General features: G+C 40.9%; 1 protein-coding gene across 3 annotated transcripts; it reads left to right on the top strand.

Moving 5' to 3' along the window:
- The first annotated feature begins 67,623 nt into the window (after positions 1-67,623).
- Adcy8 (adenylate cyclase 8) lies at positions 67,624-273,832 on the top strand. 3 transcript variants are annotated; one of them, XM_038342918.1, is made up of 18 exons: positions 67,624-68,574; positions 116,736-116,885; positions 154,397-154,527; positions 158,854-158,965; positions 164,957-165,084; positions 183,139-183,297; positions 186,588-186,858; positions 204,333-204,530; positions 217,211-217,311; positions 224,176-224,377; positions 226,404-226,493; positions 234,170-234,342; positions 244,493-244,571; positions 254,463-254,621; positions 265,484-265,630; positions 268,861-268,953; positions 270,357-270,471; positions 273,345-273,832. In XM_038342918.1, the coding sequence occupies exons 1-18, from the start codon at positions 67,624-67,626 to the stop codon at positions 273,830-273,832; spliced, it is 3,747 nt and encodes a 1,248-aa protein (XP_038198846.1). The 3 variants fall into 3 exon arrangements, with proteins under 3 accessions (XP_038198846.1, XP_038198848.1, XP_038198847.1); XM_038342920.1 differs by lacking the exon at positions 204,333-204,530; XM_038342919.1 differs by lacking the exon at positions 226,404-226,493.
- The last annotated feature ends 14,526 nt before the right edge of the window (positions 273,833-288,358 follow it).

The raw sequence follows: 288,358 nt of genomic DNA, 5'->3' as shown, positions 1-288,358 counted from the left end.
GTATCCCTCACTTCTTCTTTCACTTCATGTGTGGTATATTACCCTCTCCTATCCTCCATCCCTTCTCCTTGGAGCTTTCTCCCTCCCCTCTCATGACCCTCATTCTACATCCATGAACTACATACATATAGAAATACGTGTGTCTGTCTTTTATGTGGGTGTGTAAGCTGAAATATATATACATGTATGTGTGTGTGTACATTTTAGTTTAGAGTTCTTGTTTAAAAAAACAACAGCAACAAAATGCCTTTGTTTGAGTATGCCTAATTTCACTTAACATAGAATCTCTAGTTCTCTCCATTTTATTGAAACTTTCATAACTTAATTTTTCACATATAAATAAAATTTCAATTTACTCAGATCTTTAGACTTTGCTATTAATCATGTATTCTAGATATTTGTACCCTGTCTGAAATATCATTGGCAAAGAAACATTTCTCTCATTTTGTATTTTGCCTCTTCACTTTAGTGATAGATTTCTATCTGTTAAGGAGAAATTTAATTTCATCTATTCCCATTTGTCCATTATTGGGGTTGCTTTTTGTGCAGTCAGAGCTCTTTCAGAAAGCATTTTATGTATATATTTTCTTGTGACAGTTTCAAAGTCTTGAGTCCTATACTCAAGTTTCTTAAGATATGCAGAACTACTTATAATCTACATGTAGATAGCCAATTATAAACCTCCTTGATTATTTTGATAAATAACATTAGTTACAAGTTCATATTTTAAAAGGATCAACATTGCTGCACATGAACTGAACAGAAGGAAGGCAAGCACTACAGGAGGCAAGCTCCTACGAGGTAGATGGCTGAATTTGTACCCATGAGAAATGGAGGCATGTGGCAAGTGTAAGAGAATCCAAACTACTCCATAGAGAATGCTTTCAGATATCAGTAGATGAATGAATGAAAGAATATGTAAAGATGTTTTCAACTAGGGGCTTTTGTCTGGTAAGGGGAGGGTTAGAGTATCATTAAATGAAACAGAAAACACAGATGAGAAAGTAATAGCATCGTCATTTTCCAGCAACTCCTCTGGTGTTCTTTCTCTCTACTGAAAGAACCCCAAACAGGTATCACACTCAACAGAAATTCATTATGTCTTAAACTAAACCTCTATAATATGATCTAGGGAGTAGACTCCTTAACTGTGTTTATAAGTAATATACCATTATAAGCACTTTTCCCTAAAATATCACAGAGAATATAACTGTGCCTAGAAAGACATGGGCTTTTTTTCTTTGTTCATTTTCATTTTAACATAATTTTCAATTGATGTAAAAGTGGTAAAGCACAATGTGGTTTATATAACATGTATAGAACTCTCTGAATGCTATTTGATTTCTACTTTCCCCTCTTACTATTGTAAGAACTATGAATGTAGTTCCTAAAGTGCAGGCTTATCTCCTACAGCGTCACTATAGTGAGACACACAGACACATTTACCTTTTTGTGACATAGCCATCTCCATGTGATTATAAGGGGAAATATCCAACTGAAAGTATATATGCAAAGAAAAATTCTCGAAATCTTAGAGCTAATTTAAAAAAAATGTATTATTCCAAACATCTCAAACATATATGCAGAAGCTCATGATTCATTTAGCACTGACACTTCCTTTGCCTCGCTCAATCCACTTCCTGTAAAAATATAAAAGCTGATTGCCAAGGTACCCAGGTGCTATGGAGATTGGAAATATAAATGGGATTACAGTGATGGACAAGTAGGGATATAAAGCCAGAGAGAAAGAAAACACAAAATGACAATGGCTAGAGGCAGGAATGTCAGTTGAAAATAATTATTAATTGATAGAGTTCAAGATGATGAACATGCTCCTGAAATACAGTCAAGTTTGCAAAAAAAAAAAACTCTAAGATTTTAGCAGTATTTTCATTCTTGTTCTAAAAAAAATTAAAGATAATCAGAATCTTGATTATCAGAAGTATCTACGTAGCAGAGGACACGGAAACTTTATAAGTCTTGCTCTATTTCAACGTCACCAGCTCAGCTGGGTTGATACTAAAACTGGTAATGAGTTAGTCCCATATAAGAACCATTATTTGGGGATCAATTTCCACAAACAAGGCCATAATGAAAGGAAAATGACTATGATGTGCAGGGGCCATTCTGTCTAGGAACAGAAGCTCTACCTCACCACAGCAGGTCAAAACTGGAAGACACCTTAGAGATGATCTTAGTCTACATTTATTGTACATCTGATATATCTCAAGCCAAAGGAATCGATCTCACCATCCCAGCATCCCACAGCATCAGTCCCCTCCTCGTTGTTTAAGCTCATTGAGTTTTAGTTAATGTATTGAAACCAACTGAGGAGTCAGGGTGTGGCATGAAGATTGTCACATTGGCTGCATTGTAAATCCACATGGTTTTGACAGTGAGCAGAAAATAAGCTCAGGACATGCTTCTGAAATGTACTTGACTCTTACACCTACAGACTTTCCTTGTGGAAGGCAGAACTTTATCTTAGGGTAGTTACTTAGTTGGAAAATAGCAGGTTAGAACACTTCTCTCAAGCAAGCAGGCATCCTATGAAGATCCAGGATTATATAAACCACACTTGGCAAGGCTTTGTTGTTTTTGTTTTGTTTTTTTTTTTCAAACTTTTCATTCTAGCTACTTTTCTCATTGCTGTGACCAAATACCCAACAAAAGTCAACTTAAGAAGGGATTTATAAGCCGGGCGGTGGTGGCGCACGCCTTTAATCCCAGCACTCGGGAGGCAGAGGCAGGCGGATCTCTGTGAGTTCGAGGCCAGCCTGGTCTACAAGAGCTAGTTCCAGGACAGGCTCTAAAAAAGCTGCAGAGAAACCCTGTCTCGAAAAACCAAAAAAAAAAAAAGAAGGGATTTATAATCCATTATGAAAGGGATGGAGTGGAAACAGGAACAGGACACAGCTGGTTACAATATATCCACAAAGAGGAAGCAGAGAGCAATGTAATACAAAACCTCGAGAGAACCTCTGATGACCCATCTCTTCCTGCAAGACTTCACCTCCTAAAGGTTTTACAACATTCCAGAACACCACCTGTGGACTACGTATCCCAACAAATGAGCCTAAGATAGACATATTACTTTCAAAATACAGCCCTTACCAATTAAAAGGGCCAGTACTGATGTACAAAAGTAGAAATGAGTACAGACAAAAAGAATAGAGGAAAATCCATAGATTTTATTCTAGTGAAATTCCTAGCTAGAATATCCTAGAGGATACCATTAGAAAGAAGTTCTTTCCTTAACATATTTTAAAAATTATTAATCTTAAAATAATTCTGTAAATGAATACTGTATTTACATAATTTTCCTTACCCCCGCCTATTCCAACCCTATCCATATCTCCACTTCCCCTCAAATTCATGACTTCTTTAATTATTATTGTTTTACACACACAAAAAAAAACTACTGAGTTCATATAGTGTTGCTACTATGTGCATGTATTTAGGACAGACTACTTTGGATTAGATAACCTATCAGCGGTCTCATTCTCAAAGAAAACTAATTCTGACATTCTCGGTGTTCTATACTTCTCTATATTTCTAACCATCCACTTTTGTTTGTCATCTGGTACTGTCATTGTTCAGGTCATTTTTAGACAACCGTTGATATTCCATGGGTACAGTGTTCCTGCCATATGTATAAGATACTGTCTTAAAGCAGAAACCGTTGTCCTCTGGCTCTTATAATCTTTCCACCCCATCTTCTGTCATGTTTCCCAAGCTTTGGAAGTAGCTGTTACATTCTAGATATATCTACTGTGACTGGGCACACTACCGTAGCTTACTTTGTATTTTGACCGGTTTTGGATCTCAGCAATAGTCATTGTTTGCTGAAAAAAATCATTTTTAATGAAGGATGAGCGTACCAGGTTTTTTCTTTTCTTATTCTGCCTGCCTGCCCACCCCGCCAATCTCTCCTCTGCCTAGCTGTTGACTGCTCAGCTTTTCATTAGACCAATCAAGTGCCTTAGGCAGGCAAGGTGAAAGAAATGCAACACGTCTTTACATAATGAAACAAATGGAGCGTAAACAAATGTAACACATCATTACATAGTTAAAACAATATTCCACAATATTTCCCACTTCCTGTCTAAGTAAAGAGAAAGGGTTTTAAATTTGACATGATAAAACTATAATAAGAACAATTATTAGAATTGCATTCACAATGTCCAGTCCATTTGTATTTGACAAATTCAAAGAAAATACTCCACTATTTATCCTATCATGATGAGTTCAAAGCTCTGTACATAATTTACCTAAGAAAAACAGTAATTATAACTATCTAGTCTTTAACTTCATCAAAGTCCCCCAAAGGATAAAATAGTACCTGAGTAAACAGAAAGTGCAGTGCAAGTCACTTCCAAAATGACAGAGACATCTTGCTTCCTAGACAGTCACCCCGGGTTTCTCTGCAACGCTGGAGCATCCATCTTCAGCCTACATGTCTAGAGTATCTGGCAGATTTTTTTAATTAGGCAGGAATCTATGAGGAAGGAATGTCCTGTCTTATCTTGGTAAGGTTCAACAGTCTTTTTCCTTTGTATCCTGCTTGTCCAACTCATACAGCATACTATCAGCAGTCAAGGCAAGAGTAGTTTCTTTATCCCATAGCTAACATGGCCACAATGAGAGCAAAGTTCATATAAAGTATCTTTGACCCCCATCATCTTCTCTAAAGTAAATTGGTGCTGCCAGGATCAGGTGTGTCTCACTGTCATGAAAAGCCTTAGGTTATTAACATTTTAAATACATTAACCTGTAGTTCATTGACACATTTAAAGAGCATCTATCTATTAAAATATGTCCGTTTAACTTTGAAAACTTAACTAACTGCAAGTTTGATTGTTATAGATGACCAACTTCTAACCTGCATCTACATTTTAAATGATCTACATAAGCACAATGCCTCAAAAAGAACAGAAACATACATTCAATATAACAAAAATAAGTTTAAATTTGTCTCAAGATACCAAAATTCACACAAATATAAGATATTTGAGGTTAATATTTGATTTTTAGCCTATATTTCTAAATTCCATCTAAGCAGTAGCAAACATTCATAACTCACTGAATGACCGAAAACAACCCACCCCTTCCTCTTGAGAATGTGGGTGTTGTGTTCTCTACACAGCCCCCTGCTGTCGGTAGGTAATAGTATTTTTAAGGAATTCTGAGAACATTGAGATCATGGTCAAGTCATGGGAAAACTGGCCTTAACATTTGTTGTCCAGTCTCTGTACAATGGGAAAACGCAAGGCTTGTCTGCAGTCCTGGCTAGAATAGTCTGTGAGGTTGACCATCTCAGTCAGAAGCCTTGAATTTATTCTGGATGCAGAACACCGAGGAAGCAGCAACAGAGCCTCTGCAAGGCTGGATGACCTGGGCCACCTGTTTTCATTGATGTCTGGTCCCCTTGCTCTGAAACACACAAACTTTCAAAGGTAACATACATACCTGCATTAATACAAGTATGAACTGTGCATTGCCCAGAGATGAGAATATATGTCACCTCTCTTGTAGTCTTTCTAGGTTTATTTCTTTATATCTATGGCCAGGATTTTCAGGGGTTGCCCCTGGTCAAACCTGATCTCTATCAACCTTGAATGAATCTACACCCTCTCATTTCCTGGGGAAACAAAAGCATTGCCTCTTTCCCAACACTACATTTTTTGAATTCCATTTTGAAGTTAAGGCATTCCAAAAGTATCTAGGCTGGTTTAATTCGGCATTCCCTGTTACAGTCCCATGTCTCTCGGCAGCTGTCATTCGCTATCAGCATCTAAAAATTTCAAAATCAATAAGACACTATATGGAATCCAGACTCCCGGTGTATTTCCCATATTTCTGTGACTTATCCTTTTTATATCACCTTACTCTTTCTTTATAGATGCTACTTTATTATTTTTAAACTATTTTTCTATTTCTCTTTATACCCGTTTTCTTTTCTTTCTTAAGCCTACTCACATTTTAAAATGTACTGTAACCTGTTTAGAGTTTTTTTTTTCCACCTGAACATGCTTCACCAATTGCCTATAGCTACACACCTGTACCATTCTCTGACACATAAGCCAAACTTTAAATTGCTAAGGGGAGGAGCTAGGCCCTCTGCCCATAGGTCTAGCAAATGACCCTGCCCCCTTCTCAGTCCTCCAAAGATAAGCTCTACTGCATTCTTTAACTGGGAACTGCATTCAATAGCCCCAGTTCTGGGAGTCAGTGCTGCTGCAGATGTCCCAACCCAAGACACTGTTTCTATTTTATGTGCAAGCTTTGTTTTTTCCACTATCTTAGGTCCTATGTGGAAATTCAGGTCTCATGTTGGGCACCAAACCTACCAGGTTTTTTCTTTAGGGCCACCAACCAGCTCACAAATCATGACAGGGATACTTTTTAATAGTTATCAATGCTTGACCTTATCTTATGCTTGTCCCATTAGCTCTTATAACTTAACCGGTTTCTCTTTATCTACATTTTGTCTCGGGACCTTTTTAGCTTGCTTGCTTTCTGTATGTCCCACTTTCCCTGCTTCTCGTGTCTGGCTAGCTGACAGTTGCCTGGCTTCTGGCCCTGCGTGCCTCTCTTTCTCTCTTCCTTCTTTTCTTCCTTCTCTTGAGGCTATATTTCTCCCTTTACCCTATTCTCTCTGCCTGCCAGCCGCACCTATCCTCTACTGCCTAGCTATTGGCGGTTCAACTCTTTATTAGATCAATTAGGTATCTTAAGCAGGCAAGGCAAAAACAAATGCAACACATTTTTACATAATTAAATAAACTCAGCACAAACAAAATGCAACAACCCCTGTATCATTAAACAAATGCAGCATAAACAAATGTAACACATCTTTACATAGTCAAAATAATATTCCACAACAGATAAGAGTGAAATGCTTTCTGTGGGTATAAAGAAAGTGTGTAGAATGCAGTTACAAGCTAAACTGGTTTAGGAAATGTCTAGTAGTAAGTTCTTCTTCAAAATCTATGATCTCTCCCACCACTCATAAACTCACTGAAGCTGTAAAAACCACACAAATCTTTTATGAGATTGGCCTGACAGTATTTAAGCATGAATGTGGAAAATGGCTATCAGGGCCCACCCATCCATGATGGACTAATAACTACTGATGGATTCTGGGAAAACAGTTTTTATTTTTCTCAGTGGTGTAGCTACCAATAAGTTGCAACCCTAATTTAATGCAGTGGTTCTCGGACATTCCTATTAAATAATTAGTGGGTTATGCCATTTCACAGGAGAATAGAGACATGTTTATCATAATAAGATAAGGCATTTCAGACCCTTCATTTCCCCTTTCATGTAGCAGAGCGAATTCAGGACAATACTTTGAGTTCTCTCTACCTTCGGTCAGTCTTAGCAGTTTAAAGCATGAGGTCCCATATTAGAACTCTGCAGTGAAGTGAATCATCTCTGTCTTCAAGAGTGAGAGTACTTGCAGACGAGACTCTGTGTGGGGTGAAGTGAGAACCAACAAAAGCCTAATAACCAATTTATTAAAGGGTGTAATGAAAAGACAAACTCACGGATACAGAACAAATCAGACACTGCCGCTCATCCAGCTGCCTTTTCCAACCTTTCTGCCCAGAGGTGGAACACACCAACAGCGCAGCCTCTCTGCCATTTGGTCTCCAGAGAGCAAGAGAGCTCTCCTATCAACTCTTAAGCTGTCGCGTACTCAGACAAGACCACACCCTAGGGCTCGTAAACCCCAAAAACCATTGGCTAAAGGTATGAAAATTATACAACAGTAAGGAACTTGGGAAATGCTGGAATTCTGTGTCCCCCATAAAGACCTTATTCTCTGAAATATTAAAGTTGTCTTATTATCTGAAATATTAAAGGAGACACCTGTGTGGCTCAAGTGCAGTTTACTACAGCCCAAAGAGAAAGACTAACCTTCTTTAGGTCTCTACTAAAATCCCACAGAACTTATCAAACAGTACCCAATCATAGGTAGACAAAGCCTTTGTAGGGACCAACCACATGACTGTAAAACAGAATCCATCCCCACGGTATAGCACTAAGCAGTGCAAACTAGTCAAGATGCATCATAGACACCATAAATTAGAACTGTGCAGGTTCAATGGCATGCTCCTATCCAATATGTCCTCAATCTCAGCACAGTTTATTTTGTATGAGAAAATAATTTCTTGCTCCAAATAATAGTACTTTTTTTACAATCAATAATATCTAATGCTTTTCTAATTAAGGACCAATCAAGAAATGGACCTAGGACTAGACAAATGAAGATCATATGTCAGATTCATTACTGATAGAAGGCTGTATTTATTGACACAGTTTCCATGCACAGCCAATAGACTTGCTAACATGCTCTAAGATGAACTTAACCCTGTCACCATTTCCCTCCTCGAGCTTTTGAAATTCCCAACTTGTGCATAGTGGAGACTAGACTGGATGCTGCCTCTTGATAAGCAGCAGTATCTCCTGAAGAAAAATCAGAATATACAGAGTAGTTCAGCAATCAAGTAAATAGCTTTTTCCGCCCTAAGGATGGAGATGGTTGGTCAGAGATCAAGCTGTTGCTATAATGAACACATTCTGCATGTAAAACTGAAGCCAAAGCAGGGAAGAGTTTTACCCCTAAACAGCCAATAGGTTCCTGAATCAATGTAGACTCTTCCCAAAGAATCTGTCAATCATTAAGGCAAAGCTGTGCTAATGGTTCAATGCTTTCTTTTAAGAGAGAATGGAGAGACATAAGGAATTAGGAAAGCTTTATTCACTAGTGTCTTCACATATGAATTCAAGTATGTAAACAAGATGTAGTGAATGTCAACAATGCAGAAAACATTGTGAAATGTCTCTGTTGAGAATGAGGGCACAAACAACTGAAGAGAGAGAGGACTTTAACCAAGGTCATATGGCACAGCTTGTTCCCTCCTTCGTTGTTGGCAACAGTCATGACCTAAAAGAAGCTGGAGTTACAAAAGAAAGTGTGGCAAATAGAACACAAGAAATGGAAGAAACCTACCTTTGGAAGAATTCTTTGATGAATTAACTTGCCCGAATTACTACTGTACATCAGTCACATCTGTTTTCCTCTGGGCCACCATTCCCTCTTCTACCAAAGGGAGTGGCAGTAATATCACAGAAGTTCTCACAAAACTGCCCTGAGTTGTACGACAGGGACAACAATGGTTTATTAAGAGTTGACATAAATGGGGGCTTGTGATAATGAATGGGCTTGAGTATCCTAAAGCAAGAGAGGATGAGATGTAGTCAAGCTATGGAATCTCTGAGTGCCTGTTTCTTGTGATGAGGGGATAAAGGGAAGAATTAAATGTGCCAGTTACTGCAGAACTGCGCAAGTAAATTACACTGTAAGACTTTGGCTCCCTTCTGTGCGGACGATGAAAAAACAAAGACGCAGACCAACCAAACAATAGCAACAACAACAAAAAGCAAGGCTCCCGACAAATCAAGTTTTTTCCTAAGGAGCATGGTGGGAAAGTGAACGTGTCTAGCCAGGTAAGAAGTGGTCCCCCATCCTCTATCCCTATTCACAGGTTCAGTAGGTACACCCCAGAAGATGGTGAAGTGTAGAAAGCAGATCAGGGAGAGAGAATACGAGCTGGAGTTGAACATGACTCTTTCATGCTATATCAAAGAACATCTGTTCTTCCCAATCCACACAAAGAGCAAATGCTACAAGAGGTGAGCTCTGGATTGCAGCTCTTGGAGTCTGCACTGGGCTCTGCCATTTGGTTGCTCTATCACCTTAGACCTTGCGTCTTGCTTTCTCTAAATACAAAATGACAACAATACTAGATCTACCAATGTGTGAAAAAAAAAAACATGAGAAAATGCACGTTGAGTGTTTAGCATTCTGCCGTCATTGTAGAATCCTTTATCAGGGGGAATAGAAGTTAAAACTTTTTGTCACGTGCAGGATTGAGAGAGATTTGACCAACAGACATCCCAGTTCCCTTCTAACCACAGAACCTAAGCACTCCGTTCTCTCCTGCTACCCCATGTGCTACCAGCAGGGGCCTCATGGTAGCACTCAGTAGCTCAGAAAGCAGCTCAGGCAACATCGATTTTGATCATTATGAAAGGGAGTCAGAAAATAACATTAAAGTGCAAGGTGCAAAGAAACTATTTTTGAAAATAAGTGCACTAAAGTCACTTCTGAGAAGTCACTGGCATAGTTCAGATATTTAGGGATTTGTCTGCTCTTCTTTTTGAATTGATCAAACATTTATCACACTATCCAAAGAGGTCCAGATTCCAGGAGACCCATACTGAGGTAAAAGAAAAAAAAAAAGTTTGAGCCAGACAGTATGCTGTCACATCATACTGGTGAAGATCAAACCTCACTCAGGGTAAGGGAAGGTGGCAGGTCCTAACAAGCAGCTTTAGCTGTCAGAAATGAGTAAGTGAGGTGACATTTCCCCCAAGTTTCACAAAGTAACAACAAAAATGTCAGTGATTTTTCCCTGGGCTCCACACACTGCAGTGTTAACAACTTCTGGAGAATGGAAACTAGTTCTGGTTTGTGTTTAGAGACAATAGTCACAGCAATATAGTGTAGCATGCTCACTCTTACGAAATACCAAAGAATAGATAAGAATACATACCTCACTTGCAGGGGCAATACGAAAATAGACATGAAGCCCCAAATGTATTTTGATGCCTCAAGTAAAAAAAATTAAAAATTTTTTTTTCTAAAAAAATTATCTTATTTATAAAGGAATAATTAAGTGTCTGAAGACTTAGCTGTGCAGCATTGATGATGACATCTTTAAAAATGTGTGAGAAGTCCTCCCAACTATGAGATCAATAAAGAATATGGATTGAATTGAATTCTCTGGGGAAACAATGACATGAGAAACTGTCTGGATAAGTGTTACATGAAGTGAGCAAGTTATTATAGAAAGTGGGTTAAGTTAGGCTGTGGTGGTGCACGCCTTTAATCCCAGCACTTGGGAGGCAGAGGCAGGCAGATCTCTGTGAGTTTGAGGCCAGCCTGGTCTACAAGAGCTAGTTCTAGGACAGGCTCCAAAGCTATAGAGAAGACTTGTCTCAAAAAAAAAAAGAGTTGGTGTAGTAATCACAAATATATATGTTGCCTAGGAAAATCAGAAGCTCAAAAAAAAAAGAAGTTAGCAGAGTTTATTGGAAGTTTGAGGTTTAGATCATTTCATGTTCTTTTCATTTTGCACATTACCTAAATTATTTCAAATAAGTTTCACAGTAAACACCACTTGGAAGTAAGAAAAAACATCAGTAAAAATTTTACAACTGATGATCTACAACTACTTTTTATGGGCAAAGACAATAGCGTAAAATTGAAGAAAAAAATATATGGATTGCCCCAGTAGTCTGCAATGAGTAAAGTTATCCACATTATTTACTGGCATCTCCATCCCACATGTGACAGGAGATGGGGTTTTGAAGTTGCAGGGTGTTATAACAGGCGATCCCAAATCACTTCTGCTACTTATTGACTATGTGATGCTAATCTTACTTAGCTTTAATTTCCTCACTTGTAGAATCAGGATCAATAGTTTCATCGCCTTGCTGTGAGGACCCGTTGAGAAGATAGATTTGAAAAGCCTCAAATGGGACTTGCTCAGAAGCTCCACGGTAGAGTTTATTGACATTTCTTCACGTGTACTCGTATTCTTAACATGAAAGGCAGCCAAGTTCAAAGCCAGGGAAACTTGTGCAGAGAGACACCTCTGACTTTGGGAGGAAACGTGATTTTGTGTAAAGGTTCTGAAAGGTTAAAATGCTCAAGGAAGGGAAGAGATGACAACAATCTAGTTGTTACTTTTTTCTCTAATAAATGCAGTCATCTTTGGCCTAATAAACCACCAGATTAGCATGAATTTCAATATTCAGTTTCCTTGATTTCTTTGCAACTAGGATTTCAGAATTATCTCAGTATCTGTGATCAATGTACACATCAGCTCATAAACAGCCATGTTAAAGCATGCATTTTACTGCTTAAAAATGTGCAACTGTAAGCTTAAATGTAAAACATGTGAAATGTTATTCTAATTATTCACTTGGCAGATGTTAGTGGAACAAATGTGAAGTTTTTATGGATGTTTTATATTTTAAGAAAATTAGTTGTTGTTGATTGTAATAGCAGATGAGTGATAGAGTCTTTATTCAACATGAAGGAGAGTCTGTTTAAATTCCAGTACCACACACACACATACCACACACACACACACACACACACACACACCACCCCCCCACACACCACACACACATCATTTAATTGTTTAAAAATAAATAAACCTTCTAGAATACTTCCACTAAGTTTTATTATTAATTCATTTTAATTATATTTTACATTCCAATTTTAATAAACAATGCTGAATATTTCATAAGGGAAGCAATGTTTTTAAGTAGATGCAAAATAATTTTTAGCTTACAATTTACAGAAATATAATTTACAAGTTATTTTGCATTTAGTTCTTATGAAAATATATTCAAATTATATATGCTTCACATAAACAACATTTTATATTTTAATCTTTTAGAAATAATGACAGTAGAACCCAGCTAACAAGAATTCATCTATCATGAAGTCATAATCATTTGCTTAAATGAAGTAAAGAAGAATATGTTTATGGAAATAACCAATATGCATGTATATATGTAGGAATGATTTTGAACTTCAGTAGACCAGCACTAGAATTCCACACATAAGCAATGATAATTAAGTTTATTTACTAGACGATATTTTGTTTATTTGATTTTTGTGTTTGACTTCTATTTTTGGGGATCGTGGAAAGATACCAAATCTATATATTACCTGACAATTTTTCAAATATTATGTAAAAAATTATTTTCTTCCCCACATCTAACACAGATTAAATATATATACTCATCCATTATCTATTTAGACACTTTTCTGATGTTTAAGCTGAAATGTCTTTAAACTACTTGCTGTGTCTGGCATTGTGTTGAGCACAAAGAAATGAAAATATGATATCGGACGAGATCGAGTACTTTCAGGATGATATCACAATAGACTTTCCCTGAGTGAGCAATCCCCTTTGATATTTGACAGATACTCCCTTTAAATACATTGCCATAAGAGCAGGACTAGTTAGCATGCCTTCTTCGTTGACTCAGTAAACAGCCTTTAACAACAACACTGTCTTCCTGTGATGTGTCAGGGGATTTGGGCTTCTCTGTTGAACACAATGCATCTCCTGTTAAGGAGTGCAAGGTCACATGCCAAGTAAAGAGTCACAAGTATTGTGTGGTAAATTGACAACAGCAGTCAGGATAGGGAGTTATTGGCATTTTCCCCCGATTCAAAAATTGTTTCATTTCTTCCACTTTTCCCTCAAGCTACCACCTTGGTAGCCAGCTCTTTTCTATTTATTTTCACCATTTCCCCACACCCCTGGAATCCCTCAGTGCACTAAAATCTGACCTCTATCTTCCCTCCATTTATACATCCCTGAGCAAACCCACCAATAGCTTCCTGGTTCTTTTGCCTGTGGATCTTATCATCCTTTCTGGATCTACATAATCATTTGCCATTTTTAGAAAGTAATTTTTCCCTTGGCTTCCAGGACACCACATCTTTCTAGAGGTTTCTCCAAGTTTCTTTGCTTTCGACCTCTTTCATGAATTTCTGTTATTCTGTACATTATTTAAAACCTGAGTCCCACATATTTCCCATAATGATCTCCTTGTTCTTTTGTGATCATTACCATCAATACGCTAATCCTTGGCATTTGTATATCAGAAAAAACTCCACCACTGAATTATGTCATGTACTGCACTGAATTGCCAACGCATTACGCCCTAGATGTTACTCAGGTCGGTGTAACTTGGGCTGAACAAATGAATTATCATTTACACAAGATGTGTGTCTTCTGGTCCTACCTCATTGAATAAAGAGCCCATCTATCAACAAATTGCCCTTGGCACTTTGTCTCTTACATGTGTCCATTTGCAAACAGTTCTGCTCTCGTTTTTTAAAAGTACCCCTCCCCCATCCTGTTGCAACTGCCTCCTCCTGGTAGCTGTGTCCAGCTACTCTAAGGTTTCTCTCAAACAGTCCTCTACAAGAGGTAAAAGCAGATCTATTACTTCATGGACAGACTATTGTAATGCCTCTCATTTCCCAGATACAGATGAAAAAAATATGTTGGGAAATGATAACAGATTCGAGAATTTAGGAAGATAGACACACAAGTTCAAAGAATAAGTGAAGGTAAAAGCAGGTTGTTGGATTGCCCATCTCCTAGGGTGCATGAACAGAACTGAGGTAAATCAGAATACGTAAATTCAAGCCTTCATGCAGAACTTACAGGACTGGAGAAAATTGCAGATTTCACATCCACTCGTGGAGTTCTGGTACGAGTGGAGGAAGAAAGAACACTTGTTACCAGTGCCATCTTTATCTCTGATCAGGAAATGTGTGGCTTAGCATTGAAAATTAAATGACAGTTCCCGAAAGCTAGCTGGCAGAACAGAACTGTTAAGAGCAGTTAATGCAAAGAAGATTGCTGCTGTAATCGACTTCCTTCGCATGCCATGCCTGTCATAATGGTATGGGTGACCTGAATCTTCCTTCTGTGATGTGAAAATTATGAGATATTACTTGTTATAGGGCTTTATAGATGCGAAAGTGCAGAATGAAGAAATCTATGGGGACAGAGAGCTCCTTATGGCTTAAGTGAACTGAGAGCACGCAAGTGACAGTAAAAGACACTCTTTCTGTGGTGATGGAATGTTATAAATGAATGGTGGTGGCGCCTGCACATGCCTGTGACGATACTACAAACAATGGGACACATACTTGGAGCAGAAAATGTATGTGGTATGTGAAAAACTTGTACAAGGATAAAATAATTTTATATACTTAAAAGTTTAAAGACAGGGTGTGATGGCACAAGCCTTTTATCCCAGCACTCAGGAAGCAAAGGCAGAAGGATCTCTGTGAGTTTGAGGCCAGTCTATTCTATAGAACTAGCTCCAGGACAGCCAGGGTACACAAAGAAACCCTTTCGTGGGGAAAAAATGAAACGAAGGAAGGAAGGAAGGAAGGAAGGAAGGAAGGAAGGAAGGAAGGAAGGAAGGGAGAAAAAAGAAAGAAGAAAGAGAGAGAGAGAGAGAGAGAGAGAGAGAGAGAGAGAGAGAGAGAGAGAATTATAAGACCTTTCATTGTGGTTTTGATTTTTTGATATTTTGAGTAATGTGTGTGGTAAATCCCTGGCCCTGTTTAATACATTCAGAATGATGTATGTTGTACTTCATGCTATTTGTAATTCTAAATTAAAGTCTACTGGGTATCTTTAGAATCTATGACATTAAATATTTCAAATAAGACACAGCTTTCTTTCACAATCTTGTATATAATCTTGAGTCCCTATTTGGATTAAAAACAAGTAGTAAATAACAACATGATTTTGCATCAGTTTTTACTTTAGTGACTCAATACTAAACAAATATTTTTAAATGTATATTGGAAGGAACCCCATTATTACAGAAAAAATGTACTAAACATCCCTGAACTATAGGAAGATGCTGTGTTCTAGGGATAGTGTTACCTCATCTTATAAAAAGATATTGTTAACAATGTTGAGGGCAGTGGTAGAGACAGACTGTGGGCAATAACATATGAGAACAGAGTCAGGAGAGGCCCCACATGGGCCAGTGGTGAGAATTAAGAATGAGGCAAGCACATGAGGAAGCAGGATAAATGCAGAGGAGAAAGAGAGTCCAAATCAGGATATCAAATCCCCAACTCCTGCTTTCACAGGTCTCATGACTGCAAATGAATTTTCTTCTTCTGAGTCACTCTGTCTGAAATACAAGACATGCTACATTCATTTAAAATGTTGTAGCAACTGAATTGTAAAAGTATAAAGAACCAAAGAGGGCATGATATAAACCTATAATCCCAGCACCGAGTGCAAAATTGAGACAGGAGGATTGCGAGGTTAAACCAAATTCTTGGTGACACAAGAATTTTTTTTTTTTTTTTTGGTTTTTCGAGACAGGGTGAGGGGTCACATGATATCCTGATTCAAAACAAGATAAAAAATATGAAGACAAGGTGAAATTACTTTTAATTATTTTAATTCAACATTTATTCATCAAAAACAATTGACATTTAATAATGAATTGATTACTATTAATGAGATATTCTGTATTCATTTCTTGTTAAGTTTTTAAAATTTGTGATGTTTTATTCTTTTGGAACAGATCTCACTTTACAGCAACCACAGGTAGTTACATTATTATGCTAAGTAGAAATGGGCCTGCTCTTCCTTTCTCTATGAAAATCAAAATGAAAAGCAGGAGTAGTGCTTACTTTGTGAATGCCAACATTTCCCCAAGTCAGGCACTCTCTCCAATCCTCACTATGACAGTTTTTTATATGTCTAAAAGGTCTACTCTGTGACCTTTGAACTCTTCTTGGCCAAAATAATTCCAGAAAACTCTGAGGGTGGTGTCGTAAAGACTGCTATAAATAGCATTCTTTCTTGTTGTCATCTTTAGTCTTCTGGCATCTTTTGTAACATGAAGGAAGCAAGGCCTGCTTGTTGGGGTTTCTGTCCCGCCCGGTACCCCACAGCTGGCAAGCCCCAAAGAAATAACACAGATATCTCTATAAATTATAAAGCTGATTGGCCCATTAGCTCTAGCCTCTCACTGGCTAACTCTCACATCTTGACTAACCCATTTTTCTGATCTATGTTAGCCATGTGGCTCAGTACCTTTTTTCAGTGGGGCAGATCACATCCTGCTGCTTCGGTGATCTGGGCAGGAGTGGGAGGAATCAACTTCCTCCTTCCCAGAATTCTCCTGTTCTCATTACAGCATTTCTACTTCCTGTCTCGTTTTCCCACCTATACTTTCTGGCTGGCCAATCAGTGTTTTATTTAAAACATGACTGACAGATGACAGACAATTCTCCTGCACCAATCTTTGAATTGGAAGCATACACATCCAGGAACCAGCCCACAAACTCCCACAGCAAGCCTCTCATGGCATCATAGGCTAATACCTTTCTTCTACTTCTGATTTCTCAGTCAGCAAAAGCAGCAGACAAGCTTCTGAAAGCAGACCCCACAGTTTAGTTGTCCTGGTATCTCAATTTAGATGTCTCCCCCCATCCAGACTCTGCTGTAACGCAATCCTCCACATAAGCTATTACCCAGAAATCATCAGGGGCCTCAGTACCACTGCCATCTGAGCCACCCCTCGCCACACAATGGGAAGATAAAGAGATTTGGCATGAATCCCTTCCAGTTATGAAGTTCTCGTGAATTACTAGCAGGAGTGAAATGGTCGGTCTCTCTTATACTCGGTTTTCACTCGCTGTTATGATTTCTCATATACTCGCAAGGCTGCATGCAATTTTATTCTTCACTAAGAGAGATTTTGGAGCCTCTTTTGTTCTTGCCCAGAATCATATGCCTCTCATCATGCTGTTAAATGACAAATGAAACATATTTTGCTCTTAATTACTCCAAAAGAAGGCATCAGGCCCTCAAAGGCAATACAACAACAGTTGAAATTTTCCCTGCAATGTATTACCTCACTCTTAAATTTAGAATAACTTCCTGGCATGATTCTAAAAGTTTAAAGTATTTTTAAATGATTGTAGAGGCCATTTCAGAAATGTTGAAATGATGCCTATAATATAACAACTGTGGGGTTGAGTGTCCTCATTCCAGGAAGGGTTGTTGACCAATTATTCTGTGCCTCCTCCTGCATTAGGTCTGGAGATACAGAGACTAACTCTTGCACAGTAGAGTATGCTTTATGCATTCAGTGTGGACAGAGGTATTAATAGGAAGGATTTCCAACCAGAAACATTCATTTCCTCCAGTGCTCAGTCCTTATTTCATGTCTTGGCATTCAAATATTATGCAGGGTACGACAGACATATCTATTCCAAATAAGTTAGCTCTAAGAGATACAATACACAGAAGGCAAGCAAAAGCTACATAACCATAAAATAAACGTAAGATAATTTAAGTAAGTACAATGGAGTCTATCACTGTAGAGTAGGCAACACATTATTGGGGAACAATGTTTGGGTCTAGGTTTGGGTTTGAGTCTTATCTCAACATGAGGCAAAGTTCACAAGCTTGGTGAACCTGAAATCTTCCTTTACAATAAAGCAATGATATATATATATATATATATATATATATATATATATATATATATATATATATAACATAGTACATATATATATATATATACTATGTTATTTCCTGGAGTTCTGTAAGATATTGATATCATAAAAATATAATTTTACATCCTAATAAGTGCTTTAAAAGAGAAAGTTCCCCTGATGGTACTACTAAAAGTGGCTACTCGTGTTAACATGCTCAGGAGGTGTTAGAGAGCCCTCACGGAAAAGGAGATGGCACAGCCTCCATTATGCGCCCTTCCTTAACTGTTCCTTTAAAAGCTGTGTTTCTTGTGATGTGAAAGACAGCATTCCATATACATATGGAATGCAGAATTCCAAACCTTTTGCCACAGGTTCCCAAGGAAGTCAAAGAATTGAACCTAGTGGTTTCTAAGTACACGTCCTATGAAGTCTAAAGATAAAGCTTAAATTATTTCAAGTAAGAAAAATGAAATGTGGAAGGAGAACAAAAACTCACACATCGGAGGCTGTGCAGTTCATTCAATCATTAAAAACTAAAGGTGAGGCCTCCACATTTGTTCTTCCTCCCAAAAATCTCACTGTTTCTCTATCTGAAATTAATGTGTAATTAGGAAATGGTAAGCGAGGTCATTTCAAATTCAGTGATAACTACAACGCTACTGGGCACACTGTAACTCCTTGGTCAGAGTCGTGTAAATGTGTGGTGACAATATCCAATATTGAGACTGAGAGAATAGTGTTTCCATATCTCATTATAAGTATTTCAGTAACCAATAATTTAGAAACCACCTAATAACTCTGCAAGGAACATCACCTGGTAGCTGATTGGCTCTGTTGTGAAAACCTTCTTGAAGAAAAGAGGCAATGACCTGCGGCTAATGTAACTCCCATGAGTTACGCTAATGTAGTTTCTTTCCTATCATTTCTCTACAGGTACATGAAGGGAAAGAGACATGAAAAAGCCCAAGAATTAAAGTGCACAATTATCACTGATGGATAAGAAAGAAGATGGTGAGAGAATGCAATCTCATTACTAAGAAGGGCCTGGGACTCAACCAATTGCAGCTAAATCAAGGGCGAGACTACATAAAAGATAATTTGTGCCTGTGTAATTTTGAGCCCGATAAAAGAAATGCTTAAAAATGGAGCCTTTCATTTAAAAATTCCAAGGGATGTGAGATCCGGTGCAGATTAAAGTGATTTGTTATGTGGGAAATGACCAAGAAGCTGTTTGCTTATAGCTAATCCCATGTAGTGCCAACAGAGATGGGAATATCCTGAAAGAGACAGGTTCCCTTGGTGCTTGTGAGCCAATTAGCTCCTGTGCTTTCTTTAAAGGCCAGTCCTCTAAGTTCATACGCATCACAAACAGATGGTCCACTGTGGATTCCTAGAGCTTTCCTGACCTAGAATTGGCTTCCCTCTTAATAATCCTGACCCCTTTACTTGGTCACTACCTGTCCCTTTCTGTGTAAGAAAGAGAACAGCACAGACCTATGTGGAGCATGGTGCTAGAGGGTTAGCAATCAAGGAAGACACTAGTAGCTAACCAACATTGATTACATGCATGGCAAACAGAGCCACCTACATGGCCTTTTCTCCTCTCTGTATCTGGAACCTGTCCTGGAAACTAACTCTCGTAGATCAGAGGCTGGCCTCAAACTCACAGAGATCTGCCTGCCTCTGCCTCTGCCTCCCAAGTGATGGGATTAAATGCATGTGCCACCACCACCCAGCATGCTTTCTATCTTCTAACAGCTAGAATCAGGTTGCTAAGATATAGATCACAGCCTATAAGGCCTTTACCCAAAAGTCCAAATGGTCTGTGGCTAAACACAAAGAGGGAAAACATTTTGTTCTCAGCCTACTGCATAAATTCTAATCACACTGGATACCCCTGTCTTAGTTGAACCTGCCAGACTATTCCCCAGTCTGTGGCAGTTGCCACAGTGGAAGATGCTGTCCCTGGATCATCCAGAAGAGCTCTCTCTTTCACTTGGGCTTCAAATCAGGAGGCTTCACTGGTCAGCTACTGTTACCCTCACCTGAACACATTCTCCTCTCTTTCCGTTTGCTTTTGCTAGAACACTTCGAGTCCTTTTAAATGGTTCTGTTCATCTGTGTATCATCTGCTCCTCATCCTCCTTCTCCCTCTTCCAGAAGTAATAATGTTCTGGAGAGCAAAAGTTTACCTGAATCCCAGTGCCTGAGTGCTACCCAAAGCCCAAATGGAAAGGTGGCAGCTTCGACTGCGGAGCCCAGTTTGCCCTGCATCTTCAATATAACCAGCTTTTTCCCATCATCCTTATCTTCCCACAAAGTAGCTCTGCGTGCTATCCCACGGAGCCGCCATGACTGTGCTTCTGCAGAAGAGACTACAAAAGTCTGGCTAGGGCTGTGCTGCTGACATTCTTTATGAATTAAAATGAGAGAAGAAAAAGAGGGAGTGCTCACCTCCTCTGCACTCTGTTACCACTGAAACCCCACAACCTGAGCCTGGAAAAGCTTTGAGGCTGTTGTTATTGTTATTTAAAGCCTCATTCCTAAAAAGTTCAGTTCTTACCATATGGGAACCCAAGAGATTTGTGGGCAAGATCACAAGCCCAACAGTCTCTAGCTTCAGCCAGCTACTAAAATGTAACAAATGGTTCTCCATTCTCAGTCCTTGCTGAACTCTCAGGAGCAGAGAGCCCATGCTTCTTCAGTTCCCTTCTCGGATACAATTTACTTTCACATTCATTTCTTCTGATGATGGGCCAAAGGCTCACCAATGACGTGCCCCCAACACACACACACACACACACACACACACACACACACACACACCCCTTACCACAGTGTCCTGGAGAATACTGCCCTCACAAGACCTACTTCATGAGGATGGCTCATGCTTTCTAGCTTATTTCTCCTAACACTGTAAGTTCAACTGCAATAATAATAATAATAATAATAATAATAATAATAAATATGTAAAATGTGAGTCAGGAACCAATGATATTCACTTGGGGATATGTATTTTAGGTATGATACAGCCTACTTTCTGGAAATAAATCAGTAGAATTTAAAATTGTAAATATTAAAAAAATTCCCCACGCCCAGTATTTTCCAATGTGTATTGAACTACAAGATGCTACTAAGTTGCAAAGCATAAAGAGACAATGACATGATAAGTGAAAAGGAGATTGTATTGCACAAAGTTGATCAGTTTTCCTTGGAGGATTTCTCAGAGTCCTGGAACTATTTGAATGATACCTGAAAGGGAACCTAATTTATCACACCTGCTCAGCCAACTATCCAAGAAACCTTTTTCTCTTGGAGTTCCTCACTAGATTAGTGTCCCATGGGACAATGACCTTGGACATGTGTCCAGTGTTACTTGACACAAATAACTGATAAGGAAGAGGATTAAGCTGAAGAATTTAAGCTTTATAGATAACGCTTTAGCTGAAATTCTTTGGAATGTTAGATTTTAAGAGAGAAAGTGCTAAAGGTCAGAGACTTTGGGTGTGGGTTCATGTGGATTGTCGACTTGAGGGGTCTAGAGTCACCTAGGAGATAAGCCTTTGAATATTCTTATGAGGGAGTTTCTTGATTGGAAGATCTAGATGGTGGGGAGATACACTCCAAATGTGGAAGACCTCATTCCCTGAATTAGAGTCCTGGGCTGCATAAAAAGAAATTATCTGACTGACAGCCAGCATATCTCTCTCTCTCTCTCTCTCTCTCTCTCTCTCTCTCTCTCTCTCTCTCTCTCTCTCTCCCTCTCCCTCTCCCTCTCCCTCTCCCTCTCCCTCTCCCTCTCCCTCTCCCTCTCTTTCCCTCTCTCTCCCTCTCTCTCTCTTTCTATCTCTCTTCTCTCTCCCTCTTTCTCTCTCTCTCTTCCCTCTCCCTCTCTCCCTCCCCACCTCTCTCTCCTTTCTCACAGTGAATAGAATGTGACCAGCAGCCTTACATTCATGTTGGCCTCCCTCCCATGTCCTGATGGACTTCCTCTCAACTGTGAGCTGGAGTAAGTAGCTTTATGTTGCTTCTGCTGGGTATTTTGTCAGAGCAAGAGTCAAAGTAACTAACACGAAGAAGTGAGCGTGGACAAAAATAGCATATGAAGCTTTGGGAAGGGTTGTCAAATATCACTGAAGAAACTCAGTAACTGCTTAATGTACTAGCTGCCTAAAACCATCAGGGGAATGTTAGTAAGGCATAATATACCCATCAAATTGTGGCAGGAAAGGGAGTACGTCCAAAGCTGGTGCTTATACTTTCTATCTGTATCTATACTTTGTGCTTTCTATCTGCTTCCATGTGCTGTGTTTTGCCAGGTCTCATGGGAGAAAATGTTTTAGCTTCACTGTCTTGCATAAAGATTTTCAAAAATAGACTATTTGTGGAAAAAATCATAATTTATTTATCTTATTCTCACACCAGAAACCATAGGCTCTAATTGATTTACTCATTTGTTCTACATTTATTGGGCATCTCTTAGGTACAAGTGTTCTAAAACTTGGCAACCCAAGTATAAACAAACTGAATAGATCTTCCTTAAGGCTCTCATTATATGGGGTTCTGACAACTGTCCCAGACTGAATCAGACACCGTGATTATGCCTGCATTTCCTTTTTTAAAATTACAATTCTGCTTTTACTTCTGGGTACACTAGAAGTCTGAGTAAAGGATTGGTGCATGTGACATTGGAGTACAATGACACTGGAGCCCAGAAGATGGTGTCAGATTCCCTGGAGCTAGAATTACAGGTGGTGGTGGGCAGTTGAATGTGGATACTGAGAACTGAACTCAGGTCCTCTGGCAGAGTACAAGCACTCACTCTCAATCTCTGAGCCATTTCTCCTGTCCTCTGAGTTTGCTCCTCTGGCTGTCTTGTTGGGAAAATACAGCAATTGTTTGATCAATAGCTTAGAACTTTATTCTCTGATATGCTCACGCAGTTAGGGAAACATGTATGGCATTTGTGTGCACAGTAGATGTCTCAGAAAGTCCACATGCCCTCCGTCTGCATGGCATATCTGTCTCCCACCAACGGTATGGTCCTTGCCCACCATGGAACCTGCCTCAAGGGTCCCTCTCATGTCACAACACAGGACCTGTCACCAGAGAATTCCTCTGAACAAAGAGGAATGACTAACTTCCAGCTATATAGAGGCACTTGCCTTAGATAATACAGAAAAAGAGAAAAAAGAAGCAAGCCTTTCAAACAGTAAAAACTCTCTTGCAATGTCCCAGTTGGTGACCCTGGAGCCAAGTGTCTCTGAACCTCGAGGTTACTGATATACCTGATATTTCTCTCCAGGTTTTAATTAAACAACTGACATTTACAGAAAATTTAACATTATGTGTTCAGCCATCATAATTACTTAGTGATAGACACGTTTATCACTGCTATTATTATCATTAGTGGCTGTTTTCCTGGTATTAGTATTAACATTAGCTTTATAAATGATAGAAAATCACCATGAAGTACAGTGATCTGGTAGTTCCAGAACAGAGTTCTGTATGCTTAACCCTGGACATGCCTCAAGTTCAAACTCATATTTTATATCTATATTTGGATGACACATTTTTATGGTCACTATGTTACTTTTTAAGATCATTCTGTTATTAGACATGATTCAAATGATGAACAAAGAAACTATGAAGGACATCTAAGATCACATACCTGATAAATGTACAAGCTCAGAGAAGGATGCAGGGCTGTCCATTGCTAAATGTCATTGACTTTCAATCATCACAGCAAGACCAATGCCTCTGGGAGAATGAATAAGTCAACAAATAGCAAGGTGTTTTATTAACTATAACACAGCATGCATTGTTTGGGCAATGTACTGTTATTAATAGTTCACCTTTACCTTTGTGAGATCTGGGTCAACCATTAAGTCATATAGGATGAGAAGCCACAATGAATCTAACTAAAAAGGCAGACATTTCTCTTGATGATAGACAACAAGAAAAAGAAAACCTTTCAAGAAAGAAGATCCATGAAACTCGAGGGCCTGATGACGTGGTGTCTGCCTCCGAAGGAGGAAATAGAAGACAGTGTGTGTGCTTTCCAGTAGAGAGAACAATGTTTCTTTCTGTTCATGAGGTGTGATGGGAAGTGGCATGTGGCACTGGGGAGGAGAGGGATGTAGCCTTTGTCTTAATGAGAGATAGTCCCCTGCCAAGATCAACAAATCTCCCCAGGTAGAGAGTTTCATCACAAGAGCATTGATGATCTCCCAGACTGAATGATGTTTGCTAGAACAAGGGTCGGGGGGCGTTTGAGCTGGTTAACATCTTTCCCAAATATTCTGCAGTATTTTCAATTAAAGTTGAAATAGAAAAGAGGAAATGATGAGGGTGAAGCCCTGATGGTGGGCCAGGTGCTCTCACCTGACACGTATTTGTGAAGCTTCTTTGTTCTAGATGGATAGAGGATTGGGCAAGAATATAAGCAAGATTGCTGCATTCAGTACGTGGGGAAGTAGTCAGTTAGGGAAAGTGGAAGTTTCTAACTAAAGTTAAGGCAACTAAATCAACATGTTTCCTATCTCATTAGGAAAAGATTAGGTATGATGGGAAGGAGAAAAAAATAAAACAAGTGAGGAGAACATAGTCCTGGGGATCGAATGAAATGTCATATAAGATTATTAAGAAGACAACATCTGAGCAGAGACTGGGAAATGGGGGAAGATGAATGGTATATGCAAAAGAGGATGTCAGGAAGAAGGAACAGTCAGCAGAAAGAGCCTACAGGGGGCAAACAAGAAAGAATGAAGGCAAGGGAAAGAGCAGATGGGTGAGTCAGAGAGGATATGGGTGTCATTGCACACAGGGACACTGGTCACTCTGAAGCTTTGGCTTTTATTCTGAGTGAAGAGGAGTGTGGCGGGATTGAGCAATGTTGTATCTAATTCAATGCTTTGAAGGTTCATAAATGAATTCACAATATCGGAAGATTACTGCAACCAGTAGATGTAACAAGGATAACTGTATATGTAAGCCTAGTATCTGATAAAAGTGAGATATATTGCACTTATACCATTTTATCCTATTGTTAGCAGAGTCTGCAGAGACTATTCATTCATTTTTGGCCACTTAGATCCAAAATAATCACTCAGAAACTATATTATTTAGATCACTGCTTGGTCAAACACTTAAGGGTATTGCTAGCTAGCTCCTGTATCTTTGGTTAACCCATTTTTATTAATCTGATATTTCCATGTGCCTGTGGCCTGCCAGCAAGATTCCAGTGTGTCTGACTCTGGGAGCAGCTTCATGGCTTTTCATTGGCAATTCCTTCTTTCTCCCAGCATTCAGTTTAGTTTTCTCCACCTAGTTCTATTCCGTCATTTCACAAGCCAAAGCAGCTTCTTTATTCAGTAACCAATAAAAGCAACACGTATACAGAAGGACTTCCCACACCATTCCATTCTCCTCACAATCCATGAAGGTAGGCATTATTTCCTCTGACTTATTCCAAAGTGGTTGAGACTTACTTATGATCACATAATTCATAAACAGATCAGATAGAACTGTACATTTGTGTCTGAAAGTGAATTCTTCAAGTGAAATTGGTGCCCATCTTCTCTCTCTTTGTTTCTGTTAGAGTTGTCTTTCTGATTTGCTTTGTGCTAGCTACAGTTAGATAGCTAGAGCTGCAAAGGCTGCAGACAGCTTGGTCAGGCATAAAGATGGAAGTTGCACTTGAAGTTTGTGGGATCCTAGAAAATGGAATTAGAAAAGGAAGGGAGTTGATATAAGAAAATTCTGACAGTTAGTCATCGATGACACAAGATGTACCTATGAGATAGTTTTCAACCTTATCTGGCCCACACTGCATTTTTATTTCAGGGGGATTTAGGCATATATGTTCCCTCAACGAGTGTACATTGAGCAAAGTATCCCAGGCACATGAGGCTCTCAATGTCATGTCAGAAACAATAAACATGCAGGTCATTCATATGCTCTTAAGGACTCCTATCTTCTGAATTTAACCTTTACAACTCCAGCATCCTATAGCACACCCAGCACAGAGGACATGTACGGTGGACATGTGGGTGAACAGGTGGTTATAATGCAAGAATTTGGCTCTAAGGACCCCTGAGAGGGACATTCTAGAAAGCCAAAAATTAGTCTAAGTGAAATTAAGTACACTGCCTTCTAACTTCAATTCAAATTGTAGCAGATTTCTATGGGCATCTATTTGCATAACTTCTTCTTAACGAGGCAGGCCAATTTGCATACACTTATATGCAAAGAAACTTAACTATCAGTGTTCAAACTACTTTGCAAATTAGGTTTTTCTTTTCTTTTTTCCATTTTTCTCCTCATGTTTTACTGTTTCTTTTTCATAATTAAGTATGCATATTTTATGCAAGTTTCCCATACTTTGGTTGTTTCCTTCAGTGGACTGTATTATTGTGAATGACATTTTATGGGTTTATATACATATAATAAAAGTTCTGATTTGTTGTTAATAAAGGTAACTGTGTCACTACATTTTAGTATAAAAATATTTCTTAGGATAGCCTACTTTTTAAAAATTTTGTACCTAATCAAGAACCCTGATCCAGGCGTAATGAATCAACTAAATAATGTGTCTCAAGGCATCATGCCTTCATGAATTCCCGTTTATCCTTTAATAAAATTTAAAGTTCTGTGTTTCAACATTATGCCCAGAGGTTGAAGATAGACATTCATTGCACATATATCATCTCTAGCAAAACACATATGAGCTTAGGATAGAATGGGGTATGTTCAACTTTAGCAGCTTTCGTTCTCCTTTTTCAGTATCTTTTCATCAATGAAAACATGAATTTCCCTTCACTTATGCATGCTGTAAATTAAGTAGCAACAAGGCCTGTGATGTGTATCCTGGATGACAAAATTCCTTAATATATTGGCCATTTCTACTTACTGGGCCCTCTCAAATCCCAATGTGAGCCTGTTGCTCCTCAGCAGAAATTGTACTCTCCTTTTCCTCAGCAAACTAAAACATTACAAACTAAAATAGAGCATGGTTTTACACTGGAGAATCTCTAGAAATTACAGAGTAAAAAGAATGGAAAACCACCATTAGGGAACACAATCTCCAACAAAATCTATTGAATTAAAAGTATGGAGGCCTAGTAAAAGTAAGTTCACAAATGTGATGGTGATGATATTGACACTTAGAATCCTGGGGTACTGACTACAGTTTAGGTTCTATTTATTTTAACTATAGCATTACTATACAATATGTGAAAAACAGGTTATAATGATATGCTCAATATTTAAGGAAATTGAAGCACAGAAAATCAGTATAAGTAGTTAAGATCACTTTATAAATGACAAATTCAAGATTCAAACCCATGAATTCTGGACTCAAATTGTTCATAACCCTTTTTAAAATTCCTCATCTGTATAACAAGCAAGCAGATTGTGGAAAATGTAAGAATAAAAATCAAATTTTCTTAGAACTTCAACGATTCCAAATAATGGGTACATGAAATTAAGACCATATAATAAATGTTTTGAATGATTATAGACATAGAAGAATAATTTGAGTACATAAAAATGATATAAATGAAAGAACAGACACAAAAAATTTTCATAAATTGAAAAAATAAAAAGAGAAAATCCCATCAGGGGAGTAAAGCAATAAAATAGCTACAACTAATACTTTAGAAAAGAAATGATGTAATAAATTTGAGAAAAATACCCATGAAAACAGAGAGAACAAGAGGAACAGGAATAAAAGGAATGTGATGTTCCAATAGGGGTCAAAATGTGTCTAGTCATAAATTCATAAGGAAAGAACACAGAAAATAGAGATACACAAGGTGGGGTGATGTCTAAGAACACACAGTAAAGCTTCTTAGTGTAATCACCATTTTAATTTACTGCTATTCATATTAAAATTATTGAAATCCTAATATTAACCTGCTTACCACATGTTTCCAGGGTCACTTTACAATAACCATAGTTCGACACAAATCTTAAAGAAGAATGCATATCATATTACACAGGAAAATACGCTGAGATTGCTCAGAGAGAAATGAAAAATACCTGTAGAAGAGCACCTCAACATATCATCCCAGAAAATATCCTATTAAAAGCAAGGATGTCTATATGAATACCAATGAGCTTCAAGCAGGATAAATAAGAGCAAATCTGAATTGAGGAAGCTTGGTGAAAAATTCAGGGAAGTAAAGAACAGGAAGCTGTCAGAGACAGAACAAAATGAATGTGTTTCAGACCAGGAATAACTTATTGACAGAGATATTAAAATTAATGTACCATAAAGCAAAATCATCAGAACATAGATAAGAAAAGGGATGTCAGTCTAAAATTTTATACCCACTTAAACTGTCAATGGAGTAATGATATAATAGATACAATAAGATATAATTTGAGAGATGTAGCCATCAATAGATCTTCATCAACAAATTGGCAAAGAATGTACTTCATGAATAAGTTTAGGACATTCAAAAGGAAGATTTATGCTATAAAGCTTAACTGTTTTTAAATGGATAAGCTTGACATAAACCTAAACAATAAAGTTAATCGTAGGGCAATAATTTCTATCAATTCACAATCAGAGCAGTGGAAAGACTGTGTTTTAAATTATCAACAGTGGACTAATTAGTAAGTGATCCTGAGAAATAAATAATTATAAATTTATTATCTCATTCCAAAGAGAAAGGGAGAGATGTTAATTATCAACAGTCATACTGAGGTATACTAAAAAATGGAAAAAATGAAAACAGTCAGGAAAAAAATGTCACAAGGATTATATACTTTAACTTTTCCAAGAGAATCAAAACATTTTCGGACCAGGAAAAGAATCTAAGCAAAAAAAGCTATGTCTTAGCAAAGACCAGCAGGGGTCAAGATGTACTTTTGTGAACCACAGAGGCTCTAACTGAGGTCATATAAAAAGAGAGAAGAGAGCGCTGTAGAGATTCAGGGGCCAGCCTCCTGAATTCCTGAAAATTCCTTAGAATCCTTAGAATTATCACCTTGTGAAGCCTTGGGCAAAACTCTTGAAATCTGAAACACCCTGAGAGGTTACTTTCCTATTCATTCCATTTTGGCTTGCATTTGGACAGTTCTTCAGATTTCCCCCAACTCAATATGAGATCTTCTCCATGAATGTGCCTGAGAGAAATGACTATTGACAACCTGAGAGGTTCTGTGGAAGGTTCTGACCACCTCAACTGAGAAGCAAACAAGCACTGTGTCCTCTTGTTCCACTGACTAGAGTAGGTCACATGATAGCATCTAAATAAGATAATATGGGAAAGTCTAGTCAGCTAGTTATGGAAAAAGAAACGTAATCAGGAAAATGATAGGCACCAATAATAATGTGAACTTGGCTTCATTCATTGTGAATAGTTTAAGGCATCATTCTTAATATCAGGCTAAATTGATAAAAAAAACTGTTTCACATTAAAAGTAAACAATATCAGGAGCCTTCTTCCCATCCTCTCTATCCTTACATGGGTTCTGAAGGATTATTCCAACCTATAAAAATCCTTTACAATGCTCAAGACTTTGTTCACAAAGCATTATAATACATTTGGTTACTTGACATCATGTATTTATTTATTGAGAATCTATTACATGACAGATATAATAAACAAGGGAATAATTTCAAATAGAAGATGCTGGTGATTCAGAGATGTTTAATGACTTCTTTGGGATTCCCCAAAATAGAAAGTAAATACAGTAACTCTGCCAATTGTAACAACGTTCATCAAGAGACAATACTTTCACTCTTATGGAGCCACAAATAAACACGATCCATGCAGATTAATAATTGCTGACAAAAGATGTTGCATAACCAAAGTCAACTTCAGAAGAAAGTCATTGGAAAAGAGACAGGAGAAGAATCACATTAGACAGTCCATAATAGACTATTTTAAGGGCTTTACTGCTGCTAGAGAAAGAAGCAATCATAGTTGTACTTTGAGTGTGAGAGAGACATGTTCCTAACTTTTTCAAGTTGGACTATCCCTAGTGTTGGCAGGGATGAAAACTGTGAAACTTGGGAGAGTTCTTGCAATTAGTATCTTGACACAAGATACCATAAGAGTAGATGGTGAGTACCATTCAGCTACATATGTTTGAAGGAAATTATGAGGGATTTTTAAGGGTAAATTGTGTAATGTGAGAGGGGGCAAGGCTGTTGGAAAATTACAAGGATATAGATAGTAAAAACTCTGAACAGAACAGCTTAGAGTTAAAAAAAGAACACTCAACTAGAGATGTGAGTGAATGTCACAAAGACTAGTTGGTGGCTGTCATTGTCTCAAGATCTATGTCAACTGCTTTAGCTATACCAGCCTTTTCCAGTAAATCCTCCCCCACCCAAAAAAACCTGGTTGTAACATGAGGGCCTGCTTGTTGGGGTTTCTGTCCTGCCCAGTTCCCAGAGTTGTTAGGTCCCAAAGAAAATTACACAGAGGTCTCCATAAGTTATAAACTGATTGGCCCATTAGCTCAGGCTTCTTGTTAACACATAACTTATATTAACCCATTATTCTTATCTATGTTAGCCAAATGGCTCAGTACCTTTTTCAGAAGGGCAGGTCACATCCTGCTTCTTCAGTGTCTGGACAGGACTGGGGAGGAATGGGCTTCCTCCTTACCAGAATTCTCCTGTTCTCATTGACCTGTTTCTACTTCCTGTCCGGTTGTCCTGCCTATACTTCCTGCCTGGCTACTGGCCAATCAGCATTTATTTAAAACATAATTGACAGAATATGGACAATTCTCCCACACCACCTGGTAGAGAATTCTGTACTGACTTTAGTGAGACTGAAATATAAAAAGCTGAAGCTTATGTAGGTCTATCCTGAATTTCTTGCTTCCCTAGTAGAGATTGTTATCCTGCATCTGACTTCTCCATGTGTCGGAAGGAAACAATGTTCATTGGGAAAGTTTCTAGTTCTGGTAAGAGAGAGTAAGGAGGCAAAACTTGTAAGATTCTTTGTTCATCATCCATATCTCTCTCTCTAACAAACCCTCACACATTGTGCTATAAGTCCTTTTGCAAATGAAGATTAATTTTCTTTGTTCTTACTATTGATGGTGAGTTAAGTGAGGACAATGATTCATATGTACTGACTTGGAAAAGGATCCAATAATGTACTGAATTTTAAAATCAGTCTTGAAACAATATGATTAATATGATTTATTTATATATAACAATGGATAGTTATAGTTTTCCTTATGATAAAAATAATGTAGATATAAGTATTGTAATGAATTCTTGCTTGATACATCTTTTGTTACTATGTTAAAGTTAAAACCTTCCTTTTTATTTACAGAAAAGGGAAGGTGATGTGGGATTTCCCCCTCTGAATGCTTTCAAAGTGCTTGCCTCAAAGGTTGTCTGATAAGCCAAGTGAAGTAGACAATACATTTTATGCCAAAGAAACCCAAATATTAGGATGTACATTCTACACACAGATCTATAAATGACATCATTCAGTATACAAACACAGTGGCATATAGTAGTGTGAGAGAACCAAAACTTTGTGTGCTAGAAGGGCCACACTGCATAGTTTGACCTGCTTGGCTTTATTTTCACTGTGCATTCTATACCACACACAAGTTCTCAGGTTACAGTATCCCTCTGAATTAAACATCCTGTCTCTAGTGCTCCAACCCTTTGGGCTGAGTTCTCTGAATTATTTGTCTCTGTTATCCATTGTCTATTGACAAGATTTATTTAAATTTTAAATTATTTTTAGTTTTTTAAAATTAAAATATAGTAACATCATTTTCCCTCTTCCATTTCCAGACAGAGACAGAAAAATACAGCCAACTAAAATGCAGAGTTATGGAACCCAGTTGCAACAGATGCATCTGCAAAGCACTTCTGCATCAGTGGACCAGGGAACATCACGGAAGAGAAGGCAATAAGATTTCAAGAGCCAGAGGATGAGAGAATCTGCTATGCAATTTTGTCTCCCAGGAATATCAGATGCTATACCCACAAAGTCTCATGAACTTTGTTGGCCAAAGGTGGGCTGAACAAGGACAATGCCAATGGATACGCCAAAGTAGATGGTAAAGCCCATAAAGCCTCAACCCTACAAAAATAACTACAAGCAACTGAGGAAAGCTGGGAATGGAAGTAGTAGTTTTCCCCAGGGAAAGTGTTCCACTGCCAAATAGAAAGTCCTGAAAATACACATATAAGTAACATTATATGGACTGAGCAGGTTATATTAGGAATATATATGTATATACATACACACATATATAAACATATATCCATGTAAAAATGATTAGTGAAAAAAGAAGCCATGAATTTGAACGAGAATAGTAAGGTGGAAAATGGGAGGGTTTGAGAAGAGAAAAGAATCGAGAGAAATGGTATGATTAAATTATAATCTCAATATATATGTATAAATACCTATATGTATAAATACCTATAGTTACAAATATAATATATATAACATACTTATTTATTATTAGTTACTAATATATTCCTAGCTGTAAAAGCACAACCTACTCAACAGTTTCTTCATTAAATTTTGTATGGTGCTAGGGTAATAAAGGTCTTGGCTTCTTTGACTGAAATTCAGAGGCATTTATTTGTCTCTGCTTTTGGTCTTGCTACTCATTCTCAATGATTTAGAATTGACTTTTATACCCTTCGGTTGTTAGTCATGTTCTTGATATGAATCCATAGAAACAAATGTCATGACCTTCCCTCCAAACTTGTTTTTGATGTTTTGGGTATGGTACCAGTGTGGCTGAGAACTGTCCACACATGTGGAGCTAACCCTGCACATAGTCACCTTATATTTTCCATGCTGTTAACACCACCAAATGCTCAGAGAGTAGACAAAGTAAACACCCTCTAGAATTTCTGGCTATACTTACCAAATGGTTACTTCAGACCCATTTTGCTAGAATGCCAACATACAATGGACTCATGCTATTAGAAATGACTGATGAATCATCTGCATGAGTCGGGTAATTGACCCTGATGTTCAGAAAAGATCCTCTTCCATTTCATCTGAGTACAAATAAAAATTAATCTGATATACAAGTAAGTACCATTCTTTGACAAAAAAAAAATGGCCCAATACTAAAGTTGTGATCCAAGGTCATAGGGGCCAAGAGCTCTGGCCTTATGAGCTCTGACATTTATGCTCTAAACTCAGCTACAAAGAAAAGAGGTAGCATTCATTGTTCTAGTCTTTCCTTGTAATTCTCCCAATAAGATGCCATCCAGGATCCTGAGATCCCAGTGGGGAAAATTTTAAAATGGAAAACTAGTAGATCTGAGCATAGATATTGATAAACTATAGAGCATGTTGTATTGAACAGTACCCTGTCCTAAGTCTCCTTTAATACTGATGCATTCTTCTTCCCAGCTCCTGGGGGCACTTCACAATGGAATCCATCTTGCCTTACTCTCTAGAAACTGCCTTCAGGCAGACAGATGTACCATGACCAAGACTACATAATTTCATGGGCAGCCTGCATCCCATAACTAGTCTATGAAGAGGTATAAAACCTGGGCTTCTTGCTTCAGGTTGGGACAACACTAAAGAACCATCCTGTCTCTAGCGCTCCAACCCTTTGTGCTGAGTTCTCTGTATTTACCGGGAGAACTTCCCCATCTGTTGAATCCTGCCTTTCCGCACATCCTTATAATTTATTTTCAAATGAACTCCAGCACACATACCAGATGTGTTTCTAGGAAACCAGGTAAGATTCTTTTATCAATATTATGTTTGCTCATTTCTTTAGCAATTTCAGTAATGGCATTGATTGACATTATATTTTTCCTTATTATTCCATTCTCCCTTTCAATTATTTTCCCAGTATATTAAGTTAATATGTTGTATCTATCCATTCACTACCATCAGTATATTTTCTTTACTTATTAGTTATATGACACTGTTAATTCCCTCATAACACTCCAGCAATTCAAATAACCCTTTTAGAGAGAATAGAACTGGTTTTACATTATTATATAACCTAAGATATTCTTGCAATCTCTCTAGATCATTCTTTGGGAGTTGAATGATCCTATCACTGGAAAAATAGATATTTACATCGTGATTCATAGCATCAAAATTGCAGTTATGGAGTAGAAATGAAAATAATTGTATGGTTAGGGGCCACCACAACATGAAGAATAGTATTAGGAAGGTTGAGAAGCATTGCTGTAGATGAAGGAAGGTCCTGGCTTAGGTGACTGGTGTACGGAGTCTGCTATAATCTCTGGTAAATGCTGTGTTCTGCTGGATAAAGATTGTGGCTGAGCAGAATCCTTCCACATACAGTCCTTTTCATTCTTCTGATATTTCTTAAGGCTTATAATTCTGATGCTCACAGCAATTAGCACATAGAAATATTAAGCACCTCACTAAATTACAATCTTAGATAAACAAATGAGATTGAAAGATGGAAGGATACTCATATTGTACTGTGCAGATTTCCTGGCAATCTGAAAACATGAAGTGAAAATGACTCTTCATTTATATGAAATTCAAATTTAATTGAGTATTCTATATTTTTAACTGAATTCTTTTTTTTTACTACTTTTGAGATTGTAATATAATTAGATAATTTCTCCCTTAACAGGAAATATGTGTAAAATACTGTAGAACATTCACCATAATGTACACTTTCTAGATTTGAAGACAGATCATCAAAAAAAATCCTCAGCTTATTGATTGTACAGATACAATCTAGTTGCTAGAATTTGTTCAGCTCTCAGCACCTTAATCTATAAAATGGGTATCATTTGGAAGTACCTTATATTCCTGGTCCTCAGAAGGATCAGACATGGTGGCAAGGGCTGGGAGAGGTTGGGCCAATGATAAAGTACTCACATAGTTTACAGGAGATTTGCTTTTATATGGATGTTTACTTCCCAGCATGATAGAAAGCACTCCATGAAATGCAAATACACAGAAATCCCAAGCTGACTAGGAAGAATCAACTAGAGATTATAGTTTTCGCCCAGGAGCTACACACATTATGAAAGCTTTTGATTTATATCATCAAAATGCTTTTTAAAAGGCTACAGACAATTTCCCTCTAGTGAATGTGAACGTCTGTATTTTCTCCAAAGCCAATGTCAGATTATATTAACTCATTTCAGCAATTAGCGTGGTTGTGATTTTATCAAGCATGCTTGATGAAATCCAATGTTCATAGTCTAAACTTCCAAGGGAGTGCTATCTCAAAAAAATAATGACTCTATTATCAAGAACTGAAAATCTTCTTTTTTTTTTTGTTTATCTCATTTTTTTTATTCAAGATTTCCATCTCCTCCCCTCCTCCTCCCCCTTCCCTCCCCTCCCTTCCACCGATACCCCCACTCCACCCCTCTCCAAAGACCAAGAGCCATCAGGGTTCCCTTCACTATGTTAAGTCCAAGGACCTCCCAGCTCCCCCTAAGTCCAGGAAGGTGAGCAACCAAACTGACAAGGCTCACAGTGAGCCCGTTCATGCTGTAGAGTTCATGTTCGACTGCTTCATAGAATAAATCATTCTGATCCAGTAAAGTTTACTCATCAAATTTGCTACCTCCTCCTCATACTCCAGCAAAGGTCAAGGTTAAATTATCCTATTTTTTGGCACCCTTTAAGGTGAGCTGACTCCTTGAAGATTAGCTCATGAAAATTGTACCGAAATGGAGTTAGAGGCAGTTCATATGCTGAGAGGGAGGCTATTCTGTAGACTCCCTTCAATCAAGCATCTCAAAGCCCTCAAGAAAGTCAATAAACGTCTCTGAGGCTCCACCAAACATGAAGATCAGCCTGGTCATCCCTTAGCTTGGCCAGTCTCTGATGATCTTTGAATCTGGCATTTGAGGTTTAATTACTCTTATAAGAGCTCAACCAAGTCATGTGTCATATCTGCTTGTGTTTCAGGCGGTCCAATGCTTTACCAGAAGTGAGTAGCAGGAAATGCCTTTTAGAATGTTTTGTTCCCTTATTCCTTCATGTATTATTTATCCTCGTCAAAATTTTAACAGACAGTAAAAAATAATTGACAGAAGTCATTATGAAAAAATAATTGGAACAATAAGATAAGTGCCAAGACTCATAAAGAAACCAACAATGTTACTAAACAAAATTATTACAGTGTAATGGATGATGGGACAGAAAAAGCAATATGATGAACTGGGATAGCTGTTCATCTTAAGGTATAACCCCTAAATCATACCTATTTGCCAGGGGAGAAATGGCATATTCCCATTTTTTTTCTCAGCACAAAACTCTAAAGTGTACATTTAAAATAGTACCGTGACATCATTGGGATGGCATACATCTAGACTATAGCAGATATTTCAAGGTTCATGATATCTCTGACATCCTGGCTGTCTTGGGATGTTCACTTAACTGAACATGATAAAATGCAGCATGTAACACCACCAAAGAATGTTGAGGTTGCTTTACATTTTAGTATATGCCACCTTTGGGGATATTGATCTCTACCTGCACTATCTAGAAAAGTGACCATTAGCTATCTATGTCTGGTGAGCAATTGTGATACGGTTATTTGAGACTGACCCCAGGGTACAATATGCAATAAATGCCAGAGAAAGTCATATCTAATTATGAAAGACTCTCTCTCTCTCCGTGTGTGTGTGTGTGTGTGTGTGTGTGTGTGTGTGTGTGTGTGTGTGTGTGTTACTGAGGGTTGAACCTAGAGCCTTGAGCATAGTAGGCAAGCCCTCTATTATTGAACTCTATGTCTTGTCTCCTCTACTCACTTTTTTCTTTTTTTATTGATTTCTATTGAACTCCACACTTTTCTCTGCTCCCCTCCCTGCCTCTCCCTTCCCCCTTTCAACTCTCCCCCAAGGTCCCATGCTTTTTTAAAAGAGCATTATTAATAAATTTCCTTGGCCAGTTTTGAATTTGCACACCTCCTGTTTCACCCTCCAGAGTAGCTAATATTTCAGACCTGCCCCACTAGGCATGACTTAAATTATAAATTTTATATTAGTTATAGTATTAATACTTTTTGACTGCTCTGTGTAAATATATTAATAAAACTTATTTCATATAAATCATTTGCAGTTTAAAATGTGGCTACTATATATTAAAATTACATAGGTGACTTACATTCATAGCTCACAGTCAAGAAGAAGAATAGAGTATGTTATTGGTCATGTTTTAATAACATAACCATTGCATAAAACAATTTCACTAAGACATTGTCTTTAGACTTTAAAGTTCTGTGTCATTGGGTGCTGTTAAAAAGTCATTCATCTTCTCTATATAATGATAATAATACATTATCAAGAGACCAGAAAAAGACTGCCCTAATATTGGGTAAGCCTGTATTCTAGCCCCTTTCTCTGTTATGCCTCATTCTCTCTTTGTGTCCCATTTCATCATCTAACACATGATTATTGAAAAGTTGATTAATTGTTCTACAATAACTCAGTTGAACACCTTTCATACCAACTTACTCAGCCTCCACTGCAATCTTATGACAACGTTACTATTGTAACTCTATTTATTGAGCATAAATTGGAGAAGAAAAGAACACACCAAACTTTGCACAGCTATGAAAGCGAAAAGATAAACTTGAACTGACCTGTTTAGCTCTTGGATCCATGCACAAAGATTCTGTAGCAAATGCCCTTCTAAGTATTTTCGTTTCTGCCTATCGACCTGGGCTGCTCTTGGCCTTGACTCGGGAAGTATCTTTTGTGCAGGGGGACAGAAGTTATTGCACAGATGCATAACTGACCTGAATACTGAGAATGAGAAACTGGGTTCTCAGACCTAAACAGCATATCTAAACAGAGCCACCACCAAGGCTCATGGGGATTCCTGGGGAAAAGAGACAGAAAGAATGAGAGAGCTGAGAGATAGGGAGGAGTGTTGTGAGGTGCCGTCTTCTGGACATTACAGGCTGTCACACTCAGGAATTTGCAGCAGTTATAGTTGCATGCACAATCAAACCAGTTAAAAGCCTGGAATAGAAAAGGTAGAGATGATCTCCAGGCCCCACCCCTTACTAGGGAACTATTGGCAGTGGATAATTACCAAAGGAGAGAGAATCACTTTACTCTTAGGGTATCATCACGGGTAGCTTTCCCATGCGACAGTGAATGCTCCCTATCTGTGCACCAGGCACCACTAAATAAACTTAGTGAATTTTATTTTCTAAAGATTTGAATTCCTGAGGAGAAGCGTTGGGAAGTATAAGGAGAAAGGTACAAGAGGAAATGAAGGGTATATATGATCATATTGGATTGTATATGTCAACAATGTTTTCACTGAAAAAGAATTTAATCTTGAGACACCTGGGGCAGGACTGGTGAGCGGTGCTGGAGCATTACTGGTGACCCTTGGTGTGTGCTGCACGGAAGCGAATTCTCATTGAGAATTTCAAAACAGAAACACATCTGGCCAAATGTCAGCCTGTGTTTATTGTCAATACACTCTGACATTGTAGATTATGTCAACCAACTGATACATCGTTCCCTAAATTTAGTGCTTCAAGTTCTCAACAATTGATTTGACTGCTGCTGGATCTTATGAATGTGGACATGAGCTTCAAATCTGTGCATTCCTTTTTCCTATTAATAAAATAAAAATTAATTTAGAGACCTCTCAGTTCTAAAAGAAGTTCTTAACATGGGTAGATACAGCTATATACAGTGATTCTGACAGTAAGTTTGTAATCATTAGGTACCATTAAAAGTCACCTTAAATACAAATGTAGTTTCTTTTTTCCCCCACCCTCTGTGGTAGTGCACAGTCCCACATTCAACCAATGGATAAAAAATTCAAAAAAAAAAAAAAAAAAACATGATTGTGTACTGCTGGCAAAAGTAGCATTGGAGTTGTTTCAACACATCATCCTAGGTAACTAGGAAGTATGAGTATTTATTATACAGATAATTTTGCATACTAATCCCAGTTCCTCATCCCTTTCTTCTTCCCATTCCCCCTACCTTCCCCTCACCCCACCCCAAGCCCCATATGCTCCTTAGAGTGGCTTTTAGGAGGCCTAGACTGGTCTTATACAGGTTTCCTTGTTGTGAGTCCTGACTCAGTGCATGCCCACTAATTTGGGTCAGCTGTTTCTGTGGGTTTCCTCATCATGGTCTTGACCCCTTTGCTGATATTGTTGTTCCTCCCTCTCTTCGACAGGACTCCAGGAGCTCTGTCCCGTGGTTAGTTTTACAACTAACCACTTTGCATCTGCTTCCATCAGTTACTGGATGAAGGTTTTAGGAGATCATGTCTATTTCTGCTTCCTAGATAGAACCATGAATGTCTCCTAGAGTGCTCTTTGTTAACTAACTTCTCTGGTGTTGTAGAATGTAGGCTGGTCATACTTTGTTTTATGTCTAATATTCACTTCTGAGTGAGTACATACCATATCTGTCTTTCTGGGTCTGGGTTACCTCACTCAGCATGGTTTTTTCTACTTCTGTCCATTTATCTTCAAATTTCAAGATGTTGTTGTTTATTACTGATGAGTAGTACTCCATTCTGCAAATGTACCGTGATTTTCTTTTTATCCATCTTCAGGAGAATCTAGGTTGTTTCCAGGTTCTGGCTATTACGAATACTGTTGCTATGAGAAGCTTCTGTAAGGCAAAGTTCATGATCAACAAGACAAAATGGCGCCCTCAGAATGGGAAAAGATCTTCACCAACTACACATCTGACAGGGAGCTAATCTCCAAAATATACAAACAACTCAAAGAACTAGACACCAAAATACCAAACAATCGAATCAAAAAAATGGGGTACCAATCTAAACAGAGAATTCTCAAAGATGAAATTCAAATGGCTGAAAGACATTTAAGGAATTGCTCAACATTCTTAGTCATCAGGAAAATGCAAATAAAAACAACTTTGAGATCCCATCTTACACCTATCAGAATGGCTAGGATCAAAAACACTGATGGCAGCTTATGCTAGAAAGGATGTGGATTAAGGGGAACACTCCTCCATTGCTGGTGGGAGTGCAAACTTGTACAGCTGCTTTGGAAATCTGTATGAAGAGTTCTCAGAAAATTGGGAGTCAATCTACCTCAAGACCCAACACTTTTAGGCATATACCCAAAGGGGGCACACTCATACTTAGAGTATTTATTTTTATTTAGTTTCATTATTTATTTTTATTAAAATTGTCCTTAACTCTCCATACACATATTTAGTGAAATTTAATCATACCCAACCTCCATTTCCTTCCTTTAACTTCCTCAACATGGATCCCTCCCAACATCATGCCCTCCTTTTTAGCACTCAATAAGTTCCATGTGCACAGATGTCCTAAACAGGACATCATGATCAACACCAACCTACCACCAAGGCTCAAGGAACTTCAAGAAAAAGGATGCAAAAAGAATAGAAGAGCCAGAGGATGGGGAGGAAGGCTGAGAGATACTGTCTTCAGGATAACCTAGCACTGCGCTCTGGAACTCACAGCAGCAGTGGTTACTGTACAAGAGTTGCACAAGCCCAAACCAGAGGAGGTGCTGCCCAGGTCCCATCCTTTACAGAGGATCTATTGACAGCTGATAACTGAGGTGGGGAGGGGAAATCATTCCTTTTTGAGGGTGTTCTCTCTGGTAGGTTTCCAAAGCTGCAGTGGAATGGATAGGACTATTTTTGTTCAGAATTTCAAACAATAAAACAATGTGAACTATAAAGTGGAATATTTTTATTTTGAGAGTTCACATTTCAGTTCACCCATGGAACATGCTATTCCATTCCATGATTATTGCTTCAGATACTTCTCAAGAGAGAGCAAAGGGGCACTGAAACCAGATCTATTTTGGCTGAACCAAGTACCAACTGTGCTAGATTTGCCACTTGACTGATTTTCTAGGGACAAGCGGACTCTGTCCCTGATCTACAAACACTGCATTCTATGACCAGACCAAGTCTCGCGTTCATTGTATTTCTGAATCAGCTTGGAGAACTTGTAATCCTTCTGCAAAATGAAACGAGAAAGTAGACAACTTCAGCTCTGCCAGGGTCCCACAACTATGGTCTTTATTTTATTCTGATGCTTCCCTGGGCCTTCCTGAGCACCTTTCTCAGAAATGAGGTCATTAGGTCACTGTGACAGGTGAGCACTTCTTCCTGTCTGGAAGGAAGCCTAGCACCCTCGCAGCTTCATTTCATCTAAACAAACTCTGGTGTGTTATTCAAATGTACCATGGTCTTCAGTTCTGTGATGTGTGCGTGCTCTTCCTTCTGACCAAAGAAACATCCCACTTTCTCAGTCTTTGACATACTTCGTCTTCTAGAAAAGTCCCACCTCGTTCCTTACACACTCCCTCACATATAAATGAGAGCTCTCTTTACTAGTGTTACTGCAATCTCCATATGACCTGTCTGGATTTCTGTTTCCCTTTACCCTGCCGTCATAGTGTCTTTAAGGTAAAAATGGTGATGGAAAAGGGATTGAAGAGGAGAGTTTGATGAATACATATTATTTTAATGTGTAAAATTTCGAACAAAAAATCCTTCAGTACATGAACTAAAGATAAATTTATTAAAAATAATTTGGAATTTTGAATATTTTCTCTTCCTGAAATATTTGATTATTAAAGCATTTTCAATCCCCTTCTTCTAAAACATACTGAGCCAAAACTATTCAGGATATGTAGTCTCTGGAAAACTATGGAAAATAGTTCTAGTTTTTAAATATAAATTTTATATATTTATAATTGTATATTTGTACATTATGTATTTGTACATATAAAATAAATATATTCAAAAATTAAAAAAAAGCTAAAGAGTTACTTTGTCTGCAGTTTATCTAACTCAGAGTCCTGGCACAAGGTCTATATTTTGTTTTATTATGCCCCCAACAAACATTCAACTAACAAATGTATTAATGAAATCTGTTCTCTGATGGCTTAAATTGAAACTTTCAAGAAAGCCATCTTTCAATAATAAAAGTAAACCAGGACTGTAGTTGACTTTTACAGTATCTCCTTTATCCCAAGCCATATATGACCTGAATATTGTCAATGATTTATATGCTTTCTTTATGTTTCTCAATAATATATCAGTTCATGCTTTCTTGGGTCATGTCCTCTTTGTAACCTTCCTTAAGACTTAGTGAAGTGTTATTCCTACCACTCAAATGCACCCACTCATGTAAGAATAATTCTCCCATTCCCTTTCCTACAATCTTAGTAATAAATTACTTATTTGGGTATCCAGGGTTATATAATTCAACAACTAACAAGTGTGGTCTTTGTAGCAGTGAATCTTTACTGTCAACTTGGAGACACACTTTAGGAAATGTCTGTGAGGATGCTTCCAACGATGTTTAACTAAGGGGGAAAGACACATCCTGAATGTACAGGAACTGGGATCCTGGAATGAGTAAAATAGGCAAAAGGAGAAAGCAACTGGGTACCCACATTAACCTTTCTCTGCTTCCTGACTGTGGACATAGTGTGACCAGCTGCTTCCCACTCTCGATGCCACACCTTGTGCACTCAAACCATGAGCCAAAATAAACTTTTCCTTTCTCAAATTATCTTTTAGATATTTTGTTTCAATAACAAGAAAACTGATACAAGTGATATATTTATAGTAGCCAATATTGTCGGGGTTTTCTCATTTGTATAAGAAGAGAATCGTTGCTCTTTCTGAGGAATTGTGGGTACTGGGTAAAGTACAAGTACAGGAAGCAAAGAAACGGGCCATTTATATTTTCCATGAAGACTGGAAAAACACCACCTTGTGGTTCTCTGTGTCCCTCTCTACAGAGGCAGAAAGCAACCCTCTTTACTTTCCAGAGTGTTCTATAAACTGATAAAACTTTTCTGTTAAAATAACCTGTAAATCACTTATTACGAGGGTCCTTTTTATTCCCACAATAGAAAAATGATAAAGGAATTGTTTGGCCTTTCAAAGAATTGTGTAGAAACATTTTTATAGTGGTAGGAAACAAGATATATTATTTGCCTTAGTAACATTATTAGTAAAGAAAAGCTCACAAAATGTTCTTTGTAAAACTTAATTATGTAAAAAGATAAATTTTAAAATATTCTGGAAGGCATTAAATGTTAAACCCACGGGAGCCGTCTAAATAAAATCCCATTAAAATTCTAATGGGCACCCCGAGCTTGCTTCTGATAAAAACTTTTCCTTGATGGTAAATTTTATGCTTGAATTGGCCACATATAATTTCTGATTGATAATTTTTAATTAAGTTTTCTTTTAAGTTCTTGGAGTGACAACTAAAATTGTCTTTCTATGGGTGGGTGATCCTAAAATGTTTTTTAAAAAGGGGGGGGGGAGAGCAACATCTGAAATAAAATTTAGAGAAGATCTAGCTTGCTCTCCTTAACTTGAGAATGTAATAAAGAAATGAACACTTTCCCTGTGATGATGTGAATGGGCTTCAAAACATTTCAGAACCACCAGGAAGCTCTCATCTGGACGCACAAGGATTCTTAAGATGATTAACCTCTGCAGTTAGTTCAGAGCTCATAAATTGCAAATATAACAGAAACAGTAAACACTTCTTGCCACAGACCTGACCTCTAGGCTGTCCCTGGGGTGTACCTTCCAGATCATGTAGGCGCAGCCACCCTGCTCTCCATCACTCAGAGGCTTCCTGGAACTTAAATTTTGTATCTACTTGAGTCTGGTCCACAAAATCAGGACAGAACTCTTTGGCTGCTCTTAGATCACATTTCACAGTAGAACATGAAGAGCTAAATGTGCCTGATCCTGGCTATAGCTTGAGTTGCCTCATTTGACCTCGACCACCAGGTCCCATCCTTTGTCAAGACACCCAGGAGTTACAAAGTCAGTGGCCTGGGGAACCTGTTCTCCCCATAAACCCTGATGGATAACAGAGATGTCTCAGTATCCCTCTAATTCATATTATAGGCTGGAGGATTTGAGCTCTGTTCCACTGATGGGAATTTGTGCCTGGTTCTATAAATTCATTCCTGTACGAGTCAAAAGCTTATGTCTGTGGAGGTCACGGGCCCTAGTGTAGAATCCCTCCTGTCATTTTGCTAAATGATCTTGGTGTCTTCCTAAGTCTTAATGTTTGTTTCTATAGCTCTAGACTGCTCTCAACTGCAGTCAGAGAGGCTGCTCTGTACAGTAAACAGAGGTCAATGCAGAGGTTCACAACTGGCCAAGGTGCTGAGAATAAATGACTCTGAGTGCTCAGCAGGAAGTGACACATCCTTCTGCACCCCTCGCCAAGGTTCAAGGAACTTCATAGAAGAGGAAGTAGAAAGAAAGTAAAAGCCAAGATAGGTAGCCGTGTTGCGAAATTCTGTCTTTTGGACATGGAATGGATATTGCACTCAGTGACTCACAATGGCTGTGATTATCTGCAAAAAAAAAAAAAGTTAGCCAAAATTCCAGCATAGATGAGGAGGAGGAATCCAAGACCACTGCCCAAATTGAGGAGCCATTGGCAGATGATAGCTGCTGGGAGGAGAACCATTCTTTTCATGGGATATGGCCTCTTGTAGGTCTTCCTGATTCCATTCTCTGGTGGAAGGCCCTGCAGTAGAGGTGGCACTAGTTGGACTTAAAGAGTTCTTTAATTTTAAAATTTTAAATTAATTCTAAAATTTTAAAAATGAGGAGTTGTGAGTAGAGATGGAGAAAGAAATAGGGACAGATGTGATCATAATTTCATTACACACATGCATTATGAAACCCTCAGTGAAAAACTTCTTGGGGCTGGAGAGATGGCTCAGTGGTTAAGAGTACTTCCTGCTCTTCCAAAGGTCCTGAATTCAATTCCCAGCAACCACATGGTGGCTCATAACCATCTGTAATGAGATCTGGTGCCCTCTTCTGGCCTGCAGGCAGAGTATGAGAATAAGGTATACATAATAAATAAATAAATCTTTAAAAAAAGAAAAAAGAAAAAGAAAAACTTCTTTAACTAAGGACTGTGAACATCTGACTTAGAAGACTTTCCCATGTACAGAACAGAGAAAAGCACAGAGTGTGTGTACGTAAGAAATACACAACCCAGGATAAGCACATGGGAAAAGGGGTAACATAATCACACTGCCCTTGAACCTGAGTTCCCCCTGCCTCAGTATCTTTAGTGCTGAGATAACACGTGACACCCCCCGCCATGCCCATCTGGTAATCAGTTCAATCCACTGTGGCCTTGTCTGCTGGAAAATAGAATGTGCCTCTATCCTCTGAGAACTTCTCTAAGCAAGGTGGGGATTTTAACTAATAAAGCCAAATCTGAGCTTTAACTTTAAAAGTGAGCATGAGTCAAAAGAGCATTCTATATGTAGGTTGAAAATAACAATTAGAGGTGCAGTTTTATCCAAGTAACAGCTCATAGACAGACTAGCAGGAATCAAACTGCTTCTCATTCTACAACTCTCGCTGGCTAATAAAGCGTTCTGCAGGATGCAGCCATTAGTTTTTGTTTGGTTGCATAATTATCAAGTAAAAATCATGACTCATTATCAGTCCCATCAATATGTGGTTAAATACTTATTTGAATGAAAGAACCATCTTCTTTCTACTATTTCCAGAAAGAAAAATATTTGTTGACACATACAATAAATATAATACCTTCCCTAGCCCTCTGTTAATTCCCAGTGTCCCTCAGGCTCAATTAAAGTTCATTTATATTACCTATTCAATAGAGAAAATGTATTCCAACCATAGATATTTCAATGAGTACACTCATCTTAATTTTTTTTGTGAGTTCAGGGTATTTCAAAGAAGACCTAGGGTCATCTGCTAAGGACCCCAATTATTTTTTTATTACTCCTCCCAAACTATTCCATGAATCTCCAAATGCATCATTCCTTTAATGCACAGCTCCTTTAAAAATCTTAAAAATACCCAAGTAGTCAACACACCCAGTAAACTAATAATCCTCAACATTGTTCCTCACACTCCTTTCTCAGAAAGTGCCTTTAGGTATTGTGATAATTCAGTTGGCTGGATGCCTCATTTGAACAATAAGATGAATAAGTAAATGAACAACTAAATAACTCAAAGAGCCTTACTTTCCCCCCGTGTCTCTAACCAAGCACTAACAAGAAACTTCCTTTCTTTCATATACCTGGCTATTTTACAAATGAACCTACAGACACATTTCAAGGGCCCCCTAGATAGTTCCACAGCTGTCACACTCAATGACCCTACTCAACTCAAAGAAGCCAAATAAATTTATGCCCAAGTTTCATAAATGACAGTTAGGATTACCTCTTGCAAAGAGAGAATGATAAAATGAAGAGGTAGGCAGACTTAGGGAAGGGACTCAGAGGGCAAACAATGCAATATTTTCATAGCTCTGCAACCAGAAGGGAGCTCCAGTTTCTTAGCCTCTCCTAAAAGAGCACCCTGTCTGAAGGCTATCTAAGAGGATGGGGACTTAAACTCCAGAAATGCATCCCCTCTATAATGCAACCAAATCTCTAGATTTTTCTCAATGAAAATGGACTATATCTACTCCCTGATTCTATCCCATCACCTAAATGATCTAAATCATTGAAGACCTAGAAAGGAAAAGCCATTTCCTTCTGATAAAGAGAGTGTAAGTTCTAGTCTGAATGGAGAGGGACCTAACATTCCATTGGGTTCCTCAGTGGCCTGGCTAAGGTACTACCCCTCAGGAGATAAGGACCACTTTAAGCCATGCTAACAAAATAGAAGGAATATTTTTTATTCCTTTAATGAAATAATTTGCTCTTCCTTTACAGAATTTCTGACCCCTGGTTCAGTAGGTTAGAGAGCTAAATACATGCAGCTGTATGTATCTGTATGCCTTTCTCAATTGCTCAAACAAACATAACTTTCCTTTTCTTCTCTTCAGTTCTTGTCTAAGCATGTTTTTCTTAACACTTGGGGCTTCACATTTCTCTGAAGTTCTCCTCCCCTCCATATGCTGCTTGTCTGCCATGAGGCTGACCTCAATGCTAACTTAACTCAAACAGAATGTTTTCTTTTCCTTCTTTTCTTTCTGCCCTTCTCATTTGGACAACAGGTATGATTTACAGTTTGCCTCTTCTGAGATTTTTCTTTTCAACTCTAATAAAAATGGAGCTGAGAGAAAGAGAGGTGTGGGGGGTGGAGGGAGGCAGCACAAAGGCAGGAAGGAAAGAAAGAAAAAAGGAAGGAAGAAAGCAATAAAGGAAGGGAGGGAGAGAGGGAGGGACGGAAGGAGGAAGGGAGGGAGGGAGAAAGGGAGGAAGGGAGGAAGGAGGGAAGGAGGAAGGGAGGGAGGGAGGAAGGGAGAAACAAAGGAAGGAAGAAAAGAAGAAAGGAAAGAAGGGAAGAAGAAAGGAGAGAAAAGAAAGAATAATGAACACAGTAGAACATTCCTGTAATCCCAGTACTTGGAAAGAAAATATTGAGTTTGAGGCCAGTTTGGGTTACATTATAAAACCCTGACTCAAAAATCAGAAAATAAACAAATATTATTAAAGAAGCCTATATGCTTTGCCACACCCAGAAAGTCCCTCCTCATCTATACAGTGAGTTTGCCTGCTTTCTCACAAGGCACTTACTATTTGCACTGTGAACAGACTTGTGCATCCTTCTGGTGACATAATAAACTCAAGGCCCTGAGAAACTACTTTGTATAGTACCGGATGCTGTGCCATGAGATTTAGGGAGGCCCAGCTTCAATTTGCAGTGTGTCCAAAATCTGTCAATATTTTCTCCTCATGTGTCTGTGAGGATTTGGTTAAAGGATTTTCAGAGGTCTGTTTTCTAACTTGACATAAAATGTTCAGCTTCTAAAATCTGACGAGTTTCCATAAGAGGAGCTCCTCCAAAAAAGGAAGTTGACTAGGGTTAAGAGCACAAAGGGCTGCATGTGCAAACTCTCTTTCTTACACACACACACACACACACACAGAGAGAGAGAGAGAGAGAGAGAGAGAGAGAGAGAGAGAGAGAGAGAGAGAGAGACTCATGCACATATTTTTCTATGATAATTTCAGAAAATCTACCAGAACTAAAAGCCCTGTTAGACCTCATCTTACCTCACTGGCAGCAGGGGATGGTGGTAACCATCCCAGTGCTCTGGCATCCAGTTATGCTGTCATATAATTGAGAAACAAGGCCAACTATATACTAAAGTTCTTGATGCCCACCTATGGTAAAATATGGACTCTACCCAAAACAATGGCAGCAAAATTTACAAATACTGAACACCTATGTGCATACAGTATTCTCTCTCTGACAAAATTAACTCTTACTACACATGTAGATATGGATGTAGAAAAAAAAGGACTTTAGTGTCAGGCCAAGTAAGTCCCAGATGGACATTCTGTACATCAGTAAAAGAAGAAAGCCCTACGAAGAAGAGTCAAAACTCATATGCAGTGGTTCTCAACCTTCCTAATGCTGTGACCCTTTAATAAGTTCCTCACATTTTGGTGATGCCAGCCATAAAATTATTTTCATTGCTACTTTATAACTGTAGTTTTGCTGCTGCTATGATTCATAATGTAAATATCTGATATGCAGGCTATCTGGTCAGCGACTCCCAAAGGACTGCAACCCCTAATTTGAGAACTGTTGCTCATAAGTAAAGTAAATGAGAAGATTTCTGACAAATTGTCAAAACAGTAGAAAGTTTCCCAGAACTACTATAAACTCTCAGAGACAAGAACCATGTTGCAATCTGCTGAGTGCTCTCTGATAATAAGTATTTTGTATATCAGTGAATACCAAGTCCGATGATCCTTTGCCGTGCCTCATCATCTACATTGGGGTACCCTGGAACCAGGCTACCAGAGCAAAGATGCATTCTCACGGTAAATAGTCCTCACCCAGCATGGCAGTCAGTCCATTTCTCTCTTGTGGAAATGGGAAACCAGAATGGAAAGCCCAGTAGGTTACATAAGCCTGAAGTTGAGTTCTCCTAATGAGTGTGTTCTGGAGAGAAATTGGTAGCTCTAGTTGTTAGAACTCCCAACCTGTTTTCAATGTTTCACTCTTAGCTCTTCCTTTTGTTTTATGCATTACATGTTTTTCCACCATGAAATTTCACTATTTCCTGTTGCCTTGAATTTTAAACTCTTTTTCTATGCTTTGCAGTCATATAACATTGCCTTCTTTAAAAAGTAAGTCAGAAGGTATAAAGGATTGAATGGTTGTACAATGCTAAAACTCACAAGCTGAAGGTCTAAATAATACCACAGCCAAGATGGTGGTGTTTGAAGATGGTGCCTTTTGCAGACAAATAAGCCATGATAGTGAAACCCTCATGTGCAGGATAAATGTCTTCATAAGAAGTATCTAAGGGGGTGATATCTCTCCTGCCAAAGCCACAGCAAAGCAAGCCATCCACAATCAAGAAGGTTCCAACCAAAAGCCAAGCCATGTTGGTACTGTGACATCCACAAATAGGAGAAATCCAAGTCTGTTGTTTGACAAGTATCTTAGAGAGTCCAAAGTTATTTGTTGGAATAGGTAGGGCAAAAGATGAGAAGACAATAGTTGCATGTAACTGATGCCTGGGTCCTCAAACTGAAAGTGTATGAACATCCTCTGAAGCTGGCCTCACCAGCTACAGCCAGCAAATTGTTGTATATAAATATAAAACCAGGTACCCACTATTTATAGAGCATCTAACACCTATCTCTCTGTCATAACGTAGTGGCAGAGATGTGAGAGGTGGCAGAGACCAGACAGACATCATTATCCCTTCCTACAGAGGACTTTTTGGCAAGCCCTGTTTAAAGATTTGCTTTAAAAAAAAAAAAAGTACCCATGAGCCCCACAGAGATTGAAAATTCTGCAGATCTCCCAGAGACTCTGAAGTTCACATGTAACAAGTACCCCACATGGTCTAAAGTGTCCTCTTCAAGGTAATTGGGTCTGCAGTGCTCCTGGAAGACAATGTAGTGCGAATGTTCAAATACAAATGTTAACAAGGCATCATAAGCTCTGAGTGGCCTCGATGCCAGGTCTCTCCTGGCTGCTGGCCTCCCACCTGCGGAACTCAGCCCCACAGGTTGTGCCTCTATGCAGGTGATCTCTGGAGCCTTTGATCACGTTGTTGCTTCTGCTTGGAGTCTACCCCAACCTTCTCTACCTGGCTGGTGTTTCTCTAAGCCTCAGTCTCCACTCAGACATCACCTGTTCTGGATCACTTGCCTGACAACCCTGCCCTGGACTCAGAAGTTCTTGTCACTTTCTTTGTTCCCAGTCATGTGACCACTTCTTGCGACTAGTTTCTCATCTAGTGTTCTTTTTCTACATGTGCACACATGCACACACACACACACTCATATACATGGGCATATAGACATACACACATGCACACACATACACTCACACACATGCACATACATACACACACGTGCACACATATACACACATACATGCATGTACACACATACATACAATTTATCCCTTGATTTCTGCAAGGCCAATTATGACAAGACCATGGCGGTTTAAAAAAAAAAAAAAAGACCTATGCTGAGGATGTAGTAGACAAGCAGAGAATTCAAATAAGAAAAAGAAATAAATGAATGAAAGAAAGGAGAGAGAGTGAGAGCGAGAGAGAGACAGAGAGAGAGAGAGAGAGAGAGAGAGAGAGAGAGAGAGAGAGAGAGAGCTTGTTAGTTTTGAAACTAAGTTCAGCACATAGCCTAGCCTAGAACAGGACTCAAGTCCATAGAATTATAAAGTCCTTTCTCCTCAACTTGCAGAGTGTGTCTTGATCTAAGTGTTCCCTAGTACTAGTACGTAAGCCACAGTTTTAGACTGCCTATTTCCAAAGTGGAAGATCTTTCTGCTCCCCTGATGGATGGATCTGAGACACAAGTTGGTATTGTTATGCAAACTGCCCCCCAGACCTCTCCACCCCAGGACAGGTAGGGATTGAATACACCTGGGCAGAAACAAAGGATCTGTTTTCAAAGTCTTATCTTCCTTCATAATGAAAGAGAAAGACAGGTTTGTGGAAGGCAGAAAGGGTGAAGGGGAGAGGAGAGGAGGGAGGGCAGGGGAAAGGAGAAGAAGGAAAGGAAGGGAAGGAAAAGGAAGGGAAGCAAAGGAAAGTCACAAGTGATTACCTTTGTCCCCCCCCCCAAAAAAAAATTGGGTGGAGGTGGGAAAATCCAGCACAGTAGCCACATTGTGCCTCACTATTAATAAAAAATGAGTACCTACCTGTGCCAAAGACTTCACAGTGTCTCGTTTGTACTTAAGGTGCATTTTTGGAGGTATGGAATTGTCTCAACCTGCTAAAGATAACCGTGACGTGGAAAGAAGTCCAGCTACAAGGCCAAGGCCACAATGCTGCCAACCAGCATGGTCAGGGTTCAAGGCACCTTCAGACTTCAGGACTGTGTTTAGATTTACAGTCATGCTGTGAGATGGGGATTCAGGACTGGCTACCAGCTCGTGACGTGACAAAACACTCTTGAACCACTCTGAGCCTCAGTTTACCACACCTGTGGGATGAAAGGGCATCAGTCCCTGAGATGCCTTCCTTCGATAGGTCAGTGGCTGCATTAGGACTACAACACATTATATTTTTTAGAACAGGACCCTGTTAACTATAAGACAATCCATCATAGAATTTGGCACTAGAGGATAAATAATGGTGCAAGGTTACAAAGTGTTTTCTATCACCTTGAAATTTAATTTTATGCTATTCAAAAAGCATTCTTCTCAAAAATAAATAGCTTATTGCATGTTACACTTGGAGAGAGAAAAAGAAAAAACTCCAGGGTCTGTACACTGAGAAAAAGATTCACAAAACATTCAAAGAGCAACTCTTCTGAAGGGCTTTTCCACAAGTGATTAGTGACTGTATCTTCTAGAAACCATTATCTCTTATACAGCCAAAATGGTTTCATTATTTCATTTCTTAAAACACTGCCTATAATTGTCTCCCGGAAGTTCTTCCCGGCAGCTAACCTCGTTCTAATTTGATTCACTAATTAATTTTAATTTGAAAGCTTCCTTCAGATTTTATCAGTTGGTATCAGCACAAGGTTCTTTATCTACTCTCTTAGAGATAAAACGTCACTCATCAGGTTGGTGATCCTTTCTGCATTTGAGCAGCTATGACAATAAGGAGCTGCTTATGTTGGGAACTTGCAGTGACAGTGCACCATGGGAATGCTAGACTGTTTGCGTGATTCTACAGCTCTAAATGCACAGACAACCTGTCACCAAAATCTGCCCGCAAGCCCTCAGTTTCACCGGGAACTGAAGCCAAGTGTGTCTGCTTTGTTTATGCTGACCTCTTTCCGGGTGTCATAGCCATCATGTCTGGACACTATTTATCGCAATCCTCTCTGGGTTTGTTAGGAGTACACTCAAACCTAATTAATCAGCCTGACTAATAGTGTGCACAGTCGTTAAAGAGTAACCATGGGTTTAATGAAGACAAAGGGCACCAGATGTCCCCTTTGATCCTCCACTCAGGCTAGTTCTCCTTGTCTCTACCCGGAGACTGACTGGCCTGGCTCCTCCCCATTTTGTTCATTGCCAACTAGCTTCCTGGTGTCCCTTTTCTTGGCAAACGCACACATAAGCTTGAAATTCTTTGGTGATTTCGGGTCCCATTTCTGATTCAGTTCAGTGAGCCACTGTGATATGATAAGACTTGGTCTCCTTGTCTGTATTGCGGAGATGGAGACATCCACCTCGCAGTGTTTTCAAGTGCCAGACTTACATTGAGAAACTGCAGATAATATCCCTGACTTCCACCTTTACAGTGTGTATGTGTGGAAGGGGGGGGGGGGGTACGCACACACATGCACGTGCACATGCACGCTCTGTGTATGTGTGTTTGTACATGAGTGCATTCTCCCAGTTTTCCTGCTCTTTACCCTTCCCTTTGAAAACCCAAGTTTTACCAGACCCAGTAGATAGGAGTTTGCTGGGTGTCTAGTCAGGTAGACAATTAAAAATATGCATAACACAAGAATAGCTTTCGAAGTTGCAAAGTGGTACAGGTTTTTCTTGTTCATGTATGCAACAAGATGATGTTTTTCTACTAGGGAGGAATACACAATAAAGTTGGAAGTAGAGGAGGCTAAGAGAAAAGTAAGCCCCCAATCTTTCTACTTTGATGTCTCCTATTTTACAAGTTGCATTTACCATCAGCACTGGAAACTAGAAACTATAGTAATTGAGAAATATTGTCTATTGAACAAGCATAATCTAAACTGAACTATAAATAGGCCTAAAAGATGTTTGACATTTTATGCTGCTTGAGGAATTTTATTCATTTTGTTTAATTATTTGAATGCATGTTAGCTGCTACCTGAAAATCAATTTCCTGTTTCTGCCCCAAAATGCAGCCCCAAGTGGATTTCTCAACATTGTGATGATTGGGTATGAAGGTATAGAGCAGTTACACCAATCCAGTGTCTCACTCTCTTAAACATCTTCGAAGTTTTCCAGGTCAACTGATCTGACTACAGGCAACGACATGGAAATGAAGTCCACCAAGACGGTGATGCAGAGCAGAACCTTTGCCTTCCTAGCAAGCAAGAACAACCAACAAAGACTGAGAGAAACCACGTTAGAAAATGTTCTACCCAAGTACCTTTGAGATCCTAACTTATACAGATTGACACTAACTACCTTGAGAAAAATAACCCATGATCTACTTAAGCTAGTTATTTAGATATACTCTTAACTTGTAATCTAAAATAGTATTGCCCTCCTGATATTCAGAGAAAAGTTGGGAGCAAATCTCCTACAAGTCAGGTTGGAGTGGACGGATTACTTTGGGTGCATGCAAATATATTCCAAGTAGCTTCCTGAGGTTACTACAAAGAGGACATGAGTGTACAAGAAAATGCTAACACTAAGTCCAGTATAGTAAATGTTCTGATGCCCCATTTTCCTTATTTGGGAAAGATCACTTAACAACAAAGGTAGTGAGGACCCAACAGAACATCTCTAAGAGCAGCTCCTGTGTTCCTTCTTCTGAAGTTTACTCTGCTAAAGTTTTTTGGTATGTAAGCCTTTTTCTCCTAAACTGACAAACTTCCTCTGCCCTTTACCTACATGAGAGTCAGCAGTCAGTTAGCATGTGTTAGCTATTCATGATCCATACATTCATTCACACTGGACCAAGCTTCTATTACCAGCAAGCAAGATAGGGAGAGCATAATAGAGAACATCCCTTGTCTTCCAAGATCTCATTCCCTAACAAGAGAAGATGGAAATAAAGGAACCAACAAGACAATAGGTGGTTGCAGATGATGCAATGTGCAAATCAAGAAACAAAGATTGTTTGAGGGGAAGTCTTGAGAGCAAGTGTCTGAAGGGATCTGATGACAGCTCAGTCCTCTGTTGGAGGTCTGCCTTTTTAGTGAGACCCAGTTGGGCAGCTAAGGAACCTGCAGGAAAACACTCCAGTCAGAAGAGGCAATGCAGAGGAAAGAAGCATTAAGACCCCTTGTGCTTTACTTAATAGCTATGAATAGACGTCATTATCTATTCATCGTCCAAAGCCTAGGGTAAATTAAATATCTTTTTCATAATTTCATGGTATGTCTCTGTCATTCAGCTAATTAATGTGCAACCATTTACTAATTAATTCATTGATTAGTTGCAAAAAGCACAAAATAAGAATGACTTAAGAATTTAGAAGTGATTGCATTAGCTTACTATCCTTCTAGCCACTCATTACAATATTCAAATAGAAGAAAAAGTTGTTGGGAGTACACAAGATTTTTCCTTCCTCTATGAAATTAATAAAACCTAAAAAAGTTTTCTTGACATTCTTATTACCAATGACTGAGAACTGTTTTAGTTGCTGTCTATGGTTTTATTTTCACTTGAAGATTATTAAAGAATCAGGATATTTGTTACCTGTTCACTGCACAACTTCCCGAGGAAGTTGGCTATATCAACAAAAACACAGACAATTGATGATCACACAGCAGCAAATTGCAAAGAAGGGGAAAACACACACAATAACATCACCAACAACGAAAACTAAGTTAACAGGAGATAGCAATGACTGGTCATTAATATAATATAATATAAATGGACTCAAATCACCTATAAAAAGACACAGGCTAACGTACTGGATATGAAAACAGAGTCTACGTTTCTGTTGTATACAAGAAACACACCTCAACCTCAAAAACAGACATTGGTTTAGAGTAAAGGATTAGAATTTTTTTTCAATAAAATGGACCTAAGAAACAAACTGGTGTAGATATCCTAAAAGCTAACAAACTAGACTTCAAACTAAAATCTAAAAACTTAAAAACTAAAAAGAGAAAAATAAGGACATTTCATATTACTGAGAGGAAAAATCCATCAAGAGGAAATCTCAGAACTAAACATCTATTCCCCAAATACAAGGGCACCTTCATATGTAAAAGAAACACTTCTAATGCTTAAATCATACATTAAACCCCCACACTAATAGTGGGAGACTTCAACACTCCCCTCTCACCACTGGACAGGTCAGTCAGACAAAAAATGAACAGAGAAATAAGGGAACTAACAGATATTATGACTCAAATGGACTTAACAGACATCTATAGAATTTTCCATCCAAACATAAAAGAATATATCTTCTTCTCAGCACCTCATGGAACCTTCTCAAAAATTGACCACATACTGGAAAACAAAACAAACTTCAAAAAATACAAAAAAAAAAATGGAAGTACTCCATGTAGCTTATTGGATTGCCATGACTTAAAACTAGAATTCAACTGTAGAAGGAACAGCGGGGCTGCTTCCCGCCACCTGGCTAGCTTTACTCAAAATAATTACATGGAAACTGTATTCATTTAAACACTGTCTGGCCCATTCATTTTAGCCTCTTATTGGCTAATCCTTACATCTTGCTTAACCCATTTCTATTAATGTGTGTAGCACCACGAGGCAGTAGCTTACCAGGAAGGAACTTAGCCTGCGTCCATCTCGGAGAGGAGAGCTATGGCATCTGTGTGAGGCGTCTGCCTGACTTTGATTTCTTTCTCCCACAATTCTGTTCTGTCTACTCTACCTACCTAATTTCCTGTCCTATCAAAGAGCCAAGGCAGTTTCTATATTAACCAATGAAAGTAGCACATAGACAGATGAACCTCCTCCATCATCCCACAACAACACTGATACCAGAATGCCAACAAACACTTAGAAATTGAACAATGCTCAACTGAATCATCAATGGGTCAAGGAAAAAATAAAGGAAGAAAATAAAGACTTCCTAAAATTCACTGAAAATGACCACACAACATACACAAATTTATGGGACACAATAAAAGCAGTGTTAAGAAGAAAGCTCATAGCTCTGATTGCCAACATAAAAAAAGCTGAAGAAATCTCACACTATTGAATTAACAGGACATTTGAAAACTTTATAACAAAAAGAAGCAAACTCACCCAAGAGAACTAGATGATAGGAAATAATCAAATTGAGAGCTGAAATCAACAAAATACAAACAAAGAAAACTATACAAAGAATCACTGAGACAAAGAGTTGGTTCTTAAAGAAAATCAACAAAATAGAAAAACTTTTATCCAAACTAACCAAAAGGCAGAGTGAGAATATCTAAATTAACAAAATCAGAAATGAAAAGGAGGACATAAAAACAGACATGGAGGAAATCCATGAAAAGCTGTACTTCACAAAATTGGAAAATTAAAGGAAAAGAACAACTTTATGGATAAATATCACTTACCAAAATTAAACCAAGACCAGATAAGCAAATTAAACAGATCTATAACTGATGAAGAAATAGAAACAGTCATCAAAAAGTCTCACAAATAAACAGCCCAGGACGAGATAGATGGTTTCAGCTCAGAATTCTACAAGATTTTCAAAGAAGAACTAATACCAATACCAATAACTCCTCAAGTTATTCCACATGATAGAAACAGAAGGAAGATTGCCAAACTCTTGTTATGAAGCTACAATTATCTGATACTCAAACCACATAAAGACATTACTAAGAAAGAGGATTACAGATGAATCTCACTCATGAACATTGATGCAAAAATACTAAATAAAATACTGGCAAAACAAATCCAAGAACACATTAGAACCATCATCCACCGTGATCTAGTTGGCTTCATTCCAGAGATGCAGGGATGGTTCAATATATGAAAATCTGTCAATGCAATCCACCATATAAACAAACTGAAAAATAAGAACCACATGATCATCTCATTAGATGCTGAAAAAGCTTTTAACAAAATACAACATCCCTTCATAATAAAGGTCATAAAGAGAGCAGAGCAGAGCTACAATGAACATACCTAAATATAATAAAGGCATTATACAGCAAGCCAACAGCCAACATCAAACTAAATGGAGATAAACTCCCAGAGATCCCACTGAAATCAGGAACAAGACAAGGTTGTCCACTCTCTCCATATCTATTCAATATAGTTCTTGAGGTCCTAGTTAAAGCAATAAGACAACAAAAGGAGATCAAGGGGATACAGATCAGAAAAGAAGAAGTTAAATTCTTACTATTTGCTGATGATACAATGGTTTACACAAGTGACCCCAAAATATCTACAGAAGAATTTCTACAACTCATAAACACTTTCAGTAATGTAGCAGGATACAAGATTAACTCAAAAAAATCAAGTAGCCCTCCTATACACAGAACATCACCCTTCACAATAGCCACAAGTAGCATAAAATATCTCGGAGTAACTCTAGCAAAACAGGTGGAAGATTTGTATGACAAGAACTTTAAACATTTGAAGAAAGAAATTGAAGAAGACACCAGAAAGTGGAATGATCGCCCATGCTCCTGGGTAAGTAGAGTTAACACAGTAAAAATTGGCAAGCTTACCAAAAGCAATCGACAGATTCAATGCAATGCCCATCAAAATACCAGAAAAAAATCTTCACAGACCTTGAAAGAATGGTATCAACTTCATATGGAAAAGCAGAAAAACCAGGATAGCCAAAACAATCCTGTACAATAAAAGAACTTCTGGAGGCATCACAATCCCTGACTTCAAACTCTGCTACAGAGCTACAGTACTAAAACAGCCTGGTATTGGCATAAAAACAGACAGGAGGACCAATGGAACTGACTAGAAGACCCAGATATTAATCCACATTTTTTGAACAGCTGATTTTTGACAAAGAAGCAAAAAAATATCAAATGGAAAAAAGAAAGCATATTTAACAAATGGTGCTGGCATAACTGGATATCAACATATAGAAGAATGAAAATAGATCCATATCTATCACCATGCACAAAACTCAATAGATCAAAGACATCAGCATAAAGCCAGTCACACTGAACCTTATAGAAAAGAAAGTGGGAAGTACACTTTGAATGCACTGGCACAGGAGACCACTTCCTAAATATAATGCCAGTAGCACAGACACTGAAAGAAACAATTAATAAATGTGACATCCTGAAACCAAAAAGATTCCATAAAGCAAAGGACACAGTCAACAAGACAAAACAGCAGTCTACAGAATGGGAAAAGTTCTTCACCAACCCCACATCAAAATATTTCCAAAACATACAAAGAACTCAAGAAATTAGTCATCAAAAGAACAAATAATCCAATAAAAAATGGAGTACAGACCTAAACAGAGAACTCTCAACACAGGAACCTAAAAAGTGTGAAAGGCACTTAAGGAAATGACCAACATCTGATGGGGAAACTTTGTTAGCTGATTATCTTTAAGAGGTGGATCCAAGTTCTTTCTGGGACTGGGATAGAAAAATGGGCACAGAACCCAGGTGCACTCTCTCTGTGTGTTTCCCATGGGCACAGCTGAGCTTCGACTTCTCTTTTCTGTTTCATGAGTTTTCACTTTATAATAAATAAATAAAAATATAATTGTTTTATCCTCTAGCTAGCCTGGTTATTTCCCAAATAGAGCTAATTTCTACAAACATCCTTAGTCATGAGAGAAATGCAAATCAAAACAATTCTGAGATTCCATCTTACACCTGTAAGAATGGCCAAGACCAAAAACACTGATGACAACTTATGCTGGAGAGCTTGTGAGGTTTTGCTGCATTGTTGGTGGGAGTGCAAGCTGGTACAGCCCTTTGAATGTCAATGTGGCAACTTCTCAATCTTCCTCAAGACCCAGCAATACCACTTTGGGTATATATCCAAAAGATGCTCAACCATACCACAAGGACATGTGCTCAACTATGTTCATAGCAGCATTGTTTGTCGTAGCCAGAACCTGAAAACAACCTAAATGCCCCTCAACCAAAGAATGGATAAGAAAATGTGGTAATTTACACAATGGAGTACTATACAGCAGAAAAAAATGTCATCTTGAAATTTACAGGCAAATGGATAGAGTTAGAAAACATCATTTTGAGTGAGGTAACCCAGACCTAGAAAGACAATTATCATATGTGCTCACTCATAGGTGGTTATTAAACATAAAGCAAAGAAAACCAGCCTATAAATCACAATCCCAGAAAACCTAGTCAACAATGAGGACTCTAAAAGAGACATGTATGGATCTAAACTACATGGGTAGTAGAAAAAGACAAGATCTCCTGAGTAAATTGGGAGCATGGGGACTTTAGGATAGGGTTGAAGGGGAGGGGAGAAACAGGAAGGGGACTAGAGAATAATATAGAACTTAATAAAAGTCAATTTTAAAAAAAGAAAGAAAGAAAAAGAATTTCTTATGAGGCTAAAGTAAAGCTAATAGCTACAGCCAGACTAATCCTATTGCCTGAATGGGGCTGGAAAATTCATTTGAAGGATGATTTCATCAGATGGTTGCCCAAGGGAATGCTTTTTTTTTCTGGATGTGCGTATGAGGCCTCAGTTTATCCCAACATGAATTTCCCTAGAAGGCTGTGTGAGTATCTGGCTGGCTCATCCATGTTTGGACACTTCAAGAAATCAAGTTTTTGTAACATCCTTGGAATTAACACACTACCAATTACAATTCCCAGTTTTAAGATCTATCTTCCCCTTTGACAACTAAATTAGGTCTTTGCCATGTCTTAAGCAAGGGAGTGACGTGATGGACTCTAGGGAGGAGGAGCCTTGATCTTCACTATGTACAACATTTCAGTTTCTCAGGAATGTGGGGGGGGGGGTGAGAACTAGGAATTGCTCAACAATGTTCTTGTGGCTGGCAGCATCATACCGCATACTTATTAAAAACTGTTGGGAAGGTGAATTTTATGTTATGTGCTATTGTCTCACTGTTCATAAAAAAAAAGGTGGTGTGATCATATTTTTAATTTAGAATAATCACAAGCACTGGGGAGAGGAGGTAGACAACAGCTAGAAACATGTTAAAAGTCCCTGTTGAAATTATCTAAGTGAGAGAGGACGGTAGTCAAAAATAAGAAACAGCAGCGTAGCTAAAAGGAACAGAAGGCAGCTGGAAAACCACACTGCCAGCAGACAACAGGTCCCATCTGGTGGATGCCTGGGAGAGGTTAGCCAGTCAGCTGAGCGTTTTCTGGGTGGACTCCCCATGCCAGGGGTCTCTTTAGATGTCCTTCAGTCTTCAAAAAAAATCTGAAAAGCTATCATCTTTGCACCAGAGAGTTTGAAAAGTCCAACGACTTTCCCTGGATCATAAAGATAGCATAGTCAAAGTCCCTAAAGGACTTCGGCCTTTCAGAGGACAAAGCTGACTCACTTCACCAAATAGTATTTTGGTTAAATTCAAATTCCAGTTAGGATCTCAAGGCTTAAGGCCTCCTAAACATTTCTTTCATAGCAACTCACATAACAAACTCTACAGTATGCCCAAAGGTCATAGTTATGTGTGTTGGTGTACCTGTGCAAATCCGTTTTGTTCATAATTGGGTAATGAACATCCAAATAATAAATGTACTTTGTGTTAAACAAAACCTCATGCTGTATGGACTTGGGAAAAATCTAACATTAAGAGTTTAAGGAAACACATTTTTCTAGAATTTTGCCACATTATCTCAAAGTTATTCACTTTAGAAGTTGAATATGTACATTAACGGCTACCCACACACAAGTATAGATACAGGTACATTATTTTTCTATTTTACTTATAAATTCTATATAAATTTGACCCAGGAAGTTGACTGCATAATCAATCACTTGAGCAACTTGGACCCTGTGAAAAACAATTCTGACCTAGGAAGATTGCAAACACTCCATAAACATGGAAACCATGCTGAGAACTCTCCTGTGCAGGGCCTCCTCCCTTCTTTTATTGAAGCAAACTGTCAATCACTTCCAGAAAAGAGGAGGTAAAATCAAAAGGAGCGTTTCCATCACTCCAACTTCTGTTTCCTAAATCTTAATCTGAAAAGAAAACAGAAAGGTTTTACAGTGGCAGGAAGTGATGAAATTCACAGAAGCATAGGAGTATCCAGGGGAAAAAAATAAAAAGATTTTGAAAAATAGGACTTTTGCTAGTCTAAAAGCAGGGATTCTCAGACTTATGAGAGAAGACAGTATGTGGATCCTAAGTAACGGCCTCTTGAAAGGGCAATGTGCTATGTCAGCAGATGAGACCAAAGGTAAGCCTGTAAGAATGTCATGGTATGGCATCTTTTACCTAATGGTCATGCTGTCAAATTGCCTTCTGAACATTTATGTTTCTGTCTGTGGACCAGAGCTGCTCTCAACCTTGGTCAGAAAAGATTCTTTTTGCAGTGGGCTGAAGAAAATGGAGAGTTACATAACACAATTGTGAGAGTAATGAAGATATGAGACTAAGTCCTAATGGCACACACACACACACACACATACACACACACACACACACACACACACACCCCTGAGAACTACCTGAAAAGCATATCCCTGGGATGAGGAAGCTACAGATGAGAGATCCATGAAAATCATGGCGTAAATAACTGACCCACCAAGAAGAAATATATCATTTTTGAAAAGTAAAGTTGGATGTGTCCTACACACAAAATGAATCTGCACATACGCAGAAAATACCAGCTCATAGCAACAGTTGCATTGTTTGTATAACGTGTCAGATTAAATATTTTACATGAACCCAAAAAGGTTTCAAAGAGAAATTTTCAAGAAATCTGCTCAAGATCTGTCTAATGACACCAGTTCATGTGACAATGTTGATGGCAGAAAATTCTTAAGGCCTTACCCCCAGGTGAAGAGCTACAGGCAACCAATGTATATATTCTAGGACGGTTTCTACTGTATTATGTTTCTATGAAAGCCCTCAAATGGCCCTTAGTTTTAGCTGTCCCTTCCATAATCCCTCCCTCAGCTCCCTCTTCCCTCCCCTTCTCTGTTTCTTAACCAAGTGCGTATGTGCAGGTGTGTGTTCTTGTAATTTTAGAATCTCAGCAACAATGTCACAGTGAAATCACACTTACCTCACCCTCTGTTTAAACCACAGATCATCGTTTAGGAAGCAGAAAGTGTTTAAGTCTGTCTCCCTTGGAAGCCCCTGTCTGGTACTTGCCTGACTGTGCCATAAGCTCCGCCTTTCCTGTCTAAAAACAGTTTTCTTACTGAGACACTTGTCTCTTTGCAGGCACTAAAAGCTAATTTAAACTAGTTCCTGTTAAGACCAAAAGTGTTTACAGATACTTTGTTTCCTCTTGCATCTTTCAAGACAGAGAAGACACAGGAGTAAAGCTGATGCTTCAGTCTCCTGCCCTACACTGTGCTACCTTCCAGATGGAATAGGAGTGTGAATTTTTTAATGAAGACCTGTCCATAGTGAGCTCTAGACACTGGCTTCCGCGGGGGTTCTGTCAAAGCAGAGATATTGCTGGTGTCTTCTTAGAGCAGCTTTCCAGGGGAGGCAGACATGTCATTTTCCTTCAGGAACTTCTGAGTAGGGAAGCTGTCCTGTTACAAACATGCGCCTTTAGAAACAGGATCTCTCTAGTTGAACTCAGTCCAACTTTTCCTTTACATGTAAATATTTAATGACTTCAGAAAGGGCCGGCTTTCTGTGGGCATTTGAAAAAGGGCATAGGTCTTCTAGAATCTAAACCTATATGTGAATATTGAAAAAAAAAGTAAGAATTCAAAGGTACTTCTGGAAGGGAGAGCCAATTTTTTTTCTTAAATATAGCTACTGTAAAATGTAGTCAGTGGCAGGCATCACAAAACAAATGCTATCTTCCAAAGATGAAAAAGAATATTTTCTCACCATGAAACCACCCAAATGAAATAAAATAAATTAAGTCAATTGTTTGGTTTAAATCCAATATGTGAAAATCTGGTTTTTTAACAATTATAAAAATAGCGTGGGTATATGCCTTGAAGTAAGACAAAATTAATAAGCCTTCCATCCATCTAAACCAAACTGTGTTCTAAAAACTTGATAAATTGCTTAATTTGCCTGTGGAAAAGCAACCTACATTTAATATGTTCACTTCTATTGTTATTCTTAAATTAATCATTATTGATTACCTATGATATCACTATGATTGTGATAATGATAGAAGTTTGATTAAGTATGTGCATGTTAGACCATTACCTAACCCTGACACCCTGGGAAAGGTACTTAACTGCAAGAAGCCTCAGTGTCTACTCAGTAAAATGGGACCTCTAAAACAGACTGATTCACAGAATTGTTGGAAAGGTTAAATGAGATATTTATGAGAGACTTATTGACAGCTGATGGGGACTGCAAAACTTGTCACTGACCTTATTACTCTCTGTAAGCCATGGGATATGGAAACAAGGAAGATCTAGCCACTCTTCAAAGGGGATCACTGGGACACCAGGAGAAGCAACAGAAATGTAGACACAGGAACGAATGGAGCATCTCCAGCACCTCTAGTAGGAGCTGGGCCAGTGTTCACAAAGCAGACTACCAGATGATGCTGGAGGGCATCATTCATGGCCACTAGGGATAAAAGGCCTTATGCAGAGATGTCACTGCCCAAGCTTTGAAGAATGGGCTACATCATTATTTTTGGGGAGAAAGGTGGGGAGGTAGTCCAAAAAAGGACAGAAAGAGAAATAGTCATCATATACAAAAATAAATTTAAAATCTCAAAATAGTGTATCTAGATCACAGAAGAGAGTGCCCTAGTAAATATGTAGGGAATAAATGGCAGCACTCTCAGAGATGTATGCTGGTCCTAACACGGTGACTTGGGATGTCGTGAGTAACAAATCATTTGGTGGTGGGCATATAACGAAACAAGTATAGTGTTTGTGCGCAACCAAAGTTCTCATTCAAGAAAAGCACACTTTGGGGACTGAACAGCACCATGTCGTCCCAGCAAGGAAAATCCCATTTGGATCATCTTGTGGCACGCTGTCTTGCCTTACAGTAGCCTGTGACAGCACCCTTCTAAGAAAGAAAAAGTCAGCTGGGCAGCTGTGATGCTTCTTCCCAGTCGCCTTTGCTTCAACCTCTGACTTCATGAAATTCTTGGAGTTTCACCCAGCAGCAAGCTATGCTCATTCGCCAACCCGAGTCATCTTATCTGACTGGGCCCAGTCTCCCCCTCTTTGGCCTGCCTCCTTTTGCTGATGAATAAATCATGCTGGGAAACATCCAGGTTGGAGGATGATTTTTTACAGGAAAGTTCCATCTGCCTTCAACCCCTCATTGATCCAGGTTCGGGCTTCGAGGAGAAACCAGTGACAAGCTGAAGAGGGGGCCTTTTCGGTCACTTCTGCTAAGATGGCCATAGGCACATGCAACTTGGGTCAATGCCCTCCAGAACAGAAAAGCCACAATCCCACCTCTGTGGCCAGACTAGAAGACTTCAGAAAAACTCTTCATTTTATAATTCTCTCTCCCTCCGCCTCCTTCATATCAAAAGAGTGCCCACCCCAGAATTCCTGAAGCCCAAGGAAAGCCTGAGTCCGATAATCTGAAAAGGAGAAGCAAGCTGTTCCGACTGATTTCTATCTACATTGGTTTCCTTAAGGTCTAGGTAACAAGAAGACTGTTTTTCTGAGATGCTTTACTCTTATCTTCCAGTTCCCGAGGGTCGAGGAGCCACTCTCCGAGATCCTTTCAGTTGATAGATTAAAATACACACAAGCTGAACTTAAAAGAGAATCAGCTTCCTTTCTGCTTAAAATTCAACGTTTAATTGAATTCTCCCTTGAGCAATCTTTTCCAGTTAGTATAGTGCACCAAATTCCAGAAATGTGGGAATTAGGAACGGGGGTGCCTTAGAGGACTTTTACCCTGTTCTTTCTGGATACTCTATTCGAGGCAGGTGATTTGTAAAGCTCGGAAAGGAGAGGCAAAACACACGTTTCTGGGGCACAGCCGCTACAAATAACCTGAGAAAGCTGGGGGGGGGGGGTGGTGGGAGGAGGGCGCTCTGACACCGCAGGGAAAGCTGGTTTTTTTACTTAGGACAGAAAGGAGCTGGGAGTTTGTCTCCGCTAGAGAAAGGCAAAAACTCCATCTCCTGTGGGGGAATGGTGCCTAAGTGATGGCTTGGCCAGGTCAGGTAGGCTTTCATGGGACGCCACGGGGATAGGTAGGATTGCAAAAGCGCCCAGAGCCTTACGTCATTAGCCATCAGCTGACTGTGTTCAGGACCCGGGCTTTACTGGCTGCAGCGGCAGTCGCAGTGGCAGAGGTGATGGCCACCGAGACTGACACCACCTGCAGCCGGGTTCCAGACTGGCACAGCTACCCGGTTCCTGCACTGGCGGTACCCAAGGATCCTGCTAGATTGGACGCTTGTGCAGGCGGGGACCTCTCCGCCACAACTTGGTTTTTGTCTGCGACTCTCAGGATGCCTGGGCAGGCGGGAATCCAGCACTCAAGGCGGCCACTGGAAATGCCTTTTCCAAGAGGTCCTCCTTCGCACCTCTCCTGTGAGCCCTGACAAATTTAGTGTCCGAAACGTGCAGGCCACGCCCCCATCTTAATGTCCTATGCCTCTTTACTCCAGACCAGTAGAGTAGACACTAGTAGGAGGTAGCCCACTGCTATGACTGGAGCTTTTGGGGGAGCATTTTTGTTTTAGACTGAAAGTTGACGTTAAACACACACACAGAGACGCGCGCTCACGCAGTCACACACATACTACATCACTTTCGAGTGGGGAGAGCGGAAATGAACCCCTCTACTGCGTGTCTCTGGTCTCTAGGAGTTCGTGGGCAAAGCGGCCTACGATCCTGGCTCTGCACCTGCCAAGGACAGAAGCCAGTGCTTAAAAAAGAACCGCGGAGGAACCAGTGAGCGCGGCCAGCTGGAGCGCTCCACCGCAGCGCACAGTCAGGCCCCGGGCTGCCGCCCGCGCCCGCCAGACCCACTGGTGCGGGCCTTCAAGACCTGGAGCATCCTGTGCGGATCTGGGTGCCGCCGTGTCCCAGCCCCCACACTTTTTCTCCTCCCCGCCCCATTCCGAGTTCCGGAGGCGTGGTTTGGCGCGGGGGCGGGTTTAAGTCGCCGCGGGTGTCTGACCGCTCTGACAGGTCTCCAAATTCCTGCCAGGCTTTGGTCCCGCTACATGGTTCAGAGCGCCTGAGTGGCACCGTGCTTCCCTGGATCCGGAGGCTATTCATCGACTTCCACTCGGCCTGGAACCTCTGTTGTCGCCCAAATCTTTCGCCTGTCGCCTCATCCGCCAAGACTTGGTTCTCGGGTTCAGGAATCGGCGCCAGTGGGTTCTCTTCGTACTCAGTTGGTTTTGCAGACCTTCCCCACTTGTTCTTTCCTCACTCACCCCGAGGTCCAAGAAGGCCCAATGGACTCCAAAGAGCGAAGTAAAGGGGATGGGAATTGTGTGCTACGACCCTTCAGAAACGCTGATAGCAGAGGTGACCTTGTTCTGTAGCGGAGGCTGGGACCCTGGGGCTAGCGCCCCGCCACCATCCTCCTTGAGGAATGCATCGGTCCAGAACCCGTGCTGTCTGGAAGTGGAGACAACCAGGAAGGAACCGAAGAGAGAGCTTCAGCACACCTCCAAATTAACTGTTTGGTGACTTGTTAGCGCTGAGGCTACCACCTCTCTCCTGCCCTCCCGCGGGGCTCCCTGCCACCTCACCATCACCCACACCTCTGCTTCATTGCGCCCGCCTTCAGCTCCGCCCCGGCTCCCCATGCCGGCGCAATGGAGTTAACCGAAGGGCGATGATTGCAGCCACAGCTGCTAACTTAGCACCCACCCTAGCTATCGGTCACCCTTGACCAGTCCTGCTGCAGGAGCCGAGACGTGGGCGTCCGGATCCCAGTGCCGCAGCCAGAATCCGCCCGACGCGCAGCAGAAGCGCGCCGCCAGGGCGCCTCTTGGACAGCGAAGACTGCGCCAAGACGCTGAGCCTAAAACCAGCCAAGGATCTTGAGAGCAGAAAGGGGACTGCGTGGCTCAGAGCGCCGAGAATTTCGCAGACAAATAGCCACCACTATCACTGCTTATCCAAACTGCCCTGATTGGCGGGAAGGTGGCTCGCCAGAACTCAAGGGTCCGCTGCAATCTACCAAGAGTCCCTCGCTCCCCGGAGCACTATGACCTGACCTGTGGGAGCCCTGCTCAGGGCTTCTGCAATTGAGCAACATAGGGAAGAAGGGATCGCTGCCAAGTGGACCTTCGGGTCTTTAGAAACCCCCGCCCCCCAACTGCCACCACCAGTTTCTGCGCCTCCCTCCCTGCGAACCCGAACCATGGAGCTCTCGGATGTGCACTGCCTTAGCGGCAGCGAGGAACTCTACACCATCCACCCGACGCCCCCGGCCGGCGACGGAGGGAGCGGCTCCCGGCCGCAGCGGCTGCTATGGCAGACGGCGGTGCGGCACATCACCGAGCAGCGCTTCATCCACGGGCACCGGGGCGGCGGCGGCGGGGGCTCACGCAAAGCCTCGAACCCTGCAGGCAGCGGACCCAACCACCACGCGCCGCCGTTGTCTGGCGATTCGACGCTGCCCCTCTATTCTCTGGGCCCCGGAGAGCGAGCGCACAATACCGGCGGCACCAAAGTCTTCCCGGAACGCAGCGGGAGCGGCAGTGCCAGTGGCAGCGGGGGCGGGGGCGACCTGGGCTTCCTGCACCTTGACTGTGCCCCGAGTAACTCGGATTTCTTCCTCAATGGGGGCTACAGCTACCGTGGGGTCATATTCCCTACCCTACGCAACTCCTTCAAGTCTCGGGATCTGGAGCGCCTCTACCAACGCTATTTCCTGGGCCAGAGGCGCAAATCCGAGGTAGTTATGAACGTGCTGGATGTACTAACCAAACTCACCCTCTTGGTCCTCCACTTGAGCCTGGCCTCGGCCCCCATGGACCCACTCAAGGGCATCCTGCTGGGATTCTTCACCGGCATCGAGGTGGTGATCTGCGCCCTGGTGGTGGTCAGGAAGGACACCACGTCGCACACCTACCTGCAATACAGCGGAGTGGTCACTTGGGTAGCTATGACCACCCAGATTCTGGCAGCGGGCCTGGGCTATGGGCTTCTGGGAGACGGCATAGGCTACGTGCTCTTTACACTCTTCGCCACCTACAGCATGCTTCCCCTGCCGCTCACCTGGGCCATCCTGGCGGGCCTGAGCACATCGCTGCTGCAAGTCACCCTTCAAGTGCTCATACCCAGGCTTGCGGTCTTTTCAATCAATCAGGTAACTCCTGCTTGCCTTTGCTTTCCCGCTCCACCTCCCTGGGTTGTTCAGAAATAACTTCTAGAGAACTAGGGTCGCCTCACTCTGGTGTGAACCTGGTCCCCTACTGGCTTAGGTTTTGGGCGTCCTTCCGTTGCTGTGTGTGTTGGGCGAAGAAGGGGGGCTTCAAGCCTCAGAACATAAGAAACTAAACGGCGGCTAACTTTACTTTTCTACTAATTACTAACTTTTCCACTCTGGTTTGTAATTCTCCTTTAACAGCAACTGGGAAAATCTTTTTGCCTCACACACTGACACCCAAAGTCCACAGGCGCTGGAGCAGGAGAGAGAAGGGGGGTGAACCATTTAGATTTAAAAGGTGGCACTTTGCTTGACTCACAGCAGACTGCTTCAGAGACTCTTCAGGTTTAGGTTTCCTCATGGCTTGTTTCTGAATGGGTTCAAGTTTTTGCTAAATATAGATTTGCATTGCTGAATGCCCTCTGAAAGGTCCCCCCCCCATCCTTCACGGTCCCATGACAGGGTTTTTATTTGGGAAATTTTAGTGGCTTTGGGGGATCTACTGTGGTTTCGTCTCTTATTACATTGTTCAGACCTAGACCTCTGAATAAATAAATAAACAGGTCTCAGAAATTGAAGAATGGCAGGCTGTTGGTAAAAAAAATAGAAGTTTTTATTCATTGAAGGGGATGTTTTAATGTAGATGACTTTAATGAATTACTTAGACAGAGTCTCCAAACCTGTCACTCTCTTTTCTCCCTCTGTCTCTTCCTCATTAAATATGGATGTGCTTCCGTGAACAAAGTTCATGTTGTCCATGCCTGGGAAGGTAGACAAAGAATCCAGTCTTTAAATTCACTAAAACCAATTGATAATTAATGACCTGACACTTTGTTCAACAAATATCTGGGAAAGTGAGGGGTGGGCAGTCTTCTTCTTTACCAAGGGAAACATCAACAGACTCGATTTAGTACGAAAACAACTGTGAGGTGCTCGCCTAGGGATCGTTTGGTATGAATTCGTCCTGTTCTCAACATCTCTGCTTACTCTTGCTGGATTAGACCTCCGGGAAAGTATGAACAGATAGTTCTTACAATGGACATTCCTGCTAGAAATGACTCATGATTTGGAGATCATTGGCACCATTAGACAGCTTTGCCCACTATTGCCTTCTGGGGTTTGATTGGAGTTTGGGGTCCTTTCCCTTTCATGAAGGATCTGTGTCTGTTTGCTCAGGTTGCTTATCTGATTAGCTGTTTGGACGGTGCTTTTTGAAGTGTGTCCCGCAGAAAAAGCAAAGGGTTTATAAAGCATGTGACTGTGGCCGTCAGGCATCAAACAGGGAGATAAGAGTCTTGCTAAGAGCCACATAGCTAAACTTTTCTGTAATATAGGCAATGTTGAGTATACCCTCAAAACACCTCAAGCTTTTACTATTTGATGCATAGTACAGCTTCCATTGAAGAAGGCCTTGCATTCTTTGCCTGAGGTTGAGTTGTATTATTATACAGTGTATCAGCTGTGCATCTCAAACCCAGGGAACACGGACATTGGAATCCTTTGCATGTAAACCCACTTTCTCCCAAGCACTCCCATTCGTCTCTTCACTCTCTTAATATGTTTAAATCTCAGCAAATCCTTTCTTTTTTTTCTTCTGCCCCTCCCTATGGCAGCCTCCTCTTTCTCCTGCTTCTCTCCTCTTTTTTGAAAATCTGTCTCAGTCTGAGTTGTTTTCACCACCAACCATAGATAGCCGATATATACAGAAAAATCTCATTTACAACCCACCGCCTTTCAACAGTAGCCTTCCTTGGTACACATTACTGAAAGACCTCATCAAATATGCCAGGGTAGTATTTAGAAAAACACATCCTAAGTGTCAAATTATGAATATCTTCAAAGTTCTAAGTATAGACATGTTTTTCTCACCAAGTGGATCCAGCGAGTGAGTTCTGGCTCCATATTTGTTTGATACTCTACTCAAATACTACCAGATGGGGGAAGATTAAAAATAACATCAATGCCTGCCCACTCCCATCCTATGATAAACAGTTCTCCACTGTGAAAACCAAGGCCAACTGCATGTAAACTAAGCCCATTCACCTTTCTGCTTGGGACAGGTTATTGGTTTAATAGGGTTAAAAGCCAGGTAACCTTTGACCAGACTGAAGAAACCTGGACCACAGTGTTCTTCAGTATGGGAGACAAAAGTTCCTTTAAACGTTTTCCTTTGGCGCCCCCTAGGGGCACGAGCTTCCTAGATCCTACAGATAAAGTGGAGGGTTTATCTCTTTCCCCAAACCCTGGTTTTATTTATTTATTTATTTATTTATTTATTTATTTATTTATTTATTTATTTATGAAATACTGGTTGGCTTTACATGTTTAGTACATAAAGCACACTTAAAATTTTCTGGGCAACAACAGTGAGATCCTAAGTCCGCACCAGAGCCTATTCCATCCCCCTAGTGACTGTGTCTCTTTCCATTCATATTTCCTCCTCTGCTCTTCTTCAAATCCTAAATTCTCTACCCATCTTTCTGTCTTCCTAATATGCCAAGAGACTTTATACTTCTGGACCTTTATATCTGCATTATAGGTCAATTTCCCCCAATCTTCATATGACTGCCACATTCTCTTTCCAAACTCTCCCAAGCCACTCTCCCGGACACACGAGTTTATCACTGCTTTATCATAAATAACATTGCATTAACACCTGCACAGCAATTACAGGGTCTGAAATGGTCATATCACTCTGTTGTGTTTACTGTGTTTCTTACAGAAGCCCCAATGCTCACAAGAACACACACACACACACACACACTAAAGAGGGCAAGAGAGTGCCCTTTCTAGTAACTAGTTTATTCCTAGCACTCAAACAATCACCAGGAATAAGGTAGGCCCTTAACAAATTCACCATGAAAACAGGTGTGTGACTATTCATCACACAATGATAAGATACTCAGCTTCACAAATTCTGTTGATGAAAGAATCCTCTCCTGAAGCAATCTATGCACACACACACACACACACACACACACACACACACACAGATAGATAGATAGATAGATAGATAGATAGATAGATAGATAGATATAATTAAGTTGTTTGTGTCTAAGACAGGCTTTTCCCCATAAGCCCTGGAGAAATCAAACCACAAAGCATGACATTTGTACAATATTATACCCAGAAATAAGAACCTTTATTGGTGTTATTATACCTGATAATGAAATATAGACGATGCTATCCTTTGTTTTCCTTTCAAAGAAGAAACATCAGAGTTTTTGGAAACAAAGGGGACTTCCCGAGGCTGGAGAGCTAACTGGTGACAAGGACAGAATTAAAATTTGGGTTCCAATGCTAACCATTCATCAGCAACTTCTAGGGGTATCCTTCTAAACACCCTCCTGCAGACTAAGAGTAGTAGAACATATATTAGTCACCAGAGTAATAGAACATACATGACATCGATGAGCATTTAGGGAAAAGCCAGAAGGGAATTAGGGAGAAAATGCCAGAATGGCATAGATTCTTTGAAATGAGTTCATCATTCTGCTCAGCTGGATACAAATCTCTCAATTGAAGGCCATAAACCCTTTGAATATCATCTCTACATTAGTCTTAACTTAATTCCCTTTAAGAAGATGGCTCAGGTTCAACTTAATGTTTTCAAGACTCATGGGATTAAAACAAGACTATAGTGTCAACAACAGCTTGTCCGCTGCTTCACGTCACTGAAAATGTCATTTTCAAATGTAATAAACAAGCCAGCGATTGCCTTCTTAATCCAAGCTGTGAGTATCTGCTGCTACTTTTTTCCACTCCTAAGGAATCAAATCCGTGTTTTGAAATGGCAACCACCTTGCCTCAAATCCCTGCAGACCCCCTATATGAGGTGCCAATGCTCCTTGTAAATCTGTATTGCAACTTGCTTCCCACTGTGGATATGAGATTTAATTTTAAAAGGCCCACTCAAGAGAGGATTCTTCTTAGCACAGAAATAGTTTGCATTCTTTTGATTCAGTTAAGTAAATTTACTACCTGCCCCAACACACACACACACACACACACGCACACGCACACGCGCACACACACACACATGCACGTACACATCAAGAGAGAAATTATTGTCTACAGAAGATATAAATAATCACCTAAATTACCTACATAGTTTCTGGGTCCAGTAACATTGGAAATAATGAGGAACCTTCCTAAGGTGCAAAGTCCAGCTGGAGGAGGGTTTTTTTTTTTCACCCTCACAAAAGTTTAGTTCCAGGGAGCCCAAGATCTGCCATTAAGCCATCAATTTGTCTTATATCAGCTTTACAATATGGAATTCAAATCAGTGATACTAAGGGTTCCTGTCCCAGACTGTCTAGGAAGTTGTTGTTTTTCCTCTTCTTAAACCAACTGCTTATCCTGCCAGTTCAATTCATTCATCAGAAAATGCATTACAAGATGGCATTATAAGCATAAATAAAATATTAACAGTAAGGCTCCATTTGGTAGATTTTTTTATAGGCCAGATACATTCTAAGCTTTATAGCTATGACTACCATTTTATTCTGTTTTAATTTCTACTGACAATAAGAAGAGTTACCTCACATTGGAAATTCATCTTGTTCCCATTCTTCAGCTCATTAGAGATGGGACGCTACAAATCATTTAGTTATTGGAAGACTTTATTTAATCAAAAGATGACTGCCTTGTTCTTCTTTCTTGGGGGCTCTAAAATGTTGCAGCTGGTGATTAATTAGTCACCTGTGCCTCGTGGTGCAGCAGATAAGCAGAAATATAGAGTGGAGGTGGTGGTATCTGCAAGATAACTCTGAGTAAAAGCAGGTAGGTTTGCACAGCCGGGTTAATCTGTGTTCAAGGTCATGCTGTCAGAGAGGAATGTCGTTCCCCTCTTAGACACAGCTCATCAAACAGCAGAGACTACAGCCAGACAAGTACTTACTAATCAAGTCATGATCCTTGCGCTTGACAAATAATGAGAAGCAGTTAGACTGCTGCCTGTTCTGTCGGAAATCCTGGAGGACAGCACGCAATTGTAGCGGGTAAGACAGGGGAGCATGACGTGAGCAGCTGAGGTTTAGGACCGTGGCTAAAGTATGCATTTCTGGTCATTTAAGTGAGATGTTGACCTCAGAGTAAAAAGGAAGCAGGGATAATGGAGTCACAGCCTCTCCCCATTTATACAATCTTGACACAGGTGCATTTATACATCTCTGTCCAAGACTAGGGCTTTTTGTATCTAACTCAAATCTAATAAAGGGATTCTATGACTGCTTAATGTACAATGAATGATGTGGAATCTAAATCACTCCTAACTCCATAAACAGTCTCTTTAGAACACAGAACTCTGCCTTCAAACAGTAAGACAAGGCTCGGACTTAACCTACCTCTCCAGCTACCATGTGCCGTTTCTAAACCTTATGTACCTCTATTTCTGTACATTGTTTTGGAATATTCACACAGGCTTAAAATAGTAACTGCAATCTGAAGAGGAAAAAATACTTTTCAAAAGCATATCTGAGTGTCAGCCTTCCCAAGGTGCCTCTGAAAGCTAGGGAATGGAGCATTTACTCCTCCTGCTTGTGAAAATGTTTGCCCTTCATGTCCTTTCTTTTCTCTTTCTTTATTCCCACTTTACGTTGTAGTTTTGCCTTCTGTTTATTTGTTTGATTTGTATTTTTGTTTGTTAGTGATACCCAAGTGATCGATTAAGTCTCATTGGCGCTGGTCTGTGGATATTTTTGCCTAAGAGTAGCAAATAGATTTTGGGGGTCTGCATATTTAGAGAGAATTACAAACTGATTGTGTGGTATGTGCTGTGCAAGATTAAGTTATGAATGTGTTTCCCCCTCATATTCAGTTCTATCACCTGACTGGCATCGGTGGGCCAGAACATGATTAGATTAAATCTGAGGGATGGGGGTGATTTGGATTCTGAAGCAGAAGCCGCAATGTCATGCTAAGTAGGATAGATACTTTAGTCATCTTTACACTTTGATGATTGATGACATTTAAAAGCTTACTAAAAAGAAGTGAAACCAAGCATAAGAGGAAAAGATGAACACACACACACACACACACACACACACACACACACACACGTAATCAGAGGACACTACTACAATCATCTGTGACATTTCACTGTTGCCAAAATATTTCTTAGGATGCTAATTTATTCACATCACAAATTGGTCCATTGGAGTTCACCCTGCATGTGTTTGTGTTCAGAACACAGATGACAGTTACAATATTCATCTCAAACCTTTTCTCTCACCAACAAATGGGAACAATACTGTTTCTTTGAGAGACCAGTAGGCCTAAAATATACAGTTGGGCAATACATCGATTCACTTGACATTTTGTTTCTGAAGCGCGTTCCTTTTTCAGAACCGAAGAAAAAACCTAAATTCTAGAGGCAGTATTGGAAATTGGGGAACATTTGTGACACAGAGGTTTTCACCTCAGTCAGTCAGATAATGGTTTATATAAATAATATCTTCCTCAGGATGAGTACAGGAATGCTGCTTTTGTCAGCCACCCACAGCAGGGGAAGCCAGTGTAATTGGCCCTGAGCTTCCCCAGGAAATGTAATTGGATTTACACACTCAAATTATATCATGTGAGTTTTGTTTATGAAGGGTATTTTAGGAAGCCAGGTCACTTGAGCAGACTTGAGAGGCCAGCTTTTCTCACTTCAAGATTTTTTAGTCAGCGCTGTGGGGTAGAAGAAGAATGTAGAGTGGATTAATTAACCCTGGGGATGCTGGGCATTCTGTGGAAGGCTCTAGCCACATCCTAGCCAGAACGAAAGCCATTTTCCTAACAAATGCTTCCATGGGATCATCTTTCCAACCAATGAACTGAGTTTATGATCTGCTGTCAAATAAACCTACAATGGCTCGTTTCATCAATATCTCTGTACTGGGCTTTGAATGAATGTTTGTAGTGTGAATTTCTCTATCTGAATTATATATAATTTTAATACACACAAGACCTGAATTATCTACTAGTTGCTGGGTTATTGCATCTGCTCTATTTCCTTAAATATACGCCTAACCTCTGGTGTTACAAACTGTAAAATGCCTTTGAAGAAGAAGGCTCCCCCAAATCAGGAAACAATGCATGAAGACAGAAACTGAATGTGAAAAGAAATTGAAATTACATTAATGGGGGTTCTTTCTAAATGACTCAATTTTTAAACTGCTGTTTAGATGTAAAGTACACAACTATGTAAATATTTTATCTGAAAACAAAACCTATAGCACTTCATTTTGTGAAAACCCCATCCTTGTCTTGTGCCAGCTGATTTTAGTTGACTGGAATAGACAATTTCAGAACCCTCTCTCTCTCTCTCTCTCTCTCTCTCTCTCTCTCTGTCTCTCTGTCTCTCTCTGTCTCTGTGTGTGTGTGTGTGTGTGTGTGTGTGTTTGCCTATATGAGTGCATACCAACTGCATTGAGGATGATTATAAAATAGATTATTAGGGAATAGTCAGTACATAATCACAAGTTAAAACATAAGAACCATAGTTCCCAAATTTTAACAAAACAGAACCAAACAATAAAAAAATAGGAAAAATACTGCTGGATACTTGAGGATAGAAAAAATTTTGGAGGAATATGGTGATTGTCCTCAAATATCTGGGATTCTGTCAAAACGATGAGGTTGGTTGTCCTATGTGTGTCTCCTATCCGTTACAAAAGAAGTGAGGCTCTTTAGTATAAGAAGCTGCTCTTTCAAATGTTGGTCTCTCCGACAAGAAGACTCATCAAGGGAAAGCTATACCCACTGGATGGGAGCTCTCCTTAGGAAAATTTTATTATAGGTAGTCCTTTCCTCAAGGTCAGTTGAAAGCCACATTAGTTACATCTCCAAGTTACCTAGGTTACTTTGCATTCAGATAAAAAGGGCAAAGGGGGAAGGGCAGGAGCCCTGACTGATCCGCTCTCCTTTCCAGTGTTCCTCTGGGACCTGTGCCTAACAAAGCATCAACTTGTTTATATTTGAGGGACCAAATTTGTGACACATGACTACTACATCAGCAAGAAATGATGAAAAATAATTAGATTTTGCTGTCTCACAAAAACAGCATCGGTTTGGAATCAGGAAGAATGGGAGAATGGGTATTTAGTAGACAAACTATTTATTAAACATCTGTTCGCTTCCTAGTGGATTCTAGATGCTGGAGTACTGCTGGGTACCAAACTGATCAGGTTAGGCTTAAATGGATCTGATATTTGAATGGATTTGGACAGGGAGTTTGTGACTCCAGTATAGAGGGCAAGTTTGTACCTGGTGCTCAAAATACATCCAAAGCAGAAGTTTCAACAAATATTTTATCATACACAGGTTTGGCTTTTGTTGACTGCTACTCTCACAATCATGAAACCTTTCTGATAGGAACTAGCAAAGGAAAGTTCAAACTCTAGAAAACAGAGGTGACTGCAGCTCTTCCTTCTTGAAATTCATGCTAAAGGTCTTGAGGAGGACTGAGGTCAGTTATTCCTGCATCACCTTGTCTATCACAAGATGAATTCATCCCAAGTCTGGTGACCTGGGAGCAGGTGGAAGAGCCTAGACCATGTCAGGTAGTGTAGCGTACCACGCCCATCCAGGCTCTATGTGCTACCATATAGTTGGTGAGCTGGGAAAGGAGCTGGAGATTGAAACACACAAAGACACACAGATTGAGACACGGGCCATCCTTGAAACAGGAATGCCTCCCTTACTGTGTACCAGAGCCGCTTATATACAGATCCTTAACTGATAGCCACGCTCCAGCCAAACCCACCAGAAACCACTCTCCTGCCATTAGGAACTTCTGAGAGTCTCGTGCTCAGAGCAGCTGCAGGCATTACAAGTTGTTTACCAGAAATTCAGGATCTGGGGGGGGTGGTTCACAGCTCCCAACAAGGTTAAGGTCAGGAAGACCTGCAGTTTTGTTCTTTTAGCCTCTCAATGAAAACTGAGGTACCCCTCTGGGAGCCCAGATAATCTTCCCCACACAAGGGAGGCAGACGGGAACTTCAACAAGGGTCACGTTTCTCTCTTGAAACATTGGGTACACCCTGAATCTTCACCTATCACAACAAAATTATCACCTTGCCATGTGACCACCAGACTATCAGATTCTTGAGCACAAGCACTGGGTCATATTATCTTTGTGTCACTAAACCCTGGCATAGCATTTGGCACAAGGTCAGCTCTGAATGCCATTCTTTTAAATTAGTGGAACGAATGGTTGTGGCCTGACATCTCCTTCCTTCTATCCCTCCCCCTCGCAATTCTCACACAGACACCAACAAGGCCTGAGGAGCCAATGACAGAAGCCAGTTCCTCTATTCAGTACATCAGAAATTACCCTGTGATGTGCTTTGTCCAACAAGCCAAAGCTATTTTTACTAACCTAAATAAATTATTAAATAATATAAGAAAAAAACAAAGCATTGATGAGATTATTTCATTAAAATAAAAGTTATAAAACAAAATTATTTGTGGGTATTTGTCCATCCCTGAAAGCTTTTTTTACACCCTTATCACTTCTTTTACTTTTTGAGATTATAATTACTTCATTTTCCCTCCCCTTTCCTCCTTCCAGACTCTCTCATATACCGTAACTTCTTGTTCTTTACAATCACCTCATTACTAAACCGGCATAATCCTTATCTGCATTCTAAATATTTTCCCTTCTACCCACTGGTAAGTGTAGTCCTCTCGCTTCATCGAGGAAACTTCTTATTGCAACAGAGGGAGAGCGTACAGAGAACCACAAGCAGTCAAGTGCAGGTGTGGAGCCCAGTTCCAATGGACCGTACAAAACATTTCCATCCATAAGGCTCAGGGAACAGTGTGACAGAGGGGCCAGAAAGAGTGTAAAAGATGGAGGAACAATGAGTTTGCTGTTAGACTGCATCCCATGGGAATGTCAAAAGTGACACCCATGAAATCTCACCAACATGACTCCCTGGAAGTTCTGAATGTGCCACGTCCATCCATTCAAAGTAGAATTCAAATACTCAGAGATAGGCTGTACTCTCCTTTGTCTTCTGTTCTTTAGTATCCTGGCTCTGAATTCTTAGATCCACATCAGTCTATTGGTTCATGTACATTCACAAACCCTTCCTTGGCTTGGTACCCCAACAGTAGGAGCCTTTCTGGTGCATGCTCACTGTGTGTGTGTGTGCTGAGAAGCATTATTCCCCTCTTTCACCCTGAGTTCCAGTATTCAACAAGCAAGGGGATGCTCTGCCTTACTCTTAAGGGGAAGTCACTGAACAAAAAAGTCTTTCCCTGAGCATGGAAATTTACTCTTCTATTTTTTTTCTTTTTTAAACTTAAATTCTATTGTGTAAAAATCAGGTTACACATCAACTAGACCAGTTTTTAGAAAAAAAACACAAAAATGATTATAAAAAAACTACTTTGTTTTTAGATCTATGAAATATCCATGTAGCTCCCTTTTCTACTGCCCATTAGAAACTAAGAGAATGAGAATAAGCTCAGAGTTAAAATTCCCCCGTGCTCTTTGGTGAGCCTTCCTGGCCCGTTGGTAGATAGTTCATCCTGGAGGATGGGCTCATGTCTCCAAGTGGTGAGCAATCAGTGAGTACAAAGCCTTCTTGCCTCTTCTATTTATGAGCTATAGGCTTTGTCCTTGTCTCCTTCAAGGTGCCTACTGAGGTTGCATAAGCTTTTGAGGTCTACCCAAGCCATCTCAGCCAGAGAGGAACTGCAACAATGGATAGATAAATAGATATTTGAAACCATGTAGGTATATTTCTTAAAAACAAAGAAACCACAAACTCTCAACCTATTTTTGGTCTGGGTTTTTCTCAGTGACTTTGGCCAAAGAAATGGCTTTGACTCCTCACAGCCAAAATTTCCATCATGCCTAAAAGGTTTGTTATAGAGTGGATATAAAAGGAATCCTCAGAGCTATGATCAGAACTATATCATACTTTCCCTGCTTATGTGGTCTGCCTCATTTGCCCCATTCCTGATGCCCACATATGTCTTCACGGCTGGGCTGTAAATGTCATGGAGTCAAAGTGGCACCTGAATGACTATCAAGTCTCTATGACCTTATCTAATGCTTTCTCTTGTGTCTTCAGAACTCACTCTTCATTTGACTTCTTTGTGAATGAATGCTTGAACAGTCATATCAGCCATGTTCTTGCTTCTTCCCATTTTACAGATGAGGATATTGAGCTCCAAAGAGTGACATCATCTCCCTCAAGTGCAGGGAGATGAGAGGCTCCAATCCAGTTTTCCATTTCCAGTGCCACCCACTGGACCTGATAGTCTATTAGAACCACTTCATCCCAGTTAACTCTGCTAGTTTCAGAGGCAACGAGTTAAAAGTGGTGAAGAAAAGGGAGACTGGAGCTGGTCTTCCAAATAGTGGCAATGTCTTTGTTATTAATCTGTGGAACCCAGAAAATAGGGTATTGTGTTGAAAACAGCATCAAAATATAATAAACAGAATTGCCTTAGATTCCTGTATACCTAACAGCACAACTCTGAATATAACATCCACCAGCCTTGGCTTTGTGTGAAGCTATGAAAGTCTAACATGGTGGGGAGGAAGGAGAACCTAGGTAGTTAAAGAATTTGCTACCAAAGAAAGAAGACACGATAGCCAGGATCCACATACATGTAAGGCGAATGTGGTGCCTCACCTGTAATTCAGTCTCAGAAGACAGAGACAGGGGATTCCTACAACAAGCTGGCTAGTGAGACTAACCATATCAGTGAGCTGAGTTGAGTGAGAGGGCCTTACCTTAAAGGAAAAAAATATTCTTGACATATATCTAGAGTCTCCACATACACATACATACATATCACAATACCTGCACACAAAAAGAAGAAAATGTCTAAACACTGTGAAATGACTACCAAATTTTTACATAGTACAAAAAAATTTGTTTTTCTGGGTTATAATGAACATGGATATGGGGATTTTTATTCTGCTTTGGTTTATTTGAGTCCTTAAACCAGACAATGACAATTCTTACAAAGCATACAACATCTCAACATCTTTGACCTTGAGATTCTAAGAAGGTCACTCATAAGAAATGATTGAATAAATACTGAGAGAGATAAAAATCTTAAGAATATGGTTTGTAATACTTAATTCTACTGGTGGCTGAGTGGCATTAACAGTGTGGTAAGACCGTGTGTAATTTTAGCCACTGGATTTTCTCTGAAGACATTAATGCCTGGGATATTTAATGGACAGGAAATAGTTTCTTTTGAATATCTAATTAGTGACTCTGTGGCACTTGTCACGATCGCTTAGCTGGCTTTTTCAAAATGTCTGTTAGCTGTGATCAACAAGTCTTTTAATGTCAACCTTACTCAACAATGATTGATCTGCCCTTTACTCATTCTGACTGTCCATAGCTTAGGAGTGTGGTTTCCATTGAGTTTTATTTGTCTGTAGCCCCCAGGAAACAGACAAAGTGGTTTTGAGGAACTCACTTCATCTTGCAGTAGCCTAGTCATTTCACCCTATATCCAGATGAAAATTAGATTCCTCTTGCCAACATCTCTTTTCATAAATGAATAAGAAAGGTTTTGAACCTAATAAACAACAGGGACCAAGAGCCGAGTGATGAAATTACTCCATTAACAAAGCAAGTTTGGTGTGGCATATAGCAGCAGGCTGCTTTGCTGGGTGGTTGCCATAAAACGCTGCCAAACGCAGAACAATGGTTCATAGGCTGAATCCATCTGTTAATCACTTCAGTGGTAGATGAAAGAAGCAGAATGGCTGTGCCATCCCTAGCCACCCATGGCAAGACGGATGCACACTGGAAGCATGGGATATACCTCAGGGTGAGAAGATAACCTACATGTGCCTTACTTCCTCTCATGTCCAAAAAAATACCAGTCATGAGGACTCCTCCTTTGTCGTGTATATAGAAAGTTCTTATGAGAGAGAAGAGAGAGAGAGAGAGAGAGAGAGAGAGAGAGAGAGAGAGAGAGAGAGAGAGAGAGAGAGAGAGAGGTTACTTTGTTCCCAGTTAGGGCTGATATGTCTTCCTTGGTATCTACACATAGAATTCCTTCCTTATGCAAAGCACTTCTGGTACAAGTTTCTATTTAATATGCTTCACAAAAGATCTGGCTGGTCATCAGTTTAGAGTCACTGTGTTTAAAGCACGATGAAAAAAAAAATCAGATAATAAAGCTTGCTTCATCAGGCCTTTCTTGTGTGCATGGATTTATGTCAAACTGCAGATCCATCCCCAAATCAAACAAACCTATGTGTGGAAAAGTAATATATTCTCAATAAAATCAGAGAAAAACCCATAGGAAAGAAATACCTCCAATAAATGGTACGAATAAAGGAAGATTTAGAAAAGCAGAAGGTTTACTGGCAAACTAAGTCAAGCACTACACTGATTAAAGGATACTACAATGCTGTATGAAGAGAGGAAGGCCCTGCTGCCTCGTTCCTTTCTGTCTGCCATCTTCCCGTCCATGACCCACCAAGGATCACTAAATTCCTATTTTGTGACATTTGAGAACCATTTCTTAAGAAAATTCCTTCTAGATAGTTTCCATTAAAGATTTATCTTCGTTGTCCTTAAAAATAGAAGAAGGCAGATAATACTCACATCTAACAATGACTCTTCAATGCTGTTGTTGCTATTGGTTGGTAGGTATCAAAATGGAAAATGGTTCTTCTCGATTCTGAGCACCCATGGTATATTAGTTGCCTCCTCTTGCTGTAATAAACACCATGAGCAGAAGTGGCTTATAAAAGAAAGATTACATTTTGATTTCCGGTTCTAGAGAGAGAATCCATAGCAAAAGGGAAGGCATGGCAGCAGGCAGCTGAAGCAAGAAGTGAGAGATCACATCTCCATCTAAACCCAGAAAGCAAAGGCTATAAGCTATGACCTAAAAGTTCCATAAGTACCCCCAAACATCCATTGACTGTCATAGATCATGAAGAGAGCTGGAAGCCATACAGACAGATGAAAATAGATGAAGAAGAAACATGAGTATTAGGAAACTGTTGGTACCTTTAGACCATTCTATGAACCATGTACTAGAGATTCCTGCTTTTTGTTTTGTTCAGGTGTGCGTGCGTGAATGTGTGAGACGAAGTTAAGACTGGCAACAGACTCACTATGTAGCACAGGCTGCCCTGTAACTTGTTATCCTCTGGCCTTATTTTTCTAAATCCTGGGTTTTCCCATGTGTACAGTCACAGTGAACTAGGAATTTTTAACTGGTACAAATTATACTTGTGCTTTATTTTGTCCATTTTATTTTAATTCTCTATTACTAACATGTAAATAGAATTTCTAATCAATAATTGCCTCAATGTATAATCACAGTGTATTTCCTGAATGATCATCAGTCAGTCCCTGAGACAAATCATGTCTTCTGTCATATTTTTGAGTATCTGGTGTCTAAGGCAAATACAGTAAACAGCCACTTTCATGTTCTGGGTGTTTAGGGAATTTTTTTCTATGTATGTGAGAATTGGGGACCAGAAAGAACAAGATCAGATGTTGCGTCATCTGATGTATAATTTATTTCACTAGAATAAGTGCAAGGCAGCAGCCATGACTGGAGACAGGTGGGACTATTTCCCAGGGGAAGTAATGAAGGCCTTCCTATTTATAAATCTTTGAAAGCTCACCAGGCTTTGTGAGATTAAAAACTCATCCCTGGAGGTGCTCAGCAGAAGCCAGATGCTTGTAGCCAAGGATTTGGTGCATAGGAGGATAGTTTGAATAAAATAAATTTTAAATCATCTTTCCCAATTTGAAGCTCATGGTTCTAGGAGTTACCAATAATTGGTTAGGTGTACCACAATCCGAATGTAAGGAGAAGTCCAAAGAATAGCCTGCATCACAGAGAGATGGTGTCTGTTACATCAGGCTGTTTCCTCAAGCTTGTTTCTTCTGGGCCTGACTTTGTGATCCCAATATTCTCTGTTACTCATGCAATGGTCCCAAGTCAAAAACCTTAAAGAGTATACCCCATTACATCTCCTTTGCTGTCTCTATGGTTAGTCTGTTGTGTCTGCAGACTTCTCCTGCTTAACTTGATCTCTGATCCTTCTGCTCTGGTTCAAAAAAAAAAAAAAAGATTTGAATCACAGCAGCTTCCCTGTACCTAACTCTTTCTCCCTTCCAATTTACCATGTACAGCACTGGGTCTTTCCCCGTTGCAGTGTGTTAGGGTATTCAGTTAAACGCCATTGGCTTCTCATTGTTCCTACACACACGAGCTTCTTTTCTGGGCTGCACAGCTTACATCTGTCTCTGTCTCCTTCAGATGGCACCATCCGTCATCATGTTCTTCTTCCTCAGTCACAATGTTTCATTCAGATCATCAGAAACACTCCTCCCCTCTTCTGCTGCTCAGCTGGCTGAGTTCCCAAGAACAGCTTCTCGGGGATGTCTTCTCTTATGTCACAGTTTGATAGCAATTCTGAAACTTCCTTCTCCCCCTTAGAAATCCCTTCCTCCACAGCATCCTCCATCTCCTTCCCTCTCCTCTTATTATTTCTTTTTCTCCTAACCCCTTTTCTTTCTCCTCTTCTTTCTTCTGTTGCTACTACTATTTATTGACCCTGCTTCGGTGTTCCTCCTCCTACTTCTTTCTTCTTCCTTCTCCTCTCCTTACCTCTCTTCTCCTCTGCTCTCCTCTATTCTCTCTTTCCCTCCTCTCCCTTCCTGTTTGTCTGACTTCACTTTCATAGAGTAAGTACAATGAATACAGAATATTTGGTTTATTTATTCACCAAAATATTACCAGTATTCCATGTTTGATAATTATTTAAGGAAGAATGAATGAGAATACCAAAGGCCATTGTTCAGTACCGATTGTATGTGTGTGTGTGTGGGGGGGGTGTTAACTCTCATATGTTTCTCAAGCAAGCCTTAAACCCAAATTTTTCTGGTAGGGATAGAAGTGTGGTCCACAACACTGAGCTGACTGAAGAATTTCAATGTCCAGAACATTAAAATAAATCTAGGTTGGATCAGGATTTAGGTAGTGTTCCTACCAAGTTTCTGGTGTTTTGCCCTGGTTCAAATGCAAGGGAAAGCTGAAATTTGCAGATGAAACATTTTCAATAGCAGCAGCTCAGTAATAATTGCACCAAAGTAAGATGATCTCGTGAATCTGCCAAACAGCAACTTCAAGAATCCCACACAAGATTACTGTGCCAGGGTTATACCTTCTTTTAATAGCTCATGTCCTGTAACAGTACTTGTGGTTTCCATCTTTAAATAGATGAAATCGTTTAAGAAGTAAACAAGCATCTATCCTATTAAACATAATTATTCTCATCTTACTGCTTTTAAGTCTGATGCCGGCTCTCAGTAGGATTTGTATAGCAAATAAGAGTACAACATTTTGTGTCTTCATGAAGAAGAATTTGATGCTAATACAAGATTAGGCATTGCCAACATTTCTGTCTTCAGTGTCACCAACATTTCTGTAGTATTTGAGATGTAAAGCATGTCAATTCAGGCTGAGATCCCCACAAAATACTTCACCTCCGAGGAGCCAGAGAAGACAACATTTAGAACTATTGAAAAACTGGGTAGCTTTGAAGATAGATCTCCACTGCCAGAGAAATAATACTCTCATATTCATAACTTCTCTACATTTTAATATTCAGGAAATTGGCCTCCTACACTTTGCCCCAAATAGAAAAGGGACGTTGGCAAAGTGAATGATATCACATAGTCCAGTATCAATTTGGTTGACTTTGGATTTTGACACCAAGACACATGAATCCAGCAAGAGATTCATCTTCCATAAGCCTCAGTTAAATGGGGGAAATTATAATGTGTGTGGTTTTTTAAGTGAGAATAAACAGAGTTGATGCAGGAAATTCCCCCCCAAACAGTTGCTATTTGACTTTATTTAGCTTGCAATGGAAGTTTGCGATGATTTGGACTTTGACTCTAATTTATTGACTGATCTCCAGTTCTAAGAACAATTCCCAGCACACAGATGCTCAGTGGGTTTTTATTGAAAGAATAAATAGAGCCACTAGGGAGGTTAAAATGACCAGCCACTGAGAAGTTGACATTAGACGCTGGGCAAAGTACTAGAAAAGAGCCCAATTAATGAAAATGTATGTATTTGATATCTTTAAATGATATGGCCAAGTCGCTCAACCAAAAGCTGGAAGACACATCAATCTCGCCCTCTAAGATGCTTGGTACATTTTACTAAAAGGGTTTTTCCCCCTCTCTTTCCTTTTTTTTTTATTAGAACTACTTTTCTTTCTTTGCACGTTCTTTTTGACCTTTCAAAATATTAATAGCTAAAGGAGACAGTGTTGGAATTACATTGAGTCACTATTGTGATTAAATATTGAAGTAGAACATGTATTTCAGAGCCCACTTCTCCCCTAGAACCAACATTTACTCCGTGTGAGCCACTCATTCAGAACGCTCAGACCCACAAACCACATCTTCCACATTTATAATGCAATGTATACTTTCACATACAAGGTGGTATATATAAGGAAAATTACTAGCCTTAATTTTTTTTGCCAAACAAGGAAACAATGGTCTGGAGAGTGGTGTGTGTTTGTGTACATGTGTGTGCATCCCTGCTTGTCTATGTGCATGTATGCATGTGTGTGTAAGAGAGACAAAGGACAAACTTGGGTAACATTCCTTAAGTATTGACCAACTTTGTTGTTGACACAGGTCTCTTGCTAGCCTGAAACTCACTCCCCAAGGAGGCTAGACTAATTAGCCATCAAGCCTCAGGGATCTCTACCTCCCCAGCACCTTGATTAAGGGAGCATACCACCACAGTTGATCTTTTCTAGATGGAGATTTAGGGATTAAACCTGGGTCTTTAAACTCGTAAGACAAGCACTTTTCTAAATAAATTATCTCCCCCGGTTCACTGGGAGGTTTCTAATGAACCCTGAAACAGTTTACAATTATACCTTGTTCATCTCCTAGTAGGGTTTTTATCTTCTTACATGGCAAACTTCATGCTCAACCATTTTAGTAACTCTGAAGAACAAATAATTGGCTACTGAATTAAAACAGGAAAATCACCAATGCTCCAATGGCTGGCTCTCCTGGGTACTCTCTGGTGTTGCCCCTGCATATTGCAGTGTGTGTGTGTGTGTGTGTGTGTGTGTGTGTGTGTGTGTGTATTAATGTAAATATGTGTGTCTGTGTGTGTATGTGTGTGTGCGTGCACATGTGTGAGTGTGATCGCCACTGACTTTCCAGCTTTTCTTCTGCCCACTAATAAAAAGCAGCTATGAAAACATTATCCCCTGTGCATAAATTCAAAAGCTGTGACCTGGTGAGTTGGCTCAGCAGGTGAAGGTACTTGCTGCTCAGCCCGATAGTCTGAGTTTGATTCCTGGATCCACCTGGTGAAAGGAGAGAACTAACTTCCCCAAATTACACACACCACATTAATAAATAAATGAATGAGTAAACAGATGTAAAAATCTTAATTCAAAGCCAAGGCATTTGTCTGGAGAAAAGGGACTCAGACTGGGAGTCAGCAATCTCACTTGGAGTGGTTCTAATCACCTGGTTCAGATTCCTATCTTCTCTGACTTTGATGTTCTAAGCTGGAGAGAATTCTTAGGGTCACCCAAGCCTGTTTTAATCAAAGCAGGAGCCTTGGTGCCAAAATCTCTGGTATTTGTCTTTTGGTCTAAGGAGCTTCAGAAGGAGGTCTAAAGGAAGCCACCTGGTACTCTCTATTTTGCAAACTCTAGCACGTGGACCAATGGCTTTCTGAGACATACCTCATGGACTGAATGAAGCCAGGACTCTCCTTTTCTCTAATAGTACTGCTGTTCTCTGTTTTGTTCTGATTGATTGAAATGAGTGTTGCCAAAATGGTCCATAGAATCCTCCTTTATCCTGTATCCTCTTTTGTCCACTTCACGCTATTATCTTCGTCATTGATATGCCCCAGTCTTCTTTCCATGAAATCCTTAAACAGGCCAGTCTGCTCTTACACAGGCTTACTATCCACACTGCTCAAATCTCTTCCCTACATAGATCCAAGAGATTCCCTCAAGATCTTTCTTGAGAGTCATCCACCCCGTGGGGACACCTACCTTAACATACTTACTCTGTGACCTCTCCCCCATGTGCATCCCTACCCAGCCTCCTCTTATGCTCCTTATAAACTTAGTCTACTGTCAAAATTACTTACCTTCTTTTCTTGCAGAGAAGATACGTGCAGCAATGGGAAACGATGAGCAAATTACTGCACCTACAGCCATACCTGATGCATAGCAGGGGCAAGGGAAAGTACTGTTCTGTTGATTGAGGTACAAATAAGGAAATACATTTCCATGAATACTTGTCCTGACATTTTCCCTCGTTCGTAAATAGGCAAGCTTCACAGCACATTTTCCCCAGTGCAGAGAAAGTAAGACAGACCACTTTATTCTTTATTTTCTGTGTCCTCATAAGAAAGGGTGTGGTCTATTTCATTTGACTAACTTATCCTTAGCCTAGAGTTCTGCCTACCTTGCTGAGTGTAACAGAGTACCCTTCGCAAATCTATTTCCCAGGTTTGAAGATTTATATGATTGTCCCATTCCTTGATTAGTAATATGTGCCCACACCTGAGAGTGTGCCTAGGACGCTGCAGATTTATGTCTGTCTCCTTTTTCTCTGATATAGTGTTCTAATCTGTACAATGAATGCCACTGTCACAATAGTTATGAAATCAAGAAGAATTATGCCACATAATCCCACACTGAAGGATCAGAGAGAAAGAAATGAACATAGATAGCAGCAGCTAGCATGTCCTGGATGCTCATTATCTGTCAGGGTGCTAAGTAATTACCTCACTTAATCACAAAAACCTGTGAAGTAGGACCAGTAGCATCACTCAGAGTAGCCCGAGGCTCAGAGAAATTAACAAGATTAAATCTTTCCACACTAGAAAAAGCCAGAGCTGGGATCCAAATGTCAGAAACAGACCTGTAAGCCAGCAGGTTAAGGTGGCAGGCACAGTGGGGAGACTTTTCTAGGTGTGTCTTTGTTTCACCCTGTGGCAATCCTGGAAGGTAGTCATTAATTAATCTACTTTCTAAAAATTGGGAAAACAAGCATAGTTGTGTTAAGTGGCAAAATTTAGATTCAAATATAAAATAAACATATTTCTTTTAAATATTGTGAACAGGAGGGTGTTTGGTATGAGTCATCATCGGCTGAAGACATTTTATGTTCCCAGCTTTCATTATATTTTTACTACGGAATGTGTCACAAGGTACATGGCTCAGCGTTATAGGCCAAGTCGTTTTGCACTTACTCATAAGTGCTGTGCACTTAAATTTTGGAAGAACATTTTATTTGATTGGAACATTGAATGAGAATGAGTAAACTTGAAAAGGCGTAGATATGCTAAACCCTTGTTGGCAGATTGGCTAATGTTTAGTTTCTGCCATATATAGGAGCCAAAGTTTATCCTTAGCTAGTATGTCCTTCTAAAACCACTCTACTTTCTATATCCATCAGAAAAAGCTGGAACATTACTCGATCCTTCTCACCCTGGAAAACAATACAGTTGAGAAAATGTATAGTTATTTCATCTGATGTTAGCTTGTTTATGAGCCCAGGTATTCAATATGGACCTAGGAAACTACCTTTTGACCTCTATTAGGTCAATACAATATCCCTTTGCAACAATAAGAATATTTCTTCTGTAAAGAAAAAGGGAAGCTACTGTAGATGTCTACATGAAAGTCAAAATTTCCCTGACTTGGGGAAAGCTCCAATCCTAGGTGCCTGCTTGGCTTACTCTGTCCTAGATAACAGATACATTTTAAGTAAAAAAAGTGAAAACAAACATGGGCCTGGGATGGTTAAGTCAGCATCTAACTTGTTTGTCTATTGAGTGTGAGGTCTTGGGTTTGGTTCCTAGCACTCATGTGAAACTGATGGAAGCAGCAGTGTATCCTTATAAACCTAGTACTGAAGATGTAGAGACAGGAGGGTATTTGGGCATCATTGCCTACCAGGACAGTCTAATTGATGAGCTCCAGACCAGTAGGAGAACCTGTTTCAAGAGAGGTGAACTGAATTCCTGGGGATGATATCCAAGGTTGTCCTCTGACACACACGTACATACTTGTAGACACAGACACACACACTTGAAAAAGCCACATTCATACACATACTTTTTTTTTAAGAGAAAGAAAAAAAACAAGTGCTTGGTAAGTTGCTATTTTAACTTAGTAACTAATGATGAATCAAACATTTCTTCAAAATCAATTACCCAATAAAAATTGCATAGTAACCATCATATTACACCACAAACCCTTCATGCTAGCCCCCCAAACTTCCTCAGGAGCTGCTATGACCACCTTCAATGACAGGGCCATCTACCCCCCAGAGAGGAGGGAGCGACAAGGAAAATGTACTTCTGTTGTGCAAATCATTGTAAGTGAGGCCTTGGGAAACAGACATCTCAAGAGGAAATTTCACTTTCTTTGGAACTCTGTTAGGATTTTCTCCATGGTCTTGAGGCTCAGGACAAAACAATAAATCACTCCCAAGGCCACCCTTCTTTTTTCTCCTTCTTTTGCTTTTTGTTCATTCCCCTACATGTAATGACCGCTAAGTGGATAATTTTCTCCTTCCCCCTCTTCATGTCTTAGATTTTTGAAAATACCTGATATAAAGTGGTACAAGACATCTTATGGAGAAGGGATCTTGGCTTTATTCTTTACCTTTGGGTTTTAGTGACTCAGTCCTACCTAGAAACCAAAAAAAATATTTCTGAAACCAAGGAGGAAATGGAGAAAACTAGCCGTGAGATAGTTGTCATCATCATCCATAAAATGTTCTAAATGCAAAAAATAAGTCTGTTGGTTAGATCATTTACTCGACAAGTCTTGGAGACTGACTAGATTAGAAAAAAGTAAGAAACTCATGTAGACCATATCAAGTTGGGTCTTCTGAGAATGAGATTCTGAAAGGAAAATGCACATGTTTGAAATCTGTTAGTGATGAAGTTGGGATCGATACCTATGAAAAAGAAGAGAAGGAAGCAGAAAGAGAGACGTGGACACATCCAGTTATAATACATTTCAACAGGGACTCAGATTCTGTAGGCAGTTTTGAGGCTAAGACCATCTCTTGGGATATTCTGAATTAAAGTTATGAATTTTTATATGTCAATGTTTTTCAGTCTTGGAGTATGACTTTGGATGAGATCTTCTTTTCCTTCTGAAGTGATCTTCAAAAAAGTTGATGTCTGTGAACTATCTGACAGAAATAAGCCTGATCATACATCCTTCATTGTTAGCCAAAGGGAGATCTATGACTTACATAGGATTTACCATGGTCCACCTCTTTGCCCCCAGGATCTACTTACCTCACATATAGTCTATGAGCTACCCCACTCCCAGGATTGATAGGCTACTCTTCTACAGTGAGGTTTACAGGAAGAAGATTAATGGTACCAATTGCATTCATTATCACAACTACTTTAAGAGTCAAACAAGTCATACATTGTGTCTCTCTCCTCTACTCTTTGACCTATCAGCACTCTCCACCCCTATGAGATCTTCTGATGATCTCAGTAGCTTACTTGGCAGTGTGATGATGGCTTAATTACTATGGGGCCAACCTTCTGATCACTGTGGCTTCTCATGCAAGCATCTTACACCTTCCAGGGGAGTGACTTATTTCCATCACTTTGCTTAAAAGCATCCAATTAGTTTCTTGCCCAAATGGCTAGCAAACTCCATAAGGAGCCTCTTTGATGCCCATTATCTTCCAGAAGTAATTACTGCTGTCAGTCTGTGTCTCATTATCATGAACAGTTTACATTCTTAAAACATTTTAAATGCCATGTTCTGTAGGTCTTTGAAGTCTTTGAAGGTTATCTAAATAGCTGGAATATATCTCTGTATATCTAGCTCTCATGTAGAACAGTTAATGCTCTGGACTCTGTATCCAGCCATACAAGTTTGTATCTCAGTGGAACCTGTTCCTTGAGGAAGAGACCTGGTCAATCATCTTCATCAACTCAGACCATGAAATCCAATATAAATGGGCTGTCCATGCATGCCTCCACCTTGCCAGGGCATGTTTCACTTGTTTCATGTCTAGAAGGCCTAACTAATATGATTAAAAGTTTGATTTTTACAGATGACTATCTATCAACCTATATTTCTTAATTATACATTCATTTTAAGTGAGCTGTATAAACATAATACCTTAAACAAGAGCAGAAGTATACATATAACAAAATTGACCTTAAGTTTGCATCAATAAATCAAAGCCCATACCAATATAAAGTATCCACTTCTATATCATATTGCCCCCCCCTTTTCAAAAAAAGATTTTGACTGTGACCATTAACCATTTATAATCAAGCCCCTTTAAATGAAAAGAAACATTCATAAACAATCATCTTTTGGAATTTTGACATAGTTTTCTCCAAACTGCTTCTTGATGTTTGTTGGGCAAAGTAATTTAGGGTTCATGGAGACCTTGGGGGGTGGGTTGTTCCATCAAACCACATTAGCCTGGAAGGAATCCACAGGTTCCCATTCTCTGTGGAAACAAAAGCAGGACCTCTTTTCAGAAGTAGCATATCTTTAGACTCAAATGTTGAAGTCAAGATACCTTTTAAGGCCGGGCGGTGGTGGCGCACGCCTTTAATCCCAGCACTCGGGAGGCAGAGGCAGGCGGATCTCTGAGTTCGAGGCCAGCCTGGTCTATAAGAGCTAGTTCCAGGACAGGCTCTAGAAACTACAGGGAAACCCTGTCTCGAAAAAACAAAAAAAAAAGATACCTTTTAAGACAAATGTATTGGTTTAGCTTAGCAGCTCCCAGTATCACATATTTCTCTATGTGCAGTTAAAAAAATTCAGAAAACACAATAATATACATAATCTAGACTCTCTGTGCATTTTCCATCTTTATGTGGCTTAATATGCATATATTTACAACTTTAAAAAAGTTGTAAATATATATATAAATATATATATAAAAAGACATACACACACACAACATATACAAAAAGACGTCCCACATCACTCTCCAAACTCAACCATTCCATGCACTGGGAAGACACAGAACCTTGTTGAGGTTTTTGATTTAAAGTCTTTACTGTATATGGAGGAGAGCCCCACTTTCAGAGAGCGATGGCTTTCCTCAAGCACCTTTACCAGAGTGCTCCTGTATCAGCATCTAGGCTGGAATAAATGATGGAGTTGAGAAACCCTGCATCTATATGTTGTTTCTTCTTTCTGCTTTGTTTTATAAAGGACTCTTTGTCTATCCTCACAATATTAAAATTGCCCATGGTATCCTTTCAAACCACTCTCTTCCCCAAAACAACACCAAAATACCCCCTACCTATACCATCACTTCCATGCTTAGATTAATTACAATTAACTTTAGACAAAAAGCTACGTCAGAGGTAGCTAAAACAGATCCCCAGAAATCCCTTGTACTTCAGGGGATTATATGTCAGCAAATACAGAGGTTTCTTCAGTGCCCTGCCCATGACCTGTTCATGATCCATGTGACAGAAGAGTAATACACACAAGCTCAGTCTCAGGGAGCCCTTTGCTCTCTCCTGCCCCATCCATAAAGCACTTTAGATGCAATGTCTGACAGCTCCTGGATAAAAAGGAAAGAGAATTGAATCAATGTCCACTTTGGACTTCAAAACATATCCGATTTGCCTGACTACGAATATTTATAGACTTCATTTTCAAAGCAAGGCTGAAAATGTCCCTGTGTCCACAAGACAAGGCTTCTCAGAAGAGGCAATAGATGGTTTTCTGACAGAAGTTACCCAGGGGTCACTCATTCATTGTTTTTTAGCCAATAAACATTTAATATGCAGTGCCTATTGCTAAGTACACTGCTAGAAACTGTGTGCACCTATCAAAAATTAGAGACAACTAAGGATTGTGGATTTTCCAGTGGCTTCCTCTCTCCTTTCATTTCTACATTTTCCCATAGCTGCATATGTCATAATAGAACTTTGACACACACACTTTCCCCCTCTCTTCGAGTGAAACCTACTCTACCTTGGAAATCACTGCTTCAATGGGGTTAGTTTTTAAAGTTAAGAACTGAATCCAGTCTTTTAAAAAAAATGCCTGCAAAAAAATCAATAAATGGTTGTATCCTGTTTCAACAAGTCCAATACGCTCCCAATAAAGCAGTTATCTTACGTTTCGTGTCCATAACCTGTGGGAAAGAAGCACCTTTATTCTGGGTGGTACACTGAGACAATGAAAGTGAGTCCTCCGTCTTTGGAGGTCACAGGCTGTGAAAGATTATTGGATCATCATTTTCTCACTGTGCCAAAAGCTCTGAGCAGTCAGCATTGTTTGGGATGCTTCATCTATGCAAGTCTTTTCTTTATATCTCTCTCTGCCTCTCAATCTAAAATTTGTTTTATGTAAGAATATGTATATATATATATATATATGTGTGTGTTTATGTGTGTATGTGTATGCATATATATGTATGTATATATACACATGACAAATATATATACAAGTATATACATACTTTATATAAAATTTATCTATTTCTTTAATATATAGGTCAATTATACACTTTGTTTATATAAATAAAAATTATAAATTTTGTTTATATAAAATTTAAAATTTATGTATATATTTCTTTTATATAGGTCAATTTTATATATAGATATGTTAATGTTAAATTAATTCAAAATGTATATGTATGAAAATTCCCCTGTGTTATAATTTTCCACTTCATAGAACAAGTTCAAAGAAACAATCTTCCTTTGCATGCCTTATGCAAGTATAAAACAACTTGTCTGGACCTGAATCTTGGTTCTCCTTGAAAAATAACCGCTGTTTTGTGTAAAGCTTGTAGAAAGAAAACAGAACTCCTAAAGCTAACTGTGTCAATATGCATGCTCATAGGTAGACTTTGGGAATAATATCTGTGTTTGGGGATGTGTTTGTGAGTCCTAATATAATGAAGTACAAATTTTCTGAATGTGAAAAGTGGACGTAATCACATTGAAGAAAGGATTTTTTAAATCAGGCGAACCTCCTATTCCATTGTGAAATACAATTATGGTCTCTCAGTCCTCCTCCACCGTCAGCCACATTCAGAGAGCCTGGTTTGGTCCCCTGTTCCATCAGTTCCATTCCAACTGGACTTGGTGGTCTCCCGTTAGATCTGTCCCACCGTCTCAATGGGTGAACACACCCCTCACGGTCCTGACTTCCTTGCTCATGATCTCCCTCCTTTTGCTCCTCATCGGGACCTTGGGAGCTCAGTCCGGTGCTCCTATGTGGGGCTCTGTCATTTTCTCCATCCTATGCCAGGTGAAGGTTCTATGGTGATATGCAAGATATTCATGAGTATGGCAATAGGATCTGGACATTTGACTCAACATAGTGTAGAGAACCCTGATGGCTGTTTGGCCTCTAGAGGGAGGGAGTGGGGGTGTGGGTGGAGGGGAGGGGAGGGAAGGGGGAGGAGGAGGGGAGGAGATGGCAATTTTTAATAAAAAATAAATAAACTGGAAAAAAATGAAAAAAAATACAATTATGGAACAAATTAGAACTTTCAGCTTTTTTTTTTTTAAATCCATTTAAGACAAGAAGGCCATACACTGAGAGACGTAATAGGATAAGCACAGTGTGTGATAGAGAAATGGGTGGAGTTGGTGACCTCCTCAGTCTCTCCCAGCAGTCATATCCATGGCCAGCCTCTCCAAAGTCAAGTCTTTCATGCTACAGCACTAGTCTTTTATACCCTGCCAAACGTTCTTGCTATTCTTTCTATTCCATACACTGCTCTTTCAAAACACTGGACCTCTATCTCTAAATTTCCTAACTCATACTTATTAGTCATGTTTGAGCTTCAACTCTATCTTTTCCAGGAAACTTCCTTGGATTCCCTAAGCTCTGTGGATTCTATTGCTTTCCACTATTTTTATAGAACATTGTAGTTAGTACTTCCAGAAGTGGAGTCTGGAACCTGAATGAATGACTTTCAATCTTTGCACTTCCACCTATATAGAGAGATGCCCTGAGCTGGGGACTTAGTATGTTTTACCTTATTTTCCTTACCCATAAAATGCAGATTATCATATCCAGATACTATATGCTTTGGATCTTAAAAGAAGTATCACTGTCAAAATCATTCTGGTTGAACAATATCTATGGTGACTCGAATAACAACAATAGCACTCTTGTCATTGGCTTCATGTGATAAGTACATAACGGTTTGGAAGATGTTAAGTGATATTAACTGTTCTCACTGCATATGGGTATCCTTCATGCGGCTTCACAATCATATTCAACCTCTGGATCCTGATTTCATGTCCCACCGTCTGTCTTCCTTATCAGACTTGCATTGCTAGAGGAGAGATAAAAAATTTGTTCTGATGATGTTCATATAACTAGGATACAAGCCAAGGAATGGCTTTAAAGTCCCATTTACACAAAGGAAATAACCCCATATGGCAAGATCAGAATTGTGGGGATGAGGGCTGAGCTTGTAGATAGCTCAGTTGTAACGTGCTTTGCAGCAGACACTAGAATCTGAGTTCGATTCTCAGAGCCTATCTAAAAGGTCAGGCATTCCAGCAACCCTGGTGCTGACTCAGTGAAAAGAGGCAGATCCCTGGAGCTTAGAGGTCAGTCGTTCCAGCTAACCTCAGGTGCAACTAAGGAACGGTCTCTCAAATAACCAAGTGGATGGCTCTTGAGGAAAAAATAGCTAAGATTGACTTCTGTCCCCCACATACAAACACGTATGTACATACACTCAACATACCACACACACATAACATACTGTACACACATAACACACCATACACATGCATGCACCACACATCACAAACCATACATACATATACAACATATACATCCCACCACACACACACATACACCACGCACACTACACATCATCACACTACAAACACACACATCACACCACACACACCATACACATACCACACACACACAGACATATGCACACACACATACATACACAACATCATAATGAATGCTGAAATGTTGAAAATAGAGTCACTATATTCTGGATGTAAAGGGACTTTGAAAACTAAGGTTTTCAAAATGTGTTGCCCACTGATATATACCTTGAGTATTTGTTATACTCTGCCATTTGTTATACAGCTGCTAAGCTGACAGAGGGGGTTTCTTAGTCTCCAGAAACTGGTGTTTGGAGTCAAGTGAATCTCTGTTGGAGGAAGTGAGGCTATCTCGCACTACATAACATGGGTAGTAGTATTGCTGTCCTCCTCCACTACCAAATGCCAGCAGCACAGCTCCCCATCCAAATGGCAATAACCAGAGACATCTCCAGATGCTACTAGAGTTCCGTGGTAGAAAAACAGTCCCTGTTCTTTACCTTACAAATAGGTCTGAGAAGCTGAAAGACCTGGCACTTGTGAGTTTGCATAACAAAATCCATGCACGCCATCCTGACATTGTGTATAAAGGGCTCTGATTTCCTGTCTGAGCCATTAATATTCCTAATAGCTATTCAGTAACATGTGTTCTTTCTTAGCTGATGCAGCTAATAAGTGCAGTAAAGGCATTCCTGCAAGGGAAGTGTCTTGTTTTCTGATGCCCATTTGTTGTTATGTCGCTGCTGTTTCCTGGGCATGGTTTCTCATTTTCAATTTAATCTCTTTTAGACTCACTAAGTTTCTCTTCCTATTTTTGGTTTCATATAACGAATCTCTTGTGTTTATTCATTGTAAACAGGAATCACGATATGTTCTAAATTATCAGTATGACAAGAGACTAAGATGCTATATTGGAGCAAAATGCCTCTGGGAAGATCTGTCACTTGGCCTTGGCACTCACCTTTCTGGGGACATGATTACAGTGTTTTGGATGTGATTCATTTTGAAGTTTCATTATTTGACATCATGGGTACCTAAGCAGGGTTGATAAGAGACCTATTGTTGTTACTTGTTTGGTCTTGAATTTTCTTCCTTATTTTCCAACACTGACCCCAATACTTAGTGACACAGAGAAATGATTTATCTGTTACCAAGGGCTTTGGTAATATAAAAATGCAAGCTCCCCAAAGAGTTCATGTCCCATAAGCAAATGTTTAAGCCTAAGGAACACATTTATGAAACCCTTTGGATTAATGGGCTCTTCATTAGTAGGAGCAAGTTATAGAGGAAACTCTCATGGTTGCCAGAGTGAATGAACCTGGAAAATCCTCACTGCCCAGAAATGCAGTCTCTTGATAAGACATATGACTTTCCCTTAGGAAACAACCTTCCTTACAGTGACAGGCATGCGGAGGTCACTTGTGCCTCTTCAGTAACTCTCATCAGATATCCCAGCTGCTCCTCCAGACAACTGTCAACACAAATTTACCAACTGACCACTGCATGTCAAGTACAGAGACCCAGCAGTGGCAGACAGCAGCCACTGCCTCCAAAATCCACAGATGAGACCCCCAAACTGATGGAAGCCCTGAGGCAATGTGGTAAGAGCATGCTCCGAAGCCAGACAGCACATGAATGGGAACTACCAGCGAAGCGTTTCAAAGAGAATTTTTTAACTCCATATCAAGTCCTAGGGAATGTAGGTGTGTGTGTGTGTGTGTGTGTGTGTGTGTGTGTGTGTGTGTACATGCATGCTTGTTGAAAGTGGACAATTCAAGGAAAAGGAACTAAATGTCCAAAGGTCTGGAGATGTTAGAGGGCTTGTAGTGTGTCTTCCAGGGTTCCATCAGGAAATAGACTTTTGAAGGAGTAAATGATGTGAGCTCAGGCAAAGACTGAGATAAGATTCCAAGCACACATCTTGATTAGTGACCCACCCCTGCGCCATAAGGAAACTGTTTCTGCTCTAGGAACTTGAAGAGGCAAGGGCGTGGGTAGTATTAGCAGATCTCGATAAGAATTTCAGCACTTTAGAAGAACATAGTCATTACTTAAAACTCTAGAATAAATGAATCTCCTTCCTCCCCCCTTCTCCCTCCCCTCTCCCTTCTTCCTTTCATTCCTGTCTCTTCTCCAGATTACCTATTTTCCTCCTGCACTAGTCAGAAATCACATGGAAGTTGAGGGTGAAGACAACTGACAAATCCAACCCAGAGGAATCAGTTTGGGGACTACAGAATGGGGCACAGAAAGGCAAATCCTAAAGGAAGTGAATAGCCAGAAAACTGATCCAGCTAACTTCAAGTTACCCTATGTAACTGGAAGCCAGAAAGTGCATGGGGAGGAGAGAAAAGAATCAAAAGAGGGCCTGGAGTCTGAAGATGCAGCTCAATGGGTAAAGTGGTGGCTAAGCAAAGATTCTAACTTGGATCCCTGACAACCATGTAAAAAAAAAAAAAAAAAAAAAGCCAAGCTTGACAGTGAACACCTGGCTGAGGGGCAAGACAGGGGGATTTAGGGACCTCACTTCCAAGCCAGGGTCAAGGAAATGGTGATCTCTTCTAGGTATAGTAAGAAACCTTGTGTCAAAAAATGAGAGAGAGAGAGAGAGAGAGAGAGAGAGAGAGAGAGAGAGAGAGAGAGAGAGAGAGAGAGAGAGAGAGAACACAAAGGATTGAGCTGGAGAGACACTGTGCTAAATGCCCCAGGATCCTTTCTAGTCTCCTTTCTCTCTCTCTCTCTCTCTCTCTCTCTCTCTCTCTCTCTCTCTCTCTCTCTCTCTCTCTCTCTCTCTCACACACACACACACACACACACACACACCCTAATTCATAGGAATATAAACTCCAGAAGGACAGAAACCTGTTCTGTGTCCTCACATCAAGGGATTCCCGCCTAGCACATCGGTTACAGACAACCAGCCAGTACTTGCATTAAGGCTGTAATAGACTATGATAATCAAAGTCAAGATTGCATTCTGACTCCCACCCTCTAAAAATTCTAAGTCATTGAAGCACCCCAGGCAATGAAAGAATAGCAAAGAGAATATATGTCTTCCTTCTTCCCCATTCGGTGTCCACCCGAAACCACAGACTCCCTTTAATTCCCTCAACCAAACTAGTTCACTCCGTCAACACACATATTTCAAAGTCTGCAGCATGGTTAGCCTTCAAGCTGCAAGAGGGAGTGGTCCGGGTTTATTTTGGTCACCCACAGCTAACCCTAGCACACTGTCCACCCTACAGAAAGCACTCAGTTCATACATGAGTATAGATGAAAAGGAAGCCAGAGAAAGGCAAGCATCATGCAAAGCTCTAGAGGCAGACAGGCCATCATACACAGCCCAGGGCTAGTTAGTAGCATGTCTGACAGTGACAGGGCTCTGCACAGAGAGTGTCTATGAGATGAGGAGGAACAAAAGGTTGACCCGGTTGAATCTTGACCTCTGTTAGGTGAGTAGGTTCTTACAGGACACATAGTGGAAGGAGCTCAGAACTCATGCCGAGATAATAGTATGGTTTCAACAAGAATATGGGAAGTGAGTCTGGAGAAAGCAAAAAGATAAAGGACGAGGCTTAAGATGTCATTAAAGGAAGGTTCCAGATAATTTTTTCTTCTCTATTTCTATTCTTGCTCTAAATACATCGTCTTTTGTCTGACTACTTTGTTTCGCTGAACCTTATCTCTCTGAAATGTGCCAAATAAGATCCACTCTACCTCATACCAGCAAGCCTTCCCTTAATTCACCCATATTCAAGTTTTCTTCTTAACCAGCGTATAGCCGTCACCATAAAACTCACTGTTGCCAGGCTAAGAAATAAAGATAGAAAATAATTAACTCAATATCTTAAATCGCTTATTGTATCCCAACTGTCGGCTAGTTTCTTAGGAACTCCTATAACAATACTCCTGAAACTTCTGCTTCCTTTTATCACATTCAAACTCATTCCAAATAAACTCTGGGGGATGTGAATCCAGCTAGCACCAGTGTTATGGTATCCAGTGACCTGGGCATGGCTGAAGTCAGTTGATTTTTGGTTCTTATCACAGCTGGCTTCTCAGCAGCATTAAGCATGGCCGTCAGCAGCCTTCCCCTCACTCATTCTCTCCATGGCACCTTTGGATCCCTGTCCACTGAGTTGGAATCCAGAAAACTGATGGTCCAGTCTACTCACAATTCATCACAAGCAGACATCATATATCCTGTTTCCTTTGCTTGGCCCATGAAACACACACACACACACACACACACACACACACACACACACACACACACCACTTGGCCCAGCCCCACCTTCTACCTCTGCTGCTATTCCAGAGTGTCAGAGGTGCTGAGGGCCAGGGGTCCATAAGTGTTTGGTTTTTGATTTTTGTTTTTTGTTTCAAATATTTCATGAATAAATCAGTCATTATTTTAGGCTTTTCCAAACACATAGTTACTTTCCCTCTATTCTGCTGTTCATCTTCTGCTTCTCCTCCTTCCCTGCTTTTTCTTCTCCTTCCTCTTCAATTCTTTAAAAATATACATGTCATTCTTAGGTTGCCAGCTTCCCAGAGCCTGATTTACTGTCCTGTGGCTGGTGGGCCCATGCAGGAGATCAGGAATGAGAGTTCCCTTTCCAGGATTGGAAGCAAAGCTACAGCAAGCATAGGTAATTTGGTCATCCTAGTGCCACTTGCTAGGTCTATGACATTGAGCAATTATTTAGCTTTTATGAGGTAATAGCTTACTATTATTTAACACAGATCATCCGTTAAAGTAGTATTTGAAAAATTCAAAGTACAATGTCTAGAACGTGTCTGGGTGTGTAAACAGCTTCAAGATGGCCTGTCAGGAGGCTGGAAGGGCTCTCTGAGCTCTCAGTCTGGAGACACTCTTGGAATACTCAGCCAGTGCTATGTTTACCTCTCTGAACATAATGGCACATATCCTTATAACACGTTAATGGTTTCCACTGCCCTAGTTTATCTTTCAATTTGTACTATGGCCTATTAAATATCTCATGTAAAAATTATTAACTTCATTTTTCACTTGGTCTATTTTCTAAAGGTTTGTTTATACCCTTTATTTCTTCTCTACCACTGGCCTTCCTATTTTTTTCAGTCTTTAACAATTTTATTTCCCCTGACTATTATAGCTTTTAAAAACTCCATATTTAAGAAAATGTACTATTCCTACTCTTTTAATCTATTTGTGTGTGTGTGTGTGTGTGTGTGTGTGTGTGTGAGTGAATGTGTGTGTTTATATCTATGTCTGTGTTTGTGTGATATCTTTGGAAAAGAATACATCGTTCTGCCTTTGTCACCCACCAGGATGTTATTCTTTGAACTCAAGATATTCCCATGGTTCGTTATTATTAGTCCAGCATGCCTTATCTTTTCTTCTGTTTTCTATGATTTTTTACTTCAGTTTGCTTCTTTATTGTTTGGGTACTTTTCGGACTTCATTATGTGCTATTTATAACTCCTTATCCAAATAACAAAGTGCAGGCAGGAAGGTTGGCCACATAACTGACAGCTGGAGGGAGAGTCCACAGCCCCGGGAGAGGATGCTGACAGGGACATTATCCTCCTCCCCGGACTCTGCAGACTCCTGCAGATCACCTTACACATTCACTCGCTCCTCTCTTTCTTCCTTGACTCCTTGAAGCATTTGGTCATGGTCAGGACTGTTCCTCATGCTATACCTCAACTGATTTCCTAAAACACAAATGTGGTCATGCCACTTGCCTGCTCAAGTTCAACAGTGGCAGAAGACACATAGGAAACAATCATAACAACTAGTGGTATCTCCCTGGGAAAAGGCAATTCAAAGCCATCAACAGATTCTGCTTCTCTCCAGTAAGAGCGACTGTTTACAAGAAGACACAAGGTAATAAACACTGTTTGTGGGAACATAAACTGGTCTAGGCATGATGGGAAACAGTGTGGAAGCTTTCAACAAATGAGTGCAAGCAGAACTCGCAGGCAATAGAGAAATCCCAATAGTGCTTCTGCACCAGGGGAAAGCAACCAATCACGATGAAGAGACATTTGAGCCTGCATGCTTATCGCGGTGTTATTCGCAGTAGTCAAGACATAGAAAGAACCTAAGAGTCCATTAATGAAACAGTGGATACAGAAAATGTAAACTCTTTTCACAACATAAAGGACGGCTGAAGTCTTGTCATTCACAGGGATATAGACAAACATGGAGGGAAGATAACTGCCGCACAACATCACTCAGGTAGAATTTTGAAAGACTTTGTCTCAACAGTTCAGAGTAGAAGACTGGTGTCACCAGAGGTTAAGAACAAAGAAAAGAGAAATTTGGGGAGACACCAGCCACTGGATGCAATGTTAGATAGGAGAAGTAACTTCTGGTGTTTGATTGCCCTGTAAGGTAACTATAATTAATGACCATATGTTGTATGATTAAAAATATCTAGAAAATATCTAAAATGTTGACTATTCTTACCACAAAGATATGATAAAAGTTCAGCATAATGAATATTCTAATCATGCTAACTTGCTAATTATGTATTTCAAAGTACCACATTGTATATGTAAATATGCAATTATTTTGTAGCTATAAAACATGACAGTTTTAGGGCTAGACAATGGCTTGGGACAAGATGTTTCCTGAGGACATATACCACACAAGCGTATTTACACCAGCTAGGGAGTTTATGACATACAACTGGTGAATCAAAGAGTTTTCTGGTGTTAGTCGGGAATGTGGAGAAGGGGTTACTTACAGGAGCAGAAATGCCTCAAAGACAGCTGTGTCAGAAAAATCTGTCCCCACTGGGTGACAGATCCCAAAAGCTGGGAACCTGGAGCATGCTGCATGGCCTGCAGGTGACTCAAAAGGTTGGACAGTGTCCTCTCTAAGTGACTCACTTGATCTAAACCTCTTACAGTTAGTTTGGCCTCCGCTTCTTCCAAGCACTTGTCTTGCTCAGTGTCTTCTTTGTAGCTTAGTTCTTGAGAGAGACTCTAAGCAGTCTTTATTGTTTACTGTAGATGGGTACTTCTGTGTCTCAGCAGCTGAGGCTTAATATTAATTATACATGCTCGCCTAATACCTCAGGCTTGTTGCTAGCTATCTCTTACATTTTAAATTAACCCATATTTCTTGATCTGCCTCATGGCTTGATATCTTTTCCCAGTATGACAAGTTCATCTCTTTCTCTCTGCATCGCCCCCCAATTCTGAAAGACTTCTCTTCTTCCTCATTCTCTCTTTTTTTCCTGCAAGTTTTACCTAACCTCTACCTATCCAGCTATTGGCCAGTCAGCTTCTTTATTAACCCAATCACATATTCACACAGTATAGAGGAATACTCCATGGTTTACTCTTGGGAGGGAGGGGCCAAGTGAATCTGGTCAGTTTTGGGGACTTCCTGAAGCTATTTTGAGTTGTTTACTGTTGATGTGAGTCAGGTGAAAGGGAAACAGAAGATTCATTTATTTAGCAACAAGGAGAATCTTATATACCCTTCGGAGCATCATCTAGGCATTCCAATCTGGTGACATCACATGGTCGCACCTCATTGGCTAGGCACAATCAGGATCTCTGACACCACCAGGCAGACTCTGGGTTGGCTTGTTTCTCAGCCTGGTAGGCCTTAACTTCCTACAGTTTCCCTTCTGGCTTAAGGGGCTTGCCAGCAGTACAGAATGTTTCAATCTTGAAGGAAATTGCTACACAACAATATGCAAAGTTATGGGTTATATGGTATGGATATGAAGGGCTTCCCACTGGCTCACATGCTGAGAGTTTAGTCTCCAGATAGTGTCATTACCTGGGACACTATGGAACCTTTAGAAAGCGGAGCCCAGCCTCGTGAAATTTGTCATGGGGGGAATGAATTTGAAGATTATACCTGCTTCCCAGGCTCTTCCAACCCACTTGTGTGCCCCTGCCATGTGAGAAGCCTCCAATTTTACACATTCCAGAGCAATAATATTGTTTCACAATGGGTGAGAATCGATGGGGACAAACTGTGGGCTGACAGCTCTGAAACTATGAGCCCAAAGCCATCTGTCCTTACTTGAAGTCATTTCTGTCAGCTATTTGCCACCAGAAAACTGACTGACATGTTGAGCATCTGCTCTCCACTCGGCGTCTCTGCTTCTTAGAGTCAAAGATTGTCTCCTGGCACTCCTATGAGAGTTGAGGCTCAAAGGGACAAAGTGCCTTGCCTAAGTTTACCTAGACGGCACATAGTAAAACTTAAGGTGGTAAACCCAGATGTGCATTCCTGACACTCCAGCATGTGGCAGCTACAAAGTTATGAGTGGGAGCTGATTTACTTGCTTTGAAAGAATCCCCACCTCAACCTCCCCTAATGCCCAGAGTCCGAACATCCCAGGAGAGTGTGGAGACTGTCACCACCACTGGATTTCCACCCTTACACATCCCCGTTCATACTTCATGTTCCCCTTCCGTAGCACTGCCTCTGTCTGAGGTATCTCTGGTAATGGTCCCGTGAGCATCTCCATGAGGACTTGAGCCCATTAGCAGCAAGGCCTGGATGTGGGCATCTTCTCAAGAGCACAGACTGGGGTTGGAGTACCCAGGTGGTGACTATGGCTCCTGAATTTCCTGAGCTGTTTCCTAAGAGCCAGTTGCTCTCAGAACCTTGTTTTACCCTAAATGTAGAGGATACAATGTTCCTGGGGATGCTTTTGTGAGAAGAGATAAAAGTGAAACTTCTGACAGGCAACAGGGCTTAGTTCACCCTGAAATGCTTCATGAATATCTGAAATGAAATATAACCAATCCTCAGCCACGCTCACGAGCCTTTTCCCTGCCTTCAGTCGCTTATTTCTAATTTCTTAGAGCCACTGGGAAATCAGTTCTTTCTTCTGGGCTGTGCAACATGCACCCCTCCCTTTCATCAGCTTCAAGAGTTAAGCCACAGGGTTAGTGTGATAGTTCAATTTTTACATTAGGAACTAAGTTTATTTGTTTTTTTTCTGTTTTTTTTTTTGTTGTTGTTGTTGTTTTTCGAGACAGAGTTTCTCTGTGGCTTTGGAGCCTGTCCTGGAACTAGCTCTTGTAGACCAGGCTGGCCTCGAACTCACAGAGATTCGTCTGCCTCTGCCTCCCGAGTGCTGGGATTAAAGGCGTGCGCCACCACCGCCCGGCTAGGAACTAAGTTTAACCTCCCCCCCCCCACAAAACCTATGCTCAAAAAGCAAAATAAAAATAAAACTCACCATGGTGGTACAGGATTGTAACTCCAGTGGTGGGGGGAACGTAGAGACAGGCAGATCCCTGGAATTCACTGACTGGTTGACCATCCAGCTTAGCCTACTTGGAAAGCTCCAGGGCAATGATACAATAAGAAACACTATCACAACCAAGGAGACAGCATCTGCAGAGCAACAGCCAAGGTTGCCCTCTAGCCTACACAAGTGCACACACACATACACACCCACGCACGTGTGCGCGCACGTGAACATTCTCCCACACATACTTGCACAGAAATACTCACGCATACACGTGCATGCATGCATACACATGCACATGAACATTTCCTGCACATACACTGGTGCACGTGAGCACGCACACACACAAACACACACACACACACACACAAGAATGCATTACAAAAATGAGCACATGAATAGTACAGAGTGACCTCAGGACACTGATGCTCAGTGTGTTGACGGAGTAGATCTTGTCTGTGTGGATGCGGTAGAGGCTCTGAGGTGGGGTGGTAGAGCACCACAGCTACAGGTTCAGGCTGTGTTCCTCATCACCAGGATTCAATCCTCACCTCTGCCACTCACTTCCTTCACTGTCACAGGCAAATGATTAAACCTGGAGCCTCAACCCTGACATTTTCCAAATGTTTGTCTTAGTGCTTGCTGTGTATGGTCTATAAAGAGAACCAAATACATTCAAAAACACGGAACATGCTGGAGCACAGGACCAGAGCCAAAATGTGCTATTAAGTGAGTGGTCCCAACTGGGCTCCCTCACCTGAACCTACACACTGCTAATCTCCGCGGCTCACATACCCATTTTGCAACGGTTCGTGCTTGGTTTACCTGAAGTATTGTCTAACATTTATTTAGCTAAGAAACTATACCCTAGTCTCCTACCTGAATTCCAGTTCCACCGAATCTCCTTCAGGTCCTAAACAGCTTTTCCTTGGATCCCTAAGTCGGGCTTCCTGCGATGGCAAGACTGTTTAACTTTAGGCAAACTACTTAGCTCTTCTGGACCTAAGTTCCTTCCTATGCCCAATAGGATCATTACTGAGATAAAACATATATGAAAAACACCTAGCAAAATGCTCTATATTTAGTATGAACTTGAAGCATGCTATATTAGGTATAATTTAGTCTTTCACTTGCAGTTTACGCGATGTCCAGAATTTTAAGGAACATTTATCCTAGGACAAATGATGGTGCAAAATCCGTACAAAAATATATTGGAAAACACCCAAAAGCAAGTTCAACAATACCAATTTGCCACATGTCTTTCTGTTATTCCATTTATAAAATTTTTAAGTAAAGCTAACACCGGGGGCAAACTCAGCTATCATCTACTCTGAGCTGTTCTTTTCACATACTCAGAATACTTTTGTGGAATTGTTTCCCATCTGCTGTGAATAGAGCAGGACTCCAGCCTTAAACTCAAATGCAGACCCTGGAGATGTTCTGTGCACAGTGTCTACTGCAACAAGAATGCAGGGCACCAGCAAACACAACTTTTGTGTGCAGAGGAAAGAAAAGTCTGAGAGATCCATAGGGCTACCCCTTCTCTTCGCCAACCCTAGAGGACAGGGTTGTAACCATTACCCACTTAACGCTGGATACCAGTGGATCTTTCTGGAATGACAACTTTTAGATCAAGTGGTGCAGATGATTCTGTGAGTGTCTTCCAAATGGCCCATGCTGTGACTGCCATCCCAGGAAGAATGTGAGGTACCCAGCTTCCTGGAGATGATTTCCATTTCCTGTGGTTGGAGGAATGAGCTGGTCAAAGGGAAGAAGGGGGTCCATATTTGGATGAATTTATAGAGGGATTTTTACATCAAAGTGACTGATGACCTATTACCAATGATTAGAAAACTAGACCAAAGAGGTGGGCAACGGTATCTCCTCAAATGGGGGCACTAGATGTAATACATGCTTACAGAGCTCGGGCAAAGTGGACCCAGGGCTAAGACATGGAGCCTCAGTGGATACAGTCTCTGTCCCTGGAGGATTCAGACTTTAGGAAGGTTGATGAGCATATGCAAAGGAAACCAGAATTTTGTCAAGCTAATCTTCAGTTAATTTATGGGAAGTAGATTCCAGTCCTCCAACCTGGGAGGCCATCCCGGCAGATTGACTTGGAAGCTTTCGAAATTAGGGACCAGAACACCTGTCAGAGATCTGCATCTTCAATTCCCCAGGAGATTCCAAGCAGAGTAATTACCATGACTGGCATCAGCTTTATCTCCTTCCGTTTTCTCATAATCCACACAAAGACCTAATGGTGAGGCCTATTCCTTTGAAATATATGAAAAATTTCAGCCACATTTCAATACCTGCAATTATTCCCCATACTCACTCAGGACTAAGCCAAGAATCATTCCTCCATGAGGCTTTTGAAAGATAAGTCTAGCTTGTCTCTCTGGCTCCATCCTTTTATACTACAATCTATTCCCAGGCATTGCGACCTTGAACGCATACATAAGCCACATTTCTCTCTGGTCAGAGCTCTCAGGTGTTCCAACCCTTAGGAGAGAAAGGCCATTGGTATTAGCTTGTCTCAGGCCCCAACTGTTCTGTCATGTTATGACCTTTCAGAGCTCGCCTGAAAGAGAGTCCCCCACCTTTCTCCTCTGACCCCTCTACAGTGTGCTGCATAATGAGATTCTGTTTCTCAGAGCCTTTGACCATTCTGTTCCTCCTTCTTGAAATGTCCTTTCCCAGTATCCTCATAACCAGCTTTTTCTTTCTCCTATGCTCAAGTACTCTTGCTGATTGATTGATTGATTTACAGGTCAAATGCATGTCATGATGTGCATAAAGAGGTCAGAGGACAAATTCTTGGAAATGGTTCTCTTCTCCCACCCTGGCCCTCAAATGTTTTCTTATGGTAGAACCTTTTCTAACTTCTCAGAAGTTAGCAATCCCACTATCCTCTTCATCCTATTCTTTTACATAATGTTTTATTATGATAAGCACTATGACCACTATGTATTTTTCTTTGTTTTCCTTGTTAACTGTGTCCTGCTTCTAGAATGGGCTCTATCTTCTTTGAATACTACTAGCTCATAAGATTGTGTCAGACCTGAGCCATCACTGTGGTTAGAATGAGGACCAGAGTTCAGATCCCCAGAGTCTACACAACTGTCAGGTAGACCACGTAGCCCACCTGTTATTCCAGCACATCAGAAACAGAGATAGAAGATCCCAGAAGCAAGATGGAGAGGCTGGTTAACTGTATCCATATCAGGAAGCTCTTGGTTCAAATGAGATACCCTGCTTTGATAAATAAATGGAACATAATCAAGAAAGACTCATAAAGGTGACCCGGGCCTCCACACCTATACAAATGCATGTGCCCATACCAACATGCATCCACACGCACATGAACAGGCATACATACATGAACCCATATCACACATTCATACATGTGAGAAAAAAGAAAACTTTTTCACACTCATAGCTCTTGCTCCATAAATAATCATGAATGGACACATTAGTAGAGGTTAGTAAAGTTTACAAATATCTAAGGGTAAGATAAAATATTGACTCATGGTATTTCTTCAACATCTAATGCTTGGCATACTAGCTCTGAGTAAGAGGTGCTTTCAAGATACATTGAGACAGCAGGAGCCCGGGCTGAGCTGTGTAGTTAGATAGATCACAAAATATAACAAATCTGAGACAGCACACAGGAAAAAGCACTAATAGGGGCCACTCCTTGAAATGCCACCCCCAAATGCCATAGCCACTAAAAAGTAGCATTTACCCCATCACAGTAGCATCATAATAATGGAATGATTTAGATATTCTTAGATTCTTATTAGATAGCACTAGACAGATTAGATTACGTGATAATAAAATTATTTGTAAGATCAATGACATCCAGACGCTGAGGGCCTGTGGAGGATGGCTTGCCGGTGGACTCTATTCTTCTCTTCTTGCATTTTCCTTTACTGAAAATGTTCCCGTCTATCTTGTTTTCCCCATCTAAAGTCTCATTTCACACTTAACTCAAACCTACTGGCATTTACTTTGCTACATAACCATAGGTTACTCTGTTGATGAATTTTTCCCCAATAGCTGACCATTTAATCTTTTTGCAACACCTTTCCTCTTTGACATATGCATATCATATGCAAGCCTGGTATGATTTTGATCATGTATGTTTCTATCATATACTTTCCTTTTTTCCAGTAATTTTCAGTTGAGTATCTCTATTGGTACAATTTTAATTATTATACCATAAAGGCATTTGTTACTGTGGTTGGTCAAGCCCCACTATAGTCATTTTTGTAGAAAAATGTATTTGATATTAATGAAATCATTCATGAGAACAGCACATGGCATGTTAGTGTAATATTTTTAAAACTGCAAAGCAAGTTGAATAGTATTTATATAGCTAATGATAGCATTCCTTTACTGAAATGGCTCCTTCGGAGCTTCTCTAAATTCACTCGCTGTCTAGCACATTTGCTATATTAGCATTTGTTAGGGATATTTGTTTGATGTCTTTTACAATTATCATTGTTACTGCCAAACCATCATCATTCACCCATATCTTGTAAATGATGATTAGTGGTACATAAGGAAGTTATTCATTAATTCGTGTGGCCATTCATCAAATACTTAGCACATAAGAATGCAGAACAATACATAGACTCATTGTCAAGCAGTAAAGTACTGTGCAAGGCAGTGGGTATCAGTCAAGCTGAGCAACTATCACGTCTGTTTTGTAGGAGTAAAAAAAAAAAAATCCACTGTGGCTTATAAACATCAGCCAATCAGGCAAGCAAATAAGTATGTAATTACAATTAGCGATGAACACGTAGGCTGCAAGAATCACAAATGTCAGGGAAATCTGACTATGATAAAGTGGTTAGGGAATACCTCTGGGAAAACTATAATAAAACTAGAAGCGGGCAAGTAAGAGGAATCAGCAAGACAATAAGTCTCATGAGAGGCGCCTAAAAGCAGAAGGAACAATGCAGGCAGGCTTGAACTCAAATGACTTTTAACTCAGAATTGACTCCAGATGGAAACTGAGTCACATGTAGTCTCCCATGTAGAAGTCCCAAAGAGGAGAAAACCTTAGGGACTATCAGAATCCATGTAGATGCCAGTACAGTATAGTAAGTAAAGCAGTCTACCAATAAACCCTTTACTGAGAACACAGACATGGTATCCAAGGCACAAGCTGGCCAGCCAGACTAGCTATATCAGGTAGCCCTGGCTTCAGGTAAGAGGCTCTGCCTTGAACAAATAATGTGGAGTGTGACCAAAGAAGATTCCTAATGTCAACTAGTATTTCCCTGTATATATGAACACTTATGCATGCCCATTTACACATTATGCATGCAAATATACATCTGCAAGCATGCATACACACACCATGCACATACGTATAAAAAAGGAAGAAAAGTAATTGTCAGGCTTGTATATCTTGGTCCATACCTAATCTGGACTTGGGTATCACTATACAAGTTTAGTCTTGACTTAGAGACATTCATCAGTGGTATTGCAGCTCTTCATTTTCTGCGTTATCGGTCCATGAGTGGATAGGAATGTACACAGTTTTTCATGGGGACCACAAGGTCTCCAATAAATGCACAGGGACTTCATACTAATTATAAATGATCAGCTAATAGCTTAGGCTTGTAACTAACTAGCTCTTACAACTTAAATTAAACCATATTTCTTATCTATGCTCTGCCACATGGTGGTACCTTCTTGTTCCTCTCCTTCTGCCTTCTTCCCCATGCTCTCTTTTTGCCCACAAGTCCCACCTAACCTCTACCTGCCCAATTATAAGCCAGTCAACTCCTTATTAACCAATGAGAGTAATATATATTCATTCACACTGTACAAAAAGATCATTCCACAGTACAGGAGTGCAATCAGTTTTGTTTTGACTTGGGATCCTTATGAAACTCTTCCTCATCTAACAATTTTACTGTAGAGACTGTAGGATTTTTCACACATGTCGTCTTCTCATCTGAAAATAGCAATGGCATGATTCTTCTAATGCTCTTTCTTTCCAAACGTCTCATGAACTTAAGGAATTCCAGTTTGCTTGTTGGTTTATTTCCTCAGAGTGGCCAGGACTTGAGAATAGTATTGTAGTGATAACATGTAGTTATAATATGTTAATAACTGATTTCCAAACCATTAATCAAACACTTTCAACCTTTTACTGAGTGGCATATTGCTTCAAGTGTTTGTGTTTCTGTTGACTTTAATATTCCACCTTGTGGTTAGGAAAATTGGTTTCTGTTCTGAGAATTTCATCTATAAAAAAAACTATTAAGCCGGGCAGTGGTGGTGCCGGCCTTTAATCCCAGCACTCGGGAGGCAGAGGCAGGCAGATCTCTGTGAGTTCGAGACCAGCCTGGTCTACAAGAGCTAGCTCCAGGACAGGCTCTAAAAGCTGCAGAGAAACCCTGTCTCAAAAAACCAAAAAAAAAAAAAAAAAAAAAAAAAAAACCCAAAAAACAAAACTATTGAGTTTTACCAGTGCTTTTTATATTATGGGATATTTATGTGTGTGTGAATATAACAAATTTAATAATGTTAAACTATCCACAAATTCTTAGAAAATAAAACCTCAGCTTAGTCAAGTTATCTTTTCTATATATTTACAGCTTCAATTATTTGTTGTTGTTATTATGTCTGAAAATTCACCTGCTCATAATTATGAACACGATTGAACTGCTGTATCTTAACTAATAGTTTCAGCATATCAACATTATGCTAGCCCAATGAGACACTGTGACATACATCTGCAATCCCACCACTCAGGAGGCTAAGGCAGGAGAATTGCAAGTTCAATGCCAGATCTGTCCCAAATAAAACAGCCTCATAAACTGAGTTGGGGAACCTTCATTACTTCTATTCTTTGGAATAGATAAAAATGTTTAGAATTTTTATCTCACAATTGTTTCATAGTTATCTGATGAACCTATCAGGGTTTGTAGACTCCCTTGAAGGAAGATTTTTAATTATGGTTACACGTATTTAATTTTCCCCTCTTTTTTTAATTCAACTTCAGAAACGATGCACTTTCAGAAACATCTTAATTATATTTGAGATCTTACTCACAATAGACTCCATAATTAGCATTATTATTTATTAAATTCCTCAAAGCCTTTAATTTCCTGGTTTTCTAATCCTTAATACTGATCTTTTATACTTTTTCTCTTTACTCAACTTGCAAAGAAGTGTTTCTGTTTTACTGTCCTTGGCAGAAAAGAAGCAATCAAGTTTATTGTTCCCTCTAACTTTATCCTTTTTTATTTCATTGCTTGTTGTTCCTATTGTATTGCTTTTTCCTTATATATACCTTGTGTTTATCCTGGGACTTACTTTGTTTGGTTTGGTTTGCTATGATTTTGATAATTCTTTATGTTTAGTGGCCAGCACATTCATCTTCAATTTCTTTTTAACTACTAAGTTTTGTTCTGTGATATTTTCACTATTCCCCAACCATCATTTCCATTACAAGATTATGATGTATTCCTAGATCAACGTGATATATAGATTTTGTATATTATTTTTAATTTTAAGCATATGGTATTTTATGATTACTCTTTAGTACTTTGCTTTGTAATTTGATGGCATTATAGCTGTATCCATTATTTTTCTGTTGCTGTGATAGAACATTAGGGCCTGTTTGGGTTTACGGTTCCAGAGCTTTAGGATCCATCACAGTGGAGATGGCAAAGTAACAGGTGGCAGACATGGCAGCTGGAGCCGAACACTGAGAGATGAGAGATTGCCTCTTCAATCACAAGCAGGAGGCAGAAAGAATGACCTAGGGGTGGCACAAGACTTTTGAAACCTCAAAAAACTACCGTCAGTGACATATTTCCTCTAGAAAAGCCCTACCTCTGTAGTCTACTCAAACAGTGCTGCCAACTGGGGACAATGGATTTAAATATCTGAATTTGTGGGAGCCCATTCTCATTCAAACCACGACAGCAGTCATTCACTGTGTTTGTTTGATGGCAGTTCTTTAAAATCTGAAGAGGCTAGCTTCTGGCCTTCTCTTAAGATGTGTCTACAGTTTTCAATGTTTCTCTGTGAAGAATTTCAGCTACCTAATTCTTTGATATTATACTCCATTTAATAATAATTAATTGAAAGAATTAGCTCAAGCTTTTTAATTAATTATTTTATATTTTTATTATTTATTTACTTATTTATTTTTATTTATTTTGGTTTTTCTGAGACGGGATTTCTCTGTGTAACAGCCCTAGCTGTCCTGGAACTAGCTCTTGTAGACCAGGCTGGCCTTGAACTCACAGAGGTCTGCCTATCTCTGACTCCCTAGTGCTGGGGTTAAAGGCATGTGTTACCACGTTTTTTTTTTTTTTTTTTTTAATACAGTAACTGCAGAAAATAGATCCCTATGATACTGATCTATAAATAATTGCACAGATTTTATTATATTTTGAGACTATTTTATTAAATGTGTTAAAATTCAGAATTTACATTTTCCTGATACATTGGATACTTCTCTCTTATGTAGTGACTGTACTTATCCCTAGTAGTACTCTTTTTTTAAATATATAGTATTTATGTAACACAACTAACTTAATTTTGTTATAAATTTCAGAATTTTTATGTAAGTGTATTTAGAAACATCTCATCAATAATATAGATTCCGTCTTCCTATTTATTATGGAAATAATTCTGATACTGGAAACTAGATCCCCAATGTCTAATTTTGTCCTATGACTGTTTACAAGATTATTTTGGGCTTTTAGCATTTGGGCTTTTATGTGTACAGGCAGGCATATTTTGTTCACGTTTAGCCTATATGGACTTTACTGCGTTTCTTGAGTCTGAAACTGCTTTCATAAAAATTGATAAAAACATTGGTTCTTTAAACAATTTGTCTGCCACATTCTCCTTTTCCTTTCGCTATGGCAATCTAAGCCTTAGGCATGTTGGAATTTTCAATATTGTCACCCACATTATTAAAGCCCTTAAAAGTGTTTTTTTTTTTTTTTTCCTCAATGGGAATTTTCACCTGATACTTATCTATGAGCTGCTTTAACATCATTCAGAATTTACATGTGTGTACAGGTGTGAGCCTGCATTTTCTGCTTCTCTGCTTACTCCCTGTCTTTTCATTCCTCACTAGTATACTTGCCCTTGGCTTTAACTGAGCAGTTAAAAGCACTGCAGTGAATTTTGGCTGCTAATTCTGGCATCTGGCTCCAGTCAGAACGGGTGTCTCTGTTGATCATCTTATCTCAGGAGAGGGAGAGATATACAACTCCTTCTGTGCTCTATAACTTTATAGCATGTTTGGGAAATTGTGAGTAACCGGTAAGCTTTATCATCATCTGGAACTGCTGGTTTTTTTTTATTTGGTTTCATTTTTATAAATGTCTAAATTAATTGAAATCAAATGAAAATCTTTACCTCTTGGTCTGTAGTTCTAATCTCAGTTCTGGTCCTTAATCCTCAGTTCAATCACTCTTTATCTACTCTGTGCATGCGTCCTTCAGGAAATGGTTTATATAATAACTTAGGGAACCAGGAAGGCACTTCAATGATAGAGCACTTACTTAGCATTCCCCAAACCCCAGATCCATTCTTTACCCACACCCCAAATACTAGATTCCCCTCACAGGTTCTCTTCATTTAATGATTCATTCATTTAGTTTTTTTATTTTGAGATACAGTCTTAACGAGTACCCCAGGCTAGCCTAAAACTTGCAGCAATCTGTTGTGAGGTATTTGTACACTCTGTGAAAATGTATTGCTGTGATTGGTGTAATAAAAAGCAGAATGGCCAATAGCTATGCAGGAGATATAGGTGGGATTTCAGGAAAAGAAAGGAAGAGAAGGAGGAATTCAGGTGTTCGGGAGATACCAACAAGCCGTGGAGAGAGTTGAATGTAGAGAATGAAAGAAAAATAAAACATGGATGAATAGAAATGGGCTCACCTAAGTTTTAAGAGCTATTAGGAACAAGCCTAAGCTATAGGCTGAGTTTCATAATTAATAATAGGTCTCCATGTCGTTATTTGTGAGCTGGCAGTCCAAAGAAAAGTCCAATTATAGCAGTCCTTCTACCTTAGCCTCCTGAGTGCTGGGATTATAGACATGAGCCACCACATCTGCCTCCTTTTGGGAATTCTTTCCTTGTGTTAGCCATTATGTGCTGGTGTTTCATTGTTGTCGTTGTGTTTTGTTTTATTTTTGTCTTGAGTTGGTGACTAGTCAGGATTCTGTCAAAAGAACATTAGAGCAGCAATAAAAACACAGCACATTCACTAGTAAATAGTGAATGCATGCTCTGCAGTGACATCAGAACACAGCACATTCTGCATGCTCTGCAGTGACATCAGAACACAGCACATTCTGCATGCTCTCCAGTGACATCAGAACACAGCACATTCTGCATGCTCTGCAGTGACATCAGAACACAGCACATTCTGCATGCTCTGCAGTGACATCAGAACACAGCACATTCTGCATGCTCTGCAGTGACATCAGAACACAGCACATTCTGCATGCTCTGCAATGACATCAGAACACAGCACATTCTGCATGCTCTGCAGTGACATCAGAACACAGCACATTATGCATGCTCTGCAGTGACATCAGAACACAGCACATTCTGCATGCTTTGCAGTGACATCAGAACACAGCACATTCACTACTAGTGAACGCATGGTCTGATCCTTTTTGATTTCTTAACTTCATCTATCCCTAGCCTATCAAAGACCCAACATTTCAGATAATGATGAAGGAAGGTGGTGAAGTGGAGAACCTCACAGCCTTTTCTTATCTAGAGTTTCTAATGAAAGTCCAAGCTCAGACTTGAGGACAAAACGGCAGTTTTTAATTGAGTCATCAAGAAAGGTCTGCCTGAAAAGTGGCTTTTGATGCAAGATCAGAATGAAAAGTATCATTGGGCCAATGTGACCTAAGACATTTCGGCTGCCAAAAAAGACTTCCTTCTAAAATATTTACTTATCTTGATCTTTGCCTCTGAGCAGCTGCTGTTTGACTCATCTAACCAGGATGTTTGGAATTGTCTCACAGGTCCTGGCCCAGGTGGTGCTATTCATGTGCATGAACACAGCTGGGATCTTCATCAGTTACCTGTCGGACCGCGCCCAGCGCCAGGCCTTCCTGGAGACACGGAGGTGTGTGGAGGCCAGGCTACGCCTGGAGACAGAGAACCAAAGACAGGTACCAAATGCAAGACCGTGTTTCAGATGTCACTGAGACAGTCTTTTCATCCTAGCCCAGAAAACTCTTCCTTCCAAACACATCCTGCTTTGCCAGCGTTCTCTACAACTCTATGCTGTGGGATCCCAGAGTCTAAAAGACTCATGTTAGACTTTGAGTCAATGTAGGGTGTTCTTATTCTCCACATTGTTTTCTATAAGATATAAATACCTCACTGACACCTGTAACTTTCATAACTATTTGGGACCAAGGCAATCATTCTCAAAAATCACCAGCACCCTCTTATTGACATTCCTACTTTAAAACTATAAATTATTATTTTAGATTATGTTTTCACAACATAGGAATTTAAACTGTAAACTCATAGCTGGGCAGTGATGGCTCACACCTTTAATCCCAGCACTTGGGAGGCAGAGGGAGGTGGTTCTCTGTAAATTCTAGATCAGTCTGGTCATATATGATTCTAGGACAGCCAAGGCTACACAGAAAAATTATATCTTAACAAACAAACAAAAATAATATACACTCATAAAAGATCCTGATATTTATCAAATTGCTCATACTTCACCCTGGTTTGGGGGGGTATAGGACACAAAATAAATTCAGTGAACATGAAGCCAAACATAGACTAAAGAACAATGTAGGCAAAGAAGTTTAGATGGGATTAGAGAGTTGGAGAAATGAGTTTCTGTTTGAAAAAAAACACTGAAATAAATAAGAATCTTAGACATATTGTTTTGGAAGGTTTATAGAGCTTAAAAATAGTTTGTAGCAAATGATATGCTTTTCTAGAATGAGATATGCTTTCAAAGGGTGAAGATTTGCTCCTAGTGTAGCTACTCAGATGTGAAAACTCCATTTATTCCATTGTTTTTGAAAGCAATTGTTAAAGAAAATATTAAGAATGTACTGAAAACCTGCACTAGAACCAACATACAGGCTCCTAAATTTACATATTCCTGGGAGTTGTATGCACAGTGGGTGTATTAGCGATACCATAGCAGGCTCTTCTTCTTGCAGTTATGTGTATACTGTAACAAATCCATTCTAAACCTTCACTAATGGGTTGTGACATTATGCAGCAGCTGTGAGGGGAGACATATGACTCCACATTGCAATTGTCTTTTACTCTTCTGGCTTCTTTGGGGGGCGCCGCCCAGCTCCCAAATAAATCACCCACCAGTCTTATTCTTTCTTATATATGCCTGACTTCAGCTTCGTTTGTTTCTAGCCAGTTTTTCTTCATTTAAATTACCCCGTCTATCTTTTGCCTCTGGGCTTTTCCCTATTCTTACTTCTGTATTTCTTACTCCACGGTTGGCTGGTGGCTGGGTGGCTGACCCCTTCTTTTCTTCTTGTTCTCTCACTCCTTTTCTCCTCCTAGATTTTTTTCTCCTCTTTTTTTCTCTCTGCCTGTCAGTCCTGCCTATCCTTTCTCCTTCCTTACTATTGGCCCTTCAACTCTTTTTTTTTAGACCATGGGGTGTTTTAGACAGGTAAAGTAACACAGTTTCACAGAGTGGAACAAATACAACATAAAAAAATGCAACACATCTTTGCATCATTGAAACAAATGTTCCACAGCATAAGCAAATGTAACAAATCTTAAAATGGTATTCTACAACACTGCATTTTTAAAGCATTTCTTTAGTGGAATCATGAGGAAGTCAACAAAGCCAGGTCTGTGCTATAATTGATGTATCAGACAAGCTGGATCCAACCTCCTGGGCCAAGATTCACAGCACAGAAGACACCACTGATCTTGCAGATTCTGCGTAAATGGTAGGGAATTCAGAAGAAGAAACTTCTAAGTTAATGCCTAAAAACATTGCAGTACCTCCTTAGTAGCTGTTTTATAGGTTGTCTGAATAGCTCTGAGGATCAGTTAGAAAAATTCTTTCCCAAAAGGAAAGCACTTCGTATAATAGGAGTGTGTATTATGTTCCTGTGTGAAGCAGAGCCATTGCCAGACTAGCACGTCATTCTTTCTGTGTGACTTGTGCCAACTCAAAAAAAACAAACCTCGCCATGTTAATAATTTATGCAGCTGTTGATCCTGATGGTCTATCACAACAAGAACCATACTGTGGGTGAGTCTTCAGCATGCTATTTGCAGTGTTTATAAAATACTGGAGGCAATGACAATTGGTGCTTCTTATCCTTAAGGTTCTGTCTTTTCTTGTTCTTCAGTTCCAGGCGTGTTATGATCAATGTAATACAGCTATCAAACTTTCTGCATGGATTCTTCTACTGCCATCCATCTCTAATCATAATTAATTTATTTTTTATTTGTGTGTTGTGTGAATGGACATATACATATGTGGGAAGATGCTCCTGTTGTGTGTGTACATTGAGAACAGAAGAGGGATGTCAGGTGTCTTCCTCTATTCCTCTCCAATTATTACTTTTGAGGCATGTTCTTTCTCTGAACCTGGGACTCACAGATTTCTTGGCTAGTCTGGAAATCAACAAGTCCCAGAAACCAACCTCTCACTGACCCTCTGAGTTTTTATAGCTTGTTATATGAGGTCCAGAATTCAAACTCTAGTCTTAACGACTATGTAGCAAAAAAAGTTCTCATCTGCCAGACCATCTTTCCAGATCCTTAGCTTATATTTTTACTTAATAGAAGGAGAAAGCAGTGTGCCAGGATGACAATGTAAACACTCCAAATGCAAACAGTCCAAAGTCCAGTAGAGTTTTGTCATAGTCTGTTGCTTCCTAGTGGAGCTGCCTACACTACTGGATTCTCATCCTTATGGCAGCCACCCATTCGCCAGTCAGTATTTTCCGCATTGCATTTGCATGGCATTAGATAAAGCATATATGAAAATACAAACTTACAGAGCAGTCTTGTTGGTTTTGTGGACAAAAAAAAAATCTATCACTTAGGAGATTATTCGTTGCAAAAATTAAGCAATATATCCTGCAACCTTATAGACCCATATTCACAGGAATAATCAAATACACCTTACATGTTGTTCCCTCTGTCTCCTAGTACCTAAGATAACCGGCTCTGTATCACTCAGTACCAAAGTGACTTCCCACTGACATTTGGTCTCTGCTGCAGGTTTCCATTATCCCTGGGAACATCCTTTGTGGTAGAAGGGCAAAGGAGTCCAGCGAAAAACACACAGGCTTTTGAATGAGAATGTCCTGGATTTGAAAACTTTGCTTGGTTACTATTTTGGTGAGCTGAGAATAATCTGAGTCTTCTTTTCTCTATCCACAGCAAGGATATAATAATATCCTGCCCTGAAAAGCCTCCTTAACAATTTGAAATATTGTGTGCAATGCCTTCGCAAGTCAGTGAAGAGTTTCCATTAGTGTTATTTTGTATAATTATTTATGTGACTCAGCCAATTCAGCTCAGTCCCAGGAGGACTCATTTGGGAAAACATTATGAATTGGCCTGTCTCATTTGAAATAAGGTAGAGTTCTTTAGCTGGAGGTTAGGCAGCACGGGGGCTCGCCTTAAGCACATAGCAGCTAGACCTCATCACCATTACACTTCATCTGTATTTTTCAAAATATTATGTGTCACTGATGAATACATCCCCATTTACCTCTTAGAGCTAATTATAATACTGCAATGGCTCATAATTCTCTACGATGCAAAGGAGGTACCAGAAGAGCCTAAATAACAGATGGCAAATGCTATCTGGATAATTACCCCCAAAAGATCCTTAACAGTATATTTTCTTGCAACTAAAAGTGAAAGCTGAAGAAGCCAGGTTGAACACAAATAGTCACGTTTTACAGGCTTTTTCAAGTATCGGCTTTATCTTGTGGTATGACACAAAGGGGGTATCTAGATAACTTATTCGTTCAATCGTAAGCTGACTTATTTGTGGTGGATGGGTTACAAGAGGGGAGTTCCGCTGAACGTTAGGAGCAGAATGGTGGGCAGTCATCAGCCCTGGGACTTAAAGTTTATTGGGTAAGGAAGGGGACAGACCTCTATCTCCAAGGGTAGTTGTGGCAGTAGAAGTTGGGTCACAGATAACCTGCAAGCATACAGAGAACTCCTTAAAAAGAAACACTGTCCAAACTGACCCATGGATGAGATTCAGCACAGTGAAGTAATGGCAAGTACTCCACCCTGGGCAAAACACATAAGAATATCTTGGAAGAGAACACAGTTTGTAGGTGTAACCTATAAAAAGCCTCACGATTCTTCACTCAACTTGTCATCTGTATAGACACGCATCCATAGTATAGACAGAGTCAAGTAAGACTTGCTTTTCACTCCCGATAGGGTCTCAAGAATGAGTAGAATTTCAGTTATTTAAGTTATTGAGGATACTGCTGAGTATCCTCAATAATCTGCTGAGTGTTTGCCATGAGGTTTTGTCTGATTGGGTCCAGGAAGTTGTGCACTTCTTCAGTGGAATACTGCTGCTTTCCATACACTGAACATGCACGCCCAGAAGAATGGCATATTAATAGACATGCTAATACAGAAAGGCCAAATTTCATGGGATCCTATACTCAGACAAAGGACTATAGGTAACTAATGACTGCTGGAATGGGAAGAAGTATCTCTCCCAGGGATGAACCCTTATTGGTTACTTAATACAAGTGAACAGTCCTGAAAGCACATACACAGAAACACAGCAACAAAAATGAAACCGATTCGGCAGGTTGTAGTTATATATTTGTGCATACGTATTGTCTTAGAAAGGGCTTCTATTGCTGTCATGAAATACCAGGACCAAAAGCAAGTTGGGGAGGAAAGGGTTCATATGACTTACAATTCATCACTGAATTGTAGTTCATCACTGAAGGAAGCCAGTACAGGAACTCAAACAGGAATGTGAAGGCAGGAGCTGATTCAGAAACCCCAGAGAGGTGCCTTTTACAGGTTTGCTTCCCCTGGCTTGTTTAATCTGCTTTCTTTTTTTAAAAAAAAAAATTATTCATTTTACATACCAAATACAGTTCCCCTTCCCACCTCTCCTCCCACTTCCTACTACATTCCCTACAAGCCACCCCCTATTCACTCCTCAGAAAGGGTAAGGTCTCCTATGGGGAGTCAACAAAGCTGTGATAGAACCCCAACAAAAGCAGCTTAGCCAATGTTCTAATGCTGTGAAGAGATACCATGACCACACAACCTCTATAAAGGAAAATATTTCATTGGAACTGGCTTACAGTTTCAGAGGTTTAATCCATTACCATCATGGTGGGAAGCAGGCACCACACAGGAAGACTTGGTGCTGGATAAGTAGCTGAGAGTTCTACATCTGGATCAGCAGACAGCTGGAAAAGAGAAAGGATGGGCCCGCTTTGAGCATTTGAAACCCAAAGTATACCCTAGTGACACACTTCCTCTGAGAAGGCCACATCTATTCAAACAAGGCCACATGTCCTAATCCTTTCAAATAATGCCACTCCATATGAACCTATAAGGGGCCGTTTTTATTCAGACCACCACAGAGAAGAAAAGATCTGTTTTAGCTTACAGTTCCAGAGGGATAAAGTGCATCATGGTGTGAAGGAATGGTGGTAGGATCACAGTCCACGCACACACAGGAAACAGTGAGAGAGATAGAGCCAAACAGTAAGAGAGGAAGAGGTAAATTCTCAAACCCCCAGCTCAGTGCTGTACTTCCTCCCGTAAGGCTTCATCTACCAAAGGTACAGTAATCTCCCCAAACAGCATCACTTACTAGAGACCAAGTGTTCATATGAATGAGCCTATGGGGGGACATTTCTCATTCCTCCTTCATCTACATTTCTCTTGTTCCAAGACCACCAGAGATTAGTGCAAAAGCAGCTTCTATCTCATTCATCTGATATTCTGACACTTACCTAGCATTTTTTATTAACACTTATTTAACTGGATACTATTGAACTTGAACTTTGGCTCTCTTCCTGCTCTTCTTCAGGTGTGTATTATTAATTTTTTTAAAAAATAAAAGGTTCTGTGTAAAAGAAAGGAAGCCTGTGTCAATCATAGAAAACCCCCACTGAAGCTAGTAATTGGGTAAGAATGCTCTTACCCGATTTAGGAAAAGCTGGGACAGACTGAATGCAGACCAACTAGGGGAATTTTCCATCTGAAAGTTACATCTCGGAACATCTCTCTTTGGGGAGTTAGATTCTAATTATTGCAGATTTTGTAATCCCATTTCTCCTCCCAAATGATCCAAATGGCCCATATTTATTTTAAATATTAAAATGAATTAATTGTTTTTCTTTCAGCTTCGAGAATTGCACAAACCTCCTTATGGTAATCGTGGCATTTCGAGGTGTCTCAGAAGCTCCAGGGGCGCTGGAATAAAGTTTCTGATGGTGCCATATGTCACAGCAGCAGGAGATTGTTTCTGAGTGCAGCAGATGTTTTTACTGTATCACAGCAGTTCTGTTTACCTTCAATGTCTTTGTTAGAAAATAGTGACGTGAGCTAGAGGTTTGGACAATAGATGGAGTGGCAAAGCTGGGCTTCCCACTGAGTTCTGAGTAGGGTAGTTTGATTTATGTTTCTGCCCCAGTAGCATCTAGGATATCTTTAAAGATACAGATATAGATGACTAATAAGAAAGAATCAAGGCTGGTTTAAAAGTGGGAGAATCTCAAAATAGTTATTTCTTCTCCAGGGATAGAGAACTTATTGGAGTATAAAATCCACTTGATCGTCCTGCTAGCCAATCATCTTTCTGCTAGTCTCCATCCCTTAGATTCAAAGTCATCCCCAAACCACTCATCAAGTTCAACCTCATTTGTTAGTATATCTCGTATTCTTTATTCTCATTTGGACAGAAACATTCACTGTTTCCCACACTCTGCACCCTGGCTATACTTGCTCCTTTTGTCCCTTTCTTCTTACTTGGTGTGGCCATCCTTCCACCCCTAGCCTCATGCATTCTTTCATTTTTTTATTTATTTATCATATATAAAACGTTCTGCCTCCATATATGCAGAAGAGGGCACCATAGCTCATTATAGATGGTTGTGAGCCACTATGTGGTTGCTGAGATTGAACTTGGGACCTCTGGAAAGGCAGCCAGTGCTCTCAATCTCTGAGCCTTCTCTCTTGTTCACCTCATGCATTCTTGAGTGGTCAGGTCAACTGTTATCCCTCCACAAAGACTCCCTTTGAACACTGCTCTGTAACTTTCCTCAAAGTTCTATTTGTACATCTCCTTATAAGCTTAATTTCTTTATACAGTCTTCTGGATCCCTCCTTGTATTCTCTATAGAATGGATTTATTGAGATGGAACAGATATTTACTTTGTCTTGTTCACAATAACTGTAGTCTCAAAAGGGGGAAAACACAAACCAAAAACAAAAAAACCAGTAGAGTCAATAGACATGTAGTGGCCTCTACTAATTGTTTCCCAAATATTGTTTCATCTATTAATAGATACTTAATAGATTAATGACATGCTTTCCTTTTGTAGTGTAATTACTCAGGTCCTTATTATTCAAAAACAAGAGCCTAGGACAGTGTCCCAAATGCAGGTAACAGAGTCAGAGACAGTCCCTGCTCACACTGTTAGTAGTCCTATAAGAAGATCAAGCTATACAACTGTAACATATGTGCAGAGGAACTAGGTCAATTCAATGTAAGCTCTCTGGTTAGGGGTTCAGTGCCTTTTTCTGAAGAAAAAGGAGGAGGAGTGGATGGGGAGCAGAGAGAGGAAGTTGGAGAAAGGTACTGGAAAGAGAGGAGGAAGGGAAAACTGTGATCAGGCTATGGAAAATTAATTAATCAATTCACTAATAAAAATAAATTATAAAGGAGAATGTCAATCAACTCTTGTTCTGTTGATCCCCCTTTGGTATCTATATTCCTTTATATAAATGGCATCAGAATGCTGCTAGAAACATATTCATGACCTTCCTTGCATTTTCTAACAACAATCTGCTCTTCATAGTTGAATTTTGTTCATAATTTCATCTCCATTGTTTATATATCTTCTGAGTCAAAAATAAAAGGTTATTTCAGTCACCATCCTTTCCCCAATATGTTATATTCTGCAAATTCTGATGGTAGAAATAGTTTAAAACTGTGTCACCAAAACTCTACCAAGCACTTAGGAGTATTGACAGCACATGAGACTGAGGGGATAGTGTGTGTGCGTGTGTGTGTGGGGGGGGCACAAAGTCAATGTTGAGTGTCTTCCCCAATCACTCTTCGCCTTTCTTTCTTTCGTTCGTTCGTTATTTATTTATTTATTTAGGAACTGTCTCTCACTGAGCCTAAAGTTCACTGATTTGTTGAGGTTGGCTGGCCAATGAAATTCAGAAATCTGCCTCACGGCCAGCCTTTTTATGTGCCTGCTGGTGATTCCAACTGAATCCTCACGCTTGCACAACAGACAATTTACCAACTAAGCCATCTTGCCAGCCTCTGCCAAAATTCCACCCCTCCTCTTCAGAACCTCCATCATATTAACACAAGCATTACTGTTATCCACTTAGATTAGTGTATCTTAAATCACACTGTGGGTCAAGCACTTAGATCCCAAAGATTAAAAAACAAATAGATGAGGTTTTCGGGGTTTTTTGTTTGTTTGTTTGTTTGTTTGTTTGTTTTGAGACAGGGTTTCTCTGCAGCTTTTTTAGAGCCTGTCCTGGAACTAGCTCTTGTAGACCAGGCTGGCCTCGAACTCACAGAGATCCGCCTGCCTCTGCCTCCCAAGTGCTGGGATTAAAGGCGTGCGCCACCACCGCCCGGCTAGATGAGGTTTTCAATACAACTTTCAGAGTAAACTGGAGTCGGGTAAGATTGACACTTTCCAACTTAGTCTTAAAATTCTATGTAGCATGTCATACAGCTCCACTCTTAAAGAGCAAGCTCCTTGATCCATGAAGAGCTTTGCATTTCTCCACCAAGGCAGCTTCTTTAAATATGTCAGTACTAGAGGGAGGAAGAATTAAGGGCTCAGAATCAGAAAATCAAGAGCTAGAAAACCTAGACTGCTCCCTTTCCTCTGCACCTTGTTTTTTTTTTTTTTTCTCTCCTTCTTTCCAAATAACTTTCTCTGCAATTCATGTCCCATTGTGGGAAAAGGCAGTGCTGCACATTTACATCTACTTCAATCTAGAAAAGAGTCTAAAATGAAGCAATGTTATTCAGTCAATCTGAAAATATTGGAACTGAGATATAATTGGCCAAACTTAGGATGAGTACTACCACAAGGTTTGCTGTGAGAAGCACAGCACACACAGAATCATGGCCACTGAGAGCCTTTCCTGATTGTGGGGTGGGAAGGCTTCCAGATGACTCTCAAGTGCCCAGTATTGTCTTCTACTATCTACAAGTTTCTCTCACTCACCCAGAAAGCATCCTCTACTGTTCCCAGTCAAAAATTATTTCTTTTCCCTTGGCACACAAAAATTTTAGTCTTCATGGGTTTCTGACATTTTGCCAGTGACAGGGGACTATATTACTTTTTCTGGAGAAATGTGAGCAAACATCTATTTACCACAGGAAGCATAACAACAACAAAAGGAAGAAAAGATCCCATATAAATCTAACTTGGAGTAATGGGTTTTGGGGGGTTACTCATAAGGACATGAGAGATTCAAAGACAGTTTCATCACCTCTATGTGGGTGATATCTCATGAAAGCTGTATTCCTGGAGCTCCCTGCACAACCAACATTCAGTCTTCTCTACCAGGAATTTTTGTTTCTATCTGACAACCCTGGGGCAAGGATCTTGTGGATATGGTAAGTTATATGAGCTTCTTGAGTCTTGCATGTTTCATTAGCTTTCTGAGTTCTAGGAGTACCCTTCCCCTTCCAGGAAGGGATGTTTCAATTTGGGAAAAATGGCTTCCCCACACCAGGTCAGCACTATGACTTCTTTTAGCTGCCGAGAAGGTGTTGAGCCATGAGTAAAGCCTTTGTGTTAATGGTTATTGATTTCCTTGTCACATCTGTCGTTGCTCTAGAGAACAGTCTATACTCCATGTGGCTAGTCCTCCACCACTCTTTCCACCTTTGCAATATTTCCGTGAATCATTTGTATTTGGAGAGGGGCTGGGTAGTGAGGTGAGGGGTGTTTCAAAAAAAGACAAGCATGGATTTGAGTCTAGTTTTAAATCCTTTTCTAGGTGGCTCTGACTTTAACACCTAATTTCTGTCAAAGATTAGACTCCCTACATCTTAAGGTCGTGCCAGAAAATCAAGCTATGTACGAAAGTACCGGGTCCATTGGTCAACTTAGTGGGGCATCAAGAGGTTGTTAGTTAAGGATCAGGGTTGACTCTTGGACCATTTGTGGCACATCCTGAGTCTAACAGCAGCAGATTCCCAGAATATAACAGTGCAGGTTTTCTTTCTGGCTGTTTGTGTTCCTATTCAGATTTCATCCTTGAGCAAAATTCACTTTACACACTCCTCCTGATTCAAAGAGAGGCCACCACCCTGTGCTCATTTGCATACAATTAACATTTTCAGAGACATTCCAGAAAGAAGAAATCAATCATCATGACAGTTCACCACACCTTTGATCCAGCATTGAGATGTAGGGGAGCCACATGCGGATATCTAATCTCATGAATCTAAACAGAGCTGGGACCTGATGCTTAATACAGCCCACTAGGAAATACTGAAGTGAAGTCCTGCTCTGTTATTTCAATGCAAGTATAGCCATGTTTTTAAGTAGTAAAATAGAGAAGAAAAATAAAATACATATAATTTAAATGACCCAGGCCTATCATAGTCTAGTTAACTGGATTTCAGTGTGGGCCCATTGACTGGACTTCTACACCCTTTATTTTTGCATAAGGAACACTCAAGAAGGGGAAACAATCTAAAAATTCTTTCTTTGAAAACTCAGTAAAAAAATCATTCTATACTCTCGTTTCTTAATAATTTGTCTCTGCCTCATTTAAAGGAAATTTATCAGAATAAGCTTCTTTGGGAGGGGTTTTGTTTTGTTTTTAGTTCTACACAGAATATCATCCATTTTTTTTTCTTAAAAACAAAGCTTATTTTCTTTCACACTCCTTTTTTGTTGGTAACACCATACTTAACTAAATCTGAGCACAGTCGTAGTGAATATAACTGGTATAAACAGGTTTAGAAAGAATTCTTGCTTCATGGTAAAGAGAGAATTCTTTTTATTATTGTTGATGTTTTTATTTTTAATTAAATTAAATTATTTACTTTATACCCCTACACAGTTTTTTCTCTCTCCTCCCCTCCCATTCCTTTCCCCCACATACCCTCTGCCCATCCCCAATCCACTGCCCTCTTTTTCTGTTCAGAAAGGGACAGGCCTCCCCTGAACATCAAGAAAACACGGCACATCAAGTTACAGTAGACCTAAGCATCTTCTTTTGTATTAAGGCTAGGCAGCTCAGCCCAGTATGAAGAATAGGGTCCCAAAAGTCAGTCAAAGCATTGTGAACAGGTCCTGTTTCCACTATTAGGAGTCCCAAAAGAAGACCAAGCTACACAACTGTCATTTCCTTTGCCTCTTTCCCCAAATAGATGCTGGATTTTGCAAAAGCCTGCAATAGCCAATAGAGGGTGTTCTTACAAGTCTCTCTACTTCATCATTTTATATTCCTTCATTCCTGTTGTCCAACAGAGTTTGCAGTTCAGCTCTACAGAAGCCACATCTATTGCACATTGTTAAGATGTAAATATTTTGTCTTTATAACTCTTGATTCCCCAAGACCTCAAAGTATTTTAATTATCACATATATTATGTTATATCACTTTGTAATGTGTAAGACACCTAATGCTGATGTCTGACCTAATGTCATCAATGCATTATTGCAGTCATCACTGTCCACTAGCCAACTAGACTGCAGCAAGAAGGCAGAATGAAGCTGATAGCTGGCTGGCCCCATGAGGAACACAATGCCTACAACAAACCTCTTCCTCACTCACTACACTAAATTCGAGAAGTAACAGTTTGTCAGATGCATGACTGAGTAGTAGATGATACTGCACAATAGACTGAATGTTTTCTATATTCCATATCACAGAGTCCACAGATGTATGTAGCCACTTGAGATCACCAATTACTCTGTATCTGAGGACAATCACCTAACCTCTCTGGGCCTGGATTTCCATATCCAGGAAACAGTGACAATACACACATCTACCTCACCAGTCCTGGAGATCCTATGAGATGATCACACATGAGCCTGAAACATACAAGTGACCTATTTAGATCTCTCTTGGAAGCATTGAGCTCAGTACTTCCTGATCCTCTTAGCATTTTGTTGTGACTTTGTTACAGGGGAGTCCACTGCTTGTTCGTGCCTGCCACCCAGCTAGCTTTGACCTGAAATAATCACACAGAAACTATATTAATTAAAACACTGCTTGGCTCATTAGCTCTAACTTCTTATTGGCCAACTCTTACAACTTAATTTAACCCATTTCTATTAATCTGTATATCACCAAGAGGTCGTGACCAACCAGCAAAGTTTCAGCACATCTATCTCCAGCGACAGATCTATGGCATCCCCCCAACTCTGCCTCCTCCCAGCATTCCGTTTAGTTTTTCCTGCCAACCTAAGTTTTGCCCTATCAACAGGCCAGGGCAGTTTCTTTATTCATTAATGGTAATCACAACACACAGAGGGGATTCCCACATCAGTGACTTGGTTTGGTTTGGATTCGATTGTGTTGGACTGGATTTGGGTTTCGGGGACAGAATCTTACTCTGTAGCCTAAACTGACTTGGATCTCTGTTGTCCAGACTGCCCTTGATCTCATGATGATACTGTTGCTTCTTCAGCTTCCAGGGTTCTGGGATTACAGGTGTGAGCCACTACACCCAGTTTCCATGTTTTCTTTAAACAGGAAATCAAACAAAGTCATCAGCCTATCAGACACTGAAATCATATTAAGCAAGTATAAAAAGATACAAACTGAGACGTTCACCATTCAAAAAGATAGAAAACTCAAAGAAAATTAGATTGTATCTTGGGCTGTGAAGCTTGTGCCTGAAAAAATAAAAAAGAAAAGTAATGAGTGCATGAATGATGCATGCAATGTCTGGGTAAACTTGACTGGTAATGATACAGTTCATGGTTTTCATGTGTAAATTAGAGAGATAATTTTATTTAAATTTATTTATTTATTTTGAGTTTTTTTATTTATTAAAAATTTCCACCTCCTCCCCTCCTCCCATTTCCCTCCCACTCTCCCCCTCCCTCTCCAGTCCTAAGAGCAGTCAGGGTTCCCTGCCCTGTGGGAAATCCAAGGTCCTCCCCCCTCCATTCAGGTCTAAAAAGGTGAGCATCCAAACCGACTAGGCTCCCACAAAGCAAGTACATGCAGTAGAATCAAAACCCAGTGCCATTGTCCTTGGCTTCTCAGTCAGCCCTCATTGTCAGCCACATTCAGAGAGTCTGGTTTGATCACATGCTCCATCAGACCCAGTCCAGCTGGCCTTGGTGATCTCCCAATAGATCAGTCCCACCATCTCGGTGGGTGGATGCACGCCTCGCGGTCCTGACTTCCTTGATCATGTTCTCCCTCCTTCTGCTTCTCATTTGGACCTTTGGAGTTCAGTCCAGTGCTCCAGTGTGAGTCTCTGTCTCTATCTCTATCCATTGCCGGATGAAGGTTCTATGGTGATATGCAAGCTATTCATCAGTATGGCTATTGGATAAGGCCAGTTTAGGCTCCCTCTCCTCTGCTTTAAAATCTATCTTTTCTCGTTTTACATATTAGTCCCAGTTTTCACCCCCCCCTCCTCTTGCTCCCTCCACCACCCCATATCCTACCCCACATCCACTCCTCAGAGAGGGTAAAGCTTTCTATGGGAAGTAAACAAAGTCTCACACATTGCTTTGAGGCAGCACCAATGCCTCCCCAACTATATCTAGGATGAGAAAGATATACCTCCAAAGAGAATGGGTTCCAAAATGTCAATACAAGCAGTAGGGATAAATCCTGATCTCACTGTCAGTGGCCCACAGTCTGCCCTAGTCGTACAACTGTCATCCATATTCAGAGGGACTAGTTTGGACCTATGCTGGTCTCCTCACAGTCAGGCTGGAGTTGGTGGGCTCCCATTAGCTCAGGTAAGCTGTTCACTAGTTAGAACGGCTAAGATAAAAAAAACCACCAATGATAGCTAATGCTGGAGAGGATGCAGAGTAAGGAGAATACTCCTCCATTGCTGGTAGAAATGCAAACTTGTATAATAACCACTTGGGAAATTTGTATGGCAGTTTCTCAGAAAACTGGGAATTAAGCTACCTCAAGACCCATCGATACCACTCTTGGGCATATACCCAAAGGATGCTCAATCATACTACAAGGACATTTGTTCAATTCGGTTCATAGCGGCATTATTTGTAACAGCCAGAACCTGGAAACAACCTAGATGCCCCTCAACTGAAGCATAAATAAAGAAAATATGGTACATCTACACAGTGGAGTACTACTCTGCAATAAAAAGCAGTAACATCTTGAAGTTTGCATGCAAGTGAATGAAACTAGAATAAACCGTCCTGAGTGAGATAATCCAGACCCAGAAAGATGAGCATGATATGTGCTCACTCATAAGAGGACACTAGCTATAAAGCAAAGGATAAGAAGCCTATAGTTCACAACCACAGAGAAGCTAAGTAACAAGGAGAACCCTAAGAAAAACATATATAGATCCCCCTAGGAAATGGAAATATATAATATCTCCTGAGAAAATTGGGAGCATGGGGATGGGAGGAGAAGGGAGGGCAGAAGGTGAAGAGGACGGAAGAAAGGAAAGGGATGGTAGAAACATCATTTTATAATTTTTTTTATCTCTAAGCAGAAAATGGACCCAAGTTCATAGTTAAACATCTGAGAGAAAAGTGATAGTTCACTAACCAGTTGGTTTTCACGTCCAGGTGCCATAAATCCCAACCCTTGGGAGGGGAAGACAGGCAGATCTCTGTGAGTTTGAGTCCACCCTGGTCTACAGGTGTTCAAGACAGGCAAGGCTATGCAAAGAAACCCTGTCTCAAATCATAAATAAAAAAGAGGAGGAAGGAAGAAGGTCAGATTGGAAGGAGGGCGCTGCAGACGCTAAGAGTCTACCACATGAGCACTTTCTTGGGACGTTTTATGGAAGGAAAGCTGTGGAGAGGCTGGGCCCTGCTGCCTTTGAGGTATTCCTTTGCAGCGCCGGCCTTGCCAGGTTTGAGGCCATAAAGCAAGTGAGGAGTTTGGCAGCTTGCGTGACTAGACAGACTGGCTGTAAATCACTTCTTTCTGACCTTGTTCCTTTATCTGGGACATGGATTTAGTAATCTCTATCTAACTGAGCTGTATTGACAATAAAATGGGACAACAAATAAAAAGATAATTTTAAATGTAAAATGCACTACAGATGCATAACAGATTTATATTATTAAAAATCATTACTAGTGACAGTTATTGATATTTTGTGTTGTGTTTGGCCATGATATATAATCTCCTAATGGTGCAACCAAAAGGCTGCATGTTTGAATCTTAACTATTCTTTAAACCTCCAAATTAGGTACTCTAAATGTTACTGAAATAAGATGTTCTTCACATTAATTAATGTGAAAAGTTCAGCTCCACATAAAGTTAAACCTTATTAATTTTATCAACTTTATATCAATATAAATATACTATAATTTTAAAATTGAATTGGAAATTAAGAATTTACTGTATTGGGGATGGTGTTGAGAAAGCCTCCTTTCTCTGTATACCACAGCATAGTTCCAGTCAGGTAGCTATGGAAATGACTGCATATTAATATTTAAAATAGGCAAGAGTTTTTCACATCTGACTACACACAGCCATAGGCTAGGTGGTTCTCTAATACAATGCATCTTCAAAGACTTAACAAAAATGAAATGTAGCTTGTTTTCTCAGATGTGTGCTCTCATGAAGCTGATGAAGGTCACGCTGGAGGGCCCCCACACTGGAAAAGACCCTTTGAGGCCTTAGAAAGGCTGCTGGAAGTTAGTAGCTACTGTTTTCAGTTTTGATTCCTGCATATCCTCCAACTTATTGAAGTGTTAGGAGCCACCTGGCCTGGAACGGGCTATAAATTCCATAGAATATATGGCATCCTTTCTCCTAATACACCTTCAGTACCAAAGCCTTCACTCTGTAATGCACAAGTTCTTGCCTATTCTAAGAAGCATAGGGTGTTAAAATGGATGCATTCTGAATGTCCCCCATGCTTTTATTGAAAAAAGTAAAACTGATGATGTAGAGGTCATTTTTACACAAGCATTTGCAGCTATCCAAAAATATACATGGCCTTTTACTATGTTAAAGCAATAGTTGGTAGCTTTTTAAGACTCACTCCTGTCCCCTAACACCAATTGTAGCATGCATTTTTAATTATTTCTTTTATTTTTGAGGTTATAATATAATAACTAATCCCCCTTCCTTTTACTCCTTCCAAACTCTCCCATATACCACCCTACCCTGTCTTCTTTCAAATTCATATCCTTTTTTCATTTATTTTGTTGTTCTATGCATGTAGATGACAGATGATAGATATATAGATGATAGATAGATAGATAGATACATAGATACATAGATAGATAGATAGATAGATAGATAGATAGATAGATAGATAGATGATAGATAGATAGATGATAGATAGATAGATAGATAGATAGATACATAGATACATAGATAGATAGATAGATAGATAGATAGATAGATGATAGATAGATAGACACATGCATACATACACAAGTCATACATATGCATATACATATATATATACATATACATATATATATTCCTAAGTAATGCATGCTTAATCTATATAATGTTATTTGTGTCTATGTTCTTGGGGCTGACCAATTGGTGAGTTCTTCCTTGAGGAAGATGCTTTTTCCTGCTCTCAGCTTTCTTGGTTGCCTTTAGTTCTTCTTGTAAGTTTGAGGCCTTGTGGTTCCCCCCCTCAATTCTCTTTGGCATGTTTATTGATGTTGTACTTATTCATATAATGTTTAAGGAGTCATGCTGGTGAGACTTTACTAGTTTAGTCCTATGTATATTCCAGTCCCAATTGATAATTCTACAAAACACTCCCAAACCTAAGGCTCAAGGAACATGGCAGAAAAAGGGCAGAAAAATTTTAATAACCATGGGATCCAGGAGTTTACTGTATGATTGTATCTTCTAGTAATGCAGCACATATTTTAAGGGTTTCTGGCATATTAAAGGAGTTTCTCATTATTGAAGAAAATATCCAATATCTAATGTCAAGTTTGCTGGGGCCTGTGTTTCTCAACCTTCTGTGTAAGAACTTCATGGGACAGTTTTATTCTGAGTGAATTTATACCATGCATAAACAACGTAATAGGTAAGTTGACATAGGGTCTCACAGACCTAATTTTGATTCCCACGCTTGCATCCTAGGAGCTGGATAAAAGAATATATACCATAATGTGCTTTGCCTTTCTTACTTGTTGAGTTAGAATGTCCCAGTCTACCTTACTGAGTCACTTTGAAACATATTTGAAATAAATGCTCATAGTGGAATTGTCTGAGAGATTGCTGTAATTAGATACCCCTTCCCTGCTCTCAGGGGTGTCCTGGTATCCCCATAATTCCCAGAGTGACAGAAATGTTTCTGAACCCACTTTCCAAGAAACCTGCCTGTTACTCAGAAGGCAGGACTACAGTGGTCACCCGGCAGCACACTCTGAGCCTGGTGCGTATCACAGGTGATTACTATTTATTGAAGGAAATTGAATCGAATAGTCAAATAGAGTCAAATATGCATGCTCTTTTGGTGTCTAATCAAATGGTGGAAATGTGTGTGGTGTGATATTTGCAAACACATAATCAGAAGGACTTCCAAGGCGTGCATAATTTGTAAAGAACTGGTGAATTTTTGAAAGGATTTTTGAGAGAACTGATGAAATTTTAAAATGCCTTTTTTCTTCTTCTCTCACCTCTGCCACCATTAAACAAGAATGCAGCACTCTCTGCTGACCTTGGAGGTGGATGAAACCCTGTCTTAGGAGATCAGTTGTCCTTCTGTAGACCTTGCTTTTCGGGTGGATTTTGAAGGAAAGAGGTTGTCAAGCCCCTATTATCCCTGTAACCTATGTAATTAGTTACAGAGCTGTATTGCCTTTCACATCTACCCCAAAGAAATGTGGACACTAGCCACTTTGGGGTATCCATAGAGATTGTCACTGGATACCGTGGCGCTGCTGACAAAAATCAGAAGTAACTGAAACACAGCCTCCGTTTAACATCTCCGGCTTGCAGGAGTACATCTAGTTGGCCAAAACATCAAGTCCCACCCAGAGATAAGTAGATGAGGAACATGAAGTCATGCTCCTTCCTCTGACAGGACATCTCTTTTGCATTTGTTTGCTTCTCCGTGATGAATTAATTCGGTTTCAAGCCAGTGTTGTCATCTATAAAACAAGATGGTAATACCCACTTGCTTATGTCTACACACAAAGTGCCAATCTCTCCACTTAGATAGATGCAAATGTAGACAGCGATATATTTATAACTATGAGTCTACATATGTGTGTGAATATGCATATATTTTCTATTATTATATTTATCTGTATTACATTTACTAAAGCAAGAACCATAACCAAAACACAAATATATGTGTTAGGTATTTCTCAAGCAGAGTTATTATGTAAATGTTTGCAATCTACTCTATTTAGTTATTTTCTGTTGTCGTGATTTCCTTCTAAACACTGATATTGAATAAAAAGACTTTCTTGCCTCGCCACTACCTGAAGAACTATAGGAAGAGAGATAATATTTGTTCTGATTCATTCCAGAAACGAAATAGAATCCTCTATTATTAACCATTGTTTTTATTCATTGTTTAATGCTTAAAGTGTGAAAGCAAAGAAATATGGAGAAGAAGGAACAAAGAAAAAGAAGTAATTAGCATTTGTAGACCTCCCCCAGTCTGTGTCATGACTCAGGTTAGTCCTCATTACCCAGAACCCACTATGGCAGGCTGGATATCATTCCCATTTTAGGGACAAAACTATATATGCCACTCCACTATAAAATAAATTGAATCCAGTCTGTCTTAGTCCAGAACAAAATTGATTTCTTCTCCTAGGTAACATGAAGATCAGGGTGGCAAATAAATTGAGCCACATTCCTGTGGTTTCCTAAATGCCCACCAGAAAAAAAGAAATCATTTTTCATTTCAAATGAGCAAAGCACTTTTACACGGACTAGGAAACAGGTCTATAAATATGAATCGGCCTCTGGGAAAACATCACCAGCTCCACCGGATGATTGAAATGTCATTTTTCAGGTTCACGAAGCTGTTCCTAAACAGATGTTGTGGGCCTTTCCAATGTTTTTTAATGTTGCCTTATTTCTAATTTCATTAGTTATTACATCACCGGTTGTTTTTCCTGACAAGCCAAATGAATTGCAGCCTGTGTTAGACGGGTGTCATTGGGCCTCTGTTGGAGTCTATGTTTGTATACATTTATTGCAAATTGATTCCAGCTCTGTTGATAACGGGAATACATGTGTATGGCAGAACACATGAGATAGGAGACAACAAGAGACTTTGGATATGTATTTACCTGCATTACTTAAATACAGTGAAACCTCTGTACACCTGATATGCGAAGGAAGCTTATTTCCAGAACAATTGAACAACCCAGTAAACAGACACAGAAATCAGCTGTTCTCATGTTTGTTCACAGGGACCCCAGGCAATGTTCCAGTGCAGCTTAAATCTCTATAGGTTTGCCAGTCTCTCTATAAACCCGGTCTTCTCTACTGATCTACCTACCTCGCAAACCATCCACTACTCTTATGCATGATCATAATGCAAAGCAAATCATTTGGTTAGGAGCAGAAAGATCCATTAGGTGAAAGGATGGCGTTCAAAGGATAAGGGATAGGAAATGAGGCCAAAGTGGGTGCTTTTGTCTTGTTAACTTGGAATGCTGGCTATCGATCTCATAGAGCTGCCGAATGTGCAAGTTTAAATCCAAGAATGGAGGTTAAAATAAAAACACAACCTCTGGAACAGGTTGACCATACTGGCTGTATACCTGGAGGCAATTAAGGAAGGAGGTCAGACAAAGGAGTGGTGGGGGGGCTTCTGCACCAAGCTCTGGTGTTTCCCAACATTTAAGAGGTTATCAGAGGAAAAATAATGAGGGAAGGCACTAAAACTTTCAACAACAACAACAACAATAATTAAAAACAAGTCCCAGAAGACCAGGGCATCGAAAAAGCACCTGGTGGTGCCCTGGAGTCGTGATGGGAAGCTGTAAACAGCTCTTCTAGTCCCTGCTGTTGAAAAACTAAGAAACATAAAGAGCCACAAGTGACCCTTTTTTTGTGATGTGCAGTAACGTAAAGAGACACATAAGAGAGCCTATGTCACACATAGGCTGTGTGACAGCACTGCATGACACTCAAGACCAGGGAAAGAAAATAATTTGTGGTCTTAGGAATCCCGACTCCCTGACAGTGTAAAGCATATCAGTTTTTATGCCTATTATCTTTATATCTCTTTCTAATGAACACAGGATATGTGGCTCACAGTTCAGACTTCCGTCCTAATGTCATTAGTATCTTATTAGAGCCGTTTTCAGTCCCTGTGCCAACTAGAGGATGACACAGGAAAGATAAAGTCCATACCTACTTGATCCCCAGTGGGGAACGCAGTGCCCACAAACTCCTCCCTCATTGTACATCCACCAAATTGCTGTCTATCAGATACATGAATGAGTAGGGTACAAGTCTGCACAATAGATTATAGAATCCTGGGACAGCACCAGGAAAGGACCTGATGCTCCACTATATCAAGGGAAATGAGGACCACACAAATGGATAGAAACCAGGCTCACAGGCTGGAGAGATGTCTCAGAGGTTAAGAGCATTGTGTGCTCTTCCAAAGGTCCTGAGTTCAATTCCCAGCAACCACATGGTGGCTCACAACCATCTGTAGTGGGGCCTGGTGCCCTCTTCTGGCCTGCAGGCATACACACAGACAGAATATTGTATGCATAATAAATAAATATTTTTAAAAAAAACAGGCTCCCATCCACATGTCGCCATTTACTCGCTCTGTGTTGTCAGAACAACCACCTGAGCTCTTGGTGGCTTGATTGGCACAACTGAAAAACAATGACGTAAGCTTATCTTCCACATCACTTGCTGGGAGGGCTGAGATAATTCACGTTCAGAGCATAACAGAGAGGAGGTGCCCAATACGCATCTTATCGATAATGATTTGTATGACGGCTATACTGCCTTGAGCAGCAGCTTTCTTAGTGAGGCAATGCACTTACTCCTCCAGAGGCTCCGCTTAACCTGCAGGATGGAGTTCCTGTCTCCCAGCTTACTTCACAAGCACTGTGACCACTTTGCTTCTGACCAACTCTACATCAGAATGCTTAAATCACCAAAGGGTACATCATCTCTCAAACACGGCTTTACTCATATAACTCCACACACCTAAACCCACTTACTCTCCCAAACTCAATCCCAGGAGTCCATTTACCCAGAAGCATTTGCTTGCTAGGAAAGATATCCTCAGTAGGGTCTGCCCTGTCTTGGCCCTTCTACCCACTACTGCATTCGCCATTCTTAAGGATCCATGCTCACGTTCCTGAGACTCTGTAAGGGCAGCAACCTTTTATTTAATAAGTTTCATCATTCTGAAGACAGCTTTGGTAAAATATTTGATGAGTGGAATAATTAATGTAGCACTCCCAATTATATGGCAACTGTTAAGACCATTAGGAGAGAATAAGACCACTACCACATTTTTGAGCCAAATTTGAAACAAGCTTTATTAAATATACTGGTCAGTATAGTAGACACTGGCTGGACCCAAACCCAGCATTTCCAGAATCTGGTGGTGAACTACATTAGTCATGGGCTTATAAAGGCAAAACCCACAATGCTATTTACTTCCCCACCTCATACTTCCCACCTTCATCCATTCAGAGGCAAGCAAGCATCCTGGCTTACTTCCTGCCTATGTATCTCCAGACAATATGTGATCAAGAACATTCAAACAAGCTTGGGCAACCAAGTTTGGTTACAGAATTGAAAACACATGGATTGTTATTTTATTTAAACAACAGACCCTAGCATTCTAGGACGTTAACTGTCCTTGGGCAAGTAGAGATTACAAATTAGAGACTTTTTGCTTTATATTTCTCTTAAGCATAATAATTTAAACTTAAAGCATAATGCTAGCCCTCACACAACATGCCTGCATCAGCAAGCAAACTTTTCTTGCTCTTCTGTTGCATCCCAGCGTCCTTGCTAAGCCTACAGATAGTTAAGAGCTACTAAACTTTGACCTCAAAGAGCATAACAATTAAATGTTGTTGCATCCACACAAATTATCCAAAACATCCTTCTTCTTTTCACCTCTTATACCCAATGTGCCCCACCCAATACATGCCATGAGTCTCTGCACCTATTCTTCCATGATCACAGTAACTTAACCCTTACTCCCATTCTTTATTTCTTTGAAGAAATTCTCCAAAGAGAAGAGAGTAGTCTGAATAAAAAGAAGTGAAGAAACAGTTTCCATTTTCAGTCTTTCAAGCCAATGGCTCTCCACCATCATTGGTAATTCCAACTGGAGAAGCCAAACCAAAACCATTAAGGAGAAGACATCTGAGCTGCCTGGGAAGGGTGCATGGATTTGGAAGGATTAAATGAAAAGAACATAAGTCACCAAGCAGGGGAATGGTTTTGGAATTCAGAGGTGTCATTTCATTGTCTCTGCTATAGGGACCTTTGAATCAAATTTAAGGAGCAAAACTCAAGAGGAGATATTCAGTTTCAAAATTAAGAGGGATGTCTGAGCCTGGTGGTGCAGGCCTGCAACCTCAACCACTATGGAGAGTAATACTGGGGATCACAAGTTCAAAGGCAGCTTGAGCTACAGAGTGAACTCAGGGCTATGCTTTCTACAGGCTCAGTGACTCTCCAAGACAGAGCATCTCAACCTTTGGGGTCAAATGACCCTTCACAAGGGTCACCTAAGGCCATCGGAAAACACAGGTATTACAATTCATTCAGAGATTACAATTCATAACCATAGCAAAATTACAGTTATTACATAGCAATGAAAATAAATTTATGGTTAGGGGTCACATCATCCTGAGAATGGGAGTAAGCTAGCAAGCTTAGGGAAAGGTCCTGCGCTTGGTGATGACTGAGAGACAGGAAGAAGCTTGTAGAATCTGAGTATGGTAGAGGATTTTCTGTCCCAGATAAAGGTAACCTAAGGGCCCGAGTTGTGAAACAGTCAATGACCACCAAAACTACCCAACATCAGTGACTTCAGAGGTCTCTGTCTCATGCACTCAAAGAATGAGAGTCAAGGGACAATGAAGGTTGAGTTTTAGGGAGGGGTTAGAAAACTTAAGGTGGTGATGTTATTGCAGAAAGAAGGCAAGTAGAGCTACCAGAGGTACAGTCCAAGTGGGCTGACCTCTAGGAAGACCAATGAAGTATCTGATCACACCAGGGAGCTGTGTTCAATTGGCTGCTTTTTTAAAGGGAGAAGAGTGCCGGGCGGTGGTGGCGCACGCCTTTAATCCCAGCACTCGGGAGGCAGAGGCAGACGGATCTCTGTGAGTTCGAGGCCAGCCTGGTCTACAAGAGCTAGTTCCAGGACAGGCTCCAAAGCCACAGAGAAACTCTGTCTCGAAAAACCAAAAGAAAAAAAGGGGGGGGGGGGGAAGAAAGGGAATAAGAAATCAGAACATGCCTCCAGGCTACTATACACTTCTGACATTCAGGCCTCCAGTCAGGACAGCGCTGCCAATAAAACCATGACATGCCTGTCTTCTGGCCAAGACAGAACCATCTGATTTGGGGTGTCCCCACTCTACCTGGTTGTGTGGTCTTGAACAGTGGCTGCATACCATTAATGCAGCAGAGGAGAGAAGCAGGCCATACCAGGTGTGGAAAATAAGAGATGGGCTCCTTATCTAGAGAAAATGTAAAATAGCAATAGAAAGACTGAATGATGTCTTGTTTTTCTTGATGCTGGTAGTTTTGAACAGTGAAGGAATGCTCTTCTTCATGGCCCAGAGCTCTGCTCAGTAGAGGATTCACCTAGTACCCATACCTACCTGCTCCCCATCTGCTTAATGTTAGCACTTCTCATATGCAATGACACAAGCCCTACCATCTAAGGCTTAGGATATCCATCGAAACTGTCGTTAAAGCGCTGCTGCGAAATAGTGGCAACTCTAACAATAAAATGAAGGCAACGTGTCGGGATGGGAAAGCAGCAAAGCAAAGGCAGTGTGATGCCTGAGCAAACTGCTGTGCTCCCCAGAAAGGAAATTAGCCACCAGGAGGAAGAAAGAGCTTACTCCCTGAGCACCCAAAACATTAGACTCCGCTAAGCAGCTCCTCTGAGGAAAATCTTCCTCTTAAGTACTTCTCAAGGATTGAAGACTTTAAAGTCTTCTTAGCAATCACTCCAAGGTCTTTTCATACCTTGCTCAGTCTTGGAAAATGCTCTTGAGAATTATGCTACTAAGATCCAGGGTGATGGACTGTTTTATAAGTCTGGTACCCAGATGTTTGGTGAAATATTTGTCAGGATGTTTCTGTGAAGGTGATTTTTGGACGGGATTCGATTGTAGACGGATGGCATTTAAGTAAAGCAGGCCGCTCTCCGTAAAAGTGTGCGGTCCTCATCTAACCCGGCTAGGATAGAACAGAAAGGTTAATTTCAACCACAGACGGGCTTTCATTCATAGCAGATGGACTTAGAGCTCCAACTGGAGCCTTGGCTTATTTCTGAATCTGCACTCTAAAAGTCTTAGTACGTGAACTACAGATTTTCAACCTGCCAACCTCTACAAACGCATAAGCCAACCGCATAGAATGAATTAGCAGAGTAAATTCTATTTATTGTTGAGGCCTAACCTCACGCGTGCGCACACACACACACACACACACACACACACAAAATCTACATTGTCTCCAATGAACCCTAATACACTTTGTATGGTTACTGTTATTGCACTGTTGTATGAATTAACTACACTTAAGCTCAAACTGATAAGAGCATGAGAAGAAAACATGCTCTGTTGTTACCAGAAATTCAGGTGAGGAAAGGCTTCCAGTTTTTCTCAGCCAGCTGGCTTCCTTTGTTTTTCTTAGAGTAACTTTCTCCTGTCTCTATTCTCCAGCTACAAGGAATATTGAGGAGAGTCAGAACTTTGTCTAAGGTAACACAGCTAAGTTGCAGGTCTGGGCTGGGTTTGTAAAGATGTGGCCTTGGTCTGTACTGCAGGCAGTGTCTCCTTTCTCACAGTTGGCATTCAACAATGGCTACCCAACTGGTACAACGGGAGAGAGCTTTATCTGTAGGCTTCCAATTTGCTATACCTTGAAACTAATGAACAGGACTGTAAAAATTCACCCTGAAAAGATAAGAGGGAGAAAAATTCCTGAAACCAAATTTGTGTGTCCCCAACCCTGAAGTTACACTCCATTATCCTGGAATATAGGATGAAGTCTAATGCAGCCCATGGCCTATGGTTTGGCTGCTGCAATGAATGAAAACCCGCCTGAAAGCCACTGGTATTGCGTAAGCACCTACTGTGTGGCGGATCTATACATAAAGAGCTTTGTCCTTTAGTCTACGCAACAATCCTAGGAGGCAGAGATAATTATTCCCATTCTACAACGGAAGAAATGGAGTCTCTAAGAAGCTGTGTAAATTTCCGGTTACAGAAAAATTGAAGATTCAGCTCAAGCTTGCCTGACCCCCTGGCCCTTGAGATTCTATGTCTAAGTAGAATAGATATGCCTGGGGTCTTATACCACTGTCAAGGAGACAGGAGTCTTTTTCAGAGTTTGGCCCCTGGTGAAGTCACTCTGAAATGTACGTAGGACCCAAGTTAGCAGCAGCCGTGGCTACTGTGCTCACATTAAAATTGTCCACCTTGGGTGAAAAGCCCTGTAACCTTATAAGATTTAAAAAAAATTAAATGCCAGAGTCATGTCTTAATTTTGTTTTGTAAATTACAAAAAGAGCCACTGACAGTTTTCCACTAGGCAGCACAATCGCTTCTCCGCTTCCTACATCTGCTTTTTTCCCTGCGTTTCCCAGGTTCTGGCTGTTCTCTAAACACATAACAGCTGTAACCCCTTTGTAGAACTGAAGTCCTAAAGTGGTGCTTGAAATCAAGCCTGCTTGCAAATACTGGGATTGCGGTTACAAAATGCCAGACACTGGTTCTTTTACCAGTGCTCTTTGAGTACTCTATAGGCTCTATGAAATAGGTGTTATGGCCAGACAGGCCTGGGAAGGTATAAAGCATTCCAACCCCAATTTAGGTTCAGGCCAGGCACTTGACTCCTGCAGTAGGCCAGCTAGCCCCCTTCATGCAAACGATCATAATAACCTGCTTCACTTCCCTCCTATCAGAGCTTACTAACAGTCAGCTTCTAGTATTTGCCCCACCCACAAACATGCATTGACCCCCCCATATATATATATATATATATATATATATATATATATATATATATATATATCTCCCAGCTGACCTACACCCAAACTTCTTTTTTCCTACTTATTTGTTTTAGTCAGTATTGAGTTACACCCAAAAAGTACACTAAGATATAATCCTGGTTGCTGGGGCTGAGAACAAACCTTCCATGGTTTCCTGGTCAGCCTGGAGTTGCAAAAAATAACCCGAATTAGAGACTTCCTACCAGCTAGGGACCATTTGCCCCTGCAGTGATCTGCTTAGTTGTCACATGGGAGGAACTAAAGGTAATGGATCAGTCAGGCTAGATTGTCACTTGGTAAGTGACAACCAACTGGGAGAAGTTCTACCACACTAACGTGCAACAAGAATGGTTATATAGGCTTCAAAGAAGCAGAAAGAGTGAGGTTTACATAGCCTAGGAAAAATCTGTTGGTTCAGGGATCATTCAGCAGATGCATCCTAGATGAGACTGAAGGTTTTCAAAGGGTCACATGATTCACCTGAGCATATGCATGGATTAACAGCAGAGACTGAGTACTTGGATCTCTCTAAATTCCTCGTGGACAAAGCTCTGGCTTGCCCTGGGTCTGAAAAACAATCAATTTTACACAGAAGTCCACCTCCTCCACCTTTCTGTATTGAGCAATCTGCTAAAGAAGCCAGTAGCTTCCCTTAGTCCTCCCTGTGGTCTGTTGAGGTTCTATTAGTTCTACACGTGGACCCGTTTTGCTTTCTGATAAGCTCCGTGCTCAGGACTTGGCCACCTACTTTTTGACTTTGTAAATAAATGATTAAATGGGTAGGTTGTGATCTAAGTTTCAGCTGGTAAAAGAAAATCTGCTTATGTTTTTGTTGTACACTTTCTAAATGGATCATCTTCTGTTCCTATTTGAGGGTTTTGTTTTGTTTTTGTTTAAATAGTAGCTCCGTAGCCTAGACTAGTTTTGAACTCACAGCCTCAGCCTCCTAACTGCTGGTATTATAGGTAAGAGCCACCACATCTAGATCCAAATGCATGACTTTGGATGGTCTGGTTTAAACCTTTTGGTCCTCAGTATCTTCGTGTGCAGATGAGATGAAACTAGTAACTCTTATGGATGGAAGATTTCTATGGGTAGTGGATGTGAAGCAAAGTGACATGCTACATGGTGTGTGATCAGTATCAACTGAAACCCCAGAAAAAAAGCTTACCTTGGTGCCTGTATGTTGGCTGAAGTTTATGCTGCTCTGCCAGCATAGAGCAAAGGGAGTGAACACAGAGCCAAGGTTTGTGAGAGCCTGGGAGAGGTGAGGGCTTTCCAAAAGCACTCGAGAACTCTGCAGGTGCGTGTACACTCAGAAACTCTGCCTGTGTCATGATGCCACCCTGCTACCGCTCTCTTCCTGCTATAACCATTTTCATGGAATAAAGATCTCAGTTCCCTCAGTTTCCCCTTTGACGCCCCCTCAGAGGTACTGTCGCAGCTGATGGCCATGGAACCATTTTAGTGACATGAATAGAGAAGGTTATGTGAACTGAGAGGGGAATCCAGAGGCAGCTGCTTCATAAATTTTAAATCCAACTAGGGTTTCTTTTCATGCAAATGGAAAAACCCAGGGAAGAAACTAGGTGCAGAATGTGAGCACAGCAACCATCCGGGGCCATAGTGTGGCTCCGGGAAAGATTCTTGTACTTAGAATCTCCAAAGCGAGAAAAGTATAGATTGGGCCTCAGCAGGAGCTGAGAATTGTAATAAAGGGTGAACTTCCCTGTTTTCTTTCAGTTTGTGCTTTCAGGGATCCGAGGGATGTTTCTCAAGCAGTGAATGGATCCAAGGGAAACAAAAGAGCTGAAAATGGGCCTTTATAAGCAGACTCTAGGCAAACTCCCTTCGTTCTGCAGAAAATGCTTTACAGAGGGAAGACCTGGGACAGTTGCCAGTAGCACAAATGGCTGGAGCCTGGCAAGTCTGGGTGCTGGAGAATTTTTCTATGAAAATGTTACTTTCAAGATCTCCCATGGAAGCATCGATGACACAGTGTCAGCTGAGGATTCGATGTGTTTTACAACCGAAAGACTAGTTAACAATTCCTGAACATTCTACACCATGAGCGCATTCATTCAGGAGCCCCTTCCTTCTAGAAGACTCACAACGGTATCATTTGTGAATTCATTCAGGAGCTAGTTAATTACATAGCACCTGCTCCTTCCAAGCATTGAGGAGGTTGCTGAGGATCCCAAGTGAACAACGCAGACGCTATCACCATCTCCAAAGCATGAGGAGTTGTGGCAGGGAGACAGCCTAGCCCATATCGTGAGCACTGGAAAGGGGAAGGAACGCGGCAGAAGTGTCTGTCTGTTTTGCAGAGCCGAAAGACCTAAATCTTCTGAAGGAAGGAGACTTAAATGACTTCCAAGAAGTACCCTGAAGGACAGGTGGGACTCAGTGAGACTGGCAGAGCCTTGGGAGACCCATACTCAAGAATGTAATTAGGTGACGGGGAGCTGGCTTATTCAGTAAAGCACTTCCCTCCCAAACCGGAAGCTGAGTTTCAATCTTCTGAACCCATCTAAAATCCCAGAACAAGGTGCCATATAGCTGAAACCCCAGGCATAGTTAAATGGAAGGTAAAGATGGGTAAATACATCGAACCTCACAGTCCAGATACATGGGACTATGTGGTGAAGCTCCAGACCAATGAGAGATCCTGTTTTACAGAAAAGGAAAAGGGTATCTGAGGACCAACACCTGAAGTTATCCGTTAACCTCCATATGTGTACCATGCAGGCACACATCCACAGCCAAATTTCACACACACACACACACACACACACACACACGAGAGAGAATAGAGTGAAATGCATTTTTTCTAAGAAAACAAAAGGCCCTCATTGTGCTGCTGACCAAGAATGAGAGAGAAGGAGAGGGGCATAAGAAGGGACTGGACCCTGAAACATGGGTCACCATGTTTAAATGGGATCTGGAATAATACAATAAGCTTCAAATGTAAGAAGTAATGTGTTCAGAAGTAGGAACCTCATTAATCCACAATCGTGTCAACAGTCTATGAGCTAGCTTTTCCACAGATGCACAGCCGAGAGCCAGCAAAGAAGAATGTCCAGGAACACATACAACTGAACATGACCTCCATTAGTTCCCACTCAGTCTTTGACGGGCCACACTTCAACCCCAAGCGGCATACAGATACTCTCTCTTCTCTCTTCCTTGGACTGTGTGTCTACACTCAAGTAATCTCTTCCTGCTGATATGTCCTCTGACACTGAATCATCAACACTCAGCTTTTGTTCTCAAAAAAAAAAAAAAAAAAAAAAGAACAACTGTCCCACCTCTGTTGTGGCCAACAACAGGCTACTCCTGGTGTGACAGTCCTACCTGTGCATAGATGATCATAGAAACCCTTCCTCTCAATAGACCATCAACTAAACAAGCCGAAAGGGAAAGGTCAAGGAAAGACCGTGATTTGTTTAATGATGGCCGCAAACAAGCTTAATTTTCATTATTAATTCCATTCAACCAAAAAGCCTACTGCACGGGTTTGCAAAGCTGAGTGGTGGTCGCTGAGTCCCTAAGTGACACCTCTCATTTACAAACGCTGGGAGAGCAAGCCATCCATCACAGCAGTGACGCCCCGACTTCACAGCAGCATCTAGTGCCTACCTGTGGGAAGCTTATTTAGTTAGACAAAAGGCACATCCTTGGCAAACCTAGAAATATAGTAGTCTCTGGCCTTCTCTTTCCTCCTCCACAGTTCTGTTCGTACAAGTCTCCAGACAGCCTTCTCAGGGATGCGTATGTCTCCATCCACCATTCACTGAACTACTGCAGAAACCATTTCATTTCCTTCTTGCCTGCTTCTCTCCAGAATACCCATTTCACTGAATAGACTGTTTTCCATGCATATAAAGGTAGGGGGAGCCAAGTTAAATCCTATCTTGGATCCTTGAAGAAAAAGCTTCAATTGTTTCTTGTTACTCTGAGATTAAGATCTGACCGGCCCTAGTACTTTACCTTATATATTTCATGTTACTGGACTCTATCATGGTCCTTCTTTGGACATCTCAAATCTGCTGTACATCCTTTTTTTCAGTCGGTCCTTGTGCATGCTCTTATCTCCCCTTAGGACGATTTTTCATAACCACCATCATACACAAGAGTACACTCTCAGGCACATATCTGAACTTCAATTAATTAACTGCTCATCTAAGTTAATCACACTCTCTCATCCCCCATTACGGACTCTCGGTGTATTAAGTATGTCCCTTTAATTGCACTAGTAGTAGATACAGTTGTATAATTATTTCTATGATCATTTCATTAATATCTACTTCTCTCACCAGACTGAGTAAGATTATATTAGGTTCTGTCGTACGCGCCACTGGATTCTGATTAGCTATCACTATTTGGGGAACTAAAACTTGTTAGAGGAATTATGACATGATTTTTACATTACTTTGTGTCCTATTAAATTTGACACAAAGATAAAATGTGAATAAGGAAGAATACGTAAATTTTAAGTTAATGCCCAGTCACTTTGCCTTTATTTAAGAAACTATCATGAACATTTCTGGAGACAACAAATCCACATTGTAATTGCTAATTCAAAGGTAGATAAGATGAGAGCATCAAGGAAATGTTCTATCAATCTACTTGGATACAGAGCAGTGTGTTAATACACTTCAATTTGTTATAGTTTAGTTTCATATTTTAATCATCATTAAGAACTAATGTTTTTTTTTTTTCAACACGAGAGCAGTAACTACTCCAGCTTCACAGTTACTATATATAGAGAAGTGGGTCAGAAAGAAAAGAGTCAATTAAAGCCCTTCATTTTAAAAAAAATCATGTAACAGATAAAAACTAGAGGCCTAATAATTGCTAGGTACCTTTCTAAGTACTGTAATTATTGATGCTGAACAGATGAAGCAAAATATAGACCCTCATCAAACTCAACCCCAACTGATACAAACGGATGTTTCCTTTTACAGATAAATGAGTATTGTTTGGAAAGGACCTCTGCCCTCTCCCCACAAGACCAACAGTTTGAAGAGAGGTTTCCCAAACAAGGGTTTTTGATATAACAATTAATGGCTTCTGGGAGGAGTAATATCCTCTGTGGCCTGAGGTATTTTGAATAACAAATATTTTTTGAAGATAAAAAAGTAAAAGCTATAGAAAATTAAGTAATAATGAGTACTAAAGGAAAAAAGAAATAAACTAAATATGAAAATATTATGAAGAGAGAGGCCAGGAGTGTCTGGGCATCTCAGCATGGACCTAAGGAGATGCCTCCATGAGAAAATGAACTTTGTAGATAAAAATCACAAAGTTCATTTCGTTTATTCAGTTAGCTACAGTTTTTTATATGCTGAATCTTTAAACACTTGAAGTGACTGTTTTCACCACCTGTGTGTCCATAAGCATTGCTCATGAATAAACAGATCTGTTCCCACGTTTCTGGGACTGTGTGGATGGGATACTGATACTCCCACGGGATGCTGATGCGCCTGAGGCCGTTCACTTGCTCACTGCATCCTACCATCCAAATGCAGAATTCAGACCTCCGACCCTGCATTGGCTTTCAGGAAGAGGACACCGCACATTAATCTCTGGAAGCAGCCACAGATTAACCCCAGAAAAACAGGAAGAGGCTTCCACGTTACCCCAGGATCTGCTTCTAGCAGCGATCCCAAAACTTAAAAGTTGAGAAATGAAAATCTTAGCCTGGTCTCTAGTGAGATTCAAGTTCTCTAGGCAATTAGAATATAACCATTTGAGGTCAGGGGTTCTTTGCAGGCCTTTTTGATTTATCCAAATGTTTCATATTCAGACCCAGTTTCCAACACAAGAGGGTGTGATATCAGAGTGGATGAAAAATCCTTTTCACACCAGTGGTAGTGGCACACACCTTTAATCCCAGCACTTGGGAGGCAGAGGTAGGTGGATCTCTCTGATTTTGAAGCCACGTTGGTCTACAAGAGCTAGTTCCAGGATAGGCTCCAAAAATACAGAGAAAGCCTGTCTCAAAAAAACAAAATAAATAAATAAATAAATCCTTTTACAAAGGAAATGAGATTTGTCCTAAAGTGTGAAGAACGGTGGGAGTCCACTTGCTAACCAGAATACACTCAATGATTGTTCTGTGACCCCCACTCAACAGAGAAGACACAGAATGGCACTGTCCCACCATACAGGGTCTGACAATGTGTGTAACATGTCGGGGAAAAAGAGAGCACATGCATTTTCTTTTTTTGTTTAAGAAGACCGCTTCTAATTTCCAAATTCATTAAAATTTCTTCTTTGAAGAACTAGGCTTTGAGAGGATTTTTTTTTCCCCAAAAGTTCTCTGGTAAGGTCAAAGGAAGTTTCTAGAAGAGTCTAGCAATCCAGATTCTGTCTCTGTCTTCATTGTGACTATGGGAAATTGTTTTACCCCTCTTGTTTATGAATCCACAGTTAAATATTCTCACTATATAGAGATGGTGAATTGTACTTGTGATTATGAGTGATGGTCCCTGTTAACTCTGTGTCTAGCCTGCGGTGGTTGTTCTTAGAGCCACATAAATGACGGCTGGTAAGGGGACTTGCCCAAGCATGCCACTTAGGGATCTTGTCCAGTTCTCTGTACAATGCCTCCCTGAAGGATCCAGCTTTTCTCTGTGTCTGGAACTATGATGCCACATAGGATGCTTTCAATAATTATTTGTTGAGTGAATGATTAAATCGACACCATCATTAGTAAAAATATTTGAAATCTCACCCATCTATCAGGAACCTTGCTGGGACATATCCCCTCCATTCCTTAGTGCACTGGGTCCTCACTGAAACAGCCCTTATCACAGTGAGCTGAGTGTTTTACTTGTCAACTTGACACTAGCTAGAGTCATCAGAGGAAGGAGCCTCAGTTGAGGATGTGCCTCAGTGAGATCCAGTTGTAAGGTATTTTCCCAATTAGTGACCAGTGGGAGAGGGGCCAGACCATGGTGGGTGGTGCCATCCCTGGGCTGCTAGACCTAGGTTCTGTAAGAAAGGGAGTTGAGCAAACCAGTAAGCAGCTCCCCTCTATGGCTACTACATCAGCTCTTGCCTCTGGGATCCTTTGTTGTTTTGAGCTCATGTCCTGACTTCCTTCAGTGATGAACAGCAATGCTGAAGGGTAAGCCTAATAAACCCTTTCCTCCCCAACTTGCTCTTTGGTCTTGGTGTTTCATTGCAGCAAATAGAAACCCTAACTACGACACACAGGAATACCTAGCTGCTGCCTTAATTAAGAGGGTTCTCATATGTGTGTGAATGATTTTCTGTATTTATGTGCCTCAAAAAGGTGCCTGGTGTGGCAAAGACATAAAGATGGAACATTGGAGCCCCTGAACTGGAGGTTCAGAGGCTATGAGCCACCATATTGGTCCTGGGAATCAAACCCAGGTCTTCGGAAGAGCAGCCAGCGCCAATAATCACTGAACTATCTCTATTGCTCTGAGTTATCTTTAAGTCTTGTGGAACTCAAAAGATGGCTGAACAATTAAGAACATTTGTTACTCTTGCAGATGGTCTGGGTTTGCTTCCCAGGGCCCATATGGTGGCCCACAACTGCCTTGTAACTCTACTTCCAGGGTATTCAATGCCCACCTTTGACCTTCATAGTCACCAGACACACATGTAGTTCATATACATACATTCAGGAATTTATACACACACATAAAAAGAAAAAAAAGTTAATACATTTTAAGGAGCCTTGTGGATTGGGTGAGAGGAGATTATAATACATTTTGTAGAAAGAGGAACTCTAGAAAGCATCTTATTCCAAGTCACTTGATTTGTTTCAAGGTCTCTGTTATCGGCATCTTAGGTGATCAGATTACTAATGCCAGGTTTTTGGTCTTTTCTACGGCTGTTATGAGCTACATAAAGTTTAAGGTGTCACTGAGTTCCTACTAGTGCTTGACTTATAGTAGGCTAGCATCTGTCTGTCTGGCCTGGGTATCCCAGACAACTTCAGAGCTTTCAACACTCTGCCTGCCTGGCGCTAACCTTAGAATACAACTCAGTGAGTAAGGGAGGGGCAGAGCATGTGACTTTCACAAAGCTGCCAGCCATTCTGCCAGAGGGTCAGAGCACAGAGTTCATGAAAGAGACTCGTGAACATGGATTTGGATTTCAGGGATGGAACTACTTCTTAGGGCTGCATTGGACACACCATAAGTTTTCTCTGCATCTTTTCAGGTCTCACAAACAAGGGCCACCCTATGCATGCAGCAGCATCACCTTCCCATGCTTCATGCCATTCTCCTTCCCATGCCAGCCCTTCCCTCTGTCACTTTGCTTCTTAGACCTCACCGCTAACGCAATTACTAGCAAAACGGTTAAGTCACAGCACTTTTACAAACTGACCACAGGGTGTATGTGAACTGCCTGCTTTATTTCCATGACTCCCTCTTACTCCGGCTGTACCAAGTGTGTAAATAGCATCATAATTAATCATCGCCCACAACCCTGAGCGCCAATGCTTGTCAAAGCTGTGATTAGCACCTTCTCTTATTCACCAGCAATTGTATGAACCGGGCCATAAACACCTGGGAAATTGACAAGTAACATTTGTGAACATGAAAAAGACATGATATAGGGGCACTGGAAAAAATTATGCCCCTCAGTCACATCATAGGTCAGCTTTCAAGGGGGGGGGGCATCATCATGCAGCACTCAGGGGGTACTTTATTAATAAAGCCCTTTGTATGAGAGGATCAGGATTGAGTAGGGAAAAGGGAGAGGGAAGAATGGCGGGTCCTTGCAAATTCTACTTCACTAATTCTCAGAACAACCCCCACAAGATAAATGATAATATTACCTCTGAATAAATTAGGGATCCTAGGCACAGAAATCATGTAGCTTATGTAATGCTATAACCCTACTCCATGTTGGGGACAGGATACAATACCTCCTTGAGACTCAGAATGCAAACACTTCCCCATCCCATAAGAATCCCTGCAGGGAGAGGAGAAGGAAAAGGATTGCACCCTGGTTTCTCAGTTTATGCAAAACCTTACATCACTTCCAGACTCAATTTGTACATTCTGTGAGGGATTTTTGCAGACTTACATTTAGACTCTTGTGAGTAACACATGAGATAATAATGACAATGCCCAAGAGCCATAAAGCAGCACTCAAGCACCATGGTGACCAGAACGCATCTGTCTTCATCCATGTCTCAGAATCCAGACCCTTGTCTGGGTTCCAGGACACAAGGATGTTTGAGGATTTCATCTGTGTTCTTAAGCAGGGCTCTCTTTTCTCTACAATCATATGACTATTGTCGTGACTTGTATCACACCAGATACCAGGTCTCTATCTTCAAACTGCACGTGTCTCACTTTTCTTTTCGATAAAGCGTTGGTGCCTCTGGAGTAGCCTACACTGTACCTGTATGATCCCAAGTTTGTCAACAGTTAACCACAGAACTCTTGGCTACTGTTGGATTCTGGAGGAGGGAAAGTCATTGTTTTGTTTCTGTGCCCATGGGTGAGCCCACATGGCTTCAGCGGGTAGCTCCAAATGCATGGCCCTGAATAAACTCAGTGGGTTACAAAATAAAAGATGGGAACATAAGAGGAGAACATGTAGGGAAGAGTGGGGGTAAATGGGGGTGAAGGGAGGTCTAAAAGGAATTGGGTGAGAGGAACCGCAACATTATATAGATGTGCAAAATTGTCAAGGAGCACACATTTAATTTAAAAAAAAAAAAAACTAAAACTGTTTTTACAAAGAGAGTTGGTGCCTCATATGCCTGGTTTCCTTCCTGTATGCCCTGGTTCCATAGCTGTAGCAGATTCCCCCCATCAGCAGGCTCAGAACCCAGCCATCTCAGGGCCTCTTTCCCTCAGCCAGTCCTGGGAATCTTTTCTCAAGTAAAACTCCCCATCATTACGGGAACATTCTCCACTGACCCTTTTGCCTCTTCCCTTGGTCCCCCACACAAGCCGTCCTCCAAACCAGTCAGAGAAGTATTTTTAACTAAGAAGAAGTATTTTCACCTAAGCTCCTAGTTATCACTGGAATTAAATATGAGCATCTTTCGGTATAAGATCTGTCTATGTCTCTCCACATTGTCTGTTACAATCCCTCAGTTTGTTTACCAGTCTTTATCCCTCAATGATTTTGGAGAGTATTACGTTAACTCTTTATTCTTTCTAGAGTTCTCCTTGTCCTAACGTGGAAATGGCTCATTACAAACACTCAGGTCTCACATCATTCCAAGAAAAGGTCATTTGTCATACCTGATTTTGATCACATCATCAACCATCTCAGTCTTTTATTATCTTTTATGTTCTTCCATGTCACTTATCACATCTTATCAACGTGTATCAGGGTCTTTAGGTATGTCATAGGTGGTCTCTCCTTTCCTTGTTAGACTGTAAACACATAAATAGACACTACACCCGTCAACAGCATCATCACATAAGCAGGCACTACACCCATCAACAGCATCATCACATAAGCAGGCACTACACCCATCAATAGAACATCACATAAGCAGGCACTACACCCATCAATAGAACATCACATAAGCAGGCACTACACCCATCAATAGAACATCACATAAGCAGGCACTACACCCATCAATAGCATCACCACATAAGCAGGCACTACACCCATCAATAGCATCATCACATAAGCAGGCACTACACCCATCAATAGCATCATCACATAAGCAGGCACTACACCCATCAATAGAACATCACATAAGCAGGCACTACACCCATCAATAGCATCACCACATAAGCAGGCACTACACCCATCAATAGCATCACCACATAAGCAGGCACTACACCCATCAATAGCATCACCACATAAGCAGGCACTACACCCATCAATAGCATCACCACATAAGCAGGCACTACACCCATCAATAGTATCATCACTTAAGTAGGCACTACATCCACCAAGTGTCAACCGACAGTTGTATATTCTCAGAATGACAAAAAAACCTAGCAACTACTCCAGAAATATGAGGTTGGGGCTTCTACACCTGTACCCCCAACCCACATGGGACTCACTGGTCAGCCTAACAAGCCTGCCCTTCTTGCTTCTTCTAGGAGCGGCTTGTGCTGTCTGTGCTTCCCAGGTTCGTCGTGCTAGAAATGATCAATGACATGACCAACGTGGAGGATGAGCACCTGCAGCATCAGTTCCACCGCATCTACATCCATCGCTATGAGAATGTCAGGTGAGGACATGACACCCGACCCCGGTCTCCAAAGGGTCAGTGATCCATGTATGCCTGCCATTCGCATCACCCTGCTTTGAGTGCTGAGTGTGGAAGAGTCCTTCATCTCCCTGATTAAACTATTAGGCAGTAATAATTTCATCAGAGATATCTACGTTCCCATGTTGAGGCTGGAAAAGAATGTCAGAAAATTTGATTATTTTTTTCTGATTGATGTCTTTCAATTCTTTAAAATTAGTTGGCTGTATTTTAAGTTGTAGATCCCTTTAGAGGCAGATAAAAATAATGATGCCAACATTCTGCCTGGGGGCAGTTATAATCACTCATGTATCCTCCTAATGTCGCTTTGAAATCAGCATAAAGATGGATACAACTCCTTTTCCTTTCCAAGCACAGGTTTTGAAGGCAACCGTACATGCATGCATTCATACATTCATCCACCCATGCATCTGTTCACTCTTCCGACTACTTGTCCTTTCATCTACTTCCCCACCCATCTACCCATCCATCTATCCATATAGCCATCCACCCATCTCTCAGTCCGTCTGTCTGGTAGTACCCTCTTTGTGCTTAGCATTATAGCATGTGTGGCAGATGCTGAAATCCAGAGAGTTGCCTCCATACTACTGAAGACCTTAATTTAGATCTTCATTTTGGCTTTTCCTTGTCTGTGGCCTTGTATAATTCATTTGCTTCAATGCCAGTGTCTATCTGTGAATAGATGATTTAACAACTATCTCTCCGTTTTCTATAGATTATGTGGATGAAGTCAGATCTACAACACATGGGTTTAGAAATCTAGTTGAGCGTCAGGCTTATTGTAGGTTATTACAGACATACTTCCTAGTGGCAATCAGTCCCGTATAATTTAAAATGCACTGGGAGGCTGTACTGCCACTCACAGAGTCGCTGGAGAAGGGTAGAAAAGCCATCTGGGGAAATGGGCTGGAATGAAGAAAGGCCACAAAGCCAAATAGCTCAGAATCACACCAGGACACTAGGCCACATAGGGTGCCACTGCAATGGCCTCTGATTAGACCACTTCTTACAGGAAAACCACTGTCCTGATACAGGGTGCCCCAGTTCCTCAGAAGTGGGGTGTTGCTGTCTCTGCTTCATTCCATTTTCTGTTCCTTCAGCTGTTTCTTTTTTTCTGCATCTCAATTTAAAACCCAAGGCAAATGTATAGGAAACTGCTAAGCCTCGTCATTTTCTAGAAAAGCCAGGAAAGCTAGCATCTGACATTTTCAGCTTACACGATAGAATTGCATTTCCCTCCTACCAAATCTCATAAGACAAGATTTCCCAGCACTGGCTAAAAGCCCGTATATTGATGAGCTCCCGAAATGAAACACATGGACACTCGGTCCCTTCCTTTTCAGCCTCGGGGGCAAGTAGTAGCAGCTCCTAGCACACCTGTGTGTGTGTTCTCTGCCTGACACTGACAATATTCAGTACACTGTCCATATTCAGTACACTGTCCTGCAGAGAACAAGACTTGGATCAGACCTTTAGCAGTGACAGCAGCAACCCTGATTTGGATGCTGGCATTTGCCAAGCAAGCCTTTGCAAGAAGCAACCCCAGGGAGAGGTATGGAAAACAAAAAGGAGCTCATCAATTCTGTTTCTAGATCACAGCATCATACTTAATGTGATGGGGAGTTTTACTATTAAGTGTGATAACTGCTAATTTTTTAAGAGACAGATGAGAAGTAAGGACGTAGAGGATGGGGTGGGTTGTAGAGAAGCTTTTCTGGAAGAGATGATCCTTCTGGTCCTAGCTGACAGGGCTCAACCAAATTTACACAGCAGAAACATGAACTTTGGACAAGGAATCTGCTCTAGATAAGGCTGAAATTTGGAATGGACAGACCATAACTGTTTTTCTGCTGTATTTCCCTAGTGACAAAGTGGCTTGCCAATCAAGGCAGGCCCAGACAGAGCAGAAATTGGATGGCTTTTTTGGGAAGACAATAAGCAAATAAGTAAATGTTTTATGGATAAATGTGTTTACGGATATATATGATATATATCTCTATATATGATCCATACATAGAATAAAATACATAACATTGGAAAGTGCCTATCATCATAGAGAGAGAAAAAAATACAAACCACCTTTAATAGGGAAAAGGGGAAATGCACATGTTCAGCGTTTCACTTTGTCTCCTGAGTTCACTCAACGTGCCTGACCTCCATGCTATGCTAATCACTTTTGCTCTGCTCTGTGGTCCACAAGAGCTCATTCCTGTTCATTTGCTCAACCCATCTTATGACAGGGTCTTCTTCCCAGGAGTTCACACTCCTCTAAATGAGCATTTGGCTTCCTGCCCTGCATTCTCTATGCCCCAGGGTAACACAAGCAGTTTCTAGGAGAGAAATCAAAAAGCATCAAATCCCCTAAGACTTGCTCCTCTCCAAGAGGCAGCAGCAAGAGACCTGCAGCCATAGACTCTTGGCGCTAGAAGGATGAAGTTTACCGGTGGCAGGAGGCTGCCTGCCTGTTTGGAGGCCACTGGGTGCTAAAATAAGACTAGAAAGAAGGAAAGAGGAGGAGGATCTTTCTCAGCCTGTGTCTGAGAACAAAGCCAGACCGGCTGCTACACCCCCTCCCCCAGCCCCCAAAGTCACCCGCACTGGCATTAGGAACATTTTTGAAATTATTTCTAATCTTGCCGCCCTCTGCATAGCAACCTGCCTCATTTATTCTCCCTTCTCTACTGTTGTTTTAATTTTCAGTGTTCCTTTGATGAGTATTGCCTAAAATTTATCTCCTGTACATTTCTAAGTTTCATTATGTGTTGTTGGATTATTGCCTCCTACTGGTGAAGAATGAAGTTATACCTGCTGGAAGATTCTAAGCTTATGTCTAGAGTCAAGAGACCTTTTGACCTCGAGTCCAGCAGCTCGGGGACAGACTGTCAAATGGAATGAAAGCAAGGCCCTGGGGGCTGCTCTGTCAATCACTAACCCTTTACTGCACCACGTGACTGAAGCAGGAACTGCTCCATTATTACAGTAGATAGCCCTCATTCAAGGCCCTTGAGGAACCAGATTTGTTTCTGTGGGTCCACAGGGGCTCTGAGAGTCTCCATTTCAAACAATCCACACTCTGGAAAAGGAGGGCTTAATTTTAATTTTAAGTAGTTCTGCTGATTGGACTCAGAAAGCATGTAATGAAGCTGGCTGTGTTGTGAGTACATGCACCCCGGAGGTGAATTTTGTCTTGTTTTGTAACTAATACATGGAACCCACCAAGCAAGGTGTCAATGTGCTGTTAAGTGTCATGGAAGGAGGAAGCACACAATTAGTAAGACACTAGAGGTGGGTGTGACAGGTTACTTCAGTTGGAGAAGTACCTATAAATGTTCATTAGTAGTCTATGATGGATGTCATGAAGAGCAGGTAGGATTTTAACAGGACTAAGTACTACAAGTAACAGCACAGTGTGTACAAAGACACATGCGTAAAACATACCTTGATGCTTCCCAGAGGGTGAATCCCAAACAATAATCAAATCAAATCAAACAATCCCAAGCATGATGTCCTGTTTTGCATCCATCCTTCCATTCTGAGGTCCTGAAATGACATGGAAGGATGAATGCGTCACTGACTTCTGACGACAGTACCAGCTCTGTTACATGCCTCTAGCATGGAGTCAGCAGTGATGGCCCCACCAGGTAGCTGAGCAGATTGACCAAGACAGTGGTCATGCAGTGCCCGGCTTGTAGAAAGCTTTGGTAGACTCCACCCCTTCCCTGTCCAAAGCCAAATGCACAGAGTAAAACTCTGCATCACTGAAATCCTTATGAATATGAATATTTTAGCTGAGCATTCTACCAGGGCCTCACAGTGTTACCACCTTAGCTCATCATTTTGGGGGAAACCTACTTCTAGATGTCCGATTGGAGGATAAAGCACATGCTAGAAGGCCCGGGGCACTGAGAGGGTTCTGTATGCTTTCCTCATGGCAAGTCTGTTTTGTTCTGTGCTTGTGACATCTGTGTTACTGCACATTGTAAAAAATACAGAGATAGATCATAAAATGTTATTGTAAACAGGTCTCCTCCTACTGACCTCTTGGAGGGTGGTTTACAACACAGGACCAAGACCATGGTGTTTGGCTGTCCCTTTGTCCTTCCTGATTGTTAAGTTGACCCTCTGTCATTGTTAAACACTGAGGCGTTACTCTTAACATCCAAAGCAGAGAGCTAAAATCTCAGACCACAGACACGGTTGATTTATCAGAATAGAGTTTATGTGTCTCCCAGAATGGACGAAAATATTAATCCACCTTTCCCCCACTCTTTCCTCCCCGTTGTTTAGTATTCTTTTTGCAGATGTCAAAGGATTCACCAACCTCTCTACGACCTTGTCCGCTCAGGAGCTGGTCAGGATGCTCAACGAGCTCTTTGCCAGATTTGACCGGCTGGCCCATGTGAGTTGCATTTAATTCCATCCTAGTCCCTGCAGAAGTGAGGGCCTGCATGTGGAATGAGGGAGGAAAGGATTCAGCCTTCATCGCCACCGCCATTACCATTCTGCATTCCGTCCCCAGGCATGGAGGCCTTGACCCTCTTGCACCCTAGAGGCCAGTGTTACTTGTTTATAAGTCTCGGGTGGGAGGTTTCTTAGAATGATTTTCCCCTTGAAAGACAGCTGGTTGAGTGATAATCAAACCGGTCTTTTCTGTCGGCTTTCCGTTCTCCCTTCACTAGGCCAGGTGCCATCCAGCTGCAGGCTCAGAGCTGGTGTGCAGAGCTGGCTCCCTGCAGTTTCCTAGCCAGCTCAGGCCATCTGCAGTGAATTAGCCTGCTCTCCAGAACCAGTGATCTGCTGGGCCCATCCCACCACGGTTTTGTTTGATCTAACTGAGGAGCTGTATTTTAGCAGAGAAGACACCACCTTTCGTTTTCAGCTGCCTTAATCACAGCTAAGCAAGAAAACAGAGGTGATGAGGTGGGCATCTAGGAACAAAACACAGACTGTATTCGTGGATCCACTCAAGTGACGGAGGAATGACACTGTCACCCCACACTTAATACTGGGCTTCGGGTTCAAATAGGAGTAACCCAAGTTCCTGCTTTGTGAAGTTCTGACTTCCTGATCCATTAGCAAGGATTAAAGAATACTGTGTCAAGTAGAAATTCACTTGCAGTATTCCAAATTTAGGGCTGCCCCATTCCAAGGGAGATCCTGTCACAGCTGCATATGAGCAGCCATTAGGTACTGTCATGCCCCTATGTGCAGGCATGAACATGAGAATAATGAATGTCCATCTCCATTCCTTTTTTTTTTTTTTTTTTTGGTTTTTCAAGACAGGGTTTCCCTGTAGTTTCTAGAGCCTGTCCTGGAACTAGCTCTTGTGGACCAGGCTGGCCTCGAACTCAGAGATCCGCCTGCCTCTGCCTCCCGAGTGCTGGCATCTCCATTCTTAAATATAAGTCTAGTTGGGGATACAAGGGTGGATAGTCAGTACACAGAGTGTTTCCTACTCTTCCTACTCTTGTTAATTCTGGAATGCTCTGGAATCACAGAAGGAGAATGTAACCATGAGAAAGTGAATCTGAAGCTAATTCTTAAAAGTGAAATAAACAAATATAATTTGATGCAATACTGTTTAGCAATGAAGAGGAAGATACACATATAAGTAATGAAGTTCAGCTATAGTATGGCAAGAGAAAGGTGGCAAACTAAAGAAGTGGAGATTCTCTAACTCTACTTATAAGACATTCTATACAAGACAAACGACAGAGACGAAAAGCAGATACATAGATACAAGGGGTGCTAGAATGGGAGTAGATAGGTTGCTAGCAAAGGAGCCTGCAGGAGGTTAAGTCAGGGAGTAACGTGGCACCTTTGTGTCTTGATTATGATGATTGCATGACTGCACACATTTACCAAAAGGGAAAGTTTTGGACATAATTGAGAGGCCAATTAGCAAAGTGAAGAAATCATGACAGAGTACTTCATCCAGAGAGGAGAACAAGAGTAAAGATGTGTCTCCGTATACCCAGAAAAACCAGAAGCAATTGTGGGAAGAGAAAGCAAATGATAGGAAGTGGAAGAAGTGAGAAAAGATATAGTCATGGATCTTCCCAACTAACTAAACTCCAAGTTGATGCTACTAGACAACTAGCAGATAGGAAACTTTTAGGAACTGAAGTCTCCTCCTGGGAAGAGGGTTGAATTTACCTGGTACCCAGAATTTAGGGGGAAATATGCATATGACCTGTCCTTTAATCATTGGATCAGTGATGGTTGGTGTGACTCACAGAGTCTTACTCTCTTTTCTAATATGGTTCCAAGTATTTTTCTTCCCACAAAGACAAAAGCAACAAAGATAAATTCCCAGTAAGATTTAAAAGATGTGATCAAAGTCAATTTTTTTGTGTCTTAGAAACTGCCCCCCCCCAACCAAACACATGCACACTGATCTAAAGAAAGTGTACAAAGTTTAATTCAATCCAAGTTATTCAACCATTGATTATTTGCTAGGTCTGAGCATAATACAAGGCCCTGGACAGAAAAATCCAGTGTCTTTTCCCAGGAATCCCTTAGTCCAACAAGGGAGAAGGTATGAATATATAACATTTTAGCAGTGTGCTACAGTGATAAACACAGGCATTCTGGTGAGCAGAGGAGAGGACTATCAAAATTAGGAATGGTATAGCCATCTGGCAGCATCCAGAGACGAGGGCTTCTCCAGGTTAGGCAAGTTCTTTTAGGATAAGACACACTGAAAAGTCAAGAAGCATGAAAGCAGCCTGCTTGCTCTGGGAGTTCTGAGAAATTTAAGACTGCTTGAGAATAAAGGGCATGGGAGAGGCTGATCCCAGGTGAGCTTCAAGAAAAAAGGAGAAGCAAGTATTTGAGGAAAGAGTGCAGCATTTTAAGAAGTGTGAACTTGGCTTTATAGTCTGGGTTTCTTACCTTAGTGTTTTTATGTGCAGTGGAGAAGAGGAAGCAAGGAGGGAATATATAGCTAGCCAGTTACCCAGGGATGCAGGTAGCTGCAGGCTATTATCTAAGGTGTGCATCTCATTAAAATAGTCTACAGAAATGTGGCTGGGGAGGAGACTCAGTTGATAAAGTGCTCACCACACAAGTGTAGGGACCTGAGTTTGGTCCCCAGTGCCCACATTTAGAAGCCAAGAATATCAGTGTGCACATATAATCCCAGCTCTGATTAAACCAAGATTGGTAGCTCTTGGGAGCTTGCTAGCCAGCTGCCCTCACTGAGTGAGTGGATTCTAGGCTCAGCGAGAGGCCCTGTCTCAATATACCCATGAGGAAACTAAGAAAGAGTCGAGACTGATCTCTGGTTGCCACATGCATGTGCACACATGTGCACATACTTAAATATCAGCATGTACACACACCAAAAATGAGTATCGTGGGGTGAACTTACCAATTTTGGTAAGAATATTAAACATTCATAAGCCACCAGTGCTGAATGCTTTCCCTGGTGCAAAGAATTTTTCCTCAGATTAGGTCATAGTGTTCTTATAACTACTGACCTGTAAGGCAGACCTTGTTCCTGTCTTGCACATGGAGAGACCAAGGGTCAAAGAAGTAAACTATCCAGAGCTATTCATATGTGATGATCTATAACTCAAATGCATTCTGTCCTCGCTTAGATTTTCCAAAACATTGTCACTTCACTGTGCACGGTAATATCAATGTCTGGGAGACATTGAGTAGCATACCTGTTGTGGGTGAAGACTGAGCCAGTTCATCTGTGATCTGGGGAGTTTTTATATGTTTCATCCTATGCCTTTCCTGCCTGTAATGCAGAGGCGACACCTACTTGTCCTGCATGTGTGAGGGTCAAAGTGAAAGATAAGAAGCAGCAGGTTGGACATGGAGAAGGCTACTCCCAGGCACCAGCTGTCATTGGCACTGCTAAGGGATGGCCATGTGTCCTCTCTTATGCGTTTAGAACAAGGTGGCTTTGTTTGTCCTTGTCATCTATAGAGAAGTAAAACTCACTCATCAGTGTTTTAAGGATGTTATACAAGGTGATGAGGCGAGCAAACCTGATAGTAATAAAGATAAATACAGACTTTTAGAGCAAAGCATTTCCTTCCCAATTTCTTTCCTTCATCCCTCACCATAGCCAAGAAGGAGGTCACCTCTGTATCTCAGGTTGGTAGCATCAGATTTTCACCATTCTGAGCTACACACACCATGCGCTCCCACAAGTGATTGTTCAGACCTGAAATCAACAACTTCTTCCTTCCAGTCTCAGGGTTCTGCAAATCAAAGTCAGGTATTAAAACACTGGCACTCAGTCTCTTTCCCAGGCAAAAATGGAGAACACACACACACACACATCATGTGTAGAATCTAGATTTTCAAACTGAGAAATTTTGGCTTATAGGCATGAGATGGGGAAAAGTGGCAACAAAGATAGGAACAATATTGTGACTTTTATCATGGTAAATTTATTTAGGTATTTTCTTTAGAATTAAGTCATCTGTATTTCTAGTTTTAAGATATTAAAAATCTTTGCTTTTTTTAAAGTAATGGAACTAGTAGATAATATTCTCTCCTCCTCTTCTCCATCTTTTTCCTTTTTCTCTTCTTTCTCTTCCTTCTCATTTTGTTCTTTTGGCTTTTGAGAAGTGGTCCAAATTACCCCATGCTAGCTTCAAATTCAGTATGCATGCAAGGTTGACCTTGAAATCCTGACTCTCCTGCTTCTATTTCCTAAGTGCTAGGATTACAGATATTCAACTTCAAGTCTGGCTGATGATATTTCCATTGTTGTTTGGTTGTTTATTAATGGATTTATCTTTTATAGTTATTGGGCAAAGTTTTGAAAGTTTTGTATTCTGGTAAGGCTGCCAGTTGATAGAATTTTCATTATTGTTTTTAATGGTTGTTGACAGATTTTTTTTTATAATTCCTTGGCAAATTTTGAAAAAAAAAATGTGCCCTCTGACAATCTCCCAAGTCCTTTGGTGTTTTCCAAATAATGATCCTGTGGGCTCACAAGCCTAGACGCCAACACCAGTGGGCAAGATAATCTCTTAAGTTCATGGTAGACATGATACGCTAGAGATTCTAGAAGAAACTGAAGACCCTCATCTCCTCTTCCTGATCCGACTCCATCAATAGCTCTCTAATAAAAAAGTAATTACATTGAACAGCCAATAGACAGGAACTCCAGGCTCCTAAAATCACCTGTGAGCAGGGGTGTGCATGACACTGAATCCTGCAGGATGTCTCTGTGCCTACTTGGGAGGTTGGAAAGGTTCTAGAAATCTGACCCAGCCAGATAAGCATCAGAGACAGTTCAAGTTCTTATTCTACCTGATGGTGTTTAACTGGAATTCAATTGTTATCAAAATGCTTATATTAGGAAGACAGCACAGTGCTTTTCCTCTTGGTATTTCAAGGATCTACTGAGCTTCCATCTCAGTGAGGCCCTTTCTGTTCAAACCTCATCTATTTAGCCCTGAGACCATGTTTTCGAAGGAAATTCCCCTACTCATGAAGTTATAGGTCCCTAGGATGCAGCTCTAGAAGGTCTGTAAGAAGTTACTCACCTCCAACCACTCATCCAAAGAAGCAGGGTCAGTCAGTGTTCCCTATGTGTAAAACAATACCTGAGGTGATTGATGAATTCACAAGGAAAATATTTATTTTGCCTCAACTTTGAGTTCCAAACAATGATTATTTGTCCTTACTGCTTTGGTCTGCAATGGCAGAGCAAACCACTAACCACACAGTAGCTGGGAAGCAGAGGGAGTTCATGGTAGTGTAATCTGACACCCACCTGAGGACTAGATGATCATCCCCTAGTGTAGTGGAAGGAGCAGTGGGCTGCTTCCCGCCACCCGACTAGCTTTACCCGAAATAATTTCACGGAAACTGTATTCTTTTAAACACTGCCTGGCCCATTAGCTCTAGCCTCTTACTGGCTAACTCTCACTTCTTGCTTAACCCATTTCTAATAATCTGTGTAGCACCACAAGGTGGTGGCTTACCAGGAAAGATTCAGCATGTCTGACCTGGTGGCTGGTTTCATGGCGACTGTCTCACTGCCTTCTTCCTCCCAGCATTCTGTTCTGTCTTCCCCGCCTACCTATGTTCTGACCTATCAGGCCTAGCAGTTTTCTTTATTAATTAACCAATGAAAGCAACAGATAGATAGAAAACCCACCTACATCACGCTAGACTGTACCTCTTCAAGTTTTTACCATCTCACAAAGCAAAAACCTGTGGCCTAAGAATTTACTACCCGGGCCTTTGCAGAACATTTCAGATCCAAACTATAAGAACAGTAGGAGGATGTTCTCAAGGTGGGGGTTCCCCACTCTGAAGTGCAGACGCTTGACATCCCTTGCGTCTTTTCTTAAGCATTCTGAAGAACTCGTCCTCCTGACAACACAATCTTTTTCCTGCCGCTTTGTTTCTTTAGGAACATCATTGTCTTCGTATTAAAATCCTGGGGGACTGCTACTACTGCGTGTCTGGACTGCCTGAGCCCCGCCAGGACCACGCCCATTGCTGCGTTGAAATGGGCCTCAGCATGATCAAAACCATCAGGTAACTTCTAATCTCCTCTGCGGTGCTCGAAGCCTCAGTGTGTGTGTGAGGAGACATATGACCGTATTTATCCTTTGCTGGAAATTTTGGAGTGTGGTTTTAAGCTTGCCTTATTTCACAAAACCTGCATATCTGTTGATTCTTGCTCAGAAGCTAATGGATCCACTGGTCCCCTTGTTTAATGGTAACACTTCACTTTCAGGCAGTCGTGCAGGAACTCTGGTCATAAATGTTCTTGTGGGGATACTGTTGGAAAGAAAATCAAATCCTCTCCAGAGAGCACAGCAGGGGAGATGGGCAATGCATACACAATTTCACTGCAGCACAGTAATCTCTGACTAAAACCCAGGGTTTGGGAAGGTTAAAAGGAGGACCTGCTAATTCAGCTGCTCTCATGAAGATGCCCAGGGTGGAGGAGATATATAAGCTGTTGCTTGAACTATATTGTACATAGACATCAGTAAGACGCTGGAGACAGAGCAGGGAGCTCTGAAAAGCAGATAGGTGTGTATGCAAATCAAGATACGCTGCAACCGCTGAGGCCCGAAGGAATAAGATTGATGGTGATGGTCTATCAAAGGGTACAAGCCAGAGCCCACGGGGCCTTGGTAACAAAAGTATCTTCAAGTCAACTAGCATTGGCTTCTTGTATGTGCTGCAAGTGCTGTTAGCTTTTGTCAATACTCTTGTCCAGAGTTCTAAGTAAGGAAAGGAGTTGGGGATTCTAGAATTAAACTGTATGGCTTTGGGACAAAAGCTCATCACTCTCAGAATTCCCACCGACATTCTAAAATGGTTACAGAGCCTGTAAATATTACATTCTTGCACAATGTTGGAAAGAGAGAGGGGGTGTGTATGTGTATGTGTATGGTGTATATGTAAGTGTGTGTGTGTACTTGTGTGTGTTTATGTTTGAATGACACCCAAATGCCAAATGCTCCCATGAAATGTAGTACAGAAGCCTGGGGGAAAAAAAACTACCACATTTCGGGAGATGGGGCTTTGAGGTGGAAATAGAGTAGACCAAGCAAAGTCAGTATAAGAAGAGTTTGGCAAAAATGTAACTCCAAAGCTTGAAACTTCTCTTTGGGAAGTCCCACTTGAATTAAAGTAAGAGATTCCATAGACAACTCCACTTTCCCAAAGGAGAGGAACAAACACAGAGTAGCCCAAAAGCTGGCAAAAACAATTTCCCTCGGGAAAGACGGTAAATTTCTTTTATTTTTTGTTTTTGAACAAATGCTTTGATAAACTCCTGGTGTTGAGAGCATATTACTTTTGAAAGTTAAGTGACAAAGAGAGCCAGCCTGTGTGCTAATTGTGGGCTACAGGCCTTTCTGCTGGACTCTGCATGCCAAGGAACAGCACAGGCATCTGGTGGAGAACATCTGTCAACACAGAGTCAAAGGAGTGTACCAGAGCAGATGCTGGGGCACAGTTGGTGGACAATCAGGAGAGATGCTGAAGTCTTAGGTCTGAGTAACTTCAGACCATATCTGCAATTCCTTCCTTTTCTGGGTAGTGTTATATTTTTGCTTTTTCATAAAAATGAGTTTGAGGATCAGGAGCCAAGAAATCCTAGAAACCTCTTCTCTCCTTTGATGCCACATCTAAGATCATTCTATTATCTGATCATGCTTCTTGGCCCTGCCATAGTTCACTGCCCTAGTTTCTAGGCTGTTTGATTCAGCGGTAGAAGTAGATCCATAAAAATGCTGCAGAAGAACCCTATATATATCTAGGACTCTATGAAAGCTACCACATTGCTATGTCAGTAAGAAGTAAAGAAACTAGAATCCTAAATCTCTTCATTTTTTCCCCATCAGCATAAACCCTATGCTCGTCATGGTAGTAGCGTACCTTCCATGTCTTATATCACACTGTAAGAAAATTGAATGAAGGACTAGAGAGATGGCTCAGTGGTTATGAATGCAAACTGGTTTTGCAGAGGTCCAGAGGATATTCTCATGGCAGTCACATTGGGCTGCTCATAACTACCCTTCGCTCCAACTCCAGAGGATCTGACAACCTCTTTGGCATTTGCAGACACTTGCACAACACCCACCCCCAACATACGAGCACACGCATGGACACAGACATACACACATTGTTAGATATTAAATTCCCAGTTGATGGGTTCCTCCACTGCCAAATCAAGCTAAATTAATAAACCCAGATTTAATGAACAGGACAGTGCAAGGCAAAGCACTCCTGTGACTCTCAGGAAGGCAGGAGACAGAGAGGAGAGCACACATGGCAGATCTATGGGCCAAGTCTTAAATAGCCCATAGGCATGGTCCCAGGCATCTCCTGGGGAGGAGACTCCAATGGCTGACTTTCTAGGAGGTGGAGTCTGAAATAAAGCAGCTCCAGGGAGCTGCTGCTTGGTGTGCTGAGGAATGAGTCTGGAAGAACCCCAAAGCTGGAGATTCCAAACACACATAATTTAAAATAATATCAAATCTTTGTTCAAACAAATAAAATTATACAATTGCCACTTAATTCTAATCCCATCTAATTTTCCCTTCAAACTGTCTTTGAATATCAACTCAAAAAGTTAACAGTTATCATGATCAAATTTAAGTAACTTTTTAAATTGATTTTTATTGAGCTCTACATTTTTCTCTGCTCCCGTGCTTCAACCCTCCCCCAAGGCCCCCATGCTCCCAATTTACTCAGGAGATCTTGTCTTTTTCTATTTCCCATGTAGATTAGATCTATGTAAGTCTCTCTTAGTGTCCTCATTGTTGTCTAAGTTCTCTGAGCTTGTGGTTTGTAGGCTGGTTTTCTTTGCTTATGTTTAAAAACCACCTATGACTGAGTACATGTGATAATTGTCTTTGTGCCCATAATGTTGAAAAGAGGGGATGAGAGATCGTCAGTGTACAGTATTTTGCTGTGAGATTAGTGACAGAAACTGAAGTCTTCTCCAGTCCAAGCAGATAGAGAGACTACATATATTAATTTTGTTTTTTCCCTGTCTTCTGTACTGCAAAAGTTCCCACCCTTAATGACTGGAAAGATGAACCTATAAGCTCTAATGCAAAGTTTACTTTATGCCGGACTTTGACAAATTAACTGTTCACTTGGAGACTTGAAGCTTTGGCCTAAAAACAAGTACCAGTTCTGATGTTTTAATGGGTCTGAAGAGAGGCAATGGAACAGGCACCCAGGGAAGCAGAGATCTCTGCAACCAAGCAGATATGTGATGTTTATCCTGTCAGCCAGCCAATAACGCTGAAAGCAAACATTTATTGAACATTTCTGTGTCATCCTTGTGCCAAACCCTGGAAATCCAGTTGTGACTGCTTTATCTCTAAGCCTTTGTTCTGCATGAGTATAGAGAGACCACTTGGAGTTATTGACTGTAAAGTGAAGAAGTCAGACCAGACATCCCTGAAGTCTCTATTGGCTCTGAAAACTTGTGACTTATACCTCCATAAACCTCACAGCCCAAATGATAAAATATACTGCTGACATACCGTAAGACTTTCTATTTTGATCTTAAGCAGAAGACGTGCTGTAGAGATGCCATTGCAAAGGAATCGAGCCTGCTCAGGTCATAGTCATTTCTCTTTCTGCAGAGAAACTTGTCCCTGGTCCTTTTGATGGCTTATATAAGTCCCTTTCTGGAACTTTGCAGTTGGACAATGAGAAGCAAAAACTTAGATAAGATGGAATGATTCAAGGGCATTCTCTTTCGTTCATTTATTAAGTACCACTTCCACTTCCTCAGGAATAGACACATTGGTTGCATATTTTTTAACTGCATGACTCAGAGCCTATTAATACCCAAAGAACTACTTGATTATAATGTAGGAGACTTGAGGTCCAGCATTAATTCTTCAGTTAACAAGAAACCGTGGCACAGAGGAATGAACAGGAACGCTGGATTTAGGCAAGCCGTTGTTGTAATTGGCTCAGGCTTCTAGAATCTCACTCCTACTGACAAATATTTCACTCTTGGAAACAGCTGCTGAAAATATTCATCCTTCAGTGTGTGCAGAGCAGCATCCGAGTTACTAGCTTTATGATGAAGGGATTACTCTTTACCATCTATCACTTACATATGCTGCATTTGCTTTGTTCTACCTCAAAATAGAGGAAAACAACTGGAAAACACATGTGTGTGTATGTATGTATGTATGTATGTATGTATGTATGTATGTATGTATGTATGTGTATGAACTTCACATAAATGTGGTACACCCACAAACATGTACATATTCACACTCAGCTATAAAAAAGGACGGTGTGTCATTTTTAGCAACATGGATAAGTCTGAAAGGCATTATGTTAGATAAAATAATCCAGGAATCAAAGTACAAATGCTGTAGGATTTCATAAATGCAGTATCTGAGCAAGCTGATTTCCCAGAAGCAGAGAAGAGAGCAGCAGATGGAAAGTTGTAGTTCAAGGGTGGAAATCTTCAATTCTAAAAATAACCCTAAAAGACCTTATACATCACTAGAACTGCAGTCAATTGCATATTGTATTCTTGAAAAATGCTTATAGAAGTTTTCTTATAACAAAAATGAAAACTACATAAGAAAAAATATTCCAGTTAGCTGGGTTTAATCATTCCACAATCTATACGTAAAAGCAATGTTGTATACAGTAAGTACATACAATTTTGCCTATTAATGAAAATAAGAAATAAAATGTAGCAAAACTGAAGCTTTCACAGTAGGCAAGAGCCAAGACAATCCATGCAATTGAGGGAGAACTGGCTAAACATCTCAGTAGCTAAAGAAATGAGGAATGAGAGACACAACTCCATACAAAGCTGTAATCAGACCTCCAAACATGTACAGTGGCACTAATGTGCCCACACTCACATATAACACACATAATAATAATAATAGTAAGTAGTAGTATTCAGAGCCAGGAAAGCAAGAGCTCCATAGTTCTAATTCCTCTAACTCTTTGCACTCTTATTTGAGACTAAGGAAGATAGAACTATAACTTTGTACCCTTTATCCAAACCATTTTAATATTTGTTTTCTCCATCTATTTAAGCTAAGGTAGCAGTGGCTGCCATCCTTGTTCCAAGGTGTCTCTAGAAGATGGGAAAGTCGTGATGAGAGATGTATGCACATGTGGTTAGAAGTGCCTTCTTGGGTTCTTGGTGTCCCCAGAATATATCCCTGATGCAGGGGGATTGTTTTGGGGAAATATCATTCAGAAATAGTCCTCTTCTCTGGAAGATTCTCCAAAGGATGGGTTTCCTGATTTGGTGCACATACCACCACCTCCAATTCAACTTTCTGTTGACCCTATGCATTCTGATAGGTGTATGATGGTATCTCAGAGTAATTTTGATTTGCATTTCCCTAATGGCTAAGGATCTTGAACAGTCCCTTAAGTGCCTTTAGGCCATTTGAGATTCCTCTGTTGAGAATTCTCTATTTAGATCTTTACCTCATTTTTAATTGGATTATTTGATATTTTGAAACCATCCTGAGTGAGGTAGCCCAGACACAGAAATACAAACACAGTATGTACTCACTTATAAGTGGATATTACACATAAATCAAAGGATAAACAGCCTACAGGCCACAATCCTAGAGAAAACAGGAAACAAGGGGAACCCTAAGAGAGACATATAGAGAACACCCTGGGAAGGGGAAGTAGACAAGCTCTCCTTAGTAAACTGGTAGTGTGGGAGAAGAAAAGAGGGTGGAAGGAGTGGGGAGGAGAGAAGAAAGGCTGAGAGGAGAACATGAGGGATCAGGAAGGTCGAGTTGGGTAAAAACAGAGAGGGAGAGTAAGGAAAGACATACCTTGAAAGAGGAAGCCATTAAGGGGTTAGTGAGAAACCAGACACTAGGGAAATTTCAAGGAATCCACAGTAAAGACCCCAGCTAAGAATCGAAAACTGCCCTTCCCCCATAATGACTACCTTAATTGTCATCATAGAACTTTCATTTCGTAACTGATGGAAGCAGATGCAGAGAAACGCAGCTAAGCCCTGGGCCAAACTCCTGGAGTTCAGTCATAGAGAGGGTGAAGCTATATGATGAGCAAAGGGACCAAGACCATGGTGGGGAAAGCCATAGCAACAGCTGATCCAAGCAAGTGGGAGCAATCTGACTCCAAACTGAAGCTGGGGAACCTACATAAGACAGAACTAGACCCTCTGAATGCAGGTGACAGATGTGTGACTTGAGCAGTTTATGGGGCCACTAGTAGTGGAACCAGTGTTTATCCCTAGGGCATGAACTGGCTCTTTGGAGCCATTCTCTATGGAGGGCTACTTTTCTCAGCCTGGATACAGGGAGGAGGGTCTCCGTCCTGCCTCAAGTGATGTGATAGACTTTATTGATTCCTTAAGGGTGGCCTTGCCATCTCTGAGAAGTAGATGGGAAATGATGTGGGGAGAAGGTGGGGGGGATGGGAGGCTGAGAGGGAAAGGAAACTGGGATTGGAATATAAAATAGGATTGTTTTGAAAATAAAGATAAGGTCAGAAGAAAAACAAAACAAACAATAAACGAAGAGTATATACTGTTAACTGCTGAGCCACAGGTCCAGCACCACAGAAATACTCCGAATAGACGCTTGCAGATAGGCCTGAGTTGGGCGGCCAAAAATTTCCCTTAACCCAGTTAGAAAAGTCATTCCTTTATCATGCCTTCTAGCCAACACTTTTAAAATAAAGACAGTTACATGACTTTGTTGAATATTTAGGGTATATTGAGCACTGAGGAAAAGGTTTTGTGTATGTTAGCTCCTTGTATCTTCATAAAAAAATATCCCTCGGAGTTCAGTGGGAGTGGCAGGTAAAATATTGAAACACTCTGGATGTCCACAGCATACACTGGTCAGGATAGTCAGAGCCACTGTGAGAATCGGTGTCAGCCACAGACAGGCAGGTCTGCTGAATGGCCTCATACCAACTACTGGATGCCCTAGAAATAAGTTCCACTTGGAAAGTGACGGAAATAGTACATGCAGAGGTCAGATAATGGCTCAGAGTCACACAGCTAGTCAGTGACAGCACAAGATTGCCAATCTGGAGGCATCCATAGTCATAACCAATATGCTGTCTGCCTCTCAGCCCTACGTGTATCGCTGCCGACTCTCAGAATCTGCCATCAATACCTAAAAGATCAATGAATAGCGTAGGAGCCTTCATACCCATTCCTGAAAAAAAATAGCAGAACTAATATTAATGGAAAAACTCAGTAAACACCCAAGAATAACATGAGAGTAACCCATAGTCAAAATAACCTCACAGCAAACGCATTCTATTGAAAACACTTGACTTTAGAAACAAGCACTTAATAGCTAATGGGGGCCAGGGGCTGAATGTAGCTTTATTTCTAATGAAGCATTCAGTGCCATCTCATGCATGTCTGTTCATAAAAGTTAATTAATTAAAATAGGCTTAGATAATAGCTTCTATTACATAGATTGAAAAGTGACTCCAGATGGATCCTTCTGGCATAGCCTGGGTCTATTCTGGGGATCCTTAATAGCTGAGGAGATGCCAGAATTGACACTGGGCCCTGCTCTCTGTGTTACTTTTATTAATGATCTATAAAAGGTGTCCTTGATGAATCTAAATGAAATTTGCAGAGCCGAGTCTTTTCAGTGCAATTGTTAAAAAAAAAAAAAAAAACCCACAGGAATGACTGCAGAATGCCAAGTAGGAACAGCATTTTCCAGTTTATTTAGAGCAGAGGTCCTAATCCTCGTGGCAGGGTTGCTCTGTCAAGCCATACAGTAGGACAGGGACTGAAAAGCAGAAATTATCATGTTTCTCATCACTTAAGGAAGAATGCCAAAGCACATCTCTCAGCTCCCTTTCCTTTCTCTCTTTCTCTATTTCCCCTTCCTTCCTCTTTCCCTTTCTGCTTTTACTTCTCCCCTTTTTGCTTCCTCTTTCTGTTCTTCTCTCTCCTATCTCTACAGCCCTCTATTTCTGGCTGACTGGCTCTCACACATGTGCTTTTTCTCTCTGTGTGTCTTTCTCCCCTTTCACCATCGCTCCAAGTCCCTTTCCTCATCCTCTTTGCAAACATCACTAAATATAGCTGCTGCATTGTTGATTTTCTCGTTGCTGTTATGAAACACCTAGCAGAATGCAGCTGAAGGGAAGAACGGTGTGTTTGTTTTGCAGTCCATCATGTCTGGCCACGCGTGGTACCAGGAGCGTGAAGCTGTTTGTTCTCCCTGGGCAGATAGAGAAGCAAAGAGAGATGAAGTCTGGTACTTATCTAGCTTTCTACTTGTTATTCGGTTTGACATCCCAGCTCAGAGGATGATGCCATTCTCACTCAGACATATCCCTTCAGATAATCCTCACTGGAAATACCAAAGCATGTGCTTCATTAATTCTCTGGGCTAGGGGCTGCCTAATCTAATTAAGTCAATGATTGAGATTAGCCATCTGAACAGCACTCCCGTTAAGATGCAGTCATTTGAATGGCATTCAGCACCTCTTTAGTACTTCTTATCAACAAAAGTAATGATGAGGGACCGTTCATCTGCAGGTATTACACTGAATCACACCTTACTCCAGTTAATACAGAAGCCATATGAGAAACTATTATTTTCTTCAGTGTCCAGGTCAAACTGAAGCTGTGTAGGATGAAAACAAGTGAGCATTCTTCAGACAGACGACACACAGCTTGTCAGTGGCAAGACCAAGGACATTCCAAAGGCAGGAAAGTTGTTTGGACAATTCTGTTATACCTGCACAGTTAAAAAAAAAATGGGAGCCCACTAAACGCCATAGTTTATATTAGTGGTACATGGAACAGGAGAATGTTGAGACTTTGCAGAAATATACATGGAATAACAGTCAGGAATACGGATAGGGCAAACAGTTTTTACAGTGACTATAGCTCTCTGAATCAACAGAAGAAAGCAGAGCACAAGGTACCAAGACAACAAGTAGCACATGTAAACAGGGTCTAGAATGTCCACTCCAAGCTTCAATTGCAATAATCACGGCTCCACACAGAAGTGAAGGAGGAACCCACCAAATCCTGACCTTTAAACAGTGATAGGTTGAACCAGCCCCGCCTGTTTATAGAAATCAGTTTTTAAACTTGCAGAAACTTTTTATCCCAGATGAAATCAAGATGGACACTTCAAATCAGCCATGAGAAGAATGTTTACACCACAGTAATTGGAAAACTTTATAAATAGTGTTCTGTTCTGCAGAGATGTTTGTGAGACATCTCTCAGCAGGACACTTGAGTCTGACCCTCAAATTCAGTCTTCTATGGAATGTGAGAGAGGGCCCCATCCGTCCTCACAGACAGATCCAATTACAAATCACAAAGCAATTGGAGCCTCATTTCATCTCTTACAAGTGGTCTACACATAGCTCATCACAGCCTACTGTGTGTGTGCGCGCGCGCGCATGTGTGTGTGTGTGTGTGTGTGTGTGTGTGTGTGCGTGTGTGTGTTTATCACCAGGTTGATAGACACACATGAATTAGAATAAATAATGTACTCATGAATCTTTGATCCTTGCTTAATACCACACTCTGTGTATTAGCCAGGGTTGCTGAATATCTAAAGCATCTTGTTGATTTTCTCAAAGAACCAACTCTTTATTTCATTGATTCCTTGTATTGTTCTCCTTGTTTCTATTCTGTTGATTTCAGCTCTCAGTTTGATTATTTCCTGCCATCTACTCCTCCTGGGTGAGTCTACTTCTTTTTGTTCTAGAGCTTTCACCTGTGCCATTATGTCCCTAGTGTGAGATTTTTCCAAATTCTTTACGTAGGCATTTAATTCTATGGACTTTCCTCATAGAACTGCTTTCATTGTGTCCTATAAGGTTCGGTATATTGTGCATACATTTTCATTGAAATCTAGGAAGTCTAATTTCTTTATTTCTTCCTTGGTAATTCAGCTGAGAGTTGTTCAGTTTCTATGAGTTTGTGAGCTTTCTGTAGTTCTTGTTGTTGAATTCTACCTTTAACTCATGGTGATTCAATAAAATACAGGGTGTTATTACAAATTTTTATTTATATTGAGATTTGCTTTGTGATCAAGTATATGGTCAGTTTTAGAGAAGGTTCCATGGGGTGCTGAGAAGTAGGTATATTCTTTTGTGTTTCAGTGGAATTGTCTATAGATGTCAGCTAAGTCCATTTGAGTCATAACATCTATTAGTCCCCTTGTTTCTCACTTAAGTTTCTGTCTAGCAGACCTGTACATTGGTGAGAGTGGTATGTTGAAGTCTCCCACTATTAATGTGTGTGGGTTTGAAGTATGATTTAAGCTTTAGTAATGTTTCTTAAACAAATGTGGGTGCCCTTGTATTTGGGGCATAGATGTTCAGAAATGAGACTTCATATTGATGGATTTTTCTGTGATGGATATAAAATGTCCTTCTCCATCTCTTTTAGTTAGTTTTAGCTTGAAGTCTATTTGTTTAGATATTAAGAAAACTACATCAGCTTGCTTCTTAGGTCCATTTGAATAGAGAATCTTTTCCCAACCCTTTACTTTGAGGTAATGTAAGTCTTTGAAGTCGAGGCGTGTTTCTTGTATGAAGCAGAATGATGGCTCTTTTTTTTGCATATTCATTCTCTTAGCCTGTGTCTTTTTTTAAGATTTATTTATTTATTATGTATACAACATTCCTTCCCTGTATGCTTGCATGCCTGAAGAGGGCACCAGATCTCATTATAGATGGTTGTGAGCCACCATGTGGTTGCTGGGAATTGAACTCAGGACCTCTGGAAGAGCAGTCAATGCTCTTAACCTCTGAGCCATCTCTCCAGCCCCAGCCTGTGTCTTTTTATAGGTGAATCAACTCTATTGATATTAAGGATTATTAATGACTAGTGATTGTTAATTCCTGGGGTTTTTTTGTTTTGTTGATAGTGGTGGTAGTGTTTGTGGGTTTCCCTTCTTTAGGTATTGCTGGTGTGAGATTATTTATTGCCTGTGTTTTCATGGATGTAGCTAACTTCCTTGGATTAAAAGTTCTTTCTAGTACTTTCTGTAGGGCTCAATTTGTAGATAGGTATTGTTTAAATCTGGTTTTGTCATAGAATATTTTGTTTTCTCCATCTATGTTGATTGAACGTTTTTCTGGGTCTAGTAGTCTGGGCTGGCATCCATGATCTCTTAGAGTTTGCAAAATGTCTGTCCAAGACTTTCTGGCTTTTAGTGTCTCCATTGAGAAGTCTGGTGTAATTCTGATAGGTTTGCCTTTATATACTACTTGGTCTTTTCCCTTTGCAGTTTTTACTATTCTTTTATTCTGTATGTTTGGTGTTTTGATTATTATGTTGCAAGGGGACTTTTTTCTGGTCCAGTCTATTTAGTGTTCTGAAGTTTCTTGTTTCTTTATATGTCTTTCTTTAGGTTAGACAAGGTTTTTTTCTATAATTTTGTTAAATATATTTTCTATGCCTTTGAGATGGAATTCTTCTCCTTCTTCTATCCCTATTATTCTTAGGTTTGGCATTCTCTTAGTACCCCAGATTTCCTGGATGCTTTCCTTTGGATTTAACATTTTCTTTGACTAATGAATCTATTTCCTCTACTGGATCTTCAAGGCCTGAGATTCTCTCTTCCATTACTTGTATTCTGCTGGAGATCCTTGAATTTGTAGATACTGTTCATTTACCCATGTTTTCCATTTCCAGAATTCTCTTGGTTTGTGTTTTCTTTATTGCCTCTATTTCAATTTTCAAGTCATGAACTGTTTCCTTCACTTGTTTAATTGCTTTTTTTTCTTGGCTTTCATTAAGGGCTTTATTGATTTCTTCCAATATTTTTGTGTCTTTTCCTCAATTTCTTTAAGGGATTTTTCATTCCCTCTTTAAGGGCCTCTATCATCTTCATAAAGTTATTTTTAAGGTCATTTCTTCTGCTTCACCTGCATTCGGATGTTCAGGTCTTTCTGCTGTAGGATCACTGGGTTCTGGGGGTGTCATATTCTCCTTTATATTGTTGAATGTATTCATAAACTGACTTTTACCCATATGTCCTTCCAGCTGGTGTAGTTGGTGCTTGTGCCTATAGAGACTGTTCTTTCAACTGATGTAGGTGGTGCTTGTGCCTATAGGGGCTACTGATGTTGCAGGGGATGGTTGGCTGAGGGGAGGATGATGAGGTCAGTGGGTTTGGGTGGCAGAGTGAGTCTGTGGGAACCAAGCTCAGTGGGTAGCAGAAGGGGTGGTACAGCCTGCCTGCATGTCTCTCACCTGCTGCTCTCACAATATACCTCTTGAGGTTCATTTTCATCATTGTAGAATGCTGCTGGTAATGGCATGAGACCACTTTAAAGATTGTACATCTGGACAGAGCCCTCAGCAAATGAGCTCTTCTCCATAATGAGCTCCCTTACTTTCCCTCCTCTTCTCTGGAGAGTTAAAGGTACTGTTTCTCCTGGGTACCTGAAGTGTAGTCAGATCTTAGTACTATGTGCAGCTCTGCCCAGTTGACAGTTTACCTAGGTTGGTTGAAGCTCTTCTGATGTAAGTAGAGAGAAAGCAGCCATCATTTTAGCAGGAAGGGGTAACTAGAGTCATCAGGTCATAGCTTTGTATTGGTCTGACTGTAAGCATGTAATTTAAACCTGGTATCCTTTAGAAAAACTAGTAGCTAATACTGAGTGTTCAGCATTAACCAAGCTAACTGTTCCCTTCACATGATCTTATGCATCATCTTTAAAGCTCTATAAATGCCTCTTCCTCCTTTTCATTACATTTGTAAACTCAGAGGTTAGCATCACTGTCCTAAGGCCCACGGCTAGTAAGTAGAAAAGTTTTGCCTTAGCTTCAGTGCATATTCGGATCCTTTCAGCAGGACTAAGGAAGAGCATGGGCTGATGAAAGTTCAATATCTATCCCAGACCCAAGGACCCGACGCCCTTCACCCCATAGTGACAAGGTATGCCTTGCTAGTCTCTTGGTGCAACCATTTGTTTAGCAGTAGAGAGTACACACCATTCTTTTTTTTTTTTTTTTTTTTTTTTTTTTTTGGTTTTTCGAGACAGGGTTTCTCTGCAGCTTTTTTTTAAAATTTTTTTTAAATTTATTTATTTATTTTTCCTCATTTTTTTATTAAAGATTTCCATCTCCTTCCCTCCTCCTCCCCCTTCCCTCCCCTCCCTTCCACCCATACCCCCACTCCACCCCTCTCCAAGACAAAGAGCCATCAGGGTTCCCTTCACTATGTTAAGTCCAAGGTCTCTGCAGCTTTTTTAGAGCCTGTCCTGGAATTAGCTCTTGTAGACCAGGCTGGCCTCGAACTCACAGAGATCCGCCTGCCTCTGCCTCCCAAGTGCTGGGATTAAAGGTGTGCGCCACCACCGCCCGACTAGAACACACCATTCTTGTCATGCCACCATCACCTTTCATAGATTGATTAATCTCTTTTAAAAGGAATCATTGAAAGTGCTTAAACAGAAAGGAAAATTCTAAAGCTTTATCTTTTACCATACAACTGTACCATTTCTTCTTGCTAGTTCAATCACAAAAAAACGCCCTCAGTATTCTGCTTATTATTTGTCCACAGAATTATTAAACAGTAATAATAACTATTAATTTTATTATTAAGAGGGTTTTATTTACAATCAGACTTGAATAGAAGCCTAGCATGAGGAATAGACTCCATCATGCTCTAACAGAAGTGAGCAAGTTTGGAGGGCCGAACCCTCTCCCAAGTATCCAGTACTAAGACACTTCTGCAGTTCCTCTGGACACTTAGATTCCTCTTGAGACAGCCACAGAGCTGTGAAGCAAGAACAGTGAGCTGTGTACATAATGCAATAAGCGCTTTTGAGCACAGATGATTCCTGTGTACTAAGCGCTGTACTCAACATGAAAGGTGCCTGCCTTCAGGAGCCTCGGGTCACTGGAGAAGACAGAAGGTGCAGATGTTGAAGATACAGGAGAGCAGTGATCATTGTCCCTTCATTATGGCTGACTGTACACAGCACAACACCCCTGGGTTTCTCTATGTAAGAGCTGAGCAGGTGCTGGCCCCGACTTTCTTTTTAACTCTAAGAAGACCCACAGACCTCCATCAAGAGCTGCTCTTGAAACACCATATCGATGGATCTTTGTAAAGAGGATCTAGACTGTACGTTATCCATTACTTTTGCATAGTTTTATTATCAGCTGTATTCAAATCAAATCCCAGACAGAACAAAATAGAGGCAATGCATTAAGGAAATATTAAGTGCCCTTATGACTTTCATCTTGTAGAAGAAAATGAAAAAAATAAATCTCTCTTTTCATTAAAACACTCCAGTGCATTCCTGCGTAGTGTTAATTACCTAATAACATTTGCATAGTGTGCTGTATAGTACTCCCTTATATTCATTGGTGGAGCATTTTAACATCTGCTACCCCCTTTGAGGTTAATAGCAATGCAGGCACAGCCTCATTTTACAAGCACTGAACCTCTAGGTCAGCCCAGACTATCTTCACAGGTGGTCATACCAGGCAGGCACTGTACTTTCTTGCAAAGAGTCTCTGCAGGACTGGTTTAGTGCTGGAATCCTGCTTCCAACTCTGCAGCTACACGAAAACTCACTTGCTTTCCTGACTGCAGCACCTTCATCTGCAATCAGAAAACAAGCTGTCCTTAGTATTCCAAGCACATAGTTTCTCTCCCCACCTCCACCCCCACCTCTCTCTCTCTCTCTCTCTCTCTCTCTCTCTCTCTCTCTCTCTCTGTGTGTGTGTGTGTGTGTGTGTGTGTGTGTGTGTGTGTGTGTGTCTGTCTTTCTCTCTCCCTCTTAATCTTAAATTGCAGCGCAACAGAGGACTAAAATTTATCAAGGGAGTAGTCAGTGAGATGGGCAGAGAAAGATGCAAACTCATTAGACTGGCGTTAGCACACATGATACTAACCCTTAAGCCATAGCAACAAGCATGTAATGAGAAAAATGTAAATATAGAGAGATGGTTGATCAGCCAGAATAGTATAATTTATGCTGAAATAATTGTGCTGTATAAATTACATTGGTTAAATGGTCATGCAATGTTTGTTTACACTTGGATCTTATCCAAGAACAAGAGGTAGAACCTATTGTCTCAGACCTAAGCATGTTTATCACAAATGTCCTCTGAGATCCCTTGTCCAGGAGCAGGTGAGGTCCCTGACCCTGTAACATGGAAGAAGGAGAACAACTAGCAGCTGAGGGTATTCAAACAATATTGCAGCCTTAAGAATAGGTAGCCTACAAGGTGTATCTGCTGTGAGAACAAATGTGGGAAGCTCAGTTGTGGAGAAAGTTCTTAGCCTTGTTCAGAAATCCTCCGTCGGGAACTGTAACTGGATGATTTCAGCAGGAATTGCCCAGTCATTTTTGCTAGATGTCGGAAGCACGCAATTGGATATTTTGCTGCCTATGTGCTGTTTGTTATCTGTTCTTTTACTCGCAAGCCTGACCTGCGGGGAACTCTCTCGGCTTTGCCCAGTGTTCTCAGCTGGGATCTCCAACTTACTGCCTTAAAGGGCTTTCCCTGGGTGTTGCAAGCACCCAATATGATGTTATTATCTAACTGCGACTTGCTAGCTCTTCTTTTACTTATGCTTTCTGTATGCTTAGTAAACTCACTCTTCCGACCAGACAGGACAATAGCAAATATCTCCCTACAGCTCTGTGGTTTGAATAGCAGATTTTTTTTTCACTCACAATTCCTATCTGTTATGGGACAGTGGAAAATGGAAAGGAACAGTTAATTGTCCTGATCCAACTATCACAGTTAAGAAACTCTATTTCATTACAGGAGCCCCATCCTTGTCCCCTGCCTCTTACTATCTAACCACCCCCTGTTACACAATGTTGCCGAGCCTTGGGAATACAAGTTGTGTAGTAAATGTGTCAATTGAAATGAAGAGTGGCAGGCAATTAATGCTTGTTGAGAGACAGGAAAGCAGTCTCACCAGAGACAAATCCCTTCGGATAGGCTAATTCTAAGACTCCATCTCTAAACACATGCGAGAAACACTAAACGAATGACACTTTGAAACATGTCTACAGTTCAAAATATTTTGTTCTCCCAGTTTTTAGTGAGAGCAGTGAATTTGAATACAAAATTTACAAGTTTTTATACAAATAGCCTTCAGGCTAGAATAGGGTTACAGCTTAAGAAACCCTGAAAATATAATTAATTGAAAATGCATTTCAAATACCCCATCTGCCAGACACCAGAGCTGTTTTACACTGTTGAGTAAGCGTAAACATAGCTGTTTACTGTTGTGGTGGCATGGTAGAGGGGGGGCTGCTTTTTGTTGTCTGTGCCTAGCTTTGAAGGAATTGTGCTAGTTCACATCCCTGACCCAGAAATAAAACTTGAAACTCTGAACTCAAAGTCGGAATTCTAATGAATAATAAACAAAAAGAAATGTGTATTGCCATAAAGAAAAAAAATCTGTTAAGCCTAGCCATCATCAGTCAGACCACATATAATCTGCGATACCATAAGACCAAAGGTTGGAAGTTTAATTATTTTTATACTACCCAGCAATAAAGGCTATCGGAGCTATATCTGTATCTTGCAGAGATAGTTAGATATCACAGACTCACAATCTTGGCTGTCATGGAATTAATAAGTTAGAACAAAGTGATGTGTAAGTCTGTCAGGTGAATTTTCTTCTACCTTGACATCCATCAGTTATTCTTACAACCTCCTTAGAAGACAAGGCATTTTTATATCTTTAGTAAATGGGTTCATACTTCATCACCAAAGCTCTTCATTTTGAATATCATTCTAAGCTTAGTTGCAGGTATTAAGTGCAAAGATTTTGATAAGCTGAGTTGCAGGTATTAAGTGCAAAGATTTTGATAAATTATATAGCTTTGGTTTGACAATAAGATTCCTGTATGTGGAAACATTTCCAAACTTCCACTTTCAAGTGTTCTCTTCAGAGCAATGGACTCATTTAAAGGTTATATTCTCTCTCTCTCTCTCTCTCTCTCTCTCTCTCTCTCTCTCTCTCTCTCTCTTACTTCTAAACCATCAGATTTAGTTTGAAGTTCAAATTAAGATGGTTTCTCTCAAGTATTTTCAAGAGGGAATATTAACGACAATATCTTATCACAAAAAATAAAAATCTTACAGCACTTGTCTTTTTACCAGAGAAAAAGGAAAAACCTTCACCTTTGTTTGACAACCTTTTAAACTATTTTTGAGGGAAAATAGCCATCATATATTTTTATAGCAATAAAAAATTCCAATTTATATATTCTTTTGAAATATCATATTCTACTAATTGAAATTCTACAGAAATAACTTTTATCCATGAATTAGAATTATCTAAGTATTCTGAGAGTAAAAAAGAGATAAACACTTGTACCTGGAGAATGTCCAGCCCTGACTACATCATCCTCTTTGTTCAGGCTACTTCTTCAATGTCCACAAAAGACAACTCAATATGGATCCTATACACTGCTAAATTGAATCTTAGTAAGCCCTTTCAAAGTTAAGACATAAAAACATTGTAGGGAAATCCAACGTCTTTCCTGACTCTCCAGAAATGAATTAGTTGGGTCCTGGTTTGTGAGTCCTATATTTCAGAGGCTATTACTTTAAGGAGTAAAAGAGAAGGAAAGAGTTTGAATCATAAAATTATGGGGTGATGGGATCATCTTTTTCTTTGTAAGGAATAGCTGGAAGCCATATCCAACAGCAGAAGTGGGGACCTCAGACTTTTCACGAATCTTGATTGAAGGAGAGTGTTCACAGAGGCTCGATGAGAAGAAAACAAGAACACTTCTGGTTGGGAATAGAACGGGCACTGAAGTACAGTGTCCACAATCTACCTCTTTTATTCACAGTTAGGTGCAAAAAGTGCTGGTGTCATTTCGAGAAACAAAGGTTACGAAATAAGCTTTGAGAACAGGTTACTAAGAGCATTAAAATGGCTCAAATCTAAGGGTTTTCAGACAAGAATAGAATCCTTCCAGTTATTGGGGACCTCAGATAGCTTCATGGAAGAAGTGGCATTTGAATAAGAGGTAAATTTATGGAGTAGACAGTTATGGTTCTGCCAGCTCAGTCCAGTGATGGTTATCCTGGCCTAATTAGTATGTCTCCATGTCTCCATCTGTCAACAGGTATGTGAGATCCAGAACGAAGCATGATGTTGACATGAGAATTGGAATCCACTCAGGCTCCGTGCTATGTGGCGTGTTGGGCCTGAGGAAGTGGCAGTTTGATGTCTGGTCTTGGGATGTGGACATTGCAAACAAACTTGAATCTGGAGGGATCCCTGGGTAAGCAGAGCAAAGCCCTTTTCTTGCCTAACTTTTTTACTGTCTAGCATTGTGATTCCAGGTTTTCTGTGTACAGAGTTCAAAGACAGAACTAGGAAGCTGTTATTCAGGAGGTCAGATATAAAGCAGCATACAGTACTGCCCTGAAAATTCTAAGGAAATCGCTCAGAGATGGCAAAGATGATGAGCAAGTGAGGCTGATGAACTGCTTATGTCCCTGTCCTGTGAAGCACTGTTTCTTTGACTTGTCTACATATTAGATTCACAGCCTGATAGAATACTCATGGCCAGACCTGATGCTGCTTCATCTAAAGTGGAGTCTTTGCAGGACCAATTTTCAGTTTTTAAATCAATTCTAATGGGCAGCCAAGATTAAAACCTATTGACTGCCAATGTGTACATGACTGTGGGCTCCATTCCAAAACCTCAGTGCTTTCTTTGAAAGCTCATCTGCATTCCAGCTCTGGTTGGCAAGACTAGTTGGTACTGAACCTCCGGATACAGTAGTTTCCTAGAACGCAGAACTGAAATAGTATACAGATCTTTAGGATTCACCCTCAGAATTTCCAAGTCTGTGTGTCTGGGCTGGGACCTAAGCTAAACACCTTTCTAGCAAGGGCCTTGGTAACAGTGATACAGCTGGTCTCCATATTATACAAAGACTATTGTTGTTGAGTTTTCTTGTCAAGTAGCACAACATATATAAAATCCTTCCTCCATGCTCAGGAGACTCTATGGCTGTGGTTGTAGTGGTTAATTATTTAGTCGCAAGATCCTAGAGAGATCCTGAAACAAAATGTCTGATCTCCCGCTAGCACTGCTACCATAATAGGGCAGAATATATTCATTGTCCCTGGACCAGTCTTAGCATCTACAGAAGGAGAAAGAAAAACAAAAGAGGGAGAATAAAAGAAAAGGGAAGAGACAAAGGAGGAGTGAGGAAAGAGAGAAAGGGAGGGGTAAGAAGGAAATCAAATCCTATAAATAAATTCATGACAACAAACAACTCCCTTCCTACAGCAGAAGCTAGTACTGAGGTAAGGCAAACACTACAAGGTTGTTGGATTCTATTTACTATCATAACTATCATGATTATGTTACAAGAAAATGTCAGATTTACCTGGCAGGCATCACATGAGAGTACTCTCGGAGCACAGATTCAAGTCCTTAGAGGAAATAAAGTCACTGGACCATCGGGTCTGAAAATACCTCCCTTCAAAACTCAAGGTAGCAGCAAAGACTTTCAAAAAGGAAACATCAGAACCCTAGTTTCTATCAAAGGCATCCCAATGTATAGTGATCAAAACCTTGATAGAAGTATTGCTATGAAACGGAGGCTAAGCTCCCTCTACCCACTAAAGACAGAGCACTCACTTAACACAGGCAAGGATCAGTCCCTCTGAACACAGCACAGATTGATACAGTGCAACATGCAGATGAAATGCAGAGAGAAGCTGGTATTTATTATGGTTATTTTAAAAAGGAAATCAGCCATCAGACTTGACAAAATCCTCCTAGGAAGCTCATTTTTCCTAAGGCAGTGCTTTCTAGTGTTTAAATCTTAACTTGATCTTAGAGAGCAGCTCGGGGCTCCTGATTTGTGGAATATGAGTTTCTGTGCTTCCAGGTAAAATACTGTGGAAACATTTTGAATTCATCAAGCAGGTGTCTCAAGAGAACTCAGGCTTTCATGCATTTGCTTGATTATCTCGGTCTTGAAATCGGTACATTTGGAAGATGTGGAGAATGCCCACTAAATGGGAAGAGATGTATCATCTGTGCTTTTGTTTGTTTCTGCAATGAACTATCCTTCCCAGAAAGCAGGAATTTAACAGATAGGTTAATTGGCCAGAGGAGGAAGGAGAGAACATACTGAAAGTACAAGGCATTCTTAAAAATGCCTAAACTTAAAAAAGAAAGAACTTTTCATTGTTTATTTGAATATATTGCTTCTGGAATTGCAAAACCCAAGCAAAGCATTATGCATCCACCATATTCATCCATTTACTCAGGGGAGCTTGGAGTCAGCTTAGCAAACAGTTAAGTCAAATCTGGAAGGAGGACACACTTAGCAAGCATGCAATCACATGCTGAATTGAGAGAAATGACAAAGGCTTGAATAGCTGAAGGCAGCATGGGGGCCAGTACTGAAGGCGTGTCTGACAATCTGCTGTGAATGGCAGAATCAGTGACAGAGGTCTCATTCAGATGTCAGCCTGCTTCCCGTGAACTTTAAGAAGGCATGGGATGTACCACGGTGAGATCACAATAGCATTTTTAAGAATATTCCAAATAATTCGAAGTCTGTGCTTTCATTGTTCCAGCATTCTGTATAGTGTTTTGACTACTTTACACAAATCAGCCCTTGTATACTCACAATGACATTGTGAGGCAGGTCTACGTCCTTGGCCATGTTTATGGGTGACAAATAGACTGAGAAAAGTTAAACAATTCTCCTCCAAGTCTTCTAGCTAGAAAATGGAAGCGTTAGAATTAGCAATCAAGAAGCAAAGTCCTCGATCATAATTCCTTTACTATTCTTCACATACCACAGTAAGTACCTGACTTAGACAACTTGAGAAGAGAAAATATCTTCCATTCAGATAAGGAATTACAGCCTGAGGCTCCTACAAATCGAGGTTGATCCTAATAAAGTCACATATTGTTTCATTTGAAAAAAGTGAAAGAAACTTGGGCTGTGAGCTGTGTGAGTTACTCAGTTTGGAAGCGAGCCTTGACCATTGACAGCTTGTGCATTCCATGTTACTCTCTGCTCCTTTGGATACATATTAGAGGGGAAATCACATCTTCCAGTAATTTTCTAAAAGGGATGATTCATGTATCCCCGTAGACATACAAAACTGCACCATGTAAACAGGTTGAAGAAACATGGTACAGATATGTAACATGTGAAGTGATTGGACAAGCTCTGAGACAGTGAGGGAGCCATGGTCTAAGATGATTTAACTATAATCGAAATTCAAGAACATCTGCATCATTGGCTTTTCCAGTATAGCCAACACCATTGAAAGAAATCACTAGCTCATAGAGAATGTGGACAGTAATAGGAAAAGCCAAAAGAGACTCTTCACCCTGCCCGGATACCCATCAGAGCCATTTGTGTGAGGTTATGGTGTCCTTAGATGAAGGATTTCTAGTTTTGTTTTTGCTTTTCCCAACACTTCTGAGGGGACAAATTTGTCCTTGAGAATGTATTGTAGCAGTGTCCTATGTCCAGCTCTAAATGGGCAGCATGAGCTATTGTAATGATCCCTTCTCTGTATACACAGGAGAATTCACATTTCCAAAGCCACACTGGATTGCCTCAATGGTGACTACAATGTGGAAGAGGGCCACGGTAAAGAGAGGAATGAGTTCTTGAGGAAGCATAATATAGAGACCTATTTGATTAAGCAGCCTGAGGAGAGCTTGCTGTCATTGCCTGAAGACATAGTCAAGGAGTCGGTGAGCTCCTCAGACAGGAGGAACAGCGGGGCTGCCTTCCCAGAAGGATCCTGGAGCCCAGAACTGCCTTTCGACAACATCGTGGGCAAACAGAATGTAAGTCCTTTTTCCTTCTTCTGTGAGCAACAAGTGTCTGCCTGAGTGCATCTCCAACCAATATCCTCAGAGGAAAGCAATCCATCCTTAACCTTTTCTCTACTGAGCACCATAATTGAAAATGATCAAACAAATTTCCTCAGGACAAGATTAACCTATGTGTGCAGTTTCAGGAAAGGGCAGAAATACCACATTCCTGACACCCTCTTACTTTTTTGATGCTAAAAATAAAATGCCCCGTGAGGCAGAATTGTATCTATCCAAAAAAGGCTCATATCAGAAAAGTTCAATGTCATTAAAAATGATTAAGCATATAAGAATGACCTCCTTTAGTCAGTGGTCCTGAGTCTTCCTCTGAGATTCAAAATCAGGAAGGTTGTCTTGGTGGGGAAATAGGAGGGTTAACACTGGATGGTGCTGGGGCTGGGGGTGCTCTAGAGAAACATGAAATTTCAAAACCACTGCTGTGGTTCTAGTTGTCCATAGCATGAATTTGCTTCTTATATGAAGGAAACAGTTACAAAAACAGTACACAGGGAGCAAATTATTAATAATCAGAATTACTTTTTAAAATTATTTATTCAGGTATCAGTATCACATTAATTCAGCTCTGAGAGCCACCGTAGAGATGAGGTTTGACCAGGCTCAGAACCCAGATGGAGAGCACAAGTCCAGCCTGGAGATCCCACTCAGAATATCTGATGAGCACTTTTCCTTTATCGTTGATACAAAGCACATGCACTGAAAGTTATGTGAAATGATCTAACTCGACCAGAATGTTTAAAACAAGCAAGTGGGAAAACGTGTGCAGGATTTATCTGTTTCGGACACGTTCCCAAGTCAAACAGACGTTGAGAGTGTTGTGTAGACCAAACCAACAGTACTCAGGTTTTATAAAGATATTTAAAGGGTGGTTTCTATTTTTAGTTGTTTTGTTTTGTTGACAGAATTTCACTGTGTAGCCTCAGCTGGCCTGGATCTTGCTGTGTTGACCAGGCTGGCCTCCAACTCACAGAGATCTGCCTATCTCTACCTCCTGAGTGTTGGGATTAAAGTCACACACCACCATGTTCCATGGTGATTTATCTTTTACACCCAAAGACCTGAACATTCTCCGTAGCTCTTAGATTGGAGACACGTGTCTTGAGAGCCACTTTAAATGGAACAGGTTAAATGCTGAAAGTCTTTGCTCTTTTTTTGGAGAAAGGTGGGGCACTCTGAGGTCAGGTTAACTTCAATTCCCTTCCAGTTTTTTGGGAAGGAGTTATGAAATAATGCATGTGCCAGATTCTACTAAGAAAAACAGAAGACTGAATTGACCCAGCAAGCCTTGCAATGTTTACCCTTAGACGTTCACTATTCTCTTATGAGTATTTAATTTACACACAAGATAGTATTATGCCTACACAGTTCATCAAGATTCCAGGGCCTACTGCTTCTTTCCACCCCTAAATTGACCCGCATGTTACAATCTTCTATAAATTAAAGAATGGTATATATAATTTTTGGAGTGTATGCATGGCCAACTGAAAGTGTTCCTTCTGTTTCCTCTGCCTATTATGAGCTGGAGCCCAGGTGCTGGTTTTTATAGAGAAGGCTGTATCTGCATCCTTACCTTGTTGTGCCTTGGTAATTTCATATTAAATTATCATTCCTACTTGTTTTGATTTTTATCTTTCCATTTGGTGAACTACATTCAAGCTAGTTGTGGAGTGTTGGAATAGTTCCTCTTTGTTCTAATATCACTTTGCTTTTGCCCTTGCTGCTAATAACTGAGAACCAAGAAGGGAGAAATGGAGATGTGTGGTTTCATTTCATGGCTGACTGACCTGGTAAAATTTTTATGAGGAATTGAAACCTTTCTTTCTAATTTCCTAATTTTGATGACATCAAATGGTTACTATAGAAGATATCAAAGTAGCCAATATATTCATATTGTAGATTTTGCACAATGCCTTGGTTTTGCTTAGATAAAACTTATGTGAACCATCTTCTGTGTGAATAATTTCAATTTATGTTGACGTCTTAATACTAAAGAGCCAGGAAATGGGTACTGATCTCTGTGAATAAGTACGAGTCACTAATAACATGTTGGAAACTATTGAACCGATTAAAATTATACTTACACTTAACTCTAGAAATCAGTGAGCCATATGCTCAATTCAGAGACTTAATGTGTCACTGGAAGAGATCAAGATTGTCTGGCTGAGTCTACACCATGCCAAAATACTCAATCAGTTCCAAAAGACCCAGACAATCTAGTGTTTGCAAAATATAGATAAACCATACTTATGTTTTGTTGGGAATTTTCCAGCCAAATTGGCCAGATGTTTTGACTTTTATTGATTCACAATGTGTGCTTAGGACTATTTATAATAACATTATATAACTATGTCATATTCTGTGTTTGTGTATACAGCAGGTGTTCATGTTGCTAAATCTTCACATATCCATTCAATGGGGTTAATTCAACATCTATTGTAATGCCAACTATGGGGGGAGGCAAAAGAAAGAAAGAAAGAAAGAAAGAAAGAAAGAAAGAAAGAAAGAAAGAAAGAAAGAAAGAGTTAAAAAATGTTTTAGAGATAAAGTCAGTAAGCATTTCCTGTGTTTCAGGAAAACAAGAATTACATCCATTTTTCTCACCGTTATTTGGTAAGATAATATCTGATAAATCAGGTGGTGTGATTAATCTATTCAGTAGATGAATGAAATGGTAACCATGGATAGTAAAGGAGGCAAAGTTGGGAAGTGAGAAGAGCAGACCTTGAGGAAAACTGTAAGAATTCCCATGAGAGGCAGCTAAAGCAGCAAAGCAATCAGGAGCCATCTGGGGGCACCATATCGTGGAAACTCAGAAGTTCAGCATTTTCAAGTAAGGAACCATCAATAAACCAAAGATAACCAGCTGTTCCAATAATGTGAAAAAGTCAGAACCACCCATTAGAATTGGACTGAAAAACATCACTGGCAAGATACAGAGCTGGTGAGAAGGAAAGTCAAAAGCCAGTGTCATAGTTGATTAGAGAGGAGCCCAGGCTTCTCAAAACTCCAATTCTTGCCCTCCTCCCTCCCTCCTTTTAATTTTAGTGATCTCCCAGTGGCTGAGAGGAATGAGTGAAATTACTAAGATTGATCCCTCACCCACTGGTGAGTTTCCAAGTCCCTGTGTGCTTTATTTTGATGCTGGGCATATTTTCTGCTCCTGTCTATCCACATTCATTAAAACTGATTACTTGAACCTGACTGGGTGCTAACATACATGTTAATCTTCTGAGAACCAAAGTTCTGCCACCCTGAATCCACATACGTGCAAGTATTCTGCCCATGGTCTTAAAGCCTGGTCTTCCTGGGTGTTAGCTCAATCATCACTGAATTCCACCACCACCAAGCCCTGGGTTCCTAATTGTAGGAAAGTAAGAAAACCAGAAGACAGCTGGACTGCTAGATTGCAGAAGTAGAAGCTGGTGGACCAAAACACACTGAGTATTTTTAAAGAATATGCACAAATCTGGGGACAAGGAGATTCCTGCCTAGGCTTGAGATCCCATAATTACCATGACTTAGCAGGTCAATTGTCTAGATTCACTACTAGAATCTAATAGTGAAAGCATAGGCCTGGTCCTTGTCTTCCAGGATTGTATATTTCAGTGGACTGGGGGATGCATAGATTTACCAAAAGCTGTGAGCGGTATTTAAGAAATGAGGATATGTGATGACTAGGGAGTAAATATACCCTCTGCAGGGGGATTTTCAAAGTAAGCCTTCCCGAAGATTCCATCTGAGTTCTACAAGGACCCTCAGTACAAAGCGCCAGGATAGAAGTATTTTCCAGGAGAAACAGCACAAAATTTCTGAGGAAAGGAACACTTTGTAGCTTACAGAAAGCCTTCACGGCTAGCGTGTGGTGAGCAGGGCAGGGACAGACTCCAGGAGAAAACTGGACAGATGAAAGGGTTGTCTCTCAAGCTTGTGCAGTCTGTGTTTTATTCCCAGGGGTGTGACATGGAGGTTTAAGCAGAGCAGTGGGGTAATCTGATTTAGACCTTTAAGAGACTTAGATTGCCTTCTGGTTAATGGATGGAAGGGGTTGGACTAGGGCAAAATTTATCTAAAGCTCAAAATTTATAAGATAACAAGGGTGGACCTTTTACATTGCTGTTAAAAATTTTGTGGAGAATATTAATAGCTTTAATTGAATTTTTATGGCAAGTAAAAGACCAGGAAATATGGAGTTATGCTTTTAGGAGCAAAGCTCCTCTTTGGAGTCTTGGATCTGTCTCCAATTAGTGTAGAAAGGTCACCTTCATACCATCCATCTATTTTACATGCAGGATGGCTTGAGATTCCATATAATAGACTATGACTCCTCAGCCCTTTCAAAAGACTTACTTAAAGAAAATAAAAAACAGCAACAAAAAATCCCACTATTGGTACTTCTTCTTTTTTTTTTTTTTTTTTTTTTTTTTTTTTTTTTTTTTTTTGGTTTTTCGAGACAGGGTTTCCCTGTAGTTTCTAGAGCCTGTCCTGGAGCTAGCTCTTGTAGACCAGGCTGGCCTCGAACTCAGAGATCTGCCTGCCTCTGCCTCCCGAGTGCTGGGATTAAAGGCGTGCGCCACCACCGCCCGGCTATTGGTACTTCTAAAAACACACCTTAATCACTTCTACCCTACAGACTGACATTTTTAACTTGAAGTCAAATGTGTACATTATGGTGACTCTAAGGAGAAATTGATTTTTTTTAATCCATACAACAGAAAAAGGTGTCACTGTTTAGAATACAGGTAAATGGATCTTGGTGCTACATGCCTTTAATCCCAGCAGTTGGGAGACAGAGGCAAGTAGATCTCTGAGTTAGAAGGCAGTCTGAGCTACAGAGTGAGTTCTAGGACAGCCAGGGCTACATAGAGACCCCCCCAAAAATCAGTTATAGTAAATATCCACAGGTTACTAACATAGTTAAATCTCAAAGCAGCCTTACACAATCACAGTTTTGACATTAGACTTACACATAAAAAAGCATTTGTGGTTCTGAAACCCCAATTAACTTCCTGAAGAATATGTACCAGAAGTCAGAGCTGAATTTAGAATGAAGCTAGGTGTGACCCCCCCCCCCAAAACCATGTGTTTTCCATCAGACCCCAATTCCTCCTCCTTGGTCTATTCAGAGTTTTCACTGTATACGTTGTTTTTCAAGTCAGTCAATCCTCTAAACTGTGTGTGTGTGTGTGTGTGTGTGTGTGTGTGTGTGTGTATTCTGAGACACATGGCTCTGAAAAGCTATTTAGAATATTTTGCCATAGCCCTAGGAATTGTACCTAAGTAGCTAGCTGTTCATCACTTGAGTATCTACCTAGTAACAAAATCTTCAATCAACCATTCAATGTAGTTCCAGTTGGACTGGGTGATGTCGAGACCAAAAGGAAATGAAATGCTGAGAGAGATGCTGGCTGGGCTGGCAGGGATGAGACAGGATCATCCCAACGGTCCTGTGATTTCTGCAGGCCCCACTGGGAATTTTCTTAAGGCCCATTTTCTAAATCTTTTGGAAGAACAGGAAGAATTCCCATTCAATAGCTTTCCTTATTAAAGTCTTCCTGTAGGCTGCTAATCACGCAGTTCCTCATGACAAACTAGTCCTACCAGCGGTGAACTTTGTGATCTTCAGATAAATCTCTGCGGGTCCCAAAATGTGGCTAGAAAATGACCTTGACGAATAGAGCCTAAATGGAAACTCAGTAGAATGAAGGGATGGCTCTGATTTCTCAACCTACCAAGTTGCTAAGGCACTTTGGGTAGCCACACCTCAGCATATGCAGGCGTACAATGGCAGAGCTGAAACGGCTAAGCCAGCAGTCCAGTCCGTTGCTCTGGTCACCACAGGCACATGCCAGGGTCTGTGACTGTATTGTGTGAGCTCTGACTATTTCAGAATTCTCCCTTCCAAATCCAAGGAGCACAGGACTCTTTAGCAAGGGACGAGGACTCCTGCTATTTGCAGTCACTCATCAAGGGATGGAATAATTGTCGTCTTTAAACTGTAATCATAAAACAATGTAAAAACATTTGAAGCAAAAATCTTTCACAGCCAGAGTGTGAAACCCTGTTCTATTAGCATTATGTACAGCTTGAATTTTGATTACATGGAGATTAACACCCAATTATTGTCCCTAATGCAGTTACGCTCTGTCTACTTTCAACGTTCTTCTTTAGCATGGTCGCTGTGTTCTTCTCAAGCAGCATCCCTAGGATTTAATCCTTTCCTTGTTTCTACTCCTTAATACTAACCTACAAACTAAGCATCAGGCCCTTTTCTGTACAAATACTTGCCCACAAGACAGAAACATGCTATGTTCAAACACATTTTAGCTATCACACTCAAGAAGAGCAAGTCTCTCCCACCAAGACGCTCACTCGTCCATGCATTCATCGACTACCCACTGAGTAACTGCACTTGGCTAGGTGAGAAATGGAGAAGGCTGCCCAAATGGTCAGGAACTTTTGGTGAAGGGCTAATTTTAATGGATCACCAGGCTCAGTATGAGCATTGCTATGATTATAGAGCACTGTAATCAAGAAGGGGAGACTGATCTGAGACAATCAGGGAAAACCTTCCAAGGAAGTAATGTTTAAACTGAGATCTACAGGAGGAAGGAAGCCAGGAACAAGAAAGAATGACAGCGAGGGAGGGAAAAGCAAGTCTACCCTCTTAGCCTGGCTTTCCATTGCCCCAAACCAAAACATGGGATTTTTTTTCCCTGCACAGAAATTAACCTCAAATCATTTCCACTGAAAACACTCAAAATGTTGGAGACTGATACTAAAAGGGAAGATGCTTTCCCGGGGTCTACTGTTTCTGTTCATCATCAAACTCTTCATCTTTAATCTCATTATGCAGAAAATTGGAGGCAAATCTTGCTCCACGGGCTATTTGTTTTTAATGATTTTAATGTTAGATTGGGTTTTGATGTTCCCTGGATGAGACATCTCTTGGGCTGGTGCTGAGAACATGGAAGACTTCAGGAAATTCCCTGTAGTTAAATTTATACTTTTTCAGTAACCTGGCTTTTCCTGGGATAACCCCAGATTGCCTTGAGCTCGACTCTGAAGACAGCTTCTGAGTTCAGTCAGGGAGTCATTAGAGGATCTGGTTTTTCACCCTGTTCAGAAAAGCACGCTGGTTTGAAGGCTTTTGTGGAGTGCTTAGTAGATTAAACAAGCAATTGGATCCATTAACTTTGACTAATTACCCTTCTTTTCCCCTGAAGTTCTGGGGTAGATGTAAGCAAAAGAGATGACGTTAGGTATATTGATGTGGATTCCCAGAACTAGAAACCTTTATTTAAGCAGTCAAATAGAAAACATATACCCTGTGGTTACTTTATAGACATTACTGATGGGAACATTTTTAAGCAAGTCAAAAGGACTCTTCTTTCATCAAGGATGGCTTGGTATTTGCATGTCACAAACTATGGCCTGACAAATAGGAATCAGTGCTGATCATATGGTGGGATCTGTTTGTTTTTGTTTGATGGAAACCAGAGCCTGCAAATGCTAGGCAAACACTCCACCACTGAGTTACATCCTCAGCTTCCCATTTTATTTTTATGAGACAGGTCACACTAAGTTGGTCCTGTTAGCTTTAAGGTCACTTTATAATCCAGGCTGGCCTTGAAGTTGTGATCTTCTTGCTTCAACCTCCTAAGTAGATGAGGTTTCCGAGTATAATGTTTTAAACATATGGAAATATATCTGAAGAAAAACAGCAAATACCTGAATTTTTCACTTCCTGAATTTCCTAATTTGGGGAAGAAAAGTGGCATTTGCTTTATATTGATCCCAGCACCCACTTTTCCAATGCCTAGGATGACCCTGTCCATTATAAAATTTTTTCATTAAGCTACATCCAATTGTTTCCAAGCTTAAATCATAAGGGACAGCTTCTAGTATTTTGACACAATGAAATTTGTATGTATTGGATTTTTGTTTCTTTCCAAACAAAATTGCTCTCTTTGCTAATGACCTTTCCTCCAGTTCTTCAGTGGTATGTCCTGGTTGTCATCTCTTTACCAATACCACTGCTCTGCAACCTCGAAATGTCTCATTGCCCTGGGGTAATCTAATTCCAGCCAAGCACAGATACTGGATTTTTTGTTGGCATGGACAGCCTCATGGTGGCTGTTCAATACCTGCCTATTCTGAGTTGAGTTGGCCTCAATATAAAATTTCAGTGGCTTACCTCAGAAACGTAGATGGGATTAGTAAAGTTTTTTTTTTTTAAATTCACCCACGTCTCAAGGATCCCCAAACTCTGCTTGTGAGTTCCAAATTGTAAAATATTAGATTCAACACTCTATATTACTCTGTGGTTGTGATATCACTTCTAATATCTTAAAGCAATGGTTCTCAACTTTCTTAACAATGCATCCTTTTAGCCGGGCAGTGGTGGCACACGCCTTTAATCCCAGCACTCGGGAGGCAGAGGCAGGCGGATCTCTGTGAGTTCGAGACCAGCCTGGTCTACAAGAGCTAGCTCCAGGACAGGCTCTAAAGCTGCAGAGAAACCCTGTCTCGAAAAACCAAAAAAAAAAAAAATGCATCCTTTTAACACAGTCCCTCACGCGTTGTGGTGACCCATCAACAATAAAATCATTTCACTGTGAGTTTATCACTGTAATTTTGCTACTGTTATGAATAATAATGTAAATATATTTTACATTATTATTAGTAAGGTCATGACCTACTGTCTTAAAGGATCTATTTAAGTCCTAAGGTTCAGTGAGGCTTCACATCTCTTGTGTATGGTAGTTTCCATCAGGAAGTACATATCTGGGGAGTACTTAGCTGCAAAAACACTCTTTAAGAGATCAGCTCAGGAACAAGCACTGAGGATAGCAATAGCAACCAAGAGAAAGTGGACTGATCAGACAGTTCTCATGGGAAGTGTGTACTAAGAACGCTACAGTGAGAGGAAGGAGAGACAGCCCAAGTCCCAAACACTTTCAACCTAGCAGGTAGTTTCTTTTCATCTCCATTTTATCCTGTTTCAAACTCTGTACCTCAAGCTCCAGAAGATCAGGCCTCCATGGGCATCCCCATACATGTTACTCACACACATGCATGTCTATGCACATATAAAAATAAGAAATAAAACATAGATAACTACATTTGATCAGCATATTATATAATTGCATCTGAACAAATTATTCTACTAGACATAAAACACCAAACATGAATCCTTTATCAGTATCTCAAACGATACTTCTCTTCTTGAAGGAGATTAAAGTTTAGGGAACATTTAAACCCCCCTCCCTAATTTCTATTAAAAAAAAACACAAACATACACATATAAACATGTACATACTGGCACATTGACCTAAACTGGATTTTCTTATAGCATTGACATTTTTCAAAAACCAATGCCTTTTATATTGGGGTGGGAAGGACTGGGTAATTTGGGTCCTTGTCTGTGTTCCTCATTCACTTCCTGGGGTGAAAAATTTCCAGGCTGAGGACACAAGATCATTTTGTCCATGGAATAGTGGTCACCTCTCCAGCCACAGCTGGACATCATGTCCCAGTGATTTCAGTGCTAGGGTCACTTGGGTTCACATTTGCCTGTGTCCCATAGACAAACCATTATGTGCCTACTCCTCTCCCCCACTCTCAATTGAATCGGGGTCCCTTTGCCTCCCTAAGTCTGACCCTGTCCCTACCTTTATTCTTCCCTAACCTGACATGAAGCCAGGATTGGGGTTGGCATATCTCTTGAATGCATTAGAGTGAACACACTATTTTAAGGCTGAAATTTCCATTAGCAATTGTACTTCCCATTAGGTGGCTTCAAATTGGTTACCTGTAAATGGATGTACCATGTTGTTTCAAGAAACCAGCAGAAGTTTCACAGCCACCTTGTTTTGTTTAAAAAAAAAATATCCCAGGGTGCAACAACTCAAATGCAATCACATTTCCCCATTTGAGTGACAGAATCTGCAATCTAAGCAAGCTTCTCAGACAGGAGAGGGTCAATGTAAGAAGACATTTGTTCATAATTGTGATTGCTAGGGTAACTGGACACAGGATTGGAAACTAGGTCTCAGATGTGAAAGGTTTGCTCTTTGGACTCTATCTGCTCTTCTGAAACCTCTACCCAGACATCTGAAATTGTGGTTGTTGGTGAAGGCTCAGCCACAGCTGACAACCTATGCATATCCCATCGCAAATAAAAAATGAAGACCAGTATCCCTGCTCCCCAAACCGTGACCCAATAATATGAGCTGAACAGCAAGGGTGAGGCATTGGGCACCACCTAGAGCACATAAGGAAAAGAGGGGGAGTTTTTGCGTAAATGTTCCTGGGTTTAAGTCCCCAAATACAAAAGCTGTTTTAATGGTGCCATTCAATCATACTAGCTAAAGGTCAAGAGTAAGCTCATAAGATGCAAATTAGTACAAAATTAGTAAACACCTCCTGCATGATCAGCCAACAATAGGAACGCCTTGCTGCTCGTGTGTTATTGTCTTCATCTGAGAGAGCTTGAAATTGCAGCACAGAAGATGACAAAGGACAACCAAAGACTTGCAAAGAACTTTCTGACCCCATCACATCATCATTCAGACCATATCTGGAAACTGAATTCTTCCCTGAGTTGAGATTTATCAGTGGCCCTGATTGCCTGAGCCCAAAACTGACACCATTCACACATCTCTGAACATTGGAAAACTTGCCACAGATGGTAGTAGAATCCTCTGATAGGCCTCTGAGAAAATTCTGGATTCTTAATTCAGAAAATAGAGGGGACGTTCTGACCCTAGTTATTTCATTTCCTGGCATATAAGCTATAAGACCATATGAATTACAAAAAGGCTCTTCTGGGCCAGAATCCTGGGACTTCCTCCCACAACAAGACCTCATTAGGCTTTGCTTTAGCTTTGTGTGGAGAACAAATCTTCCTGCTGTAAGTACTATGAGAAAGTGAATCAGATTCTTACCTTAAAAAAATGAATAAACACATCATTTAAATGTGATACTTCATTTTCTCTTCGTGAAAACAAGGAAAACTGTGTCATTGACTATTGAGCCTTGCGTGTAGGGACTGGTTCAAATTCCTATAGATCTCATTCCCATAAAAAGGGACAATACTACATTCAGGCTTTGGAGACTTTATGTGGATATTTTAGGAAATGTCTCCCAGGGTGGTGTTTATCTAAGTGCTACTCTGTCCCTTCTTTTAAAAAAAAAATGTCAACTCACATTTGAAGAAATCTGTGTTCCTCATCCCTAGATTTGGGGAAAACATAATTCTGTCTTTTCCAAACAGGGCAACATTCTCCCTGAACTCTCAAATCCAGAATGCTAAAACTATTCCAAGAGCTTTTCTTAAAAAGATTTAAGGAAGTGAATATGCAAATTAGTATGATTCACTTTTCCTACCATATGTATATAGTATAACACCACTGTGTGCCCTTTTACTATATGATTATCACCCACCAAAAAAAAAAAAAACAAATTAAATTTTTGTAAAGGAAGAGGCTCTTCTTATGATTGAATTTGTATTTTAACAAACAAGACAGAAAATGAATCATATTGCTGTATGTACATGGGATGTTCCTATCCAGTCCAAATATTATTCCTGAATCCTTTAGGACCAAGGACAAATACATAAGAACTTGAAAGGTTTTCTTTTCCACAGACCAAGCGCTGTGGACAACAAGCAAGTGGAATGACAGATGCTCAAGGCCAGGCATAAGCTATGCCCCTGAGGTGATGGAAGGGTGGTCCAAAGACCAGCTAAACCTGCCTTTGGTCATCCTACTTCTCAGAGCAGACTCATCTGGAACTGGAAATAAGCAGACTTTGAGAACTGACAGGCTTCAGGTCAAGTGGTCAAGAGAAGCTTTGGTGAAGTCCTGGGTTTGGTGACCGTGATATCCTCTATAGGTCACTTCCAAATCAGCAGTAAGCCGTCCCTAAGCCATACCCACTTGTAACTGGATATCAAGGATACCACAATCACCTAATAGTGGAACAAAAAAAAATTATAGAGTCCTTTCCCTCCCTTAACCTTCTTAAGCAAATCAGCTAAAGGGACATGCTTGAGCTGAAGTTAGTCAGGGCTCCGTTCCAGAAAAGACTCAAAGTTATCACTTTTGGACCTCTCTAGTAGCACTGGGAGATGTAGTCCGAAAGGCCGTCTCTGCAGTCCCAGAATGCAAAGGAGACCTCATACTGAGAGGCACCACAGGGATGCTTTTATACTTTAAAATTTAAAGGTTTTGCTCTTCACTGTAATGCCAGCTGTCATGGTAGTAGTGTCATTTATTTCATGATGATCTGGTGGCCAAAAACCAGAAACAAAGCTCAGGAAATATTATTTCTATTTAGCAAGGCTTGGTACAGAAGATCTTTCTAAATTTAGAGTTACATTGGAGGAAAATGGGAAGTAATAACATGGCACTTAACAATAAAGACAGTAACACTTCCCTAGAGGTAATCTTGACATAGACACCCTTACATCCATCCACTCTGTTGTTCATTCAATGCATATTTATTAAAAACTTAGCAAACACATCAAGTGATAGAAACTTGGTCATACATGGGACGTTGTGCCTGATTTCAAGGGATCAGAGACGAATTAACAAGCACACACATGCTCAAAAAACAAGTTCTCTGCTAAGGACAATGTAGGCTCAGAATACACTCCCAGAAGGTAACTACATCTGATTTCATTTTGAAAGAAGATGAAGAACATGTGTGTGCTCAACTGAACAGTGCAGAGCCTAAAGTCTTGTGTCTACAGATCTCATGCATGCTTCTACCTCACTCATATGTATTAGGAGATCTCAGTACATAGCTTTTTGAATACGTCTGTTCAACAAACATGTACTGAGCAACTATAAAATGTGAGGCATTGTCATGGGTAACTGTCAATAAAAAAAAAGACCAAGTCTCCTGCCTCAATGAAGCTAGAGAGAGATGCAAAAGTAAGCTAATATTAGATTCCCATTTCCTGGCTGACTGGTCTACAGAACCACAGTATCATGCAGAATCCTATCATTGTGTGTGTGTGTGTGTGTGTCCTTCTTGGAACATAGTGGGAAAAAGTGAAGTGGAAGGCTTTGGTCATGAGACTGCGTGAGTTGACTTGAGGAACTGGCAGCAATGCTGCAAGGATATGCCTAGATTTACTCTCTTGCCTCAACACTCTTGTGTCTCCTTTATGTTTCTGCCAATTCCCCTCCTTCCTGCCAGTGTGTGTCCCAGATTTGTAACATTGTGTTTTGCTGTGTAATCTACTGAGCTTAACTTGTATTGTGTGTGTAACTGTAGGATTATAACTACACATTGAAGTCTGTTGGGGGTCACCAGTGGGCACAATTGAGGGCAATGACTTCTCTTCTAAGCAAAGAGTTCAGCAGTGGAGAATGGGGTCCCCTTGAACACCTCTTCCATCCACACCTGGTTGTTGAGGGACACTGTACATTATATCCCCGTTGCTGTGAATTTGAGTGACAATGGCTGTGACATTTCCCAGCTCGTCACCCCATCTTCCAGCTGTTACATTCCTTCCTACTCCCCTTTTCACAATGGAAAATGAATAGGTCTCACAGGTGTACTTTCTGCCTTAAATCTAGTACTAGGAACCAAGGCCAAATAGTGTTACGGCCATCTGGGAAGTGTCAGGACCTGAAAGAAATAAGGGATTCAGTGGGTTCAGAAGAAAAAAAGAAGCATCTCACAGAAAAGTTTTTATGTCATAAAGCAAATAATGAGCATCCCACCCCCCACTCAAATACAGCTAACAAAATCTCCCTAAACCCTGTCATGGTATTTCCACCACTCCCACACTCTCAAGTAAGGCCCTGTCTTCACAATCATGCCTACAGAAGATCTGTAATCTACATATGGGCTTTGGTATGTCTTAAGCTCTGTGGAAGAAAGAGTAATTTCAGAAATGCCTGAAGAGTGTATGCAGACCAACAAGGACAATTCTGGGAACTATCGCATCTGTTTTACAATGAAAGTTTGACGTGAGAGTTCAACCCAAGCAATAACTAACATTGATACTGTTGATTTTGCCTCTCTGATGATATCTAAAGCACCAGATAAGATGAACAGCATGATTTATTTATGGCATCATCTATTTATAATGGTACAGTAATATCTGATTATCATAAAATATATTCCTACTTCATTCTGAGTTCATAAATATCTAGAAACACCAGGTAAAACTAAGAATACATAGTACATGTTAAATAATACATTTTTATCAATCTTATATTAAAGTATATATTTAAAGCTGGAATCATTTTCAAAACCCAACTCTGTTTTGACCTGATCTCAACCTAGTTCTTCTGTGTTTAGGTGTCTTAAAAAGAATAGAAAGCATAGTGCTATTTAAAATAGCTCATTCTGGCATGACTTTATGTAGACAAATGACTCAGGTCTTACATTTCCCAATATTCCTTACAAACAAATTGCTGTTAAGATACAAGTATCTGGACTGCAAAGATTGGCAGCATCAATCCACTAAGGTGAACCTGGAACAAAATCCAATTCTTTTCTGGTGTAGGGTATCAAAGAACATCCCAAACTATAGTCACCCCAAAAGTCATGTATCCTTTGCGGTGCTTTGGAAGCTACACAAAGGTAGATGACTGGCTGGTGTCACTTTCTTATTTCATTCTGCTTGACCTTTTGAGATGATTTTGCTTCTTTACCATATACAGCTTAAACACAGTTGGGATTCCCCACCACAACATTTTAGTGGAAGCATCGCCTTCCCAAATAGGAACTGCATCTGGATGGTACTGATAAATGAAAAGAGAGTTGAGAACAAATTCATTCTCATTGGGAACAAGCATACTGATATCCAGGACCATGTAGGGGACCTGTGAGCAGGCAAGATTTCACTGGTCCCTGCCTTACAGGCATGGTCAGTGACACAGAATACTCTGGTCAGCAACCAACAAAATTCATGCCCAGTTCCCAGGGCCTCTTACAGACTAGCATCAGTTCCCAGTGATATTTTTCATCAGTCCACATCAGCATGAGAAAAAACAAAGGCAGAATAGACAGCTTATTCAATCACTTGTGTTCTCGTGGGACATAGCTCAAGAATAGAGCATTGACCCGATGCTCTATGCAAAGCCCTAGGTTTGATCCTCAGCCTCACCAGAAAGCAATTGACAGCTAATTAATTAATTCAATGTGATCCAAGGGTTGTTTTTTATTCCAAGGCTGTGTTATTTTTGTTGGGAAAAAAATGTCCAAGTCCTTCTTTTTATGAACTAATGGTGCTTGGCCTCTTGGGTGGATTTAATGTTGCTCTTCCCTTGAGAGTATGTGCCCTAAAGCCGCACTTGTGGTAAATGCTGCTACAAATAGCAAATCTGTCCCCAAAACATGCTTTGAAACTTGCCTGCTCTGTGAAACTTGGGAGTCTCAGGGCTGCAAGGATGGTGGACTAGTGGAATGGATGGGCTTGATTTAATTCTAAGAAGGAAACTTGTAAGCACATTAAAATTACAAACAGCTATGGAGATATCTCATTCCAAATGCATGTATATACTGCAGCTGTTGACCTCCAGCTGTTAACACTTCCGGAAAGCATTCTGGCCTCCCTCAGATCACCCAGACAGGGGCAACCTGAGCATCCTTCCTACCTCCTCTCCAAGACAGAAAAACATGTTATGTCCAAGCTGCATGGGAAGAGTTGTTGCCTGTGAAACCAAATGGGAGCTCTACCGAGGGACTACCAGTTCCGTTGCCGCAGCTGCATAACCACACTGATTCTTAGGGAAACAAGTGTCCTGGCCTGGGGTGGACTCAGCTGCTCAGTTTTCTGCAACATTGGCCCCTGCTTCCTTCTTTCAACTCCTGACCTCCTCTCCCCTTGCCCTTTCCTGCCTACCTTCCCTGAACATCTGTCCTTTTCTCTATCGTAATTCCCCAGGTACTTGGTGCTAAAATCAATTGTGTCAGTGGAGTGAGAATATATTTTGCTTAGCCATGTTGGAACGTTTTACTCCGCCCATTATCCTGGGACTGGAGAAGGGGGTTTTAGTCGATTCTACCTCTGATGAAGATTTACCATAGAGTTCTTTAGAGATATCAAATTTATATGACATTGACTATTCCTAACAATGCTGTAGGAAGAATCATTATCACATGGACTAGATGGTTTCAAAGAGGTTAGAGCCCATGACTCTGTTTGGACTCCGAAGTCAGTGGGTTCATATCAGCTTTGAGAAAATTGTAGTTCTCGAACAAGTCTCTCCAAGGCTATAGATGCATGAAAGATTGGAGCCAAAGGATCTTAAAATGCTCCATCACCCTTCATGTGCTTTCCCGTGATGATTCTGCAACTTATGTTGGTCTAGCCTGTGTTCTAAACGCAGCTAAACAAAGGGACTGGTAGAGGAAAGCAGAGGCTGTGAGTCTATACCAAAGTGGGGAGTGTGTACTTCCTCACAGATGCTCCACAGCCTCTGCTTCTACTCAGGGAAATCCCTGATGGGGGACTGGGCTCCTCTGCTCCTCTATTCCTTTAGGCCAACTTATGGTTTGTTTGATTTAATTTTTAGTTTTCTTTAATAAGCCATCTTAAATTGTAAGTTGAGTATTGCATTTGGCTAGAGCCAGCCAGTTGATTCACATCAGTGGCTGTTGAATCACCAGGAGACAAGGTCTCTGCTATGTCCTCATGAGCCAATGCAATCTCTGCATCCATGTCCCCATGACTGTTTACCAGCCATGGTGGTACACCTTCTTCTACCTGATGCTGTGTAATCCTGGGAAACAGTGAGATGCTGGAATTGCTTGCATTTTTTGCCTAAAAAAAATTATACATATATCTATATGAAAATATAGATATATAATGGTTTGTGTTGGAAGAAAATATTCTATGTGTAAAAAAAATAAACCTTATTAATATTTGTCAAGTTTGAGAAGCAGAGCCTGGCACATCTGACTGTCTGTGTTTGCGGGATGCTTAAATAACAAAGGCAAGCCACAAGGCACCCTGAGTCTGCTCATCACCGATAAATGAATGACCTCATCCAAACGTGGAATCTATTCAGTGGGGGGAGCTCACTTTGGCGGGCTTTTCGGACACACAGACTTCCTGCTATTTCTTTGGTTCTCTTTCTCTTGTACCTGAGATGTGCTTAGTTAGAGAAAGAGCGGTGACTCACCTTTCTCGGGCAACAGCTGCCTCAATGCCTCGACCAAAGGAATTCAGTGAACCTACACGGAGGAAAGAGAGTGTCCCTCTCCACGTGATACTTTGCCAGGTTGTGTTTCTCTGAATCAAATGCTAACTGACCAAGTGTTGTAGGCGCCACTGAATACAACTGCATGGAATGCCGTGACTGTGCGCGATGCAACATGATCTAAAAAAAAACATTGCATTTCTTTTTTGGATCTGAAGGGGACTAGCAGGTTTATTGTGTTTGCATGTGCTTTTCCTCTAGACTCTGGCTGCCCTAACAAGAAATTCAATAAATCTGCTTCCAAACCATCTCGCACAAGCTTTGCATGTCCAGTCTGGGCCTGAGGAAATTCACAAGAGAATAGAGCATACCATCGACTTGCGGAGTGGCGATAAGCTGAGAAGAGAGCATATCAAGCCATTCTCACTGATGTTTAAAGACTCCAGCCTGGAGCACAAGGTAGAACTGAGTCTCCACGGCGGCTTTTTCTCAAGTAAATTCTTGTCCATGTCTGTTGGATTAGAGTGCGCAAGGGCTGGGGTCTTGCTTTCCGTTTCTTGCTTGTTCGGTTTGAGTTGATTGATTCGATTCAGTACTGTTCTTTTTTACTCTCTTTGGAAATAATGAGTGGACGAAGGCCATGAAAGGAGATGATCGATAGAAAGAGATCCTCATCTCTGAGCTTTAAGAGAAAGATGCTTAAGAACAAGGAAGCCTTGACTCATGAAACATCAAAAGAGTTTTATCCCTTTTGAGACTATGAAGACGAGTAGCTTTGCTAAGCCTTTGTGTCCACTCCGGGATGCATTCATTTCGCTGTAACCCTGATAGCCTAATGCATGTGGACTCTCAAACGCTGATGTAAATGTAAGCAGTGAACCCTATATCTCTTAGATTTTTTATCAGGTTTATCAGTTGTTTGCTGGATCAGAGTCTATCTCCAATCCCAATTTGGTGATATGCTGTGGATTCTGAGTCAGGCTCAATTCCTCCCTTGCTACTTCCTTTCTATGTGACCCTTGACAAGTAGGGTGACTTCACTGAGCATGTATTCCTTTCTGTAAAAGAAGGGAAAGAAGGGTACCATACATGTCTCAATCACGAGTTGTCTTGGTTACTTGTTTGTTATTATAATTTTAAAAACTGACAAAACACCAAAGGAAGAAAAGATGTCTTTTTGGATCACAGTTCGGGGGACAGTCCATCACGGCAAGGAAATCAGGGTACTTGAAAGAGCCAGTTGCATAGCCTTCACAGTCAGGAAGAAAAGAACAATTAACACTAGTACCAGCTAGCTCCCTTCATCTTTATATGCAGTTCACAGAGCCAGTCCATGGAATAGTGCTACCTGCCATTAGGGTGGATACTGAATTAACCTACTCAATAAAACCCCATGTGTGTCCAGAAGCTAACTTCTAGGTAATCCCTCACAGACAAGCTCAGAAGTTCCTTTACTACATGATTCTGGATTCTGTCCATTTAGCAATCATAAACCATCAAACAGGTTATTATGAAAGGCTCCTAGTCAATGCTTAGCTTAGGCAAATTGTTCCAATATGGCAAGACATTGCTGTGTAGCTGTTTTCCATTCCCTTCTTCTGCCCCAGCTCTGTACTGGGGGAGAAGGGAAGAGGCATGGAGTGACCTGCTTAGATGAACTACGCATTTTCACTGTTAGGAGCAGACAGACCTTCGCTGGCTGAGCATAGGAGGTGTTCGGCGTCTGCAGGAGCCTCCAGCAAGAAGAACAGGGCATTTGCAAGCAAATTTCGGGAGTTTGATCCAATGCTTCATGAAGCTCCAGTGAGCAAGTCTCTTGTGAGTTTGCTCAGCTGCCTAGGAGATTAAGCTTTCCCCAGTTAGGAGAATTCACAGCTCTGTGCACATGCCCTGCTCCCAGTGAGTTTCTCTGATTGCTACCTACAGACTACAAACTCCAAACCGAAAGTCTTCCACCTTCAATTCCCAATTTAAATTCCATTGTGTGTACATACTAAGCAAAGGGAAAAGAAAGAAACATTTTTGCCTCAATCAATACCCCCCCAAGAATAGCAGGTGTGATTTTCTTATTCATAATATAATGAAGGGCTTACAGACCAGAATTAAGATCATTTTGTTTCCTGGGTGCTCTATAATAGGAACTAGGACAATGAGCAGAGTGGCTTTTCAGAGAATCTTCTCAATTAGCCTGTGTAGACACTGTAGTTTCACCCAGCAGTGAACAAAACCCTTTTTTCCTTCTTCCTAGAAGTGTATTTGCCTTGCTAGTGCCTTAACCCCTGCAGACTGCAGTATCTAGTGTGTTTTAGATAATAGTGTCTGTATCTTATTTGCAGCTCCCTTGTACTAGAACAAAAAAAAAGTCAGGCAATGCATGTCCGGGCTTGATTTCTTTGACAGGGGGCGTTCTTCCAGAACAGTTAAAGGGTAGTATTACAGTAGACATGAGATCTGCCCATTGGTAAAACAAGCCATGTACCACCTAACATGTGAGGACAGTGTGGCAAACTAAAAGGGACATTTAGTTCCCTTCCCAAGGTCCCAGAGACTTTTTTCAGTGTCTCTCACCCTGAGATCCTCTCTATAGACTAGGTTTCTGCTAAGCAAAGAATGTGTAATAAGTGGCTTCAATTAAATATCTACAGCTGATAGTATAAAATGACTAAGACACCAGATTAAAGTAGATGCTATTATGCTATTCAGCTTTTAATTGATCAGGAGAGACAGAGAGGAATAGTTTTGAAGCCCTGGGGACTTGGATTGAAAGTGACCATGATACAAAGGCCGGTGTGCTTGTTCATGACACACCTCTGCCCAGGTTCCCAGGGCTTGCTCCTACACGTGCTTTCTTGAAGAAGAAAAGCCTGTCCTTTGTGAACTTTGGGTGGAAAAGAGGCAGATGGAGGAGGCAGGGGAAAAGGTTGAGGTAGGAAAGTGTCCTAAAGGCTTAGCAAAGTAATAATAAGATTCTCAGAACACAGGATGCTAGAATCAGAGAATAGCATTGGTGTGATACATTAACTCCTGGTATCCTTAGAGAGAAGTCTACTCTCACACTTGAGAACACTGACCCTTTAAGAGCATAAGCATAGGTCATAGGTCATAGAATTCTAAAGCTAGGAACCATACTTTATTGACTCTAGGTATCATCAACCCAGGGGTACTGTTTTCTCTGTCATTCAGAAACAAAAATTACACAGCATTAAAGATCTATGGGAAGCATGAACAACTCTCTCTCTGTCTCTGTCTCTATCTCTGTCTCTCTGTCTCTCTGTCTCTCTCTCTCTCTCTCTCTCTCTCTCTCTCTCTCTCACACACACACACACACACACACACACAAACACTCACACAAGCACGTGCACATGCAGATACCACACACACAGAGCCAGGTTAGCACAGCCTGGGTAAAGATGAAAAGGAAAAAAAAATCCACCCAGGACATAGGAGCGCTGAGGAACCCATATGCCTAGTCCTATTGGAGAATAGGCAAATGAGAAAAAAAATGCCCCAAGATCTAAATTTCAAAATAAAATTTCCACAGGTTTGCTCCCAAACTCATAGTCTGGGAGTGATCTAAAGAAAAGCCGCAGGCAGAAAATTTAAAGTGGTATTGGTTGATAGTGCCACCTGGTGGCTAGAAGAAACAATCACACACCTCCCTGGAAAGAGTTCCAGGTTTTAAGATCCCTGTGGCAGCAACAGGCACCCTGATTTCAGAGATGTCTCCATGTTCTCACTAATAAGAATTCACATTTTAAGTAAAACTGTATCTTTTAGCATTTTTGATACATAGATTATTTAAAATTCCCAACCCCCAGTTTCCCCACTGTCCTATCCAAGTTCTTTTAAAAAGCAAATTTGTATCATAAAAGTATGTTCACTAAAAGGAAAAACAGAAATGAAAACATTGAGTGCAGCCTTGCAATTTTATATGAAATAATAAGCTTCATTCTGTTTAGGCAGCATGAATGAAAGGAATGGACATTCGGTCATCTCTCCTGTATGAGTGAATCACAGAGCTCAGAGCTCCATTGGAACGTATAGAGATGCTACTACTTTGTCATTACTTCAGTGATATGAAGGACAGAGATATCTGGAAGTTCTTGGCACAGTGTGCAACACACGACACTATCTAAAATAAGGTGGAGGGTGGGGGCTGTCACCAAAGTTTGTCTGCTAACACATGTACCATGACACACGAGTGTTTGCACTCAATGCTCAAACATGTGCCTTCATATCACACACACACACACACACACACACACACACACAGAGAGAGAGAGAGAGAGAGAGAGAGAGAGAGAGAGAGAGAGAATAATGTTGACAATGTATTTTTAGTAGCGTTACTTCACACTAAGTATGTGAGGAAATAAAGAAAATGAAATCTTTCTTGATCTTTCAGCATACTGACATTTCAGCATCAACCGCAGAGGGCTTAAAGGAATGTGCTTATTTGTGCATTTCTATAAACCAGACTATTCTGTACATGAGGGCCAGGAGCAGTTTTAATGATTCTGTGCTTGAGTCTTTTTTCCATATTGCTATTTAATTAGACAATAATTTTAGTAACTGCACGCTGTCCCATTGTGTGTTTAGACCATTTTCTTACATTTTCAGGCTTTCACTACAGTGAGTTTCCAACTCTGTCTCCATGGCCATTTTCACAGTTAAACACATTCATGCTCGCTCTTTACGTAGCGTGAGATCTTAAAGACACAAATAGAAGATGTACTTTTATAGCATTCCATAAACACTATGAAATTTCTCTGAGGATGGGTGCCTATACTTTCTTTAAAATACCAATTTGATAAAAAAGTAAGTAGTATCATCTTATTGATTTTTGTTATTTAATTTGATTGGGGTTGAAGGTCTTTCTGGATGCCTTCTGATCTTCTTATTTGCCCTTTGGGTAGCATCTCTCTATCTTAACTCCCTGTATTTTATTATGACATCCACCTGTGTCTTGGGAGTTGTGAGGCTTCATCATCCAGCAAAGAACTTGTCCTTGGTGGAATCACCCATCTTGCTTCTTTCTGTTTTTATAGTTCTTGAAGGAAGATAGTATGTCTCAACTTCTGGTCCTCACTCACTTCTGACACAAGACTCTCTGAAGGAAGTTTAGGATGAAAATGACAGCGACAGATGGATGTCCCTAGCCAGAGAAACCTGAATAAAACCCTTAGAGGTTTGGAGAGTTTAATGGCTTGGGCACTTATTTGGAAAGAACTTCCTAAGTATAGTGTTCCATAAGCCATGCACTGCCCTAAAATGGGCCAAGTTCTTCATGTAGAATAAAAATTAGGAAAAGATAAATACATATTCTGTAATTGGTTGGGCATTTTGACTTGATGTTGGCATTTTAGTAGGTTAGGTATTAAAATCAAAGCATATCAATGAAAATGAGATTTCCTTCCTTCTTCCAATTCTGACATCATCTGTTTGATTCTGAAACATCTCCGTTTGAGAAAGCCTCTTTCCGTATCTGTGCCAGTTCTCCTCATCCTGGCACATAGTTTACAGACTGCAGAGTTGCTCAGTGATCTCATCTGAAACACAAGTGCCTGTTGGGCAACTGCCCTTACAATTCTGATTGTGCAAGAGGATACATATTTTAGGACATATTCATGGCAGATTCGGTTTTTCTGAATTTTCAGCCTTATTCCTTTGTCCTTTGGCTGAGTGGGCATAATTAAGAGTGGCTCATGTTGAAAGGTCCCTAAGACAACACTTGAGCCAGTATGAACTTGACAGTTTCTGAGAGGCTGTCAGTGGTCCAAGGAGAAAAAAAAATACCTTGATTCAAATTCCCTTTAGAAATAAAATCAGACACAAAGAGTTGCTTATTATTGTATAGTAGCAGAGACAGTCAGGTTAATAGCCTTCTGTCACTCCAACAGATGTTTTTGTACTCATGCAAAAATATCCTCATTGTGTTAAAAAAAATTAGTCTTTGTTTAAGAAGAAAAGAAGAAAAGGCAGAGACCTGGTCACCTAGTAAATGTGACTTGAGCCCAGTACCTGTCAGTACAAGCCAGGAAACAAGACAAAGGGTTTGACCTCACTGGCATGCTTATAATCATCTGCCCATAGGAGTTAGTAAAATAAACTAAGGGCCAGCAAGATGACTCAGTGGTAAAGACAGTTGCTGTACCATCTTGGGAACCTTAGTTTGGGTCCCCAGAATCTAATGTAAAAGCTGGAAACCTAGTGGAAGCATCTGTAACCCCATCATTCCTTCAGGGATATGTAATCCTCAGAGCTTCTGCTCCAGCTATAGGAACAGCTAAGCCTGGCATACAGAGCTGGGGGAGTAGATGATATCATACACTGTATATCTGAATAAATTAAGTATTTTTATACCAATCCAAATCTGGGTGATGGTAAACCCTCAGAATAAATTTTACAGTTCCAGAGTTATTTAAAGCAACTAACGAAAAATCAGTAGAAGGTTCACTCTTAATATGTCCTGCATCCAGGATTCCAATCTTTATCCACTTAATCAAGCACAGATTGTTCACTCATTAAGAGAGGTATTCCCACCACTGCCTCTAGATCATTGGAGCAGGCACACTGGAGGCCTTGGCTTCTGGGATGTGTCTGAAGAATGAGAAAGACGGGCTGTTTATCTAAGAGCATCCAGTGCTTGAGTAGCTTCCTATGAGAACAAGCCACCCAAGTGTTTTCATCTTTCCCACATGAGTTTCTTCACATTCCTTCAAGAACTGTCTTTCTAGCCACCTTTACTGTTATTTCAGGCCAGTCCATCTGGCATAGCTCAGAACATTTGATCTGTTCACTTCATGTTCTGCTCGCCTGGATTCCACTAGCCATCATGTTCCTGGCACTGGAGAAAGATGAAAAGCCACAGTTTCTGTTCTCATGGGGTTTACACTCTTTATTTTGTGCTCTTGGGCCAGCCACTGACGCTCGCATCCCAACAATGCAGGTCAAGGTACCCATGAGTGGTGAGGTTGCTATGCCGGAGAAATGCAGTGAATGCTTATGTGCAGGCAGTAAACTGCTTCTGGATGCAGCATGACTAGGAAATATTCTCATCCCATCCCTTACCATCACAGCAGGCTCTATCGTAAGTATCTTATACTTGTCACCTCATGTATTGTGACAACACCTCTAGTGTAGGTGTTAGCTTTACCATTTGACAGGTGTAGAAGCCTCTGAGAATTTGAGTACCTTTTTCCAAGGCAGCAGATATGGAATTCAAATCTATTTCAATATGTCTCCTAAGCCCAGACTATCAGCTCTATAATGGCAAAATCCCACATTTTCAGAGTGCCTGCTTTTCATGTAGCTTAAAGTATTTTTGTGATACAGTCCGTAAAAGATATGATACACAGAAGTGATTATATAGCAATTCATGTGACAAAGACCTTGAAGGAGTGAAAAAAAAGTAGAGTGTAAACTCAGAAGCAGTTATTTTACCCTCTGTCCACCCCCTATACATATGCATACACATAGACAAATGATTCGCCACATGTTGTTGGTAGCATGGAAAAAAACTGAGAAATATTGGTTACCACTAGGGCAACTCTATGACCCTAGTTAGTTCTATATGGATACATGTCAATCAAATAAACAAATAAATACATGCATGGAATAGCTTTCCTCTTAGTACAGTGGAAATGGGAACAATGCTGAGCTATGTACACAGAAGAAAACAAAGAGGTTAACAGTCAAGAATTTAGTTGTCTAATGAGATGGTTTTGAAAGAACGGAAAAATAAAAAATAGCTCTTAAAAACACTGAAGGCATATGAAGTTAAGTTGAGGTTATACACAAATCAGCTATTATATCTTGCTCATTTTTATTCAGCGATAACCATTGTAATTTCATGACATGAACCAAATTCTGTGCTGAATGCTTTCAAAACATTCGTTCGATGTTACTATTTCCTACCACATAAACGTTACTATTTGCCACCCAAGAACATCTTCAGATAATGCTTCGGCTGGAGTAAAATTGATATTTTATGTGTTCAGAATTTCTCTCAGTTGTCTGTACACTGTATAAAGAAAATCAAAATTATTAGGAGGATTAACCAGTTTCAGTAAAGATGTATCAGACACATCAGAACATTTCCTCTTACTATAGACTCTTGGGCTGCTATGACTGAAGTAGATTGAAAGGTTGGAATCTGACCAAGAACACTTAGAAAAAGAATGAACTTTCTGGTGGGTTCTGATGCCAGCCTCTCAAACACAGTCATAAGCAAGCATGCACACCTTTTCTTGGAGATAATCAGAAATTTTTTGCATTCCCTCCATTCGTTGTTTGGATGGCACAGGTTGGAACATGGAGCATCAACCAAAGGCTCTAGGTTGTTTTCATTTCTCTAAATCAGGCACTTCCTTGTCATCCTCATGATCTCATTTCCAAGGTTATTTTGAAGGAATGATTCTCTTGTAACATCTGGCTTCTCTTAGTTCTTTTTTGCTGTTCTTGTAAGTCTTAAGAGAGCAGGAGTATTTAGGGTTCCTTTTCCAAGTATGAAGGACAAGTTTCAAGGGGGCTCAAAGAATAAAACTACCCTTATGTAGACATCAGCTTTGTACGACTCCCCATCCTCTTAACACCTTGTAAATACTGCCATTTATACCAGCCTCGAGGCGGTCAAATGGTGTCAAGGGCCATTTCACTTGTGTATTTTTATTAGATCCATTAGCCATCTCTTGTCTCACAAAATCAGTAGCGTTCGGCGTGAGAAATACCATATCTGCCTGCAGTGATAGGATAAGGAATGACAGAACTGGAAAGACTTCATCCCAAAGGTCATTGACCCAATTCTGTTCCTTTATGATAAAGCATTATTGTCTGCAACCAGGGCCTTCTAAACAAAGAACCTGGGAGAGATACTATTCTTTAGGTCTCACCATAGCTTAGCTTGTGCAATAGTCAGTCCAATACCCTACCAAGGATACTACCACTTACTGTCTTATAGATGTGTGCCTTCCTGTTCTACACATATGACACAGTTCATCTTGGACACAGGTGACCATGTTTCTTTGTGAGTCATCTAAACATGAAAAGATGCACCCTCACTCTCACATAGGGTTCTTGGAAGAAGTGAGCTGGTACGAGATTGAGCAAATGGTCACTTGTAGAGTTGTTGCAACTAATGATTTTATTGGACTAGAAGTGAAAAAAAGAGAAGATATGATTTAAAAACTTAAATTTTATGACAGGGTGTAACGCACCATGCCCATCTGTGCTCTATGCACAGGCACGGGGCTGGAGATTTAAACACACAAAGACACACAGACCAAGAGACAGAAACACGGATCATCCTTGAAACAGGAATGCCCCCTTTATTGTGTCCAGGAGCAGCTTATGTAGGGATAGCCATGCCCCAGCCAAACCCACCAGAAACCACTTCCTTGTCATCAGGAACTCCAGAGAATCTCGTGCTCAGAGCAGCTGCAGGCTGTCTCAGAGCAGAGGAAAACAAGTTGTTTACAAGAAATTCAGGATCTGGGGGTTCACAGCTCCCAACAACAGAGTAGATGTGTGTTTTGTTGTGAATATTCCATTTGTCCAAATAATATAAACTAAGGACGATCTAGGCCATCACCTTGGAATATGATACACAAACTTAACATTAGCAGGGGTCAAATTACTTAATTCTCTTCTACAGAATTAACAGTTTGTCTCAATTGAGACTCAATTTAGCAAGCATATTCATTTAGACTAATGAATGATGTGTGAGAAATCCCCTTTCTTAAAGCTAGTTTTTCAGAAGATGGAGTGAACTTTTAAAAAGATAGTTTACATATTCTATAGCTAGAAATATTTAGGGCTGAGGTAACACTAATTTCTGAGTGATATTATTGAGAAATATTGGTGTTGATAAAAGTTGAACAAAATTAAACATAGCCCACTTCATTGATGAGATTATTATATTGATCACAATGAGGCACAAAGTACACAGTTTAACTTTGGAGAGCTATCTGCCCCATTGCTTTCCCTGGAAGAACCATCCACACTATGTGAGGGATGTAAGAGCATAATTAACACTTTTATTTGTATTAGAGATGGAGAATCCTGGTGAGTAGGATGTTTTCCTTCCTCCTCACTAAGGAATGTTTTAAGACTGTCTCAGGACCAGAGCTAGAGAAGGCAAGAGGCACCGTCCACATCTGCAACTACTTTCCCTGACCATCCCTCTGGGGATGAAGACTCTGGAATGGATTTTTCTTCCATGTGACCACATAAATACTTAGATTTCTCAGTTTCCTTGTGATGAAACTAGAACCCATTGACCCTCATGGCTCTGACTAACTCTAGGGTTAACGTTTCAGTAGCTTCAGTAGCTTCCAGGGCCACATCTCCAGACATGAACAAAATGTGACACAACTTCCTGATTCGTACCTTCACATGACACGGCTTTGAGCACTTTGTGCACAAGAACTCAGCTTGATTGTCCAGCAACCCTTCGCAGTGACTCCTATCACACCCATTTGCTAGGTGAGATAAACAAAGTCTAGTAGATATGCCCCAAGTTCTGTTGCCAATAAGCATGGAAGCTAAGGTTCAAAACCAGGTAGTCACACCCTGGGTTACTTCATACTCACGGCGGAAGTTTAGAAAGATAAGTGTGGTCACTGGAGGACAGACCACAGTTGAGACAAAGAGTGTCTAATTTGGGAAAGCAGGTGCATATAACAAACCGAATATAGCCAGGCACCCAAATGTTCAGACCTTCACAAGTCAAAACGAAGTTCAGTGAATCAGCGCTCAGTCTTGATACGCTAACATCCTGAGCCAATTAGGAATTTTCTTTTCATACGCCTTCTCTCCTTGTATTTCAAAGTCACAAAGCATTCCATTCTCAAACCCACTATTCTATGTTTGATTGACATCAATGGCACAGATTTTTTTTTTCTTTTCACGGCTGTGCAAGGAACTGCAATTCAAACATGAAAGTAATAGGATGCTTTAGCATTGCAAACCTTCTATGCCCCCATTTGGCAGAAAAGAGAAGTGACCTTCAAAGAAATCAGCTTTGCTCATAGAGAAATACCGATGGGGCTGGAGACAAAGACAGTCTTCCTACTTGATTCCACCAGCTTCATATTTGAACAAAATGACAAGCACAAAACTTCCTTCAACTTTAGTTGTGACCAGTGATAAATGTGTAATTGTTTAAATGTCATCAGCAAGAAACTCTCAGGAGAGAAGTCACAGGGACAGCGATGCCTACTGATATCCCTAATATACTCCGAGTGAGAAGAGGCCCGTGAGCGGGAAGGAACCCTAGAGAAGAGTGAAAGCTCAGACGTAGGCACTGGATCATTTAAGCAAAGGGTTTTACAGTCTAGAATTCCCTAACCAGGTTTAAGACAGAAAATCTGCTTCCCTGACAAAGGTGGTTACCTGATGGTAATCAGCAGACATTTGAGCATATGTGAAAGGAATCTAGAACTAGGAAAGTCTGCTATAACTTCAAGAAACTGGCATGCTGATGACAATGATGAGGATTATAGTAATAATGATGAAATTAAATGATTAAATACACTAAGGATTGTGGGTGATATTTGTAAAATCCCAATATCGAATCTATATAGTCAAATTGGTTACCAGTCAACCAGTAAAAAATTAGATTGCATGTAATGAGCTATCATAAGGAAGTCAGACATTTATCTTTCTTTGAATTTTGTTTTATAACTAACTCATTTTGGCCTGAGTGTGTCACTATGATTGTGTCTGGCCCTACGCTGCACTATTGACAATTATTAACAATGTGATTTTTCAGAAGCTTTATCAGGAGAGAGTGTGGCTTATAGAGATTGTTCAGGGTTCCTGGATCCCCTCCAGATACCAAGCAGATTGTCAGCAGCTGAACAGAAGCCCTGTGCTTGAGAATGAGAAAGGCATCTTTCTGCAAAAGCAATGGATGTGCATTCTCTGAGCAACATGGCCCCTCCCCTGGGTTGCTCACCATCGACTGGTCATTCCCAAAACCTTAGCCGTGACTCTGAGCCATAAGTTTACTGTCTACAACCTAGACCACAAACAGAAGTCAACAACAGTGTCAAAATCCTATAACTGCTATTTCCAACTATTAGTCCAATAAAATGGACTAACACTGTCATTCCATTGACCTGACTTAAACTGTTATTATCTATTGTGGATAAAGAGCCTAAAGGTTATAAGAGAGACACTGACCAGCTACCTGGGAGAAGCCACCCCAAGGATTACAAAATTGTAGTGGCAGGTTTAGCTGTGTGCCTCCTCCCTCACCCCAAGATAAGAATCCGCATTCTCTGTGATCCACAGCAATGCATTAGACTTTTCTGTCACTAAGGCAAAGTGAGGGACTGGATTTCACCTGGTTCTAAGGCCTTTCAAAGTTTTAAGCCCTCTGTCCCTCTTTCTAAATTATTATTTTGCAGTTTAATGGCTCTACAAAAGTTCAGGAAACGAGGAAAGAGTGAGGCAAATACGAATCGCCAACATTTGACCAGCTTTTAAAGGCAATGATAAAATTACTGAGTACTCTGGGTAATCTAATAATGCTCCCACCACTTTCCAGGGCTGCCTAGAATGAACAACAGATGGTATGAGCATATTAGCCCCTCGGCCTTGCTTTGTCTTCAGTGAGGCAAGAGGCTACACTACTGAAGTAATGTGAGCTGCTTAAAACTCTAGATTCTGTGACATTATTCTCAACGGTTCTTATTTAAGAGAAGGTAGAAAGATTCCCTCAAGACACATTTGTCTATGTCCCCTCGCCTCACGATAAATAGAACACCATCCTTAAATACCTTCGTTTTGTTTAGGAGGGAAGTCCACAGGAGATTGAACTGTGGGGTACATGGCGAGGGCTCTTCTGTTTTGTTAAATGATAAAAACTTTTGGGACAGGAGCTGGATGAACTCATGCGCCCTCGCAGGTCCTTTTGCTAGAAAAGGAGTATATTGATTCCTAGAATATCAGAGGAAAATTTGTGAGAGGCCTGGAGATGAAGATTTCAGAAGAGACAGCTTCCCACTGAACATTTTCAAGAAGATATTGCATTGTTGTTTCTTGCTCTTTCCCCTTAACCTCAAACCAATACAACTTATCTCCTCAAAAACCTCAACTCCGCTACAAAGTAATTGATTCTACTTTTTTCTAAATTGCAGTATTCTCAAATGAGAGATGAAGTTTTCAAGTCAAACTTGGTCTGTGCATTTATCGTTCTTCTGTTCATCACTGCGATTCAAAGTTTGCTTCCTTCTTCGAGGTAAGTATGAAAGGGTTGAGACGCAGCTGAACTGCCTCTGAGGGATGATGGGCCCTCACGTGCAACTATTCAACTGACCTGTTCAAAGGTTCAGCGTTTAACATGACTAAGTCCAGGACCAAAACCTACGTGCTCAACAATTCTGGGTCTATTCCAACTGTCTCACTATGCATAATATTCTCTCCACTCTGCCTAGGCAAAAATCTTTCCTAAAATTAATTAAGTAGCCTAAACAGGAATAGTCTGCATCTGTTGTACCCATGAGCACAGAAAGCAATGAATTAGAAGAGGCTTAGTCATTTGTTTGTTTGTCCATATGAGTCATTCATAGCTGCGTCATCACTTCTAGGTCAGCAAATTTGAAAGTCAACTCTACAAACACTTAGACATTGGCCAGTCACTTACAAACACTTTACCAAAAAAATAACTCAGGAAAATCTCTGTGACAAACTCACTATGTAGCTACTCTCAATGTTGTCTTTATAAAGAGAAGAGACTTGAGGCTCGGAGTGCTGAAATAGGTTTCCCATTTGAAGCATTACAGCCTGAATTCAAACACAGCAGCAGATCTAGTTCCAGAGCGAGGGTTCCTAACAGTCTTGTACAAGACAAGCCTTGTGATGATGATCTCTTTTGTCTGCTCAGTTGATTGGAGAGACAGCTAGAAAATTGGAAAGCACATTTTAGGTGCGTCTGTGAGAGAGTTTCCTGAGGTGACTGATGTGTGAGATGGTGGACTGAACTAAGAAGACCCGCTCTGAATGGAGCAACAACACCTTTGAACATGAACTTGAACTTTTCAGGGTCTCTCAGGCTAGCCTCTATCCAGAACTACGCTGTTGATTCCTATTGTCCTGAGCCATTCATTGACTGAGCAGCTAATGGTTCCCCAGTTTTCCATCCCCCAAAACAGCCACTCAGACTATAAGTCAATCTAATACATCCCCTATTATAATTACATGTTTTATTCTTTACAGTCTCCTGGAGACACCTGATGGATAAACAAGACTGTAACAATTTGTTCTTTTTTTAAAAAAAAAAAAAGCCTTCAATCATTGTTAACGTCATATTAGAAGACACTAGGGGTCACAGAATGGGTTATCATTGTTGTAAGATGGGGGAGTTTTAGCCATAGAATGCCTAGTAAGACATTCAGTAAAAGCCTAGAAAATTCATACTGCTTTTGCGGAAGACTCAAGGTCGACTCCCAGCATCTATATCAGGCAACTCATAGCCATCTGTGACTCCAGCTCCTAGGGTTCTAAAACTAAAGCTCTTCTGAACTCCAAGGGTACCTGCACTCATGTGCATATATCTACACACTGACACACATAGATTCACATAATTAAAAACAAAATAAATACTTAAAAGATATTCCCAACAATGGGAGTAAAAGTGTTCACTTCTCAGGAATGCCACAAGTAAATCAATCTTGTCCATTTGGGGCAGTTCTGGCTCCTTTCTCCTTCCAAAGTCACAAGTAATGTGTCTGATGAGCGAGCTAGGAATACCAACCTCTCGGAGTTGCTCCAAGATCAAATGTGAGATTGCACTCACAGGCTCTTTGCAGATTTTGAAGTTTCATACAAATGTCATCTTTGGGTATGATTTCTGAACTTCCTATTTAACCACAGCTGCTGTGGGCTGGTCACGCCTCTCAACTGATCTCCAGCTCTCCAGCAAATGTCAGTTGTAACTACCACCCCAATCTATATTTTAAACACAGACTTCAGAGGGTAATTAGAACCCTATGCCTAGAGAGGACTCAGATAGAGCTCTTTGAAAAATCCCTTGTCATTCACTTGGAGACTCGACTTCAGAAATGAAAGGTTTCCTTTTCTCATGTGCAGCATCAAGGCAAAAAAAGCAAAGGCAGAAACCCTGGATGTCTGGATGGATCTATAATTAGATGAAATCTGCAATAGGATGCGATAATGTTTATGTGCGCAGAAATAAATGAGCACCAAGGGGATGAAGAAAACTTTCAGAGGAATTTTACATGTAGCACCAGCACCCAGCAGAAAAAGCCTGTCTGATAGTCAGAACTCTTCTCACATACCTTTAAATACCTTTAATATCCTGAACTTCATCAGCAAGGGAAAGAGAATCTTTTATTTTATTTGAATAGAGTGAATAGGTTACTCTATTTCTTCAAAGGCTTCTTTAAAATGTAAGGCTAAAAATTCCAGTTTTGTAGGTTTTTTTTAATGATGCTAAGAGGAGTTAGTTAGCTTCTCCAAGTCTAATAGGCATAGGGTCCTGTTGGAACTACAAGTTCAAACACAGAAGGCTTTTGTCTTATCTCTGAGCTGCTCTACCCACCCTTTACATCATTTTCCCTTTCCCAGTAAATCACAACAAGTGTCAGTTAGGACTGTGGCACATTTAGGAGGTGTTCTGTGAAAACCCTTCTCCATAATCTTCAGTGTCACCTCACATGACCTCCTCCAGAAAACATTACACAAAAGTCCGAGAGTGACACGTACCCACAGAGCACTGGTTTTTATAGATTCCCAGACAAATGACTATGCAAAGCTGGGGCAACAGCTTGGATAAACTAAGCCAAGAAACCACGTGACCTCCATGTTTGTTCCCTTGAATCTTCACCTGGCCTCAGAACTGGCTTCAAACTCCAGCATGAGACCTCTGCCCTGATGCTGGGAAACACCAGTGTAAGACATGACCACCAGTGTGAAAGGGGAGCGTGAGTCTCTTGTGTGCTGAGAGCTTAGCAAACATGCCTTGCGTGGGGCAATGGGTGGGAGCCCTTTTCCCGGTACAGGCTATTGAATAGCAAGAGCATTTACTTTTTACACAGAAAGCCCAAGTCAATGACTGTTCACTGAACACGTGCACACTCATCTGTATATTTTTGGGTTGTGGAAGAACCTGAGGTAAAGCCGACTCCTACAGGATGAGCGAGACATGCTCCACTAAATTCCTCATGGGAACAGAAGTAGTAGCGGATGGCAACCTACAGCTCAGGGCTAGAAATCCCAGACTACAAAGCCAAGCACCATGTTTTTCTGTCCCTGTATATACCCTGAAGTGGTGGCCACTTAAGGCTTTGCAGATCTCCTGAGCATCTTTCAAACTTGCTCTTCCTGGTTCTCATCTGCCTCACACTTGGACATGCGCCATGCTTAATCGCAGTGGCTGCTTCGCATCATGGAGACACGCCAGCTGAGCAGTTGGCTTCGACTCTTGCGGAGCTGCCTGGCGAAGTGATCCACCTGTGTGCTTCATACGGCTTCAGCTGAGTGCCAGAGAGTAACACAGCCTTCTAGGGGGGTGTGTTTTTTCATCCCATTGGTAGGGGGAGACCCCATCTGCCTAGAGCTCTTGAGGAACGCTCTGCTGCACAATCCTATCTAGGAGTCCCAACAGAAATTCCTTGTGGACGTGATCCATAAAACCGAAAGTGCCATTTTTAAAATTGTAAAAATAATAGCTTAGGCTGTGGGACTATCATTTTCTAGCCTTCTCATTACTTAACTATGTAAAAGTGTAGCAGTCTGACAGGCAAAAAAAAAATTATTCTGCAGAGACTTTTGGACACTCCTCTTTGGTGATCAGGATGTTGAAATAAAGGACACTAAGAAAGTAGAATTGCCCCCAGGAATCTTATGCTGGAAGAGATGCAGCATAGAGCCTGGGCCACAGAGGAAGCCTCCCTAACTACCTTACCGGAGAGAGAATGCTGGCCAGGTTCAGTACACTTAACTCTGACCCTCACTTAAACCTCAGTCTTACTTTAAGATTTAGAAGACAGGCTTGGGCAAGGAGCAAGAGACACACGATCTCACCCCAATGCAGCCATGTTGAATAAACTTTCTTTTTCTGCCCTTCATTATTGATGTAGCTGTTTTCATTGGCTTATGAGAAAAGATGGCTTGTTAGAACAGAGGCTATGATCCCAAGTCCAGGAACAAAAGAAGCTGATGTTGGGTAACTCCCTATTTGTAATTTTTTCTTCCCTACCCCCAATGCCATGAGTGGGGCCAGTGTATCTGACCACATTTCTTTAAGTCCTTTTGATTTTTTAATATCTTCTAGCCCACTAGCTTCTGTACACATTCGTCTTCAACCTGACGACTCTCTGCTGTGCACATTCTCCTCAGACAATTCCCTCACTGCCAGATCTACAACCTTCTCCTGTTCACGCCAGGCCCAGAAGTACACAACGATCCCCATAACTGTCCCTACAGTACCTCATTGTGCCCAACATATTTGCAAACAAATATCAACTATTTGACTTTCCCCTAATCACTTTGTCTTCTACGTATACCCAGTTAAGGTGATAAAAATATTCCTTACATCCTTATTTCCAAGAAGGCCCCCTACACACCCACACAACACTAACTAGATTGTCCAGACAGCTTTCTCGGAAGCTGAAGTTCCCTGTACTCCTCCATTGCTGAGTCCAGTTTCAGCTATCCAAATCTTGTTCTAAACGATTTTTAAGTTGTCTTTCAAATATCTATGACCTTCCCTGGCTTGAAATCTTGAGCCTGGCGGGGAAAGCTCCCTAACACACAGCAACTTCTGTCCACCTTTATAGCTTTACAACTTGAGTTGTGTGCTGGCTGGTTGCACACCAACTTGACACAGGCTAGCCTCATTTGAGAGATGGGAACCATATTGGAGAAAATACCTACAGAACACCTGGCTGCAAGCAAGTCTGTAGAGCATTTTTCTTAATTAGTGCTTGATGGGCAAGGGCCCAGCCCATTGTGAATGGTGCCACCCGTAGGCTGGTGGTCCTCGGTTCTATTAGAAAGCAGGCAGAACAAGCCAGGGGAAGCAATGCAGTAAGCAGTACCACTCCATGACCTCTGCATCATCTCCTGCCTCCAGGTTCCTATCCTGTTTGAATTCATGCTCTGACTTCTTTCAGTGATGAACTATCATGTGGAAATATAAGTCAAATAAACCCTTTTTCCCCAACTTGCCTTTGGTCATGGTGTTTCAACACAGCAACAGTAACATTAACTAAGACAGGTTATTAGCAAATTCCAAACACACTGGCAATGCTAGTTCTTCTACTGCCTTAATCATGTTCTCCCTTGTTCCTACATTACAAAAAAATCTTTTAATTCTGCAAAGTCAATCCCAAGTATCATCTCCTTCTTGGAGCCTCCCTGGATTCCTATTCATGCTTTCCAAATGATAGCTCTTTATAACTTGTTATGGATCACTACATAATACTATTTTGTCATTTGCATAGCCATATTCTCCTCTAGGTTATGATCCCCTAGATGATATGGAACGTACGGTTTTGCTTCTGGTATCTTGCATGAGAAGAAAGCTTATTTAACAAATATATAGCATTATAAACCAGAGAAGCAAAAATAATTACTGGAAACATGCGTATATCATTCTTTAAATGTATTAGGAGTAGAGTTACATAGCATTGAGGACTTTAAATTCCAGCTTCAACACTCATCAGCTGAATTACCCATGAAAAACTACCTTGCTGTGAGCTTTAAACACTCATCTCTCATCTGGAGGGGGAAATGCCTCTAGGTTTCTTTTGAGGAATGGAGATTAGATATTATATAAAAGGGTTCCATAGTGCTGGTACATAGAGCTCAATCGTTATTCCGGCAGAAGGAGAGCAAAAGAGAGTGTTAGTAAATGTAGTTGTTTAAAGAACTAGCATATGGAAGCTCTTAAAGCAGATCACTTTAGTAGATGACAGAAAGTCTCTGGCCTCATCTACAAAGGCACCCTTTAATAATGTGCAACAGTTTGCTGGCTGAGACCTAAGAAAACAAGAGATACCAGTGTAGGTCACAACTAGTCACAGAACAGAGGACAAGGGATCAAGTCCCAGTGAGAGGAGTAAACTTACTTGGTGATGAATTGATTGATAAAGATAGAAAGCGATCAAAGACACCTCCAAAGACAGAATCTTACTAACTGATTCCTTCATTGATAGAGACACCCTGAATGTTTTCAATAGATATGGGCTTCTGTGGGACAAAGATCTCACGAAATCTTAAAGCCAGGGTTGTAATCTCAGAAGGAATGTTGATGACTTAGGAATGAATACTTACTCTTGTCCTAAACTACACTTCTTACCTATAGAGGCAATGGCTTATAATATATTCCATGAAAACCATAATCATTAACCCAACTGAATACTGAGCTGATTTATGAGGAGAGTAGGGAGAGAGAATAAATCATAAAACCTTCCATGAAGGGAGAAAAGATGTGATGGGTTTTCTCCCACAGCCCATTGATGAAATACTACATATGGTGTAGTGTCTTAGCAGCAGATGCCATATAAAATAGGCTGAGGCTCAGTGGGTAAAATAACAGTCATTCAAGTGTGACTGAGGACTTCAGTTCAGTTCTCCTGGTAAATGCCAGGTAGGAGTGGAAGTTCACTGTAATTCTAGCACCCAGGGAGCAGAAACAGAGGCTGGTCATTCTCAGAGCAACATGGCTACCTAGAATGGGAGAATAGGCAAGGTCTGGGTTCTAGTGATTTTTCGACACATGGGTAGAAAATTACCAAGGAACCCATCTGATGCCACCCTCTGCCTTCCATGTATCCACATACAAACACATATCACACATTTGCATCTACATGCATGTGAATGTGCATACAAAGTTCATGCACACACATGCATTTATGTCCCCTCCCCCAAAAGAGAAGAGAGACAGAGTGGGAGAGAGAGAGATGAAAGACAAAGGGAGAAAGAAGAGAAGAAACAAATCAAGCCAACTGCCTCCTATTCCTTCCAGAGGAACTGCACACAGGGTGGGGAAGGAAGAACATGAACGAGGTTGTTAGGGCTGTTTGGTGGGGATGAGCTGACCTGTGCCCACATGACCCACATTCTGTGTTTCCTGCAGGCTGATGCCAATGACCATCCAGTTCTCCATTCTGATCATGCTGCACTCCGCTCTGGTCCTCATCACCACAGCAGAGGACTATAAGTGTCTGCCCCTCGTCCTCCGCAAAACCTGCTGTTGGATTAATGAAACGTATCTGGCCCGGAACGTCATCATCTTCGCTTCCATCCTGATTAATTTCCTGGGAGCAGTCATAAATATCGTAAGCATCCTCCAAGCCCTTCAGCCCTGTGGTATCTAATGTAGAGTCAGGAACTAGGTGCCTATGGAACCAGCAGCTTCTTGTATTGCCCTTCCATGGTACTTTATATTCATGCATCAGTTCAGTCCCACGCTCGGGGATGGAGGACAAGATAATGGCCCCTGTAGAAGTGTGTATTTTACTGTGGGAAAATTATCTTTAACCCACCAGGGGAGCTTAGTTGTCCCAGAGGACCTTCACTGGCCTTCAGATTCTCCACTGTCAGCGGCCAATACATTATAATGGTAAATAAAAGTTGTAATTTATTTATTAAGTATCAGGACCTACCTGCTATGTGCCATGCACTGAAGGAAGACCATCACACATTTTTTTCTTACTTAAACCCCACATAAACCCTATGAGGTAAGTCTCATTTATCCCCACTTTATGGCTGAGGCAACTGAGGCTCAGAGATATGAAATAACTTACTAATAAGGTCTGTCTGACTCCATGATCCGTGCTCAACCTGATGTGCTAAAACGCATCTCTGGGAAGAGGGCAGGATGGGGAAATGAAAACAAAATAGCTGACACTTATTGAACTATGTGCAACAGGTGGGTATTATTCTCCATGTTTGATAGATGAGGAAACTGCATTTCACTCCAGAAAACTTGAGCACCTTGTCTATGGCTTTCTGAGGACTCATATTTGACGCGGCACATAGAACTCAGAGGAAACCACAACCACCATAATATTCATGGATGCTTTTCATTTGATGATTCAAATTTCAATGGTTTTGTTTTCGCTATAGAGTCAGACCATGAAGGCAACAGGTATTTCTATATTTATTACAGTCTGTGTTGTCTGTGGCCCAGGCTAGATTAGAGGTGCTTGATCTAACTCTGGTCTTGACCTTGGCATGTGGAATCAGTCTACTCGAGGCATCGTCTGTGGATACAAGGATCATTGTGCCCTTTGGGCCACGTGATAACGGACCTGAGCGTTCACTGACACAAGCTGCAGACTCTCCCTGTTGTTCGGCATCTGAAGTGGGGGCTTAGACTGCCTCTAGTTCGCTGTATAAGCTCTGTTGCTGACTTTGTTGTAATCGACTCAAAGGAACAAATAAAGGAAAAGCCATCATCTATTGATGTGCTCATCCACTGAACGTTGTATAGAGCAAGGCACTTGAAATGGATGGATATGGAGTTTCAGATCCATATGAAGTGAACTGGTACCTAGGATCGCGATTCTTGATGAAGCAGATTTAGAGGGGTTGCGGGATTTCGAAAAGACTCCAAAAAGCTCTAGGTGGCGAATACCACATCACTGGTGTGGCAGGAAGCTAGGAGGCTTTGGAGTCAGATAGACCTGCGTTTGATTCTCAGCTCTATCCGTCACCGGCGTGGTGGCCCTAGACAAGTTACTTTACCTCTCAGAGTTTCAAATTTCTCGGTTGTAAACTGGGGATAAAGAGAGCAGTTACCTCACAAGATGATTGTGGGGCTTTCTTAACTAAGTGTCTGGCACAGAGGAGGTTTTCACCCAATGGATGTGACCCTGGAATGCCAAAAAGCATTCAGCGGTAACACTAGCCCTAGGAGATGCCCATCACTCCAATGTTAAGAGTCTTTCTAGAAACCGTGTCCCCTTCGGATCCTTTAAATTCTCCCAGCTTTGTATCTGGAGACAGGCTATCAATTCACCTCAGACCTCTTCCCCCGTTCTCTAGCTCTCTTCTGTGCCCTACAAACACACTCCAGTGTCCCAAAGTGACAGGGCAAACAGAGCCATCTTAACCCAGTTTCGTGACTGGCTTACAAAAGCCTTTTTCTGAGCCAGTGCTTATTTTTTTAAAATAAAAGAGGTGAAAGGAACGGGTGCCTCCCTCCTGGCAGGCAAACCCCTCTAGGCCCTCCTACCCCTGGCTCTGGCTGAAAGCCAGCAGCTCTAGCACACTGTCCCCCTCCCAACACTCACACTGACTGTTGTTCCTGTGTCTTTTTGTTTTTTGTTGCTGTTCTTTTATTTTTTTTTTAATCCGCAGCTGTGGTGTGATTTTGACAAGTCGATACCCTTGAAGAACCTGACTTTCAATTCCTCAGCTGTGTTTACAGATATCTGCTCCTACCCAGAGGTATTTATTTGCAAGTTCCCAGTGGTGACAGGAGGACATGAACACCTCCACCAGCACAGGGGCACAGGACTGGCCAAAGGGTCTTAGCGGCTGCTCCAGGACCCGTGTTCCTTCTGCCTATTCCTTCTTCCTTCCTTCCTCCCTTCCTTTCTGTCTTTTCTTTACCCCATGCTCTCTGTCTCTCCATCCTTGTGCCTGCTCCCTCCTCTGCATCTTTCCCTTACCCATACATACTTCACTGGTTCTCTCTCCATTCTTCTTCCTTTCTTCCTTTTTCACCTTCTCCCACTATACATTGATCTCTTTTTTGTCTCTTTCTCTCCTAATCATCTCATCCAAGCTGACCCTGTAGGAGACTGCGTCAGAGTCTCTGTGGTCAAGTAATTGTACTGCTCCCACTGTGATAAAGGGGGTGGAGGGAAGGAAGAAGAAGGGGAGGAAGAAAGGAAGGGAAAGAAGAAAAAAGAAGGGAATTAAAAAATAGAAAAAAGAAAGACAGAAATCTACAGCTAAACAGAAGTCAACATGGTAGGGGCAGTTTCCAGAGAACCACTGGGTCTGACAACATCCCATCAGGATGCCTGCCATCATGTTGCATGTTTAGCCCTCTCTTGACCACAGAGTCATTAATCAATCCATGGGTCTTAGGGTCAGTCTACAAAATCTGTTAGTCTGGACCTGTGTATATTAGAATAGAAATTCTAGGCCAGAAAAGATGTTAGCTGATAGCTCTTGAAGACCCCACCCAATCCCATATTATGAGGATCAGGGTTACCCCTGATCCTCAAAGAGGTGACAGACTCAGAGTTCTCCAACATGTGAGATGAGAAAAGGGTCTTGCTAGTCTCTCTGGGTCTAAGAATAGGACTGAGAACCATTGAATCCTCCATGTACACCTACAAACACAGGAAAGGCTGCTGCCGCCACTGTGTTATAATTAATAATAAAGCTAGTGTTCAGAGAGTAGCCTGCTCAGTCATACTCCCACCTTACTGCTTTGCTTTCTTTCTAACTCCTTTCCTTCCTTTCTTTCTCTTTTAACTCAGTTATAATGGCTTGGTACTGGCGCTTGTTCTATAGATTCCTCATTCTTTATCCTAGTCCTAGAAGGAGAAGAAACCAGACTCTTCCTGGGGATGTGCAAGGATAGATGGGAATACCATACAGCCTGTTTCCCCCTTAGTGTATAAGATTCTGTGTGATAACCAGCTTCCTAAGAACTTCTTGGTTTGAAGAACACAGGGAGCATCCCAACACTGAGAGTAAAGGAAAGCTAAGATGTGGGTAGTAAGAGCTAGTCTAAGCTGGACTTTACTTTTTCTGGTCTGTTTCCTCATCTATGAAATGGGAAAATGAATACCTTGCTGTCTATTGGCTTGGCAAATACATAGCTCCTAGCATGTGTCTGGCATGAGGCAGGTGTTCATGGTGTATTGATCTGTGTGCCCTGTCTCTCCAAGTCGGCACTCTAGACCTGAATACACATGTGAGTCTCACATCTCAGTACCACAGCATTCATGGTTTTTTGGTTTGGTTTTTGCTTTTTTTTAGCTATAAGGTCCGGGTGGGCAAGCTTTATGATCACACAGTTTTGTCTCTGTGCCTCAGTTTCCATAACTATAAAATAAAGATAAAAGTAATGCTCACTGGGAAGTTATGAAAATTGAGTAAGTATATCCATAAAAAGAAATATAGAGAACACCTGGCACAAAACAGGGTCTGCTTATTTAATATCTGGCATTATTTATTATTTCCTCCTGAAAAACTTTGTGTGGACTATGATATATATTATCAATAAGCATACTCAAAAGTGGAAATGGGTTCATAATATACTCTAAAATAGAAATATAATTAAAAGATCCAATGAACATAAAGTGGAAATTTAGAACCTCCCTCTACAACCAATGGATCATCTTACTCAGGACTCGGCAAACTAAAGTCAAAAGCTAATTCTCCAGCTGTGACAGCCACTTGACTTGACCTAGAGTTTGCCACTTCAGTCTGCACATCTGTGTTTCTCTCTAGGCTCCTGTCTGCCAAACTAGAAGAAATAAAACTTTCAGAAATTCTGAAGGCTTCATTCAGCTCCCAGATCTCACAAGGGTCTGTCCCCAAGCAAAACATGTCATTTCTCTGAGACTTGGTTCCCGCTGCTATCAACATGATGTTTGCACATCAGCCTATGAGAAACCATGCCTAGTTGAAAGCATTCTACCAAATTGGATGATCAGCTATAAACACAAAGCAGTTCTATGATGCAAAAAATAACTAAGTTCTAAGTTAAAAGCCTGTCGTGTGCTGGAGAGGAGTAAAGATAAAGGAAATGGGTGAAAAGAAGCCATGTTCCAGCTGAAGAAGGGGAAGGCATCAGTTTATAAAATGAATGCAGATCTCCTGTGTAAACCCATATGGTTATCATCTCCAACCCTGAGAGAACCCTCATTTCAGAACCAAATCTTTTTACTTCATTTTCCATCTGCTCAAGATCACTGTTTGTAAGAGTGGCCAGGGTTTGCTGTGGTCCAGGAGAGCAAGTTTTCCAGTAGAGGTTTGCCTATCTATATTCTGCATCCTGGAGTCACGTTTTGAGTCTATCTAATGTCTAAGCCTTTCTTTTCCCACATCCCACACATTGATGACTTCATCTTAGGACACACAAACACACATTCTTTGTACCTTAATTTTTTTCCAGTGCTTCAAACCACTTCATACTTATACATTTTTAAGAGTAAAAGATAAATATTATAATGTTACTGTAAAATTATCCAAAGACTGACCTCAGGACAGAACCTACTGTCTATTTAACAATGTTTATTCATCCTTCAGATGAGTAACAGGGAAAGATCTCCATCTCCACTTGGGACAAATAGAAACAAACAAACATAGCCCATGAACTGTATCTTGTAAGATACTGAACACCAAGCAACGAAGACGGTGATTCCCAAGAGGTAGGAAGCAAATGGACTGAGTCCTGAAATGCCTTGAGCTTTGTGCAGACCGTGCCTCAGGGAGGTGAATCCAGATGAAACACAGTGACTTTGTGCCTCGAGAATAAGCAAATGAAGAGTCAGGAGAGGGTAAGGTGGCTTAGAGGTTGCAGAGTACACCACCATTGAGAAGAGGATTGCACAGAGAAAGGCTCAGAGCTGCAGAGTGTCTAATCGGCACAAGCACGTAAAAATCAGTGATGGGGAAAACCATCAGAGTTAATCAGGATCTGCAGCTCACATGGGCTGAAAATAGCGTGTGACCCTGCACTGACTAAAACACGTCACAGCCCACTGGACACTTGACAGAGCAGGAGCTAAAGGCTTTAGTGGTGTTAAGTGTCTATTCCTAGATTATATTCTGCCCTGATTCTTCCTTTAAATAAGATGTAAATGTAGTTTTTTTAAAAAAATGAAACTTTTGTACTGTGATTTTATTATATCTTAGAATGAATCATGAAAATACTCATAAGAATTTTAAAACATCCAGGATTTAACAAAAATAAAACAATAAAAAATAAGATGAAGATTCAGTTCCTAGAAGAAAAAAAATGCTGTGGCTAGCATTCAATCAATGATGACCAGACATTAAAATGAAGGAACTACTATTGATAATGAAAGAGATAATTGATGAATGGAAATTAAGCCAGAACTGGGTGTTTACATATAACTATCAAACAGGCAATAAAATTAGTATTATTTTATTTCATATGCTTAAAATACCTGAAAGATAAATGTAGAATCCAAACTAAACATTTAGAAGGAAAAACTACTAAATGTGAGATGAAAACTACACTGGAAGGAAGCTAGTAATATTAGACATTATAGACAAAAATAAGAGTAAAATTGGTGAAAAGCAATGGACATGTCCAAAATAAATTACAAGACAAAACAGGGATTAAAACTAGCATAAACTCCAATTTTAACCAGCATAACACCTTCATAATTTGAGTCCTCTCCCACAAGAAGGAAAAAAAGACAGACTAAATAATTAATGAACATTTCTTTCCAAATTTGATGAAAGCTATAAGTCAGAATTTCCCTAAACAACACCAGACACACACACACACACACACACACACACACACACACACTAATCAGAATGCTCAAAACTAGTAATACAGGAAAAAATAGTAAGTAATAAGTGAGCAAATCAAGGTTAAAATCATTTTTATACACCAAAAATGGGTTAAAACAGATTGTATAAAGGGGAAAACATGACTATTTCACAACATGAAACACACACATACACACACACACACACACACACACACACACACACACACACACACAGTGGTGACCCTGAATCACAGTATCTTCACTCCTTGAACAAGCGAGAAGCCCAGGCTGAGGTTTAGTTGGAGAAACTGTATCTTGTACCTGCTCACCCTTACTGTAGTGCTTGCTGCAAGACCTGGAGTTGTTGGAGACCAATCTGTGTGTGCATCAATCAGTGTTTGGATTGTTCTTTTCAGCCATAGAGACTTTTGGAAACTGTCAGCTTGATTTCTTTCCTTCTTTCCCTGTGAGTTTAGAATGACATAGGTTTGAGCAGTACCCAAATGGGCACAGATAGTTCAGTTTGTCTGACTTGTATGTGTAAATACTCAGTTCCTTCTCCAGTTGTGATGGTGTAAAGTTCTCCTTGTTTCTCTTATAAGAGGAAAACATTATGCGATGCCAAGATAATTTATGGTATGCCGTGATGGTGTCATAATATGAATATGGAGCCATTCAAGATGGAGCATAGGAGGTCCTTAGTTAACAGAGCAGGTTCATAGATAACAGTCATATATTAATGAATACATGTGTTCTGTCTAAGAAGTTTGTGTAGTGTTGAGTTTGTCAAGTCATAATGAGTCCAAGATTTTCAGAGTTAGAGGGAAGGACCTGCTAACACAATTTACTGAGACCATAAAAACATAAAATTGCCAATGTACCATAAAAATAATACGATTCCACATTTCTAGTTTATCTTTAAGGCTAGGTAGATAAAGCAGGGAGACAACATATATTCTCTTGACCTGTGTTGCTAGCTCTCCTTATGATTAGTTGCATGGATCTTTTGTCTAATCCAAGGAATGATTCTACTAACTCCCTGCTCCATATAGCCTGGCATTTAGACTATTTTGTCTTCCTATTTGTTGTCCACCCTTCACAACCCAAAACAAACTCACCTCTTCTGTCCCTCTTTAGCCACACCTTCTCTCCATGAAATCTGCTTGCTCTATGCTCCTATCACAGTTGGTCACATCCCTACCAAAGTACATTTCTATTGGCATTTTCATACCTGTCTCATATTTTTTTACTGTCATTCCCTTTAGGCCCCAGCAAATTCTTATCTATTTCTTCAACCTCCAATCACCTATCCTGATTACAATGGGCATTCACTAAATGGGCACAACATTCTTATCCAACTATTATGCCCCCCCAAAGGCTTTGCTTCAAGGGCACTATTATTTTAATAGATTTTGATATAATACACAATTCATAATTTAAGTTGACACAACCAGGCACAACTATATGTTGTGCTAAAGACAAAAACAAAACAAAATCCCTCAGATATATTTTCCTACCCTATAGCCTGCATTAAAATGGAGCATCTTTAAGGTTTCTCCAGATGAAGAAAAACTGTGCAGGTGGAACTCTTTTACATCTGGCCTCATCACACCTGACTTCCTGTATCAAATCAACATGAGCTATATATAAATCTTGCCTAAGGAAAAACCTTAGAGGACAGCTGAAGACAGTTGATCCTTCCATTAGGTACAAGGATTGGTAATTGGGTTTATTAGGAAAAAAGACATGGTAAAGGAAGCAACAAATGACAGTCTTTAAGGGCAGAGACAGTATCTGATTCTCTTCTGAGCCAGTCTACAAGGAGTTTGTCCTTAATGAGAAGTCATCTGAGACACTACCTACATTTTTGAATCAATATTTGTAAAAAGGGTTGCACAAATGAGTCACTGTCACTTAAGAAATTCATAGCACATCTTCAGTACTCAGAGATTTTTAAAAATTCTTACCTGTCTCCATCCATATAAAAGCTGCCCCTCTGTATAATAGGAGAAGGCAATGTGTACATGAAAGAGTTGTAGTGTTATCAAGCCCCTCATTCCCACTAGAATCACACGCCTGTCAACTGGCCATATCTAGATGACCAAGACATCAACTTATAGCTTCAGGATCATGAGCAGTTTATTTATCTCTACGGCCATTGGTTTCATAACCTATACAATTGAGAGCTGTGAGTCCCATCCTGAGTAGTTTCAATGCTCCAAGAGACAATACATGTGCAGATTTTGAGATCAAAATGGACCTCTGACTAATCCCAATTTAAAACGACACTCAGAATATGTCAGGATAGTTCTGTAAAGAAAATAGCCCAAGGTATTTCTCAGAGACTGCAGAAAGGTTGCTGTGTAGAGGCTGGGAGACTGCTCCACTCTTCAAGTTCTTGGGTGATTCTACATTTGCAGTTAGAGCAGCGATGCTTGACACAGAGTGGGAGATGCCATGCTCGTCTCTGTGGGGTACAGAGGTTGGGGGGTGCTTCCCAGAGGACCGGACACCTGATCTGTTAATAGAAGTAAGGCTTAGGCACCTGGATGAGATTTGAGCCCCAGGCCACGGAGGTGTGAGAGAAGGGTTTAGAGAGTGAAGAGAGAGCTAGTACGTGGTAGCCTGTGAGCTCCGCTGTGTGGGAGACAGAAGAATTTGAGGGCCTGGAGAGCAAAGAAAGGATTTCCAGTGAGGAGGAACGTGATCAGGCTGGTGTTTCAGAAATCCTAGGTAGAGAGAGAGAATGCATGTGTGTGTGTGTATGTGTTTAGAGAAGCGAAAGCCTAGCAACAGATTTAGATGGAAACAAGGGAGGCTGCTTGCCAGGGTGGCTCAGTGGATAAAGACACTGGCTGACAAGCCTAACAGTCTGAGTTCAAATCCCAGAACCCACGTGTGGAAGGAGAGCCCCAACTCCCACAAGTTGTCTTCTGACTTCCACATGTATGCTGTGGCATTCACACACATACATATAAATAAATGACAATGTGATTATTATTATTATTATTATTATTATTATTATTATTATTAAAAGACTTTTCCCAAGCTGCTTGTGAGAAATAAAGCAAGAAAAGTAGATAAAGCTGGGTTGGCATGAGATCTGTTCAGAAAATAATGAAGAGCCTAAAAACTGAAAATAGCTGACTGCAGGACACGGGAGAGAAGGAGGCATGAACGGAGAGCCTGAGAATCTGGAGATGGGTTGGTGGTTAAGGGTCGTGGCTGCTCTTCCAGAGGACTGGGCTTCTACTGCCAACTCACATGCAGCTCACAGCCACCTGTAACTCTAATAATACGGAACAGGACACCATCTTCAGGCTTCCGTGGGCACCACGCATGTATGTAGTACCTAGACATACATGCAGAGCACATAAAATACTAAAATGATAAAAACATATTTTTACAGCAATGAGACTGAAGGGGAATAAGGTAAATGATGACGTCACTCAGGGAGACAGGGAGCAGAGACCTGGGGCAGGAGAAGGGAGAGATCAATTTGAATTCCAGGAGGCCCCTGACCTCCCATGTTCAACAACAAAAAAAAAAATCTTCCTAATGAGACCAATGGGCAGCATGGCTAGCAGAGGGATCCTCGTGAGTCTGACCATCTTTGCTCTCTGTTTGCAGTACTTTGTCTTCACGGGGGTGTTGGCCATGGTGACCTGTGCAGTTTTTCTCCGGCTGAACTCTGTCTTGAAGCTGGCTGTGCTGCTGATTATGATCGCCATCTATGCCCTGCTGACGGAAACCATCTATGCGGGTCTCTTTCTGAGTTACGACAACCTGAACCACAGTGGAGAGTAAGTGCCCACGACAGTGTCTGTGAACCCAGGAGTCATGAAAATAAAAGCACTGGGCACATGGGTGCGGTCATTCCTGAAACTGAGGGATTGGCTTGTTGTGAACACATCTCATTCAGACATTGTCCAGCTTACAAGTCTAGGAAAACTCTCTACTTTTCAGCATATGAACTATAGACTAAATTGGACGCGGTAGTTTAGATTTCTGCCACACCTAACAATTAACTTGCTCAGCATTTGCAGTTATAAGGCCTATGAGATTTAAATTTTAATTTAGCTACAGCAATATTGATAACATCAGTCACTATAGCTTGAGCAATAATGATCCTTCACTGTTATTTCTGAAATATATAAAAATGCAGGAAGTACTGGATAATTCCAGATTCCTTAGAGAACAGAGTGTGAGGTAATGCTTAGCTTCTGATACAACTCCAGGACAATGAAAGTGAGGGGGGAGACAGAGCAGAGAAGAGGGCGGGGGGCAAATGCAAGAAGAGGTCTGATGATACAGGCAGTGTATGTTGTCAAGAGACGTAACCCCCATGCCTTGGAAGATCCATTCACTCAGCTGTTAGAAGTATCAGCAGGGTTGGAGAAAAATTCCTCAGAGTAAAGTAAGGTGGAAGGATGTGTCTTCTGATTTCTTCAGCCCTTTGACCCTACTTCAATCTCTGGATTCACTTCTGGGGGTTTCACTTGACCCACTCACTGGTACTCAGCGTATCAGATCAGACTTTGTCCAGGAAATAGTAGGAGGAACTGTAGCACGAATTCTAATTGTTCTTAACAATAAAAACCTGGAGACAGACACTAGGTGGTGAAAGCTGAGAGATCAGAGAAGCAATGTAGCCAGCCACTAGAGAAATCTTTTACCTCTAGTGGATCCTCAGACTGAAGAGGTGATCCTGTCTCTATGAATCCTCAGACTGCATCCTCAGACTGAATCTGAGCTCTTGTCTCCTCCCACCTAATATTCTTCTCTTTGCCCAGCCATATCACTTCCCATCCCTACCTCCCTGGTGCTGGGATTGAAGGTGTGAGCCACCACCACCTGACTCTGTTTCTCTTTGAGACTGGATCAGTCTTGTGTAGCCACGGGGGCTTTGAGCTCACAGAGATCTGTCTGTTTTTGTCTCCTGAGTGCTGGGGTTAAAGGTGTGTGCCACCACTGCCTGGCCTCTGTGACTAACTGGTGGTTTAGCTCTGCACTCTGAACTTCAGGCAAGCTTTATTTGTTAGATCACAAACAAATTATCACCACGGGGAACCAGACTGATTCGAAGCAAGTGTAGGAAGCACGTGCATCTAGTGAAGCCAGAACAAACTTCTAATAGTCTTAGAAGGTAAAGGCCAAGAAACCTCCAAAAGTGCCTACACTGCATGTCCATGAGTCAGTCCTGAAAGTAAACAATAACAATCAGCCACATTTGTTTCTGTATTAAAGAAAAAAAATATCAGACATCGTTCAAATTCCCTTACCTATTTTTACTCTCCTCCTTCTCCCAAGAACAATTAACTAATCCACTAAAAACAGGAATTGTTATTGTTGATTTTCTTTCCATTTTCATGCATGTGTGTACACCTGTGTGTGAGTGCACATGTGTGTCGTACATGCATGTGAAGGAACAGAGGTTGATGTCAGGAGCTGTCTGTAGAACAACCAACAACAATCATCCTCAATAATTCTTCCACCTTATTCACTGAGGCAAGGTCTCTCAATAAAACCCAGAGCTCACTGATATGGCTGGTCTTGCTAGCCAGCTTGCAATGGGATCCTTTTCCTTCAGCTTCTGAGGCTGGAATTACAGCAGGCTTCCATGCCTATTCAGTAATCACATGGGTTCTGAGGCTCCAGACTCCAGTCCTCATACATGTATGGCAAACGATTTAACCACTGAGCAATCTCCTCAGTCCAAAACACTAAACTTGTATCCATTCCAGTTGTAGCTTCTTCTAATATATGTTTAGCATCTGCATCTAAGAAATCTGATGTTGTTTTTACATTGGTTTTGTTGTTGGTGGTGGTGGTGGTGGTGGTGGTTGTCAGACAATATCATCTTTTTAAGATCCACATCAGTTGGTATCTATATAAATCTAGTTCATTTTGTCTGAGATCTGGAAATACCATATAATGTTAACATATCAAAATATATGCTATCTTTTGGCCTATTAGTAGAAACCCATGCTCTTCCTAGTTTTGTCTACATGTGTCTCTTGGAACTTCATGGAAAAACACACTTGCTTAATTGTAGGTTAACTGAATTCACTACTTGAAAAAATTTGTATTGCCATAAATCTCTCCAACACTAGTCTAACAATATTCCTCTTATAGCTAATTGTCCTATTTCTCTCCATTCTACCCTTTGATGTTCTTAGACCTTTGAAATTTTTCTGGATTGATGGAAGTTCTTTTTTGGCATATGACATATGCACGCAGGTGTATATAATACTGGGTATATAATACACTCTCACTGACTGGCTTCTTGATGATGGTTCTTTTCCTCTCCTGTATCTGGCCAACTTCTTGGTGGACCCTCAGATAAACTGAACAGGATGAGAAGAAGGCTGGGGCCTCTTCCTTTTTGATAAGCACATCAAGCTTATTGGGTCAAAACAGCCTGTGTTATAACTCCATTTACCATTAGCTATCTCCTTATAGACCCTGTCCCCACATGGAGTAATTCTGAAGGTTGTGGCTTTAACCAATGAAAGGGAAACACAATACAGTGAGTCTCAAATGTGCTTATCATATAGAAAGTACATTCTCAGTCTCTCTTCTAAGGAGAAATTGTTAATATTTTATTATTATCATTATTATTATTGGTTTTGAGGGAAAGTTAATAACTTCTAAGTAAGAACTGTGAGATCAAATATGATCCTAAACTCATGGCTGATAGTCATGTACTTCTCTCAGCTACGTCCTCTCTAAAGGTCAGCTATTGGTTAGTCTTGTGTTGCTCTTTCTCTGCTACTAAGAGAATTAACTTAGAAATTAATAAAAAGCACAGTTGGCCTCAGTCCCAGCTGAAGTATGGAGGTCAGATGCATCTCACAGGCCATCACAGGCCGATGGGACTCATCTAGTGCTTTACAAGTCCATGTTCATTCGGGAGCACTTTTGCAGCTTGTTCCTGCTTTCTCCAGAGAATGGCAGACTAATTATAAAATACAGCAATCACATAGAACATTAGGTATGGCATTCTGACCACATTTCAGTAGGGTGGTCCTAATACCTGAGGCTATTTTTGCCCACAATGTTCATCAGTTCTACTTCATGACAGCCTCCTTCTCAGTAGATGATGCTGAGCTCAAAATAGAGTGACTTCATCTCTAATGTCATGTCAGTCACTAGACACTGATCTCCTTCAGAATACCTTACCTGGAGGCACTATAGTGAATTTCCCTTTGAGGATCAATTTAGGAGTTAAACCACCTGGATTCAAACCTCAGTTCTTCCACCAGCCATGCATGTGAACTTGATCAAGTTAATTTAAAACTGATTCAACCTCTCGAATCCTTGATGTTCTTACCAATGACATGAGAATAACACTGGCTTCTCTTCTATATGAATGGTTTAAGGGTCAAATATGATAAACATTTGCACAGTGTTAATGTTTGTTATTAAACATGACCCGTCCCTTCCACAAATGTGAAGATTCTACGAAGTTCCTCATTTTCATTTCAGGACTTTGCTTCCCTAGTTGGTCTCCCAACCTCTATTCATAATTATCCCATCTCAAACCCATCTTGTCAATACCTAGTCTTTCTTCAAATCATCCCATGGCTCTCTGTTACCTTTGAGAAGTTCTTTGGTTTTCTGAGGATTCCTAAACTCTCCTTCCTTAGACCTGAACTGAATTCTTCAGTCTCACCTCACCTCCTGAAGCTCTACAGATTGCTATTTACTGCCTGTACTTTAGCAGTGATAATTCATATACTTTCCCCAAAAGACTTTCTACATGTACATCCTCCTATGCGGAGGTGTCCGTTTCTAGACAACCCCACCCACAATTCTTAAGACATAACTCCAGGATAATCTCCTTGGTGACAGCCTTAATTATCATCACTCACCTTCCATCCCATCACCACATTAACCTCTACATGTCGTAGTCATTAATTTCCATGTTTTCCTCTCCCATTACAATGAGAGCTTTAGAGGACACAGAGTAGCGCTAAGATTCATGTTTCCATCACTTAATAGTTTCTGGCAATAGATTTCCAATTAAATAATTGCAGAATGGAATGTACAATGGAAATGAATACATTCCTAGAAGAAGCATTATCCCATTTGGAATCACTTAATAAATATTGATTCACAGTAAGCCTGCATCACCTACAATGTCATGTCACTGTTGCCCTTAAATTGCACATACCTCGTTCTGTAAGCCCAGCTTACTTCTGTATGTATGCGCAATGCTTTACAGATAATGTCATTCTACCTGACTGCACTTTTTACTTTGTTTGGGATCATGTGCTATCCTTAATTTCTCATGGTTTTTATTTATATATGCATTCTACCTGATGATTAATGAGTCTGTTTTATGCACCACTTATGTCTTGTTGACATCTTGAAATATCAGCAAAATACTGGAATCCACCCATGCATTGTAATAGATGTCAGAAGGTCAAAACTTAAGTTCCGGCTCTCATTGCAACTCTCCAGCGGCTGTATTGACAGCTAAGGAAAGCAGCACTCTCTACCCAATGTGATCAACATCTTCTCCAGCTCAGGCAATAACTACCCTACTAAATAATAATGGTACTTGGAAAAGGCCTCCCTCCAATGTCCACTTTGGATCCTGGAAATAACAATCGTGCTCTCTGTCCTATCCTCTGCCTCAAGAAGAGTATGAAAGACAATTATTTCACTTCAATAAAATCTCTGAAGATTTACTATACACGTGTTGTTACAAAATAGGTGATTACAGACAGAAGAGGTTTCACCTCTGCTTTTCGTTTCTACATTCGTCTGCCGTCCTCCTCACTCCATGCCTGATATATACATGTGTTCATGCTGTAATTTCCTAACTGCTAACTCTCAGTTTGGGCATTTAGAGCTAAATCTGAGTAAGGAGTTTCTGGGAGCTTTCCAGGCTACAAAGAAGCCTTGGCTAGCAAAATCATCCTTGCAAAAATACATCAACAGTGAAGACCTTTCAGGCACAAAATTTATAGTGTTCACAAGTGAAAATAAATTGGACTAGATGATGTCAAGAAAAAAATGACACGTGAAAAATTATTTGGAGAGAACCAGGGAAAGTTGTAGCTGGCAGAAGCTAGGTACCATGGGTCACTGGAGCAGATCTCTTCTGACCTCAATAGCAATCTATTTGGTGTCTGTTTACAATCAGGGGGTTCAACGCTTTAATGCTTTGCTGGCACATTTTAAAAATCTTACTAAATTTTGTAAAGAACTCCCTTTATTTTTATTTTCTACACACACACACACACACACACACACACACACACCAAAAAAAAGGAGTGGAGTCAATTCATGCATTGAGTAACCATGGTAGAGATTACTTTCAGAACTGAGCACTGAATGATCACTTATTCTCCATGCTTTTACCAGTTAGGAATCTGGTTAAACATGGTAACCATGGCCTGGTAACCAAAATCTGGTAACCATGACCCAATAAAAGCAGAAACTTCTCTGACTAAGGCTGAAAGCAGCAGTAATCTGTGGGTACAAGCATGAATGTTTAGAAGGCAGATTGATATGTCCTTTTAGTGAAAAAAAATAGTAGGTTCCCCTAAGGCCTATGATTTCTCAGCCATTGACTATTGATCATTTACAGTACCCACCATGAGTTCCTCCTCTGGAGTAGACATGAAAAAATCTAATCAGAAGTGGTTGGTTACTCCCTAACAGTCATAACACTATGGCACCCACTGGGCACATCTTGTCTGATGGTTGGTTCTGAAGTTCATGTGACTCAAGGCTATGTACACTGTTAATGACTTTTCTCCTCCGGCTGTCTGCATAGCATCTTCTGGCACTTTGAAAACTACCCAGCCGAAGGGAAGCTTCTAGCTCAGTTCCAGCTTGATAGGTTTATACCTTGCAACCAAAGTCTTCATCAATAGAATCTGGTCATCCGAATCTGCTGGGAAACTACAGAATGGCAACAGCCTCTATTACTTTGGGATCTTCCCTAACCAACAACTTATATGGTGGCACCCTAACTCTGTCACTAGGACTTTTGCTTAATAACCTGTGACTTCTGAGAGTTACATTATCTACCCATGTAGAGTACCTCCCTTCAAATTATTTTTTAATTATATATTTTAATTAACTTATAAAATAGTGGGATTCCTTGTGGCTTTTTTTAGACAGCCTTAGTTTTGTTTAACCCTCTGAAATCCCTTATATCTGCCATCCATGCACCCACATCACATATTGTTGTAGGAGGCTGCTTGTTTGTTCCTGGCTGCTCAGCCCCAAAATAACCACACAAAAGCTGTATTAATTACAACACTGCTTGGCCTATTAGCTTATGCATATTTCTAGCTCACTCTTATCTCTTAAATTAACCCATTTCTGTTATTTTATGTTTTACCAAGAGGCTCGTGGCCTACAGGCAAGGTTCCAGCTAGCAGCAGCTCCATGGCTTCTCTCTTGACTCCACCTTCTTTCTCCCAGCATGTAGTATAGTTTTCCCCACCTAGTTCTACTTTGCCGTATCAACAGGCCAAGGCAGTTTCTTTATTCATTAACCAATAAAAGCAACACATATCCAAAAGGACTTCCCACACCAACCTATTAAACCTTTCCACTACCCATATTCTCCCACTGCACTTTTATATCCCAGGAGATTTACCACTATCCTCCAGGAATGGCCTTCCACAACACTGTCTGCTGCTACCTTCCTGGGCTCAACAGGCACTTCAAATTGAACATGGAAATCTAAAACTTGAAAGTGAAGATTCTCATGTGAGAAATAACATTGAAGTATTTGCCTTTCTGACGCTGGGTTACCTCCCTCAGTATATTTACAAGTTCTATCGATTTTCCCATAAATTTCATATTTTTTTAGTGCTGAACAAAATTCCATTATGTATATGTATTGCATTTTTACTACCCATTTATCAGTTGATGAATATCTAGGTTGATTCCATTTTCTATTGGAAAATGTTTCAGGAGACAACACAAAGAGTTCTTGAATGATTCTGAAAACAGTGATTAACCAAAAATAGAGACATGACTAGACTAGACTCAAAAGAAAATATGAAAGAAAATTATGAACAGTTTTTGAGTGTTTAGCTGTTGTGAGTAGGGCACCAATGAACATGGATGTTCAGGTATCTCTGAAGTAAGTTAACATCATCACAAATTGTTGACATGAAAGAGATGGAGCAAGAAATATATATAAAGTGGCTGTTTCAGATATAATACAACTTTTCAAAATTACATGCTATTTATAATACAGAATAAAAACAAATTTAAATGGGGGTTTATTGAGAATTTTGTGGTATAAAAGGCAAACTAATAAATAAAAATTTGGAGCTGAATAGTCAATATTGAAAACTTAGAACATCACACCCAAAATCTGGGTTCTTATCCTTGTGGTAACACAAATCAATATGTGACCTTGAGCCATTTACCTCTTCCCTCTGGGCCTCAGTCTCTTATAAAATAAAAGCCTTGCAAAGGGTATTACATTACACATGATACACAAAATACAGAATAAAATGGATTTGCCAAGTGAATTGTAATATATCTAATTACAAAGCCTATTATCATTCTCTACATTAAGTAAACTTAGGAAACAATATGAGCCATATAACCTTAAATTTATAGGTACATTTTTGCAAAGAGGAAATAGAAATGACATTTAATGGATTCCAAATTAATAATAGTTTCCTCTGGATGGTTAGCTGTCTTTTTTAGTTTCCAGATTTACTACAATTAGCATAAATGCTTCATTAGTGAGTCATACTCCCATTAAATATTAAATTTTATGATACATCAGATTAAATGATCTCTAAAGATTATAGTGGCCCTGAGGATTTCAATACTCTATGTGTGTTTTCAATTAACAATGTCCCTTTTCCTAGGAGATGGTAGTATTACTTTAGCTATTTTATTAATACAAATCAATATCTGGAAATTTCCTTGGTATTAAGTCTGTGAAGCCCAGTATCAAGCAAAGCTCAATAATATGGGATATATTTCAGTCACTCTACTCTCCGTATGCTTTTCCAAAAATCATGGGAGGTACAAGAAAAACTTGTGAATTCAAATGAAAATTCTTTTGGCTGTTTCTCAACATGATTGGGTTACTATTCATATACTTTGGTCCCTACACAAATTTTTTTATATGAAATACAGCTAAACCCTCAAAAATTGTTCATAATTTTCTTTCTTTTTTTCCTTCCGAGTCTGGTCTAGTCGTGTCTCTATTTTTGGCCAATCACTGTTTTCAAAATTATTCAAGAAGTATTCATGTTGTCTCCTGAAAATGTGCTTCAAATGATAAGTTGCTAGGCTGAAAATAAGCTTCATGGCTCACAGAGAAGAGGATGTCTTAAGTGCCAGGCAGTGCACTGGGACAAAGCGACAGATTCCAGGGGAGGTTCTAAACATGGACAGCTCTCATTCACACAAGTAACGCGAGCAAATGATTCTTTAAAGCAAGACAGACACAGACAAGAGTGTGTATCAGAGGCTTCACGGAGCAGTGAGAGGAAGCTATGAGCCAGGAACCATGCCAAACGCCTCAACACTGTTGCTCATTTCATCCTTGCAGTTAAGGAGGTAACACACTGTGGAGTCAATCTTCACGTATGAATGAACCGAGGCTCAGAGATATCAGGTGGCTGGCTCGAAGTCAAACAACTGGTTAAAACCAGAGCTGCACTAGGAATCTGGATCACCTTTAAAGTTTATGTCTTTAATCATTTTTCTCAGCAGCCCATGAACATCAAAGACCAGAGAAGTAAGTGACAGAAATGAAAGAGAAATACATAAATATGCCTCCCTCCTCAAGATAAGCACAATAGTATAGAATGGGTGGGTAGATGAATGGGGTGAATGGATAGATGAATGGTTGGGTACATGGATAGATGGATGATGGACAGATGGACAGATGGATGGATCTCTACCCTAAAGGATGAATCATAGTTCATCCATCTTCACCTTAGCACTCTTGTTGGATGGTTCTGACAAATTCAAGCAGCTTCCCTTACTGAGTCTTTATGTGACCTCAAACATGATATGGTTTTTGCTTATTATTTTGAGGCTAGAGATGTATGTGTAAATACCAAGCTAAGTGATATATGGCTTAGAAGTACATCCTGGCCTTTTTAAGTATTTTCTGAACATTCTGTCTCAGTTAGTTACTTTCTCTTTTCAAACAATATCAGAGCAACAAGGATACATTCACCCTAATTACAGAGTTACCTATATATTTGATTCTTGCTTCTTGTGAATTATTTTGAAAGCATGAACAATGTATCCTCTTCATTTCTTGATCCCAGCATTTGTTGGGATACAGTAGATGCTCAATCATGATGTGCTTCTCTGGGACTATAACTAAGAACCAACAATAAACTCTTCTGTTAGCATCTTGGCAGGAAATAAACAGTCTTTATTAAAAGATATAAAAAATAAGGGTCAGCTGACCCCACTCATAGAACTGACATGAGGATTAAAATAACTGATAGGGGAATTAAAATTGTCCAACTCATACACTTAAGATAATAATCTAAGCATGAAGACACTTAAGATAAAGACCATCACATAGCAAGCATTGAATACTGGCTTCTTAAGTAGGTCAATACCTTTCAAAAAAGGAATACTTACCTCACAAGATATTTTTGATCACAGTATTCAATCTCTTTGAAATGAAGAAAATTTTTAGACAAATAGAGACATTGCTGCTATGGATGTGATCATATTATCTAGAAGCTAAACTCTAGACTCTCTTTTATCAGCTATACCCTCTAGGACCTCATAGGCTTGACGGTCTCTTGTCCTCTGAATAAGATGACATGCAAACCCTTATAGCACTCTATATCACATGTCAGATATTTAGAAAATACTCATTTCTTCTCACACTTCATTCTAATCCTGTTTCTTCATGTTTAACCTTGAAATCCCTCCACAGTTGTTAGTCACCACGCCATTCTGCCTTTGTTTTTCTCACAGAGATTTCCTGGGGACCAAGGAGGCGTCACTGCTACTGATGGCCATGTTCCTCCTTGCTGTGTTCTACCATGGACAGCAGGTAATGCCATGCTTTTCTCCAGCCACCCATGGTTAGTTGGCATTTCCTTTTGCCACAAAAAAACCACCCTTGTAGACTTCTCTGTGCCTTGTATCAAATGAATCTTCTAAGTCTTAATCAATTGATTCCCTAATGAAAAGCTAAGCTGGGAAAGATGAGATTGACAGACTGTGTTTTTAATGGCCCCTGAGCCCCTATATTTCCAAAACCATCATTATCCTTTAAAAAAAAAAGCATTTAATTTTGACTGAGACAAACTGGTGTCTTTCCAAATCCCATGGCCTGGATAAGAGTTTTACTAGAGAAGGTGTGTGCTGCTGCAGGGAAACATGCAGGCTTGAGGACCATCTGACTCATAGTTCCAGGCAGCTCTTCTTAGCAAAGTGAATCCTTGGACAAGTTCTTATGTCTCTGAGGCTCAGTCTCCTCAACGCTAGAATAAAATATTAGTATAGAAATAGATTGTTTTGAGAAAGCAATTGCTATTATTTTAAACTGTTTTTGTCTTGTCATGTATGTAAATAGGCAAATGAATAAATATTAGCCACTTTCTCAGAGTTGTAACCAAATACCCAAAAGGAAGCAAATTAAGGAAGGAAAGATTTATCCTGGCTCACAGGTTAAGAAGGGACTTGATGTGTCATAGGAAGAAAGACATGATAATTGGTCACTTTGTGTTCCCAAAATTCAAGGTCTGTCCCCAGTGGCCTACTTAATCCAACAAGACTCCAGCAACCTCCCAAGTGCCATCACCATCTGGGGACTCAATGTTCAAATTCATGGACCTATGATGGACAAATTCACATTCAAACCACAGCAGAACAGGAAAAGCTTAATTGGTGGTTGGTTATGATTAAACAGCATGCCTGCCATGTAATGCCACGCACTGTGATCAGCCCTTATTTATTAGGATCATGAATATACAACTCCATCCCTGCATCTTTTGGAAGATGGTAGACCATAAGCCATACAAATGTGTCATATGTAGAACATTCTTATCTAGAGTTGTAAATCATGCAAAAGTGTTACATGTAGAACATACCACCCTGGTTCTTCATAAGAGGAAGTTGTTCTGCCTAGGAGTGCTTTGGTAGACATAGCACTTACCTTATAGACCTTGCCTGGTGTACAAGATCTCTTCGCAGGAAAGACTGCTTCTCTGGCTCCCAACACTCCTTAGTTGTCTGTATTTCTTGTGTAGGGTTGAGGCCTCATGGGCTTTTCTCCATCACTTTATCATGTCTACTACAAGGAAAGAAAGAAAAGAAAGTTATGTATTATAATCTCAAAAAAGAGAAACAAAATAATAAAAAATTAAAAAACATATAGGACTTCTCTAGGCATACTGAAACCCGTGAAACACTAATCTCCTGGTAAGAGTCTTTGGTCCCCTGTAGAAACCAGATTTTACCAGCCTTGCTGATAGACTCTAGATCCTGGTCCATCTTTCTTTTGTCTATGTTCACTTCAAACAGACAAGAACAGAAAGGGCAAATCAAGAAAAAGTGTCAGTCAGAGCATATAGCAGAGGCATAGCCCCGGGAAATCACCATGGAAACAGGGGGCCAACAAACCCCAGGAAACCAGAGATGAAAGAATTTAAAAGTCCCAGAATTCAGAAATACATACATGGAGCTATTTTTAACAAGTTGAGCGAGGTGTAAAATGTAGTCAAGAAAAGGGTGGGTAGTGTAACATCTTGGTAAGTAAAGGAAATGGGGAATTAACTGTTGAACTCCTCATTTTACTTAATCCTGTCAACCATCAACCTGGAATGGGAGTTTTGTCTTCCTCATTTTACAGATGAAGCCACTCCAACAACAGAGCTGAGCAGTAGAACTAGAATTCCAGTCCAGTCTCTCACCAAAACTCATCTTCCTCCTTCACCAGCCTGGAGCAGAACAAAGACTTTCTTTCTATACTGATTCTGATCAGGAGCACTCAGTGTGGTTTTGATGTGCTTTTCTTGCTGTTTGTTTGTTTTTTTTTTTCTGTCTTTGCTGAACCTATGATGAAGCAGTAAGGCAAATGTGAAGGCCCAGTCATTTCCAAAATTCCTATACTTAGGTCCCTCTGCCTGTCTCTGAGCACAGAGTCCTGTCCTGTCCTGTCCTAGGTCTCCATGGCTTCCTTTAATTGGGAACTTCTTAGTTACACAAATTATAACAATTCATCACACATTCCTTTTTGAAGACTGTCCAAGACAGAACCAACTGAGGATCTCCTATGGGAAGACTACATGTGCACTCTATCTTGAGGTGTTGGTCTGAGTTGGGAGAAATCCCCACACAGAGATGAGAAAACACACGCAGAGGGAGAGTCCCCTTTTCATAATGATGTGTGTTTCTTTCTCTTCCTTCACCATAATGAATTGCCCTGTTCCCTGTCTGGGCCTCTTCCCTCACGTGGTAGCCTTCTAACATACTGGTTGAATATATCCTAGTCTGCATTTGTCCTGCAAGAGCAGAAAGCTTCATCATGCTAAGATGGTATGTAAGGTAAGAGCACAGAAGTGCTTCCTATTGGCCTGCTAATTTGTGACATTTGATATTTTTTCATTTTATTTCTAATTTTTGAAAATCTCTGAAATCTTATAACTGCCCCATAAGCTGTAGGTATTTGGTATTCAAACCCCAACTCCACCACTAAAGATATCTGACCTTTGGTAATTTAATTTAAAAATAGATATGACAGTAACAGGTCCTGTTTCACAGAGTTGTCATAGCTTTATATGGGATGTAATCATAACATGTTTATCTTGGTGGTTTACACATATAATGCTTAATGTTATTGGCTGCTTGGAAACAAACCTTTTGCACAGACAGGGAATTTACTGCTGTCCATCTGATTCCGAGAAAGGAGCAGAGATTCAAGTCCTCTGAGATCACAGAGCTAGGAAAAAGAGCCAAAATGAAATGGGAACACAAATTCTCCATAGTTTCTGGCTCAAGTCAGTCTCTGCAATGTGCCCTGTCTCCCATTATAGAGACAGCTTTCCGCAGGATTGCATCATTTGATGTCTATCTATAGCATCCAGTGGAGTCCTGTGCATCCTGGTTACAGCTTGCCCACTCCTGGACTTGCTTCCTGTTTCCCTTTGTGACTCAGACGCCCTCTATTTTTAATAAAGACTGAAAAGTGCCCATTGATGCCTGGTTGCACAGCAGTGTCTGGGAGTTGGGGGGTGTTGAATGTGTAATTATAATCTCCAGAATGACAGAGGTGGTTATGCAACTGAATAATTGGGAAATTTCATTTTGCACGAAAGTGGAAATGATATGCCAAACACTTCCTCCTCCTCTGACTGAGGCAGGTGAGTGTTCAGAATGTTGGACAGAGTGTGTAATCAAATGCCTCCCACCTTGTGCCTGATTCACTGGCAGCCTTGGGAGTTTGAGCATCGCCTGGGCATCTCCTTTTATAGCAGAGCAGGCTACAATTGGGCATAGAAAAACAGATTAATGAGGTCATCTTTCTGCTCACCTACTTCTGAGTCTGGTTCCAGAGACTATCTGAAAGAGCCAAGCCTTGGAACCTAATGTTCTTGCATGGGACCCAGCAATGTTATTCAGAGAATCAGTGGTCTTTGGACATTCAGCTTCTCAGAGCTTCTTTTGTTTTTAATCAATAAAGAGAAAATGTTGATAGAGAAAAGCTGAATGAACAGCCCCCCCCCCCGACACACACATGCACACATAGTATGTAAGCTAAGTGCCACAGATTAGAGTTATGAGCTAGGTTCAAAGCCAGCTTCTGTCTTTGAGACCTTCACAGAGTATCTTCACCTCATGCCCACTTCCTCATATGTTAAAATGTTGTGTGACTGAATGAGGTTAAATATATATGAAGGGCTTGGTACAGCTCCTGATCCACAACGAGGCTCCATTGATATTTGCTGCCATGTGACTAGCCTGGCAGAAAAACAAGAACTTTGTGTACAGCCAGGATTGGTGAAAATCAGGAGTGTACGGTCCACTTCAATGAATACTTTGGAGCAAATGCTTAAGAATCTTCAGCTTTCATAACCATCCTATGTCTTACATATGTTCTGCTTTCTCTCCACGTCTGTACTAACCAGCGTTACTCAGCCGAGCTCTTCTCTTTGAGTGCCCTCCGGCCACCATGCACTTATGAGTCAATAAAGGAGGAGACTGTTTCACTCATTTTTGGAAATCAGACATGGACTAGGTGCAACAGATCTTCTGCAATCTAGGGAAGGTTATTAACCTGTGAAGATAGAATGTATGACACTTGCCTTCTGGGACATGTTTTGCCAGAAGTCTAGATTATACTGAACCAGCACATATCTTTATAAACCTCCTTAGACACAGCTACCTGCTATCACCAGGCTAATAACTAAGCTGTTCCTGTCTAATAACTGGGAAATTTTGGCTTAGGTCTGGCCTTCTGGATTTCCCTATTCTTATTCCAGATTCAAATTCAGTTAAATGAAAGCTTCAACAGGAGAACTGAAGAAATTATTCTGTACTTCAGCCTACTATGTATTTTTAAGAGGGGGAGTTGTGTTTAGAAACAAGGATAAGAAAATCCTGTTCTTTTGGAAAATCAAAACCTGCTGCTCTTGAGTCTGGAAGAAAAAAATAAATTCAAAGCAAAGATTTCATCTGACCTCATCCGCAGATGCCTTACATGCTAGGAATGTCTTTAGATCTACCTTTTTCGCATGTCAGAATGCTTTTACATGCATCGTATTTGTTGATTTATACAATAAACCCATGTCCTAATACATATCTCTTAAATCAGGTGTTACCAGGCAATTATCCCAGTGGTTAGAAGTAAGTCCTGTAGGATGGGATGACTCCGAGACTTGGAGGAGCAATCAGGAATGACACTGTTTTCGATGCCCAGCTGCCTTCACATGCAGCTTTGTTTTATAGTATAGAAAACTCACACACAATCGGAAGTAAACAGAATAGTACAATGACCTTATGAAGACCTACCCACACACGTCCAATCTGTTTGATGAGTATCTTCATGGATGTAGCCCACTGTCACTTACCTCCAGTTATTTGTAAACTAACTCCACACATTTTTTTTCATTTAATCAGAAAATATTTCAGTGCATCTAAAAACAGGGAGCTTCTAAGTTAATCACAAATCCATTAACACACCTTTAAAAAGAAAAGAGAAGTTGACTGCTTCTGTCAAGATACTAGACCATGTTTCCACTTATTAATGGATAGTTACTTATTAAAAGTTTGCTTATTTGAATTGAGATCCAAAGTCTGTGCCTTGCCATTACATGATAAATCTCTTAAGGCATTTTTAAATATTTACCATCTCCCTCCATCTTCTTTTTTCTTGAAATATTTTATGAGAGCCATCTGACTTTTATTTTTTTTTCCATCTGACTTTTATAATATCTCTTTGTCTTATTTGTCAACTCATCCTCTAAGGTTATTGAACACATTTCTCAGTTCTTTGTGGTGTTTCATTGATTGTTCTGTGTAGAAGCTTAGTGGGATCCACCTTCGGTGTTTTGTGAAATATTTAATTGGTTTCTTTACAAATTACGTTGAAGAGATTATCATACCTTTTCATCTCTGTTTTGACGATGTTAGCAGCTACACATAATAGCCTATATTCATTTATTTTAATAGTGTGACATACTAATCTTATCAGCAGCCTGTAATTTGTCAGCTGGAATACACTCTAAAAGGGAATTTTCTCCTCATCAATTATATGTCACCCACAAGTGTAGCTCACAAAGCAAAGTTGATGCAGAGCTCTTTCCTTTTAAATCTGCTCCATGCAAAGTTTGCCAGCAGGTTTTATCCCCTCAGCATCATTCCAAGATTGTGGATGAGTGTGGTTCCTTAAGTCCCTGTGAATTTATGTTTTTCTGTACATGGTGTTTCCACCTATTGCAGTTTTTGTTCTTATGAAATTTCAGCATGTCACTTCTTTTAAATTTTATTGTGCTCTACGTTTTTCTCTGCTCCCCTCCCTCCCTGGCTCTCCCCTCCCCTTCAACTCTCTCCCATGGCCCCCATGCTCCCAATTTACTCCAGAAATCTTGTATTTTACTACTTCCCATGTAGATTAGATCCATGTATGTCTCTCTTAGGGTCCTCATTGCTGTCTAGGTTCTCTGGGGTGGTGACTTGTGGGCGGGTTTTCTTTGCTTTATGTTTTAAAACCACTTACGAGTGAGTACATATGATAATTTACTTTCTAGGTATGTTCCTTATATCCTTGCAATCTCCAAGAACTTTATCATGAAGGGATGTTGTATTTTGTCAGAAGCTTTTTCAGCATCTAATGAGATGATCAAGTGGTTTTTATTTTTCAGTTTGTTTATATAATGGATTATGTTGACAGATTTTCATATGTTCTTCAAGTCTTGCTGTTGTAGGGTCACTAGATTTTACTGGTGTCGTGTATTCTTACCTTGTCTACCCATCTTTTCCTCTAATTGGTGTAGCTGGGGCTGTCTGTGACTCTGTTGATCAGTCTTCCAGGTGCCAGTGGATCCAAAGTTCAGATGGTTGCTCCTCAAGGTGTAGTCAGGGCTATGGTTCCAGTCACTCCATTGGTCATTCCATGTTCCTGGAAGCTTCTCAGCACTCCCAGTGTTTGTTCCACTCCCATGGGGTTCTCTGTCTCACACCTGCTCTGGCCTAGGTTTCTGGCTCAGTCCTGCTCCTGTGGAGTTCACTGTCCCAGGCATGCTCCAACCCAGGTTGCTGGCTCTGTCCTACCTCTGCAAATGTTCCCAGCCTGCATCCGCTCACACTCACACTCCCATGGAGCTCACCATTTCAGGCCTGCTCTAGTCTAAGTCACTGACTCAGTCCAAAGTGTCACATTTTTAACCACTGCAAGCCCATTAAAGCTGGTTTTTTAGTCCTTCTGACATAACCCAATGGTCTCTGATAGACTAGTTTATGGTGTGAATATATGCTTTTTTATTTTTTATTGATTTTATTGAGCTATACATTTTTCTCTGCTCCTCTCCCTGCCTCTCCCCTCCCCTTCAGCCCTCTCCCATGGTCCCCATGCTCCCAATTTACTTAGGAGATCGTATCGTTTTCTACTTCCCATGTAGATTAGACCTATGTATGCCTCTCTTAGGATTCTCATTGTTGTCTAGGTTCACTGGGATTGTGATTTGTAGGCTGGTTCTCTTTGTTTTATGTCTAAAAGCCACGTGTGAGTGAGTATATATGATATTTGTCTTTCTGGGTCTGGGTTATCTCACTCAATATGACGTTTTCTAGCTCCATCCATTTGACTGCAAATTTCAAAATGTCATTATTTTTCTCTTCTGTGTAATACTCCATTGTGTAAACGTACTACATTTTTCTTATCCATTCTTCGGTCAAGGGGTATTCAGGATTTTTTCAGGTTCTGGCTATGATAAACAATGCTGTTATGAACATAATTGAGCACATGTCCTTGTGGTACAATTGAGCATCCTTTGTGTATATACCCAAAAGTGGTATTGCTGGGTCTTGAGGAAGGTTGTTTCCTAATTCTCTGAGAAATCACTGCACTGATATCCAAAGGGGCTATACCAGTTTGCATTCTCAATAGCAATGCAGGAGTGTTCCCTTTACCCTACAACCTCTCCAGTATAAGTTGTCATCAGTGGTTTTGATCTTGGCCATTCTTTCAGGTATAAGATACAATCTCAGATATATGCTTTAAGCTTATGAATTCTCTGTCCTAAAATTTACCTGTTTCTGGCAAGAGTATGGGTTATGTTTATGAGAACTGGCATTTTGAGTTGGACCTTTCAAGTTGGAAGTGCATACTGGTGGGAGATTGTCACTGTTTCCCGGCCTTAAGAGTGGGGAAGTAGAAACGTACACCTTGACTTCACAGTGACATTTCTATTTCTTACCGAAATTCCTAGGCATTTTTTGAACAGCCTCTCATGTAGCACAAGCTGACCTCCAACTCCCTGTGTAGCAGATGGACTTGAACTCTTGATCCTCCTGACCTTGTCTGCCAAGGGTTACAGGTGTAGGCCACCAAGCTTAACACGACCAGAGGCTTTTATAACCACAGCAGCCCTGTATCTGTCTTATGCTTTTCTCCTCCTACAAATTTCTATTCTCAGTAACAAAACCAGGATTTCCCATTTGCTTTTTCATGAAATTCACATGTAATAGTCTAGATTAATAATCCAAATATTGTCACCCACAGTATGATTATCATAAGGAGGTCGTGGGAGTAGAGGCATGTGTAAAGAAGGGGGGAGTGCTCTTAGGTTCTTAGGTAATTGATATATGATGTACAGCATATATTTTCCTTCCCTTGGAGACCAAGCCATCAAAGCACAGAGGAACATTCTTCAAATCTTTCTATAGCTGTAATTAGTTCCATTGTGTATATTACTACAGTTTGTTCAGCCAACAGAATGAACACTTGGATCATTTCCAGTTTTTGCTATTATAAATGCAGCTGAACGAATGACCTTGTGCCTCCTCTGAGACTTGAAAATAAATCCCCAAAAGTAGCTAAGTTTTAAGTCTTTGGATTCGAGGCATCCAACCCTGTGCCCAGCAGCGCAGCATGTTGCTATTGCTACAGACCTGGAAACAATAGCCCCAACGCTAAAATAAAGACATTTTCTGAACTGCCCTGGAAAAGAAGCTGCCCACCTCCAATACGAAAGGAAGTTGGGACAAGAGGAAACTAATGTGTGATGAGTCAGACCTCCTATGTAATTTTTCCTCCACTGTCTTGTGGTCAGAGAGAGTCACCTCTAATTCAGAGACAAGAAAACTTAGATTAAGCCCCTGTTAACCCATGTGACCATATATGATTAAGACCAAGAGCTCTAAGCCTTAGCTGTTTGATGTGAAGCCCAAGGTCTTCCCGGTATTCCTCCATTCATTTATTCCTTATTGCCTAGTCAGGGAGAAAACAGACTCTTGAGTTGACTTTGGGACATATGGATAAAACCTGGCTTCCCCCTCTAAGTGAGGTGTAACCATCATGGTCAAGTGACTTGACAGTGTTTGTCTTACTTTCCTCATCTGTGAAATAAAGACTAAAAGTACTGCCTTATAATTAGAACTACTCTCTGGATCAAATGTCTTAATATTTATATAGTGCAACAAACAGAGCAGGGCACACAGGCTGCCACCTGAGTGCTATGTGCTTTTAATACTCTCATGTGCTGGGATAACAAATGCTGACACGCTTCTGCCCTGTGAGGGATACATTTCCTCATGCTGCCTCACAAAAAAAAAAAAATGCTTCAGACTTGGTGGCTGACACACAGAAATGTGTCCCCTCACAGTTCTAGAGACCGGAAAGTTTAGTGCTGTGATCAACAGGGTTTGGTAGCTGATGATGGCAAAGTCTAGTTTACAGAGAACCATCTTGGTGTCCTACACATGCCCTTTAATCAGTGTGTCCACATAAGAAAGAAAAGCAAAGTGTTCCTGTCTCCTCTAGTAAGGTCAGATATCTCAGCCCAAGCATCCCACCCTCAAGGTCTCATTGAACCTTAGCTTCTTCCTAAAGGTCCCATTGCCAAAGACATGCCATCAAGAATTAAGAATTAATATTTCAAGATATGAACTGCTGGGGGCAGGGAACACATTCAGTTCAAGGCAGAAAGAATGTAATGTCAAGCAAATGGAAAACTTCCTGGACATGAGCCACCTACAGTCCAAAGAGGACATGGGTATTGTCAATAATCCCACACTGGAGAAAATGATCTATGTGCAGATAGCACCTGGGAGAACAGATGCACATCCCTGCGAGCTCTGAGCATCCTCAGATAGCTTGTGTCTTCAGTGAGAAAATCAGGCTCTATTTTGCCTGTGTCGAGTCCCAGCAAACCCTTCCCCACCACCTTCTAGATGTGCAAACCTGATCCTACTGCTTCTCTTTGTCTCCTGTCAATTATAGCTGGAATACACAGCCCGCCTGGATTTCCTGTGGCGAGTACAGGCCAAAGAGGAGATCAACGAGATGAAGGAGCTGAGGGAACACAATGAAAACATGCTGCGCAATATCTTACCCAGCCATGTGGCCCGTCACTTCCTGGAGAAAGACAGAGACAATGAGGTGAGCCCAGGGATGACTAGCTAGTGGAGAATGGGTGACCACACTGACCCCAAGCTCTAAAAAAACTGTTACACTCGGGAGATGTAAGAAAAAAGACCATACCTACCACATGGTGCCTAGCAATTCAACATGTCAGATGTTATGAAATTTACACACTCTCTCCCTTTATCTGTTAGATAAATAGAAGATCCCTATTAAAGACTGGATTGGAATTTCAGGATTTTATATATGTGTGTGCATATATCAAAATTTATATAAACATATATGATATAATATAATAATATTTCATATGTATACTCTTGGAAAGGAAAGGGAGAGCTCCAACAATTCTAAGTGTATCTGCAAAATAATTGAAGACAGGATCTCAAGGACCTTATTTATAGTAGCCAAACATCAGAAGGTGGAAGTATCAGTCCAAGGATTCATTGATGGATGCATAGATTAAGAATATTTCCTATAAACACAGGGGGGGAGAAAAATGTTATTTATCTATAAGAAAAGATGTCCTAGAACACACAACAGCATAGCCTTATGCTAAAGAAATAAGCCAGTTTACCAGAAGTACACATACTATGTATGATTCCATTTACATGGAATGTAGACACATGTCAATGTCAATACATAAACAGAAAGCAGAAATATGGTTCATAGGAATTGAAGGAGAGTATAATGTGGAGTTGCTGTAGCTCAAGTTTGCATGCTGAGGACTATTCTATGGTGGAGGTGATGACTACATAACATAATGAAGGTACTTAATACCACTGAGTTAATAACTACAGGACATAGAAGGAAAGTTGTATGTGCTACAAACATTTCATTCACCACAACATGAAGTAATATTTCTATCATATATGTATTTTCACACAAATATGTGTGACATACACACATATATGGCATTCATATATGTGTATAGAAGTGTGAGGGTAGATGTATATGTGGAGAGGCATGTATGTTCTTGGCACAATGCTTCACATGGGGTAGGTGTTTATTAATGGTTTTTTCTTAGAAGATCATGCTATAGGTCTACTTAGGGAAACAGCAACAATTGTCCACCAAAGTTCTAAGAGTTTATTGCCTTCTCCACAGGTTCTTCCAGCTTCTGGTTGTTGTAGGAAACTGCTTGTTTGTTCCTGGTTACTCAGCCCCAAAATAACCATACAGAAACTGTATTAATTAAATTACTGCTTGGTCTATTAGCTCTACCTTCTTATTGGCTAGCTCTTATATCTTAATTTCACACATTTCTATTAATCTGTGTATCACCACATGGCTGTGTCTTACCTGTGGCTCATCTATTCCCAGGGGCTACTTGGCATCTCTTGACTCTGCCTTTTCCCCAGCATTCAGTTTAGTTTTCCCCCACCTACTTCTGTTCTGCCCTGCTATAGGTCCAAAGCAGTTTCTTTATTAATCAATGGTAATCACAGAATACAGAGAGGAATCCCACATCACCTGGTGACCCTCAAATCTTCCTTTGACCGTGGCAACATCACTCCAATCTGTGTCTGCATCTTCACATAGCCCTTTTTGTAAAGATATAAGTCTCTTTCCTCTAAAGACATCAGTCCTTAGATCTAGGATTCACTCTAATCCAGAATGACCTCATCTTAGTTACTATATCTATAAAAATATCACTCCCAAATAAGATCTGAAGTTCCAAATGGACACAAATTTGGTGAGAACACTACTCACTCACTACAAGGATGAAAGTATATTATTGAGTAGTCTAGACAGGAACCTGGCCAGGGCCTGTCAGTCAGGCTTTTATGGGCTATGGTAAGGCTTTGAAACATTTTTAAGTGAAATGGGATGGAAAGTTCCACACATAGCCTAACCCACAAGCTGCATAGATTAGAACATGAATCTACATATTATGGTCAAAACCTGGTCACAAACTCTAAGATAGTTCAGGTAAGACCTTAATGGAAGGCCCAGAAGATGAGGGAGACAGAGAGAAGATAAGTTCCATCTACAGCAGGTAAAATTAAAGGTCTCAAAAACGGTGCTGATATGAGCAATGAGAAATGGAAACACTGAAACTATTGTGTTATTCCTGTAACTTTAAAGGGAACATTACTCAAGAGCAATAAGAATGGTGTTTCAAATACCGCTTGTGTTTAGTGTGTGAGAGTACTCGACCTTGCTCTCTGAGACAGACAGGCCTAGCACCATGGACAGACCTCCAGGGACCATCTGCGGACTCTGCCTCAAGAAGAAATCTCACAAAGATGAAATAATCCGGCTGTTTCATTTTCACAAGATGGTGCCCTCAAGGATACAGATTAGGCCATCTTTGGTCACGACTGAGCCTCATGCCTGGCCCTTGATGTCTTGCTGAAGCATTCAAACAAGACCAGCTGATCCTTGGAAAGGCCATATAAAGGCAACATGCATTGGCATAGAGTCCGGACTGACAAGGTTTGCAAACAGCTTACCAGGGGCTGGCAACCCTTAGAATAAGGTTACAGCAGACAATCTCTCAGAAAAGCCTGAGCCAGCTGCCTGAGACAGAGACCATTGGCTACTGAATTGCTGGCTTGTGATAATTTGTGGGTATGGTGCCTTTGAGAACATAACAGAGTCTCCAATTGGCCCAACCACACCCTATCATTCATTTTACCTCTAAGACCCTCAAAGATGTTGACTTTTGCCTTGGGACCTTAAATGACAATGAGATAGGTCCCATCTAAGCCACAGAAGAACAAAACAGGGAAGGATAAAATATGACTGGAATATCAAATTGGAATCACTTGGCTCCTGAAGGGCCTCTCCAGTACAAATCAAAGCTACCTATTCTCAACATGTGACTTTTTCTGGAGTAGTGTTTAGGCCTGGTTTTCTTGAGACTTTGCTGCAAGAGTATTTGGCAGCTGGTAGAGCAGAGAAAACATGGATGTTTATCAGTCATGACCACCAGATGGAGAGGCAGAAGCACAGGAACCTCAGAGCAGAACCCCAAGCCAATGAGAGAAAGCTGCTTTTCAGTCAAAAACATCAAAACAGTGAGGTGCCTGGGAAAGAGAGAAGAGAGACTGATGTCATCCTGAAAGGAAAAAAAGGACCTGGAGATGTGCAAGACTCTAGGTCCTCAGCTGGAGTGTGCACCAAAACCCACAGCGTATGATCATAGAAAGTCTCTAATAGAAGGTGACATTTGAACAGAGATTATGAATATTGACAGGGAAGATTCTCAGGTCTCAGATATTCTTTCTCCCCTGGCTTTCACTTGGTATAAGAAGCACAGGACTTAGTTACAAGCAGCCTGGGCACAGAAAGTATCAGACAACACAGTTCCCTGAGAAAAGAGGAGAGCAGCTTCCCCATGTCAGCATGCAGAACTGAGGAGGGTGGGTGTGAGTGTTCAGAATCCTCTACAGAGTCCAAACCTGTACTTCCAAGCCCACAGAGAAAGATGACAATAAAACGATTATAGCTTTTCTATATCCATCCACCCTTCTACAGTTTACAACGTGCTTTTAGCTTCTTCAAACCCAGAATAGAAAGAAACAGATGGCACACTGAAAACAGTTAATTAGAGTGAGTTAAATAAAGCCACCATCTCTAAAGGTGGTGGGTAGGTTGCATGAATCCATTCCATATGACTCTCCAAGCTCTTTCACTCTCTTTTCTAATTTTCCCAGAGTGGAGTTAGGGGTAAACTAAGTGCATTGCATCAATAACCTTCCGTAGGCTCTGTCACCCAGATGGAGATTGCCAGTGTAGGGGAGACACTAGGAGATCTGAGTGAGAAGAAGCTGTGAGGTCAGAACACCTATTTCCTGGGAATCACATGAGGCTGGCTGTATTCCTCCACATACCTCCTCCAGCTACTGTGCTGTTCCCGAGTGAAATCGATTTGAGGTTGTTCTTATTTCTTCTAATCCAAAGAAATGGTAGCTCTTCTCCTTAGACCCAGGAGGTTTACTGGAGCCTCCTAATTCTCCCTTTATCTCTTTAGGTGAGTCCATTACGTATTAACTTGAGTTATCTCGCCACCTTGCTTTTGTCTATGTATCTAACTGAAATGGTGGGGATCAGGAAAGAGAAAGCAAGGCTGCCTAGGTCAGTGTGTTGCTTTTTGTTTGTTTGTTTGTTTCCACTACTGTAGTAGAATTTGTAGGAAGGAGGCCGCCTGTTGGCTCCCTGCCGCTCAACTCCAAAATAAGAACACAGGAACTGTATTAATTAAATCACTGCTTGGACCATTAGCTCTAGCTTCTTATTGGCTAACTCTTACATATTAATTTAACCCATTTTTACTAATCTGTGTATCGCCACATGGCTGTGGCTTACCCGGTAAAGTTTTAGCATCTCTCTCCAGCAGGCTACATGGTTTCTCTCTGACTCTTCCTCCTTTCTCCCAGCATTCCGTTTAGTTTTCCCCTCCTGGCTCTGTTCCCCGACAGCTCTGCTATAGGCCCAAAGCGGTTCCTTTATTAACCAATGATATTCACAGCATACAGAGGGAAATCCCACATCAAAGCATCTTAAGGTAGGACACACTTGTTTTGGCAGCTTCAGGATTTTCAGTTCATTCTGATCATCTCCATGAATTCCAGGCCTATGGAGACACAGAGGACCATCATGGAGGCAGAGTATGGTAAAGCAGAGCTATTTATTTCTGCAGTTAGGAAAAAGCAAGAAGTAGGTAGCAGAGGATAAGATGCATGTCTAGATACATCCCCAACGGCCCACTTCCTACTTTCTGCAATGCGAATCTATGAAAGTATCGACCCATCAGTTAGGTTAGGACCCTCCACATCCAGTCACTTCCCAAAATCCTATTGGCTGGCTCAGGACATGAGCCCATTATGGACAGTTCAATTTTAACCACAATAGGCAGCAATTGTGCAAAGTTGTTTCCACCCCATCTCCAAAGGGACATGGGTGAAAGGAGTTTACCAGAACCAGTGACAAGGTCACAGCCAGCTGCAGTGCATTGGGACCAATAGCAAACTGGAGGGGAGCATTTCATTGTGACCAGGTGCAAAGTAGAGAAACAGTCAGAAACCTTTCACACTTGAAGGAATGAAGGTCAGAGAGTCCACCTTGCTGCCTAAGGTCCTGTGACCACACCTTCAGGGGTCATCATCTCTTTTCCTACATTTGTTGCCTTGATTTCCTTGGGAAAAGTCCCTATAAAATCTTCCACCTCATCTAATTGTGGATATAGCGAGAAGAGCCGCGGTGACGGAGGCATGCATCGCTGATGCTATCTCCCCAAGGACCTCTTTGTGTCCAAGATGAAGAAGATTTCTCCTCCCATATGGCAAGCCCAAGAGGATGGGTTCCCCTTCCTGTCCCTCAGGAAGATGGGGACCCATCACTCTCCATGTTCTGTGTCACCCAGTGAATAGGTAAACCAAGCCATTCTGGTTCTAATTCCAGAAAAGAAACAAAGGATACCATTTTGGCCTCGTATGTATCTAGGCCATCATCACCTGAGAGTCTGAGCTTGTGGATTGTCTTCATGGATACTAGTGTATACTAGTGTCTCCCAGACACTCTCTGCACCAGTTGGCATCCAGCCAAGAGGAGAAGTGGCTCCCACCCACCTTTTCCCATTCTTCTCACTTCCCATAGATGCAACAGTCAAGAGCTGAACTGAATCCATATGTCATCAAGTTCAGTATTTTTGTCTATCATAGATTTCTACAACGTTAAATCAACTTGTTGTTCAAATAATGAGCTAAGAAGTTGTAATATTTCTTCATGTTTATCATGGCTAGTATTACCATCATTCCCAAATGAACACATTATTATTATTTAGTAGCTTGGGCTCTGGAGTCAGACTCTCCTGTTATAAATCTCTGCTCTACCCATTAATCACTATGAGTTTTAAGCAAAATACTTAACCTCAACCTCTCTCATCCTCCCATAGATAAAACAAAGACTTTAATTATATCTGCCTCAAGCGGTTATTGTGAGTATTAAATAAGATGATCCGGGCAGTGTTCTGTGATGTGCCTGGCATATAAGTGCTCAGTGTTACCATAATTTTATTTTAATAAATGAGAGCAGTGGCTAGAAGGACGTTTAGTAGGTATAGTACCCGCCATGCAAGTGTGAGGAACAGATCTTGGATAACTAGTACTCACTTAAATGCCAGACAGGCATGATGAAAATTACAGCACTTGTGCAGAGAGAGGGGATCCCTGGAGAAGCCTGACGAGTTAGAACAGACACATTGTTGACCTATCAGTTCAACTGAGAGAACCAAGCTCAGTGAAAAGAGTAGAAACTCCAAATATCAGCCTCATGCCTCCACACATCTGTTGCACCCCCATGACCACAGCATGCAAACATGTACTCATACATACAAACGTGCATGCATGCAAACATCGGCACACATCACATAGACACAAACACATGCAAAATAAAATAAGAAATCAGAGCATTCTGAATGCGGGCAAGACTGAGAAATGGAAAGAAAGAGAAGGGTATGGGAGGGGCTAGGATTTATTAGAACTGAACTCCAGTGGGCAAGCAATGTTTAGGAAGCTGACCCTATTGATAGGGGTGCAGGTAAACCAGCCCGAGAATGTGAGCATGGGAGAGCTGGCCCAGTCTCTCATCTGCCATATGGTGTTGTGGGTGGGAGAGAGATGCCCTCCCCTTGCACCCTCATTGCCTGTGGCAGGGGACATAGCTGGCCCTGAGGTCATAAGAGCGGGAGAGTTTTCCCCGCCTTCATCAGCTACAGCACTCCAGCACTCTGGGGAACATGGTAGAGCAGGCCCTGACAGTGCAGGTGTGGGGGAGCCAACCCTGAGGGTGTGAAAGTAAGAGAACTGGCTCTGCCCCCTTGTACGTCACTGCAAGGGGTGAACTAGCCAGGGTAATGCTGGAGAGTTCACCCTGGTGGTCAGGACAGGGGAGAACTGATGGGTTGACAAACCCCACAATTACCCAGAACCAGAACCAAGATTAAGAGTTGGCCTGTCCCAGAATCCACCCCATCTATGATCTATGAGATTATATAAAAGGGCCAGTCCTAAAACATAAACAGGATATCCAAGAGGACTCAGTGAGGGTCCAGCACTGGTAGTGTAGCAGAAACCAGAGGCCTTGAACCAAACCAATGACTCTTTGCAATGAACACTCGCAAGCCAAGAAAAAAGGACAAAAGTGTTTACTGTGTGCCTCACTATGTCACACCACAACTTCCATGATGAGACTTTTTCCTTTTTTTCTCTTAAATTTTATTTTATTTTGGGGGTGGGGGCATCGCAAGGACAGAGGGCAGATAGGAAGGGATAGTGATGGAGATGCATGATGTCAAAGACACAACAAATAAATAAAAAGAAAGTTGAAAAATGAAAAATAAGCCCTAGTGGGCAGCCATTTTGCACAGTGGAGGCATTTAAAATGTAGGGAATTAAAAAAAAAAAAGTTGGCTAAGGAGTAGAATTCAGAGAGTAAGATTTTCTCTTTTCTATCTTTAAATAGAAATAAAGATTGTGTGGGCTGAATTGTACTTCCTCAAAATACATGTGTAAAAGTCTAACCCCAAGGACATCAGACCGTAGCTGTCACGGAAGAGGTAGCTGTGTTAAAATGAAGTCATGAGCAGCCTCCCCTTAGGAAGCCATTCGCTGCTGCTCTTCCCTGCTCTGCAGCTCTGCACAGCCGGTCACCAGCTGCCTGTGTCCCTTTGGGTGAAAACTAAATTGATTCACACTTCAAACTCAAGATTGATGATGAATCGGTGACAGTGTCTTTCTCAGACACAGGCCATGCATGAGAGGGGAAGAACTCATGGATATGTGGGCTGAAGGAACCCTGGAACCTTCTACCCTGTCTCTTCCATGCTAGCTACATGGCCCAACACGGTAACTCCCCTGTCTCACTTCACTCGTCTGCGAGACGCAGATAATTAGAAAACTTGGCTGGATTGTTATAGCTCATCAGGTTCATGTGAAAGTACTTTTCAGGTTTTCCCGAAAAGATCAAGAAGTCATTAACTCAGCAGCTAGTTGTGAGTGATAACGCATAACAAGGTATGCCTCCTATCGCAGGACTGCACAAGACACTCCAAAATGAGTGGTATAGATAGCTTTGCCCTCCTGGGATCCGTGCTTAAAGAAAGACTTAGATGTTAGATGCTGGGGCAAGGAGTGTATTACACAGCTGCCTGTAGCACTTGGAGAGCATGAAGCTCAGCCTCCTGCCCCCATTCAAGAGCCCAGAAGTTTCTGCAAAACGTATCTCTACATGATTAGTGGAGATAGGAAACAGGAAGTTATCTGACTGAGCAGCTAACCTCGGGCTAGAAGGAAATTTCCCATTATTGGACAAGTGGTTGAGATGGATGTATTTACATTGGCGACACGGAAACCGTCTGTCTCTTCATTTGGCTTTGTCTGGAAGTAAACATTGAAAACCAGAACTTAAGAAGTGGCAAATTCCCTGGCAGAGATCCCTAGGAAATACACAATGGAAGAAAGAGAAAGAAGACACTGATCTATGGAGCATTGTTGGATAGATCAGCTACCGAGGTGGGCAATGGAAGCTGAATCTGGCAGTTCAAAGTCACATGACTCTAGTGGTGAAGGAGAAGGATGCAAAACACCACTTCCCATCAGCTGTTTGTGGAGACCTGTGATTTAGGGATATTAATCCCCTGCCTCTTAAAAGCTACTGGAAACATGGACGGAGTGCCCTCTTGTGGCTAAAGAAATAACTCACAAGACCCACACGTGTTGACAGACAGTAGGGGTGAGACAATCTCAGGGAGGATTTCCTGTAATGGTAGCAACAACAGAAGTAGAAAAGCAGACTTACAATATAACTCAGTGGAAGAGCACAAACATGCAGGGCTCTGAGTTCAATGCCAATACAAAAACAAAAGTAGAAATGCTTTAGTGTTTTAGCAGCCCAAAGAATTGGGGACTTCTTGTAGACCCTTGTAGGTTAAAGAGTTAGGTGGTAGTCAGGTCATGAATATGTGCTACAATGGGGTGTTAGAACTCCACGTTGAGGGCAACTCTGGGCTACTGGAGGGAGTGAAGATTGGAGGGATGTGGTCAGTGTCTGATATCACACATTACCCTTTTAAAAGATCGCTCTAGGTAGCATATGGAGAATGCCTTCAAGTAGAACAAGGCTGGAAGCCCTCAAGTAAGAAGCTTTCCTATTAGGGGTCAGGTAAGACACTGGAAGGGCCTTACTTTTAAAATTAGCAACACCACTAAAATAAGGTCAACAGGACAGGACCAAGAAAGAGTCAAAAATAACTGACACTCCCTTTGTTGATTTTGCAGCTCTGGTGTTTCTAATAGTAGAGAATGACTGAACAGAGGAAGTCTGAGCTCTAAAGAGAAAAATACTAAGTGTGTAGCATCAGAGTTTACAGAGTGTGAGAACAATCCAGGGTGATCAAAGACCAAGAACTAATCTAGAAATGTGACCTTGGAAACTGCTCTGTGTGAGTGGTGGAGAGGTTGAGCAGAAATGAGATCTGTCAAGTGAAGATGTCCAAGGTGAACCATTCACTGAGTCACAACAAAATGCTTAAAATAACAGTAGGTTTTTACAAAATAAATCCTTAAACAGACAAGCATAAGAAAAGAAGATATTTCACAGAAAGTCATGAGACACAAGATCCTGAGTGGCCAGCATGCTGAGCTACATGGATGCTCAGTAAGATGGAAACTGGCACATGTACCCTGATTTTCCCAATTTGAATGACTCTCTCCACTGGTTTCATTCCAACCTGAGATGTGAATAGCCATAGACAGAGGAGAAAGATAGCTTAAAAATTATCAAAGCCAGGATAAGGAAAGACTGGTTGACAGACACAAGTATCTGCAAGATCCAGGGCATGCTGTTCTTTCTCTTAGAAAAGACAGAGAGTGGGGACCAGCATGGAGAAGGCAGGGGTAAGACATAGAAAAAAGTAAGACATAAACCAGGGGTGGTAAAGGTGCTAGAGTTGAAGGGGAAAGGATGAATGATTACATATGTGCGTGTATGCATGAGGACTCAAGCCAGGGAGAGTTAACACCCAACCACAGATTTCTCAGTGAGGTAGGAGAAAGATCATCTCCAGAGAAGGGTGATGTGGTGGGTTAAGGCGAATGATGAAACTCTAGACCAGCCATTGAGAAGAAGAGAACTGGTCAAGATGCGATATTCAGAAGTGTTGGCTCAGCTGAGGTTGAAGACCACATGATTTTTTTAATTATCATAAATCATGTGATGATTATGTGAGAATGATCCAAGGGTTGGAACATTTCTATCCCTCCAAGTTTTCTAAGGTATATATTTCTGGGCATGTCCTTGTAACTTACTTTCTCCAACTTGGTCCCAACTTCTATTCTCCCTCACCTCCCAATAACACCATCCTATCAATACAAAAAGGGTTAACTCATGAGGACAGAACTCCCAGGATCCAGGGTACCTCTCAATGACTAGATCCACCAGTCAGGGACTAGTGGACCAAGGATTTAATAATGAAGCTATTGGAAGAGTCTTTGTGTCCAAACCATAACAACCAGATTAGTGTGCTTATTAACGAGTTTCAAGAAAACTGCCTTGCTCCTTAAGGCACACGTGGACACAGCTAGAAAGGACCATCTTTGGACCAGAAAGTGGTTCCTCATTATACACTAAGTCTGCCGGATACTTACAAGCATCCAGAACATAAGAAATAAATTGGTGGTTTATAATCATTCCAGACTGATGTATTTGGTCATAGCAGCTTGGGGGTCCTGAGACATACAGTGCTAACTCATCGTGCCTGAACTCTCATAGTTTTTGTCCTGCCACAGGATTCCTGTCTGCCAGGTCCTAATGTACAGGTATAGCCTCATTGTAAAACTTGAGTTCTGATGATCATTTCTACCTCCTCTCTGCCCTAGGAGCTATATTCACAATCCTATGATGCTGTTGGGGTGATGTTTGCTTCCATTCCCGGATTTGCAGACTTTTACTCTCAGACAGAAATGAACAACCAGGGAGTGGAATGTCTGCGCTTGCTGAATGAGATCATCGCTGACTTTGATGAGGTAAATCTAAGCATCAGAACTCTAGGGTATATTTCAAACACAAACATGTATTAGATTATTTGATTTTTGCAATTTTCATCAATTTGCATTGAATATAGTGATGTCTTGATAAATGTATAAAATGTAGACTAGTTAAGTCAATCAACATATTTATCACCCCCACATTGTGGTAAAAACACTTAAAATGTAACCTCTTGAAGATGGAATACAATACATAATTTACTTTAGTCACTGTCTTAGTTGGGGTTTCTACTGCTGTGAAGAAACACCATAAGCATGGCAACTCTTGGAAAGGAAAACATTTAATTGGGGTGACTGCATTCAGTTCACAGGTTTTGTTCATTATGAACGTGGTGGGACATGGCAGCGTGCAGGCAGACATGGTGCTGGAGAAGTAGCTGAGAGCTCTATACTTGCAGGCAACAGGAAGTGGTCTGAGTGTTACACTGAGTGAAGCTTGACCAAAGGAAACCTCAAAGCTCATTCCCACAGTGACATGCTTCCTCAATTAAGGGTGCGCCTACTCCAACAATGCCACACCTCCTAATAGTGCCACTCCCCTTTGGGTCATTTTCTTTCAAATCACCACAGTCACTAGCGTGTGCAATGGTCTCTAGAACATCTCCTTCTGTCTACTTGAAACATTCTGCCCTGTAACTATATCTCCATATCTCCACTTCACATTGGCTTTCTAACGGCTACTATTAACAACCACTCTACTCTCTGCTACTGAGTTTTGCATATTATGATACCATATATATGTGAAATCTCAGAGTGTCCTGCCCAGTTCCCACAGTCATTAAGTCCCAAAGAAATCACACAGAGGTCTACAGTAACTATAAAATTATTGGCCCATTAGCTCAGGCTTCTTATTAACTCTTATAACTTATATTAGCTCATTATTCTTGTCTATGTTAGCCATGTGGCTTGGTACCTTTTTCAGTGAGGCATTCTCATTACATCTTGCTTGCTCTGTGGTTGGGTCTGGAATGCAGAATAAATTTTCTTCTTCCCAGAATTCTCCTGTTCTCATTTCCCACCTCTACTTCCTGTTGGTTGTCCCACCTATGCTACCTACCTGGCTACTGACCAATCAGCATTTTATTAAAATACAATTGACAGGCTACAAACCATTGTCCCACAGCACTTCCTTCCCCCCTTTTTAAGGAACTAGAACTCTGAATCTAATATTCTTTGTTTAGCTTTTGTAGTGACCATTATCCATAACAACTTGTAACCAACATTCTAAACAAAGGAAAATATCCATAGTCCAATTTTTGGGAATGTGCGCATTGTTTTCCAAGCTACTTTCTGCTGGTTGGGGGCACTGATAATCTTATGGGGACCTAAAGAAAATGTATAATTATCATCAAGTCATAACTGGCATATCCTGTGAGGCTTGATCATCTCAGGCAGCAGTCTTGAATCTGTTCTGGATGTAGACATCTGGGCCATCTGTTCCTACCAGAGATTTCTCAGGTGATCTTCCATGATCAAACCTGATTTTTCTTAATTTAGAATGAATCCACAGCCTCTCATTTCCTGTGGAAACAAAAGCAAAACCTTTTCTCTAAAGTAACATACCTATTGACTTCAATTTTGAAGTCAAGGTATTTTCAAAGTACCTATCTTGGATTAATTCAGCAGCATTTATAAACAAATATCTTTTGGAAGCTGTTGTTCCTTCCTCTGCATTCAAACAGTTCAAAGAGAACATAATAACATACAGTATCCTGACTCCTTGTGTATTTTTCATCTTTACATGGTTTTATATTAACCTCTATTTCTTTTATTTTATTTTGTAATTTTTGGATTTTTGAGACAGGGTTTTTCTGCATATCTTTGTCCTGGAACTCACTCTGTAGACCAGGCTGTCCTTGAACTCACAGAGATCTGCCTGCCTCTGCCTCCCAAGTGCTGGGATTAAAGGTGTGGGCCACCACACCCAACTACTCTCTTTCTTTCTTTTTTATTTTAAGGATTTTAACCTTTTTCATTTCTCTCCCAAGCCTACATATATTTTTAACACACTGTAAACCATTTAGAGGTTTTTTCTTCTTTGAATCTATCTTTACTGTATATATCTCTCTCTTTTTCTGACCACATGAGTCTATAATTTGCTAAGCAATATGGATAGGTTTAAAGCTGTGGCTTTGACGGCTGGATCCAGCCCATTCATTTGCTGTCTGAGATTCCAGCCCTCAGACATAAACTCATGCCTATTTCATCTATCACATCTGCCTATGCAAGTCCAGCCCTTGAGACCCTATTAATTTTATGGTATTAAAAGGAGGCAAAGTGTTAGAGAACTGAAAGGTGCTAACATCAGGTCTTGGCAGAGCTGTGTTCCCTCTAGAGCAGTGGTTCTCAAATTGTAGGTTGTGACTCCTCTAGGTCACATATCAGATATCCTGCATATCATATGTTTACATTATGATTCATAACAGCAGAAAAACAGTTATGAAGTAGCAATAAAAATAATTTTATGATTGGCGGTCACAACACCATAAGAAACTGAATTAAAGGAGTGCAGCATTAGGAAGGTGGAAAACCACTGATCTAGAGGCTCCAGGGAAGAATTCATTTCTTGCTATTTTTTTAACTTTCAGAGGCTCTTGGCTCCTTCCCTCTATAAAGTCTTGCTGGGCTCACTGAAAACTGACTTTGGCTCTGTGTAGATTTAGAAGGCACTAAAGGGCTCTGTACTAAGCAGGGGCATGTTCTGACTCACTCATAAATAATATCACCTGGCCTCTATGCTGGAGGAGAGGAGGCAAGGATAGCAGTGGGCACAATTGAATGCTAACCGTGCCTTAGACCTGTGACTTAGAGTAGGGTACTGCCAGGGAAAAGTCAGAGTGGTAACATCCTAAGTACATGCTTGGAAGTAGACCCCAAAAGATTTGTTGACTGATTGGGGAACATTTTTATGTCTTATTGAAGCTTATCAAATACCCTTGGTTATTCCAGGACTCACTGAAACAGTTAAGAGAATTTAGACACACCCATCTGACACTTAGTATATGCTTATAAACATGGATTGACTGATTGAATGTGTGACCCTCAGAGAGAAAAGATGTCACATCAAAGCTACTCAACCATTTTAGTTATGCCTTTCCCCATGGTGAGTGCAGGGCACATATTCAGGAGCTGCAGGCTATGAGAGCCTCCTTGAGTATACACAGCTGTGTGCACTCAAGGACTAACACCATGACCTGGATCCATTGCAGCTGCTTGGGGAGGACCGGTTTCAAGACATAGAGAAGATCAAGACCATTGGCAGCACATACATGGCCGTCTCAGGACTGTCACCAGAGAAACAGGTAAGGTCTCCTTGGACTTGGCCACACCTGTGCATGTGCCTGCCTCTTGTCCTATGCGAAGGACGGCTTGAAGAACAGTGGTAAGGAGATCTAAACTTGGCTCTCATGGTTACAGGATGACATTCACTCTTGGGAAAGAAGGTTTGCTGAATGAGGTGCTGCTATTCTGTTAAAAAATCTTCCAGGCTTCATTCTAATTTTCTCTGTTCGTTTGAACAAAAATCTGTGCAAAGAAATACCTTGACTCTGATTTAGCTGTGGGTATCACAAAACCCCCAATACCTATCCGTTTCCTTTTTCTTGCTTTCATTTTAACCTTCAGAAGCTGTTATGTGGTGGTGGTGGTGGTAAAGGTGATGGTGAAGGTTGGGGGGTTGGGTAGTAGCTTTGTAAACTATGGGCACCAGTGTTGATGGGGATACTAACTTCTACCTTCCAGGGCTAATGGGTTAGTTATCTGAGATAGCTTTCCTGTTCCCCATATAAAGCCTGTGATCTTGCAAGAACTCAGCAGGTGTTATGAGTTTGAGTCAATATCATGGGAAAGATGAAGTCCTCATTAAGTCATGATTGCACTTATGCTTCTTATGCATATTTTTATTAAAGGGAGAGACTCTAAGCACAGCTACGTGAGATGAACCCACACTGGTATTACAAGTGTGACCCTCAGTACAGGAGTTAGAAAACAAGTGCCTCCAGGCCACATCCTACCCACTACCAATGTTTGTAAATAAAGTTTTATTGTACACAAACATTCCCATTTATTTCTATTTTATCTTTTTGCTTCTTTACAACTCAAATGACAATGTTGAATACAACAAGGACCAGATTTATCTGACGCTTGGCCTTTGATTGAACTACTAATCTTTGTAGGGTCCCAAATTCTCTCACACACAATCTCATTCAACTATGAAGAGGTGAACAGGACCAACAAGCTTTGCCTCGCTTTACAGATTTGGAAACAGTGGTAAAGAGGCTCACTCTGCACGTCTCTCAGAGATTTCACAAATATGCATGGGCAAGTCCCTTAACCAGATGCTGTGAGCATTTCACACTCACAGACACTGTTTGGGAACTGGATAATCTCCACATACAAGGACAGGAACATGTTCAGTTGGGTGTTGATCCAATACATGCACAGCAGTGTGCATACTCAAGAATCCATAATGCAGCAAGCTTCCGATGTGAAGGAAAGATGTGATGACGACCACACACTGTAGTGTTAATTGAATCTTCTGTGATCTTGTGCCTCTCAGATACTGATGGCTTGAGAGTGTAAGGGCTCATTTGCATAGCTGTTTCCTCCAAAAGGAGTGTGCACTTGGGATTAGATTGCAAAACCTTTGCTGGAGATATCAAACGTCTGTAACCCCGAATGAATCCTCCTCTCATATTTTTTCCAGCAATGTGATGATAAATGGGGGCACCTGTGTGCCCTGGCTGACTTCTCTCTTGCCCTGGCCGAAAGCATACAGGAGATCAACAAGCATTCGTTCAACAACTTTGAACTCCGAATTGGTGAGTTGCAGTTTGAGGTGGAGGCCTCACTGAGCCAAGTGTCTTTGTTCCATCGGCCCTTCCCTGTCCTGGGCATCCAGCCATGAGAGCTTTTGCTTGCAAAATGCATGAGACTCTATATGACCCTGACAAGGACAGGAACAGAGTCAACTCAGGCCTTTCTGGACTCCCTCGTCCTAGATGCTGGCAGCGAGGCAGTATTCTGTTCCATGCAGAAGTACAAAGCAAACACTAGGCTGGCCTCTCCAACATATCTGTCTAGCACCCTCGCCACCTATATAAAGGCATGCTTAGAAAGGCAGCTAATGACCCAGGAATCACATAATTCTGACTTTTTCATGCTGCTCAAAGCTGGTAGTCAATGTATTGCTCACTGCTTCTTCTGGATAACAGCTCAGACAACAGCAGGATTCTACATCTGAGGCTATCACACACTGTATTGTGCCAGAAACAGGCAGAAAGGAGCAGTTTCTCAGCCATGGCAGGGACAGACACTCCTTGATCAAAGTAGCCACACAGTCATCACTGCGAGTGAATAATAATCCTCCGTGTTCGCATGATTTGTTCATTTCTCCTTCATCTCTTCTGGGCTTTCAGGAGCCTCCAGAAGTCCAGGCTGAGAGCGCCAGCTCTAGCTCACATTTGAGTCTTGTAGATGAAGAAACTCGATCCTAAAACAGAGTCACTAGCCTAGCATCACACCGCACAGCCATCAGTCATGCCAGCAGCAGCTTCAATGAGCCTGACTCTGAGAGGAGCGGCATTCGGGCTACCCAATGACAGCTGAAAACAATTGTTGCTGCTGTCCTCATGCTGTCCTCTTGGGCCACTCTATTTCATTAGATTCTCCCTTAGCAGCCTACCAGAAAAGAAAGGCGGAGGTTTAAAGAAATAGCAATATCTGTTCCTCAGATCAGAGGAATGCCACATGCTTTTGTTCTTTGAAACAAGGATTTATATTTATGGTTTTGATCTACGGATAGGATGTTTGAAGGCTTGGTCCCGCAGTTCTCATCAATCTCTTGTCCTATTCTGAAATCATTGACTTCACAACTGAACCAAGAATCAAAAAAGAATATTAGCCCTGAAAAGAGAAATGGTCTAAGTAAATTCCAAAGACATTGGTGAGATCAGGGCTACCCCTTGATGTGACATATTAAACAGCCAGCGTCGTTTCATCGATCTTCAGAATGAGAAGCTTTAAATCCCCACTGGACTGAGCATCTCAGTCTGTGTCCCATGTCTGTTATAGCCAACTCTGTGACTTTGAGCACAACACCAAGACTTTCTCAGCCTCAGCTTTCTCGTGTGCTGGCTAGACCCTGCATGATCACCTCTACTGCCTGTGACCTTATAGAAATCATATGAGAGTCAAATGACATAATGTCTCTCAAGGTTTTAAAGAGCTAATTGTCATTGTGATTCCTACGTCTTCTCCAGCCAGTGTATGTGTTGTGTATAGTGTGTAATGTCTAAATGGATATGTAATATGTGTTAGGTATAATGCCCAGTGTATGTGTCTGAGTGTATAGTGTAGTAGTGTATAGTGTAGTGCCCTAGATAGTGTGTAGTGTATGTGTGTATGTATAATGTAGTATATAGTATGTATGTATGATTGTATGGTATAATGTAGAGTGTGTAATGTGTATGTATGCATGTATAGTATGGTACATAGTATATGTATGTATGTGGAGTATGGCATGTAGTGCCTGTGTACAGATGTGTTTTATTCTTCCTTATGCCTAGAATGACCTTACCCAGCTATCTATAACACTAGTCCTATCTCTTTCCTCAGGCCTCTGGCCAGAAGGTCTTTCCAAACTGCTCTACTCAACAGTATAATGTCTCTGGTCTCCTAGTCCTACACAGATAGATTTTGTTTCCATTATCTGCTAATATTATATTACCTGCTTTTAAAATTACTTTCTGTCTCTCCAGTAGGAGACAAACCTATGTCTTCTTGCCTCCCCTACTCCACCAGTATCTCACATATCAGATGCCCAGCCAATGTTTATAGAATTATGAAAGTCTTTCTTAGAAGAGAAAGATGTGCACAGTGCACATTTAGTGAAATGCTGTCGTTTCTAGAAGTGTCATCTAGATTTCCTGAAGGAGTAAGCATTGAGACTAACATTAAAATCATTAAAAACATTTCCAAATAAATAAGGGGATTGGAGCAGGGCACAAAGAGCTCAAATAAAACCAAAAAACAAGACTACGGTACCAAGGTGAACACGGTTACCAGGTGAGGAAATTAGCCGTTCAGTGTGGCATGGTAGAGAGGGAAGAAAGGGGATGAAATAGGCTGGCAAACCAGGCAAAAGAAGTTCAAAGTCCAAAGAAGCTAAGGATTATAACCCTAAAGAACATGGGTTTTATCCTTTCCCTTCCTATAGCAGTGGGGAAAGTGAGTTTCAAGAGGACAAGAGGTATACAGGAGACATTGCCATGGACTGAGAGAATAGTGTTGGAGACTTAGACGAAAACAAAGAAAGAAATGGTCTTCCCAAGTCTCGGAGCACTGTGTAAGCCACAAAAGATCCCAGGGCCCTGAGTTCTGGTCAGAACTTTGATCTCCCACATCCAAGATAAGTGTATGTGCATGTGGGATCAAGCCTCTTCTGTTGATCACTCTCTGGCAGTGGCTTTGCTCATATTACTTCACATAAACTTCCATTCATATTCCAACCCATAGACAGGTAAAGTGAGGTCCACATAAGTTAAACAACTCACCCAGATAACTCACTGAGGTAGGAACTGGACTGTGCTGTTTCCCCAAGAGACTACACACATACCTATTACTCCCTGGTATGTCCAGATACCTAACTGCCCTTCCTCTACCTTACTTCTTGCTCTTTTGTGTTCTTTCATAGGCATCAGCCATGGCTCAGTGGTAGCAGGTGTGATTGGCGCTAAGAAACCACAGTATGACATTTGGGGTAAAACTGTGAACTTAGCAAGTCGAATGGACAGCACGGGGGTGAGTGGCCGGATCCAAGTTCCAGAGGAGACTTATCTTATCCTGAAGGACCAGGGCTTTGCCTTTGATTATCGAGGAGAGATCTATGTGAAGGGCATCAGTGAGCAAGAAGGAAAAATCAAAACGTACTTTCTCCTCGGAAGAGTCCAACCCAACCCATTCATCTTGCCCCCAAGAAGACTGCCCGGGCAATACTCTCTGGCTGCAGTTGTCCTTGGTCTTGTCCAGTCTCTCAACCGGCAAAGGCAGAAGCAACTACTCAATGACAACAGCAACACAGGCATCATCAAAGGCCATTACAACCGGCGGACTTTGTTAACACCCAGTGGGCCGGAGCCTGGAGCACAAGCTGAAGGCACCGACAAATCTGATTTGCCATAAAAGCGTTTTCTTTGTGTTTCTTTCTCTTTTTTTGTATTTCTTTTATATATAAAATAAATATACTAATAAAAAGGTTTAATTTTTTTTAAAACAAGGATGGTTTCATTGGTCTTTGAATACACAAGATCAACTACACAATTTGAGGTTTTCCTCATTTACCACCCTCTTACTAATCACCTCTTATATGCAAGAGACCAAAATTCTTCCCACATAAATTAGAAAAGGGGCTTTGTAAATAGAGCCTTGATGTTACTGGGGGCCTAATAACTTACATTTTTTGAAATCTAAGCTTGTATTAGGCCAAGTATTATTTTAAGTTCTAACACAAGGGCCTCATAACCCTTACGATATCTATGCATTCCTCAGTTGATATTTGTTGAGCCCCTGCACTGTGCCTAAGCTGTTCTGTATCCCAGAGAAATTCTGACAAAAGTGTTTTCTTCATGGAGGGAACATTCTGCTTGGGAACAACAGACATGTTATTAAAGCAATACACAATCTACTTTCAGGTGGGCATGGAAGCAATGAAAAGGTTAAATGTGGGGCTAGAAGGGAGGTTCTGTGGTTAAGAAGGCTTACTGCTCTTCCAGAGGACCCAACCTCTGTTCCCAACACCATGTCAGGTAGCTCACAATTGCCTATAATTCCAGTTCCAGGGGATATCGCCCCTCTTCTGGCTTCCATGGGCACCTATACACACAGGCCATACACTCACACAGATGCCAAAGCAAACACCTAAAAATGTTTTAAGTTGTTGGGGGTCAGGGATTAAACTGAGTACCAGTGATAGCCTTTTGAGGATATGATGTTAGATATTAACTCTCAATCATGGGACAGTGGAAGCAATGTGAAGTGGCAAAAGGAATGTGAACCAATGGGCTTTCAAGTGCCAGCTCCCTGGGGTGAGTTTGTCTTGGAGGAACAATTAGAAAGTCAGCTAGTGGGGTTAGAAGCTGGTTTCCTGGGGAGACTATTTCTCATCTTCTTCTCTCATGAACACAGGCTGCGAGGAAAGCGTCATACAAATGAGAAAGCTGAAAAAACACCTAGCTTGTTAAAGAAATAGCTTCAGAACCATATGAATCAATAAACACTCACTGCCGTAACTAACAAGCACCAAGCTTAGTTACTAAAGCCCAATAGAAGATTGATTTGTTGTAGCTGGAAGATTTTTACCCAGAACATGCTCATGACTCAGCAATGCCAGACCCGGAGCTAAAACAGACAGAAAACAAACACTCCATCTGAGGTCTGTGAGGTTTGGCTTCATTCATGACTCCATCAAACACAGAAGCAAGAGACTGAGTCTCTAAGAACTCTACCAGGTAGATATCTGGCATGCAATCCCTGATTCAGTCCCAAAACACTGAGTGTCCCCCATAGGGGACCCAGAAAGCTTCATCCTCTCCCCCATGGGATCAAAACAACTACTACCATCTGCTTTGTGTTCTGTGATGCTGGGGGACATAGGGACAGAATTAACTGAGTCAAAAGGCAATTCCACAAACTGAATCTTGCCTCTATCACTTCCAAATATGGTGCCAAGCGTGTGAAACGAACTCTGCATACCTATGATTACAAAGGAAGCTGTGGTGATGTGGAATTCTGAAGCTTTTAAATGTAAGGAAGATGGTAACAATATCAAAAAGCCTGACACAATACTGTGGCCATGTTCTGAACCATCCTGTTTAGCTTACAGCCTATGGCCATCTAGGAAAGGAATCTTAATTCAGGGATTGTCCAGATCAGATACAGGTGTGTCTGTGGGTTTATTGGAGAGGTCTTGATTGTTAATTGATGTAGGAGAGCCAGATCATTGTGGGCATTCCCTGGACAGATGAATCTGTCTGGAGAAGAAAGGTCTCTGAGCTTGAGCCTATCACTGAGCCTCAGAGCAATGACCCTCCAGGGTTTCTGCTGAACTTCCTTCTCTGGGAGTTTCCTGGTAAGAGATGGGGCTGCATGTATCGGAAGCAGGTCTTTCTCAAGTTCCTGCCCTGAATTCCTTCAACCATGAGCTCTAGCCTGTAACCAGAAATAAATGGGGTTTACAGGTTAGAATAAAACAGTAACCCTTTCCTCCCCTAAGCTGCTTCTGGTCAGAGTATTTTGCCACAGCAAGAGGGATGAAGTAACTAACCCCATTCAAAACAGCCAGACACAAATAGTCATACCAATTGGTGTGGGGGAAAAAAATCTCTAAATCTCTAAGTACACTCAGCTCTATTCTGATCATGTTTAGGTCCCAAGTTAATGTATGATGAACATTGACAAAGAGTCGTTTGAGCTTGAGACTTACAGATACAAGCCACAGAACCACACTAGGCTGTAGCAAGGGCAACAGGGAATCCTGCACTGCAATCCATAGAGGCTCATCCTTACTGCCTTTGGGAAGCACAATGTCTCTCTTAGAATCTTTTCCCATCTAGGACTTTCTTTTTACTGGTCTGTATCCACATACTTTTCTATGTCTGAGTTACTTTAGTTGTGCAAAATCGATACCATAAGAGTTGTGAGTTCACTAAAAAAGCTTCAGAAGTTTCACTTGATCCTTGCCTAACCAACCCAGAGTCCAGGGTCTGGATTGCTTTCAGGATGAATTAGACACTCTGCAGAGAGGCCTGGCCCACAACACACACACACGGAGCTCTGCAGTGGGTTGAAAAACAGAGTTTCCCCGGGACAATTGCCACTACCGACCCAGATTCCAGGACCAGAACCTGCCCTTCCATGTACAGCCAGAGCAGGGTGTCAACGCTCACTCTCTTGCCTGAAATTTTACTTCCAGGCCACAGACTTTTCTGCTGCTCTGCAGCCGGTGTCTAGCCAGCATTCCAAGTGAGAATGCTGCTCTCAGATTAGCTGTGGGCTCCGGCTGTACCCGATATTTTATTGATGAGTTACCAGGTGGCAGAATGCCCTAAAGATGACACCATGTGCCTATTTGAATTATTGATTGCCTCGCAGCCATGCACTTCCATCTACCAACCTGGAAGATCAGGTTGCCATTCCTCGGTGGGCATCAGGCTGTCCAAGTCATCTCCATGACTTTTGCTTTGCCTCTTGTAAAGAACAAGCTGGCCTCAGAAGCGGTGTGCTTCTGTTTGGAAGCGATTGCTTTCACTTACCATCTCCTCATCACACACTGGCCCCGCCCCTCTGATGGCACTGACGTTATCAGAGCAACATGAACACACGTTTTTAGAGTGTCTTACAAACTGCCCATTTTCAAAGTTCTGTCCCAACTGATTTTCATAATAACACATTATTGTGTCAATTTTCCAGGCAACTGGAGCTCATAAAAAATAATAAAATAAACCCTGGCTATACATGAATTCTTAAAGCTGAGACGAGCTTAAGAATCATGTGGGGTCTAAAGGCTTGATTTTCCAAGACTCTATTGAAGGTTAGACTACAGATAATTTGATCCACTCTGCCTGCTCAGATCTCTTTTCCTCCGTGTAGTATGAATAAACAGTCATGTGACCAGCCCTCTGTGGTCTCAGTGAGTCTGGTGAGAGGCCTGCCAGCTCTGGCCTCTTTACAGGATCCTGCCCATAACCACAGCTTTATACCCACTTCCGTCATGCCCCACCACCCAAAATTCAGCCCCACTCAATGAATACTCAGCAGGACCTGAATTCATATACACACGTGTCTATATCCCACACACACATACTCCTGAATGCTTGCTGGCTTCATTTCATTTCTGTGGTTGTGATAAGATTCTCTGTTAAAAAGCATCTTACAAGAGAAAGGGTTAATTTAGGCCAACGTTTTGGGTTACAGCGATCATGGTGGGAAAGCTAAAACAACAGGAACTTAAAGTGTGCAACCACATTATGTTCACGGTTAGAAGAGACAGCAACGGATGCATAAATGCTGGTTCCCAGACCGTTTTATTTTTATAGAGTCCTGTAACCCCTGCCTAAGGGATGATGCCACCCCCAGGAGACAGTTCTTACCTGATTAACATACTAAGAAAACCTTCGTGTACATGTACATTGTACATTGGCAATTGACAATAACCAACACATTTTCTTATACTCGTACGCATTTCTGCTCCCTCACATGCATTTCTTCTGCATACACACTACACCTCTCACGCTCAAACACACACAGTCACAAGCTTGTAGGCGTCCACTCATACGCTTACACACCCACACAAATGTACAGACATATCGCTTGCACGAGGCATCCACGCTTCACAATTAGACTCTACTGACAATTTAGATAGAGGGGCGAGCTGTGCTTGGCTATCCTCTGCACCAAACACCTGCCATCTTGGGGAACTCAGCTTGACCCACTTGCAAAAGGATTGTCCTAGCTGGGCTGGTCGACTGCACACACCCCTTCCATGTATATGCAAGGATGGTCACAGGCCCTCTTCTGAGGACCCAGCTCATCCTTACCACCTGTTGTAAACAATTCTTTCTTAGCTGCACATTCCTTAATTCAGGGAGGGACCATAGTATATTTGAGGGGAGCTGTGGGAGGGAATCCCATCTATGCAGCCTTGGGGGAAGCCCTCATCCCTGATGGGTAAAGGCCTTCCAGGTGTGGCCTGTTGAGGGGAGAAGCACCCACACCCTGCAAGTACCCCTCACCTATGTTCTGAAAGGAAGCCCAATAGACCCGTTGGTTCTCCTGTGTGTGCGCAGATAGTGCCTCAGTTTGTCCTTGGGTCCTTGGGGGAAGGGGAAAACATTACTACATCTTCCCTGGGATGGAATTTGGAGTAACTGGGGCCAGAAGAGGGATGAACAGTAGAGGAACACAAGAAGTAGCTGTGTTACCGGAACGATACAAAAGCAACACGCAGTTAAGTGCTACAGAGTCCCCTGCACCCGAGGCCTTCGTCATTTTGCTTGATTCAATCTTCCCTTCTCTCTTCCTTTTTGTTCGCCTATGCTTTTCGAGAGGAAAAGCAAATTCTCATTTTCTCATACAAATCAGATTAAACTTTCTTAGTCATTCAATAATTAGTGAGCACTTACTCTACTTCACAGATAATACTTATTTGGAAGTGGTTCACAGTCTTAACATTTTAGCAACAGAAGAGAAATAGAGATTATTAATCTCTGGGAAAACTCTCTCTAGGTGTTCTTCATCCTTCTCTCATACACCCGTTGCTGAGGTCAATAGTGGTTACCACTCGCAGGAGCAGACTTCAGTCCGTTCCTAACTCTAACCTGGGCTTTCTCACTGTCAGTTACCAAATAACCATTCTGAGATCTAATATTAATTGCAATCCGTTTAGCTGATAGTTCTACATAGAAGTTAACCCATTTCTTATAATCTGTATATCGCCACATGTCCCGTGGCTTACCGGTGATGCTCTGGCATCTTACTCCTTCCGTGCCTGCTGCCGTCTCCCTGTATTATCCTGTTTTCTCCCTATATCTCTGCTTGGGTTTCCTACCTGGCTCTGTTCTACCTAGATATTGGCCAAATCACTTCTTATTAACCAATGGTAATAGAACTTATTCACAGCATACAGAGAGACGTCCCACATCACCTAACCGCTGGAGTCTCAAAGACAACTTCCTGCCTCACCACCCATGAGCCCTATTTCAGCAATGAAAGGGCAGCTGGGTTACAAACCCTGACCAACCAATGAACAGGGATAGGGCAACAATACTTTTGAGTGACAGCTCACCACCCAGCAAAAACGACCAAACAAAACTTTGAAGCTGTCAACTTAGGGGTTCTTGACAGACGATCCTCTGGACACTGGCTGTGAGGGAATCTCCTCCCTTGGTGACACTCAGAGACTGACCAAGTCAGAAAACCTCCAGCAAATGTGCAGACAGCGAAGGTAAATTAATTACCTTTGTGTTTCTTTGATAAAATAAAATAAAAATATGAGAGTCAGCACCGATTCCTGAACTTTCCACAACCTCAAACAGCACCACGTGTTGAAAAAGAAGACGCATTTAAAACATGAAACTTTGGGGGCTCCACATTCTACCTATAACATTCCTGTCTCCTAAAGGTTCACAGCCATCTCATAATACAAAAGAAATCTAATCCATTTTTAAAGCCTCATTATTTCCACAATCCAAACACTGTTCAAAACCCCAGAATTCAATAAATCTTTTAAAACCCAAGGCAGCGTCTTAACCACTTGCTTCTGTAAAATCAAAAGGGACGTTTCAAAACCCCAACCTACAATAGCACTAAGTAAACAATCCCATTCCAAATTGGAAGAATGGGGGATGGCAAGGAAAGAGGGGAGTAAAACAGGATCTAAACCCATTCAAACATTAAACAGTACAGCTATATATAGAACATTCCAGATACACAATGTGAGTTCCAACAGCCTCTTGCAGACCCGCCCCTGGGACTATATCATTTACAGCACCTGTGGCCTCTCTTCTTGGTATCTCCAATGTGGGTTTTTGTTTGTTTGTTTGTTTTGGTAGATTTTTGATAGACACACACACACATCGCTAGTTTTAAGACCTTGTTTCTCCCCCCACATCAACAGTCTGACTTTAAGTCTAACTGTCTGAAATCCCACAGGACTTTACCATCTGTGGGTTAACTGTATGGGTTCTGGATTGGAAAGTACTTATGCACTTTCTTATCTTGGGCAGTTAGTTTATTTTTGGAAACAGTTTCTATGTTGTAGTCAGGCTAACCTCAAACGCAAAATTCTCCTGCCTCAGCCTCCAAAGTGCTGGAACTGCAATCCTGTGCAACCATGCACAGCCGCCAAACTTTTCTGCACATTTACGCGACTATCTTTGTGACTATAGAGACGGTACAGCTGTTTTATGGAACTGTGTAATCTGAGTTTTTGGATTTGATTGATAGAGAAACAGAGATGGGTAAACACAGAATCTTCCAATAGTGGCTGGTACAGGGGAGACTCTTTTCTCAAATCCCCACAGCAGATAACAATCCACATAAATACATTTTCTCTCTTCAGTTTTACCCTGTAGGCACCTTTTTTCTTGGTTTTCTCAAGTGTGTGTGTGTGTGTGTGTGTGTGTGTGTGTGTGTGTGAACCAGCTACTTACTGGGGCCACTGAAGACCGGAAGAGTTCTTTAGATGACCAGAGCTGGAGCTACAGGCAGTTGAGAACTGCACTTGGGTCCTCATCATGGGCAGTAGTCACTCTTAACCCCTAAGCCATCCTCCAGCCTCTAGAAACCCTCTTTCTACAGTAAAATTGGGGATGATGGGCAGCAGGAATATGTGACATGGCCCATTTCAGGGAGATTGACCCAGTCAGTGCTGGGAGTGCTGCATTTGAAACCAACCCAAGTCTTTGTCAGGAAGCTAACGAAATGATTTTTCCACTACCAGACTCTGGAAGGAAAAGGTATTTCTCTCCTTGAAATAAAGGCAAGAACTTTTCATTTGAATGCTCCAATCTTCTTGGCGGGAAATAGACCAATCCATCCATGAACAAATGGTCGAGAGGAGCTTGTATCTAACAAAACCCTCTGTTTAGGGAAACACAAAGCATAGCCAAGTTGTGGTGGAGTCTGTTGCTTGTTCCCAGGTCCCCATTTCCCCACCTTTGAGATGACAAAAGCCACTGGAATCAAAGAAGATACCCAGCTCTGCTGCTGCTGGCTAGGGAGCCGCATCTCAAGCTTGGCCCAATGGAAGCTGGAAGGAAATGTCAAGTTGTACCTCGCAGAAACTCATCTTTCCCTCTCTCCATCCTGCATAGTAGAAGTGGATTCTTCAGCAATGGACCCAATATATTATGTGTTCCTGTGCAACAGATCCTTAGAATTGAGCGACCAAAAATAGAGACTTTATTACTTCACAGTTTCCATGAGTCAGAAACTCAGAAGAGGCTCAGATGAGCTGTTCTAGCTTAGGGTCTATCATGAGGTTATGGTCAAGAACTCACCCAAGGCTAGCATCCGGTCAGGTTTGACTGGACTGAGAAATCTACTTCTAAGTTAACTCCCCCACTTGGGAGAAAAAAAAAAACTGACTTAGTTTTTTGCCGGCTATTGGCAGAGTCTCTGTTCCTTGCCACATGGACCTGGACCCACCTCACAGCATGGCAGCCGATTTCTCCCAGAATAAATAATCCAATGAGGAAAACACATTGCCTTTATGTAATTTAGACACACACCTTTACTTCCACTGTGGTACAGTTTTTACAGACAAATCACCAAATCCCACCTAGAGGGAAGAAGCTCGGTCCACTTTTAAAAGAGGATGCCCAGTTAGTTGAGTGCAATCCAAACTCTCCCCTACCTGAATGAGGGGCGTGAGGCCAGGGGACTGAGTGACACAGTCTCCAGGTCCTCACCTGTTATCCTATTTACACAGGAACTCGTCACCATACTGAGAACCGAAACCCATTGTGCAAAAAGAGTCAGCCGTGTCCTTGTATGGGACAAAGGCTCAATAAGCAGAGCTAATGTACACATCACTCACTGCTCAACACTTCTGGGGGAAGAACTCCTCTTGGTTCATAATTAGGTCATCAGGGTTTGGGTGAGGAAACCTTCCACAGAGTTCAGCAAAAGTTGGGGTCGGAGGAGAAGGCTCTTCAGCAGAGACTGCTGATTAATTGTGTTAATATCTTTCTCACACATGAGCACTTCCCTCTCGCTTTTTCTAAAGATGAAACCACAGGTCACAGACCACCAGGCAGCATTCACTAAGGCACTCCAGTGGTTCTGACCTTTCCTATCTTGGGATCTTTGCAGCAATAATTGAACACGCTGTGGGCGCTTACTCCATCTGGCATCTGCCAAGGTCTCCTGCAAGCTAAGTAACCTTAGTGCACTGGGAGATTATGGAGTCCCTGCTCTGCTCTTTGCATCCCACGTTAGCAGCAAAGAGACACACAAACACAACCACATACCCTACTTATTCCCTTATCCAGTAACACCTGCCTCCTTTAATTCACCCTTCTCTTTCCTAGGCAAAGTACTGGCCTTGGCCCTCGTCAAAAGGCTACCTCATTAGCCATGGAAGAGCTTTCCCCGTGTTGTTGTTTACCGCTTCCATTAATTCACTGGCCCACCAGACACTTCCAAGACCCAGAAGAAGAAAAAAGGAAATATAACTGATCACATCTGCCTTTTGTCAAGCACAGGGATGGTCCTTTGTACCCCGTGTTACATGACTCCTACAAAACACACATGGGTAGAACATGATTGCTGTGGGACTAGCGAAGATGTAAAAGGTACAAGAGCTGGCCCCCGCACGCCCCAGAGCTGGATTCTAGAAACTGTTCCTAGACCAAAAGATCTCTGGACTGGGAAGGGGGGTCCAGGGAACAACTTCTAGATGTTCACTTGGAGGCTGCTGTGAACGCCAAGTGTGTTCATCCAAGGGGAAGATAGTTAGCTGCCCGGAGCAAGGGCAGCCTCTCCTCTCCAGCTCTGTTACAGAGGCTTCCCTGGTGGTTATAAATGAGCCACAGACAGCCTCGGCACACTGGGATCAGGCAGTTTATTTCTTCGCTGGAGGCTGAGATCCATTAGCTTAACAGCTCACACGTGCCAATACTTAAATTTTCATACCCCCAAACATTTTTAAAATAGCTCACACAAAGTAGATTGCAGCTACTTAGAGCCTACTTTATTTGGATTCTCCACAGAACCATATCCAGCTCCTGATGGCCCTCATAAGACCGAGCCTGTGGCAATAAGATCCCAAGGCAGTACTGCCCTCCAGAATGCAGTGACCCAAAGATACTCAGGGGGCTGCTGAGCACTGTCACCTAGACACCTTTGCCCTTCTAACCCTCTGCTCAATCCCCCAAATCCCCATGTGTGCTTCTGCTACCTGGCAGTCACTCAGGGGGTTCTCTCCAAGAGCTCACAGACACCAGACTCCCTTGGGTAAAATCTTGGGTTTCCAAGATGGCCAAAGAGACCCCCAAATGAAGGTGTGATCTGTGCAGTGCAAGCCTCTGAATGTCCTGGTGTGTTGGGACCATTTGGAGTCCTGGCCTCCAGCTGCTCTTCCCTGCTAGAGATCTCTACTTTCCTTCTGATTTGAGTTACTGAAAGCTGTGTCAAAGTTGTTTACCAGCTCTGCTTCACGAGCACGTGTTGCCTTGGCCTTGAGGATCAGAGGATAAGGTTTTCACCTGTTGGCCCACTTGACTGTTGGGTATATAAGCCTCCATGGTGCTATTGAATAAGGGGCTTCTTACCAGTGACTAGAGGTCCGTGTCTATGTCTCCCTTTCTGTCTGTGTGAGTCTTTGTGTGTTTCAACCTCCAGCCCCTTGCCCGAAGTTCGGGAACTGTATGGTAGTGCATAGAGCGTAGACAGGTGTTGTACGCTGCACTGGTGAGGATGCTTAATCAGAAAGTCAAGGCAAGTCAGCAGGCAGGGGGAGGTTACAGTGGAAACACCCCACTTCCTGACTCAGGAGCTCTGCAGTTCTGAACCCAGCTTTAGGATTGGCTTTACAGACACATGCTTTCCTTTGCTGCCATCTTGTGGTTACACTGGTAGACAGCAGTCTGGAGACTATAGCAGTAACTCTCAGGAAGAAAAAAAAATCTTTCCCTCCTGAAGCTCTTGGAGAGAGCAATCATTCCCACCTGATAGAGCAGGGGATCAGGTTTAAAGAGGTAAGGTATTTCCCAGACCATACATTCTTAGAAGTGGAAATGACTAACTTGAACTAAGACCTGCAATTTCATGGTGCCCTCTTGGCTTTCCGTAAGTCAGTCAGGAGGTCTGAATGAGAAGGCACAGATGGCCAAAATCTAAGAAAGCATCAAAACACTAAAAAGACACAAGCCCTGGACCAGGTCCGTGGAGACACTATGTCAGACCTCAACCTTAACACTCTGATGGCATAGCCTGGAGAAAAACACTGCCTCTGCTCACGTGTGAAGTGAGCAAAAGACACCTATTATCCGTGGTCTACTCATTCACAAGCACCGCGTGTTGAGCGCATAGCAAGTGTGGTCATGATGCTAGGAACTGTGGTCATAACCTATCTGAGTGACCACCGCACTCCAGCCCTGCCCATGGCGAGACAACCTCAGACCTTTCAGCTCTCAAAAGTTTGATGCTCTCTCCCACTTACTAGCGCTGCAGGTCTAGATGCTCCCAGCATGGCTGCCTCCTCCTGTCCTCAGGTCCAAGCACTGCAAATTGTCCCCATGGTTAGTCCATGTAGACGACTGCCCTTCCTATCTTCTACCCCCATCAGCAACCCCGAAAGAACAACGCCAAGAAAACCATGCTGATAAGGTGTCCTATTAGCAACTTTCAGTATTGCTGCTGCCCTACACCACGCACACACAAACACACACATACACAAACACACACACCTTCTGTGGCCTCCATAGTCTCGGAACATACTATTTGACACTGACTTCTGTCCTCACCTCCTCCTGACCACAGAGTCCTAGAGACACTGCAGTCCCATATCTCAGAATGGGCAGCTGAGAAGTGGCATCTTCTACGGAATTCTCTCCAATTCTCTATTAGACTCAAACCTCTACCTTAACACCAACTTCCCTCTTTCTCACACATAAGTCAAAGTTGATCTTTCCTCTCCACTGAGTGTATTCTTTTTATTTAGAATATTAATGCCAAGTAATAATGTTTATTTTGCAAATATTCAAATGAATGTGCACATTAATGCCAGGCAAGAATTAATAATGAGATTTAGATATTTTCATATTTATACTTCAATAATTCCTTGAGAATTTCATACAATGTATTTAATCATATTCACCCCATCCTTCTCCTTAAGTCCTCCAAAAATTCCCCCTTACCTCCTGCCAACCTCCTGCTTTCTGTTTTGATTTTTTGTAGCCCACTGATTCCCGTCTGTGCTGCCCATATGTTTGTGAGTGCAGAGCCAGTGGCAGTAATGTGGTCAAGCCACCAGGGCTCACACCCTTTAAGAAAGCTGACTAGCCCTCCCCCAGCAGGTCATCTACTGTCAATCACTCAACAGCGTGTTGAGTGGGATGGAACCTATGAGCCCATTCTCATCCTAAATTGAAATGCTGACTGGCTCCATCTTGGCCAGGCAGCCATAGCCTCCATGAGTTCCGAGTGCATCAGTTCTGTGATGTCCAGAAGACACTGTTATGCCCTTGTCCTCCCTGGCCTCTGGCTCTTACAAGGTTTCCACCCTCTGTTGTCATGGTCCCTGATCCTTTGGGGGAAGGGGAGTGGTGTAACCATACCATCAGTCAATTGTTCTTGACCACAGACATGTTTTACTACTTAGCACATTCATCTTACCATGAAACATTTCAAATCTCTGAAACTGAAGCACATTCCACAAATAAGTTAGTATCACTAATTAGCAGCCTTTTTGTTCGTGGTTTATAAAATAATGCTGCTGCTTTCCTTATCAGTTTACCAATTTGCTAGCACTGTAGTCATTTAGACCCTTCCCAGAAACAAGAAGCTCTTTCAGCAAAACCATGGGTGTTTAAAGACTGACCCATGCAGAGATGAATCTATGGTTCCGGGAAGGGCTGCTAAAGATTCTTGGTTTCGCTCCTTGACTGCACAGATTTTCAAAACAAATACTTCTCTTGCATAACTCAGTGAACACACACCAAAAATCACTGAACCATTTGCTTTGGAAGGACAATTTCATGCTAAATAAATAACATCCAAAAATATATTTTAAAAAAGTTTCTCAAACAAGACATGATGGTGCATGCTGCACTCCTAACACTGGGGAGATGAGGGCAAAGTCAAGGCCAGACTTCTCTAGATGGCAAGATGTGTCAAATAGACAGAAGACAGAGAGATAGATGGGTGCATAGATAGATACATGATAGATGATAGATAGATAGATAGATAGATAGATAGATAGATAGATAGATAGATAGATGATAGATAGATGATAGATGATAGATAGATGATAGATAGATAGATAGATAGATAGATAGATAGATAGATAGATAGATAGATAGATGGATAGATAGATAGATAGATGGATGAAATATAGATAGATAGATGATAGATAGATAGATAGATAGATAGATAGATAGATAGATAGATGATAGATAGATAGATAGATAGATAGATGATAGATAGATAGATAGATAGATAGATAGATAGATAGATAGATAGATAATAGACAGACATACGGACTGACAGATGGACGAATGGGTGGATGGATGGATGAATGATAGACAGAAAAAAAAAATCAGTTCTTATCAAGGAGGATAGATAGCTCAGCAAGTAAGGGCATTTGCCCTAAGCCTGTGGACCTGAATTCAAACCCCAAGCCCCACACAGTAAAAGATGAAAACTGACTCCCACAAGTTGTCTTCTGACCTAATTCTGCTTATCCCTTGTCTGCCTGTGCTCATTTTTCAGAATCCTGAAATAGCTTTTTGGATTATTTTCATCCAATTTTGTTCTTGTTTTGAGTCAAGATCATTCATTCTGCTCTTTAAACCACCATAACCAGCAGTCCCAATGTTCTTTGGAAAAGGCAAAATTATGCTAATTGTAGCTTTATTATGGTAACTTTGTTGTGTGTGTATGGAAGCATGCATATACTCACAGCCTCTGTACATATATGCACATGTGTTTGTACATGTACCCACAAGCGTGTGTGTGTGTGTGTGTGTGTGTGTGTGTATCTGAGTATGCCTTTGGGTGTGTATGTCTATGTGTATTTCTCTCTCTCTCTCTCTCTCTCTCTCTCTGTGTGTGTGTGTGTGTGTATGTGTGTGTGTGTGTGTGTGTGTGTGCTATTGCTTAAGACATCATTTACCAATCAGCATAGTTTTGCTCACCACCAGCATGCTAGCCATTCTCTGGTGTAAAGTCCAGAGAAAGCAGGACAAAGACAGAGGAAAGGAGAGCTGCAGCCAGCATTTTCTTATGGCACCTCAGTGTCTATCCAGTGTTCCTGGGAAGCAGGCATAAAGGACATGTGAGGGGCATGGAACTGGGAATGGCACTCAGCTTCAGGGTCTTTCCTCCTGGTATTGCTTTGCGTTCCTCCCTCTCTTTCCATGAGTGATGCTAGCCGCCCTATGGTGGCTGTGTTGGCTAGCGCCCTATGGGAGCTTTGTCATCACATTCGGGCTTTATTCACCCATTCATTCACTTTACAAAAACACATTGACTCAGGGAAAAGTTTTAAGAATACAGAGGAGAAAAAAAATGAACTTCCAAAACCTACACGTTTACAGGAAAGCCATACAATTAGAACAAAATGAGATGCCTCCCACTGTGACAGAAGAGCAAGATGCTAAATTAGCTTCTTCAGACAAATTGAAAAAAAAAATTCAAAGTAAGTTCTCTCTCCCATGCTTCAGCCGGTCTCAGCTCTTCAGAGTTGAAATCAGTCACTGTCCCATATTTACCAAGCAGCATTTATGTAACCACAGCCTGCTATCTTGATGCTGAAAATCTCAAGAGCACTGAGCAGCTCTGAGCAGCACGAGGACACTAAGAGCCAGGCACCCCATTAGCTTTTGTGCTCTTGACTATCCAATGCACACCTCAAGTTCTTTCTACATCACCAAATTGTATTCCAACGTGGAGAGACATATGTTTGACCTGGGGGTGTACTAGTTGATG

The sequence above is a fragment of the Arvicola amphibius genome, chromosome 9 (assembly GCF_903992535.2).
Source record: "Arvicola amphibius chromosome 9, mArvAmp1.2, whole genome shotgun sequence".
NCBI classification, from domain to species: domain Eukaryota; kingdom Metazoa; phylum Chordata; class Mammalia; order Rodentia; family Cricetidae; genus Arvicola; species Arvicola amphibius.
The sequence above is the reverse complement of the archived record's forward strand: the minus strand, read 5'-3'. Positions and strand labels throughout refer to the sequence as shown.

Excerpts from the sequence above, each read along its gene's own strand:
- Adcy8 (XM_038342918.1), top strand. The coding sequence starts at position 67,624 with ATGGAGCTCTCGGATGTGCACTGCCTTAGCGGCAGCGAGGAACTCTAC. Across the intron at positions 154,528-158,853 it reads CATCGCTATGAGAATGTCAG|TATTCTTTTTGCAGATGTCA; the intron begins GTGAGGACATGA and ends CCCGTTGTTTAG. Across the intron at positions 224,378-226,403 it reads TGGGAGCAGTCATAAATATC|CTGTGGTGTGATTTTGACAA; the intron begins GTAAGCATCCTC and ends TTTAATCCGCAG.